The sequence below is a fragment of the Bufo gargarizans genome, chromosome 6 (assembly GCF_014858855.1).
Source record: "Bufo gargarizans isolate SCDJY-AF-19 chromosome 6, ASM1485885v1, whole genome shotgun sequence".
Taxonomy (NCBI): domain Eukaryota; kingdom Metazoa; phylum Chordata; class Amphibia; order Anura; family Bufonidae; genus Bufo; species Bufo gargarizans.
In genome coordinates, this window is record NC_058085.1 from 109,799,858 (window position 1) to 110,064,454 (window position 264,597).

General features: G+C 43.6%; 1 protein-coding gene across 4 annotated transcripts; it reads left to right on the plus strand.

Annotated features, from left to right (window-relative positions):
• The first annotated feature begins 40,180 nt into the window (after positions 1-40,180).
• LOC122940198 (inactive phospholipase C-like protein 2) lies at positions 40,181-168,939 on the plus strand. 4 transcript variants are annotated; one of them, XM_044296641.1, is made up of 6 exons: positions 40,181-40,442; positions 105,611-108,091; positions 126,260-126,463; positions 130,228-130,303; positions 157,453-157,562; positions 168,320-168,939. In XM_044296641.1, the coding sequence occupies exons 1-6, from the start codon at positions 40,206-40,208 to the stop codon at positions 168,506-168,508; spliced, it is 3,297 nt and encodes a 1,098-aa protein (XP_044152576.1). In that variant the 5' UTR covers positions 40,181-40,205; the 3' UTR covers positions 168,509-168,939. The 4 variants fall into 4 exon arrangements, with proteins under 4 accessions (XP_044152576.1, XP_044152577.1, XP_044152578.1 ...); XM_044296642.1 differs by lacking the exon at positions 40,181-40,442 and adding an exon at positions 83,875-83,987; XM_044296643.1 differs by lacking the exon at positions 40,181-40,442 and adding an exon at positions 83,937-84,063.
• The last annotated feature ends 95,658 nt before the right edge of the window (positions 168,940-264,597 follow it).

Consider the following 264,597-nt stretch of genomic DNA (forward strand, 5'->3'; position numbering starts at 1 on the left):
ATGATATCCAGATGCCCTCACCGGGCATATGGGAAGTGGTCGCCCACATGAGAAAACTGAGATGACCAGTTGATAGGATAGGTTATAAAACACTGATCAGTGGGGTCTCATTTTAATAGGAAGAGACTGTGCATATGTCGTGTGCTGTCCCATAGAAATCAATAGATCCGTGTGCTATCTGCAAAAAATGAGGATCAGACACGTACTGAAAATAAGGTTGTACGATTGAGGCCTTACATAGACACGGATACAGTAGTTTATGCTCATATTTCTGAAGTAATTCTACTTGAAGTGATTGTTTTATACACTCTGGCCTTTTAGCAGTTTCAGCTTGAGAAAGCAGCTTACCCAGTCTCTAGGAAATGGTGACATAACTGGGTCATGAGACGTTTTATGTCTTTACTTACTCAGTGAACTGATTTGTTGCCTTTTTTCTTTTTTAAGTATTGATTTAACACCTAAAATGGTTTGGTGCCCCCAGCAGTCAGGATGAGGTAGAACCTTCTAATATAAACCCGCCACAAGAAGCCACCAGTTTACCCCCACCCTGGATTGGTGCTGAAAGGGTAGACAGGGCCCGGATCTAATACTTCACATACACATTCTGTAGCCATATGTCTGCTTTTTCCTTTGCAATGCCACATAGTGAACTGCCTTCAGTCCCCTAAAACACAACTAGTATTCAGGCATAAACCTGCATGTGCCAAAGGGCATTTACAATATGGCTGCTCCAGTAAAACCTGTGGACGTGTCTAAACAGACTTATCGGCAACTTATAGAGAATATGGGTACAAGTCTCATCCGCCATTGTATGTATCATGGTGGTTAATATCCTGCAAATGGTGTCAGTAACCCGGAGAAAAATGATGGGTCACTTACTTGAAATGTCCCAGCCGTCTTTCTCAAATCTTTATTGAGCATCTCCAGTGCCAGTCAAGTGCTGGAGTCCTCTCAATACAGTGCAAGCACCAGGGAGTCCTCATATTCATGAGCTCCTGACTTTCCCCATCCGCCGCTAATTGTTATAGAATGCGAGTTGTCATCCGCAGGGGGTGGAGAATGTGTGTACGTGTAGGAATTATAGAATTTTGGTCATTGATGAAAAATCTCCCATATTTTGGCTTTTGTAGGACAGTGCTAATGGACCTGACCTTGGATACTAAGACATAGCAGGTATCTATAGAGAATTGCCCTTGTTTCCTTTCTCGACAGTTTATTGCCATTTATATGGACAATATAACCTTGCATCTCTAAATTATGTGCAGTACGAGAGAAAGCCTATGCACATGTTTTAACCCCTTCCATGATCCGCAGATGTGTATGGCAAGTTAGAACATGTCCATGTAGGAATTCATTTTACTAACTCTGCTCTGCATTCCAATCTTCTTTTTTTTTTGCTGTTTCTATGGAGTATGCATATGCTCCTTCCACCTGATGATGTATTTTTCAAGCCGTAGGTAGACAGTGGGTGGCATCTTAAAAATCTAAAATTCTGATGTGTTAACAGAAATGACTATCATTCTATTAGAAATATGTATTACATAAGACTATGGGCAAAAGCTACTGTATAGACTGACACATTTTACTGCACTCCTCTTGATCAAAGTGTAGGTGGAGGTTTAGTGCTGGAGAAAATCTCCATAACTGATTTGCAACATCTCAGGGTGCAAAAACACGACCACTTTAGGGCTAGGATGAACCTTCTTTAATAGTATCTCCTTAAAACAATGCGTTCCTTTTTGAAGTCTTCACAGAGGAGCACGCTGTGTCCAGCATCGTGCTCTGTAGAAGGCCGCGAGAATACTGAAGGTTCAGACGCATCAGCATTCTTGCACCCTTTTACAGAGCACGCTGTCGGACACAGCGTGCTCCTCTGTGAAGACTTGAAACAGGAATGCTACACTCTGGAACACATTGGATAAAGAGATACCATTAAAGAAGATTCATCCCAGTCCTAAAGTCAGGGGCGGACTGGGAACTTAAAGTGGCCCTAAAAAAATATACCTAAAGTGTTCCTGTTTTGTCTTCCGGTCCAAAGTGATGGAAGGCAGGGCCAGCAATACCATATTGTGGCACATAATACCACCCCAACAGAGCCAAATAACACAGTACATCATAAAATACTGTCAGCAGAAACAAAATACATCCCCAAAAACTTCCACTAGCTGGCCTGAGGAGGACCCAGGCGGCCCCTTGGGCATCGGCCCACCGGGAAATTTCCCTTTAAGGTCTATGGCCAATCCGCCTAAAGTGGTCATTTTTTTTGCACTCTGACATGTTGCAAATCAGCTTTAAAGATTCGCCCCAGCACTAATCCTCCACCTACACTATGTTCCTTTTGCCCACCTGTTGGTTGGCACCTGACCAGTGAGGACCATAAGCTAACAGTGGCATCACCAATCGGTCTACCTACCCCTATAGGCTATACGCTAATTTTGTGCACAACCAGACAAGGTGAGCAATACTCATTTTTTTTTTTTTTTAATTCTGTTTATTTGGAGCAGATTCATCAAAAAGAAACAAGGCACGGGTCATGTACCCACATATCATACATTACACATACTTTCCCCACATGGTCTCCAGAGGAAGCCAGGGGGTCACAAACAGTTACATGAGGAACATGAGTTTAGTATACATGAATCTGACTGCATTTTTCAATTTTCCTGAAAGAAGTAAAAGCAAATAGAAACAAGAAAGAAATAAAGAAAAGAAAGGAAAGAGGGGGGGGGGGGGGGAGGCAGGACTATACTGCCAGGGGTCCCAGGGTATTACCCAGAGAAGCTTTAAGATACCACGAGGTATACTGAAAGGGCTTCACCAGTTCCCTAGTCTCTGGCGGACTAAAGTGCGCGGCAATAAAAGTACGCCATTTATTAAAGAATTTGGAAGCTGAACCTTCTTTGTGCCTAGACGCTTCAATCCTTTCAAATCCCAAAAGAACTTTCAATTCAGAGACCACATCAGGGATGTCTGGCATGGCATCTGTAAGCCACCTTTGGAGCAAGACTCTTTTGGCTACTAATAAGACTGAGTGCAACAAAATCGGGATCCGAGTTTGGTTCACCGGGCGGATATAATGGAAGACCAGGGCCTGGGGTTCCATAGACAATTCCACCGACCAGTTCTTCTTAATATAATCTATCACAGCGGCCCAAAATTTGACTACCTCAGGACACGTCCAAATGCCATGCCAGAAATCCGTAGCCGCCAACTTACAATTGGGACAATGTGTGATACGATCCGGAAACTGGGGAGAGGCCGGAAAGTTAAAACCATAGATTGCCCGATGCATCATCCTAAAAAAAGTTTCACGCCAAGTCTCACCTATCACGCACTGGCGTACCTTACTCCAACCTTCCAGGATCTTTACCCCAATCTCATCATCCATGGTGATGTGTTCCCATTTCTTAAAAAGTGTGGAAGCCTTGACCTTCGTGAAATTTCCTGAAAAGGCCCTATACAGCCTAGAGAGCGAAACTGTTTGGGGGGAGAAACTGAGGACTTCATCGAAGGAATTTTTAGTCGCCTCCCTCGACAAATCGCGCAATCTATGTGAACAGAAACCCACAATCTGCATTATTTGCAGGAAATGGGAATCCGGCAGAGCGTATTTTTCCTTCAGTTCTTTTGGAGTCAGCCAGCGTTTGTCCCCCAGATGCATCAGATGCTCCGCCCTAGTCAAACCCCTAGATATCCACAGCTCAGGAGGTCTCAAACTAGTTCCGGAAGGGAAGTCCGGATGACCCCATAACGGCATCCATTTGGAGATTGCATGAGGCAAGTTAAATGTCTTCCTAACCGCCTTCCAGGTTGCTATCGTATCTCTCAATAAAAGCGAAGATTTAATATCTGCGGGTAATGCAGACAGGTCAGAGTGAAGGCACGACACCAAGTTCCATGGGGCAACCAGATTTTGTTCCACCTCCCTATTAGAGAAAAGATCCGTGTCGTGGACCCAGTCGGATACGTGACGCATGAGACATGCCAGATTGTATCCCCGTATATTCGGGAATTTTACTCCTCCCTCTGGTTTCCATAGCATAAGCTTTGAAAGAGAGATACAAGGGCGCCTGCCAGACCACAAAAACTTGGTAAAAGCCTTATTTAGTGCAGTAACATCTGTATGTTTCAGTAAGATCGGAAGCGTCTGGAGAGGGTAGAGCAGCTTAGAAAAACTCATCATCTTGATGAGCTGGCACCTCCCCAGCAGAGATAAGGGGAGTGAATGCCATCTCTCTAGTTCAGAAATTATTTTCGTTATGAGGGGAGGATAATTTAGCAAATACAATGACCCCGGGAGCTTACCGATTTTGACCCCCAAGTACGTAACCTGTTTCTTAACAACCGACAAAGAGAGACCAGCATCCCGCCAAAGCTGCGGTGGGTTAGTGGCGTGTAGCTCAAGAATCTCACTTTTAGACGAGTTTATTTTATACCCCGAGAAGGACCCAAAAAAACTCAGGAACTCCATTAAGGGGCCCAAGTGACGCTGGGGGGTATCCATGAAAATCAAAAGATCATCAGCATACAAGGTTAATTTGACCTCCTTCTTGCCTATGGTAATGCCCTTGTATAAGTCAGAATCCTCTAGAAATCTGGCTAAAGGCTCGATGGCTAGGTCAAAAAGAAGGGGGGAAAGCGGACAGCCCTGTCTAGTCCCTCTCTGAAGGGGGAAAACCCGAGACAAAAAACCTCCCGTGTGAATGCGCGCCGCTGGACTAGAATAAAGACCTCCCAAAAAAGTACGGATATCCCCAACAATCTGGAATTTATCTAGCACCGCCCCCAACCAGTCCCAACGCACTGAGTCAAAAGCCTTTTCCGCATCTAAAGCCAACAAAATAGGGGCCCAGGCTGGCTTAGGGCGGCGCCTGACCCAGTCCAATGTTGCCAATACCTTCCTAATATTCGCCACCCCCGACCTCCCTTTAATGAAACCTACTTGGGAAGGGCGTACCAGGGCAGGCATTAAGAGACTCAATCTGTCAGCCAATATTTTAGTCAATATCTTGAGATCCTGGTTAATGAGTGATATCGGGCGATACGAGCCTGGATCTTGCGGGTCCTTATTAGGTTTAAGTATCAGTTTAATGTGGGCAACATTAACATGAGCTGGAAAACTACCTGTGTGCAGAAGATGGTTAAAATAATCCGTCATCGTGGGGGCAAGGTTGTCCTGTAAGACTTTATAAAATTCTCCTGAGAATCCGTCAGGGCCTGGCGCCTTACCATTATGTAAGGAACGTATTGTATGTAGCACCTCCTCAGCAGTTATTTCCGCATTCAAAGATCCCTGTTGTTCCTCCGTCAGGGAAGGCAATTTAACGTCTGACAGAAACCGCCTACCCTTTTCAGGGTCCACTGGAGTGTCACTGTAGAGACGCTCATAGTATTTTCCCAGCAAATCATTTATCAACTTAGGATTTGTTTGGGTCACTCCCCCCTCCTCTTTCAGAGCTGTAATGACTGTAGGAGCCCTTCTGCCCCGCGCTAAGTTAGCCAACATTTTGCCTGACTTATTCCCAAATGTAAACAGATCTGTCTGGAACTCCGACCTGTACATCGCCTCCCTTTTATCCACCCAAACTTCAAAGTTGTTTCTAGCTGCGATCCAGGCCTCCTTATTCCGAGTGGTGGCCACCCGAAGGAACTGAGTGTATGCCTGTCTAAGGGCCGAGCTAGCCTCCTGGTATTGTTTAGCTACCACCTTGCGCAAATTGCTGACATAACTGAGAATTCGACCCCTCAGGACCGCTTTAGCAGTCTCCCAGTGGGTCGAAACATCTGATGCATCCCGGAAATTGTCACCCTGAAACTCCCACCACCAACCTTGCAGTGTATCTTTAAAGTTGTCATCTCTGGCCAGAAAAGAAGGAAAGCGCCATAAAAAAAATCAGTTCCTCTAGGGTAGGTATCCTGCAGGGAAATGGAAATAGGTGAGTGATCGGAAATAAGTAAGTCATGAATTTCAGCGGAGACCACCCTAGATGACATGTGTAAGGGAAGGAAAAGATAATCAATACGGGACCACACATTATGCGCATGCGAGAAATGCGTATATTCCCTGTCATCAGGGTGTATAGAGCGCCAGGTATCATACAATCCTGTAGAGGTTAATAAGGGAGGTATAACCTTGTCAGAGAGCCTTTGCGAACTGACCATCCCTACATCCCTCTTCCGGTCTTCCAGAACAGAGGCGACTGAGTTAAAATCGCCACCCACAATTCTGTTGTGAGTTCCATCCAGATGCAGTCTGTTCTCCAGAAGAGCATAAAAGGGGGCATTATTATCGTTCGGGGCATACACATTATGGATGCTATAAGAAATTCCACCAATCTCCACTAATAACCTATGCCACCTGCCTTCACTGTCATGAGATTCTGATAATATTTTCCCTGAAAAATTCCTATGTAGCAATGTGAGCACTCCAGCTTTGCGCTCCCTGGCCGAGGATCCGCACACGGAGCCTACCCAGAATTTTTTCATTCGGAAGAAATCTTTATCCTCCAAATGAGTCTCCTGCAGGAGAACTATATCAGGTTGAAAACGCTTCAGGTGGCGCAAGATCTTGGACCGCTTCTGCGGGGAGCGCAAACCCTTGACATTCCAGGAGATAATTTTCATTGTTGCCCTGGTACGTGCGGATCCCTGAGCAGAGAAAGCCAAGGGAGAGGGGAGGAAGGAGAACAAATAACACAAGACAAAAACCAAAACACGTGCAACCAAATAGCCCTGCTTAGATGAGTGGCAGCAGAAGCCAAACCGCCAGGCCGGATACAGCTATATGATGGCAGCTGTAACTAAATCTAGTTATGGACTTTCCTTTTTTCCGCCATGGCAGAGCTCTCACATACCTGGCCTAAAACAATAACAATTTGTACGACTGAACAGTAAAGGCCTTAGCGTGGAGCACAGAGCAAAATAACAAAACAACCTTAATCTCGAACAAAGTCAGCAACACTGCCAAATACTGCCCCTCAGGATTGAGCCCCAACCACATTTTTAATTGAGGAGTATCAACGCCCTCTTCTGGAGGGCCTTTCTAGGCCACTGCGCAAACGGTCATTCCCTCGTCGAACAGCTGGATCCAAAGAGTCCTTCAAAGTAGACCGCTGGGGAGAGAGGGGCACATCATGCGGTTCCGCATCCATAATCCCATCCAAGGCCTCCTTTGCCTCAGTGGGGGATCTAAAGGTAATAGTCCCCCCATTTGCTCTGTGAATCTTCAATACCGCCGGAAAAAGAAGCTGAAATCTGATGTCTCTGTGGTATAGCTCAGTACAGACTGGGCTGAAAGCCTTGCGTTTCTTCGCCACCTCAGCCGAGAAATCCTCAAACAATAAGATTTTGTGGCCCCTGATTGTTATCTGATGCCGTCTTTTTCGAAAACTGCGGAGTAACACCACCTTATCATTGAAGTCCAGCAATTTAAAAATAACCTGACGAGGCCTCCCATCCCCACCACGGGGAGACTCAGGCTTTGAGTCCCTAGAAGCTCCTCTATCTGGGCCGATCCTGTGGGCCCTCTCCACTCGACAAAAGCTTTAGGCCCAGGGCCTCAGGCAGTTCTCTCTCACATAGATCCAAAAGGTCCAGCTGTTTAATGGATTCAGGCAAACCAACCACCCTCAGGTTATTGCGGCGTGACCTGTTTTCAAGATCATCAACTTTAAACCGCAGGTATTCCAGGTCATGCTGCTGAGATTTCAAAACAGCCTCAGTGTCCCCTGCTTGCTGCTGCAAGGAGCGTAACTCCTTTTCAAGGGCCCCCACTTGCATGCTGGTCTGGTTTACCTCCTCCCTTAGGGAGTTAAATGAGGCCAGTATTGTTGTTTCCAGCGTTTTCTGGATGTCCGGCATTATGCGTAACGCCACTTCAATGGCTAGTTGTTTATAGTCCAGCGTGGCCAAGCCACCTAACGGGGACCCCTCTCCCTGGGTGCTCTGAGAGCCCTCCTCCCTAAATAATAGTGGCTGAGTGTCCGCCATTTTTTGCCGCGCTCTGTGAGGCTGCTAGCTGCGCACCTGTGATCTTCTGCCCGCTCCGGAGGAGGTATCTTTCCATCAGCTCCTCAATGCAGGTAAGTGGTGTCAGTCAGATGTCCCTCAGGATCGGTTAGCCGATCCCTGCGCTGCAAAATGACAAGGGTATTCGGCGATATGCAGGAGCTCTGAGCGCTGCGTCCTCACATGGCGGCGCCGGAACCGGAAGTCTCGCAATACTCCTTATAACGACGGCACAATTATTGTACATTTGTACCTTATGAGCTCCTTTCTCGTATCGCCCCATCTTGGTGAAAGATGACATGAATTTTAAATATTGTAAATCAAGTACCGCACTTCAACCACGATCCCTTATTAAAAAGTGTCTCCAAACCAGTCTGAAAGATGTCTCTGGTGTCAGGTACGCAACAAAAATGTCCTCCTTAAAGAGGTTGTGTGCCTTGCAGCCCCCAATAATGTAATTTGTGGGGACACTTGACAGTACGGTAAGTGCTCGGTTCCCTGCATTGAAGCATTACATTACGTTCTCATTGAAATCAGTGGGCTTTCCATGTAATACATGGACATCTTCCAAGTGAGAGACGCTCTCTGTAGCTGGGATTTCTAAACCAACTTGCATTGTTGTATTCCAATATTTAGATCTGGCAGAGGATCTCAATACCGGAAAAAAACATTTCTGTTTAGTCCTCATGCATTCTGAATGGAAAGAGATCCATTCAGGATGTATCAGGATGTCATTACCGGAATTAACAACGCAAGTGTGAAAGTAGCCAATGCCATGTTTTGCACATATACCAAAAATCTTGTTACCTGTGTTTGTGGAAGGAAATAATTAGATGCTTCTGAAACTGTTACACGTATTTAGGCTGCAGTTACTTCTGTAAATATCAAAGTTCTTGTAGGATTTATCTGTGTCTCCTATATACATTGGTAAGAGCCAGTCAACACGCAGACATGTTTTGAGCATTGCTCCTGTTTCAAGAGATCAAGACTCTTTTTGAAGGGCATCTGTCATCAGCTTGTACCTACGAAACTGGCTGACCTGTGGCATGTGCGCTTGGCAGCTGAAGACATCTGTGTTGGTCCCATGTCCAGTGTCGGACTGAGGTACTTAGGGCCCACCAGTGTAAGGCTACTTTCACACTAGCGTTTTTTGCGGATCCATCATGGATCTTCAAAAACACTTGCATTACAATAATACAACCGAAAGCATCCGTCATAAATGGATCCGGTTGTATTATGTCTTCTATAGCCATGACGGATTAGTCTTGAACACTATTGAAAGTCATTGGGGGACGGATCAGTTTTCTATTGTGCCAGATTGTGTCAGAGAAAACGGATCCGTCTCCATTGACTTACATTGTGTGCCAGGACTGATCCGTTTGGCTCCGCTTCGTCAGACGGACAGCAAAACGCTGCAGGCAGCATTTTGGTGTCCACCTCCATAGCGGAATGGTGACTGATCGGAGGCAAACTGATGCATTCTGAGCGGACCCTTTTCCATTCAGATTGCATTAGGGCAAAACTGATCCGTTTTGGACCGCTTGTGAGAGCCCTGAACGGATCTCACAAACGGAAAGCCAAAACACCAGTGTGAAAGTATCCTAACTGATTCTGGGGGCTCACCTTAGAGCTCCTGCACACTAACTTATTTTTTTTCCCATGTCTGTACCGTTCACTTCACTTCAATGGGGCCGCAAAAAAAAAAAAAAAAAAAAACAATCCGTGTCTGTATGTCTGCATGGCCGTTCTGCAAAATGATAGAACATGTCCTATTATTGTCAGCATTACAGATAAGGATGAGACTGTATTAGAGACCGGCTGTTCTGTTCCGCATAATGTGGAATGCACACAACCGGTATCCATGTTTTGTGGATCCGCAATTTGCAGACTGCAAAACATCCAACAGTCGTGTTCATGAGCCCTTACAGTGATAACAGAAATATTAAAGATGAAGTATGATGGCAGACATTCACAGCAAAATGCACAAACATACATGTGGCAGAATTTGCACATATATGGATATCCTGCATTTAATTCATTTAGAAACAAGACACATGCAGCGCACACATCACTCATTGGACACATGTGGCACACAAGAAACTTATACATGTCTCACATGCCACTGATGCATATGTCACATGCTGCACATACACCACTGATACATAGAACATATATAGCACACACCAATCGCACATAGGAAACATGTAATGCACAGACCAAGACATTTATGCCTGACCCTATTAAGTGTAGCACTCTTAAAGGGGTTGTCTCACTTCAGCAATTGGCATTTATCATGTAGAGAAAGTTAAAGGGCTTGTCACCCCCCAAAAGTCATTTTTTTGTTTTTGGGCTACTTAAAATCCTTATACTGCGATTTTTCACTATATAGTGCTCTTACCCTTTTTCGTTCAGTAGTTTCTTTAAAAACAGCACTTTTATCATATGTAAATTACCTCTCTACCAGCAAGTAAGGCGGTTACTTGCTGGTAGCAGCCACATCCTGCTTTAAAAAAAACTCCCCCTCCTCCTGTTGATTGACAGGGCCAGCGAGCGTTCTCCTCCTCTGGTTGGCCCTGTCTGCGTTCAAAATCTCGGCCGCTCCTTCCTTAATGCGCCTGCACCTATGACATCACATCTACACCCGGCGCAGGCGCACTGAGGAAGGAGTGGCCGAGCGAGTGTCCTCCTCTCAGTGCGTCTGCGCCAACTGAAGACCGGTACGGCGCAGGCGCGAGATTTAGAATGCAGACAGGGCCAGCCAGAGGAGGAGAGCGCTCGCTGGCCCTGTCAATCAACAGGAGGAGGGGGCGTTTTTTTGAAGGCAGGATGCGGCTGCTACCAGCAAGTAACCGCCCTACTTGCTGGTAGAGAGGTAATTTACATATTATAAAAGTGACGTTTTTAAAGAAACTACTGAACGAAAAAGGGAAAGAGCACTATATAGTGAAAAATCGCAGTATAAGGATTTTAAGTAGCCCAAAAACGAAAAATGACTTTTGTGGGGTGACAGAAGCCCTTTAATACAAGGCACTTACTAATGTATTGTGATTGTCCATATAGCCTCCTTTCCATCACCTTATACACTGCAGGTATCCATGGTTTTGACCACTCTGCAATCCAGCAGTGGTGGCCGTTCTTGCACACTATAGATAAAGGTGTTGGCCTATGAACACTTCCAGCCTTTCCCAATAGTGTGTAAGCACTGCCACCACTGCTGGATTACACGGTGGTAATAACCACGGATACGTGCTGTGTATAATGTGATGGAAAAGAGGCAATATGGAGTATCACAATACATTAGTAAGTGCCTTGTATTAACTGCATGATAAATGCCATTTACTGAAGTGAGACAAACCCTTTAACCCCTTTTAGCATAAATGTCTGCCATGAAATTTACCAAATCTTAACCTCCTCATATTGTACATAATCTACATTATAATTAAAAGGGTTGTCCTACCATAATGACCTATTGCCTATCTACAGGATAGGTGATAAATATCAGATTGCTGGGGTCTGACTGCTGAAACACCCACTGATCATGAAAAAAGGGGTCCTGAGACATTCAATTACATTACCACCAATCTATGTACACAAGGGTCTTAAGACCACATTCCCTTGATCATGTGGGTCCCAGCAGTCAGACCCCCATCAATCAGACACTTATCACTAGACGTGTCATAGCTGTTGGACCTTTTCATATTCCCTATCCTTGAAGGTTTTCTTTGGGTGTAAAAAAATAAAATAAAAATAAAAAATCTGGCCCAAAATATGTGTCAAGATAAAATAGAAATGCTCGCCTGTTAAAGGACATGTGTCCACTTCTCTAGTTATCCTCTATCCACAGGATCGGGGATAACTAAGTGATCAGTGGGGGTCTGAACGCTGGAGCCCCCCTTCTTGACTGAGTGGCAGGTCGAGCATATGCCCTGCCTCTCCATCCATTCTCTATGGGATCACTGGAGATGGCAGAGTACAGCGCTGGTTATTTCCAGTGGTCCCAAAGAGAATAAATGGAGAAGTAGTGCATATGTGTGGCCTGCCACACCATCAAAAAGGGCAAACAGGACCCGTTCCTGGGATCAGTGGGGGTCGCAGAATCGGACTCCACTAATCATATAGTTATGCCCTATGGTGTGGAGAGGGTAACTTGAAAACCTAGACAGCCCCTTCAAATCCTCCACCACCAGTATCTCTTTACATGGCAGCAGTGATGCCTGTAAATACGGAATATCACTAGCAACCATGTAAACCATTTGTGTCAATACTGGAGAATGTGACGCACTGTGCAGAATTTTTCAGTCATAAGTCCAGCTCCTTTTCAGGTCATAACCTTTAACAAAGCCCAAGAAAAGGCGCTAGAGGAGCAATGTGAGCAAAGGGTAAAAACGGAGGGTCATAACTGAAACAGATGCATTAGGGTCACCTGCTGCAGGGTAATTGTGGTGATCCTGGAGATGGGGTAACTGGAGAAGAGGCAATATTAGGGGTGCATTTAGAGTGGGGGCATCTGTTGCTGTGGCACTAATGGGGGTGCACCTAAAGCAGAGGCATTGGGGGGACCTAGGCCAGAGTCCCCCCCCCCCCCATGCCACTCTGAACTCTGCAGAGAGCAGCACACATACACAGATCTGAGTCTACTATAAACAAATCCCTTATTTCCCCCTTACAGTCTCCTACAGCTCACTACTGTCACACCTGAGAAATCAGCCCAGCACCGCAGAGGAGTCCAGCAACCACAGTTTTCTGACAGCAGGTAGGGCAGGAGGATGGCCAGACATGTTCTCTCCTCCTTCACTGCCAGCATCCTGGGAAGCTTAGAAGATACTGCGGGGCCTCCTGTACAAGTTACACCAGTAGGAAGCTGCATTACTGTGCGATACTGCCACCTAGTGGCTACAATAATTATCTCTCCTGAGAAACAAGATAAATAATTATTCCTCCGTCTTATCTCCGGGCACAGGAGAATGGGGGCCTACCGAGGAATCCCCTGCCACCCCGGTGGGCCAGTCCGAGCATGCCCATGTCTATCCATATGCAAATGAGACTTTAGGAGCAACGGCGGAGTTGCCATTACACCTAGAGGCTCTTGTCTCTGCAAGTGCTGTGCCCTCTCCACTTTGATTGACAGGACCAAATGTTCTGATGTTTTCACTGCCTGGCCTGTCAGTCAAAGTGGAGCGGGTGCAGCAGAGAGAGCTGAGCCTCTAGGTGTAATCGCAACACCATCATTGCTCCTAGAGGCTGATTTGCATATATTAACACTTTTTCTCAGCAATGCAGGCACATATGAACATGGGACCAACACAGATGCCTTCTGCTGCCAAGCGCACGTGTAACAGGTCAGCCAGTTTCGTAGGTACGAAGATGATGACAGATGCCCTTTAAGATTGTGCACTTCATTAAAATTACAATGGAAAATATCAGCAAATCGGAAATACTGAGGGGAAAATATCAGCTTTCCCTATGAATAGAAGATTGTAGCAACTGTAACTTCCCACGTATCTACTTGACGTCAACCTACTGCCAATCTAATTCTCAAACACATGCTCTGCTAACATCACCTTTAAATTGCTCTGCCATTGTCCTAGCTGACAGATTTCATAAAGTAAATGGAGGGTGGATTAGGTAAGAGAATAAATGTATTAAATATGGAGAGAGAAATATTAAAGCTATTTTGTGTATTGAAAAGAGCAGTTTAAATAAATCCCCATTAATAGAGATTGTAGCACAACTCCAGCCGCTTTCTTCTTGATTACATGGCTAGATACGTTAACTCTTGTGCGGAGGGAGCTTATCACCGTGCGCAGCAGATCTACCTACTGGGGCTGGATTTATGGACAATAGCTTCTACCATCTGTGTTTCCATGAATACATTTTAATTGATCGTCTGTCTGTCGTTGCTTTTTCCTTTAACATGGTTACATGCAGCTTATGAGGATTGTACATTATATGTTGAAGGGCCAGTAGAATTAAAGAGACCATGTGGTTTTGCTTAAATGCATTTTTTATGTTAAGAAATACAAATTTATTAAAGGTGTTGTCTTATGTATAAAAAAAATATAATCGCTACTAAAGTATTTTAGGTTATAGAGGGGAGTCTCTTATTTGTGAGTCCATGCAATAGCCAGAATGGCGAGCACCTGCAAAAGAGCGTCTCTGAAGGTCTGTGCATTACCTGGGTAGCTTATTGTTTTCATTAAGCAACATGTAATGCTTGATTTCTCCTGTGGTGGCGCTGTAGGGAAATTGAACAGTTGCTGCTGGGTTCCTCTGACATTAAAGCTAGAGGGATCAGAAAATCGAATTGTTTCACCAAGCAGAGTTCTGTAACGACAGTAGGGTGTCCCCGAAGCTAAGGAAGCTACCCTGCCACTTGATTGACAGGACTGGACACCCCGGCCGCCCCTGGCAATCCTGGGCATGCGCTGCTGTGAGATGTCCAGCCTTGTCAATCAAGCGGCAGGGCAGCGTCCTCCGTTTCGGGGACACCCCGTCACCGGTGCAGACAAATCTATTCACTCATCTCTAATAACAGCCGATTGCTGGGGAAGGGGGGGTCCAAGCCAAGGAATACTTGTCAACTTATTTTGGGGGGAACCTTTTTCTAACAAAAAGTCTTTAAACTTCTGAAATTGTATTATGTTGATATTCTGTAGTGTTCTCGTTATCCAGTGCTATGAGACCAAATATCCACAAACCATGGATGATCGCTGGATCTGTTGCAGAAGTTTCTGTGACTGTTCCATTCATTTAACTGGGGTTGTTTAGGCAACAAGCGCACGGATCTCTGCACGCTGAAGTTGAATGGACCAGTTGCAGCATTGTTAGAATCTGATGTGCGTTTTCCATTGCAGAAATCTTAGATTTCTGCCATAGTTTGCATTTGCACGGACGCAGATCTGCACAATGATTAGCCCCATTTTCATTCAATGGGCGTCATCCTTGAGTTTTCACCTGATGCACCTGATACCTAGGCCTCCTCTATGTGAAACATGGAGGAGGCCTAGGTATATTTCTGGCTACTTTGCTGCATCTGGCACAGGGTGTCTTGAATCTGTGCAGAGTACAATGAAATCTCAAGACCATCAAGTCATTCTGGAGTGAAATGTGCTGCCCAGTGTCAGAAAGAAAGTCTCTGTAGAGAAAGACTCCTGAAAACCACTTGTATGCTTTAAGTGCAGTACTTTATTGCATAGGCTGTTTTCCAGTTCATATAAATAAATGTTTTTCGGCATATAGCCTTCTTTAGATCACTGGATGAGCCGCTCGTGCCAGTATTTCAATGTGGACTGCTATGGCGCCAAAACACCGGACAGCAGCCTACATCCCACAAGCACTCTCTAGGCCACAGAGCCCCCAAACTACGGACTATAGCAGTCCACATTGAAATACCAGCACAAGCGGCTCATCCAGTGATCTGAAGAAGGCTATATGCCGAAAAATGTTTATTTATGTGAACTGGAAAACAGCCTATGCAATAAAGTACTGGCACTTAAAGCATACAAGTGGTTTTCAGGAGTCTCTCTCTACATTGCAACTCGGCCTGGAAACCGTCTCCTGACACCCACGAAAATGTCCCCACCTAGAGTGTAATCCAACCATTTACTATCCAGAAAGAAAGTCTCTGTCACAGTTCATGTGTCCTCTAACAGGATAATGACTCAAAAAACGACTAAAAACATCCAATAATGGCTAAGAGCCAAGCATTGGACTATTCTAAAGTGGCCTTCTATGAGCCCTGATCTAAATCCTATTGAACATCTCTGGAAGGAGCTGAAACATGTAGTCTGGAGAAGACACCCCTCAAACCTGAGACAGGTAGAGCAGTGTGCTCACGAGGAGTGGGCCAAAATACCTGTGGGCAGGTCAGGGCCGGTGCAAGGATTTTTGCCGCCCTAGGCAAAGATCCATTTTGCTGCCCCCCCATGTCACTCACTCACTTACAGACACACACACACTGACAGACAGACACGCACTCAGACACTCACTGAATGACGTACACAGAAACTCACTGATATACACACATACACTCATTGACAGACAGACTCACTGACACAGACACACACTCAAACTCACTGAATGATGTACACAGAATCTTGTCTCCCCCTTTGTCTTCTCCATCCCCTTTCCATTCCTGACCAACATGTACTTGAATTATTAACCTTTACTGTCCCAGATGGCATCTATTAGAATTAGCTCTTATAATGTGAACGGTTTCAATGAGCCTATTAAGCGTAATCAAATCCTGTATAGAATGCATAAACAAAAGGTCTCGATAGCTCTTTTGCAGGAGACCCACTTCAAAACAGGACATGTGCCCTCCTGCAAAAATAGATATTACACAACCTGGTCGCACTGCACGCACTCAGAGTCTAAATCTCGGGGTGTGTCCATTGCCGTCCAGAAGTCAGTACCTTGTGAAATTATAGATACAGTATCTGACGGTTCTGGCCGCTTCCTTTTCATTAAGGTTTCTCTATCGTCTAAGCTCCTAATTATTGCTAATGTCTACTTCCCTAATACAGGGCATTCTCGTTTTGCCTCAAAGATGTTTTCCGCCCTGATCAACTTCGCTGATGGCCTGCCGATTGTCCTTGGTGAAGATATTAACTTCCCCTTGGACGCCTCCTCCGGTAGGTCCTCTATTTCCCCTGGCGTGGCCTGTGGCTTTAAGAGACATCTCCGATCTCTTAAATTGATAGACGTGTGGCGTATCCTATTTCCCACTACAAAAGACTACACGTTTTTTTTCTCGGCCTCGCACAACACGTATCACCGTCTGGATTACATATTCATTTCTCACTTTCTACTTGACTCCAGCCCTGCTGTGGGCATTGAACCGGCCTTATTTTCATATCACTCTAGGACGTGGGTAGCTCTAGACATTGGTGACCCCTCCAGATCATCCGGTACCTGGAAACTCAACGACAACATACTTAGGGATCCGGTATGTGTAGCTGACATTAGATCTGCCCTCTCTGACTGCTTTGAACCACGAATCTGACACCTCTAGTCCGACCATTCAGTGGGAAGCCTTAAAATGTGTAATTAGAGGTAGACTTATCTTGCATGCTTCTAGGCTTAAGAAAATTAGAGCTGGGGAAGTTAAAGCACTGCTGATGAAATTAGCTGGTTTGGAGCAGAAGCATAAAGGGTCACTCTCCAATTAGGTTTTCCAGGAGCTCTGCGAGACTCGCACAGCTCTCAGGAAAATAATTGATCAAAAGTACCTGGGTGCTAGAGATAGGTTGCAAAAACTCTTCTATGGTCACGGTGATAAAAGCGGTAGATTGTTAGCGAGAATGTTGCGGCCGAGATCGAACGCCTCGTATATTCCTTCCCTAAACCGCAGGGCGGGGGGGCATATACAAGCGACAAACTCCAAGAATTCCGCTCCTACTATGAAGAACTGTATAACCTTAGAGGGAAATTCGCAGATTTACCCATAGAAGCCAAAACTAAGAAGATCCGGGAGTATATGTCTGGCTTGCTCGGCCCTAAGTTATCTTCGGAACAGAGGGAGGATCTGGAGAGAGAGATAATGGACTCGGAGGTTCATAAAACAATTAAGGGGTTGACAGTTAGTAAAAGCCCGGGCCCTGACGGCTTCACGCCTCGCTTTTATAAGCACTTTCTGGGTGAGATCTCCCCCCCTTTTACTAAAATGTGTAACTCCTTGGCAGGTGGTTTGTCTTTCCCTCCCCAGGCTTTGATGGCTCACATATGTGTTATTCCAAAACCGGGAAAAGACCTGTTAGCATGTGGCAATTACCGTCCTATATCCCTGATCAACATAGATGTGAAGATCTACGCAAAAAATGTAGCAGACAGAATGAAGCAGTTTATTCCATCTTTGATCCATGTGGATCAAGCAGGCTTCGTCCCGGGGAGGGAAACATGTGATAATACCATTCGTTCCATGGCCATCATTAACAGAGCTAGTAGACTGGGGTCCCCTCTGTGTCTTTTATTGATCGACGCAGAGAAAACGTTCGATCGGGTGGACTGGTCCTTCCTAAACTTCGGTTTCGGCCCTGGCATGATAGAATTCTGGCATTGTACCGTGATCCTAGCGCCCAGGTCCGAGTGATTAATTATCGACACTGTTCCGTATCCATAATGGCACCAGACAAGGGTGTCCTCTTTCCCTTCTGTTATACATTATGGTTATGGAATTTTTAGCCAGAGCTCTCAGGGCCAATGAGTCTATCAAGGGCCTGAGAATAGGAGAGCTGGAGTCGAAGATTGCCATTTATGCAGATGATCTCCTTATCTACTGCACAGACCCACTGATCAGCTTCCCTAACATACTGAAAAAATTCTCGACCTTTGGAGATCTTAGTAATTTCAAAGTTAACCTCCATAAGTCAGAGGTCCTTAATATCACTTTACCCCAAAACTTGGTCAACAATTTGCAATCCTCTTTTCCTTTCAAATGGGCCCACAGTCACATAGCTTATTTGGGTACGGTCATCCCTTCGGACTCAACAAATCTCTTCCCTTTGAATTTTACTGCTCTTATTGAGGACATTAAGAAGGACCTGAAGACCTGGAAAGGGTTACCATTATCTTGGTTCGGTAGGATACACTCGCTTAAAATTAATATTCTTCCACGTATCTTATACCTGTTCCGCACTATCCCCATACCCCTTCCAAACTCCTTCTTCAGGAGTCAGGACTCTTAGATCTATGCTCCTTAAATTTATCTGGGCGGGCTCCTCTCCTAGGATGGGGATCAGATTTCTAGTGTCCCATAGATCAAGGGGAGGTGCGGGGATCCCTGACCTACCAAATTATCATAGAGAATCAATCCTCTCGTACATACTGGATTGGTTTCACAATGGACTATCTAAAAGATGGATTCAGTTTGAGAAGCATGAGGTGGGGTTCCCAGCCCAAAACTTGCTCTGGATCTCTAAGTCTAAAAGACCCTCACACCTCCCCCTATTGACCTCGGGCATTCTGAAAATGTGGGATAAATTTGCAATACCATTAGGTCTCGCCCAACTCCCCAGCCCCCTGACCCCTCTTCTCAATAACCCTGAATTCCTTTTGCCATGGGTCGCAAATCGTTTTTGGGTCTGAACCTTGCAGATATCCCTTCTGTGTCCTCAGTTATGGAGAGGGGCTCCTTACGGCCGCTTTCCTCCTTCCCGGAGAAGTCTTCTAAAGGGGCGTGGCTTAGGTATGTCAGCTTAAAAACCTACCTGTCCTCCTTAGGCCCCAAAGACGCGCTTTCTCTGGATCTCACCACCTTTGAAGCGCTGTGCACCCAAACATCCCCCCCCCCCCCCCCCCCCCCACACACACTTAGTGTCTCTGGTTTACGGGCTACTCCAGGGGAAGGATGACTCCATTTCCACCCTACCCTTTGTAAGTGTATGGGAAAAAGAACTGGGGAAGTCACTCCCCTCCAAGCTATGGGAGAAAGCAATTATCCCATAAGTCGTCTATAAGCTGCGGACTTCAGGGGAAAAAAATTAAGATCATGTCCAGGTGGTACAGGGCCCCGGTCCTGCTGCATTCTTTCCTTCCCGCATGCCCCAGTTTATGCTGGAGATGTGGCCGGGAGGAGGGCAATATGTCCCACATCTGCTGGTTCTGCAGCAACATTACACCATTCTGGGAATCTATTAATGATTTATATGATATGGTCAGTGGCAGCTCTTCCAGGTGGACACCGGAGGGTGCTTTGCTTTCTATGTTCCCTAGTTCTACCTCCACTCTGAAAAAAGGCCTCCTAAGATTCTTTGTGCAAGCCGCTCGCCTGGTCATACCTAAGTTTTGGAACTCCACATCCACCCCTCTTCTTAGGGACTGGCTCATCACCTTTGAGAAAATTTATAGAATGGAGGAACTCTGGGCGGAGGACACGGGCAACTCCAATAAGTTCTTAAAAATATGGACTCCCTGGATTCTGTTTAAGGGATCTAATGATTATCTCAACTGGTTAGGTAGGGATGTCGCCAGTTCCTAAGGAGACGCATCCCCCTGACGGTATATCATTTTTTCAGACCGCTCTGATAGTTCCATTTAAGCTATAGGGTATTTTAGTGTAGGTTTGGGCAATATGGGTTTTATTACTGTCTTGCTTAATATCCTACTATTTTTCTCGTCAGGAAATCCCCTCCCCTTCCCTTCCCTTCTTTTACTTACGTGTCTTTGTCTTAAGTCATTTGTCCTTGTGTTATGTAGTATACGTCAGGGCCTTTGCCTCTCTACACCTGCTATGGAGATTTTGATATGTCATTTCAAGAGAAGATGTGACCTGTGATTATATTTCCATTTGCATATTTGTCTGTTCATGTGCTTATTCTATTCATGACCATCTGATTGTATACATATACATGTACACAGCCTCAACTTGTAATTGGGCTGTGTTTGGTGTATTGTTCTTTTCTTGGCTCCTCCTAATAAAAGAATTTGAACAACAGACACTTACTGACTGACATCCACACTCACTGACATACACACACAGAAACTCAATGACAGACACACATACATTTACTGACAGAAAGACAGACATACACTCACTCACATAAATACATAGGCAGACACTCACGCAGTCAAACACTTAAACACTCACCTCCCTGGGGTCCAATGTGGTGCAGCTCCTCAGTCCTCCAGCGTGCCGTTTAGTATGCCAGGGGCCGGAATCACGTCATATTCCGGCATCACAGAGGGCGCACGAGAGAGGAGTGGGGAGCTGCTAGAACAGCCTCCCTTGCCGTCCGCCTCCTCTCCTCCGGTAATTTACTGGCAGAGCAGGCACCTGCCATCAGGGTAAGCAGATGCCTTCTCTGCCATATTTAAGAAGGACCTCCACCTCCTGGCCCCCCTGTAACGGCACTGGGGGCGGCTCAAGAGCCGCTCGCCCTGTCGCCCAGGGCTGCAGCCACAGTCAGGGGGAGCCTACCAGGGCGCCCCCAGCAGGCAGTCACCCTAGGCGAATGCCTAATTCGCCGATATGGTTGCGCCGGCCCTGGGGCAGGTGCAAAAGTCTCATTGAGAGTTACAGAATTCACTTGATTGCAACAAAATGTTGTGCAACAAAATATTAAGTTACGGGTACCATAATTTTTGTCTAGGGCAGTTTCATTAGTTTGTTTTATAAATTATTCTGTTGAACTACAACTAAAAAGCAATGTCAGATTTTTATTAGTTGATTTTCAGTAAATTTGTATTATTACTTTTGTCAGTTTCAAGCTATTTCAGTGACCATCGTGGGTTTTTCTTTCTTTGACGGAAGGGTACCATCAATTTTGTCCACGTGTGTATCTTTGACACTTATTTCTGTAGTAGACAAATACTAGAAATCCATGCAGAAATATTTCTACGTGCTTGAACGGCGCTGCAGAAAGCCCCTCCCCTGCATGGCATGTGGATTTCACACAGATTGAATATGTGCTGAAATCCGTGTGAAGATTTTATTTTTGTGTGTGGCCATAACGTTATTAGGCTCAAATTCCAATTTTTTTTTACCTCCCATCTTCTTGTCCTCTTTCCCATCCAATCATTTTTTTGTACACATTCCTTCTCTAAAAATGAAGATGGAGGGGAACACTTGGTTGAGAATATGGACACCATTTTCATCTAGGTAGAGTCCTACACTTAGCGTGTCACTTGTTTATTATTGACATGTACATATTTAGTATTTAGCTAAAATTTATTTTTCTCTTTGCCAGTGTGTTAAGCTTCATTCACACGTCCATGTCCGTGCTCAAATCCGTGAGTAGGTGGTCAGTGAGGCACCCCTGAATCTGTCCGTGAAGGATCCGTGTGTCCGTTTTTTGCTGTCTGTGTTGCATCCGTGTTTCACTGACACTGAACAGCTGAAAAATAATTTTCAAAGCATCTCTTCTTAATGATCCATGAAATACGGATGCAACACAGATAGCATCCTTGTTGCATCCGTGGTTTTCACCGACCCATAGACTATAATAGACGTGATTGATCTGTGAACACGGACAAAATAGAGCATGCATCTGCGCTAAAAACACTGACCCACGGACCGCGCTAAAACACTGATGTCTGAATACACACATTAAAGTGAATAGGGACGATTGCTGTGCATGGAGAACACTGCGTGTGACGTGTGAATGAGGCTTTAATTTGTACATAAAATCTGGTTCTTTGGCTTCCAATCTCTCATCTGTATGACGGTACGCTGACATGGTCAGGTTTCTGCATGCAGTTTTAGAAGCCAAAATCACAAGTGGATCAAAGAGGAGAGAAAGTATAAAGGACATACAGACGTGGACAAAATTGTTGGTACCCTTTGGTCAATGAAAGAAAAAGTCACAATGGTCACAGAAATAACTTTAATCTGACAAAAGTAATAATAAATTAAAATTCTATAAATGTTAACCAATGAAATTCAGACATTGTTTTTCAACCATGCTTCAACAGAATTATGTAAAAAAATAAACTCATGAAACAGGCATGGACAAAAATGATGGTACCCCTAGAAAACACAGAACATAATGTGACCAAAGGGACATGTTAATTCAAGGTGTGTCCACTAATTAGCATCACAGGTGTCTACAACCTTGTAATCAGCCATTGGGCCTATATATATGGCTCCAGGTAATCACTGTGTTGTTTGGTGATATGGTGTGTACCACACTCGACATGGACCAGAGGAAGCAAAGGAAAGAGCTGTCTCAAGAGATCAGAAAGAAAATTATAGACAAGCATGTTAAAGGTAAAGGCTATAAGACCATCTCCAAGCAACTAGATGTTCCTGTGAGTACAGTTGCACATATTATTCATAAGTTTAAGATCCATGGGACTGTAGCCAACCTCCCTGGACGTGGCCGCAGGAGGAAAATTGATGACAAATCTAAGAGACGGATAATCCGAATGGTAACAAAAGAGCCTAGAAAGACTTCTAAAGAGATTCAAGGTGAACTTCATGCTCAAGGAACATCAGTGTCAGATCGCACCATCCGTCGTTGTTTGAGCCAAAGTGGACTACATGGGAGACGACCAAGGAGGACACCATTGTTGAAAACGAATCATAAAAAAGCAAGACTGGAATATGCCAAACTACATGTTGACAAGCCACAAAGCTTCTGGGAGAATGTCCTGTGGACAGATGAGACAAAAATCGAAGTTTTTGCCAAGGCACATCAGCTGTATGTTCACAGACGAAAAAATGAAGCATATCAAGAAAAGAACACTGTCCCTACTGTGAAACATGGAGGAGGCTCTGTTATGTTCTGGGGCTGCTTTGCTGCGTCTGGCACAGGGTGTCTTGAATCTGTGCAGGGTACAATGAAATCTCAAGACTATCAAGGAATTCTAGAGAGAAATGTACTAGCCAGTGTCAGAAAGCTTGGTCTCAGTCGCAGGTCATGGGTCTTGCAACAGGACAATGACCCAAAACACACCGCTAAAAACACCCAAGAATGGCTAAGAGGAAAAAATTGGACTATTCTAAAGTGGCCTTCTATGAGCCCTGACCTCAATCCTATTGAGCATCTTTGGAAGGAGCTGAAACATGCAGTCTGGAAAAGGCACCCTTCAAACCGGACACAACTGGAGCAGTTTGCTCATGAGGAGTGGGCCAAAATACCTGCTGAGAGGTGCAGATGTCTCATTGACAGTTACAGGAAGCGTTTGATTGCAGTGATTGCCTCAAAAGGTTGCGCAACAAAATATTAAGTTAGGGGTACCATCATTTTTGTCCATGCCTGTTTCATGAGTTTATTTTTTTACATAATTCTGTTGAAGCATGGTTGAAAAACAATGTCTGACTTTCATTGGTTAACATTTATAGAATTTTAATTTATTATTACTTTTGTCAGATTAAAGTTATTTCTGTGACCATTGTGACTTTTTCTTTCATTGACCAAAGGGTACCAACAATTTTGTCCACGTCTGTATATGACATCTCCTCTTTTCTGAATTAACTCCTGGTTTCTTCTTCCAAAATGACATACAGAAACCTGACCATGTGGCCGTACCCTTATACATGAAGTCTCAGAGACCACATTTAATCTGTAATACAAAAGATAATCAATTGTAGTCAATATGTAAACTTTCCAATGTGTTAATAAAATGTTAGGGGAGTTCAGATCACCAGAAGAACAGAAAAATAAACAAACTTATGCTCAGTTATGCGCATTTTGCTTCCGTTTTAGCCATTTCTGTCTAAGATCCATTATTTTAGATGGAGACAAAAATGACTCTCAGATGGAAATGGCTAAAACGGATGCAAAATGTTCATAACTGAGCATAAAGGATACTTGAAATACAGGATCAGTTTTTCGTTTAGTTTTCTGCTCTTAGGACAATTTAGAAGAACGGAAAAGTAAACGTGATTTGAACCCGGCCTGAGCTGTGTGATCTATAGTAGCATTCTCTAATGCCAGCCATATTTGGTTAAAGTATGCAGTAGAGAAGAAATTTTCCTATTCTAGGAACAACCCTATATCTTTCCATAATGGGCTTGACTGTATAAGAAAACATTCACAAATATGTTTTTGCAATAGGTAGAAAAAAAAAGTTTAAACAGTTGCTCTAACCATAAATGTTTGCAGGGATTCTTGAAGAACACAAAGAACGCACTCCCTGAAGAGCAAGGATGATAGAGGTAAGTGATATCATTAGTGTTAAAACCTAGATGCATGCATACAAGCCCCTTTAATTGTTATATATATTTAGTACTCGTGACTTCATTTTTATGTCCGTTAAAGGGATTTTCTGGGATATCACATCAATGTGATCCCTGCAACCCCACAATTAGTAGAATGAACGGGCCATGGCAGTGTCTAAGGCCTTCAGAATGGGGTTGTACTGGAAGCAAGCACATGATTTCTGCAAGGCCCATTAACATTAATGAAACTGATTTGTGTGCAACAAAATCTGCTGTGTGTGAAGGTGCCCTTACATATGTGGACAGATCAGAGCCGAGGAAAGTAGGAAAGCATTCCTCCTTTACTGGATGCTGCGCCAATTTTTGGCAATAAATATACAGTATGAGGGACGCCCAGACAAATGTATGGGCACTTAAAGAGAACCTGTCACCATAAAATGCAGTGTAATCTGCACACAACATGTTATACAGCAGGAGGAGCTGAGCAGATTGATATATAGTTCTGTAGGAAAAGATTAAACAAGACTATATTGTGACCTTGTGTTAAAATTTTAAAAATAAATTCAAGTTTTCTCCATCAATCTGCATTCCATACCACAGAATGACAAAGTGAATATGGAATTTTAGAAAATGTATGTATTAGAAAAAGGGAAAACTAAAATTTAGCATGATTATAAGCATTCAGACCCTTTGCTATGACGCTTGAAATTTAGCTCTAGGGGCTTCCCATTTCTCTTGACCATCTTTTAGACATTGCCAGGAGTCCATCTGTGGTAAATTCAGTTGATTGGACAAAATTTGGAAAGATACAGCCCTGTCTGTATAAGGTCTCGCAGCTAACGGTGCATATCTGTAACAGTCCTACAGGCTCACCTGTGTCAGAGGACCGCTGGCTGGAGGTAGGAGTGGAGCCCAGTGGCAAGGACCGCAGGCAGGTAGTAAGCGTGGTCAGACAATCCGGATGGCAACGGTGGTAGCAGTTCAGTAGGTAGGGATAAGGCAGAAGAGTAGTCGGTAGGCAGGCGGTGGGTCAGGGCAGGCGGCAGTAAGCGTGGTCAGACAATCCGGATGGCAACGGTGGTAGCAGTTCAGTAGGTAGGGATAAGGCAGAAGAGTAGTCGGTAGGCAATTCCTGGTCAGCAGTGGACTTCCAGCAGTAGCAAGAGCAACAGATGAGGAGAAGCTTGATCAAGGCTCAGGAGCTCAATAATCAGCAAGCTAGAGTGCAAGGGGCTGGACTTATATAGGGAAGTACCAGGTGTGGGGAATCAAGGGTGATGAGCAAGGCTTGGCAAGACTGAGGTTAACTAATAGGTTTCAGGGAGGAATGTCCAGAGAGGATGGTAGCCTATAGAGCAGGGCTACTGCCTGGGATGTGGCTGGTCACGGGTTCGAATCCCGACAATATCAGAGCAAAAAACAAGCCACGAGAAGAAAAGAACTGCCTGTAAAGCTCATAGACAGGCACAGATCTGGAGAAGGGTACAAAAAATGTATTCTGCCCTGAAAGTTGCCAAAAGCACAGTAGCCTCCATAATTCTTAAATGGAAGATGTTCGGAACAACCAGGACTCTTCCTAGAGCTGGTTGCCCTAGCAAACTTAGTAATCAGAGCAAAAGGTTGCTGGTAAGAGAATTAACCAACCATCACTACAGAACTCAACCAATATGAGCTTTATGGCAAATAAAAGCTGCCTGGAGTTTGTAAAATAGGCCCCTCGGAGTGAGAGACACAAGATTCTCAGGTCTGATGAAAAGATTGCACTTTTTGGCCTCAATTCAAAGCATTGTGTCTGGAGGAAACCAGACACTGCTCATCATGTGCCCATTACCATCCCTACACTGAAGCATGGTGGTGGCAGCATCATGCTTCGGCTGGAACAGAGACACTAGTCAGAGGTGAGAGAAAGCTTAATGGAGTAAAGTACACATTTATTCTTAATGAAAACCTGATCCAGTTCTCTGGACCTCAGACTGGGCCGAAGGTTTACCTTCCAAGACGATGACCCTAAGTACACCAAGACAACACAGAAATGGCTTAGGGACAACTTTGTGTATGTCCTTGAGTGGTCCAGCCAGAGCCCTGGCTTGAACCAATAACCCATCTCTAGAGAGACCTGAAAATGACTGTCCACCGATGGTACCCATCCAACCTTACTGAGCATGAGCGAATCTGCAGAGAAGAATGGTAGAAAATCCTCAAATCCAGGTGTGTAAGCGTCTAAAACGATGGCCTTAACAAATGTGCCCCACTGAAGAGAGAGAACAATGTTTCAGAATGCATTGTAAATACTGCTTTTTCTGACTATATATATATATATATATATATATATATATACTAGCAGAAGGACCCGACTTCGCACGGGCATATTTCATCTATTTCATTTAATGTTTGTGTGTGTCATTAAAAGATAGACAGTTGTGACCTCCACCGTTCCCTGCCCCCTTAAAGAGGACCTTTCATCAGAATAAAACTTCTAAATTAACTAGACAGGCGTGTAGAGCGGCGCCCAGGGACCCCCCTGCACTTACTGGTATACCTGGGCGCCGCTCCGTTCTCCGGTAATTGCCTCCGGTATCTTTACAGTTAGGCTCCACCCAGGGGAACCTGCCGGCACCTCCTTCTCCCATGCTGCAGCGCTGGCCAATCACAGTGCTCAGCTCTCTCTCAGGCTATGAGCTGAGCGCTGTGATTGGTCAGCGCTGCAGCATTGGAGAATGAGCCGACAGCAGGTTCCCCTGGGTGGAGCCTAACTTTAAAGATACCGGAGGCAATTACCGGAGAACGGTATACCAGGTATACCAGTAAGTGCAGGGGGGTCCCTGGGCGCCGCTCTACACGCCTGTATAGTTAATTTAGAAGTTTAATTCTGATGAAAGGTCCTCTTTAACAAAGACCTCCACAGCACCCGCCCCTTTAACAGTGACCTCCACAGCATCCTGCCCCTTAACAGTGACATCCACAGCAGCCCGCCCCTTTAACAGTGACCTCCACAGCGGCCACCCCTTTATTAGTGACCTACACAGTACCCCATCTCCATAACAGTGATATTTACAACACCCGTCCCCTTAACAGTGGCCTCTACAGCAATCTGCCCCTTAACACTGACCTCCATAGCGGACTGTCCCATTAACAGTGACCTCCACAGCCGACCGCCCTTTAATAGTGACCTCCACAGTACCCCATCTCCTTAACAGTGACCTCCACAGAGCTCCGTTCCCTTAAAATGTGACCTCCACAACACCCCTCCCCTTCAACAGTAACCTCTACAGCACTTCGCCCTGTAACACTGACCTCCATAGCAGACCGTCCCCTTAACCGTGACCTCCACAGCAGCCTGCCCCTAGGGTGGCTAGAGGTCCGGTTTTAGGCTGGAGAGTCCAGCTTTCAGACTCCCTGTCCTCCGTCCGGCGCAGGGCCTGGATGGGCACAGGGATGTCCTTTTGAACAGCTCACTCTCAGACAGCAGCACTGTGCTGTCTGAGCGTGAACTGCAGGGAGAAATTCACCCTCCCTTCCACCCCTGCAGTGTCATGGCGGGGAGTGGGGAAAACCCCCCACCGTGCAAAGGCAGAGACTGCAATGCCAGATAGGAAGGAACAGGGAGCAGGTCACCACCTAGTGCAACCCTGAACTCACCTTAGATTCCTACCGCATGAGCCGCCTCAGAAAGTAAGGGGGCTCATGCTCACCAACCTTTGACCCTGCTATCCCTACAAAGCCCTAGGCCTAATGACAGGGCAGAGACCACCCATTTATCCAACACCACGGATGAATGGTGTCTCAAGCAGCCCAGAGGCAAGCAGGATAGAAGGGCATGGGCTAAACAGTACAGCAGGTAAGTTACACAGTAACATAACTATGCAATCCTCACTTACCTGCTGTAGCCATGATGGAAGGTGGCTCCAAACTGGAAAAGCCCACAGGCGAGTCTTTGCTTAAACCCCTACGGGAAAGCACGCCCCTTGCGGAGCCTCATACAACAATCAAACCTCCAAGCAAAACCCGCACCATAACTACATACACCAGGTGGGGGGAGGAATGACAGAAACACACCAGAGGGGACAACAGACAAAGCAAGAAATACAGTGACATGCAGCTGACAGAAGTTGATTTTTACCTTCATTTTTCAACCCCCGTCGGCTGCGAAATGGGAGAGGGCGTGGCCTAACTGGGTCCAGGGTGTGGCTTAGCGGGACCTGGGGACGAGTTTTTAAGCCTGTCTTACCTGCCCCGTGAACTGTGACCTCCACAGCATTCCGCTCCCTTAACAGTGTCATCCACAGCGCCCTTCCCCTTTAAAGCTGACCTACAGCAGTGAAGAAAAATTGCTGGGTTGTTATAGAAACCTGGTGTAAAACTGTGTGTATGTGGAGACTAAGAGCCTGCGAGCTTCTATTGGCTGATAAGGGTAATGTGACCAGGCTTCTATTGGCTAATGCATTTTTGGGGAATATCTCAGGAACGGTACGTGCTAGAGAGCTGAGACCTGGTCTAATAAAACCTTTCAGACACCTGATGTACCTGTGTGCCAAGTTTTGTGATTGTAAATGTGACTTCCTTTAGCAGACATTCATACATACACTCAGCTTTATATATTAGATATATTTACACAGAAAAGACTATCAATCACTGATAACCCCTCCCTCAGTGAGGAAGAGCAGAGATTTACATGTAGAAATCACACATTTTACCGAATCTTTTCACATAAAACTATATATCAATCTGCTCAGCTCCTCCTGCTCTACAACATACATTGCACAAAATTTTGTGGTGACGTATCTCTTCATGCTTCTGATTCCATGTGGAATCGGTATGATATACATTGCTTCTAAGAATATCAGAGCATACTGAAGATTTTCCAATATTTTTTTTTATCACTGATTTACTCTTTGCAATGCATATTGTGAAATTCGCTAGCATAAGTGCAACAAAATTTGCATCTGTGCTGTACGTTGAATCCAGTTAGCAGATCTTCAACAAATGTGATTAGTTCTGACTGAAGGAATGGAAGGGACTTGTGGCAGGAGACTGGGTTCTGTGTGGATACTGTATATATAGCTATGTATATGTAGCTGAGCCTTTACTTACTACCGGCTGGATCTGTACATTATCTTGTCATTTATTGATTAGTTCTTTGATTGCTTTACTCCTTTCAACCCTGGGCGGTGTATAGGTTAACCCTTTATTGACGCAGCGCATGCATGATATGTATTGTATGCAGTGCATGATATGTATCAGTCAAGCAGAGTGTATACTGGATATGTAGGAGTTAACCATGTAATCAGCCCGTGTGTCGACAAGTTACATGGATGCAAAAACAGGACTGAGTTAACTGTGCGCTCACATGATGGTTTCGATCTAGTTGGCCATGGATCGAGCCCACCGGTTATGCAGAATGTTACAGAGGACTTCAATGGGATTACAGAGATGCAAAGCTGGACAGGCAGATAAATGTTCTATGATGTTTCCCCATATTGGTCTCTTTGTATGATCCGCACATACAGACAGACGCTTTGCACTTCAGGTATGTTTATCTCAGGGAAGCTTGTTTCTGAGAGTGCCCAGGGGCATTCGCATGGGAAAGTAAGAATATAATGCATGTTATTACAACAATACGTGAGTGAGATAAGCGGTGCCTCTGACATCAGTTATTTCATATGGGAAACATAGCACCAGAAAGGTTAAAATGCATGAAAAAGGTGATGGACCAGTTGGCAGTATCTATATATGTTATATCTTCAGGCAGTCCTCTTGCAACCAGAGGGATCCTACAAGATGTATTGTCTGTGGCCATTTCAAGTGGATATCATCCAGTAAATGTTCTTACATCAGTAAATGTATCCTAGATGTAAACCTGTTGGCTGCCATGGGCCTCGGCTTAGGTTCAGCCCATCTGTGCATGTTATGTCTCTAGCAGAAACTGTGGTGAGAAACATCTGGACATAGAAACCTAGAATGTGTCGGCAGATAAGAACCATTTGGCCCATCTAGTCTGCCCAATATACTGAATACTATGGATAGCCCCTGGCCCTATCTTATATGAAGGATGGCCTTATGCCTATCCCATGCATGCCTAAACTCCTCCACTGTATTTGCAGCTACCACTTCTGTAGGAAGGCTATTCCATGCATCCACTACGCTCTCAGTAAAGTAATACTTCCTGATATTACTTTTAAACCTTTGCCCCTCTAATTTAAAACTATGTCCTCTTGTAGCAGTTTTTCTTCTTTTAAAATTTTCTTCTCTTTTACCTCGTTGATTCCCTTTATGTATTTAAAAGTTTCTATCATATGCCCTCTGTCTTGTCTTTCTTCCAAGCTATACATGTTAAAGAGGACCTTTCATCAGAATTAAACTTCTAAAGTAACTATACAGGCATGTAGAGCGTGCCCAGGGAACCCCCTGCACTTACTGGTATACCTGGGCGCCGCTCCGTTCTCCGGTAATTGCCTCCGGTATCTTTACAGTTAGGCTCCACCCAGGGGAACCTGCCGTCGGCTCATTCTCCAATGCTGCAGCGCTGGCCAATCACAGCGCTCAGCTTATAGCCTGAGAGAGAGCTGAGCGCTGTGATTGGCCAGCGCTGCAGCATGGGAGAAGGAGGCGCCGGCAGGTTCCCCTGGGTGGAGCCTAACTGTAAAGATACCGGAGGCAATTACCGGAGAACGGAGCGGCGCCCAGGTATACCAGTAAGTGCAGGGGGGTCCCTGGGCGCCGCTCTACATGCCTGTATAGTTACTTTAGAAGTTTAATTCTGATGAAAGGTCCTCTTTAAGGTCCTTTAACCTTTCCTGGTAAGTTTTGTCCTGCAATCCATGTACCAGTTTAGTAGCTCTTCTCTGAACTCTCTCCAAAGTATCAATATCCTTCTGGAGATATGGTCTCCAGTACTGAGCACAATACTCCAAATGAGGTCTCACTAGTGCTCTGTAGAGCGGCATGAGCACCTCCCTCTTTCTACTGGTAATGCCTCTCCCTATACACCCAAGCATTCTGCTAGCATTTCCTGCTGCTCTATGACATTGTCTGCCTACCTATAAGTCTTATGAAATAATGACCCCTAAATCCCTTTCATCAGATACTGAGGTTAGGACTGTAGCACTGATTTTATATTCTGCTCTTGGGTTTTTACGCCCCAGGTGCATTATCTTGCACTTATTAACATTAAATTTTAGTTGCCAGATTTTTGACCATTCATCTAGTTTTCCTAAGTCCTTTTCCATTTGGTGTATCCCTCCAGGAACATCAACCCTGTTACAAATCTTTGTTTAATCAGCAAAAAGACACACCTTACCATTGAGGCCTTCTGCAATTTCGCTGATAAAGATATTAAACAATATGGGTCCCAGAACAGATCCCTGAGGTACCCCACTGGTAACAAGACCATGGTCTGAATATACTCCATTGACTACAACCCTCTGTTGTCTGTCCCTCAGCCACTGCCTAATCCATTCAACAATATGGGAGTCCAAGCTAAAAGACTGCATATTAGCGATAAGCCTTTTATGTGGGACAGTATCAAAAGCCTTACTAAAGTCTAGATAAGCGATGTCTACTGCACCTCCGCCATCTATTATTTTAGTCACCCAATCAAAAAAATCAATAAGATTAGTTTTACATGATCTCCCTGAAGTAAACCCATGCTGTTTTTCATCTTTCAATCCATGAGGTGTTAGATGTTCCACAATCCTCTCCTTAAAGGGGTTCTGCACTTTGTTTTAACTGATGATCTATCCTCTGGATAGATCATCAGCTTCTGATCGGCGGGGGTCCGACACCCAGGACCTCCGCCGATCAGCTGTTTGAGAAGGCAGCGGCGCTCCAGTAGCGCCGCGGCCTTCTCACTGTTTGCCGCCGGTCCACTGACGCCACGACTAGTATCAACTAGCGTGGGCGGGGCTAAGCTCTTTTCACTTGAATGGAGCTTAGCCCCGCCCACGCTAGTTGATACTAGTTGTGATGTCAGTGGGCCGGCGGTAAACAGCGAGAAGGCCGCTGCGCTACTGGAGCACCGCTGCCTTCTCAAACAGCTGATCGGCGGGGGTCCCGGGTGTCGGACCCCGCCGATCAGGAGCTGATGATCTATCCAGAGGATAGATCATCAGTTAAAACAAAGTGCAGAACCCCTTTAAGTATGGTTTCCATTAATTTCCCCACTATTGATGTCAGGCTTACTGGCCTATAATTGGCCGATTCCTCCCTACTACCTTTCTTGTGAATGGGCACAACATTTGCTAATTTCCAATCTTCTGGGACGACTCCTGTTACCAGTGATCGGTTAAATAAATCTGTTAATGGTTTTGCTAGTTCACCGCTAAGCTCTTTAATTAGATTTGGGTGTATCCTATCAGGCCCCTGTGACTTATTTGTATTCATTTTAGACAGCTGACTTAGAACCTCTTTCTCTGTAAAGACACATGCATCAAAAGATTCATTAGTCTTCCTTCCTAACTGAGGTCCTTTTCCTTCATTTTCCTTTATAAAAACTGAACAGAAGTATTCATTGAGGCAGTCAGCTAGTTCTTTATCTTCTTCCATATACCTTCCTTCTTTTGTTTTTAATTTGGTAATTCCTTGTTTTAGTTTCCTTTTTTGATTTATGTATCTGAAGAATATCTTATCGCCTTTTTTCACTTAGCTAATTTCTCTTCTGCCTGTGCTTTAGAAGTTCTTATAACTTGTTTGGCCTCTCTCTGCCTAATCTTATAAATTTGCCTGTCATCCTCATTTTTTTTAGGTTTTTTTTATAATTACTAAATGCTATCTTTTTGTTTTTAATGATTTTGGCCACTTCTGCTGAGTACCACAGTGTTCTCTTCCTTTTTTGCTTTTATTGACAAACCTAATGCAATTATCTGTTGCCTTCAATAGTGCCACTTTTAAGTAGTCCCATTTCTCCTGGACTCCATTGAAACTGTTCCAATCTGATAGGGACTGGTATACCACTAATCTAATTTTAGAAAAGTCTGTTTTTCTAAAATCTAAAACTTTTGTTTTTCTGTTGTGTGACTCAATCACTAGATCCCAAGCTTTCCCTAACAGTAATATCAGATCCCATTTGTGAATACTAAATCTGAAATGGCCTCCTTCCGGGTTGGCTCCTCAACTACTTGCTGTAGAGATAATCCCAGTAGGGAATTTAGAATATCTGTACTCCTGGCAGAACTAGCTATTTTGGTTTTCCAGTTTACATCAGCAAAAGTCTCCCATAATAATAACTTCCCCTTTCAATGTCATTTTAGCTATTTCCTCAACTAGTAGATCATCTAATTCTTTGACTTGGCCAGGTGGTCTATATATCACACCTACACGAGTTACCTTATGATTATCAAGCTGCAAGGTAACCCAAACTGACTCTAAATTGGTCTTGCTAACTTGTATTAAATTAGATTTTATGCTATCTTTCACATACAGGGCCACTCCTCCCCCTTTCTTGCCTTCTCTGTCTTTCCTATATAGAGAGTACCCTGGTATTGTTATATCCCAGTCATTACTCCCATTGAACCATGTCTCAGTAACAGCCACTAAATCTATATTCTCAGATGCAATTATAGACTCAAGTTCATTGATCTTATTCCCTAAACTGCGAGCATTTGTAGACAAGACTCTGGACATCTCTGGAGAAGAACAAAAGGCCACCAGGTGCTGTGCTTAGAGAGCTTCCAGGAGATGGCTGCGCTCACCAAAGCTTCAGTGAGCACGGCGGCTCCCTGAAACAGCTGATCCATAGATTTGCAGGGACTCAGACCCCCGCCGATGTGATAATAACCTATTCTGAGGATAGGTCATCATAATCCATTCCTGGATAACCCTTTTAACACTATGTTCCGTTGTTTGCCATTTTACAGAGGTATAATCCTCTGAAGTATTTCCTTATGTACAGGCACAATCCTGTAGGTGGTCCATGCAATGCTTGATTTAAGGTTCCAAGAGTATGGTGCAGTCCATTTATTGGGAGACTTCAAATAACATGAGGCCCTCCCCCACCCCATACTTCGGGACATTTAATAAGATTCGTACAGAAGGAATTTTCAGTGCAGCATACGCTATATCTATAGCTGAGAACATAAATATTACACCAGCACCAAGCTCATAACATAAATCTAGCACTATAACCAAGTTTATAAGTCCAGTTCCAGAACTAAGCTCATACATAAATCCAGCACCAGAACCAAGCTGGTAACATAAACACAGCACAAGAACCAAACTCAGTACATAAATCCAGCACCAGAACCAAGCTGGTAACATTAATATAGTACCACAACCGAGCTCAGTACATAAATGCAGCACCAGAACCAAGCTGGCAACAAACACAGCACAAGAACCAAACTCAGTACATAAATCCAGCACCAGAACCAAGCTGATAACATTAATATAGTACCACAACCGAGCTCAGTACATAAATGCAGCACCAGAACCAAGCTGGTAACATAAACACAGCACAAGAACGAAACTCAGTACATAAATCCAGCACCAGAACCAAGCTGGTAACATAAACACAGCACAAGAACGAAACTCAGTACATAAATCCAGCACCAGAACCAAGCTGGTAACATAAACACAGCACAAGAACGAAACTCAGTACATAAATCCAGCACCAGAACCAAGCTCATCACATTAATATAGTACCACAACCGAGCTCAGTACATAAATGCAGCACCAGAACCAAGCTGGCAACAAACACAGCACAAGAACCAAATTCAGTACATAAATCCAGCACCAGAACCAAGCTCATAACATTAATAAAGTACCACAACTAAGCTCAGTACATAAATCGAGCACCAGAACCAAGCTCATAACATTAATAAAGTACCACAACTAAGCTCAGTACATAAATCCAGCACCAGAACCAAGCTCATAACATTAATAAAGTACCACAACTAAGCTCAGTACATAAATCGAGCACCAGAACCAAGCTCATAACATTAATATAGTACCACAACCGAGCTCAGTACATAAATCTAGAACACTCATAAAATAAATACAACCCCAGGACCATATACTTCGTTTCCACCAAGTAGAAAATGGGGATAGTTTCAGAAACTAGGTTGGCATCACTTATCATCGCTGTGTCATTTCTCCTGACCACAACTCATTTCTGCAGAGTTTGCTGCTGATGTCTTTGATTTCTTGCTTTTGCAGCACCTTCCTAGACTCTATACTAATACAAAATCATGTACTGCTACACATACCGAGCCTCCTGAATGTAATGATGTCACACGCTATGCCTCCTGAATATTGACACTAATGGTTGATACTCAGTTTTGCGGTTTATATCTTTTTGTTTTATTCTAATTTTTTTCCCCGTCAATTTTTTAAATACAATGCTGCCAAAAACGATGCATGATGTGTGAACAGAGTAATTAAATGAGCTCTTATGAATGAGCAAATAACCACAAAGCCAGGGAAGATACATCCCTTACACCTAATTCAGTGATGCCCCTGAACTAAGCAGCCATAAGCAGGAGCCCAGTTTGCACTGGTTTGTCATAGTTTTGTAAAACTGATTGAAAACAATTACTTATGGTTCCAGTCATTGAGAAATGTATTTTGCAACAGAAATATTTCTCTTAATCCTTATCGCCATTATTGCAGTGTGTAACAGGTATTGCTAAAGAAGCCACCGGCAATGCTCTGAGATGGGAAGATTTGATAACATGCACAAAAGTCCATGTTACCCCCTCCCATCAAGGTCCTCTACTGTTGCACAAGGAGAGGAGGATTTATGCCTCTGCCCGTCTTCCTGCAGTCTGTCAGCATGTGGCCCTCTGCCCCCTCTCCCATGCTGGCCTAGATCACAGTCAGCTGAAGGGGGGCGGCTTCAATCTGCTCTATCTCGGGCTGTATAGCAGCTAGAGACGTGAACCAGGTCTTGTGTTAAGAATAAGAAGAAAAGTCCAGCACAAACATACCTTTTGTGGAGCTTTTCTCAGTAGTGAGAAAAATAAGTTTTATTTTGCCAAATTCTGTCTCAAGTGCCCGAGAGGTGGAGCTTCAATGTGAAGTGTACTGTGCAGTGAACGGCTTTACAATCCCGCCCCTCTGCTCTGAGTGACAGCTATTGCATCCAACCAGGAGACTACCACAACTGTCACTAAAAGGGGAGGGTCTGTGAAGCAGCTCCATGCAGAGAGCACTTTACAATGAAGCCTTGCACTGGGCACTTGAGAGAGCAGAAATCGACAGAATAAAGCTTAAAGGGGTTCTCCAGGATTTTCATATTGATGATCTAGCCTCGAGATAAATCATCAGTATGAGAACAGCGGGACACAGACTCCAGGCACCTCTGCCGATCAGAGGTTTGGGGAAGTCTTGGCGCTCACTGGAGCAGTCTCCTCACAGTGCCATCCATTGGATAGTGGCTGTTCTTAGTATTGCAGCTGAGCTCCATTCACTTGGATGGGACTGAGCTGCGCCTAGGCCATGTGACCGATGAACATGACATCACATGGCGTAGGAAGAGTCCTAAGAGCTCAAGGATCGTTGCAGAGTCTTCATACAGCTGATTGGTCGGGCGTCGGGAATCTGACCCCCGCTAAACTGATATTAATGACCTGTCCTGAGGAGAAAAATCCTGGAGAACTCCTTTAATATTCTCACTACTGCTGATGAGAAAAGCCTTGCAAAAGGCGTTTGTCCTGCTCTCCCCAGTCTCTACCTGGTGCTGTCAGCAGATTAGCATGCTCGTACCTGCTGACAGACCCCCTGAAACAAGACTTGGATCACACCTCTAGCTGCCATCCAGCCTGATATGGAACCATCAGTGGAACCTGGAGCCCCCTTGATCCATTTAGAATCTGCCCTGTGTCCATACATGCTGCTTTGCTGTGTGCATGCTTCCTGTCCCTTTGACATGTCAATGAGCTAAGGCTGTTCATGAAAATGACTAAACACTTTTAGCTAGAGGACATTTGTGGGCCGAGCTTGTGCATGTTGGGGACCAAAGCTAATGTCAGGAAGGGATACATGTTCTGGGGGTGGACCTGTTACAAAGACCCCTGGAAAGCTATAGACGTGTGTCTTACCAAAGTAAACTGGGGTGACATCAGGGGCAGACTGGGAACTTAAAGTGGCCCTGGAAAAAATACTAAAAGTGGCCCCGTTTTGTAGTTGGGTCCATACTGATGGAAGGCAGGGCCAGCAATACCATATTGTGGCACATTATACCACCCCAACAGAGCCAAACACCACAATCCATCACAAATAACTGCGAGGAGCACAAAATATATCCCCAAAAACCTCCACTAGCTGGCAGTGAGGAGGGCTCAGGCGGACCCCTGGTCATCGGCCCACCGGGACATTTCCATGTAAGGTCTATGGCCAATCCGCCCCTGGGTGACATATTCGTACATATCTGCAAAATAAATACTGAAAGCTTCATTTCATTGGATCTTCTGGCTGGTTCCTTGCCCCGAGGGATGTTCCTTAGGCCTGGGTGACATATTGTTTCGGTTGTTTTTAGTGACTATGACATAATATTTGGCAATGGATTGCGTTCTGATACCGTGACCCCAGGACATTGTAGTCCACCTCTTAGCTATACATTACAGGCAATATTGCCTTTTTGTCCAGGTACATACCAGTGTGAATACTGCACCACCAATGAGGCCAGGTGAGGGGATTGCCTCAGGCAGCACCAGGTAGTGGTGAGGGAGGGGGGAGGGGGGGGGGGCATGGGCAATGAGCGCTTTCATTGTGGCAAAGGGGTTAGGTGAAGAAATTGGCATGGGGGGGGGGGGGGTTTCACTGGTTTAGTTTTCGCCTCAGGCAGCAGAAAGGCTAGGTGGGTGCACCCCTTACCCTTCATCTGGTGGTCCTATTACCACTATGCAATAAAAACACTAAAATGCAGCAGGGATACCAATTACATCACCCAGCTGTCCACGAATGGCACCATCTGACTGGGCACACACATGACAATGGGGGGAAAGTGCAAATTGGCCATTTTCAGTGTTTATCTCGGATCTTTTGACAGCTCCATGTCAATCGTGCTTTGCTAATCCGTGACAAGCTATCCCGCATACTGTGACACAACTGACAGGAGCCCCCGACAGTGAGTGAAGGGTTAATGGCGGCAGTGGGGGAGCTGGATGCGGGCTGCGGCGGTGCAAGGGTTAACGGTGCGGACCCCGGGTGCAGCACATGCGAGTGAGGAAGTCCCAGCGCTGAGGACGGGGGAGGGGGCGGCTCCACACAGACACACGGGAGGATGGGGCGACGCTGAGCCGGCTGCAGAGCGAGCACCCCGGGCCACCCTGCAGAGGACGCACCGGGCGCGCCGACAGCCCGGACCCCCGCTCCGGAATCCAGAGACTGCGCCGCTGATCTCCACTGATCCAGGAGCGCCCCGCACACATAATCAGAGAGGTCGACCCCTCCACATCCCAACTGGTCCTGCAGAACAGAGAGATCGATCCCAACGGATCCTGCAGAACAGAGAGATCGACCCCTCCACATCCCAACTGGTCCTGCAGAACAGATAGATCGATCCCAACGGATCCTGCAGAACAGAGAGATCGAACCCTCCGGATCCCAACTGGTCCTGCAGAACAGAGAGATCGATCCCTCCACTTCACAACTGGTCCTGCAGAGCAGAGAGATCGACCCCTCCGGATCCCATCTGATCCTGCAGAACAGAGAGATCAACCCCTCTGGATCCCATCTGATCCTGCAGAACACAGAGATCGACCCCTCCGGATCCCATCTGATCCTGCAGAACAGAGAGATCGACCCCTCCACTTCACAACTGATCCTGCAGAAGAGAGATCGACCCCTCGGATCCCATCTGATCCTGCAGAACAGAGAGATCGACCCCTCCACTTTGCAACTGGTCCTGCAGAGCAGAGATATCAACCCCTCTGGATCCCATCTGATCCTGCAGAACAGAGAGATCAACCCCTCTGGATCCCAACTGATCCTGCAGAACAGACACATTAACCATCTCCAGATCCCAACTGATCCTGCAGCGCAAATCTCTATTAATCCCACTGACTACAGCACAGATTCCCACTACCTCATTGTGATCCCACAGAGCATGTCTCCTGACCCTGCAGCACAGATCCCTACTAATCCACTGGCACCACATTTGAAATCTTCACAAACTCACTACCCAGCAGCACAGATCCCTTCCAATACCATGATTCCACAGTACAGATCCTGGCCAATACAGTGATTCCAAAGGACAGATTCCCTCCAATACAGTGATTCCACAGGACAGATCCCCACGAATACAGGGATTCCACAGGACAGATCCCCACCAATACAGAGATTCTACAGAACAGATCCCCACCAATACAGGGATTCTACAGAACAGATCCCGGCTAGTCCTCTATCCCTGCTATACTAATCCCCACCTGACTGACATCCTCTGCTCTCTGTAATTCCCATTATTTACCCCGAGCACAGATCCCCCACAAGTAGAATATCCTGGCCGTACATGGCATAGGTCTGGACACCGGGGGACTTCTCGGGATTTAGTAGGATGCAGATAGGCTGAAGATCCCCATGCCTTTCCTCATGTGGGCAGTGTCGGTGTGCGCACACATCTAGCAGTTCATTTCCTCAGCACCAGCATGCCAGGCTGAGTCTTCTCACTATGGCAGATGGACGGGACTCTGCAGCCTGCGCTGCTGCAGCCGCTGCCGTGGTGGGACTTTTAGGGGTCCAGGATGGAGGCACCTTTACCTCAGGGGGGCTCCATGTACCTGATCGTGGAGAGGAGTTGGTGCTGAATGGAGGATGCTCAGAGGACAGTCCACAGTCTGGGAGGAGCAGCAGGGACCACTCGGGAGAAAGAGTACAGGGGACGGTGCGGACTACTGGGATCATGAAGGTAGGACCACCATCTTCAATAAACCTGTAGAACTGTAATACTCATGCTACCTTCTTTCCAATATACTATAGTTCTTAGGGGGCGATTGACCATGTGCCCCATCTGCAGCTAATGTCTTATTACTGATCCAAATGCCAGTTACGTGATACCATAGTCCTCGGCAGAGGCTCATGGTGTCCATAGAAATACCAGCATGGGATTACATATGGCTCTTGGATGCCAATATGCCCAATAATACCCACTAATCCTCAATCATCTCTCCCATAACATTTCTAAGAGAATGTGTCCATGAAGTAGGCTGAAGGCGTAACTGGTCTTTGGAACATGTTCTGCACATATGAAGGGCGCGTGTAACATGTTTCCTTTCTACACACCACATCTTTCCTGCTGCGACTACCTATTGTCTTGTGGGGCCGATTCTGAGACTGGAGGATGTGGCCGGCTATAGTAGAGAGCACATCAGAGGACACACAACTGCTGACGTCCTGGAAACCTGGTAGAGGTCACTCTGTAGGGCCGGTAAATCCCCTGATACATCCCCCCTCTAACTGTCCCGCCAAAAGGGGCCACACACATTCCAAATGTTGATAATGGCGGTTTACAAGTAAAGTTTAACCCACCAGCGTCAGTAAGCGTCCTTCTGCGGATACTATGTTGCTCTCCCATACTCAAATGCAGCCGGAATTGAATTCGTCATTGATATATTTTGGGTTGTGTATTGTAAGGGCTCATGCACACGACCGTCTTTTTTGTCCACATCCGATGCAAATTCTTTGCAGGTTGGGTGTGTACCCATTCACTTCAAAAGATGCAGACAGCGCACTGTGTTCTGTCCGCATCCGTATATCCATTCCGTGGCCCTGCAGAAATATAGAACATGTCCTATCCTTGAATAGGACAGTTCTCTGGGGGGCCGGACGATCCATTCTGCAAAATGTGGAACGAACACGGCCAATATCCGGCACCGGCCTTGTGCATGAGGGCTATGTCATCTGACTAACCTGGCTCTGCTGCATCCCCACTTCTCCATGTACGGATGCTCCCTTATACTTAACCCTAATCTCCTGGCTTATTTACCAGGGCAATGACTTGGGTGTCCATGTCATTTATCCTTGTCATGAGATGCAAATCATAGCGTTCAGTGTGCAGACTGCAGCTGGATCTATGAATAGCTGAGAATGCCGAGGCTTCAGCGCCCTCCTCGCTGTAACCCATCTCACTTTCTAACAGCACAAGTCACCTACTATTTTATAGAGGATGTCAGACATTTAAAGGGATATTCCGGATTTATGATATTCGTGACCTATCTTCAGTATAGGTCATCAATATCAGATCGGTGGTGGTCTGACTCTGCACCCATGACGATCAGCTGCGCTAGTGTAAGCGCTTCGTCCTCTTTAATGTTACCTGCATGCCGTTCACCTTGTGCGGGGTAATTACAGCTTCATTTCCCATTCACTTGAATGGGAAGAACTCTTATAATCACAATGGCGTGCAGGTAACATTGAAGCTCTCGCACTAGTGCCGCAGCCCCTTCAAACAGCTAATCAAGGGGGTTGCAGACAGTCAGACCACCACCGATCTAAAATCGATGACCTATACTGAGGATAGGTCATCAACTTCATGAAACCGGAATACCCCTTTAAGTATGTGGGCAATAATTAAGTTCTCAGATGGCATGCAGACAACCTTAATATGGCCGTATTAGGGCTACAACGAGTACTCGACTAAATCGAGTAATCAGACACAAAAATATCCTCGATGCAAATTTTTTGCAGCGAGGATTCGTTTGTGTCACGTAACCACGGAGCGGGAGTGAAGCGCTTGCTATTACTACCGCTCCGTGGTTTCCCGCTGCGCTCGGAATGCTCAGCTTTCCAGCAGGGGGCCTCCGGACACTCCACAGCACGTCGATGGTCCCGCTCTGCACTGACGTACGCACGCCGTGACCTGACGCGCTGTGTGACGGAACGATGGAGTGTCGGCGACGGCCCTGCTGGAAAAGTAAGTTGGTGCGATTCAGGCCGGGTGCCCGGAGTGCACAGCGTCATAGCAACCAATGACGCTGTGCACTCCGGCTGTCAGGAGGAGCAGGGGGGGGGGGGGGGGGAGAGCTGCTTGCACAAGGGGGGGGGGGGATTATGGCACAAGGGGGGAGAGCTGCTGGTACAAGGGGGGGGGGATAATGTCACAAGGGGGAGAGCTGCTGGCACAGGGGGGATTGTGGCACAAGGGGGAAAGCTGATGGCACAAGGGGGGAGAGATGCTGGCACAAAGGGGGGGAGCTGCTGGCACAAGTTAGGGAGCTGATGGCACAAGGGGGGAGAACTGATGCACTTGGGCTGATCTCACAGGGGGGAACGAAGGGTGTTGGTAACTGATGGCAGGGGGTCTGATGAGTTTTTATAAAGGAAAAACAGTCTATTAATTCATTTTTTCTTATTAGATTACTCGATTAATCGTAAAAAATAATCGATAGAATACTTGATTTCTAAAATAATAGTTTAATGCAGCCCTAGGCCGTCTATACAGGGAGCAAAATATTAGATTGGGTGCATCTGCTGATTTTTGTCTTTTATATAAATTATATCTTAAAGGGGTTATCCAACCCCTATAATGACCCCCCAAATGCCCGGGCACCTTATATAGGTTATACTTACCCCGACCCCCGCCTTGCTCCTGATTCCCATACGGCCGCTGCTGTGACGCTAGTGAGGCTCATCCCTGTCGCGGCCTGCTATAGGCGGAAATGTAGGTCAATGGGAGCCGGATCCGTTTTTTCCGTGTCTGAAAAAAATTGATCCGGCACCATGGTTTTTGATGCTGGATCCAGCATCTTCAGTTTCCCAGGACACACACAAAAATGCTGCTTGCTGCGTTTTTGTGTCCGGCATGGGAATGAAAGGGAACGGAATGCGTTCTGATGCGCTCCATTCCGGTTTGTTCAGTTTTGTTCTCATTGACAATGAATAGAGAGAAAACTGAAGTGTTCTCCTCTGGTTTTGAGATCCCCAGTCGGATCTCAAAACCGGAAAGCAAAACGCAGATGTGAAAGTAGCCTAAGCCATGAGCCACCAGCTGACAGAATTCAAAGACAAAAACTGACAGCCTGCAAACAGACTGATTTTTAACCCTATATCTCAAAAAGAACTGAACATTTTTAATACAGATCAATAAGAAAAAAAGTTTTTTTTAGCCCCAAATGAGTATCATGCAATCATAAAAAATACCCCCAAAGGTGTACATAGCTCTGAATGTTTGTCATCAGTGGTCGGGCTGGCCATAGACATGAGACATTTATCTTTAGGCTACTTTCACACTTGCGGCAGGACGGATCCGACAGGCTGTACACCATGTCGGATCCGTCCTAAAGCTATTTTGCCGTGCCCGCGGACCACCACTCTGTCCCCATTAACTATAAGCTCCGGCGCAGCACGGTGGTGTACGGAGAAAGCCGCCGGACTAAAAAGCCAGACATGCAGTAATTTTAGTCTGGCGCCCTTTCTCCGTGCACCGCCGGAGCGGCGGTCCAGCGGCACGGCGAAATAGCCGCAGGACGGATCCGACATGGTGAACAGCCTGTGGGATCCGTCCTGCCGCAAGTGTGAAAGTACCCTGGGAGATCTAGCTCATTTCAGTAGCAACTGAGTTGGCAGGTCCCATGTGCTCCACAAATTTTAATTCTCAGGGTAACGCCAAGCAGTCTGGCTACCAGCAGCAGCCAGTGGCCGGCCATGGCAGGCCGAAATAGGCCATTTCAGACAACTTTTACCTTACCTGTATGAGCAGATTAAAAATGGATTTATTAAAGGGGTATTCCCATCTTGCCATTTATGGCCTACCTCTGAGACCCGCTTCTGTCTCATAGCAGTCAATGCAGAGCAAGCTGCGCGTGCGCTGTCACCCCTCCATTCACCTCAGTGGGACTTATCAAAATAGCCAAACCACTGCTCAGGTATTTTAGAAAGTCCTATAGAAGTGAATGGAGAAATTCACGCATGCACAGCTTGCTGTCTATTCACAGTGGGGCCTCCTTGTTGAAATCGGTGTGGGTTCCACCTCTGAGACCTGCTCCTATCCATGGCTTGCTTTAGCACCACGTATAAAGCTGGCCTATAGCTGCAGTCCATAGCTTCTCTCTCTAAACCCCGGTATACATGTGCACACATCCACTGCTGGACACCGGGCACCTGATTATCTCCAGAGGACAAAAAGATCAGGCTTATTGAAATCCAACTGTCCGATCCTTCTCTCCTCTGACATCTGCTGTCAGGAGGTCACCCATGCACATTAGATCGTCAGCCAGTCCCGACAAAATCTGTGGGTTCAGCCAACATACTGGTGATGTCCTATATACTTCTGTAGCCAATCACTGGCCTCAGTGGTGAAGAGCCTAAGGCCATTGGCTGCAACGGTATACGTCATCACTGCAGCCACCACAAATAAGTCACTGGCTGCAGCTCGGGGACTGGATCGGAGGGGCTGGTGAAGGTGAGGTCAATTTTACAAAGCAATATGAATATACCCTTAGGGAATGTAAATAAGTTCTTATTCAGGAGGACAAAAGCTGGCTCTCTAGATGTCACCTGGTTGGCTACTCTCCAGGGGGTGGCGCTAAAGAATTCTCTCAAGGAAACATTGCCTGGCCTTTAAGACTTCCACCAGCTTGGTGGTCTCCATCATGAGAATCTTTATTCCTTTAGATGAGAATCTACCATTAGAGCACATTGATAGGTCAAGCATCCTGCATAGATTTAGCATCGTTTTCCTAATTTTTAACTTATGGGACGTGTATCTACTCTTCTTAGTGTGGCATATGGTAAATTAACAGAGTATCCCAGTGACAGTAATTGTTACAGTACTAGACCTATTGGTGATTAATCGTTTTCCTGGACCCAACATATTCAAGTCTGACACTGATATTTTTATATTACAAAACAATTTTATTCATATAAAATAAGAAATGAAAGCGATCTTGTCACATGACTTGCCTTTTTATGGGGCAGGAGGAGCTGACCAGATAGATACATAGATCTGTGGGGAAACTCTGTATATTTTAAAATGTATTGATGTCAATCCCTGTTCACAGGATTATAGGTCAAACTTCTATCCATTTAAACTTAAAACAACTTATAAACATGAGCTTGGCCATAAGCTGAAGCTCTAGCAAACAATCCAAAATAAAAGGGAGGTGGAGCTGAAGAATCTGGAATCCGGATGACTTGGTGGAGTTCACAAGTGGAGCTCAAATCATGCACATTTATACCCCACAGTGCTCTACCCATAGCCAATAAGATTCCGTTACTGGGGGAGAAAACTTCCCCAGACCTCAGAATCTTATCTTGGACAAACCAATAGACTATTCATACGCCCGTTGCCACCCTTGCACAAATTCTGCCCAAGCGGGGACAACACCAATTAGCATAGCTGTGCCATCCCAGGTTATCTGCCCAGAGATGGCAAACACCAACTTTTGGCGGGATAATTCTAGCCAAAAAATACAAAGGGATGACCATAATCCCATGTGGATCCCTCCTCAAAGTCTGGGATCCTTCCAATTTGGGGGGGTCCAGTCTAATTTAGTGCTTTGACAGCCTTTCCAATGAGAGTATGCAACTCTCTTTGTATGTCTTTGAGTAAGACCACCCATAAGTCCAGAATGAGGAGGGATTTAAAGAGTTTGTCTCATTCAAAGCATCTTTATGCTTTGGCTCATAGAATGAGGATCCCAAGCAGGGGTTGACCCCTCTTTAATGTTGATATGTCCTAATTGAACATATCTACAGGGTTTTTTTCATGGATTGAAAGTAAGTTATACTAAAAGTTTTAGTATACAAACAAAACTATGTAATAAACTCAAGTCCTCATATAGTCTGCTGCTCACAGATAGGACTCAGAGAAAAGTTCTGGGTGGGTTGGAGCCTGATTAGGTCCGGATACGTTGCGAATGCATTCAGTGAAAAATGTGCAATTTCGCAAACAAAGTCATTCAGTTTTGTCTGCGATCGCGTTCAGTTGTTCCGTTTTTATCGTGCGGGTGCAATGCGTTTTGCACGCGCGTGATAAAAAAAGGGGCCTTAGTATTATTACGGTGTCATTGCTTTGGTAACTATTCTTACTACTCCAGATGTAGTGCTATCATTTTCTGGTCTTATGATAAGCACAAGACCTGTCCCTTTTACTCCAGTATTACACATAGATGAATACCTGATATAAACATTGACGGTGTATACAGGTGTTTAAAGGGGTCGTCTAAGAAATAAAAGAATTCTAAGGCATGGGATGGTATTAAAATAATTGGAAAAAAAAGTTATACTTGCCACTCTGAACCCCTCCCTCTGTTCCCCGCCGGGGTTTCTTTTCCTACATCAGTGATGTGCCCATTTACCACATATGACCGTTGCAGCCAATTACTGGCCTCAGCAGTCTCATGCCACTTACCACACATGACGTAATAACTGCCTCGTTGAGGATCAGAGACGGTTTGCAACGGTGAGTAGAGTTTTTTCAATACCTTCCCTGTCTTTAACAATTATTATGTTTTTAGTTTTTTTGAACTCGGACTAATTATTGGAATGCAAGCTATGCCGTGGTACATCAGGTGTGACGGCACTGAAATACTGGTCAGCCTAAGAGGTTGTTAACTAGATCATTCTGCCAGAATATGAACAAGTAAAGTCTTTCAGGCAATATTGATGGATGTGCTGCCATAAGACAAGATGGAAGGAAGGACAAGCTGTACTTCATACTCATCATCGATGCAAGATCTGCATTAGGAGGTTGGGTGCTTAATTATTCATCGCAGAGCAAGATCTGAGAGCAGGATACAAAGCACAGCCATAGACCTCCAGAGACGACAATCTCTCACCATACAGGGCTTTTCTGCCCCCAAATAAAATATCATTTCCGAGGGGTGAAGGGGATGGAGACATCATTGCGCCTCGGCGGTAATTGTAAATCATAGATAGAAACAGCAGATTGAAAGGAGGGGGTGGGGGGGGCAGACAGTAATGATGTGGATTTGTGGATTTACAGGTCAGGTGCTTTAAATGAGACATTTCGGAACTGATATAAGGTGACTAGGTGTTTGGGGATGTATCACTGGACTATCCCATTCATCCCTCCTTCCCTTAGAGGTAATTCTGCTATACGGCATGCTGATACAGGCATATTCCGGCTTCAGACATCTACTGCTAAGTGACTCTTTCCTTTCCTTACCTTACTTCAACCTTGGTCAAATCACTAGCTATTGCCACTGCTCAATTTACTGGTCTTTGTCATGGCAGCAGTGATTGACCTGGTCTTCTTGTGTCATGTATAAGCTGCAGGTTTTAGATTCAGTGTTCCTCTAACATACGTGCCGCTCGTACGTGAGGTCTTCACACCAATGCACCTCAATGTATGTGGAGGTTCTTAGAAGTTGGATTATGACAAATAAAGCTGCGCTCATCCTTTTTCTGGAATTCCCTTTATACTTCTATTGAAGAACACTCTGCCAACAATGACTAGGCAACAGTGGCTCCGTAAAATGTATACGTTACTGCATTGCGTAAGTAAAAAATATATTTGTACCATGTTAACCAGTAAATAGAAGATTCAAGATTTGTCAGTGGATGATAACCTTTAATGGCCAACTGAAAAGATGACGACAGGCTCTTCCTCAGGCATGTTTAACACAGTCTCTGAGGACATATTTGTACACCACAGTGTCTGCCTCTTGTCGTAGTACTATTGGAGTTTTTGTTTGGTGCTTTCTGTTAGGCTACTTTCACACTAGCGGCAGCCTTCTCCGGCAGGCTGTTCCGGCTGGTTAACAGCCTGCTGGATCCATGCTGCCGCTAGCGCATGCGTGCCGTCGGATGTCCGCTCCGGCCCCATTGACTGTACTGGGAGAGGGCCGGAGTTCCGGCTGCAGCACGGCAAGCATGCCGAGAGGCGGCCGGAATAAAACTACGACATGTGACTCTTGTGATATTGTGTTAAAAGATGCCTGAAGAAGAGGCCTGAGTGGTCTCGAAAGCTTGCAATTTTGTCGTCATCTTTTCAGGTACCCATTAAAGGGGTTTTATTTTGAACCTGGACACAACCCGATCTGCACTCATTTACCATGAATTGTGCCAGTGACTGCCGGGATCACTGCTTCCCTTGCCCTGTGTGATTGAGCCCAGCGAAAGGGGGAGCATCGGAGCGTGAAAAACTCAGATGCTCCACTCATTCATGGTGAATTATTATTATTTTATGCACTTATATAGCAATACTATATTTCACAGCGCTTTACAGACATTAGCATCACTCTGTCCCCAATGGAGCTCACAATCTTGGTTCCCTATCAGTATGTCTTTGGAGTGTGGGAAGAAACTGGAGTACCCGGAGCAAACACGGGGAGAACATATAAACTCCATGCAGATGTTGTCTTTGGTCGGATTCAAACCTAGGACCCCAGCGCTGCAAGGCACCAGTGCTGAGTGCTGATCGTGTTGTGTCCGGGTTCAGGTCTGAACCCAGACAAGCCCTTTAAAGGATATAATACACTGAAGAATATCAATTTTTTTTTTTTCTATTTATCTTCAATTTTGTCATCATCTTTTTAGGTAGCCATTAAAAGGGGCTAACCAGGAATTGCATTGTACAAGTTACATTTACCAATTTTTCAACTGATTTTTAAAGTAGTATGTATGACCATCCATTTCTTAATTTACACTGGCCTAGTGTATTTTCAACAGCACAATTTGAATATAATATATGTAAAAGGTGAGTAAAGGTGTCCGTACACATGAGATGAACGTCAGCCGAATCCACCAATTATTTAATGTGTATGGTGGTGTCCCAACTCTTCATCTGTGTCAGATGCCAAGAGAAAGAATGACCGGACATGTTGGATTTATCTGTTGCTGGATTTTATTATTAGATTCTATCCTCTACTGAAATGCTTTTTACAATTTAAGGTTTTCACAGGTAATACCTTCTGGCCTCAAGAAGGGTCTTCATAATAAAATGTAAATGATCCCCTAGTCTTATTTCCAGTGATAATCCCTGGAGTGATGCCAGCCCTAGGCAGCAACAGAAAGAGTTGCAGAGGTAGCATTCACACCCGAGCCCTGGTGCCCAAAAGCCCCTCTCCCACATAAGAAGACACCAGTATTATAAATGGCATATAGTAGGTAGAGTACCCTGTATCAGATGTTGCATTGGGCCTAGGAGCTTTGAAGGGGTATTCTGGTTTTGGCAAGTTATCTCCTATTCACTGGATAGGGGATAACTATTAGAACAGAGGGGGGGTCCTATTGCTGGGACCCCATGGAACTCCTTGAAATGAACGAAGTGACAGGTCAGGCATGCACAGTGATGCTCCACTCATCTCTAAAAGTCATTGTTATATCTGATAATGAGACCAGTACAATTCCGAAAAGCATCATATTTAACTACAAAAAAGTATATGCTGATTATCCACCTACTGTAAGCCATCCTTGAAGGTAGCACCTCCTCCTGAAGTCCCCATTTATTGATCATTGACTTATTGCCATTCATCTTGGTTGAACTTGGTGGACTTATGTCCTTTTTCAACTGTATTTACCCCTTGGCTACATGTACAGCAGAAGTCACCACTTTAAAGATGGCGCCCACTCGTGCGTGAAGCAATAGCCACTGGGTTTTGGCAGTTTAAAACAGCCGAAACCTGCGGGGGATATATGCGATCAGCCCAACGGCTGCTCCAGTACACTTAGCCCCTCACATGCCATGGTCAAATGTGACCACAGCATCTGAGCATTCAGGAAGCGGGAGCTGCTGAGATCAGGGAACATGTTACGGTATAGTAATAGCCCGAATCCCCAAGCAGACTTCGGTAGCTATTACTACAATACACAAAAACAGGCCACACTGGTGGCAGCACTGTATGGGTGTATTGTAAATTAAGTGTTCTATTATGGCTATTTAGCCATCAAAGAACACAATGAGAAATCTAATGATTGCCTGTTTATAAAATATAAAAAGATATAAAATCGCCCCCCTTTCCCCAAAATCAAAATGAAAATACATAACCAATAAATAAAAAAAATACACCTCATTAACATTGCTGTGTGCGAAAATGACCGTTTATTAAAATATAACAATAATTATCCCATATGTGAATGGCGTAATGGAAAAAAATAAAATGGCTCAAAAATCTTTTTTATAAAAGTGACCAAAAAGTCACACATGCTTCAAAATGGTATCACTGAAAAGTACAACTCGTCCCACAAAAAATAAGCCCTGTACAGCTCTGTACACATAACTACAAAAAAGTTATAGGGGTCAGAATATGTCAATGAAAAAACAAAATTAATTTATATGAAGGTTTTTATTTTTTTTCAGTATTAAAATGCAAGAAAAACTGTGTGGTATCCTTGTAATCGTACTGACCTGGAGTAACAGGTTAATTTTACCACATAGGGAACGTGGTAAAAAAATAAATTAAACTGTGGCAGAATTAAATAGTGCCATTAGAAAGTACAACTTATCCCGCAAAAAATAAGCCCTCATAATGCTATGTGAACAGAAAAATGAAAACGTTATAGCACTGGGAATGTATGGAGTGAAAAATGAAAATGAAAAAATGGAAAATTGCAAGGTCCTCTAAGGGTTAAAGGGGTTATCCTGGAAAAGATAATGATAATTATGACATCCTCAGGATAGGTCATCGTTATCACATCAGAGGGGCTCCAAGTCCCAATATCCCCGCCGTTGAGCCAAAGTAAGTTATTCACGAAGTCGCACGTGTCTTCATTGAATAACTTCAGTATTTGATTTTTAAACTGGAAAACCACTTTAAAACTTGAAAGTGAACTCGGCTTCGGTTCCATCTAGTACCTCGGAACCGAAACCGAGTTTGGTTTCAAGTTTTAAAGTGTATTTCCACTTTAAAAATCAATTACGAGGTCAACGAAGTCACACACGACTTTGTGAATAACTATCGGATCTCCGTACAGTATTATTCCGAAGTTTTGAACAAAGCGATTTTGGGTGAAGCCTCTGAAGCTCGCTTCGCTCAACACTAGTTTCAACGGTAAGATCCCCACCGATCTGATCATTATCCCCTATACTGTGGCTGTAACCAAAATACCAATTTACGCTTAGCCTCTGGAGTCGCTTATAATTTGGGGAAATTAACTTTCTAAATGGTGGTGATAGTAGGCAGTCATACGGGTTAAAGGGGGATTCCACCTAATGTTTTTGACATCATGAAATAACATTGTTTGAAGGCTGTGACGTGTGCCTGAGACCTAAACTTACAGACCCGACAAGTGTTATTTACAGACTTGTCTCCATGGTACAAAAGATTCATGATAGTTATGTTACTTTTTTACAAAATCCTCTTTGTCATTTGTTGAGAACATGTGCAACCTGAAATTAAGTGTGTGGCACGTGGACTTAAGAGGAATTAAAAATGAAAGCGGCCATAGTTTTATAAGAAATTCATCTCAAATGTGCAGAAGTGGAAACGTGCAAAGGGAAGAGAAACTATCAATTGTCCTATCCTGACTCTGGGGACATCCTGGCTGTGTCTACGGGTGACACGCCAGCCATTGACATCAGCAGACAGCGTGTAATGCTAATGAATTAGATACACTAGGGAAGGGGGAATGGGGGTCTGTCATCTAAATTCTAATAAGTCTGATTGTGCATTTACGTAAGCCCAGCTGGTGCTCGCGTCTGCTAAGAGATTGTCCACGTCATCTGTATGAATGTGTATGTGCATATCTACATACATGATCTAATAGTGTATAGATGTGAATCATCGGATGCATGGTGTCTAGTAGACAAGCAACAAAGTTTAGCGGTTCTCCGACTGTTTTATATTGACAACCTATCCTCTTGATAGGTCATCAGGATCTGATTGGTGGGCATCTGACCCCCTTTCCCCGATCAGCTGTTTGAGGAGACCTCCTCACAGCTCACCAATCCCAGCGATGTACATTGTATAGTGGTTGTGCTTGGTATCTCAGCTCAGTCACATTCAGTTCAAAGGGACTGAGCTGTGCCTAGGCCACATGACCGATGAACATGACAACACTGGCCTAGGGTAGGCTATGTGATGGTCTTCACCAGTGTGCCACAGCCTTCTCAAACAGCTGATCAGAGGGGGCCCCAGGTTTCAGACCCCACCAATCAGATACTGATCAGATAAGATAGTGATCATATACTCATCAGATACTGATGACCTATCCTGTGGATAGGATAGCAGTATAAAACAGTCAGAAAACTCCTTTATGGCATGAGGTATACTTACACACTAGTTATGAGTCTTCTCTGCTCGCCTGTGCAGACCCTCAGCTGACAACCTGTACTCCTATCCTCTATACGTGATCTTGGTCAGCCAGCAAAGCTATCAACTGAGGTCGGCAGTGGTGAGCCACACTGAGTAAAGACTTTTTCTGTGAAAGCAAACTGATGCAGATGTGAGCAGCTATGAAGGGGTTATCCAGCTTTGTAAAATTGTTGCCTGTGTTGCCGAAACATTACCGAACATGCACTCTCCTGCTCCATTCAAAGTCTATGAGAGTGACGGGCACAGCCAAGTTCCAGTAATCAGTGGGGCTCCCAGAAGTAGGGCCCCAACAGATATATATTAGTCCATGTGGCACTGAGGAAGATGTGTCAAAGTTGATAAGTTGCCCATACCAACCAATGACAATGTTTTCATTTTTCCAGAGACTAATTGATTAGTAAATTTGGACCCTGTCCATATTAATCAATGTATCTGATCCTATAATCTGTCCAAAAAATTGTGCGTATTGGTGCAACTAGTTTCTACAATTCCCCCCCCCCCAGTCTTTTAGAAGGGGAGGGGCCAAAGGTGTAATGTATTGCAACAAAATTCTGGCAAATAAATCTGCCTCAAAGTAAGCCGAACAATAGTACTGTAGGTATATAGTCAGAGAGAGGTGTCTATCCCTGCATCAGATCTATCGTCCAGCCTGAGCCCCTGTGATAAATCTGGTGCAGGTCTAGACAGTCTAAGCTAATGCCATCTATAGGATTAGTGAATCTAACCCAACATCTAAATTTTTTGCACTAGTCTTTTTATGGAAAGCAAATAGAGTTGGGACTTCTTAGGAAAACTAAGCTATTTGAATTAAATAAAAGTAGTACAAATGAATGTGGCTTAGTGTATTGAGGCTACTTTAATTTTAACAAACTTAAACGTGCCTTTCATCATAACATCTCCATTAAAAACGGAATATTCTTCATTAATAGTGGCCTTATGCAATAGCAGACACAGCCCATAGAAAAGAGTGGCGCTGTTTCTGGAACATAGAAGCTGTGTAATCTCCTAGAGAATATTTGGGCGAAATTTACACGTGTTTTTTTGGGATCAAACACAGGAGTGGTTACAAAAGAGAGAAGTGTAAGTCTTTTCTATATACTTCTGGACCTAGTCCTCCATGGGGGAAATGTATCATTATTCTACACCAGTTTTCTGACATAAAAAAGTCCCACATTTCAGCACAAAATGTGCAGAATGTTGTGCCAAAATTTGCAATGTTTTCACCTTTTTAGAAACCCTTGGCATTTTTACAAAAAGATGGCAGTCCGCAGGGGAGGACTCCGCAGCCCGACACATTTGTCAGTATATGTGCCAGAAAACTGATGTACGTTACGCCTGAAATCTATGGGAGTGCTTTGTCGGTATAAATCTCCTTTATTGCTGCATAGACCTGCCGAGGCTGTGCCAAAACTATTACGAGTCATGTGGCATCATAATGATGATTTATACTGCTGTGTGTCCCTGCCCAACATCATCTGTAATGAATTGTACTGATGTAATGCCGTCAGTACAGTTCAGTAGACCCTAGGTCTGACAGGGACACACAGCATTATAAATCATTTTAAGGCTCCCTAAACATGACTGTAGTTTTGGGCTATATCCAATCTGCATTTTTTGCAGATCGGATGTGGACCCATTCATTTCAGTGCAGCTGCAAAAGATACGGACAGCACATGTCTATACCGTGTCCCCGCAAAAAAAATAGAACATGTCCTATTCTTGCCGGTTTGGTGGACAATGCCCATTTTTAACATACTGCAGGACCCGCACAAGGGAAAATACGGGATAGACACGGCCAATATCCGTGTTTTGCGGATCCACATTTTGAGGGAGAGGGGAGCAACCCCCTGCCAGAAACCACTGCCAGTGACTTACCATCCTGAGAACAAAAGGATCGGGCAGTCAAAATCCAACAGCTGGTTTCTTCTATTCCCCAACATCTGCCATCAGTTGGAAGGCTCTTGCATATTAGCTGGTCATTGGTCCCACAGAGATTGGCTGGTTCAGCTGATGTTCATTTAATGTGTACGATCAGCTATAGTCTATGTTGTCTCATACAGATGCCTCTTTTGTTGCTGTTCTTTATGAAAAGAGCATCAACTTGGTGGCACAGATAAGTGTTGCTGGCTGAGTCGGTAATGACTCATTCATTTCTATGCAGAGGGAGTATTGCATCTCTCTGACAGAGCAGACAGAAGCTATCAGATATCTAGCTTGGCCACTCTCAATAGAGAAGAAAGGAACCTCTTCCTCGTGTCGCTGTCACTCTTCTTTGACACTGCCTCTTAAATTAGCTGCCCTGAAGTAACTACATTTTGATCAAATTATATTTAATCAGAATGCAGTTATTTCAGATTAATAAACTATTTATCCTAATGTTTCATACAGATTTGGTCATCTACTAAAGATCCCCCACCAGAACGTCTATTGTTCATTACAGGGATTGGTCCTCATTTGATTACACATAGTTACATAGGCTGAAAAAAGACACAGGTCCATGAAATTCAACCTTTCTCGGATCAATAATACGCCATTAGTTGCTAGATTAATTAAAACCCTCAATGTCGTTCACTATTAGGTAAGCATCTAGGCCTTTTTTCAATGCTGAAGTATTATCTGCCATTGCTACCTCTTGGGGTAGGGCATTCTATAGTTTGATTACCCTATCTGTAAAGAATCCTTTTTTGTATTGATGTGTAAATAGCTTTTTTTTTCCACTCGCAAAGAATATCCCTTGGTACCTTGTAATGTTCTTGGAATGAATAAACCATGCCCCAGTTCTTTGTATTGACCACACATGTATTTGTATTAAATAAAAAGTATATAAAAAAAAGTTTAAAAAAACATCAAAACATTAAGTATATCTCCCCCTTTTCCAATTTTACATCTAAAATATATAAATCAAAATAAATAAACATATCACATATTGCCACGTCCGAAAAGTCCAAACTATTAAAATATATATATAAAAAAAAAATCTATGTGGTGAACACCATAACCAAATTTATTTTTTCTTCAAAAATGAAAATGCACAGAATATCGGTATAAGTAATCTGCTATCTGCCTGAAAGTTCACAGGTTATCGGCTCTAAAAATCAATATCGATCGATCCTTAGTTTTAAGTATTCTACCCAGTCTTGTGTCCTTGGCAAAAACTGATATTTTAATCTCAATCCTGACCGCAAGATCACTGATAAAGAGAATTCGACCTAACACATACCCTTGTGGTTCCCCGCTGCTGACTCTTTATTTTCTGATCTGTAATCATTTCTTTATCTAGGTACATATATTGTCCCATAGTCTCTGCATTTGTAGCTTCAGCACAAGGCTCTTGTGTGGTACAGTATCCAATGTTTTGCCAAAATCCAGATATATCACATCTGCCGCATGACCAATATCCAGATTTGTACTTACCTTTTCATAGAAACCAAGCGTGTTGGTTTAGTGTGGTCTGTTTTATATGAATTTATGCCGGTGATCAGTTATAAATGTATTCACCCCCATATATTTTTGCAGCTAATCTCTTAAATACCTTCAAATATTTTACATACTACAGATGTCAAACTTACCGGTTGGTAGTTACACAATTCCATCCTTTTACCTTTCTTAAATATTGGTACAACATCTGCCATCCATCAGTCCTGTGGCACTGACCATGTTAGAGAGTCCAAAAAGATGAGATACAATGGTCTATCAATTACTGAGTTCCATTACTATTGATGAATGCTATCTGGGCCATCAGCTTTATATTTAATTTGGCTCGGACCCAGTTATTCGTCTTGTGTTAAAATTTGACAGGGAACCTTGATACCTTGATTACTGCCCCCACGAATGATATCTGGTGTCATTGAGGCCGCTCAATGGTGAACACAGATGAAAAAATTAAGAGTTCAGTATCTCTGCCTTCCCTGTGTCATCTACAATTATATTATTAGACGGCCAGTATAATTACATTTTTTCTTTTTGGCATTTATGTAAGTTCTCAGATCAAGATTATAATGTTAGCAATTTATTTTTCTGTGAGTAATTTAGTCAACAATATTACATTTTTACATTTTCTTTTGAGCGCTTCGTAAGCCTCGATTGCTTTTTCTGAACCCTCAGCCTTCAATGTTTTTGTAATTGTCTTATTATATTCAGTACACCCCTTTTTAGCCAGATTGGTTTACTTTCATTCCTGGATATTTTGTTACCAGTGGGTATAAACTTTCTACGGTTTTGTAACATCTCTTTAAAAGGTGCCTTTAGACCGGAGAATTCAACAGGCGATTGTCGGGAAAGAAGCGTTCCTTCCCAGCAATCGGCTGCTCGTCATTTACATGTAGAGATCTCCTTCACAGTATGGGGAGGAGCGATTTCTAAAGCCATTGCTTGTCTCCATACAGAATCATTGTTTGATAGTAGCAGGGTGTTTTTTAGACACCATGATCTGCTGCCGGCAAATGACTATTTAAGTGCCTACACAAAAAGGCCAATTACCCGACAAACGAGCGAGAATCTAGTTCATCGGGTAATTGGCGGCACCTTTACCCCGCCAAATATTCGCTAATCAGTGTTTATATGAACGCTCGTTAGTGATTATCTGACGGATTCTTGGCTCATGTAAAGGGCCCTTTAGTCGACTGATTTTAGTTTTTCTAAACTTACATATTATTGTAGCTCCCTTTTGAAGGACTTTATTGAAGTCTGCCATATGGTGGCTGTTGCCCAAGTGCCCCCATTCCTGCACATCCTATATTTTTACCAAGTCTGTTTGCCAAGGCGTGATCCATAAATTTACCTCTTCTGGCCGATTCCTTGACCAGCTGAGAGAAGTAATTTTTAAGTTGTGTATAAAAACTTTAAGCTTCTAGACCAACCAGCAGACTGAATGTCCCAATTAATGTCAGTATAGTTAAAATATTCCATACTAAGGACCCGTTATTGTTTGCAGCCTTTCCTGTTTGCTGCAGCATTTCATCCTGTTTGGCTACATTAGGTGGTTTATAGTAAACTCTGATTAATATTTTACCGTTATCACCTGTTCCACGGATATTAACCTATAAAGACTCCACACTGTCAGAGCCTTCCCCAATACTGTCATTTTACAGACAAACCCCTCCACTTCTTTTATCTTTTCTGATTTTTCTTTGGTGTACACATATTCCTAGTCCCCTCCCTACTTTCCTCACTAACCCCGACCCCACTGAATCCATTGTTTCCTACTATATCCCTTCTCTAGCTAACCTTTTTATCTAATATCTCTCCCTCCCCTCAGATCCCAGTTTAAAAGCGCCACCAGCCGTCTAACCATTTGTTCCCCCAGTACAGCTGCTCCTTCCCCATTAAAGGGATTGTCCATCCCTTAATATTAATGACCTATCATCAGGATAGGTCATTAATATCTGATCAGTGAGGGTCTAACACCTGGCACTCCCACTGATGAGCTGTGAGATGAGAAGGAGGCCATCCGTGCGATTCATGGTCTTCACACTACATCTCATCTCCCGTGGAGCTGTGGTATAGTGTAATTACAAGCACTCACTTGAATGGAGTGGGTAATTGTATTACAATGCACTTCCAAGTCGAATTGCAGTATAATGAAGAGGAAGCAGCACTCCTTTTCAAACAGCTGATTGGCAGGGTTGCTGGGTTTCGGACCTCCGCCAATCAGATATTGATGACCTATCCTGAGGATAGGTCATCGGTATTAATGGCTGGATAACCCCTTTAAGGTGCAGCCAGTCCCTACTGTAGAGCCTGTAGCCAATAGTGAGCTCAGCCGAGTTGTCTATGGATCCAGACCCTTGCTTCCTGCATCTGCTTCTGAGCCACTTATGTAGTCCCCTAAGCTCTCATTGTCTTTCTAGTGATGCTTGTGGTACCAGTAGGCAGTAGGGAAAACAAGGCCTTGGAGGTCCTAAAACCTCTCTCCTAGTTCACTAAAATTAAATTTAAGGCCCTTCTACCTCCCACTGACTTTGTCATTGGCACACGTGCACCTTGACAGCTGAAACCTTTCTCCAAGTTTGTAATGGTTATGAGTGTTGCAAGTTGCGCATTTGGATCCGAAACCTGGGCTTCCAAATACACAACATGCTTCCATCTAGTGGAGATACCGTATTTTCCGGTGTATAAGACAACTGGTCGTATAAGACGACCCCAACTTTTCCATTTAAAATATACGGTTTGGGCTATATTCGCCGTATAAGACTACCCCTGAATGCCCAGCCCTCCCTGTCTTCAAGACGATCTTCTCCAGTCCAGGGAACTGACTGGGATCTGTGGATGGCACTGTTATGGGGAGGGGGATCTGTGGATGGCACTGTTATGGGGAGGGGGATCAGTGGATGACACTGCTATGGGGAGGAGGATCAGTGGATGACACTATATAGCATCTTATGCTATATGTGTCATCGACAGATCCCCCTCCCTATAACAATGTCATCCACAGTTCCCCCTCCACATAACAGTGCCATCCACAGATCCCCCTTCCCATAACAGTGCCATCCACAGATCCCCCCCATAACAGTGCCATCCACAGATCCCCCTCCCCATATCCCTCTCCCCATAACAGTACCATCCACAGATCCCCCTCCCCATAACAGTGCCATCCACAGATCCCCCCCATGACAGTGCCATCCACAGATCCCCCTCCCCTAAACAGTGCCATCCACAGATCCCCCCCTAAACAGTGCCATCCACAGATCCCCCCTAAACCGTGCCATCCACAGATCCCCCTCCCCGACGCTCAGAGGAGTATACATTTATAAACTGTAATCCGTAACTTTAACTTTAATCAGCGCTCATCTCTTTACTAGGGTACCTTACTCTAAGCTCCGGTAACAGGCAGTAAAGGCGGCGCTCACTCACTGACGTCACGCACCTGCGCCGCCTAGTTGGAGGAGCAGGCACGTGATGCTGAGAGTAAGGTACCCTAGTAAAGAGATGAGCGCTGATTAAAGTTAAAGTTACGGATTTCAGTTTATAAATGTACTCCTGTGAGCGGCGGGGCCCTGTATATTCTAACCCCCAGGCAAGCGTCCCCGTCACCATGGGAACGCCTGGGGGTTAGAATATACATCGGATCTGAGTTACCTGGCGTATAAGACGACGCCCGAATTTTGAAAATAATTTCTAGTGTTAGAAAGTCGTCTTATACGCCGGAAAATACGGTATATTCACCCTCAAACAGCTGTTGAAACCATGCTTACATTGCTCAGGACACACACTTAGTAGCAATATTGATGGAGCACATGTTTAAATGTGGATGAGCAGTAAAAGAAACAAAATACAGACTAAATATGAATTTCAATTAAAAAACCTTTACCCCTTTAAGGGCTCATTTACACGACCGTATGAAATTGGACACGCTCTATATTTTTTGCGGGTCCGCGGAACGGTGCAGACTTGAAATGAATGGGTCTGCACCTGTTCTGCGGCCCTGCAAAAAATATAGAGCGTGTTCTATTCTTGTCCGCAAGTGCGGACAAGAATAGGCATTTCCTATGATAGCGACATCCATGTGTGGTCCGCAAATTGTGAAACGCACACGGGCCGGTATCCATGTTTTGCGGATCTGAAAAACACTACGGTTGTGTGAATGTAGCCTAATTGGAGAACTTTTAGAATACAAACAATACACAAAGAAAATCTTCCAAACTTGGGTTCCTGTGTCCTTGTGTTGAATTATGGCCTAGTGTTAAACTATGCACCTATCTTTCTCTCGCACTTTACTCTACTCTTGCGAACCTCACTTGTAGCCTTCATGGTTTGAAGCTCAGACACCTCATGGAAAGATTTATCCAGGCTAAATATTAATTGTGTCTGAGGAAAACTGTTATGTCTTTGGCAGTTTTTTTTTATTTTTTACTAAAATAAATAATGGTAATGGGTTTTAATCATGACCAAGTCCTTCAGTTTTTCCCACCACAGTAAACTGCCTACAAAAGGTTACTTTCTTTCTCTTCCACGTATGCCCACTTCTTCATGAGTGGACTGAGCCATTGTAAGGCTGTTGAGTTCATGTACTATAGTATAGTAATATAGTTAGAGAAGAGCCACTAGATCGAAGGTCCCACTTCTCTTTTTATTATTGGGCATTATGGTAGAGGGAATACAATTGCCAAGGTCCCAGTATGGTTGCCTTTGCCTGCATTGGTCTCACACCTTAAATGTTAGGGTTAAGCCTTGTTTACCATCATTGTTAGGAAAGGACAGGTGATGCAAATTTTAAAGTTATATAAATACTCAGACTCCCCTAACCTTGACCAAAAAACAGCAGCCATGGGTTCTTCTAAGCAGCTGCCTAACACAAATGAAAATAGTTGAGGCGCACAAAACAGAAGGCTATAAAAAGATAGCAAAGCGTTTTCAGGGTGCCATTTCCTCTGTTCGAAATGTAATTAAGAAATTGCAGTTAGGAACAGTGCAGGTCAAGAAAAGGTCAGAAATTTCAGAGACAGCTGCTCGTAGGATTGCTATAAAGACAAATCAGAACCCCCGCTTGACTGCAAAAGACCTTCAGGAAGATTTAGCAGACACTGGAGTTGTGGTAAATCAGAAATATGGCCTTCATGGAAGAGTTATCAGTAGAAAACCTGTCCTGCGTCCTCACCACAAAATTCAGGGTAGAAGTTTGCAAAAGAACATCTAAACAAGCCTGATGCATTCTAGAAACAAGTCCTGTGGACTGATGAGGTTACAATAAAACTCTTTGGCCACAATGAGCAAAGGTATGTTTGGAGAAAAATGGGCACAGAATTTCTCATGGAAACAACACTTCCAAGCATGGAGGTGGATCAATCATGCTTTGGACTTTGGGATTGTGTTGCAGCCAATGGCACAGAAACATTTCACGAGTAGAGGGAGGAATAGATTCAATTAAATTCCAGCAAATTCTGGAAGAAAACATAACACCAACTGTAAAAAAGCTTAAGTCGAAAAGAGGATGGCTTCTACAAATGGATAATGATCCTAAACCAACCCTCAAAATAGACTACCTCAAAAGGCGGAAGCTGATGGTTTTAACATGGCCCTCACAGTCCCCTGATCTAATCATCATTGAAAATCTGTGGATAGACCTTAAAAGAGCAGTGCATGCAACATGGGCCAGGAATCTCACAGAACTGGAAGACTTTTGCAAGTAATAATGGATGAAAATCCCTCAAACAAGAATTGAAGCTGTGATACTTGCCAAGGGGGGTGCTACTAGGTACTAACCATGCAGGGTGCTCAATGGTTTGCTTTGGACCCTTTTCCTTTGTTGTTATTTTGAAAATGTAAAAGATGAAAATAAAAAAATGTTTTTTATTAAAATACAAAAGTTATTTAAAGAGGGCCTTTCATCTGTCAAAAAATTTGGAACTAAGTGTCATGATATGTATAGCGGCGCTCAGGGATCTCACTGCACTTACTGTGCGTTCTCCCGCTATGTCCTCTGGTATGTTCGGTCACTGGGTTATATTAGGCCGAGACTTAGGGGACTTGGTTATAGTAGGAGGAGACTGCCCTTGTTCTCCTGGGCGTCTCCTTCTCCCAGGCTGTAGCGCTGGCCAATCGCAGCGCAGAGCTCACAGCCTGGTGATTGATGGTGTATCATCACACCACCGGTCACCATCCTGTTCCGGGTTATCAGGTCCCTAGAGACCCGAATTACCCGGAAACGCAGCAAACCGCAGGTCTGAATTGACCTGCGGTTTGCTGCGATCGCCGACATGGGGGGGGGGGGGGCGTCACAGGACCCCCCGGTGCATTGAGCCAAGGTGCCTGCTCAATGATTTGAGCAGGCATCGGGTTTCGATCACCGCCCGCAGTGCGGCGGTGATTGGAACTATACATGACGTACCGGTATGTCATGTGTCCTGAACAGGTTAATCTTCAACTTCCTTAACTATTGACAATAACAGTAATTGTGACCAGGAGTGCCCAAACTTTGCATGCCACTATTTTATTTTAGGAGAATGTGTGTTTCATTTCAGATAGCAGACTAGTAGTTGTTCCCTGTTGAGAGAGACGTCATTTATTGCTTTTCTGCTCGATATGTTGAAATTGTGTGCACATCTACATTAAATGTTACCTCATTTGCTATGCTCTGATGCCTTCAATAATTTTCCACTTTTGTAGCTGCAATGACTTTGATAAATGTGGTCTTGTTTGTGAGCACGGAATTAGACTTTTCTCAGACTGGATGGCTCGTTTACTTAGCTCCTCTGTGTGCAGAAACCACGACTGTCCATAATTCCCTGGCTGCTGTGCTTTCCTTGTATCTAAGATATCAGTTTGTGTAGTCCATAGGTTTGACACTTTAACGCACCAGATTATGCTTGACGTTGATTAGAAAGGCTTAATTATCGATATATCAGTGGCCACCTTATGAAAAGTGCTGCATTGTATTCAGATTGATGCTTGAGGTTTAATAGCCAGATTCAGCTTTGAATAGTGAGAGGTTTCATTCCTGTCACGTAGCTGCTTCATTGCAGATATGAGGCAGATGAGTTTTTACTATTTAAGCTTCATGCACGACCATATTTTTAATCTGTGTGCTATCCTCATTTTTTGTGGATGGCACACTGACCCATTAATTTCTATGGGGTTATACACACTGGTGTTTTTTTATGATTTATGTGGCCGTTCTGCAAATTATAGAATACAGTGCTCCAGATGGTGACCAAAATGGTCGCCAATGCGCCTTAAAATTTTTAGATGGCGACTAAACTTTTTAGTCTTGTAGCCATTTGCGACTGGACCGCAGTGCTGCAACTGAATATTGCGGCGGGGCATGGGAGCCCGTAATTCCTTGCCCCAACGCCGTCATAGGCTTTAGGCCTAGAAGGCCTGAGGCCTATGTGGTAGTAAAAGCCCCTAGCAGGCAGGTGTGATGACGCTGTATCGGGATGCAGAGCACCATCCCGGGCCGTACCAGCAGCAAGTGAGAGCCGGCAAAAGGACACAGGTGAGTAAAAGATTCTTAATTTTTTTTTTTAAGTGCCAACTTTGGGGACATTACTGGCCAGAAGGGGGGCATTGGGGGACATTACTGGCCGGAAGGGGGCACTGGAGAACATTACTGGCCAGAAGGGGAGCATGGAATACATTACTGGCCAGATGGGTGGCATTAATGGCTGAAAGGGTTGCACTGGGGGACATTACTGGCCAGAAGGGGGGAACTAGGGGACATTACTGGCCAGAAGGGGGACACTGGGGGACATTACTGGTCAGAAGGGTGACACTGGGGGACATTACTGGCCAGAAGGGTGACACTGGTGGACATTACTGGCCAGAAGGGAGCACTGGGGGTGTTCTGTCCTCCTTATGTGTGAAGGTACATAGCTTGACAGACAGCTAAACCTTATCCAGGCAATGAATTGACAATGGAGTAACGTCCAACTTTATCTTTATTGCAAGGATGTAAATCAGTGCGGTAAAACTGGGGAACAGAAAAAACAATGCGCTTACTAATGGGGTCTGACATATAGTAATGCATATACAAACACAGATGCATATCTAAACAGAACCTGTTACCTATCTGCATAACAAGCATGGTCCCTAGCTGCTAACTATAAGCTGCTATAAAGGAAAGGAAAAGGATATGCAAAATACATAAGAAAACAGATGCAAAGCAGGCTGTAATGTGGCTATGTGACATACCAGCGATGCTACCATGAGCTTAGATGATTGTAGAGGATGTCTCAATAGGCTTCCAAGCCATGTGCTATCCCCAGGCAGTGATGACTGTGAACGAAGAAAATGGCTGCTATGTACAGGCATGATGATGTCACTAAGATATGGAAGCTGAAGTAGACCAAACTTGTTGTGTGAAATAGCTGCAGTTGTATGTAAAATGGCCACTAGATGGTGCTGTTACACAATCTACAGAGAAATATACAGAAAACATATTAACTATGTATGAAAGTTATGCATAAATTAACAATAAACTTGCTGAAGGCATGACAGGGGGACATTACTGCCCAGAAGCATGGCACTGGTGGACATTACTGGCCAGAAGGATGGCACTGGAGGACAGTGTGGGGGGAAATTACAACTTTGGGGCATATTACTACTATGGAGGCAGTGTGGGGTATGTTACTACTGTGGGGGCAGTGAGGGGGGAAATTACTATGTCGGGGCCGTGTAGGGAAAATTACTACTGTGTGGGCAGTAAGGGGGGAAATTACTATTGTGGGGGCAGTGTGGGGGGAAATTACTATTGTGGGGGCAGTGTGGGGGGAAATTACTACTGTGGGGGCAGTGGGGGGGGGGGGCCCAATTACTATGTAGGGGCAGTGTGAGGGGAAATTACTACTGTGGGACAGTGTGGGGAGAATTTACTGTGTGGGGAGAAATTACTATGTGGGGACAGTGTGGGGGGGATTACTATGTGGGGACAGTGTGGAGGAGGGGATTACTATGTGGGGACAGTGTGGAGGAGGGGATTACTATGTGGGGGAAGTGTGGGGGGGATTACTATGTGGGGGCAGTGTGTGTGTGGGGGATTGCTATGTGGGGACAGTGTGGGGGAGGGGATTACTATGTGGGAACAGTGTGGGGGGGATTATTATGTGGGGGCAGTGTAGGGGGAAGTTACTATTGGGGAGGCACTGTAGGGGCATTACTATGACAGGGACATACTAGGCAACATTATTTTTGGGGACACTATACAGGCATTATTACCTGAAGCACAATCTAGGTTTTTATTATTATTACTGGGGGCACTCTATGGGGCATGTATTATAGCTGTAGACACTATAGGGACATTTATTCTACTGGGTTTACTATTTTTTCAGCAGTATACTACCTGGGGTATTGGGGAGCACAATGGGCACAGTGTTGGGAGTGGCAGCCGGATGACATTGTCGGGGCACCAGAATGGGGAGGTTAATAGAAAAATTTAGAAATCTAACGTGTCTGTGTAACAAACTCTGTAGAGACGAGATGCGGCTGAAAGAATTAGTCATGGCGGTCTGGATCAAAGTCCTTTTTTTAATTATAATCATATGCATTTTAAATTTGGCGACTAAAAATGTAATTTGGATCCTAAATTTTTCAGTTTAGGAGCCAATGGCTTCTGGTTATTTTTTTTTAGTCTGGAGCACTGGAATATGTCCTGTACGTTTAGTGAGAAAAATATGTAATGTGTATCTGTACTTTCCAGATCCGTTGTTTGCAGACTGAAATATGGACAAGGCTGTGTACATGAAGCCAAGTCAGGGCTGGATAAATCCTAGGAGCAAGGCAGCCAACACTAAGAGTTTGCTGTTATGTTGACTTTTTTTTTACATGTGTTCTATTTATGTCTATAGATGTTCTTATTATCTGCTTATTAAACTAATCAGACTGGCTTCTGGAATGGTTCAACTGGCATTTATTTGTCTGCCTCTGCTCTTTAAGGGTCATTTGCCATTTGCTAAATAAGTGATTTGCTGAGTCAGTGTACATTGATCAAGTACTAGGAATACATAGAGCTGGTACAATGCATTCCATTGCATTGTAGGAAATCAGTCTTCCTTTAAATGGAATCTATCACCAGGATATTGGACTATTATCTGAGGCAATACATGAGAGGTAGTGCAGATAAGAAGTCCAGAGTCTCATGGGTAGCCACTTATTTCAACTCAATAATATTTTCACTGACAACAGGCATTTATTGTATTTGTATTGATACACTTTATTGTTTGCCAATCGGGAATGCCCGAGGCTTTATGTTCTTTTTTATATGGATAAACTCAATAAAAAACTATTGAACCAAAAAAGAAGTCCAGAGTCTGTCAGCATTTAACCCTAAAGCCTGTATTGCACTGGCAGATTTTTTGCCAGATGATCCCTAACGCGAGTTCGGAGTAACGCTCGTTAGCGATCATCTGGCAGTCTAGTACCACCGCTGATTGCCTAATCATGATTTGCCGGAGGCATATTGTGCTGTCTAATCATGATCTGCTGTCGGCAAATAACTAGACAACATGGGAACGGGTGATGGCATAAAGTGTGCTCCCCCCCATGCTGTGTAGGAGATTGCTGCATGTAATAGCAGCGGTCTCCTCCGCTAGCGAGTAGGCGATTGTCGGGAAGGAATGCTTCCTTCCCGACAACCGTGTGCAGAATCGGCTGGTGTAATAAAGCCTTTAAAAACATTGCAATGTATTATCACATCGTAGTGCAGTGTACTACAACATGCACCCGCCCACAATGACTTCGATCGGGCATGATGCTGATCATGGTCATTTAACCCCTCTGATGCCAGAATCTATAACGATTGTGGTATCTATGCTGTTAGGCAGAGGGAGCAGGCTTCCCTTTGTCTTCTGATCGGACCCCCATACAGAGAAATCACAGGGATCCAATTAGTTGCCATTACAACCTGGGGCCTTGGAAAAGTTCCCAGGCCTGTCAAGGCTAACTGCCTGAAAAGTGTCAGAATCCCACAGACCACAATAGTATTCTATTGTGGTCTATGGGAAATGCAATCAGAAGGGGACGAAAAATTATAGTAAAAAAAATAATATTTAAAAAGCACAGAAATAATAATAATTCAAATCACCCCATTTTCCAATTTTATATATATATATAAACATAAACAATAAAAAAATAAATGTAACAGATATGGCCGTGTCCAAAAATGTCTGAACTATTAAAATTAAGAATATTTTTCCTGACCTTTTTTGGTTACCTTGTCCCCCCCAAAAACTGAAAAGAGATAAAAAAAAAGTCATATGTACCTCAAAATACCATTAAAAACTACAGTTCATCCTGGACAAAATAAGCCGCCATACAGCTCTGTATACAGAATTATAAATAACTTATGGCTATCAGAATATGGCGATGTAAAGAAATAAAGAATTTTTTCAAAGGTTTTTATTTTTTTCAAGTAGTAAAACAATGAAAACAATATATATTTGGAATCGCTGTAATCTTACAGACCCGCAGAATAAGGTTATGTCATGTCATTTTAATGGACAATGAATGGTGTAAAAACAGAACCCCAAAAACCTTGGCGGCGTTGACATTTTTTCCAATCTTACTGCACAAAGTGGACAGTGAACAATGTAAAAACAGAAACCAAAAAACCTTGGTGAAATTGACGTTTTTGTGTTCCAATTTTACTCCAAAAAGATTTTTTTTTCTGTTTTACGATACAAGCTATGATAAAATAAATGGTGCCATTAAAAAAATTACAACTAGCCCCTCAAAAAGCAGGCTATGTGAACAGACAATTAAAAAAATGGCTCTTGGAAACCGCGGAAGGGAAAATGATAATGAAAAAATAAAATTAGGCTGTGTCCCGAAAAGGTTTAAACTGTGCAGAACTACATTGTGCATGCGCAGGAGAGTCCTCGCCATTATGTTATATTAGTGACCTGGACTCCTTATCTGCAGGAAAAAAAATTAGTGACCTGGACTCCTTATCTGCAGGACTACTCTTGTAATACTGCAGATAATAGTCCAAGATCACGGTGACAGATTCCCTTTAACTGGATGATAACTTCCAAGCAGTTATGTCATTGTTTGCTCATAACATTCCAACTGATACAATCCATGGGAAATGCCTGTCTGAATGAAGATGAAGTGATCTAATACCGAACATGCTTCAGAGGGAATGTGGTTGTGCCTTTTTGCTGTATTGTACTCTTTATTTTAAAGAAAAATATGACCTTGAGAGTCTGATGACACTGGCCAGTGAAATATATTGTACGTTCCTGTATATAAAGAGTATTTTGTATGTACCGGTACCTGTTTCACTGAGCCTTATTATTCCAGCCTTATTGAAGCGGCGTTCCTTGTTCAGTTAACTTCATTTTGTCTTGAGCAAACGCCAATGGATGATTTAGGAAGTCGATCAGAGCTTCTTTATAAATTCCATATTGCCAATATTCATGACGAGTTTAAACAAATGATTCAGGCGGTTGTTTGTTTATACCCCTCCCCTTGTAGCATTATGTTGTTTGGGGGCAGAGCTGGGCATGTTTACAGGGGCAATGATCGGGAACAGATGAGGCAAGGAGAACAGAACTTCACCCATGTAATAGGGACTTTGGAAGCAAGGCACCAGTGAGAGTCAAATACTTTTTTGTTCATGGGACTCAGCGGTGGAACTCGCTCTTGAACCCCTTCCCTATAATTCTTTATCTGACATATAAGGAAACAAAGCTAGAGAACCCCTTTAATGTTAAAGATTACAAATATGAGTGTGGTATGGACCTTTGGCCACCTTCACACTGTCAGTATTTTGCATCAGTATTTGTAATCCAAAACCAGGAGAGTAACCCACAGGCAAAAAGTATACAGTGATCCCTCAATATACAATGCCCTCAGGATACAACATTTTCAAGATACAATGGTCTTTTCTGACCCATCGTAAGTTGAAACCAGACTCAACATACAATGCCTCAGACTCAGATCCAACCAATCCAGGCCTCTTCTCTGGTAAAATAGCTGTATTAGTTACTAATTATCAGCTATTCCTGACTGTTATATGTACAGACTTTTAGTTATCTGCTTATTTTTCTTAAATCTTCATTTTCTCTTGCCTTGGATGACATTTTAGGGTTTACTCAATTTACAATGGTTTCAGCATACAATGGTCCTCCTGGAACCAATTAATATTGTATCTTGAGGGACCACTGTAATGGAAAGAATTGTGACTCGTCTCTGTTTTAGACTCACTCCTGTTTTTGTCTTGAAAATAGTGATGAAAATTACTACCCATGTGAATATGGCCTTTCCTGTGAGTAGTTGGTCTGTCACACAAATCCTCAGACATCCTTATCATGAATGAATATCCAGCAAGTGTTGAAGTTGTAGGACTTTTCTGGTCTCCACTGAGTGTGGCTTGGCGGATGTGCCTGTTTTACAGGAAGTGGGATCTTAAACAGGAAGTCAGCAGCATTCTGTTCTCCTTGTCTCACATCCTCATGTTGTCTTCTTGATTTTTATATCTTATCTTTTCCAGTTGTTGACTTGTCTGTGAGATAATGTAAGACTGTGAAAAGCAGTGTCGGTTACAAAAGGAATGTCATGTTGTATGATAACAGGGTGCTTGTGAAACAGCATCAAAAAATAACATTTGTGCAGCTAATGATTTATTATGAAAAGGAAAATTCTGAATTGACTGGAATTTTAGCAACCTTCTCCCCTCCTCTACTGCTAATTTATCAGAGGTCCCCATTGTGTTAGTCAGCAGGGTTCTTCTTCATGCTTGGTGCTTCCACAACTCCCCATGCTGTCCTCAATGCCTGCGGCAAAACAGCAACTTGTCACCTCACATTCCTGTTTAAAGGAGAGGACTATCACCAGAGGACGCACTACATTTTTTCTGGAAGAGTAAAAATACTTCTCTTAGTATTTTTGAGCTGTATTTTTAGCCAAGGATTACAGAATAATTTTTTTTGACCATTACCCTGTTTTATGATGGCTTGTTGTTTGGGGGGTATATTGTATTTTTCATGGACAACATTTTGGGGTACCTATAACATTAACTTTAATTATAATTAAATAGGGGCGCTCACCAGGCACAAAAACAATCACAATTCTGGAGCACTGCCTGTCTTCTACCCAAGAACATTACATAGAGTTACAACAAATAAAAAAATGGCTGGCTCACAGTAATTATAACTGTTACAGGGTTTGTTTTTTTGCAGGACGTGATATAGTTTTCATTGGTACCATTTTTTGGGGTACATTTATTTTTTGGGGTGGGTTCTAGCTTAAATTATAGCACATTTGCTAGGCTGCAGAAGCCATGCCTCGTTTGGTTTGCATCCTGTAGAACATCAAGTGACATATGTAATTGGTTTCAATCGCCGGCAGTAATCAGGCCTACATGAAATGCCCTGCAATTGTAGAGGGAGCTGGTGAGAGCTTCTGTGTTTCTACACGGCTCAGTCCCTTAGGAAAATGAAAGGTAGAATAAGATGTAAATGTGCTTATCTGGTTAGCTGTTGACTATTACAAAACCTGTGGATCATATTTTCATTGGTTCAAAGCAAATGGATCACATTTTGGCCACATTTAGAAATCTCTTTAATTTTCAGCTGGATGGATTAATCAAGTGGCTGATAGCTAAGAAGCTTGTAGGCCTCATCTCCACCCATCTCAGATGACATGCCCAGGAGTAGATACTACCTGAGGGTTTCAATAAAACCATTTACATTTCTGCTACACTAAGGGCTGTTTCACACGAGCGGATGCCGTGTGTGACATCCGCTCCGTGAATGACAGCCAAGACCCGATGCGGACAGCAGAAGCATGGAGCAGTAACATGACTGATAATGCTCCGTGCCTCTCTGTGATCTCTTTACTACGAAATCTGACAACTTTATCTCACTGTGATTTCGTAGTAAAGAGGTCACAGAGAGGCACGGAGCATTATCAGTCATGTTACTGCTCCATGCTTCTGCTGTCCGCATCGGGTCTTGGCACTCTTTCACGGCGCGGATGTCACGCCTGGCATCCGCTCGTGTGAAACAGCCCTTAATAGCTTCTAACCCTCAGCCTGCCCATCACCAGCTGAGCCTCTATCACTTTGTAAGTGGACACAGACGTATCATTATTATCAGCGGGAGGCTCAGTCTATCTCTAGCTCCCCCAGCACCATATCTGCACCATCTTCCTGAAACAAATTCTGTCAAAAACTGTATTGAGGTCCAGCAATAAAAAATACACAAGGATACCTTCATTGTGGTAGCACAAAGTCAGTGGGCAAACAGTTGCTGTTTACCCCCCAAAACCTATGGCTGTGACTACATCTAGCCACTTCAGTTATCTAAATACTAATCAAGCTTTAAAGGGGACCTACCACAATATAATGCAGTGCAGTCTGCAGACAGCATTTTATAGAGCAGGAAGGAGCTGAGCAGATTGATATATATGGGGTCATTTATCAAACTGGTGTAAAGTAAAACTGCGTTAGTTGCCCATAGCAACCAATCAGATTCCACCATTCATTTTCCAAAGGAGCTGTCAGAAATGAAAGGTGGACATCTGATTGGTTGCTATAGGCAACTAAGCCAGTTCTACTTTACACTAGTTTGATAAATTACCCCAATAGTTTTGTGGGAAAAGATTCACCATGTGGGGGAGGTGTTAGCAGTGGGGACCCGCGGGGTTTCTGGCACAATTGTCGGCTTTCTGATGGAGAAATACCACTGCATGCAGCTATATTCTTCCAGCAGAAAGACAGCATTTATGCTGCAAACCAGCGGGATCACATTGTGGTAAAAAGGAATCCGGTGGTGTCTGGCTATACCATATACGGTAACCCTAGTAGTCCGTTCCTCTGCTGGAACAGACTACCACATTTTCTAAACGGAAATTTAAACCTAGCCTAAGTGTGTGTACAGACATAGCTGTCAGTCACTGATAGCTGTAAATGGTCTTAAAGGGAACTTGTCACCGGGATTTTGTGTATAGAGCTGAGGACATGGGTTGCTAGATGGCCGCTAGCACATCCGCAATAACCAGTCCCCATAGCTCTGTGTGCTTTTATTGTGTCAAAAAAACGATTTGATACATATGCAAATTAACCTGAGATGAGTCCTGTACGTGAGATGAGTCAGGCAGGACTCATCTCAGGTTAATTTGCATATGTATCAAATCAGTTTTTTCACACAATAAAAGCACACAGAGCTATGGGGACTGGGTATTGCGGATGTGCTAATGGCCATCTAGCAACCCATGTCCTCGGCTCTATACCCCAAATCCAGATGACAGGTTCCCTTTAACCACTTCAGCCCCGCTAGGTGAAACCCCCTTCATGACCAGAGCACTTTTTACACTTCGGCACTACACTCCTTTCACCGTTTATCGCTCGGTCATGCAACTTACCACCCAAATGAATTTTACCTCCTTTTCTTCTCACTAATGGAGCTTTCATTTGGTGGTATTTTATTGCTGCTGACATTTTTACTTTTTTTGTTATTAATCAAAATGTAACGATTTTTTTGCAAAAAAATGACATTTTTCACTTTCAGCTGTAAAATTTTGCAAAAAAAACGACATCCATATATAAATTTTTCGCCAAATTTATTGTTCTACATGTCTTTGATAAAAAAAAAATGTTTGGGCAAAAAAAAAAAATGGTTTGGGTAAAAGTTATAGCGTTTACAAACTATGGTACAAAAATGTGAATTTCCGCTTTTTGAAACAGCTCTGACTTTCTGAGCACCTGTCATGTTTCCTGAGGTTCTACAATGCCCAAACAGTAGAAAACCCCCACAAATGACCCCATTTCGGAAAGTAGACACCCTAAGGTATTCGCTGATGGGCATAGTGAGTTCATAGAACTTTTTATTTTTTGTCACAAGTTAGCGGAAAATGATGATGATTTTATTTTTTTTATTTTTTCTTACAAAGTCTCATATTCCACTAACTTGCGACAAAAAATAAAAAATTCTAGGAACTCACCATGCCCCTCACAGAATACCTTGGGGTGTCTTCTTTCCAAAATGGGGTCACTTGTGGGGTAGTTATACTGCCCTGGCAATTTAGGGGCCCAAATGTGTGAGAAGAACTTTGCAATCAAAATGTGTAAAAAATGACCGGTGAAATCCAAAAGGTGCACTTTGGAATATGTGCCCCTTTGCCCACCTTGGCAGCAAAAAAGTGTCACACATGTGGTATCGCCGTACTCAGGAGAAGTTGGGGAATGTGTTTTGGGGTGTCATTTTACATATACCCATGCTGGGTGAGAAAAATATCTTGGTCAAATGCCAACTTTGTATAAAAAAATGGGAAAAGTTGTCTTTTGCCAAGATATTTCTCTCATCCAGCATGGGTATATGTAAAATGACCCCCCAAAACACATTCCCCAACTTCTCCTGAGTACGGCGATACCAGATGTGTCACACTTTTTTGCTGCCAAGGTGGGCAAAGGGGCACATATTCCAAAGTGCACCTTTCAGATTTTGCAGGCCATTTTTTACACATTTTGATTGCAAGGTACTTCTCACACATTTGGGCCCCTAAATTGCCAGGGCAGTATAACTACGCCACAAGTGACCCCATTTTGGAAAGAAGACACCCCAAGGTATTCCGTGAGGGGCATGGCGAGTTCCTAGAATTTTTTATTTTTTGTCACAAGTTAGCGGAAAATGATGATTTTTTTTTTTCTCTTTTTTCCTTACAAAGTCTCATATTCCACTAACTTGCGACAAAAAATAAAAAATTCTAGGAACTCGCCATGCCCCTCACGGAATACCTTGGGGTGTCTTCTTTCCAAAATGGGGTCACTTGTGGCGTAGTTATACTGCCCTGGCAATTTAGGGGCCCAAATGTGTGAGAAGTACCTTGCAATTAAAATGTGTAAAAAATGGCCTGCAAAATCTGAAAGGTGCACTTTGGAATATATGCCCCTTTGCCCACCTTGGCAGCAAAAAAGTGTGACACATCTGGTATCGCCGTACTCAGGAGAAGTTGGGGAATGTGTTTTGGGGTGTCATTTTACATATACCCATGCTGGGTGAGAGAAATATCTTGGCAAAAGACAACTTTTCCCATTTTTTTATACCAAGTTAGCATTTGACCAAGATATTTTTCTCACCCAGCATGGGTATATGTAAAATGACACCCCAAAACACATTGCCCAACTTCTCCTGAGTACGGCGATACCAGATGTGTCATACTTTTTTGCTGCCAAGGTGGGCAAAGGGGCACATATTCCAAAGTGCACCTTTCGGATTTTGCAGGGCATTTTTTACACATTTTGATTGCAAAGTTCTTCTCACACATTTGGGCCCCTAAATTGCCAGGGCAGTATAACTACCCCACAAGTGACCCCATTTTGGAAAGAAGACACCCCAAGGTATTCCGTGAGGGGCATGGCGAGTTCCTAGAATTTTTTATTTTTTGTCGCAAGTTAGTGGAATATGAGACTTTGTAAGGAAAAAAGAGAAAAAAAAAAAATCATCATTTTCCACTAACTTGTGACAAAAAATAAAAAATTCTAGGAACTCGCCGTGCCCCTCACGGAATACCTTGGGGTGTCTTCTTTCCAAAATGGGGTCACTTGTGGCGTAGTTATACTGCCCTGGCAATTTAGGGGCCCAAATGTGTAAGAAGTACCTTGCAATCAAAATGTGTAAAAAATGGCCTGCGAAATCCGAAAGGTGCCCCTTTGCCCACCTTGGCTGCAAAAAAGTGTCACACATGTGGTATCGCCGTACTCTGGAGAAGTTGGGCAATGTGTTTTGGGGGGTCATTTTACATATACCCATGCTGGGTGAGAGAAATATCTTGGCAAAAGACAACTTTTCCAATTTTTTTATACAAAGTTGGCATTTGACCAAGATATTTTTCTCACCCAGCATGGGTATATGTAAAATGACACCCCAAAACACATTCCCCAACTTCTCCTGAGTACGGCGATACCAGATGTGTGACACTTTTTTGCAGCCTAGATGCGCAAAGGGGCCCAAATTCCTTTTAGGAGGGCATTTTTAGACATTTGGATCCCAGACTTCTTCTCACACTTTCGGGCCCCTAAAAAGCCAGGGCAGTATAAATACCCCACATGTGACCCCACTTTGGAAAGAAGACACCCCAAGGTATTCAATGAGGGGCATGGCGAGTTCCTAGAATTTTTTTTTTTTTGCATAAGTTAGCGGATATTGATTTTTTTTTTTGTTTTTTTCCCACAAAGTCTCACTTTCCGCTAACTTAGGACAAAAATTTCAATCTTTCATGGACTCAATATGCCCCTCACGGAATACCTTGGGGTGTCTTCTTTCCGAAATGGGGTCACATGTGGGGTATTTATACTGCCCTGGCTTTTTAGGGGCCCTAAAGCGTGAGAAGAAGTCTGGAATATAAATGTCTAAAAATGTTTACACATTTGGATTCCGTGAGGGGTATGGTGCGCCCATGTGAGATTTTATTTTTTGACACAAGTTAGTGGAATATGAGACTTTGTAAGAAAAAACAAAAACAAACAAAAAATTTCCGCTAACTTGTGCCAAAAAAAATGTCTGAATGGAGCCTTACCGGGGGGGGGGGGGGGGGGGGGGGGTGATCAATGACAGGGGGGTGATCAATGACAGGGGGGTGATCACCCATATAGACTCCCTGATCACCCCCCTGTCACTGATCACCCCCCCTGTAAGGCTCCATTCAGACATCCGCATGATTTTTACGGATACATGGATACATAGATCGGATCCACAAAACGCATGCGGACGTCTGAATGGAGCCTTACAGGGGGGTTATCAATGACAGGGGGTGATCAGGGTGATCACCCCCCTGTCAATGATCACCCCTCCTGTAAGGCTCCATTCAGACATCCGCATGATTTTTTACGGATCCATGGATACATGGATCGGATCCACAAAACGCATGCGGACGTCTGAATGGAGCCTTACAGGGGGGTTATCAATGACAGGGGGTGATCAGGGTGATCACCCCCCTGTCAATGATCACCCCTCCTGTAAGGCTCCATTCAGACATCCGCATGATTTTTTACGGATACATGGATACATGGATCGGATCCACAAAACGCATGCGGACGTCTGAATGGAGCCTTACAGGGGGGTTTATCAATGACAGGGGGTGATCAGGGTGATCACCCCCCTGTCAATGATCACCCCTCCTGTAAGGCTCCATTCAGACATCCGCATGATTTTTTACGGCTCCATGGATACATGGATCGGATCCACAAAACGCATGCGGACGTCTGAATGGAGCCTTACAGGGGGGTTATCAATGACAGGGGGTGATCAGGGTGATCACCCCCCTGTCACTGATCACCCCCCCTGTAAGGCTCCATTCAGACGTCCGCATGTGTTTTGTGGATCCGATCCATGTATCCATGGATCCGTAAAAATCATGCGGACGTCTGAATGGACCCTTACAGGGGGGTGATCAATGACAGGGGGGTGATCAATGACAGGGGGTGATCAGGGAGTGTATATGGGTGATCACCCGCCTGTCATTGATCACCCCCCTGTAAGGCTCCATTCAGACGTCAGCATGATTTTTACGGATCCATGGATACATGGATCGGATCCACAAAACACATGCGGACGTCTGAATGGAGCCTTACAGGGGGGTTATCAATGACAGGGGGGTGATCAGGGAGTGTATATGGGTGATCACCCGCCTGTCATTGATCACCCCCTGTAAGGCTCCATTCAGACGTTTGCATGTGTTTTGCGGATCCGATCCATGTATCCATGGATCCGTAAAAATCATGCGGACGTCTGAATGGAGCCTTACAGGGGGGTGATCAATGACAGGGGGGTGATCAATGACAGGGGGTGATCAGGGAGTGTATATGGGTGATCACCCGCCTGTCATTGATCACCCCCCTGTAAGGCTCCATTCAGACGTCCGTATGCTTTTTGCGGATCCGATCCATGTATCCCTGGATCCGTAAAAATCATACGGACGTCTGAACGGAGCCTGACAGGGGGGTGATCAATGACAGGGCGGTGATCAATGACAGGGGGGTGATCAGGGAGTTTATATGGGGTGATCATGGGTGATCAGGGGTTTATAAGGGGTTAATAAGTGACGGGGGGGGGTGTAGTGTAGTGTGGTGTTTGGTGCTACTGTACTGACCTACCTGAGTCCTCTGGTGGTCGATCCTAACAAAAGGGACCACCAGAGGACCAGGTAGGAGGTATATTAGACACTGTTATGAAAACAGCGTCTAATATACCTGTTAGGGGTTAAAAAATTCGGATCTCCAGCCTGCCAGCGAGCGATCGCCGCTGGCAGGCTGGAGATCCACTCGCTTACCTTCCGTTCCTGTGAGCGCGCGCGCGTTCATAGGAAATCTCGGCTCTCGCGGGAGGACGCGTATATGCGTCCACCCAGAAGAGCAGGACCGCCGGCAGGACGCAATCCTGCGTACGGCGGTCCTGAGGTGGTTAAGCTCAGAAAGAGCAGAGATATAAATGTATAAATTACAGGTTATTATACAGAATCTTTTCCTACAAAACTATATATCAGTCTGCTCAGCTCCTCCTGCTCTATAACATACTGCCTGCAGCTTGAACTGTATTATGTGGTGACAGGTTCTCTTTAAGTAAGCTCAAGTGGAGCTCTGTGACCTGTATTAGACTCTGGTCACATCACATTTGGCCTCTGTGTTTAGCATATATTTTGAGAAATGCTCCTCACGTATATATCAAAATGTCCATAGAGATATGGAAAAAGTGTGTCTCTTTAGCAAGCATACATCTTGTTGCTAGCCATCATAATACATTTTAATACATTCAACTGTTCTGAAAACTATAGACTGATACTTTACACAAAAAATATTGGGGTACATTTTTATCCAATTTCACATACATATAAAGACATATATTTTCCATTCAGTACTGTACAAACATGTACACCAAGCGCATAGCTCATGTCCGTACGGTGACTTCTACTGTTGTTGTAAGTTACACTAAAGGATCCATTATCCTGCATTGATGGTTGTAGCTAATGAAAATTAAAAGAAAATTATAGGGTGTGGCCAGGCACCGCAGGAAGATAGCCGCATAATCCCTGCGCTCCCGCACCCAGCAACTAATTTAGCCATCAGCCCAGCGCCTATACCCTCTAATCAGGGCTTACAGCTGCCACACTGCAACCGGTGACCTGCCAAAACCCCTCCTAGATGGTGAATACTGGCAGGACACCACATAAACCAGAGTCGGACTTGAGGCAATTCTTCCAGCCAGAGCGTAGCGAAGATGGCGGCACCGCGTCCTCCTCACTCCGCTTTTAGCCGACTCCACCAGACCCAGAGAGCCTCCCTTCACCCGCCTTACAGACATCACCGGTGAGTGTGACACCATATAGATGAGAGCACCGGGTCTTACCAGCTCCCGCTTTGCAAACAAAGATTGCAGACATAATAGTGCATGAAGGAGAGCAGGGAATGCGCCATGACACCAGGCCTGAAGCATCTTCACCGCCAAGGCCCGACCTGCATGCAATGGAACAGGGCAAGGGACATTGTGAACGTCCTCAAAGCCCACCTGAGACATAGGAAGCTGCCTCCTCAGATGAAGGGGCAAATGCCCATATGATGGACGCATTAACAGCACTACCTGCGTCCCACTCTCCAGTGTCTGAACAAGCTGTTAATTGCATTGAATTCATCCCTCCATGAGGACGTTACTACTTTGCTGATGCCCATATCAGCCTCTGTGCAAGCTCTTGATGCTAGAGTGTTACACATTGAAACGAAAATGGGGGAATTTGCGGAGTCTCAAAATACAATAATCGACGCCCGTCATGAAATCTAAACTTGCTGACTTGGAAGACCGCTCCCGGCACAATAATATAAAGCTGAGGGGCATCCCAGAAACAGTCCCCCCCCCCCCCCCCCCCACGAGCATTACCTCCTACATACAACAATTATTCCAGTCTTTATTACCCACTTTATCAGCTCAAGACGTGATTATAGACCGAGCACACTGGGTCCCTAGTCCTACTTATCTGGCAGACACAATCCCCAGGGACACACTAGCTAGAGTGCACTTCTTTCATGTTAAAGAGGCCATACTGTCAGCTGCCCGGAAGATGCCAGTCCTGCCAGACCCTTTTCAAGCCGTCAAGCTCTACACAGACCTTTCAGCTACTACTCTCGGACAGAAGAAATTGCTGGCTCCCATTACTAACATGCTGAGACAAAACAATGTTCCTTATCGTTGGGGATACCCAGTGAAGATCCTAATAGCTAAAGATGGCACTTGACACGCAATCAAAACCTTAGAAGAAGGGAGAAAACTACTACTTTCTTGGAAAATGAATCCTGCGTCAATTGAACTAACTCAACCTCGTAAATAACCTCGAAGGAACACAGACTGGCAGCGGAACTTAGCTACACCCTATCCACAGGGCTGACTTCACTATCGCTCTGGCAAGATAACTGGGTGCAGAGGAAAAGCCGTACACCCTCCTTGTGGTAACACACCGGGACTATACCCCCACACTGCTGATAGCAGCCTAGAGCTGCGTCCTGTATCCCATCTACTCCTACACTCCCTAGGGACTCTTAATTAAGATGATCCCCTATGTTCTGCAGTTTACACAATTTTTCACGTTTGATTACAATTGTATGTAGCATCCTGTGCTGATATTCTCCTAAGGGCCCTTCTAACTAATGGTGCTCCACTTTATGTCACTTAATGTGAAGGGTCTAAATTGTCCACAGAAAAGAGCTTATCTGTGGAAGGAGGCGATGTCACATCACGCCGATATCTTGTGTGCACAAGAAACACATATTATGGAAAAAGATGCACATACAGTCATGTGAAAAAATTAGGACACCCTTTGAAAGCATGTGGTTTTTTGTAACATTTTTAATAAAAGGTTATTTCATCTCCGTTTCAACAATACAGAGAGATTAAAGTAATCCAACTAAACAAAGAAAACTGAAGAAAAGTCTTTTCAAGATCTTCTGTAAATGTCATTCTACAAAAATGCCTATTCTAACTGAGGAAAAAGATAGGACACCCTCACATGTATTCCCTCTTAAATTGGCTCAGATCTCACACAGGTATATCACACCAGGTGCACATAATTAGTAGATCGTTACTCTGCATGTTGAATGAGGCTTGCCCTATTTAAACCTCAGACATTTAGTTTGGTGTGCTCCTGACTGTTGAAGTGAGAGTGAGCACCATGGTGAGAGCAAAAGAGCTGTCAGAGGACTTCAGAAAAAAGATTGTAGCAGCCTATGAGTCTGGGAAGGGATTTAAAAAGATCTCAAAAGATTTTGAAATCAGCCATTCCACTGTCCGGAAGATAGTCTACAAGTGGAGGGCTTTCAAAACAACTGCCAACATGCCCAGGACTGGTCGCCCCAGCAAGTTCACCCCAAGAGCAGACCGCAAGATGCTAAAAGAGGTCTCCAAAAACCCTAAAGTGTCATCTCGAGAACTACAGCAGGCTCTGGCTACTGTTGATGTAGAAGTACATGCCTCTACAATCAGAAAGAGACTGTACAAGTTTAACTTGCATGGGAGGTGTGCAAGGAGGAAACCTTTGCTTTCCAAGAGAAACATCGAGGCCAGACTGACATTTGCCAGAGATAAAGTTGACAAAGACCAGGACTTCTGGAATAATGTTCTTTGGACAGATGAGTCCAAAATTGAATTATTTGGACACAACAGCAGAGGACATGTTTGGCGTAAACCAAACACAGCATTCCAAGAAAAGAACCTCATACCAACTGTGAAGCATGGAGGTGGAAGTGTCATGGTTTGGGGCTGCTTTGCTGCAGCAGGACCTGGTCAGCTCACCATCATAGAATCCACGATGAATTCTACTGTGTATCAGAAGGTGCTTGAAGAACATGTGAGACCATCAGTTAGAAAATTAAAGCTGAAGCGGAACTGGACCATGCAACATGACAATGACCCAAAACATACTAGTAAATCAACCAAAGATTGGCTGAAAAAGAAGAAATGGAGAGTCCTGGAATGGCCAAGTCAAAGTCCAGATTTGAATCCCATTGAGATGCTGTGGGGTGACTTGAAAAGGGCTGTACGTGCAAGAAACCCCTCAAACATCTCACAGCTGAAAAAGTTCTGCATTGAGGAGTGGGGTAAAATTTCCTCAGACCGATGTCGAAGACTGGTAGATGGCTACAAGAACCGTCTCACTGCAGTTATTTTAGCCAAAGGAGGTAACACTCGCTATTAGGGGCAAGGGTGTCCTATCTTTTTCCTCAGTTAGAATAGGCATTTTTGTAGAATGACATTTACAGAAGATCTTGAAAAGACTTTTCTTCAGTTTTCTTTGTTTAGTCGGATTACTTTAATCTCTCTGTATTGTTGAAACGGAGATGAAATAACCTTTTATTAAAAATGTTACAAAAAACCACATGCTTTCAAAGGGTGTCCTAATTTTTTCACATGACTGTAGACCCGCTTTTCTCCATTTCTTTCCAACAGTCATACAATCACACTCCGAAAAAAAGACAAGAGGTGTTGTAATCGCTATCAGAAATACAGTTATCTTCACACAGATTGCACAAATAATTGATCCCAGAGGTCGCTATGTGAATAATAACATCTAGACTATCGCCAATTTGTATGCACCTAACCGCAGACAAATCTCATTCCTACATAGGATAATGAGGAAAGTCAACAAAGTTAAACAGGGTAGCCTGTTACTATGCAAAGATTTTAATTGCATACTGGATCCTTCAATAGACACTAGCAACCCCACTAGATCTGTAGATAATGGCTTATCATCATTTATACACTCAGAGGAACTCTTTGATGTATGGAGAGCACAACATAGCACAGAAAGAAATGTAACCTTTTTTTCAAAATGTCATAGAACATATACTCGCATTGACTTTTTTTTATAGCTCGTGCATTACTGTACAAGAGTTGCAAATCTGGCATTGATTTAATCAAGTGGTCAGATCATGCAGTGATAACGCTCGACATTCAGGAAGGCGCCGACAGCAACCCAGACAAAATATGGAGAAACAACACTTTTCTCTTGGGTCATTCTACATATGGGAAAGAAATAGAAAATGCCACCACAGAGTTCTTCAGGTTCAACAACAGCACAGCATCTAATGTATATTATGAATTGCTTGCTTACAAAGCATTTATACGGGGAATGCTGATGACGATCAGCCGCAAAGAAAGGAAAACTAGGGAACAAAAGAAAAATGCACTATTGCCAAACTCTATAAACTCGAGAGAAGAAATAAGCAAAACACCACTTTCGCCACTTCCCAATCCATAATGAACACTCGCAACCAATTAAGAAACTTGCTCCATCATAATTATGAACGGGTCCTAGCTAAGACTAAAGCTAAACACTATACACAAAACAATAAAGCTGGCAAACTTCTAGCTTCCAAATTGAAGCTCCAGCATAAGCGGTCTAGAATCCCTTACATTAAGCATCCGACCACTGGAGCAAAACTCACAGACCCTAGAGACACACTGGCCAGTTTAAAGAATATTACCACACCCTTTATAATATAGAGAACCAACAACTCCCTCTGGCTAATATGACGACATTGACACAAAACTTCTTAGATAATGCACACCTTACTGGTCTTAACTAATCAACAATTGGCCTCTCTTTTTGCCCCCATCACCACAGCAGAAATTCTCAACACCATCAGAACGCTGCCTCCTGGGAAATCTCCAGGCCCAGACAGCCTTTCAAGCGAATTTTATTAAATATTCTCCACATTGATAACACCATGCCTGGAATCGGTGTTCCAGCAGGCCGCTCAGTGTGTCCCCTTCCTGTCTGAGATGTTGTCGGATATTAAACTATATGCAAAGATACTGGCCTCCAGATTGTCATATGTCATGCCTTTTTTGGTGGTCTGATCAGACGGGATTTGTCATGGGAAGACCGGCCTTTGATAATACTAGGCGTGTCTTGAACATCTTGGACTACACGGGGTCCCCATGGTGGCGGTTACGCTGGAAGCCGAGAAGACGTTTGACTGTATTAATTGGTCCTACACCTTCTCGGTATTACGTCACATGGTCTTTAAGGGGACTATACTCTCGGCAATTCAAAACCCTTTACAATAACCCAACAGCCAGAGTTTATTCTAATGGAGCTCTTTCTGAACCCCTTCGAATTGGAAATGGAACGCGCCAGGGGTGCCCTTTGTCTCCGCTGATATTTGTGTTGACTATTGAACCTTTGGCCCAGCACCTCCGTTTAGATGAAAATGTCAAGGAAATCAATATAGGGGGCAGGAAACACCTTATATCTCTATACATGGACAACATGATCCTTACCCTGACCGAACCAACTAATTCGCTACAGCGAGCTTTAGATATAATTTCTAGGTATGGATGTTTGTCATATTATAAGATTAATGAATCTAAGTCCCAGGTGCTGCCTCTGAATCTCCCCCAAGAGAATCTCCAATCAATGAAATCTGCCTTCAAGTTGGATTGGCAAGATAAAGAGATAAAATACCTAGGTATTCGCCTTACTAAAACTCGGTCGATGCTTTACCCCCTGTGAGGCAGTGACAGGCCTCATAGCTGCTAGGGGAGATTCATGGCAGGAGTTTCTGTGTCTTCCTTGTCAGTCATCAGTTCTGAGGCAGCACCAGGTGACACAATCAGTCTGGGATAAGTGCCCAGCCCAGACTGTCAATCAAGGAGAGAGAGAGTCTTGGTGCAACAGAGGCCTGCTGGAGGCTCTGAAAGAGTGGGCTGGCTGAGAGTCACGGGACTAGGTGTTAGCCTGAACTATGGGGTACTCCGCGAGGAATGGGAAATGACGGTCGCAAGGTCATAGTCGGCAGGTCTGCTAGACCCATACCCCTAAAGGTACTGGACTTGCTACTACCTGAGAGGCTTGAAAAGCCGCATGTTGTTGCCGTGTGTGAACGACGCTTTAAGTGAGGTAGGGATACTTCCTGTTTAGTTAGAGCCCAGATGGGCAAGGTGTTATTTTATGTTTTGTTGCTTGCTTTCCAAATGTTAACATTACCTAAAGTATTGTATGTCTTCCGGGCTCTTCCCTTGCCCCTACCAAATAGTTTCTTTCTGAAAGCTAAACAGTTCCTTAATAAGTTTATTTGGGGGAGTAGAAAGCATAGGATTTCTTACACTTTGATGACCCGAAGAAGAGGGAGGGGAGGAATTAGACTACTGTGTTTATATCACTATTATGTAGCAACCAACCTCTCCATTTTGAAAGACTGGTACACAGGAACTATAGACAAACACTGGGTTCACATTGAACAAAATGTAATTCCGACCCGAAACCTCAAAGCCTTACTCTTTGACTCAGTGCTAGATCCAAATCTGAAAACTAACGAGTCATATATAGTACAACACTCAATAGAGCTATGGCGCAAATTCCACTCCTTGATAGCTAACTTATCATGGGACTTTAATAGACAACATATCTCTCGCTGACTGGACACATAGAGGGATAGACACGATCCAACAATTGTATTTTCAACAGACACTGCGACCCTTTACAGATCTGCATGAGACTTATGGAATTCCAAATAGGGATTTTTACAAATACCTGAGGTTGAGACACCTGCTAAACTCTTTACATAAGACCCCTCATTCCTTTAATACTGATATCATAACCCTTTTTAAACTTACCTCTCCCAGGTAAAGTAAACCTTAAAATACTGAGACTGATATATGATATTTTATCACAAGTAAGGCCATCCTCTTTTCCTCTAGAACATTTAGGTGCACAACCCACTATGAGACGGCTATGAAAACTCTTCTGCGCTGGTACTACACGCCTGATAGGCTGCATATGATTTTTCCAAATTCCTCGCCCAACTGCTGACGCCTTTGCGGCCAGAGAGGAACACTACTCCACACCTTATGGTCATGCCCTGTCCTCCTCCCATACTGGGATGCGGTCTTCTCCTTATTGTCTGAGGTATTGCGTTACATAGTAGAACCCTCTCCGGGTTTGGCTCTACTGTTTCTGGGAATTGACTCCTTTCCAGTGCCTGCTCGAACCATAATAGGTTATGTGTTGGTGATGGCAAAACTGGTAGTGGGGTGTCACTGGAGGGAACCAAAACCTCCAGATTTGAAAGAGGTAGAGGTGGCACTCAACACTACATACGCCTATGAAAAAATACTCTCCCTCAGGGTATTATGCAATACTAAAGTAGACAAAATGTGGCAACTGTGGACAACACACCCCTCATGTAAACACTGAATAATTGATTGGACAAGCTGTGGCTCAAGGACAGTACACTGTTTGTAATTTTAATAGGTTTAATACATTTATATGTTTAATACGTTAACACTGTAATTTTACTGGTCACAATTATGACAATTATGTACAAAACCAAATAATTTGATAATATATTTTGAATGCATATATGCAATGTACTTTAGGCCTTATGCACACGACCGTTGTTCTGGCCCGCATCCGAGCCGCAGTTTTTGCGCTCGGGTGCGGACCCATTCACTTCAATAGGGCCGCAAAAGATGCGGACAGCACTCCGTGTGCTGTCCGCATCCGTTGCTCCGTTCCGTGGCCCCGCAAAAAAATTATAACATGTCCTATTCTTGTCTGTTTTGCGGACAAGAATAGGATAGGCAGTTCTACAATGGGCCACCTGTTCCGTTTCGCAAATTGCAGAAGGCACACGGGCGGCTTCCGTGTTTTGCGGATTTGCAATTTGCGGACTGCAAAAAACTGAACTGTCGTGTGCATGAGGCCTTAATATGTCAAAACCCAATAAAAATCATTGAAATTGAAAATTTAAAGAAAATTATAGCCTCCTATCTGAGCCAAGCTTGTAGTGTTTGTGAGATGAATGTTCACCTGACCTCCCCCTGTTGAACGTGGGCTGGGGTAGGGATCCTGTTCCCCTCTGTGGCTTGTGGGAACATCGGCTCACGTCAGCAAGGCTATTTCTGTCGGTTCAGACCTCTGCGTGTATAATACAGTTTGATTTGTGCATCTTTGCATGGACATCAGAGAATTACTTACAGGCAGACACACAACGTATAATATTGGGCAGGCACACAATCTTCATACACTACAGTAGGCACAGGAGCACAACATCTTACCTTCTACCCGCACCACCACTAAATACCACAACTTCATGCAATTGCAGCCTGTAATTGAGGCTCATGACGTGGATTTCATTTCTTCTTTTTAACATAAAAGAAATAAACTAAACTGTTCTTTGTAGGGAAGCCCGCTTTAACACACACAAGAAATCCATTTGGCCATTTCTGCTTTTTCTGAACACAATATGACTTTTGTGCGTAGTCCATTACAGCACGCTCTGGATGCCTTCAAGTTTACTTAGGTCTTAATGGGTTTTTGATAATGAGCCTTGCTATAAATGGGAGGAAGGATACGGGTGTTAACCATGGTAACACAAGGATTTTGTGAGGGGGTTGTGTGTGTTAAAGGCTTTCCTATTTCTAGGGGATATTGATTTCTAGCAAACAATAAGGGCCCTAGCTGCATTACATCAAATGTTGTTTTGTATATTTGAAGTTAACACTTTAGGGTCCATTCACACGTCCGTGGTGTATTGCGGATCCGCAATACACCCGACCGTCACCCCCCATATAAAGAATAGGACAAGTTCTATTTTTTTTTGCAGAGCCGCGGCCCAAAGCCCAGAAGTTCGGGGCTGCGCTCCGGAAATGCGGATGCAGAGAGCACATAATGTGCTCTCCGCATCCATTCCTGCCCCATTAAGAATGAATGGGTTCGCACTCGTTCCCGATATTGCGGAATGGATGCGGACCCATTTCTTTAAATCGACCCTCCCCCTGCACTTTCCTGTACTTGCTATACAGCAGCACATATCTCTCACATCCAGGGCCTCCAGGTGATGTCTCCTCTGATGTAGATCTTCTCTGTCATCATCTTCTCCATTCGGTCCGAACAACAGACACTGCTGCTGTGACACACAGATTTCTAAGCTTCCTCACTTTTCTATCATCATCCCCCAACCCTGGAGTCCCAGCAGTGTTATCCTGCTACTCGCTGCACTCCCCAATACCCCCAAATACTATCCTGAAGAAAAACTAGTGCCCCCATAGTAATAGTGCTCCTCATAGTCCCACTAATAGTAATTCCCTTCTAGAATTCCCTTATTAGTAATACTGCCCCCTTCAGTGTCGCCAACAGTGATAATGCTCCCCAAGAATGCCACCATTAGTAATACTGCCCCTACAGTGCCCCCAACCGTGATAACGCTTCCCAAGAGTGCCCCATTAGTAAAAGAGCTTTCCAGTATTAATAATGCCCTCACAGAGCCTCCAGTAGTAATAAGGCCCCCTATTGTTCCCCCAGTGATAATAAAGCTCTCTACAGACCCCTCAGTAGTAATAAGGCTCCCATAGTACTCTTAGTAGAAATAAGGAGGATCTATAAGACCCTCCTATAGAGCCCCCAGTAGTAATAAGAACACCTATATTGTCCCCTGGATTTATAATAGCCCTACAGTGCCCCCAGTATTTATACTGCCCCTTCTGTTATAATGTTCACCCTGTAAATAACATCACTCCCTCCCACAAGTGCCATCAATATACAGTCCCATGCAAATAATATCACCCCCTCCCCAGCGACCGCCAACATGCAATCCCATGTAAATGACATAACTCCCTACCACATCCGCCATCAACATACAGTTTGATGTAAATAACATCACTCCCTCACCCAGCCCTCTCCAACAAACAGTTCCATGTAAATAACATCCCTTCCTTCAACCCTAACATACAGTCTCAGTTAAATAACCACAACTCCCAACATTTCTCTGCCTCTCCCTTCACTTACCTCTCCTCATGTGCAGATCTCGCCACAGCTACTTCCCCCAGGACTTCTCCTCTTCACTGCCGTCCTCTTTTGCACTGGTCACATGATGGTGACGTTATCGCAGATCCTTCTCAACCACTGCCTGTTTTACTGGTCACATGACCTGTGATGTCATCACAGGTCCTTCAGATCTTCCAGTGCATTAGATTCAATTGTATTGCTGTCCTGAGGAGGGCAATACATTTGTATCTAGCTGGCAGGCAGGCCCTGAATGTTTTACTTAGCAATGCCCCTGGAACCCTACGATTGTCTTCCTACTCAGTAGAACCATCCATGGTCCAGATGATGCTAGAAAAATCTGGAATGGAAAGGGAACATTTTATGATGATAATGGTCTCATAAATGCTGTAGACTTTAGATGCCAGTAAGACCACTCCAGGGGCGAAATATTCTTTTTAGTAGTCTCAATTATTTAGCTTTTTTTTTTCCCCCAAAAGAGTCATCAGATTTCCAGGCATTGGCCTTATGGTTCCTGGGATTTTTTTCAGCCTCAGTTTGAGTTGATCACTTGGATACACTAGGGCAGTGATGGCGAACCTATGGCATGGATGCCAGAGGCGGCACTCTGAGCCCTCTCTGTGGGCACCCACACCCTTGAAAAAGTCTATGGTGTACCCATATGCCTTAGACTTTTCCTGCCATTCAGCAGGGCACACTGAATGTAGGTAGGTTATTGTAGATAAATGATAAAGTACATGGAAGATATTCTATATTAGACTGTAGTATTCAAGGTAAATAGCTGTGTTGGCACTTTGCGATAAATAAGTGGGTTTATGTTGCAGTTTGGGCACTCGGTCTGTAAAATGTTCGCCATCACTGCACTAGGGGATTTTTTTCTTTGAGTGGAAACCTGTCCTCTTACCAAATATTAATCCCTGATCTATCCCCTATATTATAAGGTTTTCCATTTTGATCACGGTTTACTGACCTCAGTTGGAGCAGTCAAGTTCAGCCTTAGACGTGTGGTGGCAGTTTTTTTTAACGGCCATCACATGTCCGTTTAAGAACAGGTTTTTTTTTGCATCCCTTTTAAACAACTGCTAAAAACGGCATTTGAAAATGGTGGAATTTATTTTATTTTTTTTAACATCCCAACTAGGGATCAGCGAATCGACTTCGGATGAAACATCCAAAGTCGATTTGCATAAAACTTAGTTCTAATTGTATTTAGGGCTGCAGCTAACGATTATTTGAATAATCGATTAGTTGCCGATTAATTTCTACGATTAATCGATTAATCGGAAAAACAACAAAAACTCAAAGTAATGGGATTATGTCATTTTACTTGTAAAAATATGTATAAAAGCCATATTGAAACAATTTTAAGAGTTACATAATTATAACAATTTGGCATTACAATGTAAAAAAGACAACATATCCATATGGTCAGGGCTGAGGCTAGCTCTCTTCTTACACGCTATGTTGCCCTTTGCTGAGAAGAGGCGTTCCGATGGTGTGGATGTACTTGGGATACACAAGTATGATCTTGCAAGTTTAACCAATGTAGGATACCTGTCTTCGTTAGACTTCCACCAGCTCAAAGGGTTGCCATCATTGTGGAGAGGCTTCTCAGCAAAATAGGACTGTACTTCATTTCGGATGACTGTGTAGTGCACTGTTCATGGCAGTCACTTGTCTGAGACTCATCCCCATTCCCCACTGCCTGCTATTTCAAATTTGTGGTGCCTCCAGCTAGTTGCAGGCAGGCAGGGAGCATGGACGACAGGGCGGACATAATCATAATTGGGGCCACGTGCAGCCCGTCATAATACATGCAGAGTTGCACCAGTGACCAGACATTACCTTGAGAGCCAGTCCGGAGGGAGTGGGACTGAGCTGAGGAGCCTTTCGCGACCTGAGCTGAGGAGACTTTCGCGCCGCTCACACACTGCGCTCAGAGGCTCTGTGACACGTGACTTCAGAGTCGGTGGGCTGAGTCTGCAGCGAACGAGGAGGAAGAGGCTGAGCCTGGGTGGCTGAGGACGGCGATGTGTATGTAATTTATGCAAGTCTGATGAAGGGGCGGGCGAAAGCGGGTAAACGGCGCCGACAACGAATCGGACGATTATTCGATAACTGGATTCGTCGGCAACGAATCCAGTTATCGAATATTATCGATTATATCGATTAATCGTTGCAGCCCTAATTGTATTAGAATGTATTGGCTTCGATGAGCGAGACTTCACGTAATAACTTCATAAATAAATTTGTACTGTAAAAAAAACATTTTCCAAACTCGGGTTCGGTTCCAAATGGTTTTTTTTACAGTACAAATTAATTTATGTAGTTTTTGCGCAAAGTCTCACAAGACTTTGTGAAGCAATAACTTCGGCTCATCGGAGCTAATCCATTCTAATATTGTACGGAGCTCCTGCTCCATACAGTATTAGAACAAAGTTTTATGCGAATCGACTTCAGATGTTTCATTCGAAGTCGATTTACTCATCCCTAATCCCAACCCCTGGAGCACCATCACAGTATATATAGTACACCCTCCCCCATAGGGCTCCCTGGACATCAAATGGCCCTCATAGTGCCCTCCAGTATGATTAATGGCCCCCTATGTGATCCTCAGTAAGCATAATTCCCCCTCATACTGCTCCCCAATAGGAATAATGCCACCTGCTAGTGCTTCTCAATTGGAATAATGCTCCTTTCTACTGCTCTCCTATAGGAATAATGGCCCCCCTTAGTGCTCCTCAATAGGAATAATGCCCCTTCCTGGTGCTCGTCAATAGGAATAATGTCCCCTCCTAGTGCTCCTCAATAGGTATAATGCCCCTTTTTACTGCTGCCCAATAGGAATAATCCCCCCTCCTAGTGCTCCTCAATAGGAGTAATGTCCCCTCCTAGTTCTTCTCAATAGGAATACCGCCCCTTTCTACTGATGCCCAAAAGGGATAATGCTACCTCTTACTGCTCCCCAGTAGGAATAATGTCTCCTCTTAGTGGTCCTCAATAGGCCTAATGCCCCTTCTTAGTGATCACCGATAAGAATAATGCCCACTTTTACTGTTCCTCAGTAAGAATAATGCCCCCCTTGTAGTGGTCCCCATTCTGTTTGTGCAGGAAAAAAATACTGGCCTCATTCATTTGCACGCGCGGGGACATTCGCTCTTCACTGGAGACAGTAGGACCTGACTCTCCCAGTGTGTTGACATCACGCTGGGAGTGCAGATGGAATGCAAATGGATGAGGTGAGTATTATTTATTTAAACATAAATATTTTTTTATAAAAATATACTTTAATTTTAAGCCTTGAAAGGCAGCAGTGTACCCATTTTTAACAGTCATTAAATGGGGACACTCCTGTCTAAACGGTTGTAAAAAATGGACCCATTGATTTGGATCCATCAGGTCATGAAAACTGCCCAAAATAGGACATATACTGCTGTTCACTGGCTGTTAAAAAAAACACCATGTGAACAACCCCATGTAATTTAAATGGTTCTAAAACAACGGCCATGTGATTGCTGCTTTTCTATGTCGCGTTAATGTAGCCTTAGATTCTTACGTTTGTGGTACCTCATTATGTGTGTTCTTTCACAGCATGTAGGACTCATGATTGTTTATGTTACTTGTGTACTTTGTGCAAATTTATCAAATGTCACTCGCTGTTAAATTTGATGCATATTTAAACCTTACCCTTTTGTCTAGAAATGCTACTCCAGTCTTTCATACTACCTCCACCCCACTGGAGTGAGTGTTACATCTGGAGTGAAACTATAGTATCATAGCTAATCATGCACACTTTCCAAAACAAGAAGTCACAAATTTCGTGCAAAAAAGTCACAAAAGATTGGATTGCAGGGCGTGATAAATTCCCCAGATTGTCTTTGGGTCTAGGACACGCCACTCATCATTATCCTTGTGCGATTCTGGTAGTTGAATATAATGAGCCTAGTGTATCAATTCAGTGGGTGGTCTTGCTCTTTCAAATTGCTCCATGATTTATTAATGCTGCACCAATAGTCTGTGTGCAGAATTCCCCTAAAGCTGGGTTTACACCAGAGAGGTAAGGTTATGATCTTTCCTTCATCCTTACGTTCTCTTGGTTTTGGCTTAAAAACTGCATCAGAAACGCTGAACGTGGAGACGCAGCCTGATTTCTCCCAAAAGATGCTCAAGGCCATACCGTATCTATGGCACCCATGAACGTTTATAGATCCATACTGTACCTCTCGGTGCCTCCCATAGAAATAGTTCTACCAACTGTTACTGTGGTTGCCTTTCTTCATAATAATATCACACATTTTAGGTGCTAGATTTCTGGAGATGGGATGTTGATCCTACTTTATTTGGAGTCATGAAATAATTGTTTTCCTTCTTAATATGGGGAAATGGGCTTCCTCCTCAGTCTTTGCCTTCTTCTGGATCAACATGGTAGGATTATAGGTTGGACTTGATGCACCTGTGTGTTTTTTTTTCAACCTTACCAACTATGTTACTGTGGTTTTGTACTGTATATACTCTCTTACTCAACAATAGTAGTCTAGCAGACATAAGCAGCACAGACTTCCCCCTTCCTGTAGCCTGAATTGCAGGATGCTGACATTCCTACTCATAAATGCAGATGCCTTCTTGCTGACCTGTTGGGATTCTATGAGCAGCAGATGTGACCCTTCCATTGTTCCGGTTTCCATTTTTACACTACGCCCCCCCCCCCCCCCCCCATCACTAGTCAGGAAGAGGCCCTGACGTAAGGACATGTGCTCTGAAGGTCACTGGATCACTTCTGATTTTGACCTAAATAATAAAAAGAAATAGGGATTTGAAACCACGTGCAGTTACTGTGAGAACTGTACAAGATGTTTATTCTAAACCTGGGTGGGGTAATTGAGATGCTGAAAGACGTCTCCTGTTATAGTCCAATCAATTAAAGCCCATCCTTCATTAATCAGCTCAGTTATATCAGTTTCTAGGAAATCAGGATCCTAGTCTTGTGCATACCCCAAGCTTTCTTTTCTCCAGCACACTGCTGCTTGTAAGTCGGTGGTCTCCAGCTGTGGCTCTCCAGATGCTGTAAAACTGCAACCTCTTGAAATCAGTGGAGATGATTTTCTGTGGTTTTTGGGTGCGCAATCCGCACCAAAATCCAATTTGAAAAAGCTTTGAGAACATGCCCTTAAAGAGGACCTATCACCACAAAATGCAATGCATTCTGCAGGCAGCACATCGTAGAGCAGGAGAAGCTGAGCAGGTTGATATATAGTTTTGTGGGAAAAGATTCAGTAAAACTTTTATAATTTATACATCTATCATATCTCTGCTTTTTCTTCACTTAAAGGTGTTGTTTCATCTTGCCAGTACTAGGGCAAGATGAGGCTAAGTCCCGACCACCGGGTGACTGAGAAACAGCAGAGCAGCTGGGCGCTTATTAATGTCGAGATGAGACTTACCATTTAAAGGGCATGACCTGTTGCATGTCCGCTTTGTGTTTGTCCCATGTTCATATGTCTTGATATATGCAAATGAGCCTCTAGGAGCAAAAGGGGCATTGCCATTACACCTAGAGGCTCTGCTCTCTCTGCAATTGCTCCACCCTCTCCACTTTAATTGACAGGGCCAGGCAGTGAAAACATCATCAGGCCTGGCTCTGTCAATCAAAGTGGAGAGGGCACAGCAGTTGCAAAAAGAGCAGAGCTTCTAGGTGTAACGGCAATGCCCCCATTGCATCTAGAAGCTCATCTGCATATATTAAAACATCATTTTTCTTAGCAACGCAGGCACATATGAACATGGGACACATACAGTGGGGCAAATAAGTATTTGATACACTGGTGAATTTTCCCACCTACAAAGAATGGAGAGGTCTGTAATTTTTATCGTAGGTACACTTCAACTGAGAGACAGAATCTAAAAAAAATCCAGAAAATCACATTGTATTAAATAATTCATTTATATTTTATTGCATGAAATAAATATTTGATTACCTACCAACCAGCAAGAATTCTGGCTCTCATAGACCTGTTAGTTTTTCTTTAACCACTTCCCATCTGGACCATTTGCCCCCTTCCTGACCAGGCCTAATTTTGCAAAACTGACACATCTCACTTTATGTGGTAATAACTTTGGAACGCCTTTACTTATCCAAGTCATTCAGAGATTGTTTTCTCGCAACACATTTTACTTCATGATAGTCATAAATTTGAGTCAATATATTTCACCTTTATTTATGAAAAAATCCCAAATTTACCAAAAATCTTTGAAAAATTTGCAATTTCAATTTCTGCTTTTAAAACAGAAAGTGATACCTCATAAAATATTTATTACTTAACATTCCCCATATGTCTACTTTATGTTGGCATCATTTTGGAAATGTAATTTTATTTTTTTAGGACGTTAGAAGGCTAAGAAGTTTAGAAGCAATTCTTCAAATTTTTAAGAAAATTGCCAAAACCCACTTTTTAAAGGGACTCTGTCACCACTTTCTAACCCCCACTTTTAAAACTATAGTTCTGTCCATGGAGCCCCTGTGATTACAATGGTGTTGTTATATGCGAAATCTGCTGGCTCGTTTTGATAAAAAAAACTTTTATCTAACCTGTCAATCATGAGGATAAGGTGCCCAGGGCGTTTCTCCTGGTCTGAACATGCCGCCCGCCGCCGTTGGTGCCCAGCTCCTCCTCTGCCTTGAATTAGCGCCGCCTGAATGTGAAGAAATACGCCTCCGGCTCTCCCTCAGTCCCCCCTCCTTCTTTTCTAAGATCCCGCGCGTGCGGCAGTGTTCGCGTTATCGGGAGGTTGAGCGAAGTGTGCATGCGCATGCGCACTTCGCTCAATGAGGCTGAATCGAAAAGTCTGCACGGGCGCATCAGGCACAGGCCTGTGCGCACGCGCAAAATTTTAGAAAAGGAGGGGGGACTGAGGGAGAGCCGGAGGCGTATTTCTTCACATTCAGGCGGCGCTGAAAGGATCAGAGGAGGAGCTGGGCACCAACGGCAGCGGCGGGCGGCATGTTCAGACCAGGAGAAACGCCCTGGGCACCTTATCATCATGATTGACAGGTTAGATAAAAGTTTTTTTTATCAAAACGAGCCAGCAGATTTCGCATATAACAACACCATTGTAATCACAGGGGCTCCATGGACAGAACTATAGTTTTAAAAGTGGGGGTTAGAAAGTGGTGACAGAGTCCCTTTAAGGACCAGTTCAGGTCTGAAGTCACTTTGTGGGGCCTACATAGTGGAAACCCCCATAAATGACCCCATTGTAGAAACTACACCCCTCAAGTTACCTAAAACCGATTTTACAAACTTTGTTAACCCTTTAGGTGTTCCACAAGAATTAAAGGAAAATGGAAATCAAATTTTTAAATTTAACTTTTTGGGCAGATTTTCCATTTTAATCCAATTTTTTCTTTAACACATCGATGGTTAACAGCCAAACAAAACTCAATATTTATTACCCAGATTCTGCGGTTTACAGAAACAGCCCACATGTGGTCATAAACTGCTGTATGGGCACACGGCAGGGCTCAGAAGAAAAGGAACTCCACATGGTTTTTAGATGCCATGTCCCATTTGAAGCCCCCCTGATGCACCCTTACAGTAGAAACTCCCAAGAAGTGATCCCATTTTGGAAACTAGGGGATAAGGTGCCAGTTTAATTGGTACTATTTTTGGGTACATATAATTTTTTGATCATTTATTCTAACACTTTATGGGGCAAGGTGACCAAAAAATGGGTTGTTTTAGCACAGTTTTTATTTATTTATTTTTACAGCGTTCACCTGAGGGGTTCAGTCAAGTGACATTTTTATAGAGCAGATTGTTACAGACGTGGCGATACCTAATATGTATACTTTTTCTTATTTATTAAAGTTTTACACAATAATAGCATTTTTGAAACCCAAAAAATTATGTTTTAGTGTCTCCATGTTCTAAGAGCTATAGTTTTTTTTTATTTTTTGAGAGTATGTAGGGGCTCATTTTTTGCGGGATGAGGTGACGGTTTTATTGGTACCATTTTGTGGTACATACGCCTTTTTGATCACTTGGTGTTGCACTTTTTGTGATGTAAGGTGACAAAAATGGCTTTTTTGACAGTTAAAAAATAAATAAATGTTATGGTGTTTATTGGACTGGGTCGATTATGTGGTCTATTTATAGAGCCGACCGTCACGGACGCAGCAATACCAAATATGTCTATTTTATTTTATTTTTTCTATTTTTCTATTTTTTTTTTATTCCTTACTTGGAGATTTTTACATGTGAAACCTTATTTTTATTATTTTTTTTAACACTTTTTTTTTTTTTTTTTTTTTTTACAATTTTCGGCCCCCATAAGGTCATACAAGACCTCTGGGGGACATTTACTTCACTTTCATTTTTTTTTTTCACTGTTAATTTGTCCTGTAACTGGGGCTGACATAGTAGCCCCAGTTACAGGAGAAATGCACCCCCCAGAGAGGCTGTACAGCCTCAGTGCAAGGCTGATCGAGGTCTGTGCACTCTCCGATCCCGGCGGTCACATGAGCGCTTCCTGCTCTGCATACACAGCGCTGTGTATGCAGCGATCCAGAAGGCAGGGACACCTGGGCACTGTCCCTGCCTTCTCTCTGGGTTGCCCTGCTGTCCCGATCAACCCGATCAGCAGCTGCACGATTAGCGTGCAGCTGCAGTTTCTGAACGGACGTTCTGGAACGTCCATTCAGAAATATAGAACCACCTCCCGGACGTTTATAGTCTATGGGCGGACAGGAGGTGGTTAAGCCGCCCTCCTACTCTGCATTCATTACCTGTATTAATTGCACCTGTTTGAACTCGTTGCCTGTCTAAAAGACACCTGTCCACACACCCAGTCAATCACACTCCAACCTCTCCAACATGGCCAAGACCAAAGAGCTGTCTAAGGACACCAGGGACAAAATTGTAGACCTTCACAAGGCTGGGATGGTCTACAGGACAATAGACAAGCAGCTTGGTGAGAAGGCAACAACTGTTGGCGCAATTATTAGAAAATGGAAGAAACACAAGATGACTGTCAGTCTTCCTCGGTCTGGGGCTCCATGCAAGATCTCGCCTCGTGGGGTAAGGATGATTCTTAGAAAGGTCAGGAATCAGCCCAGAACTACAAGGGAGGACCTGGTCAATGACCTGAAGAGAGCTGAGACCACAGTCTCAAAGATTACTATTAGTAACACGCTACTTAGTCATGGATTAAAATCCTGCAGGGCACGAAAGGTCCTCCTGCTCACACCAGCACGTGTTCAGGCCCGTTTGAAGTTTGCCAATGACCATCTCGATGATCCAGAGGAGGCATAGGAGAAGGTCATGTGTAGAGATGAGACCAAAATAAAACCTTTTGGTATCAACTTCACTCTCCGTGTTTGGATAAAGAAGAAGGATAAGTACAACCTCAAGAACACCGTCCCAAACGTGAAGCATGGGGGTGGAAACATCATACTTTGGGGGTGCTTTTCTACAAAGGGGACAGGACAACTGCACCGTATTGAAGGGAGGATGGATGGGGCCATGTATCATAAGATTTTGGCCAACAACCTCCTTCCCTGGGTCTTCCAGCATGATAATGACCTGAAACACACAGCCAGAGCAACTAAGGAGTGGCTCTGTAAGAAGCATTTCAAGGTCCTGGAGTGGCCTAGCCAGTATCCACACCTGAACCCAATCGAAAATCTTTGGTGGGAGCGGAAACTCAATGCAGCCCAGCGACAGCCCCGAAACCTGAAAGATCTGGAGAAGATCTGTATGGAGGAATGGGCTGAAATCCCTGCTGCAGTGTGTGCAAACTTGGTCAAGAACTATAGGAAACTTCTAACCAGAAGTACCAGATATTAAGTTCTGGTTTTCTATTGTATCAACTACTTATTTCATGCAATAAAATGCAGATTTATTATTTAAAAATCATACAATGTGATTTTCACCAGTGTGTCAAATGCTTTTTTCCCTCACTGTAGGTGCAAATCTGCTGACAGATGCCCTTTAAGACCACTGAGAGTTGTTGACAGGGGTTGGTCTTAAAGTGCATCTGTCAGCATGATCATTCCTATTAAACTAGGCATATTGCCTGGAAGGGTTGACCATGCAGAGTAAAACAATATATTTCATTTCTCTATAGGGTTAATAGTTGCTTAGGTATATAAATGTTTATATTTATGTAAATTACCTCTTTGGAGTGCCAAGGGGCTGGCCATAGTACTAGAAGAACCTCTTGCAGAACACCCCCTGTGCTCTATGTATTCAGAGACAGGGCTAGCCCTGTGTTCTTGCGCCAGCGCCAAGGCTCTGTTACTTGGTGCCTGCGAGATGGATTTCAAGATCTTGAAAAGGAGTGCTCACCAGATTCACTGCGCAGGTGCTGAGTCACTTAGCCAACTCAGTGCATGCGTGGTAGATCTAACACTGTTTTCCAAGCTCAGGAAGCTGCATCTGATTCACTATAAAAGCTCTTAGTCCCTGAGCTCTGGCGCTGCCGTGAGAACACAGGACTAGATGAAATGTCTAGCCCTGCCACTCAAAAGAAAGGGGGAGTACAGAGAGCACAGAGGCTTTGTGCTAGTGGCACCCCTAGCACTATGGTCAACTCCTTGGTGCTCCAAATTAGGTAATTTACATAAATATAAAAAAAATTATCTCAGCAATTATTAACCCTACAGAAAAAATAAATATATAGGGGGTCATTTAAAGTTATGAAGAGGTGCCGGTCTAAATGTAATCTAAAACAGGAGTAGAAAATGCTAAATGAGACAGGCCTGCTGACTCCCCTTCCTCGCCTATGCCACGGCCCCTTTTTTAGACCTGGCGTGAGTGGAGAAAAGTCGCAGATTGCGGTGCAAATAACCCTTGCACTGCAATCTGCGATAGATATACTTCAGAAAACTGGTGTACATCTGAAAGTAAATGACCTTATAGTTTTTTGGTAGGGTTGAACATGCTGAGAGATGCTTTTTAAGTTAGTAATAGCAGAGATATAAATGTATAAATTACAAATTTTCCTACAAAACTATGTACAGTACCAATCTGCTCAGCTCCGCCTGCTCTATAACTCACTGCCTGCAGATTACACTGCATTTTGTAGTGACAGGTCCACTTTGAGCAATGCACAAAGAGGGTAAAGTCAACAGCAAAATATGCAGCAAATCCGCATGTAACAAATGATAAAATCCATGGCAAATAATCGACCCCATGTGGCAGTGCCATAACTCATTTACTTTTTAATAGTCAGCAGTGGAGCAGACCGCTAGATATATGAATATTCTTTATTATTCAGGTTCAATTTTCAATTGCTCTTTTCCTAGTGCTGAACACCACAGAAGATACCTACAGGGGTTCTCGGTGTCCCACATGGAGTAGATCTAACATATGTGGCACTGCCCTGAAGCTTTACATGAATTTCCAGATACAAAATATTCAATACACTCAAACACTCATGTGCCATCTACTATCCTTTAATATGATGATTGGATTGTTGACGCCACTGCAAGCTACAGGATCCAGGTGTGACTGCGACCTCTGCACCCCATATAGATACCCATTTTTTAGGCTCCTGGGGATTGTTGAGCTCTGTTCTGTGTTAATCTAAAGGCAGCTCTGTGTTCTTTTCTTTTGTTCTATTAATCCTTCAATTCTAATCTCTGACAAGGAAAGATGGGCTCGAGCACCTACTCATTGTCAGTCATTGCCTGATCACATAGAGTTCATCTGACAGACGATGCACATCACATCTTCAGCGTTTAAACACTATGTACAGAAGTTGCCTCTAGGTTTCACACTTCAGCTCTCCACAGCATGAAGTCGGTTTGACAAGCCTGGGGTCCACCTTATCAGGGTGAACTAAGCTCCAAGAAGATGCTCAGCTCCCCTTATTTCCATGTGGTTGTTTCATTATTGGGGTTATAAAGAACTTGTTCTCTCCTGAGGCTTTCATGGATCGGCTAATGATGTGATTATGTTCTCTGCACACGTTTGAATGTACCTGCTTCCTCATTTTATCACGGCGTGTTGCTTGCTCCTCTTCCTCAGACTTCATTCACATCTCCGTCAGGCATTTCGTTCTTCTGTTCCGTCAGTTGAGGGAACAAGACAACAGAAAGCAAGGAAAAAGACGGATTCCTTCACATGACCTATAGGAACAGTGCTCAGAAGACCCCATTAAGGTCACTTTCACATCTCTGTAGAGAACAGCCTGCTGGAGTTCACCATATTCAGCCTTGATGGATTCTCTATTGACTATAATGGGATCCGGCAATGATCTAGATACTTTCCGGCATAAATGCAGGTTATTGCCTGGATGAAGACCGGTGCATGCAGCGGTTTCTATTCTGTCCGACAGCTGGCATTTGTGCTGTCTCAGGCAGCCGGAACATCTTAATGAAGATGTGAACGCGGCCTAACTATACTGGTGTCCATAGTTTTACCGGATAGATTGGTGCAGCATGCTGCACTATGTTCTTCAGCATTTGTGACGGAATCTGCATTGGAGGCTCTGTGGGCTTTATTTTCTGAGGAGTCTGAAGAAAGCACAAAACAGCTGCTTGTCAATTTTTACAGGTGCACCATAGAATCTGTTATCACATACTGCATTACAGTGTGGTACTCCGGCTGCTCTTCTGAGGACAAGAAGACCCTCAAGCGCATCATCAGAATGGCTGGCAGAATCACTGGTACTCAGTTACCATCACTGGATGACATCTTCACTGCTCGCTGCAGCAACAGGGCAAAAATTATCTGCGGGGATCCAACTCACCCCGGCCACCGCCTTTTCACTCCCCTACCCTCTGGTAGGCGTCTTAGAGCCCTACATGCCCGCACCACTAGGCTGAAGAACAGCTTTTACCCCAAAGCAATCAGTCTCCTAAATGCTCAGAGATTATTGCCTCTTCCTAGGAGAGAAACTACCACAGACTGAAAGTGACTGCTGCATTCATGAACCCATGATGACCCCTTGTCTGCCGTGGTGTCTGAATCAGTGTGTATATATACTCATAAGCACTTCCTACTTTGCTCTTGCTATATATATATGCTGTGAACTGTGAATAGTAATGCCTTCTAGTGCAATGTTTTGTTTTTTTCTTGTGTAATGCTTTAGTTTAAATGTCAGTTCTTTGTTCCTCTGTCCATGGCTTCTAGGATTGCTCCAAACAACATTTCATTGTATTGTACATTGTATTACATTGTATTGTACAGTGACAATAAAGGCATCTTATCTTATCTTATCACTGCACAGTACCTGAAATCTTCAGTACATGTTTTATACTGCGTGGCTTCAAATTTTCAGCATAATAAACTGAATGTATCATTCCAATTATTAACCTGGCACTTGGCGTCACTAGCCTTCCACTGTCTGTGCATCTACAACATGTGACCTATAAAAATCACATAATCCTGTGGTTTCTAGCCATCCAGATCTATGTAGATGCTCATTGACATAGTACACCTTTAGTGTAGGTATATTCACATGTTGTTTACTTGTTGGATCTCTTTCTATAACTGTTTTTGTGTCTTGGGTAGGGACAGGAAGCCAGCTCTACTTTCATCATGGGAAGTTCACCAGATATGTTGAGAGATAAGCATGCATACTGTGCTATGAGATGATTATCTTTATTGGAAATGTCAGAGATTGGTCGTTGGATAATGATACTATAGGTGGTCCCCACATGATTTGTGTTAGTTGACGTAATAGGATTTGAGGAGTCCTTTGAAGGTGCATGGTTCATGCGTTCTTATGCAGTCTTTGAATCCACAAATGTGTTCCAAAAGAGGAGAAGATGAAGAGAGAATTTAGATTTGTGTTTATAATGAATGAATACACTGTCCTGACCCCTCCCGTCCACGGCAAGCCCATTTTTTTAATAAAAGTGGTGAGCTAGTGGAAAAGGAATAAAAGTCAAAAATTTGGGCGCAAAAAAGGACTTTAGTAAATTCCCCCTAAAGTCTTTCCTTCATACATGTCCACCATTACATGATCTTCTGTTCTTGGGTTTGGCTTCAAAAACTGCATACAATTTTTTTTGAAAATCCAGTTGCAAGTTTCTAGTCAATTTGGGAGTAGCAGACAAAAACTAAATGTATGTCACAGTGGGCAAGGTTACGGAAATGGACTGTAGCGTTTATCAGCAGGATCCACCCTATTGAACTATGCATATTGCCTGGTTTAGTTGTTCCTGTCTTGTGAATGTTGGTTGTGGCCTTCCTGAGAAAAAATTATTGTATCCTTTATGGTTGGTCCTGGCCCCTTGGTGCAGCTCAGCTTTCCAGTGCTGGTCACGTCCTTTGGTACAAATGGATGGCATATATTTAGCAAAAAAATTGGGTTGGATCACATAAGAAGAAGGCAGGGAAACAAACATTCACTCCCTGAGTTCGGAATAAAATGTTTTTTTTTATTTTTTTATTGCAGTTGTATCAGTAAAAAGATCTTGATACAATCCATATGTCAGAATATAGCCAGATCTTGATATCGGCAATTAAAACTTGACAATAGTGTTGGAGTTGATTGGGTCATGTAGAGAATGTTATGGTCACCGATCGGGACAGCTATCTATTGTATATGCCAGCATGGAGGGTCAGTCCAATATGTAATCTAGTCTGTTGTATATCTTCCAGTTTCTAGACTTTGAGACCTGATATGTTCTTTATGAGACCTTCTTTTTTGAAGCAGGATGGGTGGTCCCATTACAAAGTTCCAGCGACCATGAAACAGAATGAGGAAAAATGTATGGCTTATTTCTGGATGTGGGTCAAGGAGGAATTGTTATGACAGAGGTCACTTGCATGTGCTTATTATACTGCACATAAGGCATAGAAATATTCTCTCCGTAAACATAATGATCATTTGCTGCCTCTTGTTCGCAAAGGTTTTCAATGAGCGTTTGAGAGAATCTGGGATGTATTATCAGAGGGGAGTAACTATCATTCATTGGAGAATGAAATTCCTTCACTTTGTAAACCCTAAATCATAGCTTCCTCTTAACAAATTATTTTTTATATGGAAATCCTGCCTGGTTTTTGGATTGCTGTGATTTGCCCTGGATGTGGAACCCCTCGCTGTGCCTTCAGTGGGTTAATGGGTATAAAATCTAGAAGCAGACTGCCTGTTTGTTCCAGTGCTGGATCATTAGCTAGCAATCTCTGCTTATCGCACTGTAAACGGGCTCATTAGTTCTGCTTAATCTGTGGGATTTAATGAGGCCTACGGGGGAGGAGAGGGGTGCTAGAGATGCACGTCATGGCTACATCAGGATTAAGTGGCAGAAGGACAATTTTGTGGGTGTCTCTTAGGAGATCATGCTCATGTTTATCACAGTGGTACATTTACTTGTCTGGACCATATTTTATGTTGTTTATTTTTATTTCGTTTTTCAAGTTATTTCATTTGCATTTAACATTGACAGTAAAGCATGTAGTCAATTTTTAGCTCCACTTCTACCCAAATTCTACCAAAATACTACTTATAGAGGATTTCACAGTTTTGTTTGCCTTCTTGAGGGAAAATCAGTTCGCTCGTTCAGTTACTGTATCATAGCGATGACTCATGGCATCTCCTGCTCTGATTTCTTACTAGCTTGTACAGAGTGGCCTCTTTGAAGTGGAGACATAGCCTAAAGTATTAAGTCACATCACAACTGCACGGAATGGATGAGCATGGAGACTTGGATATATATAGTGTGTAAATATATTTTATGTGTTGCGCATATTTATAGAAGTCGTCTTGAGAGAGCTACTGATTTTTGCAATTTTCTGCCGATTGCTAGAATGCAATGCTAGGATAGCCAGGCTTGCAGAGGCACTGGGCACTCTCCTAGTGCATGGTGAGTAGCACGGTGGGTAAGTGGTTAGCACTGGGGTCTTTGTTAGCACTGGGGTCTTGCAGCGCTGGGGTCTTGGGTTCAAATCCGACCAACATCTGCATAGAGTTTTATATGTTCCTGCGTTTGCATGGGTTTCCTCCGGGTACTCCGGTTTCCTCCCACACTCCAAAAAACATACTGATAGGGAACTTAGATTGTGAGCCTCATCGGGAACCGAGAAGTGATGCTAATGTCTGTAAAGCCCTGCAGAATATAGTAGCGCTATATAAGTGTGTATAATAATAAATAGTACCACTGCAAATTTGTTCCAGCAATTGGGGAGGTTACAGCATTGGACCCTTGTCAATCAGGAATTGATGACATATTGATTGACAATATTAATGTCTCTCTAGAGAAGCTTAACCTATATTAGCAATGGTAATAGTCAGGTAATGTAGTCTACCGTCTTTGCATGTTTGGATGATTTACTCTATGCATTGTGTAAAAAAAATCTATTTGGTTATCTACCTAATAGCTGACAACAAGTAGGCTAATTGCTGATGGATCTTATTATGAATTAATTTGCATTCCCACCTATGGCTTATGTGAATACCCAGAGCAGAAAGACTTATAAAATCATGACTACTTGTTGCTCATTAACGTGAATATTTAAATTGTCTGATCACCTTATGACTACCTCGTTTTTGTATTGTGTATAAAGAGCTAAGGGCTGTGAATGAACCATAAAAACCTACAGGCCATTAAAACAGTACAGCATTATGCACTGAAAATACTAAACAGACACTACTCATAGGAATAATCTGCCCATTTTATAAGGAGAGCGCACCACGCATGCGCTGTGCTCAGCTATTTTTGCAAGTCTTATAGTGATGAATGGAAATCACACTGTGCATGCATGGCCACCTCTCCGTTTACCTCTATGGGACTGCTGAAAATAGCCAAACCAGTGAATGGAGAGTGGCTGCGCTTGCACGGTGTGCTCTTTGTCACTTTGGAGGCCTATTCTGGAGATAGGAACAGGTCCTAGAGATAGGACCCACCCTTATGTCATTGGTGGCAACATGCCACCAATGTCTGAGTTGAGACAGCCCCTTTAAATGGAATGTGTCTTCAGAAAATTACCTATGATGTCATTAGAAAATGAAAGTTTTATGTTAAACATTTTTTGATGAGTGTTTTACATTTTCCATGTCTCTATATTTTAAAAATGTTATACAATCCTGCAATTTTTGCACTGGCAACTAGGCATAATAATAGGCCATGATTTTCTGTTCTGTATCGGTAACTTTTTAGTAGCTGTTCTCATCGTTATCAAAAGCAGAATTACAATGACAGATAACAAGTATATACAGATAATACAGTATCTAACATTCACAATAGGTGATATCACAGCTGAACTGCTCCCTTCTGAGTCCTGCACAGGTCAAAAAGCATGCCTAGAAAAGTTCCCTATAAAGGTCACTGAGGTCCCATCCTGTACATTGTGTCTATGGCTCATGTGGCTGCTCTTAAAGAACAGGAAGTGATGGCATATTTTAGGCCTAGGGGCCAGTGCGAAAACTCGCATAATTTTAGTATTTTTTTCTGTAACTATAGTGACAAGAAAAAATTTAAAATCACCGAAAAAAAACCCCAAAACATTATGTAAATATGCATGAGGCAATTTCAGGCCAGTTCAGCAATCCCTAAAAGCCTAGCTTTTTCAACCACATTGTATAAACACTACAATTGAGTTTCTAGAGTTTCTACTCGATGAGGTCTTAACCCTTTTATGATATAACTATTTATAGATTGTATTGAAGTGTTAGCTTCTGGTCTTTAATACATTCTTTGTATTTTTATTTCTAGGATGGATCCCGTCAGAAGCAAAAGAAGACTGTGTCATTCTGCACAATGCCCAACAACCGCAAAATCAACAGCACCGCAGCCTGCATCTCCTTTATGATGGAAGGCTGTGAAATGAAGAAAGTGCGTTCCAACTCAAGGATGTACAATCGATTTTTCCTGTTAGATCCAGATATGCGTTTTCTCCGATGGGAGCCTTCCAAGAAAGATTCGGAGAAAGCTAAACTGGAGATCAAATCAATTCGCGAGGTTCGGGTAGGAAAGAAAACTCCCGTTTTGAGAAGTAATGGGTTGTCTGACCAGTTTCCAGAAGAATGTGCCTTTTCTATCATTTATGGGGAGAACTATGAATCATTAGACCTTGTTGCCAGCACTGCTGATATTGTCAATACTTGGGTGATGGGACTCAGATATTTAGTTTCTTATGGAAAGCACACTCCAGATGTTCTAGGAGCCAATCAAACAAGTTTAAGGACTCTGTGGATCTCATCTCTTTTTGAGATAGCTGATATGGAGAAAGGAGGACAGATTCCTTTGTCTAGAGCCATTCAGCTTATCAAGGGGCTCAACCCTGGTATGAAGACATCAACAGTGGAATTAAAATTTAAGGAGCTGCAAAAAGGTTGTGAAAAGTTTGGCGCTAACGTTACTTGTGAAGTGTTTGTAGAAGCATACTGTGAACTGTGTACCAGGCCAGAGGTCTTCTTTTTACTAGTGCAATTTTCTAGCAATAAAGAATATTTAGACTTAAAAGATCTTATGATCTTTATGGAGGTGGAACAAGGTATGGAAGAGGTCAATGAGAACACATCTTTTGAAATCATCAATAAATATGAACCCTCCAAAGAAGGACGTGAAAAGGGTTACCTTACAATTGATGGTTTCACCCGCTATCTACTTTCTTCAGACTGTAATATCTTTGATCCTCACCATAAAGTGGTTTGTCAAGACATGACTAGACCATTATCTCACTACTACATAAATTCTGCTCATAGTGCATGCCAAATGGAAGACCACTACTGGGGCACATCGGACATCAGTGGGTATATTCATGCCCTTAAAATGGGTTGCCGAAGCATTGAACTTGTTGTCTGGGATGGCCCTGACAATGAGCCTCTTATATACCTTGGACTTTCTGTGGTATCACAGGTGGCTTTCCGTAGTGTCATAAGTGTCATAGACAAGTATGCATTTGAGGCATCTGAATATCCCTTGATAATTTGCTTGGTAGTTCATTGCTCTGTTCGACAACAGCGTATCATGGCCCAGTGCTTGAAAAAGATTCTTGGGGAAAGGCTTTACAGTGAACCACCTTGTATTGATGAAAATTACTTGCCTTCTCCAGAGCAACTTAAAGGGAAGATTCTAATAAAGGGCAAAAAACTGCCACCAGATAACTCTGACTTAGAGGGAGATGTAACTGATGAAGATGAAGGAATGGAGATAGCCAGGAGATTGGGACATGATGGCAGAGAACATGTCAATGGAACGGGTCCCAGAAAGCTGCGCCTTTGTAAAGAACTTTCAGACCGAGTTAACCTGTGCCAATCAGTAAGGTTTAAGGACTTTGAAATGTCCAAAAGGTGCCAAAAATACTGGCAAGTGTGCTCTTTTAATGAAGTTACCGCCAGTCGTTTTGCCAATGAGTATCCTGAAGAATTTGTGAAGTATAACAAAAAATTCCTTTCAAGGGTCTACCCAAGCTCAATGAGGATAGATTCTAGCAATATGAATCCTCAAGATTTCTGGAAATGTGGTTGTCAGATTGTGGCCATGAACTACCAAACCCCAGGACTTATGATGGACCTCAATACTGGATGGTTTCGCCAGAATGGAAACTGTGGCTATGTCTTACGCCCCTCAATAATGAGGGAAGAAGTATCATATTTCAGTGCAAATGCTAAGGATTCCTTGCCTGGTGTTTCTGCACAACTCCTCCATCTCAAAATAATTAGTGGTCAGAACCTGCCAAAACCCAAAGGGTCAGGAGCAAAAGGAGATGTAGTGGAGCCATATGTGTATGTAGAGATCCATGGAATACCTGCTGATTGTGCAGAACATCGAACAAAGACTGTAACCCAAAATGGAGACAATCCCATATTTGATGAGAGCTTTGAATTTCACATAAATCTTCCAGAGCTGGCAATCCTGAGGTTTGTGGTCCTGGATGATGACTATATTGGAGATGAATTCATAGCCCAATATACTATCCCCTTTGAGTGTTTGCAAACTGGCTTTAGACATGTCCCATTACAGTCCTTGACAGGAGAGTTTCTCCAGAACACCACATTATTTGTACACATTGCAATTACCAACAGACGAGGTGGTGGAAAGGCCCACAAGAGGGGACTGTCTGTGCGCAAGGGAAAAAAGGTTCGTGAATATACTTCAACAAAGACTACTGGCATCAAAGCCATAGATGAAGTATTCAGGACGGCCACTCAGGCTGTACGAGAGGCTACTGATCTTCGTGAAAATGTTCAGGTAACCTGTTTATATCTTCGTTTTTTTTTTCAAAGCTATTATCAAATCTTTTATGAGTAGAATTAGGACTTTGGTGGTTCTTTGTACAGCACAATAGAATTATCCCTTCAAACATGTTTTCCCCACTATATTCTCATATTCTCCTTGTGCTACTTCTCTTTCCTTTCGCCTGCTCCAACCTTTTAATTAAACATAAGCCGAGTGGGTATTAAAATCTTGCTGTGCTCTCTATGAGTCTAATACAGAGTTTCTGAAATACTGTTCTGTAATTAGAACACGCGAACACTGGATAATTCTGCTAGTGAAACCTAAGCCTCTCCTAAGGTAATCTCTTTTGCAGTAGACCGGTTATTCTAAAAGCTGTCCATGCACTTTATATATGTTTGTTCTGCCGACAGCTATTCCTCTCAACCACCCCATACTTGGCTCAGCCAATTATGCATATTCTCATTAGGGAGAGGGAAACTTTCTGCTCATGCTAAACACCCCTGCGAACAAAGGATTGGGCATGTTGAAATCAAACAGCCTGATTTCTTTCTCTCAACAACTTTTGTTGGGTAGATCCAGGACACTCCTATATACAATGCACTCAGAAAGTCTTCAGACCTTTTCACTTTTTTCACATTTTATGTTGCTGCCTAAAAAAAAATATTTTTCCCCTCATTCTGCACTCAATCCGCCATAATGAATAAATCCTTATTTATTGAAAAGGAAAAACTAAAATCTTGCATTGACATATGTATTCAGACCCTTTACTCAGTACTTAATTGAAGCACCTTTTGCTGAAATTACAGCCTCCATTCTTCTTGGGTATGATGCAATATGGTTTGCACACCTGGATTTTGGGGATTTTCTGCCATTCTTTTCTGCAGATCCTTTCAAGGGTTCTGTCAGGTTGGGTCAAGACCATCAGTGGACAGACATTTTCAGGTCTCTCCAAAGATGTTCAATTGGGTGGGTTCAAGTCAGGGCGCTCAAGGACCTTTACAGAGTTGTATCTAAACCACTCCTGTGTTGCACTGGCTGTGTGCTTAGAATCATTGTCTTGTTGGAAGTGGAACCTTCTTGCCCATTTTGAAGTCACTCTGGATCAGGTTTTCATGAAAAATACCCCTGTACTTTGCTCTATTCAGCTTTCCCTTAACCCTGACATTCTCCCTGTCCTAGCCGCTGAAATACAGCCCCCCAACATGATGCTACTACCACCATGTTTCACTGTAGGGATGGTATGGGGCAGGCGATGAGCAGTAACTGGTTTGCTCCAGACATGGCACTTAGAATTGAGGCCAAAAAGTTCAATCTTAGTTTCAACACACCAGAGAATCTTGCTTCTCACAGTCTGATAATTGTTTAGGTGCTTTTGTACAAACTCCAAGCAGGCTTTTATGTGTCTTTTACTGAAGAGGGGCTTCTTTCTGGCAATTCTGCCATAATGCCTAGATTGATTGAATGCTGTAATGAAGGTTAACCTTCTGGAAGTTTCTCCCATCTGGATGCAGGATCTTTGGAGCTCAGCCAGAGGGACCATTGAGTTCTTGGTCAACTCTCTTACCAAGTCCCTTCTCCTCTGATTATTTAGTTTGGTGGGGTGGCCAGCTCTAGGAAGTCCTGATTGTACTAAACTTCTTCCATTTAAGAATTATGGAGGCCACTGTGCTCCAGGGAACGTTCAGTGCAGCATACCGTATTTTTTTTCGCCCTATAAGACGCCCATAAGAGCACCTAGGTTTTTGAGGAGGAAAATAAGAAAAACATTTTTTTTAACAAAAAGGTGTGCTTTTGCTGGGTTTTAAACTAATGGTGGTCTGTGGATGACAGTATTATGGGGGATCTGTGGGTGACACTATTATGGGGGATCTATGGGTGACACTGTTATGGGGGATCTCTGGATGGCTCTTATTGGGGTCTCTGGATGGCACTGTTATGGGGATCTGTGGATGACACTGTTATGGGGGAATCTGTGGATGACACATATATGTGTCATCCACAGATCCCCTCCATAACAGTGTCCCTGTAGTGTGAATGACCCCCAATACAGGGGGTGGGGGTCGCATCTGTTTTTATAATGACAGCGTGGCCTGTGCAATGACTGTATTCTGCTAGACGGTCCCCGCTCACTGTATATAATCTTATCTATAATTGTAGGCATTGTTAATATATACATTCATAAAGTGGGCGGCGCAGGTGCGTGACGTAGTGACTCATGCTGCCAGCGCCCGTCCTCCCGGCCTGCCTCCTCACTCCTCTCTGCTACCGAGTGCTTGTTGTAAGTAATACAGGCGCTGATTACCCTGAATTTGTATATATTAACAATACCTACAATTATAGATAAGATTGCGGTATATACAGTGAGCGGGGCCTGTGTAGTAGAATACAGTCACTGCACGGGCCCCGCTGTCATTATAAAACCAGATGCCGGCCCCCAGCCCCTCCTCCCTCTCAGCTGATACACCCGCCGCGCGGCATTGCGGCGTATCAGTGACAGTTCGGCAAAATGCAGCATTCGCCCCATAAGACGCGCTGCTATTTCCCCCCCACTTTTGGGGCGAAAAAAGTGCATCTTATAGGCCAAAAAATACAGTAATTATTTTTTTGCTCTACTCCATATTTGTGCTTCCACACAGTCCGGTCTTTGAGCTCTACAGGTAGTTTTTTTTCTCCTCATGGCTTGATTTCTGCAAATCATGTCCAATAAACTGAATTTAGCACAGGTGATCAAGGTGTAGAAACATCTCACATATGATCAAGAGAAATAGGAGGCCCCAGAGTTAAATTTCAAGTGTCAAAGCAAAGAGTCTGAATACTTATGTCTTTTCCTTAGTTTTTCCTTTTTTAGTAAAATAGCAAAAATTGCTAAAATTTTGTTTTCACTTTGTTATTATGGGGTATTGAGTGCAGATTGTTAAGGGAAAACTTGAAAACGTAAAGGTGTCTGAAGATTTCTGTAATGCATTGTATATTTGGTGATGGTTGGCCAGTCCAACTGAAATCATCTAGTTCTGCTGGTTTTATGTGACATTTAAGGCCAGCTTTAGGGACACAGATAAATAAGATCATCTACTTGAAGGGGGGTGGTCTAAAGTTTAAATTTTTGACCAATGGACAGGCAAAGTTCTATCCTCCCTCCACTTTTGACTTGTAGCAAACAGTGTTATTAGTGTATATGTGAGAAGGTTAGATGCAATGCAGATCAGTGATTAGCATATTGTCCAGGTTATTTACCTACCATACATGTCCTGCAATTTGCACAACCCTAAAGGGGCATTTAGACGCACCAAGCATCAGCATATTGTTGGGTGACCGTCAGCTGCTGGCTCAATGAATGAGACCACTGCATTCACATGCAGCGATCACCTCCACAGTATGAGGACGAGGGAGTGCTATTGCGATTGCTCGTCCTTATAGAGCTGCATTGTTTCTGGGCAGCAAATTGCTGTTTAGACTGCACGAGCTGCTGGCCAGAAACTATAATTTAGGTGCCTGCACGGAAGGCAGGATCACCCGATGGACGAGCTTTTTGCTCGTTCATCTGTTGATCGGCGGCACCTTTACATGGGCAGATTGTCGGGAATGAGCGTTCCCAGGAAGGTTTGTCTGTCTCAGATAATCTGTCAAAACAAACTGTTTAAATCCACCTTAAATTGAAGTACAAAGGGAGAAAGAACATTAGGTCTTATCTATCAAAATTATGTCAGAGAAAAAGAGTGACCTTGTGAATAGGGATGAGCGAACTCGAACTGTATAGTTCGGGTTCGTACCGAATTTTGGGGTGTCCGTGACACGGACCCGAACCCGGACATTTTCGTAAAAGTCCGGGTTCGGGTTCGGTGTTCGTCGCTTTCTTCGCGCTTTTGTGACGCTTTCTTGGCGCTTTTTGAAAGGCTGCAAAGCAGCCAATCAACAAGCGTCATACTACTTGCCCCAAGAGGCCATCACAGCCATGCCTACTATTGGCATGGCTGTGATTGGCCAGAGCACCATGTGACCCAGCCTCTATTTAAGCTGGAGTCACATAGCGCCGCCCGTCACTCTGCTCTGATTAGCGTAGGGAGAGGTTGCGGCTGCGACAGTAGGGCGAGATTAGGCAGATTAACTCCTCCAAAGGACTTGATTAACTGATCGATCTGCAGCTGTGGATCATTGAGCTGCTGATCCTCAATTGCTCACTGTTTTTAGGCTGCACAGACCGTTTGTCAGTCTCATTTTTCTGGGGTGATCGGCGGCCATTTTGTGTCTTGTGGTGCGCCAGCACAAGCTGCGACCAAGTGCATTTAACCCTCAATGGTGTGGTTGTTTTTTGGCTAAAGCCTACATCAGGGTGAAGCTGTCACACCAAGTGCATTTAACCAGCAATAGTCTGTTCATTTTTTGGCCATATACAAAATCAGGGGCAAGCTGCGCCTGTCACCAAGTGCATTTAACCCTCAATGGTGTGGTTGTTTTTTGGCTAAAGCCTACATCAGGGTGAAGCTGTCACACCAAGTGCATTTAACCAGCAATAGTCTGTTCATTTTTTGGCCATATACAAAATCAGGGGCAAGCTGCGCCTGTCACCAAGTGCATTTAACCCTCAATGGTGTGGTTGTTTTTTGGCTAAAGCCTACATCAGGGTGAAGCTGTCACACCAAGTGCATTTAACCAGCAATAGTCTGTTCATTTTTTGGCCATATACAAAATCAGGGGCAAGCTGCGCCTGTCACCAAGTGCATTTAACCCTCAATGGTGTGGTTGTTTTTTGGCTAAAGCCTACATCAGGGTGAAGCTGTCACACCAAGTGCATTTAACCAGCAATAGTCTGTTCATTTTTTGGCCATATCCCAGTCTAATTCTGTCACTAAATCCATACCGGTCACCCAGCGCCTAAATACTAGGCCTCAAATTTATATCCAGCTAAATCTGTCCCTAGTGCTGTAGCTGGGCGAGTTATTTAGTGTCCGTTCAAGCACATTTCTTGTTCTGGGTTGAAATACAATTCCCAATTTAGCAATTTCATAATTTAGTGGTTCCTGCTATATCAGAGCTATTTGAAATCTATCCCAAAAAGGGTATATAATATTGAAGGTGCACATTGGGTCATTCAGAATAACTTCACACACACCCGCTACTGTGTATTTCCAAGTCTAATTCTGTCACTAAACCCATACCTGTCACCCAGCGCCTAAATACTAGGCCTCAAATTTAAATCCCTCTAAATCTCTCGTTACCCACCGCTGTACTGTTGTTGCTGGGCAAGATATTTAGTGTCCGTCAAAGCACATTTTTTGTTCTGGGTTGAAGTACAATTCCCAATTTAGCAATTTCATAATTTAGTGGTTTCTGCTATATCAGAGCTATTTGAAATCTATCCCTAAAAGGGTATATAATATTGAAGGTGCACATAGGGTCATTCAGAATAACTTCACACACACGCTTCTGTGCATTTCCAAGTCTAATTCTGTCACTAAATCCATACCGGTGACCCAGCGCCTAAATACTAGGCCTCAAATTTAAATCCCTCTAAATCTCTCGTTACCCACCACTGTACTGTTGTTGCTGGGCAAGATATTTAGTGTCCGTCAAAGCACATTTTTTGTTCTGGGTTGAAGTACAATTCCCAATTTAGCAATTTCATAATTTAGTGGTTTCTGCTATATCAGAGCTATTTGAAATCTATCCCTAAAAGGGTATATAATATTGAAGGTGCACATAGGGTCATTCAGAATAACTTCACACACACGCTTCTGTGCATTTCCAAGTCTAATTCTGTCACTAAATCCATACCGGTGACCCAGCGCCTAAATACTAGGCCTCAAATTTAAATCCCTCTAAATCTCTCGTTACCCACCGCTGTACTGTTGTTGCTGGGCAAGATATTTAGTGTCCGTCAAAGCACATTTTTTGTTCTGGGTTGAAGTACAATTCCCAATTTAGCAATTTCATAATTTAGTGGTTTCTGCTATATCAGAGCTATTTGAAATCTATCCCTAAAAGGGTATATAATATTGAAGGTGCACATAGGGTCATTCAGAATAACTTCACACACACGCTTCTGTGCATTTCCAAGTCTAATTCTGTCACTAAATCCATACCGGTGACCCAGCGCCTAAATACTAGGCCTCAAATTTAAATCCCTCTAAATCTCTCGTTACCCACCGCTGTACTGTTGTTGCTGGGCAAGATATTTAGTGTCCGTCAAAGCACATTTTTTGTTCTGGGTTGAAGTACAATTCCCAATTTAGCAATTTCATAATTTAGTGGTTCCTGCTATATCAGAGCTATTTGAAATCTATCCCAAAAAGGGTATATAATATTGAAGGTGCACATTGGGTCATTCAGAATAACTTCACACACACCCGCTACTGTGTATTTCCAAGTCTAATTCTGTCACTAAACCCATACCTGTCACCCAGCGCCTAAATACTAGGCCTCAAATTTAAATCCCTCTAAATCTCTCGTTACCCACCGCTGTACTGTTGTTGCTGGGCAAGATATTTAGTGTCCGTCAAAGCACATTTTTTGTTCTGGGTTGAAGTACAATTCCCAATTTAGCAATTTCATAATTTAGTGGTTTCTGCTATATCAGAGCTATTTGAAATCTATCCCTAAAAGGGTATATAATATTGAAGGTGCACATAGGGTCATTCAGAATAACTTCACACACACGCTTCTGTGCATTTCCAAGTCTAATTCTGTCACTAAATCCATACCGGTGACCCAGCGCCTAAATACTAGGCCTCAAATTTAAATCCCTCTAAATCTCTCGTTACCCACCGCTGTACTGTTGTTGCTGGGCAAGATATTTAGTGTCCGTCAAAGCACATTTTTTGTTCTGGGTTGAAGTACAATTCCCAATTTAGCAATTTCATAATTTAGTGGTTTCTGCTATATCAGAGCTATTTGAAATCTATCCCTAAAAGGGTATATAATATTGAAGGTGCACATAGGGTCATTCAGAATAACTTCACACACACGCTTCTGTGCATTTCCAAGTCTAATTCTGTCACTAAATCCATACCGGTGACCCAGCGCCTAAATACTAGGCCTCAAATTTAAATCCCTCTAAATCTCTCGTTACCCACCGCTGTACTGTTGTTGCTGGGCAAGATATTTAGTGTCCGTCAAAGCACATTTTTTGTTCTGGGTTGAAGTACAATTCCCAATTTAGCAATTTCATAATTTAGTGGTTCCTGCTATATCAGAGCTATTTGAAATCTATCCCAAAAAGGGTATATAATATTGAAGGTGCACATTGGGTCATTCAGAATAACTTCACACACACCCGCTACTGTGTATTTCCAAGTCTAATTCTGTCACTAAACCCATACCTGTCACCCAGCGCCTAAATACTAGGCCTCAAATTTAAATCCCTCTAAATCTCTCGTTACCGCTGTACTGTTGTAGCTGGGAAAGTTATTTAGTGCCCGTCAAAGCACATTTTTTGTTCTGGGTTGAAGTACAATTCCCAATTTAGCAATTTCATAATTTAGTGGTTCCTGCTATATCAGAGCTATTTGAAATCTATCCCAAAAAGGGTATATAATATTCAAGGTGCACATTGGGTCATTCAGAATAACTTCACACACACGCTTCTGTGCATTTCCAAGTCTAATTCTGTCACTAAATCCATACCGGTCACCCAGCGCCTAAATACTAGGCCTCAAATTTATATCCCGCTGAATTTGAATACAATACATTGGGCCAAATAATATATTTGTTGTTGTGGTGAACCATAACAATGAGAAAAACATCTAGTAAGGGACGCGGACGTGGACATGGTCGTGGTGGTGTTAGTGGACCCTCTGGTGCTGGGAGAGGACGTGGCCGTTCTGCCACATCCACACGTCCTAGTGTACCAACTACCTCAGGTCCCAGTAGCCGCCAGAATTTACAGCGATATATGGTGGGGCCCAATGCCGTTCTAAGGATGGTAAGGCCTGAGCAGGTACAGGCATTAGTCAATTGGGTGGCCGACAGTGGATCCAGCACGTTCACATTATCTCCCACCCAGTCTTCTGCAGAAAGCGCACAGATGGCGCCTGAAAACCAACCCCATCAGTCTGTCACATCACCCCCATGCATACCAGGGAAACTGTCTCAGCCTCAAGTTATGCAGCAGTCTCTTATGCTGTTTGAAGACTCCGCTGGCAGGGTTTCCCAAGGGCATCCACCTAGCCCTTCCCCAGCGGTGAAAGACATAGAATGCACTGACGCACAACCACTTATGTTTCCTGATGATGAGGACATGGGAATACCACCTCAGCATGTCTCTGATGATGACGAAACACAGGTGCCAACTGCTGCGTCTTTCTGCAGTGTGCAGACTGAACAGGAGGTCAGGGATCAAGACTGGGTGGAAGACGATGCAGGGGACGATGAGGTCCTAGACCCCACATGGAATGAAGGTCGTGCCACTGACTTTCACAGTTCGGAGGAAGAGGCAGTGGTGAGACCGAGCCAACAGCGTAGCAAAAGAGGGAGCAGTGGGCAAAAGCAGAACACCCGCCGCCAAGAGACTCCGCCTGCTACTGACCGCCGCCATCTGGGACCGAGCACCCCAAAGGCAGCTTCAAGGAGTTCCCTGGCATGGCACTTCTTCAAACAATGTGCTGACGACAAGACCCGAGTGGTTTGCACGCTGTGCCATCAGAGCCTGAAGCGAGGCATTAACGTTCTGAACCTGAGCACAACCTGCATGACCAGGCACCTGCATGCAAAGCATGAACTGCAGTGGAGTAAACACCTTAAAACCAAGGAAGTCACTCAGGCTCCCCCTGCTACCTCTTCTGCTGCTGCCGCCTCGGCCTATTCTGCTGCTGCCGCCTCGGCCTCTTCCTCCGCCTCTGGAGGAACGTTGGCACCTGCCGCCCAGCAAACAGGGGATGTACCACCAACACCACCACCACCACCTCCGTCACCAAGCGTCTCAACCATGTCACACGCCAGCGTTCAGCTCTCCATCTCACAAACATTTGATAGAAAGCGTAAATTCCCACCTAGCCACCCTCGATCCCTGGCCCTGAATGCCAGCATTTCTAAACTACTGGCCTATGAAATGCTGTCATTTAGGCTGGTGGACACAGACAGCTTCAAACAGCTCATGTCGCTTGCTGTCCCACAGTATGTTGTTCCCAGCCGGCACTACTTCTCCAAGAGAGCCGTGCCTTCCCTGCACAACCAAGTATCCGATAAAATCAAGTGTGCACTGCGCAACGCCATCTGTAGCAAGGTCCACCTAACCACAGATACGTGGACCAGTAAGCACGGCCAGGGACGCTATATCTCCCTAACTGCACACTGGGTAAATGTAGTGGCAGCTGGGCCCCAGGCGGAGAGCTGTTTGGCGCACGTCCTGCCGCCGCCAAGGATCGCAGGGCAACATTCTTTGCCTCCTGTTGCCACCTCCTCCTTCTCGGCTTCCTCCTCCTCTTCTTCCACCTGCTCATCCAGTCAGCCACACACCTTCACCACCAACTTCAGCACAGCCCGGGGTAAACGTCAGCAGGCCATTCTGAAACTCATATGTTTGGGGGACAGGCCCCACACCGCACAGGAGTTGTGGCGGGGTATTGAACAACAGACCGACGAGTGGTTGCTGCCGGTGAGCCTCAAGCCCGGCCTGGTGGTGTGTGATAATGGGCGAAATCTCGTTGCAGCTCTGGGACTAGCCAATTTGACGCACATCCCTTGCTTGGCGCATGTGCTGAATTTGGTGGTGCAGAAGTTCATTCACAACTACCCCGACATGTCAGAGCTGCTGCATAAAGTGCGGGCCGTCTGTTCGCGCTTCCGGCGTTCACATCCTGCCGCTGCTCGCCTGTCTGCGCTACAGCGTAACTTCGGCCTTCCCGCTCACCGCCTCATATGCGACGTGCCCACCAGGTGGAACTCCACCTTGCACATGCTGGACAGACTGTGCGAGCAGCAGCAGGCCATAGTGGAGTTTCAGCTGCAGCACGCACGGGTCAGTCGCACTACAGAACAGCACCACTTCACCACCAATGACTGGGCCTCCATGCGAGACCTGTGTGCCCTGTTGCGCTGTTTCGAGTACTCCACCAACATGGCCAGTGGCGATGACACCGTTATCAGCGTTACAATACCACTTCTATGTCTCCTTGAGAAAACACTTAGGGCGATGATGGAACAGGAGGTGGCCCAGGAGGAGGAGGAGGAGGATGAGGAAGAGGGGTCATTTTTAGCACTTTCAGGCCAGTCTCTTCGAAGTGACTCAGAGGGAGGTTTTTTGCAACAGCAGAGGCCAGGTACAAATGTGGCCAGCCAGGGCCCACTACTGGAGGACGAGGAGGACGAGGATGAGGAGGAGGTGGAGGAGGATGAGGATGAAGCATGGTCACAGCGGGGTGGCACCCAACGCAGCTCGGGTCCATCACTGGTGCGTGGCTGGGGGGAAAGGCAGGACGATGACGATACGCCTCCCACAGAGGACAGCTTGTCCTTACCCCTGGGCAGCCTGGCACACATGAGCGACTACATGCTGCAGTGCCTGCGCAACGACAGCAGAGTTGCCCACATTTTAACCTGTGCGGACTACTGGGTTGCCACCCTGCTGGATCCACGCTACAAAGACAATGTGCCCACCTTACTTCCTGCACTGGAGCGTGATAGGAAGATGCGCGAGTACAAGCGCACGTTGGTAGACGCGCTACTGAGAGCATTCCCAAATGTCACAGGGGAACAAGTGGAAGCCCAAGGCCAAGGCAGAGGAGGAGCAAGAGGTCGCCAAGGCAGCTGTGTCACGGCCAGCTCCTCTGAGGGCAGGGTTAGCATGGCAGAGATGTGGAAAACTTTTGTCAACACGCCACAGCTAACTGCACCACCACCTGATACGCAACGTGTTAGCAGGAGGCAACATTTCACTAACATGGTGGAACAGTACGTGTGCACACCCCTCCACGTACTGACTGATGGTTCGGCCCCATTCAACTTCTGGGTCTCTAAATTGTCCACGTGGCCAGAGCTAGCCTTTTATGCCTTGGAGGTGCTGGCCTGCCCGGCAGCCAGCGTTTTGTCTGAACGTGTATTCAGCACGGCAGGGGGCGTCATTACAGACAAACGCAGCCGCCTGTCTACAGCCAATGTGGACAAGCTGACGTTCATAAAAATGAACCAGGCATGGATCCCACAGGACCTGTCCGTCCCTTGTCCAGATTAGACATTAACTACCTCCCCATAACCATATATTATTGGACTCCAGGGCACTTCCTCATTCAATCCTATTTTTATTTTCATTTTACCATTATATTGCGATGCTACCCAAAGTTGAATGAACCTCTCCTCTGCCTGTGTGCTAGGCCTAAATATATGCCAATGGACTGTTGCAGTGGTGGCTGACATGAAGCCTGATTCTCTGCTATGACATGCAGACTAATTCTCTGCTGACATGAAGCCAGATTGTCTGTTACGGGACCTCTCTCCTCTGCCTGGGTGCTGGGCCTAAATTTATGACAATGGACTGTTGCAGTGGTGGCTGACGTGAAGCCTGATTCTCTGCTATGACATGCAGACTGATTCTCTGCTGACATGAAGCCAGATCGTCTGTTACGGGACCTCTCTGCTCTGCCTGTGTGCTAGGCCTAAATATATGCCAATGGACTGTTGCAGTGGTGGGTGACGTGAAGCCTCATTCTCTGCTATGACATGCAGACTGATTCTCTGCTGACATGAAGCCAGATTGTCTGTTACGGGACCTCTCTGCTCTGCCTGTGTGCTAGGCCTAAATATATGCCAATGGACTGTTGCAGTGGTGGGTGACGTGAAGCCTCATTCTCTGCTATGACATGCAGACTGATTCTCTGCTGTCATGAAGCCAGATTGTCTGTTACGGGACCTCTCTGCTCTGCCTGTGTGCTAGGCCTAAATATATGCCAATGGACTGTTGCAGTGGTGGGTGACGTGAAGCCTCATTCTCTGCTATGACATGCAGACTGATTCTCTGCTGACATGAAGCCAGATTGTCTGTTACGGGACCTCTCTGCTCTGCCTGTGTGCTAGGCCTAAATATATGCCAATGGACTGTTGCAGTGGTGGGTGACGTGAAGCCTCATTCTCTGCTATGACATGCAGACTGATTCTCTGCTGTCATGAAGCCAGATTGTCTGTTACGGGACCTCTCTGCTCTGCCTGTGTGCTAGGCCTAAATATATGCCAATGGACTGTTGCAGTGGTGGGTGACGTGAAGCCTCATTCTCTGCTATGACATGCAGACTGATTCTCTGCTGACATGAAGCCAGATTGTCTGTTACGGGACCTCTCTGCTCTGCCTGTGTGCTAGGCCTAAATATATGCCAATGGACTGTTGCAGTGGTGGGTGACGTGAAGCCTCATTCTCTGCTATGACATGCAGACTGATTCTCTGCTGTCATGAAGCCAGATTGTCTGTTACGGGACCTCTCTGCTCTGCCTGTGTGCTAGGCCTAAATATATGCCAATGGACTGTTGCAGTGGTGGGTGACGTGAAGCCTCATTCTCTGCTATGACATGCAGACTAATTCTCTGCTGACATGAAGACAGATTCTCTGTTACGGGACCTCTCTCCTCTGCCTGTGTGTGTGCTGGGCCTAAATATATGCCAATGGACTGTTGCAGTGGTGGCTGACGTGAAGCCTCATTCTCTGCTATGACATGCAGACTGATTCTCTGCTGACATGAAGCCAGATTCTCTGTTACGGGACCTCTCTCCTCTGCCTGTGTGTGTGCTTGGCCTAAATATATGCCAATGGACTGTTGCAGTGGTGGCTGACGTGAAGCCTCATTCTCTGCTATGACATGCAGACTGATTCTCTGCTGACATGAAGCCAGATTCTCTGTTACGGGACCTCTCTCCTCTGCCTGTGTGTGTGCTGGGCCTAAATATATGCCAATGGACTGTTGCAGTGGTGGCTGACGTGAAGCCTCATTCTCTGCTATGACATGCAGACTGATTCTCTGCTGACATGAAGCCAGATTCTCTGTTACGGGACCTCTCTCCTCTGCCTGTGTGTGTGCTGGGCCTAAATATATGCCAATGGACTGTTGCAGTGGTGGCTGACGTGAAGCCTCATTCTCTGCTATGACATGCAGACTGATTCTCTGCTGACATGAAGCCAGATTCTCTGTTACGGGACCTCTCTCCTCTGCCTGTGTGCTAGGCCTAAATATATGCCAATGGACTGTTGCAGTGGTGGCTGACGTGAAGCCTCATTCTCTGCTATGACATGCAGACTAATTCTCTGCTGACATGAAGACAGATTCTCTGTTACGGGACCTCTCTCCTCTGCCTGGGTGCCGGGGCCTAAATATCTGAGAATGGACTGTTCCAGTGGTGGGTGACGGGAAGCCAGATTCTCTGCTATGGAACCTCTCTCCAATTGATTTTGGTTAATTTTTATTTATTTAATTTTTATTTTAATTAATTTCCCTATCCACATTTGTTTGCAGGGGATTTACCTACATGTTGCTGCCTTTTGCAGCCCTCTAGCCCTTTCCTGGGCTGTTTTACAGCCGTTTTAGTGCCGAAAAGTTCGGGTCCCCATTGACTTCAATGGGGTTCGGGTTCGGGACGAAGTTCGGATCGGGTTCGGATCCCGAACCCGAACATTTCCGGGATGTTCGGCCGAACTTCTCGAACCCGAACATCCAGGTGTTCGCTCAACTCTACTTGTGAACATAGCAGTCTATTCATATCAAGCTAAATGGAAAATACCAGCCAGCAAGATCACTTTTTCATGTTCTCAATAATTCCATTGTATACTGGTGCAAGGTTAATTCAATGACTTCAATAATAAAAATCTCCATCAATTTATTGTTTCACAATCCCAATTCCCAAAAAGTTGGGGCATTGTATAAAATGTAAACAAAAACAGAATGCAATGATTTAAAAATCTCATACAGCCATATTTTATTCACCATAGATCATAGAACACATATCAGATGTAGAAAGTGAGATACTTCAGCATTTCATGAAAAAATTAACTCATTTAGAACTTGATGGCAGAATCGCATAACAAAAAAAGTTGGGACAAGGGTAACAAAACGCTAGAAAAGTAAGTCGTACTAATAAAAAAAACAGATGGAGGTACACTTTACTACTAAGGCCTCTTTCACACTTGCGTTGTTCGGATCCGTCGTGTAGTCCATTTGCCGGAATTATACGCCGGATCCGGAAAAACGCAAGTGAACTGAAAGCATTTGAAGACGGATCCGTCTGCGTTCAGTGTTACTATGGCAGCCAGGACGCTATTAAAGTCCTGGTTGCCATAGTAGTAGTAGGAGCGGGGGAGCAGTATACTTACCGTCCGTGCGGCTCCCGGGGCGCTCCAGAATGACGTCAGAGCGCCCCATGCGCATGGATGACGTGCCATGTGATCACGTCATCCATGCGCGTGGGGCGCCCTGACGTCACTCTGGAGCGCCCCGGGAGCCGCACGGACGGTAAGTATACTGCTCCCCCGCTCCCCACTACACTTTACCATGGCTGCCAGGACTTTAGCATCCCGGCAGCCATGGTAACCATTCAGAAAAAGCTAAACGTCGGATCCGGCAATGCGCCGAAACTACGTTTAGCTTAAGGCCGGATCCGGATCAATGCCTTTCAATGGGCATTAATTCCGGATCCGGCCTTGCGGCAAGTGTTCAGGATTTTTGGCCGGAGCAAAAAGCGCAGCATGCTGCGGTATTTTCTCCGGCCCAAAAACGTTCCGGTCCTGAACTGAAGACATCCTGATGCATCCTGAACGGATTTCTCTCCATTCAGAATGCATGGGGATAATCCTGATCAGGATTCTTCCGGCATAGAGCCCCGACGATGGAACTCTATGCCGGAAGAAAAGAACGCAAGTGTGAAAGAGCCCTTAGTCACATGATGGGGTATAATAGGAGGATGTTAGAGAGGGAGGATCTCTTAGATGCAAAGATGGGCAGAGGTTCACTAAATTGTGAAAAACTGCATATAAAAGTTTGGATGCTCCTGATCTACAGCCCTCAGGAGGCACTGCAGTAAAACCAGACATGATTCAGGAAATCACTGCATGGGCTCAGGAACACTTCCAAAAATCATTGTCTGTTAACACAGTTCACCGTACAATCCACAAATGCAAGCTAACGTCTTTCCGTCCAACGCTGGGTTTTTAAAGGTGGCACCCGCTCGTGAGTGGAGCGGCGGGCATAGCTGCAGGGTACCTGCTGTTTGATACAGCTGCGGCTCATGTCATGACATTTAACACTTCAGATGCCATGGTCAAACCTGATCACGGCATCTGAGCGCGTGGAAACCCGGAGGCGTGCGGCAGCCCCTGGCTGAATTGCTTTTTTCTTTCCAATTCCACCCCATTTGTAATTTTTTCCTGTGTCCCACTACATCATATGCAATATTAAATGGTGGCGTTGGAAAGTAAAACTTGTCACACAAAAAACAAGCCCTCATAAGGTTATGTGAACAGAACAGTAAAAAAGTTATGGCTCTGGGAACAGGGAAAATACAATAATGAAAAAACCTCAGGGGTAGAAAGGGTTAATGCTGTATGTCAACACAATCCAGAAACTCTGCTGCCTTCATTTAAAATGGACTGAGGCAAAATGGAACTGTACTGTGGTCAGATGAGTCAAAATGTGTAATTATTTTTGGAAACCATAGACACCGTGTTCTGCGGGCTCAAGATGAGAGGAACCATCCAGCTTGTTATCAGCACAATGTTCAAAAGTCTACATCTCTGATGGTGTGGGGTTGCATTAGTGCCTATGGTGTGGGCAGCTTATCCATCCAATGCTGAACAGTATATACTCCCATCCAGACAAGGTCTCTTTCAGGGAAGGCCCTTGCATATTTCAGCAAGACAATGCTAAACCACATACTGCATGTATCACAACAGCATGGCTTCACAGAAGAAGAGTCCGGGTGCTGAACTGGCCTTTCACCAATAAAAGACATTGGGCGCTTCATGAAACGAAAAATCTGACAAAAAAGACCCAGTACTGTTGTATATCAGACAAGAGCGGGGCAATGTTCCTCTGCTAATACTCCAGCAATTGGATGTTTACAGACTATCCTTAAAAGAAGAGGGAATGCTACATAATGGTAGACATGGCCCTGTCCCAACTTTTTTGAGATGTGTTGCTGCCATCAAGTTCTAAATGAGTTTTTTTCCCCCATAAAATTGTGCATATAATATGTGTCTGTGAGATCTGTCAATCATTGCATTCTGTTTTTATTTATTTTTATGGACATTTTACACTGCATCCCAATTTTTGGGGAATTGTGAGTGCAATTTTCTGATTGTAGATTTTTTTTTTATTCTGTTTTTTTTTATTCTGTTTCCTGGACGTGATTATGGAGATGGCCACCTTGCCTGAACAGTTGTTAACAGTTTTTAGAGATATGCTTTACAGCAGCCAACTAGGCCATGGACATAATGGACATGAACTCGTTGACTTCTATGGCAGCATTTTTTAGGCCGGTGTGACCTATGCAGAGCTCTGGAGGGAGCTGATCAACCATTAAAGGGGTTGTCCGGGTTCAGAGCTGAACCCGGACATCCCTCCATTTTCACTCCGGCAGCCCCCTGACATGAGCATCGGAGCAGTTCATGCTCCGATGCTCTCCTTTGCCCTGCACTAAATCGTGCAGGGAAGAGGCATTTTTTGGAGATCCGGTGATGAACCAGGCTCTCCATGGGGCTGCCAAGAACCCTGATGACGTCACCGGCACTGATGGGTGGGATTTAGCTCTGCCCTAGCCAGTAAATTGTATTATTGAAAACAAAAGAGCCCGTGCCCTGCGCGTGTCACTGCTGAGGATGGGGAAAAGCCTCAGCCGTGCGATGCCAGATGATGTTAGGCTGCTCGGCCAGGAATGACAGGATTAGGGAGCAGGTCACCTCCTAACGCGTCCCTAACCTGACCCTAACTCCTAGCTGCATGGGCCGACCTTTAAGGTAGGAGGACCCATGCTCCGGAACCTCGGATCCCTAACTCACCCTCCGTCCGGTCCCTGGACTAGGAGTCAGGGTAAGACGACCTACTCCTCCTAGGCACAGAGGAGCAGGAGTCTCAATGGCCAAGCTGCTGGGAAAAGGGGAACACAAACAGACTAACGGAAATGGCAGGCGAACTAAGTAGTTCCACCAACCTGCCACAGCCTTGCTGACTGGATCCCTGTGCACACATGAATCCAGAACCATTAGCTGCACTAACCAACAAAGGAAGGTCCCAACAGAACATCACATGGACATCACACACAACAAGACATAAACATAATGTGACAATATCTTTATGACCACAGGGGTGGCTCTCACTGGCAGGTAGAAAACACAGGAGGCTGCTCCAGCTAAGCATGGCTGAAGCAACCCCCAGACCTGTGCTAACAGTGAGGCTTTATAGGCCAAGAAGCCACACCCCACAGTCGGACACACCCAGTGACACACACACACACTGGGAAGGGAGTTAACCCTTCCAATACCACAGAAGGGAAAACACAACTTAAAGGGGAAGTGTCAAACCCAAGAACACACTGTGGCTGTTGCCGCAGGCAACGACATGGGTGGCAACCGTGTCCTAGGCCGGGACACTGCCACCACATGTACACTATACAACCAAACGTTGCCACGGACAGCCACAGTGAGGGGAAGATGTAAGTGCACACCACACATAACACAGAGTGCACACAGACATACGAAAGTGCATACAAACAGGCACACAACTCCAAGGGAACCGCACACATAGCTGTTGTCCGCGGCAACCGCACTTGAGGCCAACAACATTATGCCTCCAGCTGCGGTTGAAACTACAACCCAAACCGCGGGCAACTGTATGCGGCTCCCAAGGAGTCACGGCCATAAACATGGTCGTGACAGCGCGATTTAGCGCAGGGCAAGGGAGTGCATCGGAGCATGAGATGCTCCGATGCTAGCCTTAGGGGGGCTGTCTGGGTGAAAATAAGGATATGTCTCTGAACCTGGACAACCCCTTTAACCTATTGTTAATGGTTGATCCTGTAATGATAAGGAGATGCCTGCTGGAATGTGATGCGTACAGGCTAAGAAGTAGTGCCTATTATTAGGCTTAGTGACGAGTGTGAAAATTGCAGGACTTTATATAGATAGAACATTAGAAATAGCGTCACCAAAAATTCTTTCAAATGTGTTTGGCATAGGTCCTTGTAAGAAAATAACTGAAGTTTCGCTGCTTTTGTTGCAGAATGCATTGGTTTCTTTCAAAGAACTTTGTGGCCTGACTCCAGCAGCAAACATGAAACAGTGTATTCTCACTCTGTCGGCATGGCTTCTCAACAGCAATAGTCCTCTCACTGTGACCCTCAACCTTCGCTCTCAGTATCCGCTCCTGGAGGCACAAGGACCAGTACCTGATCTTTTAAAAAAGGTTCTCACCTCTTATGATGCGGTAAGTGTATAATTAATGGACACAAAAGTAGAGATTGGGACAGGAATATGCTTATATGGTAGAGTTTCTCTGATGACCACAATCATACAATATATATACAGTACAGACCAAAAGTTTGGACACACCTTGTTATTCAAAGAGTTTTCTTTATTTTCATGACTATGAAAATTGTAGATTCACACTGAAGGCATCAAAACTATGAATTAACACATGTGGAATTGTATACATAACAAAAAAGTGTGAAACAACTGAAAATATGTCATATTCTAGGTTCTTCAAAGTAGCCACCTTTTGCTTTGATTACTGCTTTGCACACTCTTGGCATTCTCTTGATGAGCTTCAAAAGCTGGTTTGAAAACTGTGACTACCTCTTGAAGCTCATCAAGAGAATGCCAAGAGTGTGCAAAGCAGTAATCAAAGCAAAACGTAGCTACTTTGAAGAACCTAGAATATGACATATTTTCAGTTGTTTCACACTTTTTTGTTATGTATATAATTCCACATGTGTTAATTCATAGTTTTGATGCCTTCAGTGTGAATCTACAATTTTCATAGTCATGAAAATAAAGAAAACTCTTTGAATGAGAAGGTGTGTCCAAACTTTTGGTCTGTACTGTACATGCGTGCCCAAACTGAGCATCATGTGTATGGGTGAGGTTGGGAGAGATAGCCGTTGGCTGGATGAGTGTTCAACTAATCTTATCTTAAAAGGGTTGGCTGCTGTATTCTTATTTATAGAACTGTGCTGGAAATAGCACTCTCATGATCTCATCAACTTTCTAATATGGTTTTCATCAAAGCATGATCTGTGTTGCTGTCCCTTTCTATGTGGTGCCGAGCCCCATGTAATGACAGCCGACTCCTGCGTAAACATAAGGATTTTGCCCCAGTATGGCCTTTGATGGAGGGGCATGTGACTAGACCTATCCATGAGTGGCCTCCATAGAGTATCACAGTGCACGGCTTGGATAACTAGCGCATGCGCAGTGCCATACACAGTGCTACTCAATAGGGGAGGTTTAGTAACGTGCATCTCCATTGTGTCTTGATCCCTATGTTTACAGAGGATACAAGCTGTCAGTACAAATGGTTCAATGCTACACAGAAGAGACAACAAAGGGCATGCTTCTCCACAGAGTAAGGAGAAGCTGTTTGTCAGGAAGGAAGCGTTCCTTCCTGACAATCGGCTGCTCTTTTAGTGGAGGTGAAGCAGTGATCACCTCCACAGTATGAGGATGAGCGATGACTGCTGCTATCGCTCGTCCCGTACAGAATCATTGTTCCTGGGCAGCAGAGTGCTGCTTAGACCACGCGATCTGCTGCCCGGGAACGATGATTGAGGTGTCTGCACCCCCAATCATTTCACCCGATGAACTATGAGTGTTCATAGTAATGTTCGTTCCCGATAGTCGGCCTGAACATTGGGGTGTGTAAATCCACCTTACTGTAAGTTGCATCCAGTTCGAAAAAGTTAGCATACAGCGACCAACCCCTTTAAGCATGCATGTTAATGGGGGCTTGGAGATGTTAAAGGGTTATTCCCATCTCAAACATTTATAGCATATCCACAGAATATGCCATGAATCTCTGATAGACGCAGGTCGCAGGAAGTAGGGTCTGTTTGCAATCACCCTTTAATCACTGATTGAACCATTTTTTTTATATAGGTAGTGTGCTATCAGCTCCAAGTCATGGTGCTTATGATATAGTTTTCTCATCCTCAGTCACTGAATGCACGATGCCCTCGCTCATATGACGTTACTATAACTATGTGGACCTTACATTACAGACGGAGGACAAGAAACCTCTCTCCACCCACAGTACATGTTATACTGAGCTGAGAGGGACATATATTGTCAGCGCTGTGCATGGCGCATTCACATTATATTGAAGGCTGTATAAAAATAGACGGCTGGCTGCGTAGGATTTACCGTACATCTATTCTTGTAACTTTTGCCTCGCAATCAACAATGATCAAGTGGTCGTAACTTCACAATAGGTTATTACATAATGCTACTTTGTGTGTGGGCTCAGTCATCCGCCTGGAACGGCAATGGTTCTAGTTGTGCCTCTGTGCACAAAATGTTCAATGGCTCATTTCCCATAATGCTTAGCGCTCTGGATTCTTTTGTACGTCTGCTCCGTGGAAAGCAGCACTTGCGACGTCACCATGTATTATGTAGCTGCTGTGTGCTGCTATGTCTGAAATTCCCCAAAAATACACTCAGAAGATGAGGACCACCACACCACGGGTAAACTGTTCATAATGTGAATTTAAGCAGATCCTGCGGCTGCTGTGGGGTCCTGGCTGGAGAGGGGCAGCAGCACTGTTTTTGGGTTACGAGACCTTGTATGGTTTAGCTGAGCTCTCACCAGACCACGGATTTTGTTCTGGTACAAACCAACATATGGGCTGAGGCGCGTACATGAAAGCATAATAAGGGTACATAGTCACACTTAGCAGATGTGTTGCAGACATTTCTGAAACTGAAAATCAGTTCTATGCATCTGAATAGGATTGTTTCAGCAGCATGTACAGTACTGTGCAAAAATGTTAGGCAGTTGTGGAAAAAATGTTGCAAAGTAAGAAAATTTCTAAAATAGAAGTGTTAATACTTTATTTGTATCAATTAACAATATGCCAACGGATCAAACAAATGCTGAGAAATGCAGGCAGATACTTATCCATCATGCAATACCACCATTGAGGTGTCTGATTGGCTTTTTAGGCCTCATGCACACGGCTGTTACCTGGCCGTGCCCTTATTGCGGACCGCAATCCGAAAAGTCCGGTGCGGAACGGTGGCACGGAACCCCACGGAAGCACCACGAAGTAGTGGGTCTGGATCAGTCTGCGGAAACTGCAAGCAGATTGCGGTCCCCAGTGCATGGAATGGCCGTGTGCATAAAGCCTTATACTGTAGCAGGACAATAACCCCAAACACAGGGCTGGGCGATATGGCCTAAAATCTATAGCTATATTTTCTTCTGTATGTATACAAATTACATGGGTATCATCATCCATGTCTCCCAGCCAGCGCCATCAGCCCCATGCCATTGCCATCATCCTCATGTCTCCCAGCCAGGGCCATTAGCCCCATGCCATTGCCAGTTTGCCACCATCATCATGTCCCCCAGCCAGCGCCATCAGCCCCATGCCATTGCCAGTATGCCACCATCATCATGTCCCCTAACCAGCGCCATCAGCCCCATGCCATTGCCAGTTTGCCACCATCATCATGTCCCCCAGCCAGCACCATCAGCCCCATGCCATAGCCATTTTTTTCACACCTGCCTAAAACTTTTGCACAGTACTATATGTGGATTTCTGCAAGCTTCATTTACATGAATAGGACAGTTTCAGAAACTTCCGGAGGAAATCGCTGTGTGTAAATGTACTCTAACCGTCAATTAGATCTCCATAAAAGTGCTAGCCACAAAGCGGACATATCTACACCACCATGCCACAGCAGGTGCAGACATCATCACTGAGCCCTCAATGTGGCACTGACAGAAGCCGCTATTGTGTATGGTCAGGTGGGGCCTTCCTTTTGTTTGCGCCCCCTCGTCTGTATTTGCGTATACTGATTTTACTGCACCGTCTCTTCTTTGCATTATCTTCGTGTTAAAAGTATTGAGCTTGGTACATTCTCTGTGTATAGGTCATGTTATTCATATGTATTTTATATTGTTGTTTCATTTTCTATAGTAACATAATGATTTTATAGAGTGCTGTGCCTGACTGTACGGTCTGTTCCTTTCAGTTCATACAGGCCAGCCGGACACTAATAGAGACTTCAGATGCCGTCTACAGCAAAATAATTCAAGTGCAAAAAACAGGTAGGACACATTGTATGAAGGTCGAGCAATTGTTTTATTGAACGAGTCATATGCACAAAAGGCCAAAAATATGTTCTGCAGTCGACTGTTCCTTCCAATTTTCTGTACAGAGGAGACGCTGTACCATCTTGTATCATTTGGAACAGTGAAGCACCGTTACGTTTCCTGCACTTGTCCAAATTACGTATTTTTATAACTTGTTCCTTCTCCTATAAGTTTGGACAGAACAGTTATGTATTAGTATGAAATCCCATGTTTTTAATCAGTGCCACATATTATCTTTCAGTTTCTGAGGGCATGATGATTATTTCCCCCCCTCCTTTCTGCTCTCATTGAGTGAATGAATGAATGACTTGTCTCACAGGGAGAGGCAGTTCTGTCGGTGCCTGCATCATTCTGTGGACTAAAGGATGTAATGCTCCCCCAAAGAAGGTAGCTTCCATAATGAACCCAAGCATGGAAGTGATCGTCACCATTTGTCCCATGGTTCCTTACTTTGTACTAGTCCTCACACCTTTGTGAATGTGTAGCCTTGCAAAAAATAAAAATCAACCATACAATGGCAGTACTTAAAGGGGTTGTCCAAGTTATATTTATTTATGACCTATCCTCAGGATAGGTCATCAATATCAGATTGGCAGGGGTCCGACACCCGGCACCCCCGCAATCAGCTATTTGAAGAGAAAACGCGCGCCGTCCCATTCATTTCAATGGTACGGATCGCTATATAGAAGCGATCCGTACCATTGAAATGAATGGGACGGTTTGGGTGTAATTACACCTGCTCACCGCTGCAGATGCAACGGCTAGAAGGTAAACAGGTAAACAGTAGGCGCACGCCTTCTCTTCAAACAGCTGATCGGTGGGGGTGCCGGGCGTCGGACCCTGCTGATCTGATATTGATGACCTATCCTGAGGACAACCCCTTTAAATCTGATACCCTTTCTTTGACTTAAAGGGGTTGTCCAGGATTTAATAATTGATGACTTATCATCAAGACAGCCCATTAATAACTGATCGTGGGGGGTCAGACACCCGACCCTTTCACTTCGATTAGAGCTTTCGCTGTCCACTATACAACGGATGGAGCTGTCTAGTTTTGGCACTGGAGCTACTTTGACACGGCTGACCGATGGTGTGTCAGAACCCACATCATATATTTTATGAAATAGGTTAATGGTTGAACAACTGTCGAATAATTGATTGGTGAATTATTATTTTGTCCAGCGGATAGAAACTTGAAAAGACAAATTTCAGTCTGTTATCATTTCACTAAAATGATCATTAAAGGAGTTGTCTGACCTGAGACATTGGTGGCATATTGCTAAGATATATCACTAATGTCAGATAGGCGCGGGTCCCGCTGTTTGTACAACGGAGCTCCCAAAGTGAACAAGATTGCTCTCCTCCAGAGGCAAGACCTGCACCTATCTGACATTGGTGGCAAATCCTAGCGATCTGCCACTAATGTCTCAGGTAAGACAACCCGTTTGATTGTTAAAGGCATTGTCCATTAAAAATATTCCACATTGTTCAAACTAGCAACTGAATCTGAATACTATTGTAGTTGCAGGTAATTAATAATGTAGTATAGCAATAGAGTTATTCAATAAAATGTATCTGTATAGTGCCACCTGCTGTACTTTTCCTTATTTCTCTGTCCACTTCAGCAACATCTCTGAGGTGGACACACATGCTCAGTTTCACCCTTCAACTGCCACCAACTATTTCTGCTGTTAGAAGCTGAGATTGTTGCAGAGAGAGAGGAATGGTAGAAAGGACATGCCTCCTGAGAATGGACAAGCCCCTGGTCTGCCTGCTCAAAATAAATCTAGCAGAGCACTTGAAGCAGTGAATGGGGGGAAGCTCTGGATTTATGTGAGGTACAGGGCTGGTTCTAGGTTTGTAGGAAAGAGATTGTTCATGTACTATGATGTCTAAATTGTCAGTTTTTAAATTAATGAACTAATGATAGTTTGGGTGAAATCATACTTTTTGATCAACTTTAGACTAATGTGCATGCACAGCTTGTGGACCTTTGAATTATCATTGTGCTTATGGTCTTCTTGGGACATGTTATTAGGGTCTCTAGGCGAACATACTTCTAACTACAGTAAGGATGGCTCTGTTACTTAGGGCCCTTTATTCTTGTCAAAGATTGGGACAATTTTTTTAAACAAACGTTCCCATGAAAGCTCATTCCCGATAATTAGTCATTGTAATTGGGCTTCTGATCAGCTGACAAATGAGCTGTCATTGCATCTGTCATGTGTCTTTGTGAACAGAGCAGGAGACGAATGGTAATAATAATTAAAAATAAGCAAAATTTCCAAAATTCATATCGTGTCCAATTTGGTTGAATTGGCCTTCAGATTTGATACAGTCCACATATATTCAACCTGAATCAAAAGTGCCCCTATTGCCCTGAAAAATCATATATTACACTCTGAGGTCTTCTGGGACTGTATCCAACCCCTTCCAAGCTCTTTAACACCAAGCCAACTTTAGTAATGTTAAAGTGACAGTGCTGTCGGATTTTCTTTTAACCCCTTAGTGACGAATGACGTATTATGTACGTCACGATGTGGTGTTAGTTACCGCATCACGACATGCACAGTACGTCATGAAATGAAAGTGTCACCACAAGTATACTTGCGGTGACACCGGTATCTTAACAGGTGTCACGGACAGCAGAGCTGTCTGGGCACCCGTCAGGGGACCAATCACAGAGGTCCCTGTTTCCCGATCACTGTGATTGGTCACTCACATCTGAGTGACCAATCTCAGCGCGTCCTGCTTGCCGGCAGGGAAAAATCACACAGCGCAGCTCCGATCTCCTCATTCTGACAGTTACACTTCAGGAGATAGGAGCTGTGCTGCACCTTACAGTGCCCCAAACACACTGTTCCTCTGACACCCCATCCTCCAACCACCCTTCCTCCCCACTTCAGTGTTTTTATTGTTAATATTTTTTAAATAAAATAGTGTAGTATATAGGTCAATAGGTAGCTTGAAAGAGTTGAGGTTAGTGTTAGCCTGAGTACTGGCAGTTAGATAGAAATAGTTCGGAGTAGTGTTGGGGGGGGGGGGGGGGAATCTGATGGGGGATCTGTGGATGACACTGATGGGGGATCTGTGGATGACACTGATGGGGAATCTGTGGATGACACTGATGGGGGATCTGTGGATGACACTGATGGGGAATCTGTGGATGACACTGATGGGGGATCTGTGGATGACACTGATGGGGGATCTGTGGATGACACTGATGGGGGATCTGTGGATGACACTGATGGGGGATCTGTGGATGACACTGATGGGGGATCTGTGGATGACACTGATGGGGGATCTGTGGATTACACTGATGGGGGATCTGTGGATTACACTGATGGGGGATCTGTTGATGACTACAGATCCCTCATCAGATGCATTAGTGTGGGGGGGGGGGGGGAGGCGGAGACACTCATGGCGGGGCCTGGTGCAGTGATTCTACTCTAATACACCGGGCCCCGCAGCTGTTATGTACATTCAATCCGATCCATATCTTAATGTATGCCGCACTGTTCTGTACTTACTGTAGTACCATATGTATAGCATAAAGATGGCGCTCCCTCGGTCATGCGCCACCTGCCACAGCTCCCTCCTCATGCGCCGCCTGCCTGCTTATCTCACTTTATGAATGAACAGGCACGGGGGGCAGGCGGCGCATGACCGAGGGAGCTACTGGTCTGCGCTGTCTTAATGCTATACATACGGTACTACAGTAAGTACAGAACAGTGCGGTATACATTAAGATATGGATCGGATTGAATGTACTTAACAATTGCGGGGCCCGGTGTATTAGAGTAGAGTCACTGCACCGGGCCCCGCCATGAGTGTCCCTGCCTCCTCCCTCCACACTGATACTTCGCTGGCCGCGCTGTACAGCATAGCGGCCAGCAAAGTATCCGCTTTAAAAGACGCACGGCCATTTTCCCCCCACTTTGGGGGGGGGGGGGGGGAGTGCGTCTTATAAAGCGAAAAATGATTGAGATATATATATATATATATATAGTTTTGACTAGTGTTAGGGTTATCTATACCAAAAACAAGGCACAACACCGCAGAGTAACTACCATATACAAACAATGATACCCATGCCTATGGTAAAAGAAATAATAACAAATACCTATAAAGAACTACTAGACCGCATGTAATTGACCCCCAGATTAAGGTTCGCCGAAACGGGCGTCGGGGTTGACGCCATCCCAGGGGAGAACAATTATGGGTAATGATTCTGCCTTATATACTGTAGCACTTTCATATTAGCACTTGCACTTTATTTCTGCCTTATTGTTGGAGCAGTATGAATTATGACCATTGTGTCTTCCCTCCGGTTGATGTCGCCTTTTCCCTGCACTGGTTTTATTTTTGCTATTTATTGAAAAAAAATATGTTTTGCTATAATAAACACATGTATTAATTACATGCGGTCAGGTAGTTCTTTATAGGTGTTTAGTGTTAGGGTTAGCAGTTTGAAAAAATTAAATAAAAAAATAAATTATATATATATATATATATATAAAAAGTTGTAGTTTGCATCGTATAAAATGGCTGAGGAGGCATACACATTTATCTGTTCTGATACAGAAAGTGCTAGCAAGACAGAACAGTTTAAAATTTCGTCCTCGTCCGCTAGCACTAGTGATGACGAGCCACAGCAAAGTCGCAGACGAGACTCTTTGCCTGGCACTAGTGCCATTGACCCAAAATAGATGCCCACAGAGTCATATACTCCGTTTGTTCCAGAAGTTAATTCTGTCACAGGCATACATTTTGATCTTATGGGGTTTGGGGAGGGTGGAATTTTTAAAAATCTTCTTATCAAATAAACTGATAAATTTGATGGTTGAGCAGACCAATTTATATGCTGCTCAATTCATTTCTAGTCACCCCACCTCATATTACGCCAAGAATGGCGTATGCTGTCCTGTTGGCGGACATTTTAAAATTTTGGTGCCTTCTTCTAAATATAAGTCTCATAAAAACAGGGAAGTATGACAAGACAGCGATTTCAGACATTCCTGCGATTTCTTCATTTTGCTGACAACACACAATGCCCCCACGTGATGACCCCAGCCATGACAAGCTTTATAAAATTAGGCCCCTTATAAATTATTTAAATGAAAAATTTAAGGAGGCCTACACCCCAGAGACAAATATTGCCGTGGACTAGTCACTTTTCCTTTTTAAAGGCAGGCTTCAATTTCGCCATCATTTGCCAAGGAAGAGGGCATGATTTGGGCTAAAAATGTATAAGCTCTGTGAGAGCGGATCTGGCTACACCTATACATTTTGAGTGTATGAAGGCAAAGATATCCAGTTTTGCCCTCCTGAATGCCCCATTTCCCTCAATATGGCAGGTAAAATAGTGTGGGATCTTTTGCACCCTCTTTTAGATAAGGGGTACCACTTGTAGGTCAACAAGTATTTTATAATTGTTCATATTTCTGTTTACATACTCAGTGCGAAACCTGGGCCTGTTTGGCTGAACACAAAGCTGATATTCTGGCAGGAATCGAAGAAAGACACACACGTAGCTCTTCGTCAACAGCTCTCAGTCGCTCTCTGTCTTTAGTTTTTATAGCAGTCAGGCTTGAAAAGCTCATCTCACACAGATATGTCGTGAAAAATGGGAGCAATGTCAAAATAGCTTTGTTTGCCAGAACGGGGAACTCCTTGGCAGTAGCCAACCAAAAACTGTCCAAAGGTAGATCAGCAAATCTTAGCTTGAAACCACGATTTTGTCTCAGTTCAGTTAGTTCCTCCTGCTCCTGTAAAGTCATGTCCTTTCCACCAACTGATGCTGAGCTATAAGGGTCCCTAACCCAGTCAAGGCATTCAGTGGAGACTGAAGAGAAATAAAATGACATCTTCTCCTCGAGAGTTTTTAAATGTTTAACTATTATCTCACACAGTGCAGCAGTGTGAACACTTTGCCATTGCTTGGTGAGTGTGAACATTTCAAGATTGCCACTTTCCACATGTTGATGCCAGAGTTGCACCTTTGAACGGAATCCATTTATTTTATCTGTACTTGTAAGCAGGTTTTCATTCCTTGCCTTGCATTTGTGTGTTCAGTTCATTCAGATAATGAAAAATATCTGCCAGGTATGCCAGCCTTGCACACCACTCATCACTCGCAAGCAGCTTTGCGTAATCGAACCTCTCATTTGTCATAAACACTTTAAGTTCCTCCCGCAGCTCATACACACGAACCAAGACCTTGCCACGCGACAACCACCGGACCTCCGTATAAAACAGCAAGGCTTTATGCTTCACTCCCATCTCCTCACACAAAGCTGCAAATATGCGACTTTTCACGGGTCGTGACTTTACAAAGTTTACCATGCACACAACATCATCCAACACAGGAACTAGGTCTGCTGGTAAAGTCTTGGCTACGAGGGCCTCACGGTTTAAAAAACAATGTGTAACAATCACATCTGGATTTCTTTCCTTCACTCTGCTTACAAAGCCTTTGGTGCGCCCAACCATGGCTGCAGCTCCATCGGTGCAGACACTTGTGCAGTTTTCCCACTTAAGTCCTCCTTGTTCAAGGTATTCTGATGTGACCCCCGAAAAATTTCTCCTCCTGTTGTTTTTTCTGGCAATGCCTTGCAAAACAAGAAGTTTTCTCTAATTGCATCACTATCCACAAAATGCACATTAGCCAAGAGTTGAGCATGTCCACTGATATCAGTAGACTCATCAAGTTGCAATGCAAATTTCTCACTGATACGGATCTTTTCCAAAACCACACTTTCGATGTCTGCAGACATGTCATTAATACGTCTGGAAATTGTGTTGTCTGAGAGAGGGACTTTGGCTATTTCCTTAGCTGCTTCAGGTCTGAGCATCTCCTCTACAATAGCTTTGCAGGCGGGAAGTATTAATGTCTCTGCCACAGTGTGCGACTTGTTTGACTTAGCTATAAGTTCAGCAACGTGATAGCTAGCTTTAAGAGCTCTTCCATTTACCTTTGTGTTTTTTCTCATGAAAGTTGCCTGTTTCTCCGTGTTTTCACGCAGGCAAACAAAATAGTCTGCATTCTTGTTTTGAAGCGAAGGGTGTTTCGTTTGGAGATGGTGTTTAAGTTTACTTGGCACCATAGCACTGTTAGATAGCTTTTCACCACACACCAAGCACAGTGGAGTCGGTTTCTTTGCATCTCCGGTAAAAGTAAATCCAAATGAAATATAGCTTTCCCTATATTGCCTTGCGCCAGAGAATTTGCTTGAGCTAACCGTCTTTGCTTTCTTTTGATCCCCACTCATACTTGGGCTCTCCTCTGGCTCCGAATTTTGTTCAAGGTCCAGTTCACCATTTTTCCTTTTCAAAAACTTCGTCGTATCTGCTCCTGTGTCACTGTCACTCAGCGCTCTACTGCGCATGTCTCCTCCAGAAAGCTGCTGTCCGTCACTCAGCGATCTACTGCGCATGTCTCCTCCAGAAAGCTGCTGTCCATCACTCGGCGATCTACTGCGCATGTCTCCTCCAGAAAGCCGCTGTCCTGTAACAGGACAGCGGCACCGGAGCTATTTATAGTCCGGAACATGCAGTAATTCGGCTCACAAATATTTTTTAGAGTCAGACCAATTAGATGAAGTGTAATTATTTCCCACGGCACACCAGACAATATCTCACGGCACACTAGTGTGCCGCGGCACAGTGGTTGAAAAACACTGATTTAAATCACGATTTAAATCACTAGTCAGTAAGGCTTGATTTAAATCATAGTTTTCTACATAAAGACTAATTCTTGCTGGTATAACTTATAATATGCAAGTAGATGGAGATTTTTAGAACAACAGCTTTTCATATTAGTTTGATTAGGTTGATTCTGTATTCATAGGTTTGTAGAAGTTAGGATTAAGGTATTTTTCTCCACTCTGTTCATGTTATAACATTTTTGCTGTGAAGAAGAGGCAAGCATCTGTGATAATATCTTGTAGGGAGAAAAACTGCCCAATAATCTTACGAAAACCTCTGGAAGAGCATGACATTGTAAATTGATTAATTTATTTACCCCAAAAAGATATAGAAACATATAATGTGTCGGCAGATAAGAACCATTTGGCCCATCTAGTCTGCCCAATATACTGAATACTATGGATAGCCCCTGGCCCTATCTTATATAAAGGATAGCCTTATGCCTATCCCATGCATGCGTAAACTCCTCCACTGTATTTGCAGCTACCCCTTCTGCAGGAAGGCTATTCCATGCATCCACTACTCTCTCAGTAAAGTAATACTTCCTGATATTACTTTTAAACCTTTGCCCCTCTAATTTAAAACTATGTCCTCTTGTAGCAGTTTTTCTTCTTTTAAATATTCTCTCCTCTTTTACCTTGTTGATTCCCTTTATGTATTTAAAAGTTTCTATCATATCCCCTCTGTCTCGTCTTTCTTCCAAGCTATACATGTTAAGGTCCTTTAATCTTTCCTGGTAAGTTTTGTCCTGCAATCCATGTACCAGTTTAGTAGCTCTTCTCTGAACTCTCTCCAAAGTATCAATATCCTTCTGGAGATATGGTCTCCAGTACTGCGCACAATACTCCAAATGAGGTCTCACTAGTGCTCTGTAGAGCGGCATGAGCGCCTCCCTCTTTCTACTGGTAATGCCTCTCCCTATACACCCAAGCATTCTGCTAGCATTTCCTGCTGCTCTATGACATTGTCTGCCTACCTTTAAAGCCTCGTTCACACGTCAGTGTTTAACGGACGTGTGCTGTACGTGTTCTCCACGGACAGCACACGTCCCCTTTCATTTAAATCTTTGTATTCAGACATCAGTGTTTTAGCACGGTCCGTGGGTCAGTGTTTTGAGCACGGATGCATGCTCTATTTTGTCTGTGTTCACGGATCCATCACGTCCATTATAGCCTATGTTTCACGGATCATTAGGAAGAGATGCCTTGAAAATTATTTTTCAGCTGTTCAGTGTCAGTGAAACACGGATGCAACATGGACAGCAAAAATCGGACCCACGGACCCAACACAGATCTGTCACGGGAGAAAACACGGATTAAACACGGACTGTGTTACCACTAATCCAAAACACGGACGTCTGCATGAGGCATAAGTCTTCTGAAATAATGACCCCTAAATCCCTTTCCTCAGATACTGAAGTTAGGACTGTAGCACTGATTTTATACTCTGCTCTTGTTTTTTTTTATCCCCAGGTGCATTATCTTGCACTTATCAACATTACATTTTAGTTGCCAGATTTTTGACTATTCCTCTAGTTTTCCTAAATCCTTTTTCAAAAAGACACACCTTACCATCGAGGCCTTCTTCAATTTCGCTGATAAAGATATTAAACAATATGGGTCCCAGAACAGATCCCTGAGGTACCCCACTGGTAACAAGACCATGGTCTAAATATACTCCATTGACTACAACCCTCAGTTGTCTGTCCCTCAGCCACTGCCTAATCCATTCAACAATATGGGAGTCCACATACAGCCTTATTCTACATAATTAAAAAACAAATCTTTATTTCATGATGGAATAACCTTTGGACGGTAATATATTTTCCTCAAAAAGCATTTTATATTAAAAAAAATCTGATTTAAATTTTAAAAAATCCGTTAAAAAAAAATCATTGATTTTTATCCACCCTGATTTATGTAGTTACCTTTAGATGAGATATGTCTATATTGATCTATTTGTATATCCTTTAGAAGTGAACAGACATTAAGCTCTCATCTACTGCCACTGAATAAGTGGCGGAAAGAATTTCCATCTTATGACAGCTGATTTCCTACCCCTTCCAACTTCCATACCAAAGGGACCCCTGCCCTGTAACACTCAATCATTCTTTATGGGTGTCTGATTAGTCCATTTTAGAGTTTGGGTTGAGTGGTTGCTAAAACTGAACTAGGTAGGTTATTACTCAGTTTTCCTTTACCATAGTCTTTTATTTTGAGCTCTCATACCATATTTAGAAAAGATGGGATTTTTCCAGAAGCTGAATTTTGGCTGAGATGAATTTACTGACAATAATGTCCCCTGCAGCTCTATCGGAAGGTCAGGAAGCTGACTGCTGACTCTGGGGTCTGTAGACAGATGGCTTGATTTCAGATTTTTTATATTTTTTTTTTGCACGGAGAAGAAGTTGCACTCTTAGGTTACAGGCAAAAAAACAAACAAAAAACATTTCCTCCAGAAAATTGTCTTACCAGACAGGAAATGCTAATTAACGAAGCCTCCCTCGTTCCTGTGTACAGAGAATAATTCCTCCTTTAATGTGTTAGGGACTGAAAGTGGCATCTGAAGAGCACTTGTGTAAAGTAGTTACCATAGCTGCTCACTGTGTGAGATGGGGCGCTCTGGGATTAATTGATATAAGCATAAGTGGCAATATAATTAACACTCATTGGTTATATGCCGCTGAGGTGGGAGCAGAAGATGGGAGAGTGACACAGGTGTAGCTAGCATGGGGGGCGGGGGAGCCATTAGGGGTGATCTACTCGGGCTCACTGAGAATGAGGGGCTCACCAAGGGCACAAATGCTGACAATCACAGACGAATGTATATTGTTGAAGACTGTGGCGAGTATCAGAGCCAATGGCTCTCATGGCCACTGTTCAACATCATAGGCTTCAGGCCCAGTATAGGCCTAAAGCCTATGTGGCAGTAGAATGGTGCAGGTGTTCCTTGATGACATTATTGTGCTGCTTGTGCCGGGTCTCAGGCTGCACTTCATGATGTCATCGAGCGCCACCTGAGCCAGCACTGCAGGCCATTGAGGTAGAGGCCTGTGAAAACATGAAGAGGGAGTCAGGTGAGTATTTGATTTTTTTTTACCACTTTGAGGGGCATTAGCTTCTAAGTACTGGGCTACTATAGAGGACATCATACAGTAAGTACTGAGCCACTAAATCGGACATCATAAGTCCTGGGCCACTATGAGGGACATTGTAAGTCCTGGGCTACTATAGGAGACATTATAAGTACTGGGCCATTATAGGGACATTATAAGTACTGGGCCACTATAGGGGACATTATAAGTCCTGGAGAAGATGAGGAAAGAGAATGTCTTCATCAGAGGAGAGACGTCATTGGATGTAAGAGGTATGTAGGGGTGAACCCCTAGACCCGTTTCTGAGGGTTGAGGAGATGGCTGACAAGGAACAGTCCTGTGACGTGTCTAGCAGACAAGACAAGCTGTATTACATTACCTTTCTGTACAGTAATTACCTGAACTGCAGCCAGTGCTGCCTTCTCTTCTGGCTGCTATTATTTTACAATAGAAGATCCACTTATTGTACATTTCTGTATTATTGCCCTTTTCTACTGAAATAATACATGTTATTTGAGGTACAGCCAGGAGGTGAGCACATGAAATATTAAGTATTGTGTACAGCAGGGCTGGGCAGCTAAATGCAGACTCCAGACAGTGGGAACAGCAATAGACATTGATAAGGGGGGGAAAAAAGGGGGGGGGGGGACGCTGCAAATTTCCACATATCCTTACGGGGGGGTGGAAGCATTGGTAGTGCTGAGATGTACGAATTTGAGTCCGATGACTCTCAAAATTCTGCACAAGGCTTAATATGGACACTTTAGAAATGCTCCTCTTCCTTACCCACCTCAGTAGTGTTTTGGCACCTTTGCTTCATAAATCTCCAGCATCGGCTGCCTGACTCTTGGGATTTTCCCATTCCTGTTATAAAGACAGTTTTAGTCTGCTGGCTGTTGGGATGGGTGGTCAGTTTTGGGGATGAATTTGGCATTTTGATTGAAGGGTCTTTAAAGGGGTATTCCAGGATTTTGTTATTGATCGCTGACCCTCAGGTTGACTTTCAGGTACTTACATGTAGGTTGCCTTTACATGTGGGAAGAACTGTATTTGTTGATGTGTCTGTCCTGTGGGGAGATGTCTTACATTGGTTAGAAGGTCCCAATGATTTACCAGTTACATATTTTGGGGCAGGTTTACAGTGGCAAATGTGACAGAATTCTGGTGCAGATTTCACCAAAATCCTGGTGTACCTGCTGTCAGATTTGCTATGTGTATTAGACATGTTTTTCCCCCTCACTAGATACTTTTCAAAAGTATAAAAAGTATAGCATAATTTTTGCCAGCCAAGTATATTTCATGTCTTTTAAGATGCACCAAATCTATCATACGAAGTGTGCCACAGTGATAGATTTGGCACAGCTTCCACCACTCTCAGGTAGATTTATGATGTCTTTATTTTCCACAATATTAATACATGTGCCCCTTTGTGTGTGGATTTGGATACTTCTGCTTGGCGTTCACACTGTGTAAATGGTCTGGAACCTTCCCTTATAGTCTGCAGGTGATTCATATTTACAAGAGTCCTCCAAAATGTAGCAGTATAATCTGACTTTATTGCGCATAGGGTTTAGTTTTGAGGGTGAAGAAAACTTTAAAGGGATCGTTCTCTCTGAGAAGGAGAGGGAGGGGCTTACAAAAGAAGCAAAAGGAGTAAGGGTGCACAGTGTGGCTTGGGCCTGCCCTCACTGCACTTAACCGACCATTTGCATATGGATTAACAGTAATCTTTCTCAAGAATGAAGCAACAGATTGCTAAGTGAAAGTGATCATTACTGAGATAGCCCTACAAGGGTTGGTTTAACAGTTAATATCCCTGTGACAGACGCCCTTTAAACTATGTTCGGAGAGTTACAGTAAACTGTTCCATAATTATGGTAATTCCCCCTCTCAGGCTATATACATTCCCAGCACCATCTCTTCATATAGTCAATCTTTAAAGGAACTGTCATATATTTTTAATTTTCTAGTTTATTAGAGCTAGGCATGTATACCTGAGTTAGTCTGTCAATGATTGTCAAAAGATCTGTAATTACCTTATAATAACAGCTTTCATTAATGTCCTCTGTCCCTTTCCACTGCTCCCTTAAAAGACTGTTGCTAGGACTTGTCTGTCTTCCCTTTAGTATAAACAGAAGACAGAGGGGCGGTCCTTCACACTGCATGCCTGCATTAGGCTTCAGAGTGAGGAGGCGTGTCTCTCAGTAATCCAATCTGATTGGCTGTAAATGTCTAAACAGCCGTAACTAAGGGAAAAACTCAAGGAAAACAGTGGTATGTGAAGAAACTAAAGATTGCTTTATGCATAATGCTGCTGCAGCAGTAACATATGCTAAAATAGATTTTTTGATGAAAACATGACAGTTACCCTTTAAGCTAAAAAATATTAAACATATAACTTTTCTACCTAACTAATGAGGTTTAAAAATGTTGGTTATCAAGTACCATAAATGGCTACCAAGGAATGATTCCTGAAATACCAGGGGTGCCCGTTGCATGGTCTCAGTGTGTCCAGGGGTCTTTGTATAGAGGAGGATTCATTTTCCTCAAGCACCAAACCTCACTCAGTTCCTCGAACACCATTTGCTCACACATTACTGCAGTGTTTTTTTTACAGAAAAATAAAATATGACTTATGAGAAACCTTTCTTCAAGGAAAGAATACACTGCCTCATGGAGACCCTTGCTCAATGTATGGCCCTTTGCACATAGGATATCCCCAATAGTCTCCAGAATACATGTTCCATAGGATTCAGTAAAATCATCCAGCCATAAACTCCTACAGTAGGTGCAGATGCAGCAGTGTGGAGTTAGTTAATATTGGAGAGGTCATTTTATCATCTGGATATCACAATAGAAATAGAGTTGAATGAAGCTGGAAAAAAAAAAAGAAAGTTACTTATTTTTTTGTCTGTAAGTTCTTTTCCTGGTCACCTCCATCTTCAGCTGGAGAACGACAGCTGCTTATTTCACATGCTCCTTAGATCTCAGGGGAGAAAGCCACGTACCAGCATTATTGTAAAAGTGTTCATAACAGCCATATTGAATTGAGTAACAGGGGCCACGTAACTCCTGTTCTTTTCATAGGTGAAGGTTTCAGAGGCAGGACACCCACCTGTCAAGCATTTATGTTGTACCTTATGGATATTTCATAGATATGTCTTTATGCTAATCATAGACATTTTCGGTGGTATGCACAGACAGTATGGTGGAAGACAGCAAGACCTGACAGATTAGATTTTAAGATCCTTTATTCCTTCCAAGAATCCAATCTGGAAGTTGACACAACTTCGTAAAATACAGACAGGTCCATAAATATTGGGATATCGACACAATTCTAACATTTTTGGCTCTATACACCACCACAATGGATTTGAAATGAAACAAACAGGATGTGGTTTAACTGCAGACTGTCAGCTAATTTGAGGGTATTTACATCCAAATCAGGTGAGCGGTGTAGGAATTACAACAGTTTGCATATGTGCCTCCCACTTGTTAAGGGACTTAAAATAATGGGACAGAATAATAATCATAAATCAAACTTTAACTTTTTAATACTTGGCTGAAAATCCTTTGCAGTTAATTACAGCCTGAAGTCTGGAACGCATAGACATCACCAGACGCTGGGTTTCATCCCTGGTGATGCTCTGCCAGGCCTCTACTGCAACTGTCTTCAGTTCCTGCTTGTTCTTGGGGCATTTCCCCTTCAGTTTTGTCTTCAGCAAGTGAAATGCATGCTCAATCAGGTTCAGGTCAGTTGATTGACTTGGTCATTGCATAACATTCCACTTCTTTCCTTTAAAAAACTCTTTGGTTGCTTTTGCAGTATGCTTTGTATCATTGTCCATCTGCACTGTGAAGCGCCGTCCAATGAGTTCTGAAGCATTTGGTTGAATATGAGCTGATAATATTGCCCGAAACACTTCAGAATTCATCCTGCTGCTTTTGTCAGCAGTCACATCATCAATAAATACAAGAGAACCAGTTCCATTGGCAGCCATACATGCCCACACCATGACACTACCACCACCACGCTTCACTGGTGAGGTGGTATGCTTAGTATTATGAGCAGTTCCTTTCCTTCTCCATACACTTCTCTTCCCATCACTCTGGTACAAGTGGATATTGGTCTCATCTGTCCATAGGATGTTGTTCCAGAACTGTGAAGGCTTTTTTAGATGTCGTTTGGCAAACTCTAATCTGGCCTTTCCGTTTTTGAGGCTCCCCAATGGTTTACATCTTGTGGTGAACCCTCTGTATTCACTCTGGTGAAGTCTTCTCTTGATTGTTGACTTTGACACACATACACCTACCTCCTGGAGAGTGTTCTTGATCTGGCCAACTGTTGTGAAGGGTGTTTTCTTCACCAGGGAAAGAATTCTTCAGTCGTCCACCACAGTTGTTTTCCGTGGTCTTCCGGGTCTTTTGGTGTTGCTGAGCTCACCGGTGCATTCCTTTTTTTTAAGAATGTTCCAAACAGTTGTTTTGGCCACACCTAATGTTTTTGCTAGCTCTCTGATGTTTTTTTTTTTTTTCAGCCTAATGATGGCTTGCTTCACTGATAGTGACAGCTCTTTGGATCTCATCTTGAGAGTTGACAGCAACAGATTCCAAATGCAAATAGCACACTTGAAATGAACTCTGGACCTTTTATCTGCTCATTGTAATTGGGATAATGAGGGAATAACACACACCTGGCCATGGAACAGCTAAGAAGCCAATTATCCCAATACTTTTGGTCCCTTAACAAGTGGGAGGCATATATGCAAACTGTTGTAATTCCTACACCGTTCACCTTATTTAGATGTAAATACCCTCAAATTAAAGCTGACAGTCTGCAGTTAAAGCACATCTTGTTCGTTTCATTTCAAATCCATTGTGGTGGTGTATAGAGCCAAAAATGTTAGAATTGTGTCAATGTCCCAATATTTATGGACCTGACTGTATTCTCTAGCTGGGTTCACATATTCTGGACACGCAGTGGCTGAGGTGCGCCCAGGATGGGGTCAGAAGAAAAATCGCTGTAGATAAAATCACTTTTATTTTTAATGGACACATCTGTTATGCTGAAAAATGGCAGATCACCATGCGGCCATTAAAAATGAAAAAAAAAAAAACAAAACATGCTTTTAGCTGCAGTGATTTGAGAGCCTCTGCTGCGTTATATTTAGAACGTGTGAACCCAGCATGCTGGACATGGGCAGAAACTGTGAGCAGCAATCTGTGATTAAAGGGGATGTCCCACCATAAGGGCCTCCAACTCCCAACAATAACAAGATCTTGCACTTCATTCTGCTCTATGGGACTACCAGATATATCCTAGTGGTGTACTTGGTGTTTCTTCATCAGTCCCATAGAGTAGAATGAAGTGGCCTGTGTGACCACTGCTCCATTCACCCTGGGGGCACCTCATTCTTGTGATGAATGGGGTCCCTGCGGTTAGAGTTCTATAGTGGGATAACCCCTTTAAGGGACTGAGGGTTAGGCAATGAATAAACGAATCGTTATAATTTTAGTTATGATCAGAGTAAATGTCCTATAAGTTCATTGTTCTGTTTGTAGCGAAATAGCATTTCATGTTGAGTTCAGTTATAGTACAGTGCGTTCACACACGGCAGAAATTTCATTCCATGGGGTTGTTTCTGCAGCATGTGTGTGATTTTTACAAACCCCATTCAGATGTATGGAACAGTCCCAGAAATTTCTATCAAATCTGCCGTATGTGAACATATGCTTAGAAGTCAGATACAGGAGAGATCTTTCATGCTTCCTTTACAGCTCTACCACTAGAAATCCCATTTTCTTCCCATGCATCACTCCTTATTATTTTACATCTTTATATACAGGCAGAGAAGCTACAGATGTTTATAGAAACTTATCAATATGCATTTATCCATTAATAGATTGCCTGTCATCACACAATTACTTTCCCTTGGTCTTCCTTTATGTCTCGTTCCTTCTCCTCTGCAGCCAGCGCTCTTCTCATGCCAGCCAGTAATTACACTGATTATCCTAATTGCTGTGTGTGCGCAGAGAATGGATGGATCAAGTGTACACAAGAATTCAGCATGTTCCTTCATACTTAAGTAACATGCTGTTAACTCCATCTCCTTGTAGAAAGCTTGGCTTCTCAGTGCAAAGTTGCTAGAAAAAGACACAGCACGGTATAGGAAAGCGTAGTGATCAGGGCTGTTCCTATTACTTAGGTACCTAGAGATTAGCTGATAACTACTCCAACCTATAACTAGTCCATTCAAGGTGCCATGAACCAATGGGAGGTCTATAAACCTTCTTTTGTTGCTGCTGCTGCTTTAGGTAGGATCATTGCAGTATATGTACAAATCCTATGCATACTTAATCTTCTCCATAGTTAAGGTACGCTCGCATCTCTTCCGGTAGAGAGCAGCCTGCTGGATCCACCATTGCCAGATTCTACAATTTGCAGTCGGATCCCCATTGACTATAATAATAATCTAATTATAATTTCCGGGTTTCATGTGGATAAAAACTGTTGCATTCAATGTTTTTTTTCCGGATGACAGCTCCCATTTGTAACGGATTAGGCATGCCGCAGATGCGAACGTACCCTTAGGCTAGGTCTACACAACGACATTATAATAGTAGTCTTTGGTGTCGCACTGCAACATGCGACAGTCGCAGAAAAATCCATCATGTCGCATGTTGCAGTGCGACAACATAGACTAATATTATAAAAATTGTTGCGCGACATTGGTGCAACAAAATGTCGCGCAACAAATGTCGTCGTGTAGACCTAGCCTAACACCACAAATAAAACTGACTGCAGTCTGCTGCTACACTCATACTACTATATTATATTTTCCCAATTCTTGCTAACATGCCAGATGGAAAGTAGTAGGTCTGCAGGATCAGACTACGCAGGGTTTGTTTGTAGTCTGTTACCATGGAAACATCTGCATGGGAGCTGTAGCCACAAAGCAGTAGGTGACTGCTTTATCTTTCATTTCAGATACAGTGATGAATCATCTTTAAAAAAAATTGTTACAATGGCAGATATTTAGGATTTCTACTGGGGACTGGAGAAGAATATTCTCGTTCTCAACATTACATATTAGAGGTGCTTTAGTATATAAGTATATGTGCTGTTAAAGGGCTTATCCCATGAAAAGTACTTATTAGTATGCACAGGATGCATGTAAAATATCAGATCGAGGTGGATCCGACTCTCTGATTGCAGCAGTAATATACATGTCAGTCCACTGCTCCATTCACTTCTATGGGACTGACGGAGTGCTGTCTACGTCAGTCCACTAGAAATGAATGGAGCCGTAGACTGACGTGGAATCTGATATCCTGTTGAAATATTTTTTATGGGATAATCCCTCTGAATGCAGATCTTCGGAGACCAGGACTTCTGTGGGGAATGGTTTGATTTACGTGCTTTTATGCAGGAACAGTCTGTCAATTCTGCTGTATACATACAGGATTCTAGGACATATTGTGCAAACAGAATACACATAGTCAATCAGTTTTTCTCCTACAGTCCCCTTATAGGTACAGGAACTGACCTCTGTAGGTACACAGGTGTTCAAGGGTTATTGACAACTTGGACATTTATGGCATATCCATAAGATAAATGTGTGAGAGATGTGGCTGGAAACAGGGGAAACCTGAACTGCACTGGAAAGGTTTCCATACCTCCTCTAGCAGAGAATAGATCGAGCCTCATACAGTGCCTACCTCACCAGACTGATCAGGGACCCCCATTCTCCACATGGGTGAGTGTCCCAGAGGTGGGACCTGCATCTGTAAGACATTTATTGTATATTCTGTGGATATGGCTTATACATCTAAGTTGGATAATAGACCCATCACAAGGGTTCTCTCTGGTGTTTTTTATTTATTTAATCCTTTTCTCATGCACCCACCCCTCTGACACTAGGTGTAACATATTGTATCAGTCTTGCCCGAAGTTTCCCTTTTACTCTTTGGCAGACAGGGATTTTTTTTTTTTTACATTTTACACCTCTGATAGTTAGGACAATTTGTGCACTTTTGATATGTACAAATAAAAGCTAGATTGCAGAATAGAAAAACCGTACTACCCCACTTCCCATACCTATATACTGTATATTATAATAGTAGACATCTGGCTTATTATTACAATACCACTTTCAAATTGATATGGAGTGAAAGGTGATAACATGGACAGAAGTCCATGACCTACCCTATGTCATGTGCAATTATACAGGGAGCGGAGGTTTATGCTTCTCTTCTGCAGCTAGTCAGCGCATCCCCTGCCCTCCTCTCTTTCCCCTTCCACGCTAGCTGAGATCATAGCGGACTAAGGGGGAAGCTATTTTAATCTGCTATAGCTCCAGCTGTACACCAAGTTTTGTTTTAAAGCTAAGAATCTAAGCTTATAAATAAGACCAGAATCATGGTGCTAGCTATACTAAAGCCAGAGATGTAGCCCTTAGAAATCAGGTCAGGAGTGAGAGCTGCTGGTATATGCAACTCCCACTTCACAGCTCTATTTCTGGCTGTATCTCCAGTGGCATTTCTTGCTGCTATACAGCCTGAGATATAGCCTTAGTAGCAAGAACATATCTCATACTACTATTGATATGCCACTTTGCGAGGACGTATGAGATACACCCTTGGCAGGGAACCCTTTAAAGAGAAAATCTTAGTATATTGAAACATTCAACATTCAACATACTCACTTCTTCCAGGCCCTAGTAACGCAGGCTGTGCTCCATTAAAGTATCTCTTGTCCATGTTTGCTTCTCTTGTCTGTGTAAGCCTATGGCAAGCCGGTTAGCATTTGCATCTTGGGGTGGAGTTTGACTTGGCCAACAATGCTATTGAAGTAATATGTCATCCAGTGGTTGTGCTAAAGTGAATGATGTCAGATGAGAATGTGAGGTGTAATCCAAGAAACTGCGGATCACTGTGTATCTGCAGGCCAGGATTCTCCTTACTATGTAATCAGTGAGCAGTGCGTTATGGGAAATGTACAGCAATACTTTCCTGCTATGAATATTTGATACCTTGCTTATAATAGCCAACAAATGAATGTTCAGTGTGATGAATACTGAAAGGGAAGCAGCAGGATGAAACGTGACAGTGCTGCCTTCAGTCTCCCGCTTGTCACAACAAATTTTTTTACCGTTACCCCTCAGCCTGCAACAGTTCAGCGTTATAATTAGCTGATCCGTACACTACATGTTTAGCATCATCTGCAGCTAGCAGTTTTAGTAATGCAACCTCTGTGCGGACAAAAACCATGCCAAAGTGTGGTTTTACGGCAAATCAGCACAGTTTTCAAACTGATAGTTAATACAGTTCTGCACGTAAACAGCAGTTTAACGTTCCAAACCATCCACCTACACGCTGATGTGCGGCCATACCTCAGACTCAATGTGGGAACTCACCCTAGGCATTGTGCTTGAATTTTGTTATACTGGAGAAATGCCGTAAACTTTAAGATGGTAGGAGGCAGCAAGGCATTGTGCTACCGGCAAATTATGGCGCTGCATGAAATAATTTCGATTTTTTCTTCTTCTAAGTGAATGGTGCCTACTGCTGTTCCCTGCACACCTGAGTGCCAGGAAGCACTGTGCAAGGGAAACTTACAAAGAAAAAAAAAGATCCAGAAGTTGGACTATCACCATTCATAAAGTGATGGTATATTCTAGTGATACACCATCACCCCTGCCCCATCATTACCTGTGGAAAAATCTATTCTCAACTGCACCCCAACCATCCATTCCAGCACCCTGGCTGTCTTCACTGGTCTTACCTCTCATGTCCGCTTCTGGACAGATGGGAGTTATGTGCGCCGCTGCAGCCAATAACTTGTGCCAATAACCTTCGCCCGTCCATCAATAAATTTACATAAAGGGCCTGGAGGAGCCTTGAAGAGGGAATGTCCATGTTTGTGAAAAGGCAGAAGAAAAAATAATAATACTGACCTTGCCTACTGCCTCTCCTTTTCCAATGCTTACTGGACCCCTCAGGATACCTATTTTTTCCTTCTTCATCGGTGATGTGGCTGCAGCCATGACCTCAGTGGTGATGACATGTCACTGCTGCAGCCGTCACATATTCACGTAAGGTCATTGCTGAAACAGGAAGAACAGAGACAGGTGAGGGACCTGGGAAGCTTCAAAAAGGCAGAGGATCAGTAGACCATCACTCCTTTAATTATTTTATAACATTCTAAGTATTTTTTAAATCTAGGTCCCTGGACAACTCCTTTATTGGCAGTGTGGATGATGCATTTATTGTAGCTGGTCAGTGTTTCTCATGGTACCTCCAGTCTGATATAGCAGAGCTGGACAGTTCCCATGTGCCTAGAAGATAAAATCACTGTAAAGTGAATAGTATCTTGGATATTGGTCTCTAACATCTTCATGAACATCTTGGCCATAAATCTTTATTATCTGTTAACCATGAAAAAGCAGGCTTGCTGCTTCAAACCAATCTTATTAGTGCATTAAAGAGTAGATTAATAGATTAGACATGAAAAACTATGTTAGGCCTACAAGGCAATGTCACTGGTGCACAACCTCTGACTGTAACTTTTACTTCATCTTTGAATCCCGTTCATACAATTTTATATCGCTATACTGAGTAACTGGGATATACAGAGCGGCACATGATGAGACGATCTGACGTTCTGTGTGATAAACACTTCACTAACCTGGAGAGGGAGTATGCTATGACAGCCGCTGCCGTCTACTTAGGCAATGGGTTAAGCATTCGACAACCTCCCCCAGCGTTGTCTCTACCAGTTAATAACATACCTCCATCTATTTATAGTGCTGCTCCATGTAATTCCCATAGACTTACTGCATGAGATATTCCAGCTCTTTGCAAAATCTCATTGTTCTGTCTCAGCCAGAGCACTAGACAACAATCGCTATCCTTGTCCTGCCACAATCTGGTCCCTGATGGATACTTTAAATACTCAAAAATATCTCATCCTTCCTTTGCTTTGATCCTATTTTTTCTCTTAATTACAATTAAAACTGAGAAATATGTAAAGAAAATCATCTCTATATGTGCCTCAGGAGATCAGCCATGTCCCTTCTTCACCGTCCTGTGTATGACTGTAAGACAACTGGCTGGAGCAGGAGCCCCCCTCCTCTGCCCTGTGTGAAGTAGGACAACAAGATTGCTAAAACACGTTCCCTTGGCTAAGCTTAGCCACCTCAGCCATTTCCCAGTCAAAAATGTAAAGGCGGGCAGGCAATTGTCTGGACGGAACCCTCCCTCCCCGATAGTCATGTGTTCGATCACTGCATTGTGATCAGCACTTACCCCCTGTATTTTCTAAAAGGTTTGGTGCAAGTTTGATGTTTCAGAAACATGAAGAAAATCCTGCAGACTGGCAAACAGTGGAGACAAGATTATCTCCCGATTCCTTTTGTCATGAATTTCTAGGCAGCATTTTAGGAGTTTTAACTGATGGTGGTGGTGGATGGGGGTCTGGATGTTCAGACTCCCACTGATCACTAAAACAAAGGGGCAGAAGCACCTTGCCACTTCATCTTTGATCTGCCCTGCCCAGTGAGTGAAGCAAGAGGTGGGCTCACAGAAAGTCTGAGTCCATTCACCACTCACGTTGCGATCAACTGAGCGATGCTGCCCCTTTGTTTTAAAACATCTAGTAAAAGGGAAGATAATACACGCATTCCTCTTCCATGCAGAGACTTTCTTTTGGAAGGAACATGTAACGTCAATCATTACTGAAGTAAAGAAAACAAATCACATTTAAATATATATGAATGTTAAGTCCATAAAAATGCAATGATTTCCCAACTTAAAATGTAGCTATTAATTCATGAAACCTAAGACATAGTGACATTACCATGTCTTAGGTTTCATGAATGAATAGCTACATTTTAAGTTGGGAAATCATTTCATTTTTGCATTTTTCTTTACATGTTCCTTCCAAAAGAAATTCTCTGCATGGAAGAGGAATGCGTGTATTATCTTCCCTTTTACACGTCCCTCATACCTGCCTACCTGTCGGTCTCATTACTGTCACTCCCTGTGAGTGACCTCTCAAATGTTGTGGACAGTTGACCATGGCAACGAAGAGGGTAAATGTCTGTGATCAGAGTTGTCTCCAATCATGGACATTGCCCACTATTGTCTGCTGTAATGCACAACAGTCACAAACCGGCTATAGAACTGACTTATTGCCTGAGCTGGCGCCATATTTAAACCCCTGACTTCCGAAATACATGCATGGCAGATGTTGCAAAGGGGTTAATGGACAGTCTCTATAATGCATGGGTTTGCCAGGTCCTCCAGAGTAAAAAGCAGAACAGTATCCATTAGACTTCTTTATTGATCCAACAACATACAGGAAGATGCAATGCTTTGACCCCTTACGGTGGCTGCGTCTTTCTCAAACATACAAATATGGACACTGACCCCAACATTGATATAGATATCAGCAATTTAAATATTAATGTTGGTCTCAAAAAGGTCTCCATGTGTTTTTGAGAAAGACTCGGCCATGGCAAGAGGTTAAAACGTTGCATTTTTCTGTATGTTGTTGAATCAGTAATGAAACCTCATGAATGATGTTGCCTCTTCTTGTATTGACTAGTAGGACTGAGGGTTTCCCACCTTAGCATATGGACATCCAGACCCTCCACATTGCCTTGAGCCTGTCCTACCTACTTTGGCTATAATTAGGTCTTCCAGAGTGAGACAGTTTTTGTAGCCACTCTAATTAGTACCGTACTTATCACTAAAAACAATGAACCTACTTAAAACATAACTTTTATATTTAATTCTTAAAATAAATCCCACAAAAATAATTGATATGAATCTTATAAATAAACATACTGCAGGACTAGTCTGGGATATCAGATTGGAAGGGAAGACTGCATATATGGATTGCAAATTCCAATAGGATCCACACTCTAAAGTTAGAGAGAAAATTACATCTTTGTGGATCACCCTGTTTTCAATTTTCACCTTGCCGTCGTTCACTTGATCGTTGAGTTGACGCTGTGGAATATGGTGGTTCCAAAGGTTTAGAATACAGGGATCTTTATCACTGGTACTCCACGTACCACGTGTCACTTTTCCATCTTATAGGATATAAGCTTTTGGCTGGGTGGTGGGAGATGAATCCCTACTTGGACTATCACACCCTGCCTAAAAGCGGAGAAATTGCCCCAAAAAGGAACGACCCCACTTATCGGTGGCTTACCCTGGCAATAACTTTCCCTTCCTAGATGTGTTACTCCCAGACAAAATCGATAATATTTTCCAAGCATACCATCAAGACTGCTGAGCATCCAGTCGGCATATCGCTGCAGCTATCGAGCTTCACTTCATCGTCTATATCCCCTGATGAACCTGTCCTCTATTCTGACAGGGGAAACTCGTGGGGATGGTATGCTTGGAAAATATTATTGATTTTGTCTGGGAGTAACACATCTAGGAAGGGAAAGTTATGGCCAGGGTAAGCCACCGATAAGTGGAGCCGTTCCTTTTTGGGGCGATTCCTCCTCCGCATATAGGCGGGCAATTCCTCCACTTTTAGGCAGGGTGTGATAGTCCAAGGAGAGATTCATCTCCCACCACCCAGCCAAAAGCTTATATCCTATAAGATGGAAAAGTGACGCGTGGAATGTGGAGTACCAGTGATAAAGATCCCTGTATTCTAAACCTTTGGAACCACCATATTCCACAGCGTCGACTCAACGATCAAGTGATTGACGGCAAGGTGAAAATTGAAAACGGGGTGATCCACAAAGATGTCATTTTCTCTCTAACTTTAGAGCGTGGAGCCATCACATTATTCTGGACTCAACCAGCACTAAAACCGTGAGTGGCTACAAATGTAGCATTAATATTGGAATTTGCAATCCATATATGCAGTCTTCCCTTCTAATATATATTTATAAGATTCATATCAATTATTTTTGTGGGATTTATTTTAAGAGTTAAATATAAAAGTTACGTTTTAAGTAGGTTCATTTTTTCAGTGATAAGAATTGGATATATACTTACACATCTAGCTGCACCTGTGAAATACCACTGTAATTAGTAGTGGAGCCAGAAAGGAATAGGGGAACCACCCCCCATCCAAATTAACTCAGAATTCCCTATAGTGCATTTCATTGATATCCATCATAAGTTTTTAACTGAAAGATAAAGATAAATAAAAATGTAGTTCTTGGCACAGCCCACTATGACCGTCCTCCTGTGGAGAAGTGAAGGGTACGGGTCTCTACTGCATCATCATGAGGATGATACCAGAGGCATGCAGCTTTAGTAAGCCATTACAATTAAGATCCAAATGGTAGAGATCTCCCAAACCAGACTGAAATCTCCTATTTGATCCTCTACACAGTTCTGCAACGTGTCCCTCCTTCAGGCTTCCAGATAAAATCTGCCGCCTGTTCTGGCATGATGTATTTTGGGACATGTCCATTCATCAAACCTTTCTCGTTTCTTCATTTTGTTGTAGTTTGTCATTGAGTCAAATTGTCCATATCCATATTTCACAGTTTTCTATAAGGTTTACTTTTATATGTTGTGATACTTGGTGATATACAGACGTGGACAAAATTGTTGGTACCCTTTGGTCAATGAAAGAAAAAGTCACAATGGTCACAGAAATAACTTTAATCTGACAAAAGTAATAATAAATTAAAATTCTATAAATGTTAACCAATGAAAGTCAGACATTGTTTTTCAACCATGCTTCAACAGAATTATGTAAAAAAATAAACTCATGAAACAGGCATGGACAAAAATGATGGTACCCCTAGAAAACACAGAACATAATGTGACCAAAGGGACATGTTAATTCAAGGTGTGTCCACTAATTAGCATCACAGGTGTCTACAACCTTGTAATCAGCCATTGGGCCTATATATATGGCTCCAGGTAATCACTGTGTTGTTTGGTGATATGGTGTGTACCACACTCGACATGGACCAGAGGAAGCAAAGGAAAGAGCTGTCTCAAGAGATCAGAAAGAAAATTATAGACAAGCATGTTAAAGGTAAAGGCTATAAGACCATCTCCAAGCAACTAGATGTTCCTGTGAGTACAGTTGCACATATTATTCATAAGTTTAAGATCCATGGGACTGTAGCCAACCTCCCTGGACGTGGCCGCAGGAGGAAAATTGATGACAAATCTAAGAGACGGATAATCCGAATGGTAACAAAAGAGCCTAGAAAGACTTCTAAAGAGATTCAAGGTGAACTTCATGCTCAAGGAACATCAGTGTCAGATCGCACCATCCGTCGTTGTTTGAGCCAAAGTGGACTACATGGGAGACGACCAAGGAGGACACCATTGTTGAAAACGAATCATAAAAAAGCAAGACTGGAATATGCCAAACTACATGTTGACAAGCCACAAAGCTTCTGGGAGAATGTCCTGTGGACAGATGAGACAAAAATCGAAGTTTTTGCCAAGGCACATCAGCTGTATGTTCACAGACGAAAAAATGAAGCATATCAAGAAAAGAACACTGTCCCTACTGTGAAACATGGAGGAGGCTCTGTTATGTTCTGGGGCTGCTTTGCTGCGTCTGGCACAGGGTGTCTTGAATCTGTGCAGGGTACAATGAAATCTCAAGACTATCAAGGAATTCTAGAGAGAAATGTACTAGCCAGTGTCAGAAAGCTTGGTCTCAGTCGCAGGTCATGGGTCTTGCAACAGGACAATGACCCAAAACACACCGCTAAAAACACCCAAGAATGGCTAAGAGGAAAAAATTGGACTATTCTAAAGTGGCCTTCTATGAGCCCTGACCTCAATCCTATTGAGCATCTTTGGAAGGAGCTGAAACATGCAGTCTGGAAAAGGCACCCTTCAAACCGGACACAACTGGAGCAGTTTGCTCATGAGGAGTGGGCCAAAATACCTGCTGAGAGGTGCAGATGTCTCATTGACAGTTACAGGAAGCGTTTGATTGCAGTGATTGCCTCAAAAGGTTGCGCAACAAAATATTAAGTTAGGGGTACCATCATTTTTGTCCATGCCTGTTTCATGAGTTTATTTTTTTACATAATTCTGTTGAAGCATGGTTGAAAAACAATGTCTGACTTTCATTGGTTAACATTTATAGAATTTTAATTTATTATTACTTTTGTCAGATTAAAGTTATTTCTGTGACCATTGTGACTTTTTCTTTCATTGACCAAAGGGTACCAACAATTTTGTCCACGTCTGTAGCTATTTGCTTCAGTACAGGATTCATTTAGTAATATCAGTAGATTTTCTTTTAATTTGTGGAGTTTTGAGCCTGTCTATTGGTTTCCTGTTTTAGGGATGGGTTTTCATGAAGACCTCCATCGGATCGGTGCCAAAGAAGGACTGAAGGGAAGGAAGCTACAGAAGGCCATGGAAAGCTTTGCCTGGAATATCACTGTCCTGAAGGTATGTGGTACAGTGCTGCCATCTGCTGTTCTAATATAACAACACACTGCATATTGATAACATTGGGATCTGTTCACACTTTCATCCTGACATCCATCATAAAGCTTTCATGGAACCCGCTGAGCTATAGTGGCCTTTGTACAGATTTGACATTGGGGCCATTATGCTCACATTGAATAATGTCCTCTGGTAAACTTCAACCTCTTCCTGTCTTGTGGCATAATAGTAGATCCCATTGAGAGGGTCATTTCTTGGATACACCCAACTATTACAGGACAGTGGTGGTGTGTGCACAAGAGCTGTACCTGCACCATTACTTATGGATGCTGGTTTTATCATTCCACTGACAGTGGGGACTCCAAAACCTAATTGCCCCCCCTTTCCCCTTTGTGATCTTTAGGTGTGATGACAGAGGGGGGGCCTAAAAGGGCTCCCAGTCTGCCATGTATCTCAGCCTATTAGGCTATGCCTAAGGCAGGACCAAATGGGCTGCTTGTCCGTGTGAGGCTACTCTTACAAGCAATTTTAATCACAACCTTAAATGTCTGGAACTGAAAATCAATTCCATATATTTAAATGTTGTTATTTTGGCGGGGAGCACATGGATCTCTGCAAGCCCCATTCAGGGAAATGGAACTGATTTTCAGTAACAGAAACTTTCTGAAACAAAATGTGCTGCGTTTAATTTCCATTCAATTTCCGTATTAAGGAGGAAAAAAAGTAGCTAAAAGTAGTAAAATATAAAAAAATACTGTATACATTTGTTATCACTGCAAGTACAACAACCTGATGAATGAAGCTAACATATCATTAATTCTCCATGTTGAATGCTGTAAAAACAAGTACCCCCCCAAAAAACATAGCCCAAACCCAAGTTGTTTTTCCCCATTCCCCACCAAAAAGAAAAAACATACAGTCATGTGAAAAAATTAGGACACCCTTTGAAAGCATGTGGTTTTTTGTAACATTTTTAATAAAAGGTTATTTCATCTCCGTTTCAACAATACAGAGAGATTAAAGTAATCCAACTAAACAAAGAAAACTGAAGAAAAGTCTTTTCAAGATCTTCTGTAAATGTCATTCTACAAAAATGCCTATTCTAACTGAGGAAAAAGATAGGACACCCTTGCCCCTAATAGCGAGTGTTACCTCCTTTGGCTGAAATAACTGCAGTGAGACGGTTCTTGTAGCCATCTACCAGTCTTCGACATCGGTCTGAGGAAATTTTACCCCACTCCTCAATGCAGAACTTTTTCAGCTGTGAGATGTTTGAGGGGTTTCTTGCACGTACAGCCCTTTTCAAGTCACCCCACAGCATCTCAATGGGATTCAAATCTGGACTTTGACTTGGCCATTCCAGGACTCTCCATTTCTTCTTTTTCAGCCAATCTTTGGTTGATTTACTAGTATGTTTTGGGTCATTGTCATGTTGCATGGTCCAGTTCCGCTTCAGCTTTAATTTTCTAACTGATGGTCTCACATGTTCTTCAAGCACCTTCTGATACACAGTAGAATTCATCGTGGATTCTATGATGGTGAGCTGACCAGGTCCTGCTGCAGCAAAGCAGCCCCAAACCATGACACTTCCACCTCCATGCTTCACAGTTGGTATGAGGTTCTTTTCTTGGAATGCTGTGTTTGGTTTACGCCAAACATGTCCTCTGCTGTTGTGTCCAAATAATTCAATTTTGGACTCATCTGTCCAAAGAACATTATTCCAGAAGTCCTGGTCTTTGTCAACTTTATCTCTGGCAAATGTCAGTCTGGCCTCGATGTTTCTCTTGGAAAGCAAAGGTTTCCTCCTTGCACACCTCCCATGCAAGTTAAACTTGTACAGTCTCTTTCTGATTGTAGAGGCATGTACTTCTACATCAACAGTAGCCAGAGCCTGCTGTAGTTCTCGAGATGACACTTTAGGGTTTTTGGAGACCTCTTTTAGCATCTTGCGGTCTGCTCTTGGGGTGAACTTGCTGGGGCGACCAGTCCTGGGCATGTTGGCAGTTGTTTTGAAAGCCCTCCACTTGTAGACTATCTTCCGGACAGTGGAATGGCTGATTTCAAAATCTTTTGAGATCTTTTTAAATCCCTTCCCAGACTCATAGGCTGCTACAATCTTTTTTCTGAAGTCCTCTGACAGCTCTTTTGCTCTCACCATGGTGCTCACTCTCACTTCAACAGTCAGGAGCACACCAAACTAAATGTCTGAGGTTTAAATAGGGCAAGCCTCATTCAACATGCAGAGTAACGATCTACTAATTATGTGCACCTGGTGTGATATACCTGTGTGAGATCTGAGCCAATTTAAGAGGGAATACATGTGAGGGTGTCCTATCTTTTTCCTCAGTTAGAATAGGCATTTTTGTAGAATGACATTTACAGAAGATCTTGAAAAGACTTTTCTTCAGTTTTCTTTGTTTAGTTGGATTACTTTAATCTCTCTGTATTGTTGAAACGGAGATGAAATAACCTTTTATTAAAAATGTTACAAAAAACCACATGCTTTCAAAGGGTGTCCTAATTTTTTCACATGACTGTATACTGTACTGTTCGGTTTTTCCGTTCCCCACCAAAAATTGTTCCCCAAAGAAACTTGTACTGTGGAAAAATAAAAAGTTATGGTGTTTAGAATGTGATGCAGTATCATTAAAGGGGTTAATATAATTCAGCAGGGCAAGGCTTGGCACCATGCACATGGCAGAGGTACATGCACAAAGCCTATACAGAGGTCTAGAGAGTTACTCCATTCTAGGTAACCCATGTGCTGCCATACAGTCACCCCACATGGCACCCCCTGGGAAATATTCTCCCCTAGAAGTACTGCTGGGGTGAGACTATCTCTGCAGTGTGGCATCTGGAGGGGGTAGGGGGGCAGCTTCTGTATGAAATGATGAGATCTCACCGCAGTGTTGAAAGAGGGCTACCGCCGGGATTAATGCGTAGGTGGCAGCGGCTGAACAGACTCTACACAGGCTGCACTGGTACACCACTCCAATAGATGTGATTTCATGATTTAAGAAAAACAGCACAAAGGGTAAATGAATTTGATTAATCGCGCAGTCCGGGTATGGGACTATATCACATTCTATGTGCCTGACACCAGGGGCGGACGGGGAATTGAAAAATTTGACGTGGGCCCAAATTGCTAGAAGATAGGAGCCAACACAAGTAGGTGGGGCTCAACTCAAGTAGGCGGAGCCAGCATAACCATAGAGAGGCAGTATAATGTGCTACACTTTGATATATAGGTCTGCAGCAGAACCAAACACCACAGTGCAGCACAAAATACTGCCCCGGCAGAACCAAATACCAAAAAGCAGCACAAAATACTGCCCCGGCAGAACCAAATACCAAAAAGCAGCACAAAATACTGCCCCAGCAGAGCCAAATACCACAGTGCAGCACAATATACCGCCCCAGCAGAGCCAAATACCACAGTGCAGCACAATATACTGCTCCAGCAGAACCAGATGTCACAGTGCAGCACAATATACTGTCCCAGCAGAACCAGATGCCACAGCGCAGCACAATATACTGCCCCAACAGAACCTCTCAGGACAGCCCCAGGTAATTATGTACCCAGCAAGGCTGAAGTGGGCCCTCTTGGAATTTTCCCTGAAGGGTCTATGGCCTGTCCGCTCCTGCCTGATATTTTTGTTCTCAGGTGAGGTAAGCTCCCTCCAGGGGTGTCTGACAGCAGGTTACTCCCATCTCCCCATTCAGTCATGCTAAGTGCGCCTGTGTTTCTGATGGGGAGTAGCTCTGTCAGCTGAATATCTACTCAAGGTGTATGGGCACAGGAGTCTGGAAGTGATGTGGCGGTAGATTGTAGTGTACACAGTCCTATCACGCTATGTAGGGCGTCAATAGTGTTGATAAAGGGTGGCAGTGCTCACACATCTGGCACGTGTGCTATTGCCGTTTGTGGCCAGACAGTTTCAGCAAACATGATTATGTAGTCCTTGTCTGGTTCAGAGCGATATCATAGATCTGTTCCCTCGTAACAGTGCTATTCTATTATACATTGCTGGGAAGTATCTTCATGTAGCAGCAGCTTTTAGAGATCCAGGCCCGGTCATTTTAATGACTCATTAATCTCCTTGAACAAACAGTGTGTTTAAATATGAAGAGATTTGCCTGCTGGCGGCTCCTGCTGTAATAGTTCATAAATTATAATCTATTACAGGTTAACCCTTCTTATACTGACACTAATAGGAGATTTCAGCACCTATTAAGCACCTATATTTTCCACAATATACAAGTCTTTCAAGCAGAATATTGCTTATTACTATGGCATATTCATAAAGAGAAGAGTTCTTATAATGCTGATCCCTGTGGCCAAGGTGGCTGCATAAATAATGGTCCCCTAATATAATCTGAAACACTCAAAGTGTTCCAGGAACAACAAGTAAGGAAAATGTGACAGCTTGCAGTCTGCTGTTTATGGCAGCCTGCAGTCTGTGGACTCATTGGGGCAGATTTATCTATGTATGCCAGGTTTTTCTCATAAATACATTAAACATCATGGGATTTAACACTTTTTTGAACACTGAACAGATCTCTAAAAGTGCATGTATGATTTAAAGCCATGCCAGTGGTGGCTTATCATTTTCCATACGTTTCTACTTGTAAAGGTGGCAGAATACAATGGCAGGCCAGATGCGGTGATCATCTGCCAGAGTTTGGCAGGTTCTGCGCCAGTATTAGAACAACCTCTATTTAGGCTACAGGTGTAGAAGAAATTTGACATTCCAGCCCCTATGGTGTTAAATTAGCAGTAGGGTTTTCATCTGGACTGTGCACATAATACATGTTTTAACACGGCCATTCATTAAGTATACAAAGGGGGCTTCTACTTATAAACGTCCTTGATCTTTATACATTATGGGTGGAGTGTATTTTATATGTTTCTATACCCAGCTTTACATTTATACAACCTCAATTGCAAAAAAGTTGGGACGCTGTATAAAATGTAAGTAAAAACAGAATGCAATGATTTACAAATCTCATACAGCCGATATCCGGGTTTTGCGGATCCGCAAAACACCAAGGTCGTGTGAATGTCCTCTTAAGAACAGGCATTATTCTGTACTGGAAATCACTGCACGTTGTTGTCTTCTCTCAGCCAAAACCCATTGAAAATGAACTGAGGCAAAATGGAAAACTGTTATGTGGTCAGGTGCATCAAAATGTAAAATTCTTTTTAGAAAACAGACACCGAGTTCTGAGGACTCAAGAGGAGAGGGACCATCTAGCTTGTTATCAGCACACTGTTCAAAAGCCCGCATCTCTGATGGTGTGGGGTTGCATTAGTGCCTATGGTGTGGGCAGCTTATCCATCTGGAAAGGCACAGTCAATGCTGAACAGTATATAGAGGTTTTGGGGGAAAAAAATATATGGGACAACTTTCCTCTCCCAAAACTCCAGCAATTGGTCTCCTCACGTTCCAGACATTTATAGAATGTTAAAAGAAAAGTGGATGCTATACAATGGTAGACATGGACCTGTACAAACTTTTTTGAGATGCTTTACTTCCATCAAGTTCTAAATAAGTTATTTTTTCATTAAAAATGGTAAAATGTCTCGCTTCCAGCATCTGAAGTGTTCATTGATCTATTATGAATACATATGGGTCTGTGAGATTTGCAAATCATTGCATTCTGTTTTTACTCACCTTTTACACAGCATCCCAACTTTTTTGGAATTGGGGTTGCATTTTACTTCAGTGGGTATTCCAGGATTTTAATATTGATGACCTATGCTGAAGGATAGTCCATTGATATCAGATGGGCTTGGGTCTGAAAATCCTCACCTCCCACTGATCAGCTGTTTCAGAGTAACAGTCCATTTTTCAGTAGATTTAAAGTAAATGTCAGCAGTGCTGCAATTACAAGCTCGATTCACTGCACAGTGGACAGAGCTGTGTACTTCTGGCACTGAAACATCTGATTGGCGGCGGTTTCTGACCTTTGACAATGAGATGTTGGTGGCCTATCCTGAGAATAGATCATCAGTATTAAAATCCTGGACAACCCCTTGAACAGAAGCCACCCATGGGTGTATAAAGACCTGGTAGTGTTAGCAGTCACTAGGGAAATGGCAGATGAGTGCAACATAGCAAAGAAATGGACCATCAATCCCAGATTAGAATGGGTTTTCCACTTTAGAAACTTGTTATTTTTGTAACAGGCTGTCCTGCTGCTGGCAGCAATGGATACATTTTCCTGTAGAAAAGGAGAATTGAAGCATTACATGGTGCCCATTGAATTAATTGGGCTCTTTGTGTAAAGCACAGAGAGTGAGGCACCTTTTGTAGTCACTCTCCGGCTTATTGATGGAAGTTCTGTATGAGAAGACTCCTGCCGTTTCCTTATTGGCCTAACAGGGTATGTAAAAATTCTTTTCTAAACTGGACAACTCTTTAAAGAGGACCTGTCACCTCTCCCGACATGTCTGTTTTAGTAACTACTTGCATTCCCAATGTAATGACAATTCTGCAACGTCTGTTCTTATGACTCCATGTTGTGCCGTTCCTGTATTATTCCTGCTAAGAGTTATACCCAGCCGTTTGCAATGAAGATCCAGATGAGTGTTACCAGGGGGGGTCCCTGTACAGTCTGACATTGACAGCACTGATTGAATAGTGTCAGACTGTGTAGAGATACCCCCTAACTGGTAACACCCAGCTGCTAGTAATTCATTCATGACTTCTAGCAGGAATAATAAAGGAATTGCACATTATAGAGTCATAAGAAGATATGCTGTGGAATTGTTATTACAAGGGGGATGCAAGTAGGTGCTAAAACAGACATGTCAGGAGAGGTGACAGGTCCTCTTTATATTGTACTGAAAATCATCTTAATATATAGTGCAAATTAAGATCGAGGATGTACTTTATATGCACTATACAATCACCCCTACACACAGACATTAGATAGATCACTCTACTCGCAAGGGCTTACATTCTTAAAGGCTATGAGCGCTTTTGGGGACAATTATGTTATTGCATTCTACTCATTTTCGCCTACAAATCATATTTTCAGTTGGTCTTTATTAAAACATTTTCAGCCCTTTTCCTGTACAGATGTCAGTCTGTGTATTTGCAGAGTAGCAGGCATTCTGTGCACAGTGTGTCCCGTCAGATAGAAGCCCCTACAGCTCATGTGTAGCCCTTATCTCAGAGCTCGTAAACACTTATTTAGGCTAAATTCTTATCAGTTTGATAAGACTTGATCTATAATGAGTGTTTATGAGCTGTCAGGGATTCATAGATAAGGCCTACACATGAGCTGCCAGGCCTTCTTTCTGACGGGACTCACTGTGAACAGAAAGCCTGTAGAGAGAAAGGGGCTGAAAATATTTAATAAAAACCAATTGAAAAAAATAATTTGTAGCCCAAAATGAGTAGAACTCAATAATAAAATAAATTGCCCTTAAAGCTGCCAATAGCCTTTAAAGAAATCACAGAGAAATGGAAAACTTCAAAGACCTTGCAGTATGAAATAGATTGAATGGCATTTAAGGCACTCTCTAGCCTGCCATCTCTTCCTTTGTTTGTTCTGTCATCCGTATAAAACACTTTTCGGATTCCCAGCAGACAAATTACTGTCATTATGTGGGAATTCAGCTGGTAGTGCGCTAAATAGTGTTAATGGAAAGCTGAGTCCTCCAATGCACCATGTCATCTAAACGTGCATAGAATAAGCTTTCATCCACACTACCGTATGTGTTTTGCGGTCCGCAAATTGTGGTTCCGCAAAGAAAACGGATGACATCCGTATGTCATCCGTTTTTTTGCGGCTCCATTGTAACAATGCCTATACTTGTCCGCAAAGCGGACGAGAATACGACATGTTCTATTTTTTTTTGCGGGGCTACGGAACGGACATACGGATACGAACAGCACACTGTGTGCTGTCCGCATTTTTTGCGGACCTATTGAAATGAACGAGTCCCCATCCTATCCACAAAAAAAAAACGGAATGGACACGGAAACAAAATACGTTGTGTGCATGTAGGCTAAGGTGGTGAGATACCAGCACATACAGTCTGTCTAGTACAGTGATAGGAAACTACGGCTCTCCAGCTGTTGCAGAACTACAACTCCCAGCATGCAAAGACTGCCTACAGCTTTCAGCCTACAGCAGGGCATGGTGGGAGTTGTAGTTTGGCAACAGCTGGAGAGCCGCAGTTTGCCTATCACTGGTCTAGTACAATATAGTAAAATAGGAAGAACTTCAGATGAAACACCATTGCAGATGCTTTAGACTCTGGCTTTAGTGCTAATCTCTGGATCCACTGGTCACACCTTCTCTCCATTTGTATTGTATACTGATGCCGTACAGCGTTGTAAGTTAGCAATTGGTGCCTATAAAATAATGAAAAAGAAATACCCATTGGCTTACACAGCGCTCTTTCCTGACCAGGCCCTTGTCCATTAGTGCCCATAACTGTACCATCTATACTCCCCATATTACAAAAAAAAACTTTCAGACTTTCTGATACAAGGGTAAAACAAAGTTCACTGAACTGGTGGCTACTTTCACACTAGCGTTAAAGTTTTCCGGTATTGAGTTCCATCATAGGAGCTCAATACCGGGAAAAAAACGCATCAGTTTTGTCCTAATGCATTCTGAATGGAGAGCAATCTGTTGCTTCTGTTCCAGTATGCAGTCTGTTGCAGGATGCATCAGGATGTCTTGTGTTCTATCTGTTTTACGGTATTTGGCCGGAGAAAATACCGCAGCATGCTGCTGCATTTTCTCCGGCCAAAATTCTGGAACACTTGCCGGAATGACAGATCTGGCATTAATTTCCATTGAAATGTATTAATGCCATATCCAGTACCAAGTGTTCAGGAAATTGCCATATCAGAGTTGTAGCCTCCTGTGTGATTAGGACAGGCTTTGTGTGCACTAATAGGACAGCGGCCATTTTGTTTTTCATAATGATTGCTCCCTAGACAAAACAAGCCATTATAACTAATGAAAGGTATTTGGGAATATATATATGATGAAGTAATATTTAAGTATTTTCATTTTCTTAATTCCCAGAGAACCCCTTTAAAGAGGTTGTGTACAAATTTCCAAACCTCTCAGATTGGCGATACCCACGTTGGTGATTATACGCCCCAGCTCGTTCTCTCCCTGGCCTCCTCTGCTTTTCTCAAGCCCCTCCATGTAAACGCCTCTGCAGCCAATCACTGGCCACTTGTCCCCTTGCATCATGTCAAATGGTCACATAATACATGGGGAGCAGATAACCACTGCGGCTAGTGATTGGCTGCAGTGCATTCAAACTGGTAGACAAGCAGCGGAGGCTGTGGAGCAATCATGTTGGGACCCAGCACTGGGAATCAGGTAGGTAGGATCTCCAACATGGGTCCCTCCGGTCTGAGAGGTCTGCATTAGTGCACAACCCCTTTAAGATGAATTCCAACACAGCTGATTTGTTGCAGAAATATCTACGACAAGAAATCCACTCTATTCATGTAAGTGGGGCTCATGCTGCAGACACAACTCCATTCAGATGAATCAAATGAATTTTCAGCAGGGAGTTTTAACATCAAGACAAGCATTCTCATCACACTGTTCTTGCAGGCACTAATACTGTGCTCACGCGAGCATGAGCAGGGCAATGGCGGTAACACAGCCTGAGATCAGAAAAAGCCCTGATCGCCCCATTTGACACTTTGAATGCCTCAATCGAAGCTGATCACAGCATACATAGGGAGAGTTGAGGCAGAGACCCTCCTTTGAGGCACTAAGAGCTCAAACATTATATGGCAGAAAGCCTAGGGTCCATTGACAGGCATCATGTCTGTCCTGCTATACTCCCTGTTGTTAGGATGTACTTATATATGCCCTAATAACTGCCAGTGTAAAGTAGCACCACATAAAATATGGCACTGATTTAGTTATGTCACGACTGTATAAACCTGTTCAATAAACTTATAACATTGATGTGGCTGTAAAAAAAAACACAGTATTTTTGCCCCTTAATAATATAATAAATGAATCCTTATTATATATGTACCATCACATTGGTACATATAGGCACCTACATAAGATACAGTTTGTCCTGAAAAAACAGGTTGAGGGGAGGTTCACACAAAGTTTTTTAGAGGAGTTTTTGAGGGAGATTTTCCTGCAAGTTTTTCAGCCAAAGCCAGAAGTGGATTCGAAAGGAATCCGAAATATAAAGGAAGGACTTATACTTCTCCTTCCTGCTGGATCAACTTCTGGCTTTGGCTGAAAAACATGCAGGAAAATCTTCATCAAATCTTCCAGCAAAAAAACTCCCTGTGAACCTACCCTAAAGGTGTTGTGCTGGATTTGAAAAATATAGCTGCTGTTTTTTTGTGTTTTTTTCCAAAAACAGCACCACACCTATCCTCTTGTTGTGCGTAGTATTGCACCTCAGCCTCATTCACAATGCAGCAGCGGTGATGTGCCAGCAGTGATCATGTCATGCAATACCAAACTTAACCCATTTGTAGGAATATGAGCAGAGCACTCTAATTGCCATGTTCACACAGGTTGCCATGATCGCTATTGGCACATCACCACAGCCTTGGCGCTGCAATGAAGACCTACAGGTTGATGTGTCTGCTGTATGTTCAAAACCAGCATCTGGCTTTATATGTCCTCCATCTCAATGTTACCTTTCATCTGTCTCCAGTATTTCAGTCACTTACTGATAAACTTCGCACACCGCATTCTCACAGATTTTTTATTTTTTTTTCCCTATAATCTCACAGGGCCAAGCTGACCTCCTCAAACATGCAAAGAATGAAGCTGTGGACCATGTGAGGCAGATCCACCATGCGGGTCAGTCCTGTGGAATAAGCAGTGCCAGCTCCCACTCCCCCTCTCTTGATATCTTCAGACCGAGAGTGGCACTGGAACCCATTCCCGAAGCAGACGGCGGAGGCAGCACTGGCTCATAAAGATGCATTCAGCAGCCAGGAGAGCAAGAACTTAACCCCTGGCCTAGCGGGCCCTTCTGCAACATATTGCTGTGAACTGCAGAAGAGTCCCATAAGCTACAGGGTAATTGTTAGGATCTCCCTCCATATTGACCCTCTATCTTCCGTTACTACCACCCCAAAACACAGCTGTAGACTAGATCTGCAGAGTTCTTCATAATGATCCAAAGTATAGAAGTTCGGGATAGACGTCTAATGGAAGGAGTACATTTCTGTTTTGTGCACTCACAGACCAGCCTCACTTCCCCTCTATTTGTACCCTTTCCAAAACCGTGACGATTTGGGGTTATGAGGGGAGAAGTGTATTGCTACCTCTGTTCACTTTCTCCATGACCCTCTGTTCATGTATTGTATGAGATCACTCGTGGTTTAAATACACTTGTTCAGAGCCATTTCTAATGTATGTGTATTTATAAGGGGGTGTGAAACAGTTTGTATAGCTGGGTTGTCTTGAAATTGTAATATATGGAGCAGTCATAGAAGTATTGGAGATTGCGTGTGACCCAAATCTTATTGTGATAGAAAAAAGCTGTCCAGGATGAAACTAGCCACACCATTACCTAAAATACAGAATTTTTTTTTGCAGCAAAACCAAAGAATACTGTACATCAAGGTACACAATGACCTTGCCTACCTAGTACAAGAGTCGGAGAATTGTTAAAGGGGTTAAATAGTTAAATATTACATTATTATAAATAAATTCCTAAATACCTTTCATTGTTTATAATAGCTTGTTTTGTGTAGGGAGCAATCATTAGGAGAAATAAAATGGCCGTCGTCCTATTAGTACACACAAAACCTGTCCTAATCACACAGAAGGACAATTTACTTTAGAACACTGAGGTAAAGAGCTGCCACATCCTCCTCTCCTACTTGTCACTGATTATGATCCTGAATACATCTGATAAGGTCTTCAGCTGAATCTCTGTAGGCATTGAGTTCATGAGGGACATAAAGTACAGAGAGGATGAACAGGACAGACTGTGGTAATGTGAGATTGTGTTAATGGAGGCTGCATACAAGTGCTGCACCCCCACCTCCTCTCTGTACTTTATGTCTCCTCATGAACCCTATTGCTACAGAGATTCAGCTAAAGATCTTATCAGCTGTATTCGGGATCATAATCCCTGACAAGCAGAGCAGAGAGGAGGATGAGGCAGTTCTTTACTTCAGTGTTGTGAAGTAACTTGTCCTGCTGTGTGATTAGGACAAGTTTTGTCTGTACTAATAGGACAGCGGCCATTTTTTCCCCCCTGATGATTGCTCCGTAGACAAAATGAGCCATTATAACTTATGAAAGATATTTGGGGATATATTTATAATAAAGTAATATTTAAGTATTTTTATTTTCCTAATTCCTGGAGAACCCCTTTAATGTCAAATATGAAACATTTTCCACATATGGGAAGATCTGGCTTTCAGTTGAGTTTCCCTTTAACTTGTTATGTGCACAAAACCATTAAATAATACATTCTGCTATGCTACATCCATACAAAGTTGCTTTTGGCATATAGTTAATGGGGTATTCTAGTTAGTTATCCCCAGGATAGGGGATAACTAATAGGTTGGGTGGGGGTACTACAGCTGCTCACAAGAATAGGGATCCCATACCCCTTGGAGCCTCCCAGAATGAATGAAACCATTGGTCTAGCATGTGCACTGCTGCTCCATTTCACTGTACAGAAGTCCCAGAGACAGTGGAGTACAGCGCTTGGGTATTTCCAACATTCCCGTAGAGATGAATGGAGCCACAATTCGCATGCCCGACCTGCTAGTTAATTTATTTCAGGGGTCTCTGAAGGGCTTTTTGCTTCTTTTAATGCTCCAAGGACATAAAATAAACCTATGTTCTATACATGTATGCAGTGAGAGCAGGCTGTTGTCAGAATAAAACATGGGCAGCACGGTGGCTCAGTGGTTAGAGCTGGGGTACTGAGTTCAAATCTGACCAAGGACAACATCTGCATGGAGTTTGTATGTACTCCCCATGTTTGCGTGGGTTTCCTCCCACCCTCCATTGTGAGCCCCATTGGGGACAGAGTGATGCCAATGTCTGTAAAGCCTTGGAATATATCAGTGCATATAATAATAATAATCCTTACAAGTTCACTTTGAGACAACTGTGAATAGAACAGAGCAGACAGACAATATAACTGTACAGTGTGGAAACAGTACAGTTTTCTCCTCGCCTTTAGTCTTCAGAATATAGCTCATGTTTTTCTTCCCAACATAAATTGTTGCACTTACCTGCACCACTAGGGCCCATTAGTGTCATTCAAAATTGCTGGGTATGAAGAAAAGTTCAGACTCCTTGATTTAATGAAAGCTTTACCCTAACAAGGTGAAAGTAGTTTTACGTAGATTTTACTTCTGGCACAAACCACACATTTTCAGGCATTAAAGGGGTTGTCTCACTTCAGCACGTGGCATTTATCATGTAGGCACTTACAAATGTATTGTGCCCATATTGCTTCTTTTGCCGGCTGGATTCAGTTTTCCATCACATTATATGTTCATTTCCAAGGGTTACAGCCACCACTGTAGTGCAGATACGAGATAGGAGCTGCTTGACATGGATACCTGTGCATTCTAATACGTTCCTGGCCACCAGGGAGTCTGGAGCTTTTTCCTATTGTGTGTAAGCACGACCACCGCTGCTGGTTTGTAGAGTGGACATAATCCCTGCATATGAGCAGTGTGTGATGTGATGGAAAAATGAATCAAGCCAGCAAAGAAGGCAATATTGGCAATCACAATACATTAGTAAGTGCCTTGTATTAAAGTTTTTTTGGGGGAGTTTTATACTGATGACCTTTTTTCTGGATAGGTCACCACTATCTCATCGGTTGGCCAGAGGAAAAAAGCAGGCTGGTTTGAGAGCTGCATTTATACAAGCAGGCAAATAACGCAGAGCGTTCGCGTGTTTGAGTTCCAGTGTGTGTTTGTATTAAGTGTGTGACTTTAGATTACGTGACTTGAGATTCAGGGACTTCAGGAGGGGACTACAGTAAGTTAGATTCTTATCACCGCAGTATATTGTATTTTTCTCTTTTCTTGCGTAATCCCCATTAGTATGTGTTCCATTATTGACAGCGCAGTCCAGTGCACATCTTGGCTAATGTATGCAGTCCTGGAACAGCCGTTTGAGGATGCATATCTATGTTCAAAATGTGAGCAAATTGCCCGTTTGGAATCGCACATTGAGTATCTAAACGGGCGATTTTCAACACTGAGAAGCGTTGACAATTTGGAAAAGAGTTTGCTGCTCACTAAGCAACCACTCTATGGGGTAGATGTGTGTGTGTGTGGGGGGGGGGGGGGGGGTGGTAGCGAGGAGGCTCAGGAAAGTGAGGTAGCTAACTGGGTAACAGTTAGAAAGCGGGGTAGCCCTGATCTGACACAGCCCAACACACGGTTGGCAGATGAGCGGGATGTCAGTTCAGGGATAGCACTGCTGCAGCCAGACACTTCCTCTGCCAGTCAGGGGAATGTCAGATCCAGTAAGCAGGGGACCAGGAGAGCAGGGCAGGCCAGACAGGTGCTGGTAGTGGGAGACTCAATAATTAGGGGTACAGATAGGGCAATCTGTCACAAAGACCGGGATCGTCAAACGGTGTGTTGTCTTCCTGGCACTCGAGTTGGACACATCACGGATCGGGTTAACAGATTACTGGGAGGGGTTGGAGAAGATCCATGGTCCATATCGGAACCAATGACAAAATTAGAGGTAGGTGGAGCGTCCTTAAAAATGATTTTAGGGATTTAGGTCAAAAGCTTAGATCAAGGACCTCAAAGGTAGTATTTTCCGAAATAGTGCCTGTACCACGTTCCACACAAGAAAGGCAGCGGGAGATTAGGGAGGTTAACAAGTGGCTCAAGAACTGGTGTAGGAAGGAGGGGTTTGGCTTTCTGGAGAACTGGGCCGACTTCTCTGTTGGCTACAGGCTTTATCGTAGGGATGGGCTGCACCTCAATGGGGAAGGGGCAGCTGTGTTGGGGGAGAAGATGGCTAGAGGGTTGGAGGAGTGTTTAAACTAGGAACTAGGGGGAGGCTAATTACGTTATAGGATGGGAAGATAGTGCAGATAGAGACCGGGAGCAAGGTAATGGGACTGGGGGAGAAACGGAAGGAGGGACTAGAACAGCTCAGAAGGAAAAGTGTAGGGTACAAAATATGCGTAAACCCCTTAAATGTATGTATACTAATGCCAGAAGCCTGACTAATAAAACTAGGGAACTGGAATTAGTGATGTGTGAGGAGGACTATAACATAGTTGGAATAACTAAGAAATGGCTGGATGATAGCTATGACTGGGCGGTTAATGTACAAGATTAAAGTCTGTTTAGAAAAGATTGCCAAAACCGGAGAGGGGTCTGCCTTTATGCAAAGTTCTGTCTAAAGCACATACTCTGGGAAGATATAAGTGAGGGACATGAACATGTGGAGTCGCTGTGGGTAGAAATACATGGAGACAAAAACAATAATAAATTACTAATAGGAGTTTATTATAAACCACCTAATATACCATAGTCCACAGAAAATCTGCTACTAAACGAGATAGACGAGGCGGAAAATCATAATGAGGTGGTTATTATGGGGGACTTTAAGTACCCAGATATAGACTGGGAAATTGAAGTTTGTATATCTCATAAGGGAAACAGGTTTTTGGCAATAACCAAAGACAATTACCTTTCCCAACTGGTTCAGGACCCGAATAGAGGGACGGCCATACTGGGCTTAGTATTAACCAATAGACCTGACAGAACAACAGATGTGCAGGTCGGGGGACACGTGGTAAATAGTGACCATAAAGTAATAACCTTTCAATTATAATTCAAAAGAGTGTTTCTTCAGGGAGGAACAAAAATACCAAGCTTCAAAAAAGCAAAATTTTGCCAACTAAGAGAGGCGATAGGCCTAACTAACTGGGACAAAGTACTAAAAAAAATAATATACAGGCCACAAAATGGGATATTTTTAAAAGCATCCTAAAATCTAATTGTGAGAGGTACATACCTTATAGGAATAAAAGGTTAAGGAACAAGAAAAAAGCTATGTGGATAAATAGAACTTTAACGAAAGCAATAAATGACAAAAAGAAAGCATTTAAATCACTAAAACAGGAGGGTTGCGAGGAAGCACTGAAAAACTATAAGGAAAAAAATTGAATATGTAAAAAACAAATAAAAGCAGCCAGACTAGAGGCCTGAGAGATTAATTGCATTCACTGAAGAAAATAAACTGTGAAATGCAGAATGTAAAAGTTAATTCCCCATTAAAAGTGCCCTGTCTGACCCAGAAAGAAGTACAGCGGCATCTTAAAAAGATTAAACTAGACAAATCGCCAGGACCAGATGGCATACACCCCCGTATCCTAAGAGAATTAAGTAATGTCATAGCCAACCCCCTTATTTCTGATATTTAAGGACTCTATAGTGAAGGAAGTGTTCCACAGGATTGGCGCAGAGCAAATGTAGTGCCAATATTTAAAAAGTGTCCAAAAACAGAGCCCAGAAACTATAGGCCGGTAAGTTTAACATCTGTCGTTGGTAAACTGTTTGAAGGTTTTCTAAGAGATGCTATCTTGGAGTACCTTAAGGAAAATAAGCAAATAATGCCATATCAGCATGGCTTTATGAGGGATCTGTCATGTCAAACTAATTTAATCAGTTTCTATGAGGAGGTAAGTTCTAGACTTGACAGCGACGAATCAATGGATGTCGTATATCTGGAGTTCTCCAAAGCATTTGACACTGTACCACATAAAAGGTTAGTATATAAAATGAGAATGCTTGGACTGGAAGAAAATGTCTGTATGTGGGTAAGTAACTGGCTCAGTGATAGAAAACAGAGGGTGGTTATTAACGGTACACACTCAGATTGGGTCACTGTCACTAGTGGAGTACCACAGGGGTCAGTATTGGGCCCTATTCTTTTCAATATATTTATTATTGATCTTGTAGAAGGCTTGCACAGTAAAATATACATTTTTGCAGATGACACTAAACTGTGTAAAGTAATTGACATGGAAGAGGACAGTATACTACTACAGAGGGATCTGGATAGATTGGAGGCTTGGGCAGATAAGTGGCAGATGAGGTTTAACACTGACAAATGTAAGGTTATGCACATGGGAAGGAATAATGCAAGTCACCCGTACATACTAAATGGTAAACACTGGGTAACACTGACATGGAAAAGGACCTAGGAATTTTTGTGAACAGCAAACTGAGCTGTAAAAACCAGTGTCAGGCAGCTGACAATAAGATAATGGGTTGCACCAAAAGGGGCATACATGCCCGTGATGAGAACATAGTCCTACCACTTTACAAATCACTAGTCAGACCACACATGGAGTACTGTGTACAGTTCTTAGTTCCTGTGAACAAGGCAGACATAGCAGAGCTGGAGAGGGTACAAAGGAGGGCAACTAAAGTAATAACTGGAATAGGGGGACTACAGTACCCTGAAAGATCAAAATATAGAGTTATTCACTTTAGAAAAAAGATGACTGAGGGGAGATCTAATTACTATGTATAAATATATCAGGGGTCAGTACAGAGATCTCTCCCATCATCTATTTACCCCCAGGACTGTGACTGTGACGAGGGGACATCCTCTGCGTCTGGAGGAAAGAAGGTTTGTACACAAACATAGAAGAGCATTCTTTACGGTAAGAGCAGTGAGACTATGGAACTCTCTGCCTGAGGAGGTGGTGATGGTGAGTTCACTAAAAGAGTTCAAGAGCGGCCTGGATGTATTTCTGGAGTGTAATGATACTACAGGCTATAGCTACTAGAGATGGGTCGTTGATCCAGGGAGTTATTCTGATTGTAGTCGGGAAGGAATTTTTTCCCCCTTAAGTGGGGAAAATTGGCTTCTACCTCACAGTTTTTTTTTTTTGCCTTCCTCTGGATCAACTTGCAGGACGAACTGGATGGACAAATATCTTTTTTCCGCCTTATATACTATGTTACTATGTAGATAGGTGCCCCCTCACTGTAGTTATGTCAGATATGTGCCCCATCATAGTAGTTATGCCAGGTATTTGCCCCCTCACAGTATTTATGCCCATAGCCCCCTCACAGTAGTTATGCCCACAGCCCCCTCACAGTAGATGTTGCCCAGTCTGGCGCTTTATAAAAAATAAAAAAAATCGTTACTCCCCTAGTTTTAATCATGTTAGACAGCACCAGCATTATATAGCATTGCATTTGGTTACATACAGTAGAAATAGGTGACAAATTCCCTTCAATGGAGAGGAACACCGTATACCTCATACCTGCTGAAACTCTGCTGGCCAACTCCTGTTAACAACGTTTTCATATGGAAGAATATTATTAACTATTGTTTTCCATTGTGATTGAGAGGGTGGTCTGTCCGCCATCCATCTCACAGCAACAGATTACTGGGCCAGAAACAGAACCTCTCGCAAAAAGATTCTTTCATGGTGAGATCATTCATCTTCTTTCAGGAGACCAAGCAAACAAATCTCAGGAGACAAAGGGACAATTTTCTGCAAGATTTCAGACAGTGAATCTGTAACCTCAGGCAAAAGTACAATATATACAGGACCAAATGATTTGATTCAATCCTGCGCAGTCCTCAAATCTTCTAAGACATCTAGTAGAAGGGGCTCTGCCCTTATGAAACTGTCTCACTGGAGTTAAGAAGCGCTGATACACAGTGAATAATTGGGTCAGCCTATTATTTGCAGCCAGGGAAACAAACTGTGGCGATCCTATAACTTCCAGCCAATCCTCATTTGACAGTGTGGGAATCAGTTCCTTCCGCTTAGCTTCAGCAAATAAATCCATGCACACAAAACATTATTAGATAAGAAAGATGTATACTGTATGTATAGGACATCAATTCTCTGAGACCATACCACACGTAAAAGAGGCTAAGAACATAGACAACTGAGGGGACAGAAACGGAAGTGCATGTGCAACGAACACCAATTCAGAGGGCCCCTTTTTTAATGGTGGTGGTACCCAGGTGTAGGAATGGCCGAGTGGTATAGGGTGGCCTAAAATGTCTCTTCTAGTGTAAGTGAGTGTCATGGTGATCCTACCTGGATATGGTTGGACCCCAGGCGACAAATAGGGGTGAATAATTGAGGGATAACATAATAACTTGAGTCCAGACCTTAAGATGCAGTTAAACAGCAGCTTTACTTTGGTAAACTTTCATCAGACACAATCCTCCAACTTTGTCTTGGTCCCAGCAGGCTTTGTCATTAAAACTCTGGCAGGCAAACTCGTCTCTGCTACATCTGTTTCTCTCTGGCTCTGCTGCACTGACAGGCTGACTGTAAGACTCTGCTTCTTCTTTAGCTGCAACTTTTCTCTTTGTAGTCTGTCTCTCAATTATGCCAGGGAACTCTCCTCCTGGCTGCTGAGGCTCTAAGCTGTGGCCTCCACATCCAGCAGAGCTGAAGGTGCTCTGGCTGGCTTGGCTTGGGCACATCCAGCAGAGACATGCCCAGCACACCCTCCTTCCCCTAGCAAGGGTTAAGCTAGACTAACTAAAAACTGATCCCCACCCTTCCTGCAGGAAGCGGGACTCGCCCACTCCTCCACAGAGGGGGGTTTGAATGGAATGTAAGGTTCCACTCTGATAGTTCTGCCACATTTGCTGCCTCCTGCTGGTGAACCAGGCATATTACATTTGAACATAACAGTTGCAAAACATTATTAGGAATGCACAATGTATAGGACCTGAAATAAATGCATAGATGATTTGATATTAGTATACACAGGGTGTAGGAGTGGTAATGCCATTCTGGGGCGTTACACATGTCAAAACTGAAGACTTCGAAAGAACACCTTGTACGCTGACAACCTGAGAGAGGTGACAAACATTTAGATCCATCCACAACTGGCAATCAGATATTCCATAAGGGTAGAGAAGGCTTCTCCATAATGGAAGCATGGCAATGATACGCCATGCAAAAATGCATGTATGCAATATGCACTTTGCCTGGACCCACGCCCATAAGGACAATTTATGTAAGGGAAGTAGAAAACAAGGTTGATATGCATTTATGCCTGAACTCCTGACAGCTCATAAACAATCACCATAGCTAAAATATTTATTTAGCTTCAGTGAGTGTTTATGAGCTGTCAGTATTTCAGAGTAAGGCTTCATTTACACGTCCGCAACGTGTTGCAGACCGCACATTGCCAGCACTAATAGAATATGCCTGTTCTTATCCGCAATTGCGGCCAAGAATAGGACATGTTCTATTTTTTTGCGGAACGGAAGTGCGGATCCGCAATTCCGTGTGCAGGCAGCACATCGTGCTGCCCCATAGGAATGAATAGGTCCGCAATTCCGTTCCGCAAAATGTGGAACGAAATTGCGGATGTGTGAATGGACCCTTAAGGACTACACATGGAGCTGTGTCACTGTAAGGCTCTATTCACACATCCGCAATTCCGTTCTGCATTTTGCTGACCCATTCTTTTTCGTTCCCGAAAAAAAAATAGAACATGCCCTATTCTATTACTGCCGGCAATATGCGGTCCGCAAAATGCGTAACGCACATTGTCGGTGTTCGTGTTTTGCGGATCTGTGGATCCGCAAAACACATACAGATGTGTGAATGGACCCTTAGGGTGCCTTCACATGTGGCGGAAAATTCTGCCAGAAAATGCACAAGTGCAAATTTTTACAAAGGTGAGGATTTTTAAACACGGAATAGGATGCAGATTTCTTTGTAAATTTTGATGCAGATTTCTGTGCAGATAACATCCCCCATTGAAATGAATGGAGACATTCAGCTTCAGAAAATCTGCAACAAATCATTATTTATGCTGCACAATGTTAATTCTGCTGAGGAACACGTAGGAATGACACTTTTTCTGTGCAGGAATTGACACTTTAGGAAGCCTTTATGTTGCTGATTTTCTGGTAAAATCTTCTGCCATATGTGAAGACACCATAAAATAGAAAGCCTGCTAGTTTGCAAATGTAGTTGAAGTGAAAACTGTATCAGAAAAACTGTCTAAAATCTTAATACAGACAAATTGAAAAAATTATTTTAGACCAAAATTAGTAAAATGCAATAGTACAAAAAAAAAAACCTGAAGGTGTCCATAACCTTTAGGCTACATTCACGTGGTTAGGCCTCTTTCACACTACCGTGTGGCTATTTCAGTGTTTTGCGGTCCATTTTTCACGGATCTGTTGTTCTGTTTTTTTGTTTCCGTTTCGGTTCCGTTTTTCTGTATGGCGTATACAGTAATTACATAGAACAAATTGGGCTGGGCATAACATTTTCTGCTGTTCTGAAAAATTAATATTAAAAACGATCCCCCTCAATTCTATGGGGGCCGTTGGGCCCTGAAAACGGACAGAATAGAACATGTCTTATTTTATGACAACCGGTATTTAAATACACCCATAGACTGTCATTGTCCCAAACACTGCCATGTGATGGATGCTTAATTTTGACTGTTGTATGAACGTCGCCTTAAATAAATTTACATGTTAAGTAACGTACTTTAATAAGGGATAAATATTAAGGTCATAAGAATCTGGACTATCTTTATCAATATAAATGCCTATATACAGTGGGATGCGAAAGTTTGGGCAACCTTGTTAATCGTCATGATTTTCCTGTATAAATCGTTGGTTGTTACGATAAAAAAAAGTCAGTTAAATATATCATATATGAGACACACACAGTGATATTTGAGAAGTGAAATGAAGTTTATTGGATTTACAGAAAGTGCGCTATAATTGTTTAAACAAAATTAGGCAGGTGCATACATTTGGGCACTGTTGTCATTTTATTGATTCCAAAACCTTTAGAACTAATTATTGGAACTCAAATTTGCTTGGTAAGCTCAGTGACCCCTGACCTACATACACAGGTAAATCCAATTATGAGAAAGAGTATTTAAGGGGGTCAATTGTAAGTTTCCCTCCTCTTTTAATTTTCTCTGAAGAGTAGCAACATGGGGGTCTCAAAACAACTCTCAAATGACCTGAAGACAAAGATTGTTCACCATCATGGTTTAGGGGAAGGATACAGAAAGCTGTCTCAGAGATTTCAGCTGTCTGTTTCCACAGTTAGGAACATATTGAGGAAATGGAAGACCACAGGCTCAGTTCAAGTTAAGGCTTGAAGTGGCAGACCAGGAAAAATCTCGGATAGACAGAAGCGACGAATGGTGAGAACAGTGAGAGTCAACCCACAGACCAGCACCAAAGACCTACAACATCATCTTGCTGCAGATGGAGTCACTGTGCATCGTTCAACCATTCGGCACACTTTACACAAGGAGATGCTGTATGTGAGAGTGATGCAGAGGAAGCCTTTTCTCCGCCCACAGCACAAAAGTGCCGCTTGAGGTGGTCTAAAGCACATTTGGACAAGCCAGCTTCATTTTGGAATAAGGTGCTGTGGACTGATGAAACTAAAATTGAGTTATTTGGCCATAACAAGGGGCGTTATGCATGGAGGAAAAAGAACACAGCATTCCAAGAAAAACACCTGCTACCTGCAGTAAAATATGGCGGTGGTTCCATCATGCTGTGGGGCTGTGTGGCCAGTGCAGGGACTGGGAATCTTGTCAAAGTTGGGGGACGCATGGATTACACTTGCTGGATCTTTCAACAAGACAACGACCCTAAACACTGCTCAAAATTCACTAAGGCATTTATGCAGAGGAACAAGTACAACGTTCTGGAATGGCCATCTCAGTCCCCAGACCTGAATATAATTGAAAATCTGTGGTGTGACTTAACCGCCTCCGGACCGCCTAACGCAGGATCGCAGTCCGGAGGCAGCAGTCTGAGGCACAGTCACGCAGGGATGCGTCATCTCGCGAGACGCGAGATGATGCGCACAGCCAGCCCACGCATGCGCATCGCAGGCCGGCAAAAGAGGGGGGTTGCATCATCAGCCTGCCAGCCAATGATCGTGGCTGGCAGCCTGATGATTTTTAAAAAAATGAATCACAGGCCAGTTAACACTTTATATTTATAAATATAAAGTGTTAAATGGCTGCTGTGCTCCTCTGCTGATTCTTTTCGTCGATTGGTCTCAGCAGAGGAGCACAGTTCACAGTGAGTACACAAGACACAACACTTAGCCCCCAGATCACCCCCCATCACCCCAATTAACCCCTTGATCGCCCCTGTCAATCACCTAGTGAAAGGGAAAAAAGTGATCAGTGTAAACTGTCACTTTTTTTTCCACTGGTATTGACTGATAGGTTTTAGGATAGTTTAGGCCCCTTGGTTAGGTAGTTAGCAATCGGTTAGCGCCCAGCCCACCGCACCGCAGTCACTGATTCGCTGATTAGCGTATCGCTAATCAGCATTTGTAAATGATCAAAACTGATCACAGTCAGATCTATAATAGTATTAGTGTCACCTTAGCTCGCCCTCCACCCAAAACGCAGTGTTTGCCCGATCAGGCCTGATCGGTCGCCCACACGTGCGTTCACCCACGCGTGCCCCGCCGCAGTGACAAAAATATTATTATTTTTTGATCACTGCACAATCACTTTCCAAGCGCTGCGGCGATAAAAAAAATCAGTTTTGATATTTTTTATCAATCGCAGCGGCCTCCGGTACTTTGCTAGCCTCCCATTTGTAAGACAGGCTTGCTTTTTTTTCTTGGGTAGTCTCAGGGAATACCCCCTAAATTTAGTAGTCCAAATGTCAAACAAGGGGTATTCTTCTGAAGAGGCCTACAGGATTCTGACCCAGTCGGATGTGGAATGGGAACCCTCATCTGATGAATCTAGCGGGTCAGAATATGAACCTGTAGAAAGCAGTGGCAGTCTGACCCAAAGTTCGGACAAAGAGGTTGAGGTCCCTGATAGCACCAGGCGTACCCGGCCCCGTGTTGCTAGACCACAGGTTGCGCAGGATCCGCTTCAAGGGCAGCAGAGTGGGGCTGGCGCTGTCGGATTACGTGGTAAGGCATACACCAGCAGCGCAGCCCACCCTGGACCCAGTACCAGCACTGCCGTACAACATGGTGAAGTGGCGAGCACCAGAAGGGCAGTTGAAGCTGGTACGGTGGTATGTGCAATAGTTACCCCGTCGCAGCCACCGCACAGACAGGCCCGTAGACCCCCTAGAGTCCCTGAGGTGCTGGCAAACCCTGATTGGCAGTCCCCAACTTCAGCCACACCATTAGTTCCCCCTTTCACCGCCCAGTCTGGAGTTCGGGTTGAGACAGCTCAGATCGGTTCGTCCCTGGGATTTCTTGAGCTGTTCTTGACTGCGGAGCTCTTGGACATAGCCGTGGCAGAAACAAACCGGTATGCCACTCAATTTATATCCGCCAACCCGGGAAGCTCTTATGCCCAGCCTTTCCGGTGGAAACCCGTCCAAGTTTCCGAATAATTTTTTTTTCTGGGCCTTCTCCTCAACATGGGTCTAACCAAAAAGCATGAATTGCGGTCATATTAGTCCACGAACCCAATTCATCACATGCCCATGTTCTCTGCTGCTATGTCCAAGCAATCCTGCGTTTCCTGCACTTTAGCAATAACACCACCTCCCGTCCCAGAGGCCACCCAGCTCCACAAAATTCGGCCCCTCATAGACCACTTCAACCAGAAATTTTTATACCCCTGAGCAAAACATCTGCGTAGACGAGTCCCTTATACATTTTACCGGGCGCGCTTGCTTGGGATGTATTGTTTGAAGCCAAGGCGCCCGGTAAAATGTATGGGGTCAAATTGTATAAGCTCTGTGAAAGAGCCACAGGCTATACCCACAAATTTTGGATCTATGAGGGTAAAGATCAGACCCTGGAGCCGGTCGGTTGCCCTGACTACCTGGGGAGCAGTGGGAAGACAGTCTGGGACTTCGTGTCACCCTTATTTGGCAAGGGGTACCATCTTTATGTGGACAATTTCTACATAAGTGTGCCCCTCTTCAGGCATTTGTTCCTAGAACAGATTGGCTGCTGTGGCACCGCGCGACCTAGTCGCAGGGGCTTCCCCCAACGGCTCGTTACCACCCGTTTTGCAAGGGGGCAGAGGGTTGCCTTGTGTAATGAAGAACTGCTCGCGGTGAAATGGAGAGACAAGCGTGACGTTTACATGCTCTCCTCCATTCACGCAGAAACGACAAAACAAATTGAACGAGCAACCAGTGTCTGTATATTTAATTCAATTGGCTGCATATAATAGTTTTGTTCTCTACAGTAAGGCTGGGAGAACAGGATCCTTCCTCAAATTTCAGAAAGAAATCATCGAGAACCTCCTGTATCCAGGAGGTTCCTTGGCCCCATCCACCAGTGTAGTGAGCCATCTACATGAGCGACATTTCCCCAATGTCGTTGCTGGTACCTCAACCCAACCGTCACCCCGAAAAAGATGTTGTGTCTGTAGCAGGAGTGGAATAAGGCGTGACACCCGCTATTTCTGTCCTGACTGCCCTGACCACCCTGCCCTATGCTTAGGGGAGTGTTTCCGGAAGTACTACACACAGGTACTCTTAGCATAGGGATTGCGTTACACAGGACAGGCACACAGGGCTATTAGGGCCCATTCACACAGAGCTGCTGCAAACCTCTCCTTTCACCTGGGACAAAGTGCATAATGTACTTTGCCACATCTTTGGGCGCTTTGCACATTGTCCCATGGGGAAGGAGAGATTTGTCCTATAAAGGTAAAAAAAAAAAAAAAAAATCACCAGTAAGCAAAAAAGTTAACGTTATGTTCAAAAAGTTAAATAAAGTTTATATGTTCTGTTCAAAAGTTATTATAAAGTTAATAAAATTTATTGCGTTGCAGTCTGGGTTTTCTTTTTTGTTTTGTTTTTTTTACCTTCCAGGTGGACCAACCGATCGACTAGCTGCAGCACTGATGTGCATTCTGACAGAATCATTGCGCTGCTGGCAGATTACACAAAAGTCGGTGTATGCGGCGCTGCAAGACGAGATTTCTCCTCTGCAGTAAAAGATACGTTTGCCGAGGCATATGAGCTGAGGAGGCTGCGGTGTTCATATGCTTTGGCAAACACTTTGTATATAAAAAAATAAAATCCCCGCATTGATTTATTCATCCACAGGGTATACAAACTAAGTGAGTATGGATGTTGGGCGGAGCTCCTATGTCCTGGCAGACGCCTTTCCCCTCCTTTTTTTTTTTTTTGGGCAGAAATTTTTTCATCCACATTGATCGATGTGAATGAAGAAATCTGTGCCGTTCATTTTTTCTTTCAGCCCAGACGCTGAACAGAAAATAAAAATCTCATTACCTGTATGCTCAATATAAGGAGAATAGCAGAAACTCCTAATGCTGGCCATACATGTAATGATTGCGGAGACCCTCAAATGCCAGGGCAGTACAAACACCCCACAAATGACACCATTTTGGAAAGAAGACACCCCAAGGTATTCGCTGAGGGGCATATTGAGTCCATGAAAGATTGAAATTTTTGTCCCAAGTTAGCGGAAAGTGAGACTTTGTGAGAAAAAAATAAAATAATCAATTTCCGCTAACTTGTGCCCAAAATTTTTTTTTTCTATGAACTCGGCATGCCCCTCATTGAATACCTTGGGGTGTCTTCTTTCCAAAATGGGGTCACATGTGGGGTATTTATACTACCCTGGCTTTTTAGGGGCCCTAAAGCGTGAGAAGAAGCCTGGGATCCAAATGTCTAAAAATGCCCTCCTAAAAGGAATTTGGGCCCCTTTGCGCATCTAGGCTGCAAAAAAGTGTGACACATATGGTATCGCCGTACTCAGGAGAAGTTGGGGAATGTGTTTTGGGGTGTCATTTTACATATACCCATGCTGGGTGAGATAAATATCTTGGTCAAATGCCAACTTTGTATAAAAAAAAATGGGAAAAGTTGTCTTTTGCCTAAATATTTATCTCACCCAGCATGGGTCTATGTAAAAAGACACCCCAAAACACATTTCCCTACTTCTTCTGAGTACGGTGATACCACATGTGTGACACATTTTTGCAGCCTAGGTGGGCAAATGGGCCCACATTCCAAAGAGCACCTTTTGGATTTCACAGGGCATTTTTTACAGATTTTGATTTCAAACTACTTCTCACGCAATTGGGCCCCTAAAATGCCAGGGCAGTATAACTACCCCACAAGTGACCCCATTTTGGAAAGAAGACACCCCAAGGTATTCCGTGAGGGGCATGGCGAGTTCATAAAATGTTTAAATTTTTGTCACAAGTTAGCGAAAAATGATGATTTTTTTTTTCCTTACAAAGTCTCATATTCCACTAACTTGTGACAAAAAATAAAAACTTCCATGAACTCACTATGCCCATCACGAAATACCTTGTGGTGTCTTCTTTTCAAAATAGGGTCACTTGTGGGGTAGTTATACTGCCCAGGCATTTTAGGGGCCCAAATGCGTGGGAAGTAGTTTGAAATCAAAATCTGTAAAAAATGGCCTGTGAAATCCGAAAGGTGCTCTTTGGAATGTGGGACCCTTTGCCCACCTAGGCTGCAAAAAAGTGTCACACATGTGGTATCGCTGTACTCAGGAGAAGTTGGGGAATGTGTTTTGGGGTGTCATTTTACATATACCCATGCTGGGTGAGATAAATATCTTGGTCAAATGCCAACTTTGTATAAAAAAATGGGAAAAGTTGTCTTTTGCCGAGATATTTCTCTCACCCAACATGGGTATATGTAAAAAGACACCCCAAAACACATTGCCCTACTTCTTCTGAGTACGGCGATACCAGATGTGTGACACTTTTTTGCAGCCTAGGTGGGCAAATGGGCCCATATTCCAAAGAGCACCTTTCGGATTTCACAGGCCATTTTTTACAGATTTTGATTTCAAACTACTTCACACGCATTTGGGCCCCTAAAATGCCAGGGCAGTATAACTACCCCACAAGTGACCCCATTTTGGAAAGAAGACACCCCAAGGTATTTCATGATGGGCATAGTGAGTTCATGAAAGTTTTTATTTTTTTGTCACAAGTTAGTGGAATATGAGACTTTGTAAGAAAAAAAAATCATCATTTTCCGCTAACTTGTGACAAAAAATAAAAAGTTCTATGAACTCACTATGCCCATCAGCGAATACCTTAGGGTGTCTACTTTCCGAAATGGGGTCATTTGTGGGGTTTTTCTACTGTCTGGGCATTGTAGAACCTCAGGAAACATGACAGGTGCTCAGAAACTCAGAGCTGCTTCAAAAAGCGGAAATTCACATTTTAGTACCATAGTTTGTAAACACTATAACTTTTACCCAAACCATTTATTTTTTACCCAAATACAAGTAGAACAATAAATTTAGCGAAAAATTTATATATGGATGTAGTTTTAAAAAAAAAATTACAACTGAAAGTGAAAAATGTCATTTTTTTGCAAAAATTTCGTTAAATTTCGATTAATAACAAAAAAAGTAAAAATGTCAGCAGCAATGAAATACCACCAAATGAAAGCTCTATTAGTGAGAAGAAAAGGAGGTAAAATTCATTTGGGTGGTAAGTTGCATGACCGAGCAATAAACAGTGAAAGTAGTGTAGTGCAGAATTGTAAAAAGTGGTCTGGTCATTAAGGGGGTTTAAGCTAGGGGGGCTGAGGTGGTTAAAGAGAGCTGTCCATGCTCAGAAGCCATCAAACCTGAATGAACTAAAGATGTTTTGTAAAGAGGAATTGTCCAAAATACCTTCAACCAGAATCCAGACTCTCATTGGAACCTACAGGAAGCGTTTAGAGGCTGTAATTTCTGCAAAAATAGGATCTACTAAATATTGATTTCATTTCTTTTTTGTGGTGCCCAAATGTATGCAACTGCCTAATTTTATAGCACACTTTCTGTAAATCCAATAAACTTAATTTCACTCCTCAAATATCACTGTTTGTGTCTCCTATATGATATATTTAACTGACATTTTTTATCGTAACAACCAACGATTTATACAGGAAAATCATGACGATTAACAAGGTTGCCCAAACTTTCGCATCCCACTATATTTATATATATAAAATTTATTTTTAAACGCTTTTTTAAACTCATTTAAGTCAATATTAGGCTACTTTCACACTAGTGTTTTGGTTTCTGTTTGCGAGATCCGTTTCAGGGCTCTCACAAGCGGTCCAAAACGGTTCAGTTTTGTCCTAATGCATTCTGAATGGAAAAGGATCCGCTCAGAATGCATCAGTCTGCCTCCATTCCGCTTTGGAGGCGGACACCAAATCGCTGCTTGCAGCTTTTTGGTGTCCGCTTGCCGAAACTGAGCCAAACGGATCCGTACTGACACACAATGTAAGTCAATAGGGACGGATCCTTTTTCTCTGACACAATCTGGCACAGTAGAAAACGGATCCGTCCTCCATTGACTTTCAATGGTGTTCAAGACGGATCCATCTTGGCTATGTTATAGATAATAGAAACTGACCTGTTCTGAACGGATGCAGACGTTTGTATTATCTGAACGGGAACGGATCCCTCTGTGCAGATCCATGACAGATCCGCATCAAACGCGAGTGTGAAAGTAGCCTAAGCAAAAAGGAAAAAAAAGAATATACACATAAGAACATAATTTATTCTTTTTACTTGGACAATGGCACATAAAGGATAAAAAACAACAACCCATAGGCCCCTTTTAGACGAGCGAGTGTCTCGCTGAGGACTCGCAGTGAGGCACCCAGCTTGATCTTCCAGCAATGCCGGGGTCACATAGCATTATATTGATTTATGATGCTATGTAACCCTTACAGTTCTGAAATGTATTAGATGACACTGACAGCATTATGTCAGTGTTATCCAGTACATTCCAGGCCTCTGAGGGTTACATAGCATCATAAATTAATATAATGCTATGTGACCCCGGCAGTGCTGAGAGGTCAGGCTCATCTGAAAGGGGCCACAATTATTCCTATTAAGGCGCTTTAAAAAGGCCATCTCTAGGATGTGGTGGATACAACGAAGTTATGTATAGGCTAGTGTCACTTCATAACTTCAGCGATCCAGCGCAGGGGCTTATTAAGATCGGCATCTAAAACAGTTACTGAAAGCACACCAAAATTACACCCAAAATCACAATAGTTTATTAAGAATGCAAATCAAAAACAATCAAACAATAAAACAATTAAAAGTGTCCACAACAGGACACACCAATCCCCCACAATGAACAGCACAAGCCTAAAAGTGCTCTGAAAATCTCTCTCTATACTTAGGCCTCTTTCAGATGAGCGTGTCCTGTGTGGAAAGCACATTCCGTGTGTGAGCATGATTTCCCGTTATGGACACTGCTCGTTTCGCAGGAGCGCACAGCATTATGATTTATAATGCTTTGTGTCTCTGCGTGAACTTACTTCTACAGAATTATACTGTACTGGAGCGTGATATCTGCACAGGACACACTCGTCTGAAAGAGGCCTTAGGGTAGGTCATTAATATCAGAATGGTGAGGGTCTGACTTCCAACATTCCCACTGATCAGCTGTGCAAAAGTGCCACGGTGCTTGGGCGAGCACTGTGGTCTGTGCATGGTATGCTGTACATTATGTAGTGGCTTTTCCCTGTATTAAAGCTCAGTCCCATTTCCCATTTGCAATACCCCAGACCTGGGGGTATCTGCAAATGTTTGTAATGTTATGCATTTTTTCATTGTATTGATGATTTATTCCAGCAGAGGAGGTAATGGTTGGCAGGAATAGGGCTATAGTCACCCTGTTGCTCCCCTCTTGCTAGAAGTGGGCTGGTCTTACTTCCCGCCAGGATTTCCAGGCTAGCTAGGAAGAGAGAAGAGAGTTCCTGTTCTGTTAGTGGCGGAGTGAGGAAGCACATGTCAGAGCTCCCACTCCCAAGAACCGTATATTATTCCCCTGTGAGACTAACACTCCAAAGGGAAAATCAGGATCCAGATATTCTTCTTCTATGTGACTAACACTCCAAAGAGACCAGCAAATTCAGCTTCAAGAAAGCATCTGTGAGACAGTAGAGCGATCAGCGAAATACATCTTTACAGACACTGTTGCAAAGTGAGGGAAAACAGCTCACACACCAGCACCTACCTAAACCGTTGCTATGCCAGATAACATTAACCCCTTAGTGACCACCCGTATGCCTTTTTACAGCGGTAACTATGGGCTGGGGTGGTGCCTTTTTCTTTTAGCCCAAGTTAGCGCTAAAAGTAAGTGCTAGAAATTCCTGCCTGCAGCTACCAGAGGTAGCTGGGGGCTCGGGGCAATGATCAGAGACCATAAGGGTCCATTCACACGTCCGCAATTTTGCGAAACGGAATTGCGGACCCGGACACGGAATTGCGAACCTGCACTTCCGGGTCCGCAATTCCGTTCCCGAAAAAAATAGAACATGTCCTATTCTTGTCCGCAATTGCGGACAAGAACAGGCATATTTTATTAGTACCGGCAATGTGTGGTCCGCAAACTGCTGAACACACATTGCTGCCTTCCGTGTTTTGCGGATCCGCAGCTCCGTGGATCCGCAAAACACGTTGCGGACGTGTGAATGGAGCCTAACAAGTGGTCTCTGATCTTGTGATCGCCGTGATACAGTGGCAGTGGAGCAGTGCCAGTAAACTTTCTCCTCTCACCTAAAAGAGGAACTTATGAAGAACGCAGCATGTGCAATGAGAAGAGAAGGAGAGATAAATCCTCTGATGCCTCGATTGTGAAAAGCTGGGTCCCGATTTCCCCCTGCTACAAAGGAGAGAGAGATTAGACTTCTGTCCTGTCTGTGTACTTCAGAGTGAAAAAACACCTAAAATCAATCAAATCAATTCATAAGCTGTCCATCCGTAACTCTCAGTCAGTGAAATCCATTACAGTCCGTCCGTAACTGTCGGTTAGTGGGTGTCTATTACAGTCTGTCCGTTACTGTCGGTCAGTGGCCATCAATTACTGTCCGTCCATTACTGTTTGTCGGTAAGCATTATTAATTAGTGTTCATCCATAACTGTTTGTCAGTGGGCATCTATTAGTGTCTGTCCATTACTGTCAGTCAGTGTGCATCAATTAGTGTCCGTCTGTAACAGTCGGTCAGTGGGCATCTATTACTGTCAGTCCGTTACTGTCGGTCAATGGGCATCTGTTAGGGTCCATTCATAACTGTTGGTCAGTGGGAATGTGTTAGGGTCCATCCATTACTGTTGGTCAGTGGGCATCTATTAGTGTCTGTCCATTACTGTCAGTCAGTGTGCATCAATTAGTGTCCGTCTGTAACAGTCGGTCAGTGGGCATCTATTACTGTCAGTCCGTTACTGTCGGTCAATGGGCATCTGTTAGGGTCCATTCATAACTGTTGGTCAGTGGGAATGTGTTAGGGTCCATCCATTACTGTTGGTCAGTGGGCATCTATTAGGGTCTATTCCATAACTCTTGGTCACTGGGTTTAATACAATGTTCAGCTGAATCTCTGTAGGAATAGAGTTCATGAGGAGACATGAATAACAGAGAGGAGATGGGGGTGATGAGCAGCAGCACTTGTATGCACTCTCCATTATCACAGCCCCACGTTACCACAATCTGTCCTGGCCGTCCTCTCTGTACTTCATGTCTCCTCATGAACACCATTCCTACAGAGTTTCAGCTGAAGATCTTATCAGCTGTATTCAGGATCATAATCCCTGACAAGCAGAACAGAGAGGAGGATGAGGCAGCTCTTTACCTCAGTGTGGTGAAGTAACTTGTCCTCCTGTGTGATCAGGACAGGTTTTGTGTGTACTAATAGGACGGCAGCCATTTTATTTCTCCTAATGATTGCTCCCTAGACAAAACGAGCCATTATAACCAATGAAAGGTATTTGGGAATATATTTATAATAACGTAATAAAAAGTAAGTAAAGTATTTTCATTTTCTTAATTCCCACAGGACCATTTTAATATGGACATTGTAAAAAAAAGCCATCTGTCTGATCCTACTGGATTGCAAGCACTGTCCATAACCTCTGTGTTTGCAGCAGTTATGTTCTGAAACTGCTATGAAGCCCTAATGCCATTTATGCCAAACCGCAGTTCCCAAGTCCCCCCAGAACTAACCCAGCCTATGATCGGCTAAATAAATTGAGACCCTAAATTTCCCTCCTTAGGGATTTATTCTTAAAATTATACACCCCCGATAAAAATCATCTGTTGATAAAGCCGTGCAGGGACCTGTTCTGATGCACCTCGCCACTTGGCACAATAGTCTTTCATATAGGGATTGATAGGGCTAAAGAGATGTTGCACGACCAGTCCCTTTGACTTATTATATGGTCGCTTGTCACAACCTAGAATTTGCAACATAGTTGGGTACATTTTCCTCTCTTTTCTTGGACAAATTGCCTTTCAATACAGTACAGTTTTTTTTTCATGCAATAATCTATTATATGTCAGACCAGAATGCCGCTCACATTATATGCCACTCACATATACACTGTATATGTCAGAATGACATACTGTGTTTTTCGCTTTGTAAGACCGAAAGTGGTGGTGGTGGTGGGGGGAAATGGCCGTGCGTCTTATAAAGTGAATACTAGGGAGCACTTCCATTATGAAATCGCATGCATTAGGTGCCGGGAGTGGGGAGTGAAGCGCTGCGAGCGCTTCTGGTACCCACCCTCCCTGGTCTTCCTTCCTGGTGCAGGCGCTGCACTGTCCTGACCGTGTACAACGTCAGGACGTAGTGCACGCAATATATCCTGACGCTGCACGCAGTCAGGTGACAGTGCAGAGCGAACCAGAGAAGACAGCGGAACGTGACTTCTCCAGAGACCGCCAGACGTGGAGAGGAGCTGCTGCGCAGGAGAGGTAAGAGGAGTTTTTATTTTAATCTGATCTGAGGTCTGATGGTGTTCTAGCAAGGAACTCTGATTGGGGGTCCGACATTGAGGGCTGATATAAGGGCCCATTATTTCGTCCTATAATAATTTTGCACATGGCATGCTCACTACACCAATAGATGCATGCTTTAAGGGATCTAGTTTTTAAAAGGGGGTTAATGCCATTACAAGTGTGCAATGGGGCCTGAAACATTTTCAAGCAAAATTTGTGTTCTAAAAGTCACTGGGTGCTCCTTTACATTTGGGCCCTGCCATGTATCAAAACATAAGATATGGGCTACTCCTTCATTTTCATGTGTTCTGTACTTTTACACTAGCGTTTTTCTTTTCCGGCATAGAGTTCCGTCACAGGGGATATCCCCATGCATTCTGAATGGAGAGTATTCCGTTCAGGATGCATCAGGATGTCTTTGTTATGGACTATTGATACAAAATGGATACTTGCTTGTTGAGCTAAGATGGTGGCCAGGCATTCAGCCAACACCTATAAACCAGAATCTTACTTTGTGTTTTTATCATGTGTTTCTTTGTGGTTTCTGTTCAGCTCAAGCAAGCAGCTACAAAGAAAGAAGTAACGGTTTCACCCAGGGGGGAGGGAGAAGGAATTTCCTCTGGCCGTCAAGGTTACAGAAAAGTAGAGAGTTCATAGCCAATAGAAAATATATACTTTATCTTTCACCCCCCTCCCACTCCCTCCTCTCATGAAACCCATGTTGTTTTCAGAAATAAACCAGAGATACTGATTAACTCCATGTAGTGAGTTGTCTGTCTGATCTCTCCGTGCACGTATCTTAATTAATTTGGAGCAGTACATCAAATCGAACTGGCAGCTTTGTCAGAACCAGAACAATTTTGGCACCCAACGTGGGGCTCGAGGATTGGACCCTCTGTTCCCGTACCCCCAGAGACCAGACGAGGAGAGGCGCACTAACGGACACCGGGATCGCAACCCGTGATATGAGGTAGGAAAATTGAGTCATCTTGCCTATAAAGTGTCCCCTGGTGTAGCCTCTTGGTGTTCGTCTGAGGGAGGGGTGCGGAAGCAGTCTGGGACGTCCTCGAGGGCATGAAAGTAAGAACCCCATATGTTTTCTTAAAGTCTTGATGTACTGTGTTGTGCCTATAAGTTGTGAAGACCCTGTTGACAAGTATCATTGACTGGAGACACGGAGTTCTCCTGTGTTCCTGTATCGGAGTTCAGCCCGGTGTCTGACTCGAATCTCCATAAAGGGGACGATCACAGATGGGTGGAGAGCGGTTCGCGGTAGCCCAGAGTGTGCTGACCGGGACTCAAAGGTCTTCACGTCCAGTGATTACTCTATGCAGAGGTCTTTAGGCGGCTTCAGTAGGTACGAGAGATAATGGGAAATGAGGAAAGTGTCCCGAAGGGTTACTGTTCACCTGAACAGTACGTGGCGGACAGGAGAGGCAAACGTTTCATAAAAGGATTAAGTAAGTTGGAGAAGAGTTAAAGGTGTCTGTAAAGGAGGCATCCTATGTAGTGCTACCTGGCAAGTGTTGTTAAACGAGAAGAGAGGGAAGTTAGAAGATGATAAATTGACAGACATGGTCCGTGTGTGGTTGGACTGTAGTAAAGAATTTGAACAGACCGGGGGGAACTAAATTTTGATGAGAAAAGACAGAGATATTTCTGTAAGCCTGGTGTTGCATTGATACATGACTAGCCACCACCCTATAATGGCGCCGGGAAGAAAGCAGGTGGGTGGACCTGCAAAACATGTGGTCAACAGAATCCCTCCTCCCGTGATATGTGCCTTCCCTGTGGGGTTCCCCACCCACAAAACCACACCTTGGTAACTACTCCCCGGCACGTCCCATCACTTCCCGTGTTAGCTACAGCGCCATCTTGTCCCCAGGCAACACCCATGAACGGACCTTTAATATCATTCGGTCCGGACCCCCCCGTCACTCCTATGTCACCCTTGCCCCTTCCTACTACCTTGTACCCGATGATAAACCCGGACGGTACATTCATGCTACCCCACTCACCTGCCACCCTTACTCCTATAATGGTAGGGGGGCAACCTGATGAAGCAGAACAGGGGGATGCAGACGGTGCTGCAGAATCCACAATGGGCATACAAAATGCACCGGGTAATATGCAGACTCCTTCGCGGGGTACCCCGACAGACTACGGTGATCCGTCAACTTTACCCCTGGCACCACAGTGGACTGTACCCATGACCGTGCGCCCATCACGACGTTCACAAGATCAAATACTGCAGGGTCAGATTACAGAGTTACAAAAGAACGTACAGAAAATTGAGCAGGGAAACCTTGAGACACTGAAAGAAGCCCTAGCACTTAACCGGCCACAGGGACCACCAAAATATGTGTCTTTCACCCCACAACAGTTATTCACCATAGTGAATTTACTGCCTGACCCTGAGACCCATCCCATGCCCTTTTTCAGGAAACTGTCCCAAGTGCATCAAACCTATGGGTGCACATGGTCGGACCTGCAAAGTATAGTGGAAAACAAGACAGATGAATACTCCACACTGATAATGGATCAAATCCACATCCCTGAACTCAAAGGTGCTAACTTTGACCCCCGGGATCATGAGTCTGGAGAATTCTTTATAGAACAACTACAGAAATGGACAAAAGCTAAATTAGCAGATCATTCCACACTGCAGGACAGCTGCGGGGGATCAGTTGACCCCCACCTTTTTTCTTTTCACAGAAATGTTAGTTTCTGCTGTGTTAGTTTAAGCTCCTCTTTCTGATAAGAAACTGTCTCGCTTCTTGGTCTTTGTGGTTTTCACTCAAATTATGTGACACCCACGGCTGCCGGATGTCTGACAATAAAATTCTGCACTGATTCATATGAGCAAGGGGATTCGCTGCAAACCATTTTGCACCTCATCCCCAATACTCTCTGGGCCAGAGGACCCCAGGATATTGGATACCTCAATGTCCCACCAGTCACTGTGACCCTGAAGGACCCCAAAGTCCTACCATACGAAGAGACTGGACCCAGTAGCCAGAGAAGCCCCTTCCTGTGTCAGAGCTGTACATGCAGCCAGTGCCCTGCTGGCCACCACTTCTGATATGGTACTAGGTCATCCCCTCACTATTCTGGCTCCCCTTGACATTTCTGCCATCCTCCAGCAGACTCAACCTAAACACCTCACTGCACAGCGCCACCTCCGGCTTCAGTGTAGTTTGCTTCTGCGAGATAATGTCACCATTCAGAGGTGCCACATCCTCCATCCTGCTGCACTCCTTCCTCTTCCAAGGGGGGAGTATACTGGAGAATCTGAAGATTTTATTGATCTACAGGCACACTCGAGCTGACACCTCTGAAGCCAGAGGAAAAGCCCTAGCTGATCAAGCAGCATAGGAAGCAGCAGTGAAAGAGGAAAGAGTCCAGTCAGACCAGATTATGATAACACAGGAAGACCTGGAACAAGAAGAAATCACATGGGACCTCCTGAAACAAATACAGAAACAGGCCACGCCACAAGAAAAATTGGATTGGCTAAAAGAGTCAGCTCAAGAAGAGAAAGAATCTGGACTGTGGACCCAAGGAAGGAGAGCATCTCTGCCCAAAGTTCTCTATCCTCTGATAGCTTCAATAGCTCATGGGCCCACCCACCAATCTAAGACCATCATGAAAGAACTAATAGACAATGGCCCCAGGGATAACCCCTGTCCTGGTGAGGCATACTCAGTCTTGCCTCATCTGTGCGCAGTGCAACCCGGGAAGACCTGAGCCTACACCAACCAAATGTCTCCCCAAAGCCCAGTACCCGTTCCAACGGATTCAAATTGACCACATCCAGATGCCAATGTGCCAAGGGTTTCAATATGTGCTAGTAGTGATAGACTTGTTCTCTGGGTGGCCAGAAGCCTACCCCGTCCGAAACCAGACAGCAACCACTACTGCAAAAAAAACTGATGCAGGAGCTTGTCTGTAGGTTCGGAGTACCTGAGGTCATTGAGAGTGATCAGGGCCCAGCATTCACTGCTAGATTAACCCAAGAAGTCTGGAAGATGGTAGGGTCACACTTAGCCTATCACACACCCTACAGACCCCAAAGCGGCGACAAAGTCAAACGACTGAACGGGGTACTGAAGTCCAAGATGCTGAAAATGAATGGGGAGACAGGGCTCAGTTGGGTACAATGCCTGCCAATAGCACTATTTTCAGTTAGACACACCCCTAGGCCTCCACACCAAATTTTGTTTAGGACACGGCCTAGGATGGGACAGTACTTCCCACAGCAATTGCAAATGCATTATGAATCTGTTGCTAAATATGTGATTGCCCATAGTAAACAATTGTCTAACATATGTGCACAAGTTTTCTCTTCCATTCCAGATCCTGACTCCCTAGAGGGAATACACACTCTCAAACCTGGAGAGTGGGTGGTGGTCAAGAAACACGTCAGAAACACCCTCGAACCACGATACAAGGGGCCTTACCGGGTGTTGCTGACTACCCCGACCTCTGTGAAACTCGAAGGGAGGCTTACCTAGATCCACGCCTCACATTGTAAAAGAGTAAAGGCTGTCCCGACGACCCTGGAACAATAAGCCATGAGGATTCACATACTGATCATGACTTTGACAGTGGGCATATCTGCAGTGTTCACGCCACTGGGTAATGAATGGGACACTGGGCTAATGTCACATGTTTTCCTAGCTGGACACACTGTTATTGTCTCCAAGTACAAACCAAAGGTATGACATTTAGTCCACACATACACTCAGGTTGCAATGATTCAAAAACAGACAGCCACGTGCAGTGTATTGGTGTAGATGCTGAGAACGGAAAGGATCTGCCCTGCAACAACCGTACTGTACAGGATCTCCTGACAGGTATATTAGCTAACGACACCGAAAGTCAGTCAAAAGGATATGAGTTGGCGAAAGGGACACAATTAGCCAAACTAATTACCCGATTATTCAATGGCACAGCAGTAGCAGTTCCAGACGACATATACTTAGTTTGTGGACACAAAGTGTACAAATGGTTATCCCAGAATGTCACAGGACCGTGCACCATCGCCAGGCTTACTCCTGCTACCTTTATAGTACCACACTCTGAAATTGACATAAATGCAGTACCTAAACACACCTTGTATCGTAGGGCCAAAGATAACACACCCAGACCAAATGGCAAGCCACATGTAGTAGAGACGAGCATTACCAACAAAATTGTTAGTTCCATCTTCATATATCCCATGATAGCGCAGATGTGGGATCATCTGGTAGTAGCAACAGACTACCTGGAGGACCAAATATGGGAAGTGATGAGACTTATGAATACCTCAAACATTGTGCAAAACCAGTTAATCATTGTCACCAACCAACACACATTAGTTCTAGATTATGTTACAGCTAAAGATGGAGGTATGTGCCAGGTTGTGGGACCCTCTTGTTGCCATTACATAGACCCGCAGGGTAATTTGCAAGTTAAGGTGGGTATAGAGAAAATGGCGGATTTAAGAGATAAATGGCTGGATGCACATAAAGCTGATAAAGATACATGGTGGTCTGATACCTTCTCTTCCCTTAACCCCAATAACTGGTTCAAAGGTATTGGGGGTTGGCTCATGGGAATTGTCCAGGTAATATTGCAGGTAGCCCTAATAATATTGGTGATATATGTAGTGATTAAGCTCGTTCTTATTTGTGTGACTCGCTTTTCAAAAAGAATGAAGAAAACTGATGAACGACCTATTATGCTCCTCTACGATGAGGAAGGACAGAAGGAAACATCGTTCAACACAGCTCCCCCTCCTCACAATGATGCCTGGCTGAGATAGGGTGAGATGAATCCCAGGGTATTACCACAAGTCCGAGCAACCGGGAGCCTACCTATAAGGGGTAGGTTGTCGCCACTGCGGGTGAAGAGGATACGAATGGTATGCCCAGGGGATTCGCTAGGCGAAGGGAAAGTCTACAATCAAGTCTCCAAGGGGGGACTGTTATGGACTATTGATACAAAATGGATACTTGCTTGTTGAGCTAAGATGGTGGCCAGGCATTCAGCCAACACCTATAAACTAGAATCTTACTTTGTGTTTTTATCATGTGTTTCTTTGTGGTTTCTGTTCAGCTCAAGCAAGCAGCTACAAAGAAAGAAGTAACGGTTTCACCCAGGGGGGAGGGAGAAGGAATTTCCTCTGGCCGTCAAGGTTACAGAAAAGTAGAGAGTTCATAGCCAATAGAAAATATATACTTTATCTTTCACCCCCCTCCCACTCCCTCCTCTCATGAAACCCATGTTGTTTTCAGAAATAAACCAGAGATACTGATTAACTCCATGTAGTGAGTTGTCTGTCTGATCTCTCCGTGCACGTATCTTAATTAATTTGGAGCAGTACATCAAATCGAACTGGCAGCTTTGTCAGAACCAGAACATCTTCAGTTCAGTTGTTTTGACTGATCAGGCAAAAGATAAAACCGCAGCATGTTACGGTTTTATCTCCGGCGAAAAAAACTGAAGACTTGCCTGAATACCGGCATTTTCCCCATAGGAATGTATTAGTGCCGGATCCGGCATTCAAAATACCGGAATGCCGGATCTGTCCTTCCGGCCTGCGCATGCGCAGACTGGTAAAAATTTGAAAAGATACAAGACGAATCTGTCTGTCCGCATGACAAGCGGAGAGACGGATCCGTCCTTGCAATGCATTTGTGAGACGGATCCGCATCCGGATCCGTCTCACAAATGCTTTCAGTCAGCGGCAGATCGGCGGATCACACTGCCGCAAGTGTGAAAGTAGCCTTAAAAATGATTTTTTTGTCACCCGCATAGCATAAATATTTTTTTTTTAACTGGAAGGGGGCCCAAAAACTCACTACACCCCTAGAAGAATATCTTAACGGGTCTAGTTTTCAAAATGGGTTACTTCTGGGGGGTTTCTATTAGGGTCCATTTACACGTCCGCAACGTGTTTTTCCGCGGATCCACAAGACACGGACAGTGCACATTGCCGGCACTAATAGAATGCGCATTTGCAGACAAGAATAGGACATGTTCTATTTTTTTCGGGAACGGAATTGCGGACCCCGGAAGTGTGCAAAATGCGGAACGAAATTGCGGACGTGTGAATGGACCCCTATTTTGGCACTTATAAGCCTCTGCAAACTTGGCTTGGTGCAGGAATAAAAACATGTACTTAAACATTTTTTTAAATCAATGTTAAAATTGTAAGTCTTCTACATTTTTTGAAAATGCAGCCAAATAAATTAAAGATGTCAAAGTAAATTTCTAAAAAAAATACTGAACATAATTTTTGTATATATGGATGAATATGCATTTTAACATAGGTGCAAGGTTAACCTGATAGTGTTTTCAGTTTATGTCGTGGAGCTGACCACCGGTTACATCCTAACTTTCTATGAAATAATCCTCCACAGAGCGATATAAATACAGTACATGCGCGCTACACCCCCGAAATGCCAGTATTATTCTCAGGAACACATAAAGGAGTAATCGGGGGTGGGAGTCTCTTTTGTATTTGACTTCAATAGAGTGACTCATGAGCCCTGACTATATAAAGATTTGTTCCTGGTGGATAAGTATATAGTACAGGTACATTCTGCATGGAGGGGGTATCGTTTGGATTTTTCCAGGTACTTTTTTAGTAACAGCAAGTAACTTTTTTCACAATACAAGTTATCCACAGACAATTATTTCTCATTTTTATCAGGACAATGGCACTAAATTCAGAGACCCACAAGGTATATTAACCAGGTGTTTAACACATGGGCTGACACATACTTCATTTCCACAAATGGCTCACTGTACATTACTAGAATCTCTTAATTTATTGACCCATTTTTTCCCAGCAATAGTAAATCCAATTAGAGTACCGAAGGTCGTTACACCGCTGCCCCTCCGACATACCAGGTTTCATGCATGAGTAAGGGGGATGTGTCTCCCCAAAATGGAGGAGGGTCAGCAATATAATGACCTTCCGCACTGTAATTGGATTTATTATTGTTGGAAAGAAAATAATTAATACATTAAGAGATTCTAGCAGCAAACTGTGAACAGTGGGTCGTTTGTGGAACTGAAGCATGTGTTAAACCTGTGGTTAATATATAGTACCTGAAAATAGAAAAAGAACACCTGGAAACCTTAATGTGATTGAGCTGAGATTGACAAAGTATAAATCTCCTATTCACAGCAGCCAACAACCACCGTGGCTGAACTACAGTTCCAAGTTGAAAGAGCTTGAAATGACATAACTAGTGAGGATATCCAGTATACAGGTCCTTCTAAAAAAATTAGCATATTGTGATAAAGTTCATTATTTTCTGTAATGTACTGATAAACATTAGACTTTCATATATTTTAGATTCATTACACACCAACTGAAGTAGTTCAAGCCTTTTATTGTTTTAATATTGATGATTTTGGCATACAGCTCATGAAAACCCAAATTTCCTATCTCAAAAAATTAGCATATTTCATCCGACCAATAAAAGAAAAGTGTTTTTAATACAAAAAAAGTCAACCTTAAAATAATTATGTTCAGTTCTGCACTCAATACTTGGTCGGGAATCCTTTTGCAGAAATGACTGCTTCAATGCGGCGTGGCATGGAGGCAATCAGCCTGTGGCACTGCTGAGGTGTTATGGAGGCCCAGGATGCTTCGATAGCGGCCTTAAGCTCATCCAGAGTGTTGGGTCTTGCGTCTCTCAACTTTGTCTTCCCAATATCCCACAGATTCTCTATGGGGTTCAGGTCAGGAGAGTTGGCAGGCCAATTGAGCACAGTAATACCATGGTCAGTAAACCATTTACCAGTGGTTTTGGCACTGTGAGCAGGTGCCAGGTCGTGCTGAAAAATGAAATCTTCATCTCCATAAAGCTTTTCAGCAGATGGAAGCATGAAGTGCTCCAAAATCTCCTGATAGCTAGCTGCATTGACCCTGCCCTTGATAAAACACAGTGGACCAACACCAGCAGCTGACATGGCACCCCAGACCATCACTGACTGTGGGTACTTGACACTGGACTTCAGGCATTTTGGCATTTCCCTCTCCCCAGTCTTCCTCCAGACTCTGGCACCTTGATTTCCGAATGACATGCAACAGTCCAGTGCTGCTTCTCTGTAGCCCAGGTCAGGCGCTTCTGCCGCTGTTTCTGTTTCAAAAGTGGCTTGACCTGGGGAATGCGGCACCTGTAGCCCATTTCCTGCACACACCTGTACACGGTGGCCCTGGATGTTTCTACTCCAGACTCAGTCCACTGCTTCCGCAGGTCCCCCAAGGTCTGGAATCGGTCCTTCTCCACAATCTTCCTCAGGGTCCGGTCACCTCTTCTCGTTGTGCAGCGTTTTCTGCCACACTTTTTCCTTCCCACAGACTTCCCACTGAGGTGCCTTGATACAGCACTCTGGGAACAGCCTATTCGTTCAGAAATTTCTTTCTGTGTCTTACCCTCTTGCTTCAGGGTGTCAATGATGGCCTTCTGGACAGCAGTCAGGTCGGCAGTCTTACCCATGATTGCGGTTTTGAGTAATGAACCAGGCTGGGAGTTTTTAAAAGCCTCAGGAATCTTTTGCAGGTGTTTAGAGTTAATTAGTTGATTCAGATGATTAGGTTAATAGCTCGTTTAGAGAACCTTTTCATGATATGCTAATTTTTTGAGATAGGAATTTTGGGTTTTCATGAGCTGTATGCCAAAATCATCAATATTAAAACAATAAAAGGCTTGAACTACTTCAGTTGGTGTGTAATGAATCTAAAATATATATAAGTCTAATGTTTATCAGTACATTACAGAAAATAATAAACTTTATCACAATACGCTAATTTTTTTAGAAGGACCTGTATGTATGACCATTACAAAGCCAGAGTGGCCGCCTATATCACAGCAAGGGGAGATGCCCCCCAGTATTAATGTGACCCTGCCTCCACATACAAAAAGGGATATTTGGCTTGTGGGTGAAATTTCAGGATGAACCTAAAATGCATACTAACCTTTACAGGTGAACTTATTGCAACCTTCTGTAAACTTTTGAATGCATATGTCCAACTGTTCAATGTTTCAGTACTCTGCTGCTCCTTTAACCCCTTAGGGACCGGGCTCATTTTCACCTAAAGGACCAGGCCATTTTTTGCAAATCTGACCAGTGTCACTTTATGTGGTGATAACTTTAAAACGCTTTGACTTATCCATTCTTAGATTGTTTTTTTCGTCACATATTATACTTCATGACACTGGTAAAATGGAGTAAAAAATAATAATTTTTATTTATAAAAAAAATACCAAATTTACCAAAAATTTTGAAAAATTAGCAAATTTCCAAGTTTAAATTTCTCTACTTCTATAATACATAGTAAAACCTACAAAAATAGTTATTACTTTACATTCCCCATATGTCTACTTCATGTTTGGATCATTTAGGGAATTACATTACATTTTTTGGAATCGTTACAGAAATTTTCAAAAACCCACTTTTCAAGGACCAGTTCAGGTATGAAGTGACTTTGTGAGGCTTACATAATAGAAACCACCTAAAAATGACCCCATTCTATAAACTAACCCCCTCAAGGTATTCAAAACTGATTTTACAAACGTCGTTAACCCTTTAGGTGTTCTACGAGAGTTACTGGCAAATGGAGATAAAATTTCAGAATTTAGATTTTTGGGCACATTTTCCATTTTAATCCATTTTTTCCAGTAACAAAGCAAGGGTTAACAGCCAAACAAAACTCAATATTTATTGCCCTGATTCTTTAGTTTACAGAAACACCCCATATGTGGTAGTAAACTGCTGTATGACCAAACGGCAGGGCGCACAAGGAAAGGAACGCCATCTGGTTTCTGGAAGGCAGATTTTGATGGCCTTTTTTTTGACACCATGTCACATTTGAAGAACCCCTGATGCACCCCTAGAGTAGAAACTCCAAAAAAGTTACCCCATTTTGGAAACTACGGGATAAGGTGGCAGTTTTGGCACATATGATATTTGGTTGCTCTATATTACACTTTTTGCGAGGCAAAGTAACAAAAAATAGAAATTCTGAAATCTCATCTCCATTTGCCATTGACTCTTGTGGAACACTTAAAGGGTTAACAAAGTTTGTAAAATCAGTTTTGAATACCTTGAGGGGTGTAGTTTCTTAAATGAGGTCACTTTTTAGAGTTTCTACTCTAGGGGTGCATCAGGGGGGCTTCAAATGGGACATGGTGTCAAAAAACCAGTCCAGCAAAAACTGCCTTCCAAAAACCATATGGCGTTCCTTTCCTTCTGTGCCCTGCTGTGCGGCGATACAGCAGTTTACGACCACATATGGGGCATTTCTGTAAACTACAGAATCAGGGCAATAAATATTGAGTTTTGTTTGGGTGTTAACCCTTGCTTTGTTACGGGAAAAAAAGGATTAAAATGGAAAATGTGCCAAAAAATAGCTGTTTTGGCACCGTTTTTATTTTTTATTATTTACAACATTCATCTGACAGGTTATAATATGTGCTATTTTTATATAGCAGGTTCTTACAGATGCGGCGATACCTAATATGTATACTTTTTATTTATTTATTTAGGTTTTACACAATAATATCATTTTTTAAACAAAAGTAAATCATGTTTTAGTGTCTCCATAGTCTGAGAGCCATAGTTTTTTCAGCTTTTAGTCGATTGTCTCAGGTTGGATATCATTTTTGCGGAATGAGATGACAGTTAGATTGGCACTATTTTGGGGTGCATATGACTTTTTGATCGCTTGCTATTACACTTTTTGTAATGTAAGATAACAAAAAAATCATTTTTTAACACCGTTTTTATTTTTAAAAAAATTACAGTGTTTATCTGAGGGGTTAGGTCATGTGGTATTTTTATAGAGCAGGTTCTTACGGACGTGGCAATACCTAATATGTATACATTTTTTTTATTCATTTAGGTTTTACACAATAACATCATTTTTGAAAAAAAAAAAAAAATGTTTTAGTGTCTCCATAGTCTGAGAGCCATAGTTTTTTTTATTTTTTGGGCAATTGTCTTATGTAGGGTATCATTTTTTGCGGGGTGAGGTGACTGTTAGATTAGCACCATTGTGGGGGGCATACGCCTTTTTGATCACTTGGTGTTGCACCGTTAGTGACGTGGGGGGTTATGCAATATGATATTTTTATAGAGTCGGTCATTACGGACGTGGCGATACCTAATTAATATGTATACTTTCTTAAATTTTTTTAAGTTTTACACAATAATATCATTTTTGAAACAAAAAAAAAATCATGTTTTAGTGTCTCCATAGTCTAAGATTCATAGTTTTTTTCAGTTTTTGGGTGATTGTCTTAGGTAGGATATCATTTTTGTGGGATGAGATGAAGGTTAGATTGGCACTATTTTGGGGGGCATACGACTTTTTGATCGCTTGCTATTACACTTTTTGTGATGTAAGGTGACAAAAAATTGCTTTTTTGACACCATTTTTTTTGCAGTGTTCATCTCAGGGTTTAGGTCATGTGGTATTTTTATAGAGCAGGTTCTTACGGATGGGGCGATACCTAATATGTCTACTTTTTAAAACAATGTTTACGTTTAACATAAAAAAGCATTTTTGAAACAAAAAGATCATGTTTTAGTCTGAGAGCCATAGTTTTTTTATTTTTTGGGCCATTGTCTCATGTAGGGGCACAATTTTTGTGGGATAAGGTGACAGTTTGATTGGTACTATTTTGGCGTACATACAACTTTTTTGATCACTTTTATTACCTTTTTGGGGAAGTAAGATGGGCAAAATTTCAATTTAATCATAGTTTTTATTTTTTATTTTTTATGGCGTTCACCATGCGGGGAAAGTAACATGACCATTTTATAGATCAGGTCTTTATGGACGTGGTGATATCAAACATGTGTAGGGAATTTTTTTTTTTTATCAGTGATAAATGTGTTTTTTATTTTTACATTTTTTTTTACCCAGACCCACTTGGTTCTTGAAGATCCAGTGGGTCTGATGTCTGCATAATACAATGCAGTACACTATATAGTGTACTGTACTGTATTTTCACTTTACAAAGTCTTGTGCCTTTAGCAGAAGTATGATCAGCACCATGGACAGCAGGAAGCCTGTGAAGGCGTCAGCTTGCCATGGTAACCATCACTCACTGCCACAACAGAGCAGCGGGTGATGGGGAGGGAGGGGGGCCCCCTCCCTCTGTGATCTCGTCAAGAATCGGGGGCTCCCTCCCTGTTAACCTCTTCCATACAGCGGTCCCTACGTCCTTTGACCACATCCCACACTGATGACTGCTTCTTTGTGAACAATGCTCTGCGAAACCAGATGATGAATGCCACACAACTCCAGGTACATTTAAGGTAGGTGAGAGGCACCCAAGTGTCACATCAGACCAAGCAAAACAGTTTACATTAGTGTGGTATGCGTGCTAGAAAACCTGTAAGGGTACCTGGCCACACCACCAGGTACAGGCATCATTGTCTTGCATGGGCCAGGGAGCATCTACGCTGGACGAGAGACTAGTGGGCCTCAGTGCTGTTTACTGATGAAAGTCGATTCATGCTGAGCAGAAATGATGGTTGCCAACTAATTTGGAGACGTCAAGGAGAGCGCTATGCATCAGCTATTGTTGTCACCAGACGAGCCTTTGGTGGTGGTGGTGGTGGTGGTGCCTCAGCATCAACAACACAGGGCTAATTTCATCTTCATGGGCGACAATGCGGCAACTAATTGATGCCACATCATTAGGGAATGGCTGCTGGAGACTGAGGTACCTCAAATGGAGTGATCTGAACTTTCTCCAGACCTGGATCCCATTGAAAACCTATGGGATCAGCTGAGTCGCCGTGTAGAGGCTCATAACTCTGTACCCCAGAACCTCAATGACTTGAGGGCCGCCCTTCAAGAAGAGTGGGATGCCATGCCTCAGAAGACAATAAGTAGACTTGTGAACAGCATGAGACGTCGTTGTCATGCTGCTGAAGGCCACATGACAAGTTATAAGACATTGACATTTTTGTGGGGGTATACCCACCACCGTTGTTGGCTTTTGTTTCAATAAATTGTTTGAGATGAGGAAATCACCATTGTATGCTTTTATTAAATGCCCTACGTTCATGATATAATATGACTGTACTCTGAACTTTTTATGTTTTCCATAAACCGAAAGCCAAAGATCCCTAACTTTTTGTGAGTAGTATATACCCTGCTGCAGAACTCAAAATAAAGGGTGCATCACCTTGGTCGTGTGATCATTGACCAAGCACCACTAAGCAGGTTATACATTGTCAGTCTCAGTTCAATCACATCACATTTTTAAGGTGCACTTTTTCATTTTCCGGTAGAGTATATTATAGATTATATTTGAGTGCAGTGGACTCTGAAGCAGGTGTGGACAGCTGAAACACTTGGTCAAGGTGCATGTTGATCATTTAGTGGACTTAATTCAGAGAAGCCCCTGAAATGTTTATCAGTCAGTTATGTGCCTTGCTACAACTGGTTAAAGGTACAGTCACATTGGGGAGGGTTGAGGGTTAATAACGGCACTATTACCACACAGTGGGAAACTTGTGGTTTGTGCTTTACACTTAAATAACCACAAGTTTACCATATTCATCTGGAATTGAATTGACTTCCCTGGGCCAAAATGTACTCATAAGGCTCCATTCAAACGTCGCATATCACCGGCACTAATAGAATATGCCTATTCTTGTCCGCAATTGCGGACAAGAATAGGAAATGTTCTATTTTTTTCGGGAACGGAAATGGGGACCCGGAAGTCCGCATTTCCGGAGCCGGGCTGACAATGTGCGGCTCCATAGAAATGAATGGGTCTGCAATTCCGTTCCACAAAATGCGGAACGAAATTGCGGATGTGTGAATGGGGCCTTAGACTGAGATCAATAAGCTCCATGCCAAGATTGTCCTTAAAGAAGCTGTCCAGGATTAGAAAATCATAGCTGCTTTCTTTCATAAACAGCACCACACTTCTTCATGGGTTATGTCTGGTATTACATCTTGGCTCCTGTGAAGTGAATGACACCGAGTTGTAAAATCACACCTGTTTTCGGAAGAAAGAAGCTGTTTTTTTTTTTATCCCAGATAATTCTATTTCGAAGCGATGTAATGCACACCATCATTGAAATCCTGCTTTACCTGGTAGTTTAATTAACAAATCTGGCTTCGGAGGATGTAGTAGTCTCCTCTCCAACCTGTGGTTCTCCAGTTGTAGCACCACTACAATTCCTATCAGGCTGTCAGGGCTGGCTGAGAGTTGTAATTTTTCAAGATCTGGAGAGGTGATCTGAATAATGTGCTGCCCATGTGCTGTCCACATCCGTTATTCTGTTCTGCGGCGCCACAAAAAAGATAAGGCATGTCCAATTCTTGTCCTCAATTGCAGACAAGAATAGGCATTTTCTATCACAGTGCTGGCCATATGCGGTCTGTAAATTGCGGAACGCACACGGAAGGGTATCCATGTTTTGCAGACCGCAAAATAATATAGTCGTCTGAATGTAGCCTAAGATAAATGGTATGGACTTGATTTGGCGGCACAGAATCCTGATCTATACTCCCATAAAATAATCTTAGAAGTTGAGTTGCAATGTTGACACGAGGCTTGGTTACCCAACATCTCACCTCCATAAGTAACAGTTCACCTTGTCTATTTTCACACCTTTTCTGTGTCTGTTACACAGATATCTTACCAAGAGACCCTCATTAACAAGCACATAATGCAACACCTTATAGTGGCGACTCTGCTGCCAGCGGCTCACAGCTCATAACAGAAGTAATATTCTGACATCAATCAGTAGATTTACTGATGTGAAACAAGCATGAACACTGATTATTTTTAATTGTGATATCAACCAAAGTAACAGGTCAGTGATAACATGAATGATGAACACGCTGGGCAAGATTTCACCCACTGGTAGAACTCTGTGCAACAGGATGAGTGCATGAAATCTGGTACTGTACTGGTGAATAAAATACACTATGGGTATGGATGGACATGTACAAACACTCACTGTTGGTGGACAAAAGGGAAGATAACTATGGTAGTATGGTGGCTCAGTGGTTAGCCCTGGTGCCCTGCAGTGCTGGGGTTCTAGGTTCAAATCCGACCAAGGACAACATCTGCATGGAGTTTGTATGTTCTCCTTCGGTTTCCTCCCACACTCCAGAGACACACTAAGGCCTCTTTCACATGGGCGTCATGTTTTTGGCCTGGATAAGATGCTGGTGCGTCGCGGGAAAATGCGCAATTTTTCTGCGCTAGTGCAAAACATTGTAATGCGTTTTGCACGAGCGTGAGAAAAATCGGCATGTTTGGTACCCAAACCCGAACTTCTTCACAGAAGTTCAGGTTTGGGTTAGGTGTTGTGTAGATTGTATTATTTTCCCTTATAACATGGTTATAAGGGAAAATAATAGCATTCTTAATACAGAATGCATAGTACAATAGGGCTGGAGGGGTTAAAAAAAAGAAAAAATTTTTTTACTCACCTTAATCCACTTGTTCGCGCAGCCTGGCTTCTCTTCTGTCTTCTTCTTTGAGGAATAGGACCTTTGATGACTGCGTTCATCACATAGTCCATCACATGATCTTTTACCATGGTGATGGATCATGTGACGGACCATGTAATGAGCGTAGTGACGTCACCACAGGTCCTTTTTCTGTGCACAGCAAAGATGAAGACAGAAGAGAAGCCGGGCTCCGCGAACAAGTGGATTAAGGTGAGTTAAATTTTTTTTATTTTTTTTAACCCCTCCAGCCCTATTTTACTAAGCATTCTGTTTTAAGAATGCTATTATTTTCCATTATAACCATGTTATAAGGTCAAATAATTACATCTACACAACCTTGAACCCAAACCTGAACTTCAGTGAAGAAGTTCGTGTCTGGGTACCACATTCAGTTTTTTATCACGTGCATGCAAAACACGTTTTGCATGTGCGTGATAAAAAACTGAATGTGGTACCCAGACCCGAACTTCTTTACTGAAGTTCAGGTTTGGGTTCAAGGTTGTGTAGATGTAATTATTTGACCTTATAACATGGTTATAAGGGAAAATAATAGCATTCTGAATACAGAATGCTTAGTAAAATAGGGCTGGAGGGGTAAAAAAATAATAATAATTTAACTCACCTTAATCCACTTGTTCGCGCAGCCCGGCTTCTCTTCTGTCTTCATCTTTGCTGTGCACAGAAAAAGGACCTGTGATGACGTCACTACGCTCATTACATGGTCCGTCAGATGATCCATCACCATGGTAAAAGATCATGTGATGGACCATGTGAACATTACCCAGAACATTACTAGGCCAGTACTGCCTAAAAGTGTTAAATTGCCATAATCCAACTTGCCTCCCTTAGGCCCCTTTCACACGAGCATCACGGATTAGGTCCGGGTGCGTTCAGGGTGCGTTCAGTGAAACGCACTATTTTGCAAGCAAGTTCAGTCAGTTTTGTCTGCGATTGCGTTCAGTTGTTCAGTTTTTTCCGCGCGGGTGCAATGCGTTTTGATGCGTTTTTCACGCGTGTGATAAACAACTGAAGGTTTACAAACAACATCTCCTAGCAACCATCAGTGAAAAACGCATCGCACCCGCACTTGCTTGCGGATGCAATGCATTTTTCACGCAGCCCTATTCACTTCTATGGGGCCAGGGCTGCGTGAAAAACGCAGAATATAGAACATGCTATGATTTTCACGCAACGCAAAACTGTTGCGTGAAAAACAATGCTCATGTACACAGATCCATTGAAATCAATGGGTCAGGATTCAGTGCGGGTGCTATGCGTTCACGTCACGCATTGCACCCGCGCGGAAAACTCTCTCGTGTGAAAGGGACCTCAGAGTCAGCTGTTGCTAAATGTATTTGAAGTTCTACATTGCACTTAGTAAAAAGACACTGTTAGGCCTCATGCACACGACCTTATGTATTTTGCGTGTATAGAATTGTTTGCCCACTGCTACATTATATCTGGAATAAAGAACCTGTTACATCACACTGGTGAGTGCCGCTACTTATTCTTGCTCCTCCATTGCGATTGTGACAATCTCTTCACTGTTAGTAGCTGAGCACCACCGCTAGTGTGTAGATCCTAAGCTGCCCATTACATGTGCTTCGCTGTCTGAGCTGGACTATTTGTGTCACTGTGCTGCCCCCTTTTTCTCTCTTTTTGTTACTACGCATGTACTTTGCGGTCCGCAAAAAATACAGATGATGTCCGTGTGCATTCCTTATTTTACAGAACGGAACAGCTGACCCCTAATAAAACAGTACTAACCTTGTCCGTAATGTGGGCAATAATAGGACATTTATCAGGGGGAGAAAACAGAACTGGATCACACATCCACAATGCTATGCTACTCGCTTCTCAGCGCTATATTAAAGTGTACAGCCCCCCATACTTCATGCTGTACAAGAGGCATTAGTGTACATTTTGATCAAAAGGCATAAGCCCGCTCACGACGCCAAGGTTGCCTCTTTGAGTGGGACCTACTCTGACAAAGAGGCGCAGCAACAATGCGGTGACAAAGCGGCACTGCCCTAGTAGGCGGCGGGACCCAACCCACCAGCACAGCACCACAAAAAATTAAGGCCACCACGCAGTACTACACCATGTGAACAGTTGTCTAACACAACATGTCCATTGCTATCAGGAGCTACAGGTCAATGACCACTTATATGCAGACTTCTGTGATTAAAACCACCTGTGCCGAATGGGAGGAGTGCTGATACCAGTAGTAAAGAAGAAAGATTCTAATAGTTATCTGGGGGAGAAGAACAGAACTGGATCGCACATCCACAATGCTATGCTTTGATCTAACTCGCTTCTCAGCGATGGACGTGTTGTGTCAGACAACTGTTCACATGGTGGTGTGTGGTGGCCTTTGTTTTTGTGGCGCTGTGCTGGTAGGTTGGTGGGACCCAGTGCCATTGGTGGCATTGTCAGACAGCAGGGTTGCTGTTTGACTCCTGGGTCCCGCCGCCTACCAGGGCAGTGCCGCTTTGTCACTACATTGCGCTGCGCCCTTTTGTCAGAGTAGGTCCCACTCAAAGAGGCGGCCTTGGCGTCGTGAGCGGGCTTATGCCTTTTGATCAAAATGCACACTAATGCCTCTTGTACAGCATGCAGTATGGGGGGCTGTACACTTTAACATGGCGCTGAGAAGCGAGTTTGATTAGATCAAAGCATAGCATTGTGGATGTGCGATCCAGTTCTGCTTTTCTCCCCCTGGCAATAATAGAACATGTTCTGTTTTTTTGCAGAACAGAAATACGGACATACGGAAACGGAATGCACACAGAGTAACTTCAGTTTTTTTGGCGCACATATTGAAATGAATGGTTTCACATGCGGTCTGCTAAAAAAACGTAACTGACACGGAAAGAAAATACATTCATGTGCATGAGGCCTTAAGTTTAATTCTGGCCTCATTCTTCAGTATTACATTTCCACTGCACCAATCCCCAGAGAGCAATGGTCTGAAGGAGTACATTGTGATGCAACACTATCATTCCCATCCTCCACCAGGGCTCGCTGCACATATACCCAACTTTTATTTGTGTCGCAAGATTGAAAATCCGATCAATTTGACTAAGGGTGCTGCCACATTTTTTATTGTATTTGACTTTTTTTTGGGAGGGGGGGGCACTTTTTTTTGGCTTGTAAAAATGGTCATGAAATTCATGAGTTTTTTAAATGTGTTTATTTAGTCACACAAAGGTGTTTTTTTTCACAATTTTTTTCTATTGAGAAGTCAATGGTCAGTCCCTGTGTGAGTGTGTTTGTCTGTCTGTCCCTGTGTGTGTGTGCCCCTGTGTGTGTCTAAGGCATTGCTTAGACTCCATACCACAGTCTAGCCAGTTTCTAATTGGTTACAGTTAAACCACCTTCTGGTACATGTTGATAATTCCCTTTTAAACCCCAGTCCATGTCTGTACTGGGAATCAGTGGGAGTCATAATGGAAGGTAACAAAAGGTTGGAGCATAACTAAAGGCGGAATTCCCTTTTAATGTCACTAAAAGGTGGCCACACATTAGATAGAAGTTGATTGACGAGCTCACCATCACATAAGTGTCTGTCCCTGTGTGTGTGTGTCTGTCCCTGTGTGTGTGTCATGGATGGTGTAACAGAAAACAAGAAGTTACAAATAAGGATCCAACTGGCTTGATCCAAAACTAAGGAACAAAAGGGTGACCCCTATTTAAGCCCTGAAACTCTCCCTGTCTTCTCAGCCCATGCAAAGATCTCTATGATAGAAAATTGCATGCCCTCGTGCCTCGACTGTATGACACCTGAACACCCTATAATAGTGAGGGGATACGACCACCGGCTCCCTACACTTAATACGGAGGGAGTCAGGGTCACCTAGGATCAAGCCAACAGGAAAACACAAATCAATGAACAGACTTATCTGTAGAAGAATCAGTTGTAGCATCTAGCATGTACACACTCCAGGAAGTTGTATAAACCGCAAAGTGATGCAGTATAGGAGGGGATTTAAAGGGATGCAATCAGTGCAACTAGATGACAGCTGAGAGAGGGAAACGAGATGACAAAACGAAAGCAAAACAAAAGAACCTCAAGCAGGAGGTTCTGAAGAACGTCTGTCAGAGCTTCTCAGATGTCTGGCGGTGACAGTACCCCTCCTTCTACGAGTGGACTCCGGACACTCAGAGCCCACCTTCTCAGGATGGGACCTATGGAAAGTCCTGATGAGATGAGTGGCCTTAATGTCCGTCACTGGGACCCACATCCTCTCCTCAGGACCATAACCCTCCCAATAAATGAGGTACTGGAGAGAACCGCGGACAACACGAGAATCCACAATCCTAGAGACCTGAAATTCAAGATTACCATCAACCACAATCGGAGGAGGAGGCAAAGAGGAGGGTACAATGGGTTGGACATAAGGTTTTAATAGGGACTTATGAAAAACATTATGGATCTTCCAAGTCTGAGGAAGATCAAGACGGTAGGCAACGGGATTGATGACGGACAAGATTTTGTAAGGCCCAATAAACTTAGGACCCAACTTCCAGAAGAGAACCTTCAATTTGATATTCTTAGTGGACAACTACACCAGATCACCAACATTCAGGTCCGGACCAGGCACACGTCTCTTATCCACCACACGCTTATATCTCACTCATGCTAGATTATCCTGAATCTTTTGCCAAATAGATGACAAAGACGAGGAGAATCTTTCCTCATCAGGTAAACCAGAAGACCCCTCTCCAGAGAATGTCCCAAACTGCGGATGAAACCCATATGCATCAAAAAATGGTGACTTATCAGAGGACTCCTGACGATGGTTATTTAAAGCAAACTCAGCAAGGGACAAAAAAGAACACCAATCCTCCTGATTCTCCGCCACAAAACAGCGCAGATATGTCTCCAGATTCTGATTGACGCGCTCTGTCTGGCCATTCGACTGCGGGTGGAAAGCAGAAGAGAATGACAACCGAACCCCCAAGCGAGAACAGAAAGCCTTCCAGAATCTGGAAACAAACTGCGTGCCCCTATCAGAGACTATGTCTGAAGGAATACCATGCAATTTGACAATGTGATCAATAAATGCCTGCGCCAGCGTCTTAGCATTGGGCAACCCAGGAAAAGGAAGGAAATGCGCCATTTTGCTATAACGGTCCACCACCACCAGAATCACAGTCTTCCCCGAGGAACGAGGCAGGTCCGTAATGAAGTCCATGGACAGATATGTCCAAGGATGGGAAGGAATGGGTAACGGAAGGAGAGGACCTGATGGCCGTGAATGAGGGACTTTGGCACGAGCGCAGGTCTCGCAGGCTGCCACAAAACCCTCAATCGACTTACGAAGCGCCGGCCACCAGAATCTCTGAGCGATGAGATTCACTGTGGCTCTACCCCCCGGGTGCCCAGCAAGGACAGTATCGTGGTGCTCCTTAAAAACCTTGTGTCTTAAAGCGAGAGGCACAAACAACCTCCCAGGAGGACAAAGATCAGGAGCCTCTGCCTGGGCTGCCTGAACCTCTGCCTCCAATTCAGGATAAAGAGCAGAGACCACCACACCTTCAGCCAAAATGGGACCCGGGTCTTCAAAATTCCCACCTCCCGGAAAACAACTTAACAGGCCATCCGCCTTCACATTCTTAACCTCAGGGCGGAACGTGACAACAAAATTAAACCTTGAAAAGAACAAAGACCATCTGGCCTGTCTCGGGTTCAGACGCTTGGCTGACTCCAAGTAGGCCAGATTCTTATGGTCGGTAAACACGGTAATAGGGTGTCTGGCTCCCTCTAGCCAATGGCGCCATTCCTCAAAACCTAACTTGATGGCCAACAACTCCCTATCTCCCACATCGTAATTTCTCTCTGCGGAGGAGAGTTTCTTCCAGAAAAAGGCACACGGTCGCCATTGGGCAGGAGAGGGACCCTGAGACAAGACTGCACCGACACCCACCTCAGAAGCGTCCACCTCAACTATGAAGGGCAGAGAGATATCAGGTTGTACCAAGATGGGAGCGGAAGCAAAACTCTCCTTGATACTAGAAAAGGCCTTACGCGCCTCTACCGACCAGGAGGAAAAATCTACCCCCTTTCTAGTCATATCAGTGAGTGGTTTAACAACAGAGGAATAATTCAAAATAAACTTCCTGTAATAATTGGTAAAACCCAAAAAACTCATCAGCGCCTTCTGATTCTCGGGAAGCTCCCACTCAAGCACAGCGCGGACCTTCTCGGGGTCCATGCGAAAACCAGAAGCGGAGAGAAGAAACCCCAGAAATTGAATTTCTGGAACCGCAAACACACATTTTTCCAGTTTAGCGTACAATTTATTCTCCCGCAGGATGAGCAAGACCTGACGTAGGTGGTCCTTATGAGTTTTGAAATCAGGAGAAAAAATCTAAATGTCATCTAGATACACTAGTACAAATTTTCCCATTTAATGATAAAAAATGCTGTTCACAAAATGCTGAAAGACGGCTGGAGCATTCATCAAACCAAAAGGCATAACCAAATTCTCAAAATGGCCCTCAGGGGTATTGAAGGCCGTCTTCCATTAGTCTCCTTCTCTGACCCTGACCAGGTTGTATGCCTCTCTTAGATCCAACTTGGAAAAAACTTTAGCCCCAACAACCTGGTTAAACAGGTCCGGGATCAGAGGAAGCGGATAAGGGTCTTGAATTGTGATACTGTTCAGCTCCCTGAAATCCAGACATGGTCTTAAAGAACCATCTTTTTTCTTAACAAAGAAAAAAACAGCGGCAACAGGTGACTTCGAGGGTCGTATGTGTCCCTTTCTCAGGCTCTCAGAGATATAAGCACGCATAGCGACCCTTTCAGGTTGGGAGAGATTGTATAAACGAGATTTAGGCAGCTTGGCGCCTGGGATGAGATTAATAGGGCAATCGTACTCCCTGTGAGGGGGCAACTCCTGAACACCACTCTCAGAAAACACATCTGAAAATTCAGAGAGAAAAGATGGTACAGTCTTAGTAGAAACCTCTGAAACAGATGTCGTGAGGCTATTCTCTTTGCAAAAGTCTTTCCAACCATTTATTTGCCTCGCTTGCCAATCAATGGTGGGGTTATGTTTAGTGAGCCAGGGTAGCCCCAACACTAGAGGAGTAGGCAACCCGCTTAGGACGAAACATGACACATCCTCAACAATCAAACGGATATTGTGAACTATGCCCTTTAACGATTTCTGAGAAAGTAGAGCGGAATCAATAGCAAAAACAGGTATATCCTTTCCCAAAGTGCCTACCTGGAAACCATGTGTTATAGCAAATTGATTATCAATGAGATTGACAGCTGCTCCACTATCTACAAAAATCTCACAAAAAATGTTCTTGCTCTCTAGCGCCACCCTGGCAGGTAGGACAAAACGGGAACTACAATCAAACGGAAAACCTTCAATTTCCGCATCAACCTTGCCAATAGTAACAGATAGAATGTTTTTAGAGGATTTTTTTCTTTTTGTTTCTTTATTACTCTCAAAAAACTGCCTGAATCTCCTAGAGGGACAAACATTTGCCAAATGATTTATACCTCCACAACAGAAACAAACCCTCCTCTGAGAGCTGAATCCTCTGTTGTTGTTGTTGTTGTTGTTGTTGCCTCTAACAACAGAGGATTCAGCTCTAACAATAGAGCTGAATCCTCTGTTGTTAGAGGCAAGCAAACCCAGCTGCATGGGTTCCTGCTCAGAGGGGATTGAGAGAGACTGAGACCCCTGCGCACTGAATGAGACCGCCGCACTGTCCTTGGACTGAGTATGACAGGAAGGAGTGATCTCTCCTCTCTCTCTAAGACGCCTGTCAATACGAACGGCCCGAGACATGGCAGAGTCCAAGGAGGTAGGTCTCTCATGAAAGGCAAATGCATCTTTCAATCCCTATGAAAGACCATGGCAAAATTGACTTCGGAGTGCAGCATCATTCCAACAAGTATCAGCTGCCCATCTCCGAAATTCTGAACAGTATATCTCTGCGGACTGTTTACCCTGGCATTAAAAACGTAGTCTAGACTCAGCCAGAGCAATACGATCCGGATCATCATATATCTGACCCAGGGCTAAAAAAAATTAATCCACTGAACAGAGGGGCCATGCCCCCACCGGCAGCGAGAAGGCCCAAGACTGAGCGTTATCACTGAGCAGCGAGATGATGATCCCCACCCTCCGCTCCTCATCACCAGAGCAATGGGGAAGTAGGCGAAAATGGAGTTTGCAAGCCTCTCTAAAACGAACAAAATTCTCACTACCCCCGGAGGACGTATCCGGAAGCGAGATTTTAGGCTCAGAACAAATTACATGAACGCAAGCAGAAACGGTCACCTCAAACTGAGAGACAGTTTTCCGGAGATCTGCTACCTCCAGTGAAAGACCCTGCATGCGGTCAATCAAGGTTGAAACCGGATTCATGCTTAAGACGGTTAAGGCGGTTTATAATGTCATGGTGTAACAGAAAACAAGAAGTTACAAATAAGGATCCGACTGGCTTGATCCAAAACTAAGGAACAAAAGGGTGACCCCTATTTAAGCCCTGAAACTCTCCCTGTCTTCTCAGCCCATGCAAAGATCTCTATGAGATCTCTATGCATGCCCTCGTGCCTCGACTGTATGACACCTGAACACCCTATAATAGTGAGGGGACACGACCACCGGCTCCCTACACTTAATACGGAGGGAGTCAGGGTCACCTAGGATCAAGCCAACAGGAAAACACAAATCAATGAACAGACTTAACTGTAGAAGCATCAGTTGTAGGATCTGGCATGTACACACTCCAGGAAGTTGTATAAACCGCAAAGTGATGCAGTATGGGAGGGGATTTAAAGGGATGCAATCAGTGCAACTAGATGACAGCTGAGAGAGGGAAACGAGCTGACAAAATGAAAGCAAAACAAAAGAACCTCAAGCAGGAGGTTCTGAAGAACGTCTGTCAGAGCTTCTCAGATGTCTGGCGGTGACAGTGTGTATGCGTCTGTCCCTGTGTGTGTCTGTCTGTCTGTGTGTGTGTGTGTCTGCCTGTCTGTCCCTGTGTGAGTGTGTTTGTCTGTCTGTCTGTCCCTGTGTGTGTGTGCCCCTGTGTGTGTCTAAGGCATTGCTTAGACTCCATGCCACAGTCTAGCCAGTTTCTAATTGGTTACAGTTAAACCACCTTCTGGTACATGTTGATAATTCCCTTTTAAACCCCAGTCCATGTCTGTACTGGGAATCAGTGGGAGTAATAATGGAAGGTAACAAAAGGTTGGACATAACTAAAGGTGGAATTCCCTTTTAATGTCACCAAGAGTTGGCCACACACATTAGATAGAAGTTGATTGACGATCTCACCATCACATAAGTGTCTGTCCCTGTGTGTGTGTGTCTGTCCCTGTGTGTGTATGCATCTGTCCCTGTGTCTGTCCCTGTGTGTATGTCCCTGTGTGTGTGTCTGTCCCTGTGTGTGTGTCTGTCCCTGTGTGTGTGTGTATCTGTGTTTGTCCCTTTGTGTGTGTGTGTCCCTGTGTGTATATGCATCTGTCCCTGTGTGTGTCTGTCCCTGTGTGTGTGTGTGTGTGTCTGTCCCTGTGTGTGTATCTGTGTCTGTCCCTGTGTGTGTGTGTGTCTGTCCCTGTGTGTGTCTCTTTCCCTGTGTGTGTCTGTTCCTGTGTTTGTGTGTATCTGTGTCTGTCCCTTTGTGTTTGTCTGTGTCCCTGTGTGTGTTTGTCCCTGTGTTTTTGTCTGTCCCTGTGTGTGTGTCTCTTCCTGTGTATGTGTGTGTGTGTGTGTGTGTGTAGAATGGAGTCCCGAGTTCGGGAAATGTTTTTTTACACTACAAATTAATTTACAAAGTTATTACCCGAAGTCTTGCAAGACTTCGCAATGCAATAACTTCGGCTCATCTAAGCCAATACATTATAATAGTGCACGGAGCTCCTGTTCTGTATTGGAACAACGTTTTATGCAAATCGACTTCGGATGTTTTTAATTTTTGTTGATTTCTTTTTTTCATTTTTCTATGTTACTATATTAAAAAATTGTATATAATCCTACAGTTTTCACACTGATATATTTTAAGAGTCAGACTTCCTGTTTTTTGAGAGCAGCAACATGGGCCATAGACACAATGGACAGGAGCTGAACTCATTAACTTCTATGGGAAAGTTTTCTAGGCATGCTCTGTGACCTGGGCAGAGGTCAGGAGGGAGTAGATAAGCTGTGATATCACCAATTTTGAATGGTGAATCCTGTCTTACCTATGTAGAGAAGGTACTTGGCATTCTAATTCTGCCTGTGGCGATTAGAACAGCTACTTAAAAGTTATCTATACAGAACAGGGAATCATGGCCTATTTATTATTACTGTCAAGTGGACAGTGTGAAAATTGCAGGATTATATACCATTTTTAAAATATAGATAATGACATGGAAAAATTAATTTAAAAAAAATCACCAAAATTAAACAAATATGCCATATAAAAAAATTAACCTTTTTTTCTGATGACATATTCCATTAACTCTGAAAAAAGTATTGGGAAATCTACAGTTCCCATCATTCTCCTTTTTATTTTCAAAATTATTTTTATTGTCATTTTAAGTATATATAGCAGTGACATCAGCAGTAAGCAGGTTACCAAATGAGATTACAGTGATAAAATACAAGCATAAGCATTAAAACTAGTGGTATAAGACATCATTGAGCAAGGCTATAAGGATTCAGCCAATCATACTCAATGAACAAGTGCAGATAAATGGATAATGACTAAACTCAAGACATCAGCTTACCTACAGTAAACCTTTTTTTGGCTTATCAATATCTCATTATAGCCAGTTTTTTATGGTAAGGCTCAGTTCTGTGATCCAATTAATAAAAGACAGGGAATGATGGGGCAATACCGCCATTGATAGCTATGTGTGGATGGGGGGGAAGGGGGACATAAGTGTGTACCACATGAAAAATGTACCCTATAGGAACTCTAGGCCTCAAGGTGCCTGTATTTAGCCCAAGGAGACCAAGTATTCTGAAAAAGAATATGCAATATCTTGCCAGTTCTTCTAAATGATATAAAGAGTCCACCTTTCCCGACCACTGCAAAAGTGTAGGTGGTGAGTCTGCCTTCCACAGTGTAGGAATCATAATTCGAGCAGCAGGTAGTAGGGGTAGATTTAAACCAGTGATTAAACTGATCTGTGCTAAAACAGATCTCCAGTATGAGGTGATGAGAAGGCAGGTCCACCATAAGTGGAAATACATGCCCAAGTGCTAGTGACATCTCCAGCAGTTAGGTTTGTAGTTTGGATTATATTTGTCTAATAGCACTGGAGTGAGGTGCCATCTGGTCAATATTTTATAACCGCTCTCTTGCATTCTCACACATTTAAAGGTCTGTTTGGGTGCCAGAAATAGTTTTTGTAAATCTTCTTTTGAGAGCTTTCTCTTAAGGTTGCACTCCCAGGCTCGAATGAAAGAGTGCTCGGTATCTACAGGCAGAGACAGGAGCAGCTTGCAGAGAGTCGAGACTTTTGGGCAAGAAGGGATTCAAACTGTGTTGCAGGTCTACATAGGTCTTTAGATAATAGTAGCTGTTTGAAGGAGAGAATGAACTTGTTATATAGTAGTGGTGATAGAGATGGGCAATTAAGTAATTTGGTGAGTATAGTGAGAGAAGGGATTGTGCCATCTGAAATTAGGAGGTCGATAGTGGTATTGATATTTTTAATCCCGTTCGGTATTGTGTTATTATGCACCCTGTCGGAGCTATATAGTAAGTCTCTAAATTGTAATAATGGGGAAGGGGAGTATATTGAACGAACTTTGCACAGATTCCATATTCGTCTGGTCTCATTTGTAAGTAAGTTATCTCTTCTTCTATCTTCTATCCAGACCCAGAGCTTATGAGGGGGACATCTGATCCAGTCAACAATTCTATTCAGATGGATTGCTTGGACAAATATTTGTGGGGCGGGTAAGTCAATTCTGCCATACTTCTGTGGAAGTTGGAGCGTAGAGTATTTAATTCTAGATTTCTTGCAATTCCATATATATTTTGAGAAAATCTTGTTCAATATGGAATAGAAAATGTTGGGGATATGTATAGAGAGTGCTTGTAGTAGATGAGGCACTTAGCAATATTTTTACGTCCGAACTATGAAATTTATGGTGTTGGCCAAGAGGATAAGGTTTTGGAAATCTCCTGTAATAATGGTGGGAAGTTATATTTGTATAGGTTGTTGGGCTCAGAAGAGATTCTATTCCCTAGAAACATGATTGTAGGTTGGGACTAGTCAAAGGGGGAAGTGGCAGATAAAGTGGTAACTAAACGTTTGGGTAGGGAGATATTGAGAACTTGAGATTTATTCATGTTCAGGTTTAAGTTAGATATTAGCCCAAATTCAAGGAAAAGTCGTTCCACAATGGGGAGCGAGTCTGCCGGATTGGTTAGCATTAACAGAAGGTCATCTGCATACGCTGCCGTCCTGTGCTCCCCTCCACCACATGTCATCCCTTGTATACCTTCATCTTGTCTTATTTTTTGTAGTAATGTTTCCATTGTTAGCACAAAGAGTAGGGGAGAAAGTGGGCATTCCTGTCGGGTACCGTTAGAAATGGAGAACACAGACGACTGCACATCATTGACCCTCACTTTGGCGGTGGGATCTTTGTACATGGTGAAGATGGCAGCAATGAACATAGGAGGGATTCCAAAAGCGGCTAATGAGGCTTTAAGGTTGATCCAGTCTACTTGGTCGAATGCCTTTTCGGTGTCAGTACTCAACATTAAAGGTTTGGCTGAAGATTTTGCATGGGCTATGAGCTGTATAACTCTGTATATGTTATCTTTCCCTTTTCTACCAGGCACAAAACCTACTTGAACCGGAGAAATAAGAGAAGGCAGGGTAGTTTGTAATCTTTGGGCTAGAATTTTGGCAAATAGCTTTAGATCAACATTGAGTAAAGAAATGGGGTGCTAGTTGCTGCATAGCATTGGGTCTTTGCCTTCTTTATGAATGATAGAGATCTGCGCTTCGAGTGTTTGTTTATGGAAGGGAACCCCAGATAATGCTGTTTTATAGCTTGCTAAGGCATGGGAGCAAGGTTTCAGAGCATGTGGAATAATAAAAGGAAGATAAGCCGTCCGGGCCGGGACATTTATTTATTGGAAGGGTAGTTATAGCATCTTTAATCTCTTGGTCAGAGATGGGGGAGCAGAGATTTTGGGATTGGGTAGTAGTTATTGAGGATATTGAGTTATTGAGGCACATGTCCACCCATCACTCCAACACCAGCTATGTACAACGGTGGGGCGAGGGGCGGGACAAATGGTCAAAAGTGAACAATAAATTTTTTTTTTTTGTAAACTGAAGAAGGAAAATTCCTCCTATGTGGAACTATATTTAACACAAAGTCCCTCTGTTACTGATAGCTGGCTCAGGTGGTGTCAGTTGTCCAGCCTTCCTTTTGGATCTTGCGCTGCGACCGTGAGGGACTTCTTTCCAAGGAGTCGGTGGTTGGCTATATGGTAAGTTGGCAAGATCCTTCACCACTGCCCAATCAGGAATTTGGAAATCTGGCAGTTCTAGTGTAGACATCAATCTTCCTGATGTAAGCTGGAAAACTAAAATAGCTAGTTCTGCCAGGAGTACAGATATTCTAAATTCCCTACTGGGATTATCTCTACAGCAAGTAGTTGAGGAGCCAACCTGGAAGGAGGCCATTTTAGATTTAGTATTCACAAATGGGAATTTGGTATCTGATATTACTGTAGGGGAAACCTTGGGATCTAGTGATCACCAGTCAGTGTGGTTTACTATAAGTACAGTGACTGAGTCACACCACACAAAAACAAAAGTTTTAGATTTTAGAAAAACTGACTTTTCTAAAATTAGATTAGTGGTATACGAGTCTCTATCAGATTGGAACAGTTTCATTGGAGTCCAGGAGAAATGGGACTACTTAAAAGTGGCACTATTGAAGGCAACAGAAAATTGCATTAGGCTTGTCAGTAAAAGCAAAAAAAAGGAAGATACCACTGTGGTACTCAGCAGAAGTGGCCAAAATCATTAAAAACAAAAAGATAGCAGTTGTGAATTATAAAAAAAAAAACTAAACGAAGATGACAGGCAAATTTATAAGATTAGGCAGAGAGGCCAAACAAGTTATAAAAGCTTCTAAAGCACAGGCAGAAGAGAAATGAGCTCAGTCAGGGAAAAAATGCGATAAGGCATTCTTCAGATACATAAATGAAAAAAGGAAACTAAAACAAAGTTGATACTTCTGTTCAGTTTTTACAAAGGAAAAGGACCTCAGTTAGGAAAGAAGACTAATGATTCTTTTGATGCATGTGTCTTTACAGAGGAAGAGGTTCTAAGCCAGCTGTCTAAAATTAATACAAATAAGTCACAGGGGCCTGATGGAATACACCCAAAGCTATTAAGAGAGCTCAGCGGTGAACTAGCAAAACCATTAACAGATTTATTTAACCAATCACTGGCAACAGGAGTCGTCCCAGAAGATTGGAAATTAGTAAATGTTGTGCCCATTCACAAGAAAGGTAGTAGGGAGGAATCGGGTAACTATAGGCCTGTAAGCCTGACATCAATAGTGGGGAAATTAATGGAAACCATACTTAAGGAGAGGATTGTGGAACATCTAAAATCCCATGGATTGAAAGATGAAAAACAGCATGGGTTTACTTCAGGGAGATATGTCAAACTAATCTTATTGATTTTTTTGATTGGGTGACTAAAATAATAGATGGAGGAGGTGCAGTAGACATTGCTTATCTAGACTTTAGTAAGGCTTTTGATACTGTCCCACATAGAAGGCTTATCAATAAATTGCAGTCTTTGGGCTTGGACTCCCATATTGTTGAATGAATTAGGCAGTGGCTGATGGACAGACAACAGTGGGGTACCTCAGGGATCTGTTCTGGGACCCATATTGTTTAATATCTTTATCAGCGAAATTGAAGAAGGCCTCGATGGTAAGGTGTGTCTTTTTGCTGATGACACAAAGATTTGTAACAGGGTTGATGTTCCTGCAGGGATACACCAAATGGAAAAGGATTTAGGAAAACTAGAGGAATGGTCAAAAATCTGGCAACTAAAATTTAATGTTGATAAGTGCAAGATAATGCACCTGGGGCGTAAAAACCCAAGAGCAGAATATAAAATCAGTGATACAGTCCTAACCTCAGTATCTGAGGAAAGGGATTTAGGGGTCATTATTTCAGAAGACTTAAAGGTAGGCAGACAATGTCATAGAGCAGCAGAAAATGCTAGCAGAATGCTTAGGTCTATAGGGAGAGGAATTACCAGTAGAAAGAGGGAGGTGCTCATGCTGCTCTACAGAGCATTAGTGAGACCTCATTTGGAGTATTGTGCTCAGTACTGGAGACCATATCTCTAGAAGGATATTGATACTTTGGAGAGAGTTCAGAGAAGAGCTACTAAACTGGTACATGGATTGCAGGATAGAACTTACCAGGAAAGATTAAAGGACCTTAACATGTATAGCTTGGAAGAAAGACAAGACAGAGGGGATATGATAGAAACTTTTAAATACATAAAGGGAATCAACAAGGTAAAAGAGGAGAGAATATTTAAAAGAAGAAAAACTGCTACAAGAGGACATAGTTTTAAATTAGAGGGGCAAAGGTTTAAAAGTAATATCAGGAAGTATTACTTTACTGAGAGAGTAGTGGATGAATGGAATAGCCTTCCTGCAGAAGTGGTAGCTGCAAATACAGTGAAGGAGTTTAAGCATGCATGGGATAGGCATAAGGCCATCCTTCATATAAGATAGGGCCAGGGGCTATCCATAGTATTCAGTATATTGGGCAGACTAGATGGGCCAAATGGTTCTTATCTGCCGACACATTCTATGTTTCTATGTCTGGAAGATCTGTAACCGAGCAGAAACTGTTTGCCTCCCACTGAGAAAATTAGGCCGAATGGGAACTTCCACCTATATTGAATGCCTTTGGATCTGAGGGCCTCTGTAAAAGGTTTGAGAATTTTTCTCTTCTGAAGTGTTTGTGGTGATAAATCTTGATAGATATGTAGTTGAGCATCCTCATAGTCTATGTGGGAAGATGATCTGGCGAGACGGAGTATTTCCTCCTTCACTTTATAGTTGAGGAGGCGGCATATTACATCTCATGGTGGCTCGTTGTCTTTAGGTTTTCTTCTCAAGGCCCTGTGGATACGTTCTATGGTTATATCGTTGGGTGGGAGTTTCCAAGGATGGAGTGAAGATTTGCTGTATGGTGGAGTGTAAGGACGTAGGTGAGACGGATTCAGGTAGGCCTTTTATCCTCCGATTGTTCCTGCGGCCCATGTTTTCTTGATCTTCAATTGCTTCAAAAGCAGTGTTGAAGGTTTTTGACACAAAGACATGTTCCCCGTGACTGCTGTGCTATATTAACATAGTAACATAGTACATAAGGCCAAAAAAAGACATTTGTCCATCCAGTTCGGCCTGTCATCCTGCAAGTTGATCCAGAGGAAGGCAAAAAAACCCTGTGAGGTAGAAGCCAATTTCCCTCACTTTAGGGGAATAAAAATTCCTTCCCGACTCCAATCAGGCAATCAGAATAAATCCCTGGATCAACGATCTCTCTCTAGTAGCTATAGCCTGTAATATTATTACGCTCCAGAAATACATCCAGGCCCCTCATGATTTGTAAAGTGGTAGGACTATGTTCTCATCACGGGCATCTATGCCCCTTTTGATGCAACCCATTATCTTATTGGCCTTGGCAGCAGCTGCCTGACACTGGTTTTTGCAGCTTAGTTTGCTGTTTATTAAAATTCCTAGATCTTTTTCCATGTCAGTGTTACCGAGTGTTTTACCATTTAATAAGTACGGGTGACTTGCATTATTCCTTCCCATGTGCATAACTTTACATTTGTCAGTGTTAAACCTCATCTGCCACTTATCTGCCCAAGCCTCCAATCTATCCAGATCGCTCTGTAGTAGTATACTGTCCTCATCAGTGTTAATTACTTTACACAGTTTAGTGTCATCTGCGAAAATTTATATTTTACTATGCAAGCCTTCTACAAGATCATTAATAAATATATTGAAGAGAATAGGGCCCAATACTGACCCCTGAGGTACTCCACTAGTGACAGTGACCCAATCTGAGTATGTACCATTAATAACCACCCTCTGTTTTCTATCATTGAGCCAGTTACTTACCCACTTACAGACGTTTTCTCCCAATCCGAGCATTCTCATTTTATATACTAACCTTTTATGTGGTACAGTGTCAAATGCTTTGGAGAAGTCCAGATACACGACATCCATTGATTCGCCGCTGTCAAGTCTAGAACTTACCTCCTCATAGAAACTGATTAAATTTGTTTGACATGATCGATCCCTCACGAAGCCATGCTGATATGGCGTTATTTGCTTATTTCCGTTAAGATGCTCTAACATAGCATCTCTCAGAAAACCTTCAAAAAACCTGGACATATTCACATATGGCTGTTTAGGTATTCTCCAGTTGTTCTACTCGTGAGCCAATTTGCTTCACATCTTGTTTTATGTCCTGTAAGTCTCTTGAGAGAGGGCTTAGGGCTTTGGTCAGAGCTTTTCCAGAGATTTGTGTAGGAAGGAGCGGGAAATCGGGAGAGATTCTGAGGAGGAACATCAGCTTCACTATCTGTCTCTTCACCGGTGTCCACCTGTGCCATAGGGAGAGAGTCCTTAGATGGCATGTTTATCTTTGAGATGGCAGGGGTTGAATTCTTCCTTTTGGTCATGTACTTATCCATTTCTCCATGTGTAGAGCTGGATTTCTGAATGGTGTTAGGGTCTTTGGAGGTAGGATTCCCTATTTTGACCATGGTGTTGAAACAGAGCTATGAAGTAGTTGGGTCTCTTGAATATAGTAAGTCCCAGTTACATCAGGGACTGTGGATATAGAGAACTGAGAATAGGTTATTGATTATTGGGGTTATAACCACTTAAAAATTAGAACCGTGTACTCAAGTATTATGCAGTTCACTGGTTGGAATGCAGCCAGGTATACCAGTTGCGATCGTAAAAAATTGGAGCAACGCTCCCGTGGGTTTTGCAGCCGGGGTGCAGGTGTACTGAAAATGGGGTTGTTGAGGCGTTTGATGATACTGGGGGGAAGGGGGGGTCGGGTCTTAGGGAACACTCACGGACCGCTTGGTGTGATGCGACTCTCAGGGCCTTAGGGTGTCTCACTGGGCCAGAGTCCGATCCTTAGCTCCAGTGCCCGGGATTATCTGAGGAGTAACTGGCGTTATAAAAGGTAAGGCTGCAAGAGTGCAGCGAGATGTCGGTCTCCTCCTAGCAGCCAACGGCTCCGATGCCCTAACGCCAGGGATTTTTTTCTGGCGGAACGCACCGAAACGGCGTTCCGCCACCTTTTGACATCGCAGCCTGCCATGCTGCTCTGAAGCACGTCTTGGTGGCTCAGCGGTTGGCCACGCCCCCCCCCCCCCCAGTTCCCAGCATTCTCCTAATGGGACCCAATCTTGTGTTTATGTCAGATATACACCTTGCAGACAGAGCTGTGATATGCAATATAAATAAAGCCAAAGGGTTTTGGGTCTACTGTTATGTAAGCACTACAATAGTATTACTAGAACTGGTACACAGACCATCTTTTCCGCTTGTATTGTTGTACACATTACACAGGCTAACACACCCTTATAATTATATCATATACTATATGTAGCATTTGGTAGATTCTGAAGTTCACACCTGTCTTACTTATGTTTGTATAATACTTCTTCTATAGGTAATGACAATAAAATTGAAAAAGAAACACATTTCCTGAAACCTGTATACAAGACAAATAAGAAATCAGATAAAAGCCACATTTTAAATGGGTAGAGAAACACATTTCTATTATAGTAGATGACACCATCATACGTATCAGAACAGGACTGCTGGTATTCCAGGTGGATGATGCTACTGTTGCCCAGGGCTGCAAACAATGCATACAATGCTACTATAATAAGTCTAATTAGTGTAATAAGGCCACCTGTAGGTATGCCTACTAATATGGTCAATACCTCCACTATAAAGGCTTTCAATAATAATAATAAAATATAAGAAGTTGATAAAAACCTAATCAATATGATCTTTTCTCACGTCTGGCCTAAACAAGAGTCTCAAAGGCCATACACTACATTCCACTTGTTATAAAAACCTTGTTAACACTAGGTTACTCTGAGAAAATTCCTATTAACTGATCATTCACAATGAAAACTACATTTTATGTTTTGAGATGCTCCTCAAGTATCCTGGAGACCATGGATGGCCAAACTCTAACCCAGTCATTATAATCCAATTCTCCTTTGTCCATTCCTACGATCTCTGTAAATGTGTAGAATGCCGAGAAGAAAAATTGGTGAAAAATAGAACTTGCACCGTCACTGCCAACAAACGTGTATGGTAGACAATGTCTATATAATAGGATGAGACATGCATCTTAGTCTTCAGGAGACTTTGGAAAGTGAGAGCAGAACAGACTCAAGCTTGAAGGTCACAAGCTATGGAGACCAATAACAAGAAGGTAAGGACAACACTGCCTAGGGCTGACAATATGCATCGCCAATAAGTTGGCTGATATAACCATCAATTATATTATTCAAGGGGTTAGGGTGAAATATACTGTTAGAGAATTCTAAGTTTAAAAAGGGGTAGCCCCCTGAATCTATTAGACAGAATGGCTACAAAGATGGTCTATTGTTCTGGAGGGCCAACCAAATCTGTGCATTCTATGGACAGTCCATTGATTTTAAGCAGTGTCATGCTTGCTTTTGCCTGAAGGGGCATTGACCACTTGTTGCCGGTCACCTCAACAGATTATGGCCAGTTTCATTTCTATAACATAGCTTCATTTCTAATTCCATAATTCATAGCAAAATACGATTCTATAAAGAAGAACTCCCAACTATTTAGTATAATTTGTTTATATTTCTTTTTATGTGTAAATCTAGCCATAGACACGGGGATAATTTCAGCTGTTAGATAGTTAAATAGTACATTTGAAAAAGGACAGATGTCTATCAAGTTCAACCAGGGAATGTGAATAAGGAGAAGGGGGTGAGAACACACAATTCCATCTATTTTCAAAAGCATTAATGTTTTTTAGTTCTAAGAATTCATCTAAGCCTTTTTCAAAACTGTCAACTGTTCCTGCTGTGACCACGTCTTGAGGTAGACTATTCTACATATTCACAGTTCATATGGTGAAAAAGCTTGGTCACATCTGGAGATTGAACTTTTTCTTCTCCACATGGAGGAAATGCCCTCTTGTGTTTTAAAGGGATTTAACATGGAACAGCTTTTCACAATAATTTTTTTGTACGAGCTTTTTATATAAGTTAATAATGCCCCCGCTTAGACGCATTCTTTTAATCTTTCCTTATAACTAAGACACATCAGTCTATGCCTCATACGTTTAGTCCCTCTTCTTTGTACTTTTTCCAGCTCCAGAGCATCCCTTCTATGAGCTGGTGCCAATGACAATGAGTTTCCAGTAATTATGGCATCCACTTTTCTGATACTGTATACGTACACTGGTGGTGCTAATAGAAAATAATTTGTGGCTTAAAGCTGCTCAATCAACTTGCGGCCACCTAAGCAAAATATTTTACATGTATGTGGCTTAACACAGATCATCTGTTTGAGGTGGAAAACATCTCTGTAATACTAGAACAGGCCCCAATTTTTCTGTATGTTGGTTGCAGCTCCATAGACTTCTATGGGTTCTGTATACAGAGCCATAATAATAATTACCGGCATATATAGTAATTATATAATATACTGTATATATATCTCCTCCTCCTTCTTATCATAAGTTGTGAGCAGTCATCAGGATCACATGACTTGCTCTTCCAAATTTCGAAACCCCATTATTTACAGAAAAGCAACAGTATAGGAAGAATTACTCAGTTGTCCAAGCTTTTCAATTTTTACTGTCAGACTTCACCAATGTGATATATACTTAGATATTAATATCACCTCAAACATCAAACCACTTGTTTGACAGAGATGGGGAAAAGCCTTAGATGTGCATAACCTGACATCCCATATGCTGGCCCAATGGAGAATATGTCATGCACATTTTATACAAATAACCCTAAGATCTTCTTTTCACTTTAATGAATGAAAGGCAAAGGGTGCACCTACCAATTCTGTACTGTGCAAACGGGGAACGAAGCATTGGCAACAGAAATAAATATTTAAACTCTTCCTGCATTAACACATACATATACACAGAAAGAGTCCCATTCTCGCGGTCCAATTTACATGTATATAGTGATGATCTCGTGGGTGCATCCACTGGGGGATGGCAAGTGAGTGAGCCCACCAGCAATAATGGCCAGATTCAGGTAACTCCAGTCTTGGCCATTTAACCCTTTCTGCAGTGTGATCAATCCATATTATAATGCTGACAAAGGGGGAGGCTTTCATTGTCACCCTATTCCCAACATTGCAATCACTCAGGCTGATCGTTTTTACAGCAGTCCCGTATAAACCTGGGTTAGGGCAATTAAACAGTGTAAAAAATACACAATTTGCCATTCTAGAGAATCTGCATAAATTAAACATTAACTTATATGTACTTCTCCCCTAAAAAAATTGTAAAAAGAAAAAAAAAATCTACAACTTGTCTAAAAAAAAAGCACTTACACCTTTGTAGATGTTTAGCTTTAGGGCTCTTTCACACGAGTGGATGTCGTGCGGGTAATCTGCTGCGTGAAAAAGTGCCAAGCTCCGTTCTGGACAGCAGAGACACTGTGCATTAACATGATTAATAATGCTCCGTGCCTCTGTGACCTTTTTACTACAAAATCAAAGTTGAGATAAAGTTGTCACTGTGATTTTGTAGTAAAAAGGTCAGAGAGAGGCAAAGAGCATTATCAGTCATGTTACTGCTCCATGTCTCTGCTGTCCGGAACGGGGCTTGGCACTCTTTCACGCAGTGGATTCCATGCACGGGATCCGCTCGTGTGAAAGAGCCCTTATTCTTTCTGTTACGATCCTGAAACGCCCCTTGACAGGTGCCACTGTAACAAGATAATGTTATTCACTTCACCTGTCAGTGCACATTATCCCACCATTGTGACATCACTGTGCACATTATCCCACCATTGTGACATCACTATGTGTATTATCCCTGTGCATTATGAATAGTGTTGAATGAAGTTTAAAAAAATTTGATTCTGTTGCTTTGCCGAATTTTATGAAAAACTTTGCTTCATGAGGAAATACTTTGCCACAAAGCGCATTTCTTTGTAAGTAGCGGGTGCAATGACAGGAAACAACGAATGCGCCGCCCTCCATCATTGAACCCCTCAGATGCCGCGTTCATTGCTGATCGCGTCATCTGAGATAAAAAATGAGGGCTTTCAGGGGTTAATCAGTTAATAATAAAATACTCATAAAATACTATTTGAGTGCGAAGAGGCTGCCGCGGCCATCTGCACGAGATCTTGTGCAGTGTGTGATGACGTCATCACGCTGGTCGGCGCACCGCGCACAAGATTTTGCGCAGGATCTTCAATCAAGATGGCTGCGGCAGCCTCTTCGCGCTCAAATGGATGAGGTGAGTATGTGTTTTTTTTTTGTTTTTACCACCATTTCAGGGAAAATTGATTCGTTACCACAAAGCACAAGGAAATTCAGCTTTGCAGAGGATCGAACTTTCCCTGAAATTCGGATTGAAGTCCACTTCGGATTCTTCAGTTTGCTCAACCCTAATTATGAAACCCAACATAATCATAAGCTTCTCCAATTTATGCTACTGGAGGTCTTTATAGCTATACTGCCCAGTAAAATGATGGACAGCACCACTGGTGATAGATTCAGCATGGCCATTTTTTGCGTTAAGGTCAGCCTAGCCTTAGATGGTCTGCATCTGTTAACCATTTTTCTATGAAAAATGATGTAGGTTTTGGGGTCTCTATCCCCAGGACAATGACAGATAGGACAGATAGGTGCAAGTCCCACCTCTGGGACCCATTCCTATCCTCAGAGCGAGCCCCAAAAGTGAAAGAGAGCAGCACTATGGGACTACTGAAATTAGCATACCAAAGCACACTCAGCTACTTTCAGAAGACCATAGCAGTGAATGGAAAGCAAAGAATGCAAGCACAGCAACCTCTCTAATAATTGCTATGAGACTGCTGGAAATAGTTGAGCCAGCGCTCTGGTATTTTCAGAACTCCCATAGTGGTGAATGGAGGGTGGCCAGGCATGTGCTTACTTCACTTTGGGGACCCTGTTCTAGGCATAGGAGCAGGTCCCAGAGGTGGAACCTGCACCTATTCGACATTTGTGGCATATCCTAGCGATATGCCATGAATTTGGAGATGGGACAAGCCCATTAAGCCCTTGTTGCCGTAAAGAATTTCATTTTTATTTTATCTTCTCTGCTTTCCAAGAGGCAGAACTGTTTGTATTTTCCTATTAACATAGTCATATGAGGGCTTGTTTTTTGTGGGAAAAGCTGTATTTTTGTATGGGACCATACTACCATTTAATATTTCATACTATATATTGGAAAGCTGGAAAAAAATAAATTGTAACTGTCATTTCAGTTTATTTTTAATATTGTGCAGGAACAGGGATGTTAAACATTTTTATAATGTACTTTATTAGGGAAAGATGTTTAGTTGTACTAGAAAACAGGATGTACATTTTTTTTTCAATTGGTCTTTATTAAAAAATATTAAATCCTTTTTTTGTGTACATAGCTGAGATGCTGTAATAGCAGCCTATGGATTTCTGTCTTTTCTGTCATCTGGGGATCAGACGGGCTCCTTATCTCTGCTCTCTGACATTATAAACACTCATTATAGCTTAGGTCTTATCTTACTGATAAGAATGTGGTTTATGACCTCTTAGTAGTTTAGAGATAAGGGTTATTAGATTATCACAAAGTGAAAGTGAAAGTGAAAGTACCAGTCACACAGCTACAGAAACAGTTAACCCCTTGTGACAGAATGGCCAATTTAAAATATGATTTTTAGCCAAAAATGAGTAAAATGTAATCATAAGCAAAAATTGCCTCTATAGCTGTACATTGCTAAGGAGAGCTTGGTCCTTAGGTGTACTGTACACTGAAGACACCTGTGAGTAACATACAGAGGTTTCTAGCCTTCTTATTTTCACTATCCAGTCCCTGACTATGTACATGTGCCCAAACTATCACTGCCCATCTCCCTGCCTATCTGACTTGCTGCCAGGACTGAAGACAGACTCTCCTTAGCGACTTAGGGTCCTTTCACATGGATCAATAATCAATACAATAATCAGGACTATTATCACATATGATAATTGTTCTGTGTAAAAGGTGCCAGCGGTCACCCAATGATTGAGCAAATGCTCGTTCACCGGGTGATCATGTTGTTCTGCCGGCACCAAAAATTGACGTTCCTGTGCAGCAGATAGTACCCTGGAACAATGATCTTCTATGGGGACGAGTGATTGCTGTCCACATACAGCAGAGGTGATGCGACATGTAAATGCATCCCTCATTTCCACAGGCAATTATCGGGAAAGTTTTGTTGTTCCGAATAAATGCCTGATTGGTCCTTGTAAAAAAGGATCTAAGTTAGAGCTTTGTTAAGAAGACTACACGATTTTCTAGTACAAAGCAACAGCTTTCCCTAATAAAATATATTACAAAAAAGTTTAACCACTTGCCTACCACCGCACGACTTTATACGTTGTGGCGGTAGGCATTTAACTGTACTCTGGCGTATAAAAGTGTCAGGTTACATTATGATCTTCTGGTGCCCCATGGCGCTGGAGTTTCCTGTGAGCACATTGTTATTAAAAAACAGCTACAGTCACTGTGAAGATCCCAGAGACCAGACAGAAAAGTATATAAAGCCAGCAGGGGCGCTTTCAGCTTTGTGAGAGTGACCCCTGCTGGGTATAAAGTGTACTGTGATCCCATTGTCTGAATTAATCTTCTTGATCTGATTGTGGCAGGAAGGGGTTCATTCGTTTTTTTTTTTCATAAAAAAAAATAATTTAAAAAAAGTAAAAAAAAAGTAAAAGTAAAATAAAGAAATAAAAAAGGTATAACTACAGTTATTAGTTTTAGTAATAGAATAGCAGACTACGTTTACACACACTTTTTTCTACTTTTTGTAAAAAAAAAAAAATATATAGTTACAGTATTAGTTTTAGCAATAGTATAACAGACTTTTTGTGTCTAAAATATACAAATGTACACACATTTTTTCCCTTTTCTCTCATAATTTTTTTTTTTAAATATAGATATTCATTTTAGCTATATTTAGTATAGAATGTTTTTTTTGGTGCGTAAAATATACAAACATGCATATATTTTTCAATGATAAATCTGTCAGCTCCAAAACAACCTCCAAACTAGAGTAGGCAGTGTATACAAGATGTGTTCAGTAAGTTATCTACCCCAGCATGTTTTGTCAATGTTAGAGAGCTGAGCTTGTCTGTGCAGGTTGAGACATGTCTGAAAATGCAACATACACGTAGCAGTTCGGGATGATGGAAGCACTGGAAGTAACAGGATGGCAAGTGCAGTACAGTACGGGTCTACAAAGAAAGTGAATGATTTGGAGCTTCATTCTGTGATTAAATTCTTTACAAAGGAAGAAAAGAAGCCTAAAGAAATCCATGAAAGGGTGATTGCTGTATATGATGATGATGCTCCTTCCTACTAACAAGTAATGTTTTGGGCCAAGCAGTTTAAATAGTGTAGCGAATAAATTTAAGATAACCCTCGTTCAGGGTGACCTGTCAAAGCATCTTCACAGAAATGTGCCGTAAAGTGGAGTCCATGATTTTGGAAGATCATCGAGTCAAAGTCAGTGTTATAGCTCATGAATTAGGCATTTCAGTTGGCACAGTTTCCAGTATCAGTCATGATGTTTTGATGATGTCACGAATGCTGACGCCTGAGAAAAAAACTTGTCGCCAGCAATTTAGCCAAGAAAATGTAGACATGCTTAGAAAAGATCCAGGAGACTTTTATTCTCAAATTATTAGGGGTGATAAAACATGAGTCCACCACCATGATTCTGAGACTAAACAAGAGTCCATGCACATGGAGGCACAAGGGATTCACCAACTCCAAAGAAATTTTGTGTGCAGCAGTCAGCTGGAAAGATCATGGTAACAGTTTTTTGGGATCCAGAAGGTGTTTTATTACTAGAATTCATGCCACAGTAGACAACAATTACTTGAGACACCCATGCTTCAACATGGGAAATTGGCGGCAGGTGTGTTGCTGCTTCATGACAATGCACCAGCTAACAAGTTTAGAAAAATACAAATCTTGCAAATCACAAGCTGCTATAAGGGAGCCAGACCTGGCTCTTAGTGATTATTTTCTATTTCAGAACCTAAAGATATTTCTGCATGAGCAATGATTTTCTGATGATAACGCAGTCAAAGAGGTGGTAACAGGGTTCCTGCAGCAGCAAGAAGTTTCCTTCTATTCTGAGGACATCTGATCACTGGAGACAAAGTGAAATAAGTGTGTTGAAGTCAAGGGGGATGACATTAAAAAGTAGCAAGTTTTCTCAGAAAATGTTGTTTTCATATTCAGGTAGATAACTTATTGGACACCCCTCATAGTGTAAGCGGTGCAAATTAAATTTTAATCTTCATTCTCAAATGCATTCCAACATTGTTCTCCCATAAACCAGCAGTAAAATGCATTGAGAGGACTCCCAAGCTCACACACATAAGGGAGAGGACTCAAGGAGGAGTTCTCCCAATGCAATAGGAAGATAAAAATTACATAAAAGGACTCAGCATCACTTACACTGTACACTGCTTACTCTAATTTGGGGGGTGTTTTGGAGCTGACAGATTCCCTTTAAAATGTCCAAATTTCCCTAAGATGAATATCTTAGGGCATAAACACTTTGAAGGAGTTTCTAATGTTTTGCCACTGTACAACATCTATTTTTATAAATATACAGGTGGAACTAAAAAAATTAGAATATTGTGCAAAGTTCATTTATTTCAGTAATGCAACTTAAAAGGTGAAACTAATATATGAGATAGACTCATTACATGCAAAGCTAGATATTTCAATACTTTATTTGTTATAATTTGGATGATTATGGCTTATGAAAACCCCAAAGTCACAATCTTAGGTACCCTTTGCTCAGGGGGTATGGATTAATTAGCTGACTAGAGTGTGACACTTTGAGCCTAGAATATGTCACAATATTCACATTTTAAGTTGCATTAATGCAACTCCTTTTAAGTTGCATTACTGAAATGAATGAACTTTTGCACGATATTCTAATTTTTCGAGTTTCACCTGTACTGCAGTCTTTGAGGTCTTGCAGTGGTCCCAGCCAGTAGATAAATTAAACAAGTAGCATCAGTTTTCACAGTACACACATACAGTAACAGTTTTAGAAATGTTTTATCTTGAAATCTTTGTAACTATTAGAAAACAATTGTTAAAAAATAAAAAATATATTTTTTTTTATAAATTTCAGTTTTTCCTTCAATATTTTTTAAAATGTTATATCTGTCACCTAATAGCACAAAAAAGGTCTAATGTGACCTGTGAAAAATAATATCAAATACATGTAGGCTGGCTCAGAAACAAAAATAGTTATTTGCAGTTAGATAAGGCCCATTGCTAAAAATTGGCCTGGTAAGGAAGGAGGGTAAACACTCTGGTAATAAAGAGGTTAACAACCCTGGAGAACTGGAAAAAATGCTATTTCGCTGTTTTCTTTTTCGGGCTTTTTATGATGTTCACTGTCCACTATTTAGTTTTTGTTATGTTGGCACAGCTGTCATTTTGGAACATGCTCACACTATATAAATTACAAAAACATTTTTTGTTTTATTCCTATATAATATAGTCTTCTTGATCTCTATAGGTCAGAAAAATTTGCTGTGTACTGGTCCTGGTTCTCCTCTGTTCTTTAGCTCTGAAGTCGGACAGTGCACCAGACTGCTGCCAGCAGAAGACATGCTCCTGCAGATTGTATGATCTTCTTCGTGGCTCAGGCAATCATGCTGCTGGGATTTTGACCCTGGGGAAGAGGAAGAGCAATGTCCAGAGCTTACAGACACGCCTTCAGAGGTTGCTTCAAGGCTCAGGCAACCAGGCTGCAGGAATCCTTACTATGGGGAAGCGAGCTGAAGAAACTCGTGAAAGACCTTGCACAGATGATCAACTGATAAGTGGCTTGATCCCCAACACACAGTCGCCACTCTCTTTATGCCCTACATTGATGGACCTAGCTAATTTTAGCAAAGACTCTGCTTGCCAAAAAAGCTCCAACATGTAGCAGGGACTATAAGGGCACGGCCACATGATTCGATTTCTGCATGTAGTTTTGGAAACCAAAATCAGGAGTGAATCATTACAGGAGAGAAAGTATAAAGGACAGTTATTACTTCTCTTTTTTTGAATTCACGCCTGGCTTTGGCTTCCAAAACTGCATGCAGAAACCTTAATGTGTTGCCATACCCTATAAGCCAAAAAGTTGCCTGGAACTACCCTTGCTAATTTGCTCGAGAAGACAGATATCAATTTAATATTACACTAATAAGATCAACTTCAATGAGTTGTTCTAGTTAAAATAAAAATGCGGGCAGCTGCTGAAAATGGCCTAAAATAACAAAAGAAATGATGCTTACCATATTTCTCCCCTGCAGCTTCCTGCGCTGTTCTCCTGTCCTGCTGTTTGTTTTCCTGGCTGCAGCGGTGATGTTCTGTACACTCAGGTCACCATGTAATCAACCATTCACCTCAGCAGTGACATCCTGTATACTGCTGAAGGGATTGGCTGCACGGTGACCTGTGTGCACAGAACATCACCGCTGCAGCCAGGAAGACAATGTCAGCGGCAAGGAGGACCAAAGTCAGTTCCGTTATAATGGAAACGGGACAGATCCATTTTGCAGCCCATAGACTTTTATTATGACGGAATGAATAACGGAATGCCTCTAAAGGCATTCCGTCATAGAATTGTGTTATGGTTCGTTGTAACAGAATCAATAACGCAATTCACCTTTTACCAGTAAACGAAGTGTGAACGAATTTCATAACCTGAAAATGTGCTCATCTCTAATTATGACCATCTAGGAAGCCATTGTTAAAACGTTAACATTTGGAAGGCTCTTTTATAGATGAAGGAAAGTTACAATGTTTCTCCCATAAGTTAATGCAAATAAAGTCATAATTAAAAAGGTTCTAACGGCTTTACATAAATTATTCCTGGAATAGTTTGCTGGCGATTATCGCAAGCTAATGTGGATTATATGATTGATTCTTATCTTGTCAAAATAAAATGCCTAAAGATCTAACTACTGTTCTGCTCAAGGTTTACCAGAATCAGAGGTTTAAAGTAAGAGCCTTTTCACATTACTGCTGTGTTTTCTGTATTTTTTTCCATCAAAGGAACTGAAAATCATAAAAAAATTATCAATTATCACCAACCCCCCCCCCCCCCCCCCCCGACCTTTCTCAGTGAAATGGGTTATTTTGAGCACCAGTTTTGCTCACTTTGTTTTAGGTATGTTATTTTTGGTGGGAGAAAAAGTTCCGTCCACTGTGATTTTCTTTCCTGCAAATAATAATGGAAACACGATGGAAAGAAGCTTCACATTTTTTTTATAATGTTGAAGTAAATGCATGATGGATAAATGGAAGGTGTACTGCTTATGTACGGTATTCAATCCATTAAACAGATCTTTTTTTTCTTCTGTTTTTCTGACGAAACGGAAACCACAACGAGCACATGAGCAAGCCCTAAGCGATCGCATATAGTTCACAAATGCTAATACTTTATGATCAATGGGGGTGTGACTGCCTGGATACTTAGAATGAAGCAGTCTGCAGCGCTAGTTCTGTTCTGCTGCTTCACAGTGACACTCTTGGAAAATTGCTGTGCAGGGAACTGCAACACAGTCGCCTTCACTTGAATGGAGCAATATTGCAGTCCCCTCACGAACTGCTGGGAGTAAAAATGTATAGAAGAAATGACAACGAGAACTCAATTCTTTAAACCTGTGGATTGGTGGGGGTCCCAGAAGTGGATATTCTGCCAATCATATTATATGGACACATTCACATTACTATTTTGTTTTCCCAAACAAAAAAAAGGATAATTTTGAGCATGTTATGATCATTTTGCATCAGTTTGCGTTTGTTCCGTCAAAGATCGGTTATTTAACCCCTTAGTGACCACCCATACGCCTTAAAAAGCGGCGTCCCAGTCTAAGCGCTGCATGGGTCCCCCATGCAGTGGGGAGCAAGGATCTGGCTCACATGAGAGCCGCGGCCCTGCTCTAATAACCCATACCGACTGGAGGGACGATCCGGGCTGTTTAACACTTTACATGCCCGCCGCATGTAACGTGCTGACAGAGGGAGCGGACTCCCTCTGTCTCCCATCGGCACCCCGCAAATGCCATAGCAGGGTGCCGATGTGTGTGAAGGTTGGCAGGGGTCTGATGTAGGCCCCAGACCAGCCTTGAGTAATTTACAGCAGGCTGTGCCTCTCTGGCGCAACCTGCTGGTCAATGTCAGAATAGCATTGACGTTAAAATGCGATGCACTATAGGGATAATGCATTGCATTTTAAAATACTGTCTGTTATAGTCCCCTTGTGGAACAATTAAGTGGTAAAAAAATAAACACATTAATTCAATAAAAAAATTGATTTTGAAAAAAATTGCTACATAAATATCACATAAATTATCCCCTATGGCGAACGGCGTAAAAAAAATCTAAAAGTCAAATTTGCTAATTTATTTTTAGTTACCACCGAAAAAATGTAATAACAAGCGATCAAAAAGCGCAATTTACTCCAAAATGATACCAATGGAAAATACAAGTTGTCCCGCAAAAATCAAGCCCTCACACAACTCTATATAAAGAAAAATTAAAAGATATGGGTCTTGGGAAGAGACAATGCAAAAACATTTTTTTCTTTTAGAAATAAAGATATTATTTTATTTACTGAAAAATGAACGCTGTAAAAATGCAGTGGCAGTATTGCTGTTTTTTCCATCTCCTTCCCAGAAATAGTTAATAAAGGTTAATCAGAGAGTTATGTGTACCCCAAAATGGTGCCATTAAAAACTACAACTTGTCCCGCAAAAAACAAGCCCTCATAAAGCTATATAGATGGGAAAATAAAAATGTTATAGCTCTTGGAACATGACAATGAAAAAAGGAAGAAAAACGCTTGGTCAGTAAGGCCCAAAATAGGCTGGTCAGTAAGGGGTTAAAGAGGACCTGTCATCACTCCTTACATGCCTGTTTAAATAGCTTCATGCATTCCGCATGTAATAACAATTGTGGAGCATCTATTCTTATGGCTTTATGTTGTACCATTCCTTTATTATTTCTACTAGAAGTTATGAATGAATTGCTAGCAGTCTGCAGTAAGGGTACAGAGGGGTAGTAACAAGTTGGGGGGGGGGGGGTGTACCTGCACAGTCTGAAAATGGCAGCACTGATTGGATAGAGTGAGTCTGTGCATGTAACATCCCCAACTGTTTACCACCCCTCTGTACCCTTATTGCAGACTGCTAGCAATTCATTCATGACTTCTAGCAGGAATAATACAGGAATGGTACAACTTAGAGCCTAAAGACTAGATGCTCCAGAATTGTTATTACATGGGGACTGCATGTAGCTATTAAAACAAGCGTGTCAGGAGTGGTGACAGGTCCTCTTTAAGTCAAATATAATTTAAAAGTAAATGTAAAATACACACAACTGAAAGAAGCAACAAAAAGATAAAAATATAGGAACATATCTGTCAGGTCAAACACAGATGGAGATTGAACTTGAAGTCCATCAAAGTATCATGAAGTGACAAAAATGTATTTGAAATAAAAAAAAGTTAATGCCATTTGAAAGTACCATAAAGAAAAATATGTGCTCAGTTCCCAAGGAGAAAAAGACCCAAGGTAGGAGCGAGGTGGAGGACAGTCCACACCTACAGCGGCCCAAATATTGCATCAGGTACCGGTGGATGGGGGCCTCTGAGAAAGCATGGATCTTTTGAAGGAAACCTGAGGATGCCAAATTCGTTCACAATGGTCATGGGAGCCTTTGATCCATGCAGTAAGTTTGTCAAGTGTATAAAACTGATCTACCCTGCCCATCCACTGTTGTTTGGCAGGTGGGTCCGCACTAAGCCATTTGGCTGGAATAGTCAGCTTGGCTGCAGTAAGAACATAGGATGCTAGAGAATGCTTATGATGCCAACTATAAGAGAACTGTGTCCATTGATAAGCGAGTTGCAGGCCCACACACCTGGCGTACAGTGTCCTCCACCTCTCTCCAGAAACCCCTAATCCTATCACATTTCCGCCATATATGTGAAATTGTCCCACAACTTCAGCACAGGTAGAGATCTGATATCTAGAACAGAGGTAAACTGATCACAATGGATGCTCACAATAACAAATCCTTTAAAAAAAAAAAACTGTGATGTGAATGCACCCATAATCATATTATAGTCATAAGCATTATAAGACAGTAAAACCTCTTTAAATACTCCAGGTAAAATACCAGGGGATATCTGCAAAGGAAGTTTATGTCACGTTCGGGTGGGGGAGTGAAACACCACACTGAACATAGGAGGAAAAGGGGTGAGGGAATAAGGAGGCCTGGAAACTAGGGATAGGAGATGGACACCTCCTAGTAAAACCTTAATCAAAGTCCTGGCTAACTACCAGCATGAACATATGCCAGAGGTAGGTAAGTTCATACACAGGAATACCTAATGTCCTAACTCACCATATAGGACCCTGGTACTAATGTCAGGACTGAGAGAACCTGTTCCTCCAAAAGGACGGACGAGTCTCCCTTAAGCCTTAATACAAATGACAGGGAAATGCAACACACAAAATAACCCAAACAAAATACAAAAGGTAAAGAAAACACTTAACTTCAAGAGGCTATGGTAGCACCAGGAACTCAGCCGAGATCCACACACCAGCTAGCCACAACTCAAACTGAAGCTATAAACCGCATAGCATAGTGGGAGAAACAACTATAAATAGAGAAGGTTAAATGACCCAAATAGCCACACCTGGGGAAAGAAGGTTTGGCAAGCACCAGAAACAACACAGACATCATTTGATCCAAATGGAAAACATGTCAGATAAACCACGTGTTGCCTGTCTTACCGATCTCCTGCCACCTGTCGCGGGAATGTCCGTGACCTCCGGGCACCCAGGACCAACCATATTCGGATGAGACCTGTGAAAGGCTTTTACCAAACGACTGGCATTCACATCAGATGCCGGTACCCACATCCTCTCCTCTGGTCCATAACCCTTCCAGTGAACAAAATACTGAAGAGATCTACAGAGAACTCGAGAGTCAATAATCTTGGCGATCTGGAATTCCAAACTGCCGTGCACCATTACGGGAGCGGGTGGCAAGGGGGGCGACTCCAAAGTTTCAACATATCTCTTCAACAAAGATTTGTGAAACAAATTATGAATTTTCAGAGCCTAAGGAAGTTCAAGACGAAAAGCTACAGGATTTATAATGGCCGTGATCTTATATGGGCCGATAAACCTTGGACCCAACTTCCAAGAAGGAACCTTCAACTTAATATTTCTTGTGGACAGTCACACAAAATCAACCACACTTAGATCTAGACTATTCATACGTTTCCTGTCTGCCACACGTTTATGCCCATATTCATCCAGTTATTTAGAATTTCCACCATATAGAAGACAATGATGACGAAAAACTTTCCTCCACAGGGATACCGGAAGTATCCAAATCAGAGAATGTGCCAAATTGCGGGTGAAACCCATATGCCCCCAAAAAATGGCGACTTACCAGTGGACTCCTGTCTACGATTGTTTATGGCAAACTCTGCCAAAAGACAAAATCGAGGACCATTCTTCCTGGTTCTCAGAGACAAAACATCTTAAGTAAGTCTCCAGACTCTGATAAGAGCGCTCCGTTCGCCTGAGGATGAAAAGCAGAAGAAAAAGACAGTTCTACCCCCAGCCGAGTACAGAACGCTGGCTACTCCTTCCTGGCTCAAAACAAGGGTTGGCTGCTATTGGGAGATGCTTAGATATTTGATAGGGCAAGTCATACATCTTCCTCAGTATTTTCCACACTACAATAGTATCCTTTAACAACAAAGACATTTTAATTGACCTCGGCAAGTTAGGCAGACTAGTGTGTAGTAATGCCATCAGGTCCCAAGGTTTCGCTAACTGTTTCTCCAGACTGAGATTTGTATAATAAGAGGTCTGATTTGCCCAATCCAATATGTACCTGCTGTTACATGCTATATTATAACCCCTGACGTCCGGGAAGTTAAGCCCCCCCACCTCCCTCCTCAGTTTCAATTTGTCCAGAGCCACTCTCGGCTTTTTGCCTTGCCAGATGAACTGCACAAATCTGCTTTCCAAGAGTTTGACATCAGCATGTCTCAGCAGTAATGGAATAGTCTGCATTGGATACAGCAACCTTGCGACTCCCATCATCTTCACTAGGCAGCACCTCCCCATCAGGGAAAGAGGTAGGCCTTGCCATCTATCCAGGTCGGCCCCTATGCGGGACAGTAATGGTGGAAAATTTAATTGATATAAAGAGTGCGGGTCCCTCCCTATCTTCACCCCCAGGTATGTTATGCTGGATTTGGCTATGCTAATTCCTCGATCCCTTTTTACTTTTTGTACAATGTCATTCATTGGCACCAGCGGCAAGAGTTCACATTTTGAAATATTCACCCTGTACCCAGAATAACTTCCAAAGGCCTCCAGAGCCTCGAAAATAACTGGGATATGCTCTCCCGGTCGAGCTAGAAATAATATTACATCATCGGCAAAGAGCGCCGCCTTCACTAGTTTAGTTCCCACCTCAATCCCTGTATACAGGTCCGAAGTGCAAAGAAGCCTTGATAATGGCTCAAGTGCTAAGTTAAAGAGCAGGGGTGAAAGCGGGCATCCCTGCCTTGTACCCTTTTCCAATTCAAAAGGTTTGGAGAGGTAGCCCTGGGTATACACCCGTGCCCTTGGGTTACTATACAAATTTGCAATAAACGTCCTAAAAGCCCCCTTGAATCCCAATCTGTCCAGTACCGCCTCCAGCCACGCCCACCGAACATTATCAAAAGCTTTTTCTGCGTCCAAGGTGAGCATGGCTGGACGTTCTCCTGGACGAGGGTCCTGTCTAACTCTATCCAGCACTGCTAAAACCGTCCGAATATTCTTAACCGCTGAGCGGCCCTGGACAAATCCCACCTGTTCAGCACCTATTAAAGATGGTAAAAAAGAGGCTAACCTGTCGGCAATAATCTTAGATAAGATCTTTGTGTCTACGTTTATTAGGGATATAGGCCTATATGAACTAGGCATAAGTGGGTCCTTCCCTGGTTTAGGTAGGAGTTTAATATAAGATACGTTATCCTTATCCGGACGGGCCTTGCCCTTCAATACGTCATTGTAAAGCTGCAACATTATTGGGGAAACCTGCGAGATCAGCACTTTATAATATTCTCCCGTGAAGCCATCAGGCCCTGGAGCTTTTGCGTTCTTCAGCCCTTTAATGACCCGCTGGAGTTCCTCCATAGTCACCTCCGCATTTAATTTCGTAAGCTGTTCAGATGTCACCGTGGGCAACTCCACCTTATCTAAGAGAGTATCGACTAACGACGCTGAAGAATTGTCCTTATACAAAGCCTCATAATATTGACCAACTATTCTGCTAATACCCGCCGGGTCAATGACTATCTTCCCGTCACCATCTTTCAAACTAAGTATATATTGGGGCTCTCTCCGACCTTTCGCTAGGTTGGCCAGCAAACGACCCGCTTTATTACCAAAACGATATAATTTAGCTTCAAACTGGGTGTGTCTGAGAGATTCTTTATGCTTTTCACTGGCTTCGAAAGCCTGACGCGCTTCAACCCATTTTACTCTATTATCCGCTGTGGGCATTTCTGTGAACTGCCTGTACATTTGCCGGACTCTATTACTGGCCCTTTCCAATGACTGCTGACAAGCTTTCTTCCTACCAAAAATGTAACTCATAATGCGCCCCCTCAAAACTACCTTCGATGTTTGCCAAAAAAGTTCCGGGTTGTCCATGTGGACCTGATTATCCTCCCTATATTCTTCCCACCAGCCAATTAACTTATTCTGAAAGTCCTCATTTCCCACTAGCCCCGAGGGGAACCTCCACAGGTAATCTGATCCCTTTGGAAAAGTGTCTCTCAAGATCAGGGACACCGGAGCATGATCTGACACCATAATATCCCCCACCTCAGCCTGCTCTACCAACCCCACTAGTGAGCCCCGGACAAAGATGTAATCAATGCGTGACCAAGAATCCTGAGCATGGGAGTAAAAAGAATACTCCCTGTCATCAGGATGTAGCTGCCGCCAGGGATCTATCAGACCCACTGACTCTGTCAACTGCCCCAAGACTACGTCATGGGCCACCGTAGTTCTACCCCCTTTCGCCTCAGTCTTTCTGTCCTCCTGCCCCATCATCACTGAGTTGAAGTCACCCCCTACAATCAGGTTTGAGGTCTTATCCAACAACAACCTACTTTCCAGCGCCCTGAAAAATTGTGAGTTATTGACATTTGGACCGTATACATTGAAAACAGTGTACTCCATATTTTGAACCCGTATCGTCACCTTTACCCACCTCCCGCAGTCATCCGCTTCTGAACCCAGCAAGGTGAAGTTGAAAGCTTTGTTGAACAAGATCAGGACCCCCGCTTTCCGCTCCGAGGAGGAGGACCCTATCACCTGACCCACCCATAACTTTTTCATCCTGCCAAAATCCCCTGCTGGTAGATGAGTTTCCTGAAGTAATGCTATATCAGGTTTCAATTTTTTAAGATGGCGGAGAATCATCCATCTCTTCTGCGGAGAGCGGAGGCCCTTAACATTCCAACTAACTATCTTCATATTCTAGGATAATGATTAGAATGATGACTGAAGAAACATATCTCATTACCCAGATGCTCCCAGGACAAGCGCCAGCTGATGCACAAAAATAAACAAGAACATTTTCACATACAATTATGCAAACTACCCTCCTCCCTCCCCCCCCCCCCTATTAGTCAAAACCCCCAGAACCAGGTCGTCCCTGTGACACATACTACCCAACAAACAACCTCCTTCCTTCTTATCGACTTCCCTTTTTTCTAGGCTGCAGCACTCAACCACCCGTCCCCCATACTTTACACTATTCTAACCGCAGTGCTCTTTTCTGCAAAACACATAACCATGCAATCCCACAGGCTAAACCTTATACAATACTGCCCTGCGCAATCACACTCCCACTGCATATTTTAAACCGTGTCCATTTTCCAGTGCTGGTAGAAAAATGACTCAGAACAAAACTAAACATAGCTACCAACAATGTCCACTTCATCTTGACCAAGAGTCCCTTCTTCTGGAGGGACGAGACCCTCTCTTATCCACCGGAACCATCTCCCAGTCACGTCCCCGTCTGTCTGTGGGAGGCGAACGTCGCCACTCCGGGCTTCTTGTCCTCTCTCTCCTCCGCTGTTGCTGTCCCGGCGACCGTCCTCTGCGCCTTGGCTCACCCTCCGTGCTGTCAGCCCGCAGGAACTCTTCCGCTGCCACAGGATCTTGATAGGTTTTGACCTCGCCATCTACCGTTGAGATCTTCAAAATCGCCGGATACAATAACTGGAACCGTATTTGTCGCTTATACAATTCCGAGCAAACCGCGCTGAAGTCACGCCTCCTTTTTGCCACCATGGCAGAGTAGTCGGCGAACATGAGCAAGGTATGTCCTCTGACCTTCAATGGCCCTTTGCGAGCCCGAAAAGCTCTCAGGATTGCTTCCTTGTCGTTATAGTCTAGGAACCGCATAATAACTTGCCGCGGCCGAGACTGGAGGTTCTGCGAAACATTACGGTCATGCGACTGAAAGTCCACCGCAGGTCCCACTCTGTGGACCCGCTCCACAATACGTCTCCCTGCCAGGTTCAGCGCTTGAGGTATTTCTATCTCACAGATCTCTTTCAAAGCAGGCTGTTTTACACTTTCTGGCAGGCCCACTATTCTTAAATTATTCCGCCTGGACCTATTTTCCAGGTCTTCCAGGCGGTCTTTCAGCACAATGTTCTGCTTATAAAGATCTTGGGCTTCATGAGTACACCTGGTCACATCATCCTCCATCGCAGAGACCCTTTGCTCCAGCTCCTCTATGCTTGCCTCATGCCTTGCTACCGTGGAGTGCAGTTCATGCAAAGACTGTGTGAGGGTCTTGGCCAGAGTCTCTTTTATATCTGGGGCCAAGTAGCGGGCCACCTCAATGGCCAGCGTCTTGTAGTCGATGGCACTAAGATCCCCTGCAGGCTTGCCTCCGCTTTCCGCCACCTCTGCGGCCTCCTGGATCGCAATCGGGGAGTGAGGGCGGGAATCCGCCATCTTGCCCTGCGCTGCACATGCGGTCATTTTCGACCCGCTCACCACTTGTCGTCTGCCGCTCCTCAGTAAGTATCGGTCCATGGACCGTCGGCCGGCACTCAGCGGGATCCCCCAGGTGAGTTTCGGGGTCCCTTTTCGTCCGCTGTGTCGGAGCGCAGGAGGATTTACAGGGGCAGGCACCGGAGCTCACTCACTCCGCGTCCTGCATCCCAGCGCCGGAACCGGAAGTTTTCACTTATTACCTTTTAACCAAACTCTCGGTAATATACTTTCTCATGGCTGTTCTTTCAGGTCCAGAAAGGTTATACAACCTAGATTTGGGCAACTTAGCTCCGGGAATAAGGTTGATAGGACAATCATATTCCCAATGCGGAGGTAAATCCTGGCATCCACTTTCAGAAAATACATCGGCAAAATCAGATATAAAAGAGGGTAATGTCTTAGTAGTTTAAGAAAAAAAGAGCTATTCAGACAATTGTCAATGCAATAATCACCCCAATCCAGAATCCACAACGGTAAAGACATTATTCAGAAAGTTGGTAATATAATGCAAAAAGAACTGCACATGGGACGCCCATGTGCAGTTCTTTTTGCATTATATTACTGCATGTACCATAGTCTCTTTATCTATAGAGACTGCCCCAGGAGGTATCCATTATCTGGTTATACCCCCATAACTGGCTGGCGTATCTAGTCAGGCTGGTCTCTAGGGATTAAGGGTCTATCTTATACCTATCCCTAGTATATTTTCCCTCATCTCCCCTGAATTGCCTTTAATTTGTTTTTTTTAGGCAGTGAAACATGCGTGTAGGGAGTTCTTTTTAGATCCTTTAGGGACATATAGTATATTCCTTGTAAGGGACAGGATCCGGACGGGGTCGTCCTTGTTAGGACGAGTGCCCTGTGGTGAGGCTGCTACCTATATCTAGTATTAGGGACACTCACGTCAGTCAGCCATAGGGCCTTTACAGGGACCCTGCACACATGTGCATCACTGCCTGACTTTAATTTTTTCATCTTTTTTAATTAATTGGAGAAACCTCAATCAGAAGGCTTGTCGGCGTTGAACGATCCGTATCCTGTTCCGCGGTACCGGTAGGACAAATGGTTACTGGTGCCGCCGTGCACTATTCTAGTGATTTTTTGTTATTTCAATTGGGATAGACACCTAGGTGATCCCTAGGGTTCATATACATTCTCTATCCCAAGGTTTGTCTTATGCACACTTTATTTTGGAAAATATTTTATCTGCATTATTAATAAATGTTATATTTTAGATTACCCACTTTCTGAATAATGTCTTTACCCTTGGTAATCTGGAGTGCTTGACTCACATTGGTTTGACCTCCTTTATCAGTACACATAGTTTACTTTTAACAATGGTAAACCCAGAACCAACGGAGCAAAGAGATCCTCCAACACAAAACACAATATGAATTCCTGATGAAAGTCACCCACTGTTAATCGGATGTCATGCACCATCACCATCAGATAAACACTTCTGAGTTAAAGGTGCAGAATCAATAGCAAAAATGGAAATGTGCATACCCGTGCATACAGACGAACTGAGCATCAATCAGGTTCATCCCTGTCCCACTGTCGATGAACACCTCAATCCCCACAGTCTTGGATTCTAGTGCCACCTCGGCAGTCAGGAGAAATCGGGTACTATCAGTCAAAGACAAATGCACGTTCTCTGACTCCCATCTCACCCCTCCAAGAGTCAGATGGGAATTAGACGTCCCCTTTTTTCTAATATTTTTGACGCTGAATGCATGGACATACATCAATAAAATGTCCCTTTTGTCCGCAGAAAAAACACACTTCCTTCCTATGACTAATACGCTTAAAAGCAGATCCAGGAGTAGCTCCCCCTAATTTCATGGGTTCGTCCCCAGACATAAACCCAGGAGTATGTTCACCCAAAGTGTCAGAGGAAGACGATACATGTGATAGTACGTCCTTAGAGTGGGGCCCCTAGATCTCTGTCAGGCGTCTATAAATGCGTACTGCAAGAGACATAGTGGCTTTCAGAGACTCAGGATTCTCATGATAATCCCCGACAAAACTGACTACGGAAAGCCGTATCGTTCCACTCAGTATCCGTAGCCCACCTCCTAAACTCAGAGCAATAGATGTCAGCAGAACGCTCTCCCTGACGAAGGCCACGAAGCTTGGTCTTGGCCAGGGAGGTCCGCTCCGGGTCATAATAGATGAGACCCAGAGCCTTGAAAAATTCATCCACCGATCCGATCGGCAGAGAAAAAGCCCTTGATTGAGCGTCCCCTTTAAGCAATGAAATAACCACACCAACTCTATGAATCTCATCCCCAGATGAGTGTGGACGTAGTCTAAAATACAATTTGCATGCCTCCCTAAACAAAATGAAATTATCACTTCCCCCAGAGAATCTGTCCGGATGGGAAACTTTAGGTTCGAGACAGGCCTGGTAACCACCACTAGGACCATTAGCCTGTGGTCTCTGGATCTGCGAGTCGGTCGTGCGGAGGTCAGCTACCTCCGAAGACAGCCCCTGCAGCTGTCCAGCCAGAGGCTGTCTTAGGATCCATGGCTGTACTGAAACAAGCAAAAAAAATGGTTGATAAAAAAAATGGCTGCACAACTTTACACATACAAACAATAGAGCTGAGAAATGGGGATCATTCTAAATTAAAGTGTTATTATACCTACTATAAATGGAAAAATGGAAGCTCTTAGCGCACATTTTGATCAAACTTGTGTCGGGCCCATCTACCAGGCGTCAAGGTGGCTTCCGCAGACGGGTAACTAACATTAATTTACCGCCTCTCTTGGACTTATCTAAGCCTACATTTTTAGGGCAGTGTAGGAACCAGCTACATTTGAAAATGTCATCAATAAAAATACTTGGACAACCCCTTTAAGAGTCATAAACAAAGCTAAATTACTGCAATGTTCCATCATACAATAATCCTATATACATGGAATCTCTCTGGGAGTAAATTGCAACATAAATAAAATTATTGTGACTGAGAAATCAATATGCAGCTTAACAAACATTACTGAGAAGAAGCAGACAGCTGTAAAAATACTCTGCTCTACCTAATTTATCTAATTTATCTAAATTACAATGATTAACCCCTTAGTGACCACCCATACGTGTTTTTGCAGCGGTCACTAAGGAGCCTTAGGCTTGGCCCCCACCTTGCTCTAATGGCCCGGACTGGCAGAAGTGTCGATCCAAGCTATTTAAGACTTTACGTGCCGCGGGCAATGGCACTCGCCGCATGTAAAGTGCTAAAAGAGGGAGCGGACTCCCTCTGTCTGCCATGGGCACGCCCCAAATGCGATCGCGGGGTGCCAATGTGTGTAAAGGCTGGCTAGGGTCTTGTGTAGGCCCCAGACCAGCCTTGAGTAATTTAAGGCGCAGCCTGCTGGTCAATGTCAGAATAGCATTGCCATTAAAATGCAATGCACTATAGCATGGATGGGCAAACTGCGGCTCTCCAGCTGTTGTAAAACTACAACTCCCAGTATGCCCAGTCTTGCCTACAGCTATCAGCCTACAGCAGGGCATGATGGGATTTGTAGTTTTACAACAGCTGGAGAGCCGCAGTTTGCCCATCACTGCACTATAGGGATAGTGCAGTGGTAGGCAAACTGCGGCTCTCCAGGTGTTGCAGAACTACAACTCCCAGCATTCAAAGACTGCCTACAGCTTTCAGCCTACAGCAGGGCATGGTGGGAGCTGTAGTTTTGCAACAGCTGGAGAGCCGCAGTTTGCCTATCACTGGGATAGTGCATTGCATTTTAAAAGCAATCAAAATATTGTCTGTTATAGTCCCCTTGTGGGACTATTAAATGGTAAAAAAAAGACATTTTTGAAATATGCTTTTCTTCTATTTAAAATACGCTTTTCAATGAAAAAAAGTTGCAAAAAAAAAATCAGGGGTGGCTCTCACTGGCCGGTAGAAAACACAGGAGGCTGCTCCAGCTAAGCATGGCTGAAGCAACCCCCAGACCTGTGCTAACAGTGAGGCTTTATAGGCCAAGAAGCCACACCCCACAGTTGGACACACCCAGTGACACACACACACACTGGGAAGGGAGTTAACCCTTCCAGCACCAGGGAAGGGAAAACACAACATAAAGGGGAAGTGTTGAAAACCAGCACACACTGTGGCTGTGGCCGCCGGCAACGACATGGGTGGCAACTATGTCCTGGGAGTCAGCCCGAAGGCCGGGACAGTGCCACCACATGTACAACTCCAACCAAACGTTGCCACGGGCAACCACAGTGTAGGAAAGATGTCGGTGCACACCAAACATAAAACAGAGTGCACACAGACATACGACATTGCATACAAACACGCACACACAACTCCAAGGGAACCGCACACATAGCTGTTGTCCGCGGCAACCGCACTTGAGGCTAACAACATTATGCCTCCAGCTGCGGTTGACACTACAACCCAAACCGCGGGCAACTGTATGCGGCTCCCAAGGAGTCACGGCCATAAACATGGTCGTGACACTCCCACCCCTCAAAGCCCCCCCCCACCAAAAAAAAAAAACTTGTGTGGGACTTAGACAAGGGGATAGGAGAAGGGAACGTCCACTCTCAGGACATGGTTCCCAGGAAGTCGCTGCCAGCTGCATCCTCTCCCAGCACACACTCAGCCAGTCCAGCGAGGCCTGCAGCCCGACACAGCGACACAGGGGAGAGAACCATTGAGAATGGACGAGGGGACTCTCCACTCACGTCCCCACTCCAGTCGCTGCCAGCAGACACTCCAAACCAGCACGCAGCCGAACCACTTACGGAGTGCTGCCAGCAAACGACCAGAGATGGGAACATGGAGAGGGACGAGGGATCACCAACACGGACACGGAAGGTAAGGTGGCGGGGAATAAGCCACCAACCGTGCCGTTAACGGTGATCCCCACGGAACGCTCTCCCTCCGGAGAACGCGCATGCAGGCCACAAGGGGATGGCACTGCATGCTGCACCCTCTTTCGAAGGTGTGCTACCGCACACCAAACAAACACACCGGTGCAATAAAACTCAGGGGACGCCAAGACAGAGCACGGTGAAGGGATGGCGGGGAGACGCCACTCACCGCGCCGTCAGCGGCAAAACCCCCACAACGCTCTCCCTCCGGAGAACGCGCATGTACCCCATCCGCAGACGGCGGTACATGCATCACCCTCTTTCGAGGGAAACCAGGTGAGGAGCCTTTCTGGTCATACTGTCCTAGCCAGTCCGACGCGGCCTGCAGCCCGCCACAGCGACACGGGGAAGAGAACCACTGAGAGATGGACGAGGGGACTCTCCACTCACGTCCCCACTCCAGTCGCTGCCAGCAGACACTCCTAACCAGCACGCAGCCGGACCACTTACGGAGTGCTGCCAGCAAACGACCAGAGATGGGAACATGGAGAGGGATGAGGGATCACCAACACGGACACGGAAGGTAAGGTGGCGGGGAATAAGCCACCAACCGTGCCGTTAACGGTGATCCCCCCGGAACGCTCTCCCTCCGGAGAACGCGCATGCAGGCCACAAGAGGATGGCACTGCATGCTGCACCCTCTTTCGAAGGTGTGCTACGCACACCAAAAAAAACCACAAACATAAAACAGAGTGCACACAGACATACGACAGTGCATACAAACACGCACACACAACTCCAAGGGAACCGCACACATAGCTGTTGTCCGCGGCAACCGCACTTGAGGCTAACAACATTATGCCTCCAGCTGCGGTTGACACTACAACCCAAACCGCGGGCAACTGTATGCGGCTCCCAAGGAGTCACGGCCATAAACATGGTCGTGACAGTGTGCCCCCAGACTGCCGCTCCATCCCTATTGATTATAATTGGGACTATAGTCAATGGGGATGGAGCGGCAGTCCGGGGGCACACATGAATTAGCAGCAGGACGGATCAGACAGGCTGTTCACCTGCCGGAACTGCCTGCCGGAGTCCCCTGCCGCTAGTGTGAAAGTACCCTAAATGTAAAATACACACAACTGAAAGAAGCAACAAAAAGAAAAAAGATAAAAACATATCTGTCAGGTCAATCACAAATAGAGATTGAACTTGATGGACATGTCTATTTTCAACCGTATTAACTATGTAACGAGCGGCATAGGCTATCATCGAATTTGCCAATTTTTGGCCGAATATTCGCCATAAATTTGCAAATTCGAGAATTCGTGATCTCCAGTCATTATTCACTAGATTGCGAAAATCGGCAATGTAATATATTCGCAATAAAAATTTGCAATTATAATATTCGGGATTAACACTAAGGAGTAGGCAACTTTCAAATTGGTTGCTAGGGATGTTGCTAAGTGCCGATATTCGCGATAAATTCGCGATTAGAATATTCTCGATTAACACTATTTGCCAATACAAATATATATAGCACTATATTCTAAATATTCGCGAATTCTTGAAGTGCCGTTATTCGCGATTAAAATTCATGATTCGAATTTTCACGCTCAACACTAGTAACTATGAGATTTCCAGAGTGATGCCACATACAAGTCCATCAAAGTATCATGAAGTGACAAAAATTGGGGTGTTAATGCTATTTGGAAGTACCATAAAGAAAAATATGTGCTCAGTTCCCAAGGAGAAAAAGACCCAAGGTAGGAGCGAGGTGGAGGACAGTCCACACCTACAGCGGCCCAAATATTGCATCAGGTGCCGGTGTACGGGGGCCTCTGAGAAAGCATGGATTTTTTTTAAAGTAACCCGAGGATGCCAAATTTGTTCACGATGGTCATGGGAACCTTTGATCCATGCAGTAAGTTTGTCAAGTGTATAAAACTGATCTACCCTGCCCATCCACTGTTGTTTAGCAGGTGGGTCCGCACTAAGCTTGGCTGCAGTAAGAACATAGGATGCTAGAGAATGCTCATGAGGCCAACCATAAGAGAACTGTGTCCATTGATAGGCGAGTTGCAGGCCCACACACCTGGCGTACAGTGTCCTCCACCTCTCTCCAGAAACCCCTAATCCTATCACATTTCCACCATATATGGGAAATTGTCCCACAACTCCAGCACAGGTAGAGACCTGATATCTAGAAGAGAGGTAAACAATGGATGCTCACAATAACAAATCCTTTAAAAAAAAAATCTGTTCTGACGGATCACCAGAATGGAAAGCATAGTTATATTATAGTCATAAGCATTATAAGACAGTAAAACCTCTTTAAATACTCCAGGTAAAATACCAGGTTATGTCAAACAAAGTGTAGCATCTTTTCAGATACAGATTCTGTGCTACATCGTGTTCTCCGTTCACATCCAAAGCTAAATTCACAATTCTAGTTTCCTGTTATTGGCACGCAGCATCTTGGGAAATAGCTTATGGCGTAATTTGCTCTTATTAGATTTCAGTGTATATTAAAGGGGATGTCCAAGTTATTGTTATCGATGACCTATCCTCAGGATAGGGGTCAGGGGTCCAACACCTTCATTGTTTTCCTGCTTGCCGTTGAATCCGCAGCGGTGAGCAGGTGTAACTACACGTAAGCCGTCTCATTCACTTCAATGGGATGGCTCGTTCCTATACAAGTGTATATTACACAGTGATTCCATTGAAATTAATGGGATGGCTTAGGTGTAATTACACTTGCTCACCACTGCGGATGCGACGGTGAGCAGGAAAACAATAAAGAGGAGGCAGCGCTGGCACGGCGCGCACCTTCTCTTCAAACAGCTGATCAGCGGGGGTGTCGGGTGTCAGATTTCTGCCAATCTGATATTGATGACCTATCCTGAGGATAGGTCATCAATAAAAATACTTGGACAACCCCTTTAAGAGTCATAAACAAAGCTAAATTACTGCAATATTCCAGCATACAATAATCCTATATACATGGAATCTCTCTGGGAGTAAATTACAACATAAATACAATTATTGTGACTGAGATATCAATGTGCAGTTTAACAAACATTATTGAGAAGAAGCAGACAGCTGGAGAAATCAAAGTTACTCTGCTCTACCTAATTTATCTATTATTATTTTTTTATTACAATGATTAACCCCTTAGTAACCACCCATAAGTGTTTTTACGGCGGTCACTAAGAGGCCTTAGCCTGGGCTGCCCCTTTTACCGGCCCGGCTCTAACAGCAGAAGTGTCAATCCGGGCTATTTAACACTTTACATGCTGCTGGCAATGGCGCTCGCCGCATGTAAAGTGCTGACAGAGGGAGCGGACTCCCTCTGTCTCCCATCGGCACTCCGCAAATGCGATCGCGGGGTGGTGATGTTTGTAAAGGCTGGCTGGGGTCTCATGTAGAGCAATTTCAGGCGCAGCCTGCTGGTCAATGTCAGAATAGCATTGCCATTAAAATGCAATGCACTATAGCAGGGGTGGCCAACCTTACAGACACAAAGAGCCAAGCCCCAAAAAAAAATTATGACTACCAGGAGCCACAAGCTATACATTTACACACATGAGTCACCGTATTTTTGCCCTTCAAGATGCACCTAGGTTTTATCAAAGAAAAATATGAAAAAAAATATTTTTCATCTGATCTGAGGTCTGCTAAAAATATTTTTTTTCTTATTTTTTCATTAGCAGAGAAAAAAAGAAAAATATATTTTTCATCAGACCTCAGATCAGATCCCCAAACTTCATCAGACCTCCAAATCAGACCCCCAAAATAAGACCCCCAATGCTTTGATCAGACAAAACAAATCAGACTCCTAGTGCCAGACCCTCAGTGCTCAGATCTCCCCCTCCAATGCTCAGATCTCCCCCCTTCTCAGATCTGCCCCCCCCCCATGCTCAGACCTGACCAACCTATGCTCAAACAAGGTCCCCCATGCTCAGATCAGACCCCCATTGCTCAGATCAGGACCCCCCCATGCTTAGATCTATCATTTACAAAAATCTCTACCCTCTCCTGTTCAGGCGCTGGGCTCCTGCTCGGGCACCTGCTACTCTGCAGGTCTGACACACCATCATGTGCCAGTAGCCTGAGCCCCCCCCCCCATCAACATGTGCCAGTAGCCAGAGACCCCCATCATGTGCCAGTAGCCACCAGTATTGTACACAATTTCACAAAAACAAACAAACACTTATACTTAGTCAGTGATGCGATGCAGGCCTCTTCCGGCTTGTGTTTTGCGCTCTACGGCTCAGGCGGCGCGATGACTTCATCGCGCCGCCTGCACCGGCCTCTGATAGGCTGCTGGCCTAGTGCCTGAAGCCTATCAGAGGAAGGGGAAGGGACACACCTCTCCCTCCCCTGCTGCACAACCATCTGTATCGCTGTCCTGAGGACGGCGATACAGATGACTATGGAGATGAGTGCTCATCTCCCTGTGTGACTGTCCGCCGCTGCCCCCACGAAAATATAGTTAGTTGCGGGCCAGTGCGAGGGGGCCCCTAAGGACTCGGGGGCCCGGGGGCAATTGCCCCCCTTGTCTTAATGGAAGCTCTGGCCCTGCAGCTGGTATAAGTTATACATCTTAATATACCAGAAGATGTATAACTTAGACCAGGCCAGCTCACATATAATAATATACAGAACATACCAAGGCCAGATAGTATCTATTACCTGAGCTGGCTCTGGCTGAAAGCTGCTGAATCGACCTGCTGAAAGGTCTGTGGCAACTGGCAAGGCTGAATGTTGGAGGCTGGCTGGGCTCAGTGTGGGCTCTGGCTGGCTGAATGAGTGCTGCTCCAGGGCCTGGCTCAGGCTGGCAGAAATGTCTGGCAGAGAGAGAGAGAACGAGGCGAGGTGGGGTGAGTGACTGTAGTATAGAGTAAGACTACTGGGCAAGTGGGCAGTGGCAGACTAGCAGTGGCTCCCGCGCTCCTCTGTTCCCAACTTCCTGCCGGACCTGCAGCACTGATAACTTTGTGACATCACGTAAGCGCGCAGTGTGATCCGAACATGCTGCCAGGCCCTGCCCCCTGCCATTGGTACTTTAAGTGACCATGCCTGAGCCGGACCCACCGTCCCATCATCCATAACAACAAAAAAGGGGGACTTCTGGCCGTCCGTCCTGGCCTTGCGCCGGACCAGGAGTCTAATAACCAGACGTCTGGTCACCCTGAGAGCAGCAGTGGCAGAGAGACTGTGGCCAGCAGCAGACATTTCAGTCAGATTAGGGCCAAAGCTGCAGAGTGGCTGTAATCTGACTAAAATGGCTGCTGCTGGCCTCTGAGTGAGTCAGAGAGACCTCATATCAGCCAACTCAGCCCCCATCAGACCTCAGATCAACCCAAAGACCCCCACTCAGCCCCCATCAGACCTCGGATCAGCCCAAAGACCCACATCAGACCCCCACTCAGCCCCCATCAGACCTCAGAACAGCCCAAAGACCCCTAGTCAGCCCTCATCAGACCTCAGATCAGCCCAAAGACCCCCACTCAGCCCCATCAGACCTCACTCAGATCAACCCAAAGACCCCCATCATCATCAGCCCCCCACTCAGCCCCCATCAGACCTCAGATCAGCCCGAAGACCCACACTCAGCCCCCATCAGACCTCAGATCAGCCCAAAGACCCCCATCAGACCCCCACTAAGCCCCCATCAGACCTCAGATCAGCCCAAAGACCCCCACTCAGCCCCCATCGGCTTACATCAAGCAGCCCAAAGTGATCCAAATTCCCCCAGGCCCCAATACTTACCAGTTCTGCGCCACGGGACTACTCTTCCTCTTCGGGCCTCCGGCAGAAGTCGCGCTCCGCATCTCTCTGTCTGTCTCCCCAGCCGGCGCTGCACTGTCACCTGACAGAATGCAGCGTCAGGTTATAGTGCACGCACTACATCCTGACGCTGTACGCGCTCAGGACAGTGACGCAGCGGCTGGGGAGGGTAAGTATATTAAAGGGGCAGGCACAAGGACTACAGAAGGGCGGGACCAGGGGTCCACAGACGGCCGGGCCCCCTGGAGTGATGGGCCCGGTCGCAACAGCGACCCCTGCGACCCCTATATGTACGCCACTGGCCCACGTGTTGCCACATCTTCCAGCGGCGATTTCTGATACAGTCAGTTCGTATCTGATCAAGGATCTATTGTACTGTGCTTACTTCATCATGTCATCATCAGGTCAGCAATAAGCAAGTCCTAAAAAAAACCTTCAAAGAGGTTATCAAGTGAAAAATAATACAGGTCCTTCTCAAAAAATTAGCATATTGTGATAAAGTTCCTTATTTTCTGTAATGTACTGATAAACATTAGACTTTCATATATTTTAGATTCATTACACACCAACTGAAGAAGTTCAAGCCTTTTATTGTTTTAATATTGATGATTTTGGCATACAGCTCATGAAAACCCCAAATTCCTATCTAAAAAAATTAGCATATTTCATCCGACCAATAAAAGAAAAGTGTTTTTAATACAAAAAAAGTCAGCCTTCAAATAATTATGTTCAGTTCTGCACTCAATACTTGGTCGGGAATCCTTTTGCAGAAATGACTGCTTCAATGCGGCGTGGCATGGAGGCAATCAGCCTGTGGCACTGCTGAGGTGTTATGGAGGCCCAGGATGCTTCGATAGCGGCCTTAAGCTCATCCAGAGTGTTGGGTCTTGCGTCTCTCAACTTTCTCTTCCCAATATCCCACAGATTCTCTATGGGGTTCAGGTCAGGAGAATTGGCAGGCCAATTGAGCACAGTAATACCATGGTCAGTAAACCATTTACCAGTGGTTTTGGCACTGTGAGCAGGTGCCAGGTCGTGCTGAAAAATGAAATCTTCATCTCCATAAAGCTTTTCAGCAGATGGAAGCATGAAGTGCTCCAAAATCTCCTGATAGCTAGCTGCATTGACCCTGCCCTTGATAAAACACAGTGGACCAACACCAGCAGCTGACATGGCACCCCAGACCATCACTGACTGTGGGTACTTGACACTGGACTTCAGGCATTTTGGCATTTCCCTCTCCCCAGTCTTCCTCCAGACTGTGGCTCCTTGATTTCCGAATGACATGCAACAGTCCAGTGCTGCTTCTCTGTAGCCCAGGTCAGGCGCTTCTGCCGCTGTTTCTGTTTCAAAAGTGGCTTGACCTGGGGAATGCGGCACCTGTAGCCCATTTCCTGCACACGCCTGTACACGGTGGCTCTGGATGTTTCTACTCCAGTCTCAGTCCACTGCTTCCGCAGGTCCCCCAAGGTCTGGAATCGGTCCTTCTCCACAATCTTCCTCAGGGAACGGTCACCTCTTCTCGTTGTGCAGCGTTTTCTGCCACACTTTTTCCTTCCCACAGACTTCCCACTGAGGTGCCTTGATACAGCACTCTGGGAACAGCCTATTCGTTCAGAAATTTCTTTCTGTGTCTTACCCTCTTGCTTGAGGGTGTCAATGATGGCCTTCTGGACAGCAGTCAGGTCGGCAGTCTTACCCATGATTGCGGTTTTGAGTAATGAACCAGGCTGGGAGTTTTTAAAAGCCTCAGGAATCTTTTGCAGGTGTTTAGAGTTAATTAGTTGATTCAGATGATTAGGTTAATAGCTTGTTTAGAGAACCTTTTCATGATATGCAAATTTTTTGAGATAGGAAATTTGGGTTTTCATGAGCTGTATGCCAAAATCATCAATATTAAAACAATAAAAGGCTTGAACTACTTCAGTTGGTGTGTAATGAATCTAAAATATATGAAAGTATAATGTTTATCAGTACATTACAGAAAATAATGAACTTTATCACAATATGCTAATTTTTTGAGAAGGACCTGTATATGCAAAGAATAGCTTGGGGTTGTGCGTTACTCCAGCCTTCACGTAGAGAAGAAGCAACACCTGGCTGGATTAATGCACAGCCTAGAGACAGAATTAACAGACCATTTTTCATCTCCTGAGTGTTATACATATAAGAGAACTGAACACAGTGAGGGGTACCTCACTATGTTGAGTTCTCTTATATAACCCTCAGGAGATGAAAAATCTGAATGTGAAGGGAACCTAAAACTTGAAATCCAGTGATCGATTGCACCTTAAAGACATTATCAACGTACCCTAATTACCAACATCCCTTTAGAAGAAGTTTGAGCTGCGCTGTCTTTTTTTTTTGGGACAACAGATTTACGCCTAGCAGGGAGAACGATGACATCACCATCACAAATGGTTGGTGTACAGCGCTGTTCTAGGCAGGCCTTAAACTGCACGATGCAGCACAAGGCAAGGGGAGCATTAGAGCAAAGACATGCTATGATGTTCCTATCCTACGTCCTAAAGGAATGAAGGGAAGCTTATGTCCAGGTTCAGGGCTGAACCCCTTTAATGTAAGTTATCTCAAAAGACACAAAATCATTTTCTTAAGGGCCCTTCACATGGCCTGAGAATCCCAACGATAATCGGCAACGTGCGTTCAAAGGAACACTTGTTAGTGATTATCTGGCAGTGTAAATGTACTGCCGATTACCCGATGAACAAGCAAAATGCCCGTAAACACAATACAAAAAGGAAAGACACTTAAAGGGAACCTGTCACCTCTACTATGCTACCGTCACTGAGCGTTTCTAAATGTTCATTGTGTTACCCTAAACATATAAATTACACTTTTAATTTCATTTGCAGGCGAATTCAATAAGTATTATTCATTTTTGTACTTCCCGCCATTTATATAAATTAACATAAAAGAGTCATATTTTCAAGCTCTGACTCTTAGGTTAATTTGCATATGTATCAAATAGTTGTTTTTTTTTACACAATAAAAGCACACAGAGCTATGGGAACTGGGTATTGTGGATATGCTAGCGGCCATCTAGCAACCCATGTCCTCAGATCTTTACCCAAAATCCAGGTGACAGTTCCCTTTAACGCCGGGTAAATGGAAAGCAGGAACTCAGCCGAGATCCAGACACCAAACGATCCACAACCAGAATGAGCTATCAACCGCAAGGAGTGATAGGTAAAGCCAGACTAAGAAGGGAGTAGTAATGGTCACATGATCTACACCTGAAAAGGAGGTGTGGACATCGCAGCAACACATAGACAAAGTGTAACCAAAAGAAGCTGTCAGATCACTGACGTGCAGCCAGTCTTTCAGATCTTCTACCACCTGTCACGGGTGTGACAAATGCCTGACACACAAGCGAGTTTAATGCGGGAAACTTGCATCGTGTGTGAGTTTGAGGTCACGTTCTGACCACCTTTCCTCTGACAGGATCGCACAGATTATGTCACTGTAATTCAGTAGATTCCTGGACGCTCGGGTTCACACAGCCTTATAAATCAGTATCCGCTGTGTGATACTGTCAAAGGAATGGAGGTCAGAACGGGACCTCAAACTCAGACACGCTGCAAGTTTCTCGCATTGAACTCGCTCGTTTGGTCTAAGGGAGGGAATAATTTTTTCTTAAATAAATTAAAAAAGATATGTTATCCCTTACATCCATACAATAAACGTATGCTATTAAAGGATTTTCCACAATCAGGCACAATTTGCAAAAGAATGGGGGAAAAGGACAAAATAAAAAAGCATTTTTAACCAGGTAAATCCCCCTGCGCTTTGTGCACTTGGCTCCATCACTGACATCACATTGTGAGCACCTCAACTAATCACTGACCTCAGTGGGAGTCCTGGAAAATCCTATTCATTTTAACGGTGAACACAGTAAAGAAATTGAAGAAACGGTAGAATTAATTTTGGCCAGTATAAAAATGTATGTAGATTACAGAGCCCCGTTTATTTACCGAAAAATAATGCCACAAATTATACAGCGCGTCACACAAAAAAGGAAAACCGAAAATAGCTATTCAGTCTTAAAAATAAGAAGAGGGGAAAAACTGAAATATTCTCTTGGTTCTTTGAACAAAAATTCACTCAGTTCCTAAAGGGGTTTTCCAAGATTAGTATGTCTTTTTTTTTTTTTTTTTTTTACAGATATGTTCATGTAGTTGCTGATCCTTGTGGTGTGAAGAAGTTGCAAACTGCATGTTTACTATTGTCTACGGCACATGCACAAATATTTTGTCTGCTGGCCTTGCCACTATCCTGAAAAGGGTGTGTGACAAGGGGCAGGGCCACATTTATAAACTTCTACATCCGTTTTCCGTCGTAGGAGAACACTGAAATCTACGCCAGCCAGTTCAGACACATGGACTGCTGGATGCCTGCACCATCATGAATCAGACGCAGCATCCGGCAGCGTGCAGCTGGGCTATGATTAATCATCTAGTTGGGGGGAAATGTTGTGTTAATCATGGTGCTCTGGATGGTGACATTTATGGAAGGCTATGGGTCCATCCATTATATGTCAACAAGTATAGATTATACAGCACATGTGCTGCATGCAAGTTTCTATTCTTATTTATGCGAGTTAAACAATTTTGAATAGTGGATTCTTAAAGAGGTTGTCCCACAAAAAATATTCTACAATTTTCACATCAGCACCTGGATATGAATACTTTTGCTATTGTGTGTAATACAAAATGTAGTATCTGTATCTGTATAGTGCCACCTGCTGTTTGTTCTTTTCCTTATTTTTCTGTCCATCTCACTGAGGTGGTAGCACATGCTCAGTTTAAATCTTCTGGTGTCAGCTGGCAAAGTGGCAGGTACAGGGAAAGGGATGCCACAGAAAGGACATGCCCCTGAGAAAAGGCACACCCCCTGAGCTGCCAGCTTGAAATAAATTGGTGCAATAAATGGGGAGATCTCTGGATCCATGTGAGGTACAGGGCTGGTTCTAGCTTTGTTACAAAGAGATCGTCATGTACTATATGATGTCTGATTTTTTTTAATCAATCAATGCAGAACCCCTTCTCCCCCTCCAGATATGTTGATCTTGGATTTATGCTTATTTTATAATGTCTTATTGAATTAAGTGTCCATATCGGGGGCACAAAAGGCATAAAAGTAGTGCATACTGCAAATTTAAAATATATGCTTACTTTATGCCACCACAAGAAAAGCCCAATATTTTACTACTGGCTCTGCCATACAGCCATATAAATACAGATGATACTGCTGCTTCCAGCTTTCAAAAGAGCCTGTTCAACAAGCAATATAATAGGCACCAGAAGAGGGCAGTAGAGGACAACCTGTGATCTGACACAGCACCCTCTGCTTTCCTCTGCTTTATATCAAAAGGTGATTGCAAACATAGTGCGAAGATTTACTGCCATCATACAAACAGCTTTGGGTTTTAAAACTTTGTTTCTGGTTACAGGAAGACAAATATTCTGGGAAACAGTACATATTGCAGTACTATTTCTGGAAATAAGATTGTGGACAGCTCTGCCATTACATTTTAGGTTAAACAATATCCTTTTCATCCTAACAGTTGAATAGAAATATAAAAGTCACTGAGATAAGCAGATGTAGCAGAGCTAGTTTGTGGAATGTGCAATGTGACTTGACAATGTGCTACTGCAGGTAAACCTGGAGAGTTATGGCTGTATTACACCAGACGATTGTTGGGCAGATAAGTGTTCCTATGAGCGCTTGTTAGTGATGAACCGCGGCCCTTTGTAATTTTGTAACAACCCAGAGTGGCATTAGCACTTCTTCACCCTGCTACTGTCTTTAATGGGCTAATATAATTATAATACATAATAATGCATTTTATTCCAGGTCCTATACACTGTGCATTTCTAATGTTTGCAACTGTTATTTTAACGTGTTATGTGCCTGGTTCACCAGCAGGTGGCAGCAAATACGGCAGAGCTGCAGTTAGGTAGAATGGAGCTTTCTATTCCATTCTAACACTCCCCTGGAGAGATGTTGGCGAGTCCTACTTCCTGCAGGAAGGGTGGGTCCCAGTTTCTAGTCAGTTCTAGCTTACCCCTTCCTTGGGAAAGGTATGCAGGGCACGTCTCTGCTGGCCATGCCAACGCCAGCCAGGAGCAAGGAGGAAAATTCCCTGGCATAACCTAGAGTCAGACTACAAAGTGAAGTGCAGAATACAGAAGAAGCTGAGTTATACAGCCAGCCTGTCAGTACAGCAGATTCAGAGAGAAATAGATATAGCAGAGGGGAGTTTGCCTGCCAGTTTTTATGCTGAAGCCTGCTGGAACCAAGACAAAACCGTTTTGGAGAACGTTTATGCAAAGTAAAGCCACCATTAAATTTCATCTCAAGGTTTGGACTCGAGTTATTCTTTTATCCCTCAATTATTCCTGCTATTTATTGCTTTGGAGCCAAATCCTGGGGTCCAGCTGTATCCATGTTGGAGCACCGTGACACACATTAACCTCCCTGGCGGTATGATTATGTCAGGAATTCTGTACCAAAAGTGGTACAATTTTTTGCATAAATATTTTTATGGGCACAAATGACAGTAAAATGGCAGGCAAGGGGCACTGTACAGTCATCAAATGTCAGATCTGAGGTTATACAGTGTAATCCTCTCAGATTACAATGTATAACCTCTTTTATGTGCGTTTGTCACTTTTTATGTTTATATTTATTTGAATTTCCCGCCCAGTTCCGCTCCCATGCGCAGCTGCTGCTCGCAGGGAACGGAACCAGGACGTCAAATGCCGGCCGGTGTTCTGCCAGATCTCTATACCTTGCGAAAAGTCTATACCGGAAGTGACGCGGCCGCACAGGAATCAGCTGGAGGAGGGTGTGCGCGGCACTGCGCAAGCGCACATCCATTGGCTTAGGAAAGAATCGTTGCAACGCCAAGATAGAAGTACTTCGTGCACCGCGTGTGCGCACTTAGGGGTATAGAGATTTTGCAGCGCACAATGTTGCATCAGATCTCCTTACCCCTGAGTGCGCACCCGAGCACAAATCATCAGATCAAATCAGGATGAACCGCAACTGATGATTTGTGCGCGCGTGCGCACTCAGGGGTGGGGAGATCTGATGCAACATTGTGCGCTGCAAAATCTCTATACCCCTAAGTGCGCACGCGCGGTGCACAAAGTACTTCTATCTCGGCGCTGCAACGATTCTATCCTACGCCAGTGGATGTGCGCTTGCGCAGCGCACACACTTCTGCAGCTGATTCCTGTGCGGCCGCGTCACTTCCGGTATAGACTTTTCGCATACAACAAGATACCCCCTCCCTCAGCATCCATGCAGATGCCCCCCATACAACAAGATACCCCCTCCCACAGAATCTATGCAGCTGCCCCCCATACAACAAGATACCCCCTCCCACAGCATCTATGCAGCTGCCCCCCATACAACAAGATACCCCCTCCCTCAGCATCCATGCAGCTGCCCCCCACTTACAACAAGATACCCCCTCCCTCAGCATCCATGCAGCTGCCCCCCGCGGTCTACAATCCCTAACAGCACATCACCGTTTCAGTACAAAATATGTTACTAAATCAGTAGGTTCCTGCAGGAGTTTTTTAGTTCACTCCCCGCGCTGCTGACCCTAGCGAGCTCCATGATACATGTTTCCCATCCACGTGATCTAGGAGTGCCACGTGATGTTATGACGTCAGCAGGTCCTTCCTGAATATAGTATTTAGCCATTAGAGATCTG

Bases quoted from the DNA above. Each gene is read 5' to 3' on its own strand.
- LOC122940198 (XM_044296641.1), top strand. From the start codon at position 40,206: ATGGCAGATGGACGGGACTCTGCAGCCTGCGCTGCTGCAGCCGCTGCC. The intron at 40,443-105,610 runs GTAGGACCACCA...TTTTATTTCTAG, and splicing joins GGACTACTGGGATCATGAAG to GATGGATCCCGTCAGAAGCA. The intron at 108,092-126,259 runs GTAACCTGTTTA...CTTTTGTTGCAG, and splicing joins ATCTTCGTGAAAATGTTCAG to AATGCATTGGTTTCTTTCAA.